Source organism: Echiichthys vipera, assembly GCF_963691815.1.
Source record: "Echiichthys vipera genome assembly, chromosome: 21".
In the NCBI taxonomy this organism is placed as follows: Eukaryota; Metazoa; Chordata; class Actinopteri; order Perciformes; family Trachinidae; genus Echiichthys; species Echiichthys vipera.
In genome coordinates this window covers 10,859,092-11,070,138 of record NC_139846.1, presented here as the reverse complement: position 1 = coordinate 11,070,138, position 211,047 = coordinate 10,859,092, and the positions used below count along the sequence as shown (strand labels likewise).

At 40.8% G+C, this 211,047-nt stretch overlaps 5 protein-coding genes across 7 annotated transcripts; 1 reads left to right on the top strand and 4 right to left on the bottom strand.

Moving 5' to 3' along the window:
• Positions 1–15,667: 15,667 nt before the first annotated feature.
• Positions 15,668–137,416, bottom strand: ptprn2 (protein tyrosine phosphatase receptor type N2). Its single transcript, XM_083935865.1, has 22 exons — positions 137,293–137,416; positions 122,712–122,762; positions 114,656–114,769; positions 106,531–106,766; positions 101,599–102,052; positions 101,131–101,421; positions 100,849–100,889; positions 99,870–100,288; positions 96,911–96,997; positions 89,887–89,966; positions 62,663–62,727; positions 40,188–40,403; positions 37,536–37,739; positions 32,598–32,745; positions 31,153–31,226; positions 27,578–27,655; positions 24,774–24,893; positions 23,866–24,032; positions 21,420–21,473; positions 20,315–20,379; positions 17,939–18,012; positions 15,668–15,897 (listed from the first exon to the last, which is right to left on the bottom strand). Exons 1-22 carry the CDS (start codon positions 137,375–137,377, stop codon positions 15,826–15,828), a joined length of 3,195 nt encoding a protein of 1,064 aa, XP_083791991.1. The 5' UTR covers positions 137,378–137,416; the 3' UTR covers positions 15,668–15,825.
• A 1,331-nt stretch (positions 137,417–138,747) lies between these two features.
• ncapg2 (non-SMC condensin II complex, subunit G2) lies at positions 138,748–150,545 on the bottom strand (the record flags this gene model as incomplete). Its single annotated transcript, XM_083936067.1, has 26 exons — positions 138,748–138,850; positions 138,957–139,047; positions 139,148–139,248; positions 139,451–139,554; positions 139,801–139,935; positions 140,197–140,402; positions 140,541–140,640; positions 141,777–141,929; positions 142,709–142,822; positions 142,978–143,151; positions 143,289–143,442; positions 143,537–143,607; positions 143,699–143,866; positions 144,257–144,354; positions 144,442–144,664; positions 145,793–145,945; positions 146,593–146,772; positions 147,001–147,126; positions 147,206–147,298; positions 147,402–147,558; positions 147,631–147,725; positions 148,429–148,563; positions 148,656–148,813; positions 148,917–149,031; positions 149,169–149,336; positions 150,468–150,545. 26 exons carry the CDS (start codon positions 150,543–150,545, stop codon positions 138,748–138,750), a joined length of 3,453 nt encoding a protein of 1,150 aa, XP_083792193.1.
• A 1,261-nt stretch (positions 150,546–151,806) lies between these two features.
• On the bottom strand, positions 151,807–186,535 carry esyt2b (extended synaptotagmin-like protein 2b). 3 transcript variants are annotated; one of them, XM_083935735.1, is made up of 23 exons: positions 185,907–186,535; positions 181,598–181,639; positions 180,891–181,025; positions 180,516–180,592; positions 177,668–177,740; positions 174,938–175,027; positions 171,546–171,601; positions 166,838–166,958; positions 165,909–166,085; positions 165,729–165,811; positions 164,975–165,023; positions 164,704–164,793; positions 164,508–164,603; positions 163,747–163,848; positions 160,923–160,997; positions 157,884–157,970; positions 157,604–157,753; positions 155,007–155,359; positions 154,667–154,765; positions 154,272–154,403; positions 153,086–153,191; positions 152,936–152,985; positions 151,807–152,816 (listed from the first exon to the last, which is right to left on the bottom strand). In XM_083935735.1, exons 1-23 carry the CDS (start codon positions 186,321–186,323, stop codon positions 152,747–152,749), a joined length of 2,730 nt encoding a protein of 909 aa, XP_083791861.1. In that variant the 5' UTR covers positions 186,324–186,535; the 3' UTR covers positions 151,807–152,746. The 3 variants fall into 3 exon arrangements, with proteins under 3 accessions (XP_083791861.1, XP_083791862.1, XP_083791863.1); XM_083935736.1 differs by lacking the exon at positions 163,747–163,848 and adding an exon at positions 163,051–163,113; XM_083935737.1 differs by lacking the exon at positions 163,747–163,848.
• Positions 186,536–187,812: 1,277 nt separating this feature from the next.
• dync2i1 (dynein 2 intermediate chain 1) lies at positions 187,813–197,873 on the top strand. Its single transcript, XM_083936551.1, has 23 exons — positions 187,813–187,906; positions 188,118–188,171; positions 188,262–188,877; positions 188,960–189,027; positions 189,153–189,380; positions 189,482–189,547; positions 189,937–189,987; positions 190,888–191,119; positions 191,306–191,408; positions 191,896–192,025; positions 192,123–192,234; positions 192,320–192,408; positions 192,517–192,646; positions 192,757–192,929; positions 193,241–193,403; positions 194,360–194,473; positions 194,594–194,655; positions 195,469–195,520; positions 195,636–195,696; positions 195,991–196,090; positions 196,214–196,345; positions 197,164–197,387; positions 197,482–197,873. The coding sequence occupies exons 1-23, from the start codon at positions 187,892–187,894 to the stop codon at positions 197,651–197,653; spliced, it is 3,147 nt and encodes a 1,048-aa protein (XP_083792677.1). The 5' UTR covers positions 187,813–187,891; the 3' UTR covers positions 197,654–197,873.
• Positions 197,874–205,802: 7,929 nt separating this feature from the next.
• On the bottom strand, positions 205,803–210,109 carry LOC310963260 (leucine-rich repeat-containing protein 14). The gene is made up of 3 exons (XM_083935983.1): positions 209,589–210,109; positions 208,134–208,985; positions 205,803–207,642 (listed from the first exon to the last, which is right to left on the bottom strand). The coding sequence occupies exons 1-3, from the start codon at positions 209,864–209,866 to the stop codon at positions 207,075–207,077; spliced, it is 1,698 nt and encodes a 565-aa protein (XP_083792109.1). The 5' UTR covers positions 209,867–210,109; the 3' UTR covers positions 205,803–207,074.
• Positions 210,110–211,047: the final 938 nt, after the last annotated feature.

Sequence of the window (211,047 nt, the reverse complement as noted above, 5' to 3'; positions counted from 1 at the left end):
ATCGACAGTTATTTAATTTCATCGTTTTTTTGTTTTCCTACTATGATTTACCAGTACTGACTGTATTCTCCATGAACTGCAGAATACTCTTGCTTGGTTTTTCCAAATTTACAATTGTAACTGTTAACAAGTTGTGGCATAAACTTCTATCAATATGTTCTGGTCTGACTACAATTGTGTACATGTTGTTTATGTTAAAATTCATACCAGATCTGCACCATAAAAAACCTCAACAAACGTATGGCAAAGACCATCATAAGAACTTTTACTGCACATTAATATCTGAATTGATTTCAACAATAACTGTATAATAGCCATGTAAACCCTGTAAAGATATTACAGTAAAATATTTAAATGTCTACAGAAGAAGAATAAAGAAGAATGAATTCAGGGCAAAATTTACATTCAAGTGTATCTATGTAAAAATATATACAGTAAATACAAAAAAATATGCAGTATGCCAGCTCCCTCAGTGCCAAGGCTGTTCCCCTATTCTCTGTAGCTCTGTCAGCCCATCACTGGACAAAGTCTTTTCATAATCCACACACTGGCTGGATGGACAGAAAACATTGTAATGGTGAGAAATGGATTATATTGTAGGCTATAGAGGAGAAGCTTAAATTTAGCTTATTACTCACATAGTGTGGGTGCACATGACATGGTGACTGTCATGCTGTTTTTAAACCTGAAACAGAAAAGATGAATTCCAATGTCTTATTAGTTAAATATTTGTAATGCCTTTTATTAACACTGCAGTTGAAATGACTATAGTCTACAAACCAAACAAGGTTAATTCTTAACACTGACTTAATGCTGAGCTGTACTTCAGACAGTATTCTGTGGCGTAAACTAGTTAAATTAGCTCATTTCCATTTAAACAGTTCAGTGCTGAACAGGACAAGGATCTGTCTCGGCAAATAGTGTCTCGTCATTTAAGACAATTTGGACTGAAAGCCCACTCTGCAGTGACCAAACCTCTCATCATTATAAAGAAAGGCTAGACTTGCCTTTGCTGGGGAGCATGTTGTGTGGACAGAGGAGAACCCCTTGTACAGAGACATGACAGGGTGAATGCAAATGTTTATGTGAACCTCCCTCAGCAACATGCAATACCTTCACTGCAAATGTCTCCCAATCAGCTGCAATTTCCATGCAAGACAATGCCTCCCGTCCCACTGCAAAATAGGTTAAGCAGTTCATTGAAGCTAAGACTTTTGAAACAATGAAATGGCCAGCCCACTGTCCAGATGTAAACCCCATAGAGAATCTCTGCGACAAAGTAATGTCTTGGAAACCCACTACAGTTACTGAACTGTTGAAGAGACTGAAGAAGAATGGACCAAGATCAAACCAGAGCAGTGTGAGAAACTAGTGATGTCCTGTGGGCGCAGATGTGCTGAAGTCATTCAAAGCAAGTGCCTCTACACTTCCTGTTGGTTTATTAATCCTATAGCCTTAAGAAAACATTGTTGGGTCTCAAAGGAGTGTTGACACTCAGGGTCCCACTGGAATTTGACTTCTTTGTGTTTGAGCGCATTTAGTGGTCTGTATGAGTAAAGTTTGGCAGAAGTCAGTGGTGCCAGCCGTACTCAATAGCCTCTGGACAGCTTTGAGGTTAGTCAGCACTGGGAAGTCCTTCACAGCTTTTATCTTCTGTAGATCCACTTGGATTCCAGCTGTAGAGATGTTTGGCAGAATTGGCTCTTCTTCATGTTGACAGTAAGGCTGGATTTTTTTTAACTTGTCCAAAAAAAGTAATTCCCATTGTGCATCACTTTGTAGCATTACTGTTCTCCTAGCTGTTGAAAGACATGACTTTCCCTGCTGCAGCCATTTGGGCTCCTTTAATCACCTTGTGTAAGAGCTCTACTTGACTTGACTGATCCTCTGGGGTTGATAGAGTTGTCCAGTACTGATTATTTCCAACATCCAACCAGACCCAAGACAACAGGGCAAGCCAAGCATTCTGATGACATGACCAAAACGGGTAAGTTTTCATTTTCTAGCTGCCAGCCTAACAAGATCATCCAGTGTGGTCACCCTGACAGACCAACTGTGGTCTCTTTGGTTTCAGCAGCAACCGTAAGCAAAGTCATATTTTCATTGTCACCATGAGTGGTGTGGTGGTTAGCACTGTCGCCTCACAGCAAGAGGGTTCCTAGTTCAAATCCTAGCCCTTCTGTGTGGAGTTTGCATGTTCTCCCTGTGGGTTTTCCCCGGGTTCTCCGGTTTCCTCCCCCAGTCCAAAGACATGTCTTTGTTAGGTTCATTGATGACTCTAAAATTGCCCATAGGTGTGAATGGTTGTCTGCCTCTGTTCGTCTCTATGTTCCCTGTGATAGACTGGTGTCCTGTCCAGGGTGTAGCCCGCCTCATGCCCGATGTCAGCTGGGATCAGCCCCAGCCCCCCGCGACCCCGACAGGGACAAGCGTTTAAAGATGAATGAATGAATGAACCATGAACCTGTGTCCTTACTCTTTCAGTGTAGTCCTCTGATAAGAAGGCTGACGGGAATTTACATTCAAATTATTTTCAGGTACGTGTTTCCAGCTATTCTCTAGCTGTTTCACAGAGCACATCCTGGAACGGCAAGAAGCTCCTCATCAGTGAGGGGATTTAAGACCAGATAGTCGTGACATTGTTCCAAGTACATTAGTGTTAAGGTAAAAGGTATTTTGCAGGTAAGTAGATATGTAAGTTAAGTAAAACCATATTCCTCCTTTGCAGATACAAGGATAACAGACAGGTAAACAAAATAGTAAATACACATAAGCTTAAAATAAAATAGAGTTTCTCATCTGCTGTTTAGGCTAATGTATGTAAGGCTAAGTATGTATTAAATGTACCAAGGGTAAGTATTGGCTAAATTAACTGCCACACATTCACAAGCCACGTGTGCAGTCTGCACTGTTTTTGGAGCAGTTATTTCTTCATGCAGCTGTGGGCTGACCTGAGCAGTAGGGCAGCAAGACTCTCTGTTAGAGAGTGTTCAACCTCTCCTCTCCAGTGCCTGAATAATCCTGTATGCCTTCCTGAATACCACCAGGGGAAGCCTGTTGTCCAGGCAGCTCCTGATCCTGGGAGAGCCATTTCCCGTGCATGAGATCTTCCAGTCCACCAGAGAGAGGAGACCGTTCTGGATCCATCAGGCTAGGTAAGATGTAAAATGATTTCTCGTCCAATGTGTGTATTTGTTTGTGTAGCCTTTTATTGCATTAGAAGATTGTCTCCAAAGTGCAGCCTGCAGGAGCATTTTGAGCTGCCGTGAACTTTTTTGAAAAGTCTGCTTTGAGCAGTCATGTGTGGACAGGAAAACCGATGTGAAAACCACAATTTCTTGCCGACATTGTTGTAAAGTAAGGTTTCATGTGATTGGAGGTATTTTGTACTACACTGGTGGTGTGGATGGGAATTTTTTTTTAACCCGGGTCAGGCAGACACAGGGACACAGGGAGAACATGCAAACTCCACACAGAAGGGCCCCAGCCGGGATTCGAACCAGTAACCCTCTTGCTGTGAGGCGACAGTGCTAACCACCCCAGCACCATGTAGCCCCAAAAACATTTTTTTTTTTAAAATAATAGCATGCTATTAAAAAGTGAACCAAAAAAAATCAAAACACAACCATCAGCCAGTCACAGTAAAAAGAAAATTGCTCATTATCTTAGTGTAGGTGGTTAGCATGCTAACATTTGCTAATTAGTCCTAAAGAAAAAAGTACAGTATAGTGGGAATCTCATTACTTTTACTAAATATCAGCCTAATGGACGAAAAAGTCTGACCAGAAAAATTCCAATCAGTCAATTCACTTAATACTCACCTTTGCTCTTTTTTTCCTTTCAGCTTTCAGTTTTTTTTGTTATGTTCCGTGTTTCTTCCCCAGCTTGTCTTGGATGTACCTATACCTTTTTGTTCCCCCAGGGGCTTTGTGATAGCATCTGTTTGGTGATATGCCATCTCTACTTCCTCCTCTTCTTCTTAAGCCCCACGTCTATCAGTTCTCGTGTGATGGATTTCCACAAACATTTCACTCAAGGCTATCACAACAGAAGTGTGGCAGCTTAAAATGAAACTCTACACCTGCAGGTATGAGAAAATACAGTCAAAATCTTACCTGAAATGCAGCTCACGTTGCTTTTTACTTTCATGCCAGCAAAGACAAGACGTCACTTTTGTGAAATATTGGATGTTATTTTGGAGGGAAATAATGTGGGATGCGTTTTACTGAAGACGATCCACAAATAAAACAACAGTCTGCTGATTGAGCCATACCTTCCGCCAAAAAGCATAGAATCAAACTGTGAGACAAAAATATAGAGGAAAGATCTATCCAGCTACTGGTACTTTAATGACAAAAATGCCCCTCTCCTGCTGTGTGCAATCAGCACACTTTTATGTGTAAAGATGAAGAGAAAACAAATCATTTTTAGATGCCTTTGAAAATAGCAGCACATTTACACAACATATTTGGAAAGTAGAAGTGTAAATCTAGTAAATACTAGAGTTTCTACTTTTACTAGAGTTGTGTACTTTGCAACACAACTAAGCTTAGTGATACAAGTTTTTATTAAACTACTTTCTATCAAAGAAATGGCCCCTCTGTCAAAATGACCATTTACATTGTATTTTGTTGATGGGAAATAAAAAAAACGAATCCGCGAAAGAAAAATCCCATTAAAGTCCAAAACCAAGAATTTAATAACAATGTGTTCTTCAGTCTCTCAGTCCCAAGCCCATTTGTTCGAAATGAAGACGTCCATCCATCTATCCATCTTCAACCACTTGTCCCTATCGGGCTCGTGGGGGGCTGGAGCTGATCCCAGCTGACATCGGGCGTAAGGCGGGGTACACCCTGGACAGGACGCCAGTCTATCACAGGGCACATAGAGACAACCATCCACACTCACATTCACACCTACGGGCAAGTTTAGAGTCATCAATGAACCTAACACGTGCATGTCTTTGGACTGTGGGAGGAAGAACCTGGAGAAAACCCACGCAAACACGGGGAGAACATGCAAACTCCAAACAGAAGGGCCCCATCCAGGATTCGAACCAGGAACCCTCTTGCTGTGAGGCGACAGTGCTAACCACCACATCACCGCACTGCCCTAAATGAAGAGGTATAAAAACAATTTACCTTTAGCTCAGTTTTTAGCAAACATTGTGTTGGGGACTAGTTTCAGCTGCAAATTAATACACATTTGCTTGTTTTGTGAGTATTTACAGTAGCAGGTCGATGAATGTGCGGTTGACTCCAAATCTACAGTGTAATTGTTCATCATAATGAATGAACATGTCACCCAATGTAACAGTGTGGCTCAGAGGTGCATTTTTACTAGTTTCTGGACACCATGGAGCTCTAAGGCACAGAGGAATAAGACATAACATGCTTTGGATACAAACACTTTGATGCTTCATTGGTTTTGGTCTTTTCATGGGATTTGTTGACAATAAGAACAACATAAAATATCACCAGCCATCTCATCATTTATACCTGCCTAGAACAAAAGTTGTATTTGATAACCCTTTCCACTCCTGAACAGGATGTCAAAACAATTGCTAGCATTAAAAAGAAGCTCTTTGTTGTCACATGCATAGTAAATTATTCATCTTTAAGGGTTATACTAATAGTCATTTATATTATCTGCGTCTCTGAAAATGTTCCCAAAAAACTGATGGTTGCAAAAGTTTATAAAATAAAGTGGTAATTTTGATTTTAGGGCAGATACTACTACATTTCTAGAGAAGAACAACAACTGTCCAGGTTTATAGAGTTATTGTTCAGTCCTCCATCTATAAGTCTGAGTAACTCTTTAGTCCTCCCCTCCAGGCGTATATACCGTATTGATGTTTTGAACACTTTGTGTGTAGTTTTCTTCATTTTCTGGTTGTGCAGAGAGATGGGAACCCTGCCTCTGTACACTGCACAGCAGAAAGAGCAAGATTGCTCTAAAGTGGGGAGAGAGACATCAGTGTGATGTATTATCACAATGAATATTATCAGACCACTTTGGACCAGCACAGAGCCGAGATCCCTTTGAAGTGAAGATCAGGCCTGTCTGACATCAGATGACGGTCAAAGGCGCGCTTTCAATAATGATGTATGATTACAGAGAAGCCGACGAAAAAACATCCAACACTTTTGGATCATTTACATGTGAGAGGAGTATATGCTGTAAATCAACACTATCATTATTATGCAGAATTAAGGCTGCAGAGTTAAATATGTTTACACTGAAGTGTATAAGTACAGAACGTTTTTCTTGAGGAAATTGAGAGAGAAATCTAGTTATACAATGTTATGAATGATTAAAAGGAAATAAAACTGCTTTTCCTTTAGAGATACAGTGACAGTTAAAACAATAATTTAATGAAGTTACAAATCAAATCCAATTTAAAGTAATGACATTAATAAATCTAATTACTTTCTCCTTATGATTGGAGTATATAACAAGCATAAACAGGCAGTGTAGAGTAATAATAATAAGTCAGTTCATGTCCATATTGCACATCATAGCCATGTGTGCATATATCTAAGGACAATATAAGAGGAACACCTTTTGATATAATGCAATTCAAACACCACCACACCACAAACAAAAGGCTCAGAAATGAACATGCTAACAACCAAAAACCTCTCAAGAATTTTAATAGCAGCAAATGTAATGTAAATGTAATGTAAATAGATCGTAACCTCATTCATCAATAAATTCATGAAAAAAATACACAGAATATTTAAATTAATCTTAAATGTACACACAGACACATACAGATGGAGCCCTAAACATCCCCCAGTCAGGCCAACAGCATGAGGAAAAGCATCATCACGCTTTCCGCGTCTCCTCCCATCTTCATTGGCTAAATTTTTATCAGGATTCAAAGTTTCTGATAGGCTGCCGCAGCGGAGAGAGTTGTTGCTGTTGCTAGGATCCTGTTGCTAGGACGGTTGCCATCTCAGAGGCTCAGCAGGAAACATGTAATGAATCATGGATGGTTGATTTTTCTCTAAGCACCCTAATCTGTGATGCAGATGAGCCCAAAGCTCACCTCCCCCATCTCCACCCTCCTCCTCCCAAACGCAACCCACCCCACCCCCCCCCATCTCTGGATGGGTTCATTAAAAAAAAAAAAAAATCAAGTTTGGATTTCGAGGGCTGGCATTTCAATTGGTCCTGACATTGCTTTTGAGAGGTGTGTGGAATACTGATATCAATTCTCATGCAAAAACAGGGAGGTCAAATGTCATTATCAGTTATTTGTTCAGGGACAGCCAGAGGGAGAGCCAGAGGGAGAGCCAGAGGGAGAGCGGAGACGACCCCTGCTGACCCCTGAGATTATTCTGAATGCTGTGACTTGTGAAATTCGGACTCTCACACCTCCTGAGAGGGGAGATTCTTGCAAACAGCTGATATTCAAACTACAATTCACAGAAAGACACTCTTAAGATAAATGTAATTGTAGTCAGAGAAGAAAAATGACGCTAATAGCTGTCTATGCAACTATATACAGCACAGAAAACTGTGATTTAATTTCCGCTACTCACAAAAGCATTTAACTGTGGAGACTTTTCACACAGCTGTTATTATGCTACACGCAACAACATGTTTTTCTTTTGAAACTCATGAAAAAGCCTCATTAGCATCCACAAAAGGTCATCCATCCTGGTGCAAATGTGTCGCCGTGACTTAACAATCGCTGTGGGCATTTTTAATATCATGCTATTATACTGTGCAGAGGGTATACAGGCCTGTGTTTAATGGAGAATACGGGGGAGAGCATTGCAACCCCCGACTGAACCATAGGGTGCATGACTTATTTATTCCTGTCCTGTTAAAAGAGTGCAGCTGTTTCATATAAAGTGGCAAACAGTTAAACTACTGATACGAAACACTTCTCGTATAGACACTGAACATTATCCACAGAGACACAAGACAGTGTAAAAAGTGGTAATTACAGACAACAGATGACAGACAATATGTGCCAGCTGCTTTAATGGTACACAGCAGAAATTCTGAGCGACTCTGCTGTATGTAAACATGTTGTGTTGTTCACCACTGTGGGTTTGCCTACTACTGCAACAATATTATTTGATGTAATTAGTTACATTTCAGGCTTACCGTCCACGCTCCTCATCCTGCATCCTACTTCTGTACGCTTAATATTTCACATTTATGTCAAACTGTTTGTCTGCTACATTTTTGTTTTTCTTTTTGGCAAAATGAATCCCAATAGTTTAGAGAGTATTGGGAGAGTATTATTAGTATTAGTAATAGTATTATAGAGTATTAGGGCTGGGCATGAGGGGAGAAAATCGAAGGAGGAAGATCTTTTTTTATATCAATTTTGCATTTCCTAAATAAAGTTGAAATGTGTCTGATTTTCACTTGATTCTCAATGGTTCAACTTTATTCGGGACAATTTTACTTTATTCAAGAAATGCAAAAACAAAAAAAGAGAAAGAGGAAGAAAAAGAAAATCCCACCTCATTTTGGCACTAATACGGAAAGTTCAACATTTCAACTGTATTCTCAAAATTCCCCAAAAAGTAACCTTACGCATGGTCCTATTGTCTTTCATACTACGGTTCTTTGTGGTCAAACAATAATTTAAAACTCCAAAAACATATCACACTCCTCTACATGTTCCATCCCTGGCCCTTTAATTAACCCCTTCCCTTAATGCAAAAGTGCATCCCTTGACAGTGCTGCTCTCCTTTTCCTACCCTTTGCCCATGTCTTTCCTCCCAGCACGTCACTAAACGTATCCTTTAGAATCTGGTTGTATACGTGATGCTAATACCTTCTGACACATTTGTTCACCGTCTCTTTATCATTAATAATTATGCAAAGGAGGTGCGTCCTCAGCCGAGCAAAAGAAAGCAATCTTAGTATGCAAATGGTTAAGGTCCCTGTGGAGTGTGGCGATTAGATGTGTGTTGATAAACTCACTTATGATGAGTGACAGTGAGCAGGATTGAAGTTGCGCTGGTCAGCAACCAGCGCAGACACTGATGAGAACACCGCCGCCAAATGCTAGGCTATCCCCAGATGCATGATGGGACAGGGATTAAACAGTGTAAAATGTCATTGTGGCTGCTGTGCGCCCATTAATAACCAGAGAGGAGGAAGCAAAGGGGGGTAATGAGAGGAGATTTGCTTCCTGATTGAAGGCTTTGCCATTTCTGCGCAGCCAGATGTTGGCACTGGTTGTGACTTGTCACCTTCAGCTGCTTACATCCCAAAACCTTTTAACAAACCTCATCACTGATCATGGATGGACAGTAAATCCCATTAAAGATCCAACACCCACTTTTACATCTGACCCTGCAGCTCTACACCTGGATTGGGTAGCAAAGCTACTCCTCTAAATTCATGTTTGGTCTTAGTTACACGCAAGGTTTTAGTAATGCTATCTAGTTTCAAACTAGTTCAACTTCAAAAATCTCTTAGTAAGTAAGAAAGAGTATTAATAATTCATTAGTTTCAACAATCAGACCTGGAATCTTGCTTCTCTTAAAATAGTCTCAGTGTAGTTTTAATATTTGTTTGATTCATTATGAAAAGCGAAACAAATTTTACTTTGATGCAAAATCTGAGGCTTGAAACATTGTTTGTAACCATACTTAAAACTTTTTGGTTGTTTGTTCAAAGATAAAAACAAAAACCCCACAAGCTTTATCCTAAAACTACACGCTGATGTGCTGTGTAGTGAAATCATGTCAGTTTTTTTTTAATCTTAGCTCTGCTTACTTACTGTGCTTACTTTTGACAACATGGTGGGAGTGTTACATTTTAAACAACAAATCATTGCACAAGTATGCATAACTTTTCAGGCAAGATCAATTTTCTCAGGATCAGCGATTTGACGAACAGCGCTAGAAGAAGAGAGACACTAGCTGGGAGTGCCAAGTTTAAAAGCTTGTTTGTTTCTTGAGAAGATCAAAGGTATCAAGGCCTTGGACAGACATGAGAGGCACAGCCTCTGCAATCTGCTCTCCATTCACTCCCAACAACACCAGCAAAGAAAAACAAGGCTTTTCTCTTTGGGAAATCCTGGAAAGCATCCCAGACAGTTTTCCAACAAGCAAACACTCTGGGATCTCCCAACCCTCTCCACAGGGAAAAGACATGTTTAACAGCATGTTGTTTGCTATCATTCAAAGGTTGAATGATCCACAGGTGTTTTTTTTCGAATGCACAAATCTTAAAACACTTCTCAGACTTGGCTCCAAAACCCGAACGTGACTTGAAAAATTGAGTAGATGTATTTTTTAATGTACTCAGCAATTATTTTTTAAGCATCCAAGTAGATCTGATTGAAGCTGTAGTCAAGTTCTCCCCCTCGTAATTCAACACGACGTGGTTTAATAAGAAAAATAAATTATTTTTGTTGACTTATCCACAATGTCTTAAGGGGATATATCCTCCCATGAGGCTATTAGAACACAAACTAATAACAACATTTCACTGCCAGTCCAAGCTTTTTCTGAAACCAACTGAAGTAAATCTAAAACCGTCTCCTTTTTAACAGAACCACTCCTTCATTGTAACCCGGATTCGTAGCACAGACATGCCATTATAAACATATCCACTGTGGATGTTCAGGCTGTCTTCGTTCTTTGTTTATTACATTAAATATAAGAATACAATCAATCAGCTGATGCGTTTATCCACAGCAACTCAAAAGAAGTGCATTTAGCCATAAAGATACCACCCAAAGTGCAAGAATGCGAGTATGTAAAAATGATCAAATAGGCAAAACGTCTTCAAGTGCTGCATTTAAGACCAAGGTGCAGTCTGAACAGGTGGTCAGGCGGACCAGCCAGGAGGAAGTTGCAGTACGGCAAATGAAAAGAGCCTGGAAACAAAACCTGCTGCGCCTTCTGGGTGTAGAACGGACGTATCCGCAAGAGAGCTTTAATCTATGTCGGGAGGTGTCCCAGAAGTACTGACCAAAACTACAATCTTTTTTTAGTCTCTACCAAGTCGTTTTGTTGCCTAAACTTAACCATCACGTCAACATTTCACAGCACATAATAGAATGTCAATCTTCTTAAGATATCAAAACAAATGCACATACGTTTTTGTAAGGTATCAAATGAACCCACTGATGAGAATCCGTTGAGATGTTTAGACGTGCTCTTTTCTTTTTTTCCACTATGTTCAGGCAGGTTTTCTGTTGTGTCACTACCAATTGTTGTTACTCTTGTAACTCTACTACTTGCGTAAAAATAAAAAATGAAGAGGCTTGCTGGAAAAAAAAGAAAAGGTTTTGGACAAACTTTTAAAACATTTTTGGCCACTTGGAGGCAGCAGAAAAAAAGTCTGTCGTGGCACTGCAAAAAGCAGAGTAAAACACCCAGTAATGTTAATAAGAAGGCACGTTTTGTTACTAGCTAGTCTAGCTTAGTAGGAAGTTTTTCTTTTGCCAGTATCGTTATATTTACTTACTACTCTTTCACCATGTAAGACGATGGAAAAAGCTTTTTGGGGCCAGAGGGCATCAACTGACGGACCCAAGTTGCATTTCCACCATTTGGCCACTATATCAAATTGGCTTCAAAGCCTTGCACACTTCCTGGGGGACCTATGTAATCCTAGTTTCATGTATTGGAGAACGGTCTGTCAGAGCTGTGTGGAGGTAATCCCGGCCCACCGTTTTTTTTACAGCTCCTTTAAGCATTTTCTGCCAGAAGAAAAGTGAAAAATACACGTGTGAAGCTGAATGTCCTGATGATGTTGTTTGTTCTTCCACTTGCAGAAAATGCTTAATTAAACTTAGTAAAACATTGTTTAAAGTTGGTCTGTTGGTCTCTGGTTTGTATTTTTATTTTCCTCCTGAAAACAAATATGTCTCATCTTCCGTATGTGAATGTATTTTCTTACCAAATCATCTGTTTTTAAATTAGCTGAGCTGCTTCTTGTGCTGTGTTACAAGCACCACGGGTTGGAAATCACTGTTCTAACGAAAATGTTATCTGCTGATTTCCTTTTACGACTGTGTGTATTACAAGTGTGTCAGATGGACTCAGAGCCAACAGTGATTACAATAAACAACAGAGAGATCATCAAAGAGTGGGCAGAGACTGTAAGACTCACTGAGGTGCACGGCTGAAAAGGCCCACTCGACGTTCTTGGCGGCGTGGAGGCCCTTCTGAGGGACCTGCACTGTGTGTGTGTTTTAATCTGCTTGTTTCAGGACTGAATGATTCATCGGCTTTGAGATGGCTTTACTTCAAAACTCTCTCTTATAAGATGTGTTTCCTCATTTCATGCCTGTGACTTTTCACTTTTGTGCATTTCCCTTGATTTTACAGCTTTTCTAGTTGGTGGTAGAGATTTAGAGTTTCCATGATGCCAGGCAGGTTTGTGAGTTTGTTCTGGTGGCATCAAGATTAAACAGGCATTTGCCTAAACTTTAGACATTTATATCTCTGGGATATGCCAGAACTCCTTAACTACAAGAGAGATATGCCGATTTCGATGGATCTCACTCCAAAGACTTATCCAAGCTTAAGCAGTAATTTAGAAATCGCTAAATTAAAAATCACTTTGAGTTAAACCAAGCATCCAAAGAAGCAATACACAGTTTCTAATTTTGTGACTTTTTCAGAACGCATTAATCCTCCCAAATGGGAGCTGACAGGATATCACATGGTATTGTAGCACACTGGATACCTCAGGAAGCAATTACCATGAATACATTTTCTAATAAACTTGTACCCATCAGATGATAAGCAATTAAACATGCGTAATTATGGTTTCCATACAGTAATTTCTAAGCTGATTAGGTTTGTGTGCTTTACAACCTGAATGGGAGAATATTAATAGGGCTTTGGTTTGGTGTTGCTGGTTAGTGGTGGCAGCTCATCAGTGGATCATATGCAAATGAGGCCTCAGAAAAAGCATGAAGCCTCATTCCCAGCTATTAGAACTGTCAGGGGAGGGAGGGACATGTCAGCGGGCAGCACACACACATGAATATGCATTCACACTTGGAGCACACACACATTGTTGAAAGGTAAATTATACATTCTCTATACATACTGCACTTGTGTTATCCTCAGAATTCTAACTGTGTCTAATTCATCCAGTTTTACAGTTTATATGATCTTCAGTTACAGATGCTCCATTAATTTCCAATATTTATCACTTTCTAATAAGAGACCCTATATAAACTGTTTATAAGTTGTGAGTTATGACTTTCTTAAGACTTATTAATCATTTAACAATGCTTTATAGAACCGTTTTAAACCATTGGTAAGAACAACATTTGGATTTCATCTGCCTTCATCTTTTGCTCTTTGGATCGTCATCATTTGAGAGATCATTTTAAACAATATTCATTAGTGACATATTAACGTGTATTATTTGATGGCTTATTAGAAAGTGAGACCCATGGTTCTTCTTTATTAATGACTGGAAGTACTAGTAATGTTTTGCAAGTTTGTGGTGCCAAAACATAAAAGTATCTTTTCACCATGCCGGTTTCTAACTGATCTATGAAGCATTAATGAATGATTTATTATCTATTAATATGAGTATTAGTTGGATTTAAAACCTTTCTGCAAAAACTATCTTATTAGGAAGTGGTACCTTTAATTTTCTTTAACCATTATTTTCTCTGACATGCATCATATTTTTAGGAATTTCCAAGTTATACCATAACTATCATGTATCTAAAAACGGATAACCCAACCTCTAAGATCATGTAATAGCAAACCCTGGAAAGCAGAATTATCCCCATGAATTAAAAATGTATTGATTAGACAACTGAGCAACTCCTTCTGATGAGGAAGGTCATGAGATGTGGGTGAAAGCCACCTATAGTGTTGTAAACACATTATTTTTAAGCATTTTAACATTTTACATAATCTGATGCTGACTGTCATAGTGTTATAAGCTATGATTTATTAATATATTAACTGGGAAAACCTGCTCCCTTTAGTCGTCACAAAACAACACAAAGTGATTAAAATAAACAAAAATTAGAAACTCTAATGACATATTTTAAGCTTGTAAATCCCGTGAGGTCACGGACTTCTTTTGAAAGGGAGATCTGGCCGAGACAAAACAAAATTAAAATAAGCAATCATTGCCTGACACCAATAAGTTACATCCTTCAGTAAATATTGATGAAATTGGACTTTTTGAGCCACTGAGCCTCCTCTCCTCTGTAATACTATGAGAGTGGCTGAAATACATGACTGATTTCATTTTAAATCCCAGCCACTTTCTCCTCTGACAGAGTTGGTGAACCAAACATTTCATCTGTACAAACCTGCGAGTCTCTCTCCCAGATACAAACCCTCAGGGAGCGTGATCCATCTTTTCTTTGTGACTTTACTAAGGCTACCATTCGATCAAATGCCATTCACTGTGACAGCAGAACTTCATCCTCCTGTGTGTGTGTGTGTGTGTGTGTGTGGGTGTGTGTGTGTGTGTGTGTGTGTGTGTGTGTATCAGAAATAACATTAAACACAGAGACAGCAATGCAGTGTAATCTGTTCTGATTTATTATGAACCTGAATGTTACTTTTTCACACAAAATATATAGTTCTCATTGAGGCTCTCAGTATACATTTGGGATAGCACTATATTCATTAAGTCATTCATTGTCTATACATGGAGGGGATAATCTGTCATGTTGCACAAAATATCACAATAAACCAGTGACGGAGGGACAAACAAGTTCAGCTTAAATATATCCTATTGTCACTATTGGTATAGGAACGATGTCAGTCGGTTTATTGGTATTACATTTAATATTAACAGAGATGTTCATGTGTAAAATGTAGGCAATGATTAATAAAAAAGACCTGATATGTCGAGAATATATCAAGAATCATGATCTGTGAGACTTTTTAAGAATCAGAGCAGATGGCTGGACAACACACACACACACACATACACACACACACACACACACACACACACACACACACACACACACACACACACACACACACACACACACACACACACACACACACATTTGAGTACATAGTGGGTTGATTTACGTAGATCACAGAGCAGCAGAAACATCTGAGGAGTTTATTTCCAAAACGCTATATGTATCCAATACATCAATTCATTTAAGGGATATATTCTGTACAATATAAGGATTTTTACAGGCATGAGGAATTTTATTTACTTTACATATTGTTATTCCAAAAGTACTATAGTTAAGAGCTGCAATGATTAGTCGATTAGTCTGCTTCAAGCTGTGAAAATGTACTCTTTCTTTGACTTCTCTTTATTTTTTTTATACAATTTGAACAATGAATAGAGAAATAATCTGCACTTTAATCAGTTAATAAAGTACTGGTTAGTTGCAGCCCTACAGTACTATAGTTGGTTTGACATATTCCGAAAGTCTTTCCATCACTATTTCCAATGGCAGACAGCTGATTTTGGAACAAAAATCTTCACTTGACATCACTTAAACAGCTCGTCAGTGGCACTAGAACGGTATGTTCAGGAACAACATCACAGTTATAGAGGACCGGGGTTCATATTGACAAAAAAAGTCTCACAGTAGGAGAGCTAAACTACGTTCCCTCATCAGATCAGATCAGGCCTGGAATCACTAAAACGACACAGATCCCGGATAAACAGCCGTACTCTTTTGCGAATATGGATCCAGGTGAGATATCTGGCACGACATTCATAAGTATACAGTATATATAGAGGTGAGGAGGAGGTAAAGACAGAGAGACAAACGGAGCGAGGAGAAGGAAGGGCAGAGAAAGATGTCAGTCTTGAGTGGGCAGAGGAAACCGGTGCTCAGCAAGCGAGAAGAAGGTGGGGGATGTGATGCCTTCACTGAGGAAGAGCTTTCAGGATGGCGTTCACCTCCTCTGCCACGGCTGTCAGCGCAAACTCAAACTGCTCCTGAGGAGGAGGAGGAGGAGGAGGAGGAGGGAAGGATGCAGGGAGAGAAGGAAGGGAAGACATGTTTAGTGTGCTCAGGAATGCCATTTTAGGATGATCGGCAACTGCTGCCTCCTCATCCGACTGTACCCTACATGTGTTTGGCCACAGAGGTGAAGGTGAACCACTCTCTGAGCTTTCAACTCAGAGTACTCGAGCATCGATCTAGCCAGGTGTGTCTTAAAATAAAGCTTTTGAATCAACTTGTCTCTCTGCTCTGCTCTCTCTCTCTCTTGTTTTTTGAATCCCACTCATAGTTTTCTCAGAGGAGCGCAAAAGGGGGCTGATTGATGTTTGCCCTGTGGACCTGGTGTTTTTATATTCGTCTCCTCTCCTCAGGCTGCAGGCCACAGGGTCCTCTCACAGAAAAGGTATGTAGGAGTTGGAGGGAGCAGTCTTTAGATGTGTCAACACATAGCCTAGTGTGGCCTGAGGATGGGCTAAATCAATACGGAGGAGTCACCGGTGGCCGTGCCTTTCGCTTTGCAGTGGAGATTATCTGGAGTGATTAGGTTTTCTATTTTTACGTGTCTTCTGATGCGGTGATAAGGCCAGTATGTAACTACACCCATCTACAGCTACACCACAGAGTTATATGTACACACGATCTAATCCCAAGTTGACTTTAAAGTTCTTTGCTTTTAAAAAAAAAAGAATACTTTTAAAAGCAGGTTTTGTGCTGTGTTGTGCACATTTACACCACTGGGGGGAGGTCAATCTCTGCTCAACAGATCAGAGATGGTGGGTTAGCAAAGACGAAAAATGGTCATGCTATGCTGTAATTACTGCACGTCGATGTATGCCAAAAGAAGCAACCAGAAAAAGAAGGGAAATAAATGTTCTCTTTCTGTTTTAGCGGGGTCTATCCAAAAATAAAGTGGCAACATCATGAAGGAGGTAAAAAAAGAAAAGAAAAAGATAATTGGTTGTCCAGTTCTTGAAAAGTAAATTGTGAACCTCATTACAATCTAATTTCTGTGTAGACCCAGCATTAAGCCACGAAGTGGAATCAACAATATTCCAATATAGACTCACTTAGAGTTGTCAGAAAAGAAAAAGAGAGAGTTCTTGAAAAGCTTTTCTGCGCTGAATACAGCAGGGCTGTAAAAGCAGCTTTAATGAACCATCTACACTGGAGTCTGTTAGCAGGCTGTCACCATAAATATGAGCACCAACTGCTGCATGAGGTTGCCTTTATTATTATTATCATTATTATTAGTATTACTTTTACTATTTCTTCCAATTACAAGAGAGAAACAAAAGAGACTTCCTACCTATTATGTGTATTAGTGAATGAGAGGAAATGCTTTGTACACACCCTAAACTATTTCTTAAAATATTGTGAGGGGGATGCCCCGCTGTGATATAAACTGTTTTCAGGAGCAGCATTTTATTAGATTAGACAGACGTATGAAATCTACAGTACTGGGCTGGTAAAACGTAAAAAAAAAAATGGAATGGCATTAAAACTAAACATAATATGATCAGTTACATGTTGGATATTTAATCATTGTCATGGAAAAAAAACAAACATTACTCTATTTTAGCTTCTCAAATATGAGGATTTACAGCTTTTCTCTGTTCGATATCTTCACCAATGGAATAACTTTTGGTCTTTGACTGTGGGTCAAATAAAGTAAGACATCACATTGGGCTCTGTGAAATGATGGTTTTTCACATTTTATATTATATTACATTTAATATTTGTTTAGAAATGAAGAGAAAATCTTAAACATGTTTGTAACAGAAGATCTCGGTCTCTGTGTCTTGTGATAAATGTGGAACAGTGAGTTATTAACTTCCAAGACAATGTTTTTCTAATCCTGCAGCAGTTATCAATTACCACATCATTTCCCCTGATCCTGTGCACATGAAGTAGACAATCATCTGTTTGAATGACTGCAGCCCCTCCTCCCTCCCTCTATCCCTCCATCCCTGCTCCCCTCTCCTCCTCCCCCCACGTCTCCCCCCCACCTCTCTAACTCAAAGGCGGGGACCTTACCTTTGTCTGGACCATGCCAGCTCTCTGGTCTCTCAAGTGCTCCAGGGTAGCGGCAATATCAATCTCTTTAGCACCTGCAACAGACCGAAAATTGGACTGAGTTCAAAGCAGAGTAATCCAGCTCACATCTGTCAATCTCTCTTTATACTGGGCCCCCTTTGGAACAGCACAGCGATTGAAAATTATTACATTCATCCCTCGAAAGACTTGGACCAGAGCCACAGACTGTTTCTCAATAAAATATGCAGGAGGATATTTTTGGGGTCTGGGAAATGTGCAATAATGATTTCAAAAAACGCTAAGCACCCGCTTCTCTGTGAGAATCTAGCTCAAAATTGTTTTAGATTATGTGCAGCTATAAAGTCTGCTAAGAGCTTTTTGAAACAACAATATTTCTGTATGTGTGTGTGTGTGTGTGTGTGATTGTATGTCTGAGAATCAACAAACCCTAATTAAAATGATTTATTGCCTTTGCAGCAGCCATACTGATGATTAACCTACTGTATGCAACAGTTGCTCGCCTTCAACAGTGATCAGCAGCTGTTGAGTTAAGTCTACGCTTGGCTTTGAAAGGGTGTATGTAATGTAAATCTAGAAATCTTATTCTACTTTTAGATTAATGGATTTCAATCAGCACGCCAGAGCTCATTTAAAAAAGAAAAAAACAACGACAGAGAAGGAGGGAGAAAACTGTAGAGAGCCTCTGAACTCTGGAGATGTTTTTGAAAGTGAGGCAGAGAAAGGAAGCAGAAGTGATAGAGGGAGAGTGAAAATGTACGTATGTGTGTGGGTGAGAGAGAGTAAAAAAGAGGGATTTAATGCAGCTGGACTTAGTACTCAAAGTACTCCAGTGCTCTGACAAGACTTTCATGTTTCAGAAGGGCTGGATTCCCAAGTTAAGCTGAAGAGGGGCTCCTCAACCGAAGAAAAAAAGCTTTGGAGAGCGAGATTATGTTCATTTTATACATTCGATTCTAGAGCAGGAAACAAAAGGTTAAAAAGAGCCTGGATAGCACCTTTCATCACCACGGACAACAGCACATTTGGAGCTGAACCTGATGGACTCCATCAGGCTGGGTCAGTCTTATTACTGTTTTACAGATAGTGAGGGGAAGGTCCACATCAGAGGCGGCCTTCCTCCTAACCTGCTCTGACGGACTGGGGTTGCAGGAGGAGGGCAGGGGGTGAGGGGAAAGGGCAGAGGTCAAAGGGCAGAGGGCAGGCTAAGCTTTGGAGGGCTTTAAGGGGATGTAAGGCAGCCTTTGGAAGAACCCAGCTCCTGTGCAACAATAGATGTCCATATTCAGGGGTTGGACTGGGGGGGAAAGGGGAGTAAACAGGGCCCTCATGTGAGGACGACCCACAAAGATACTGAATAGCCGTGGGTGCAGGGAGGGGCCCATAGAGCATGTCTATGTATAGGATCAGGGATTTTGTGCTACGCCCCTTTCCATATCCAAATGTGTCTGTATGTAAAACTTGGATATCTCAAAGAATATGAATAAAAAAATACCTGTTAACTATAAAAACTGAGCTTATTCCTGTTCAGCTATAGCTCCTGCTCTGTTGGAATAGAGGCTCAGCAAAAACAATGTACCATGTAAAAAATGTAGACGCAAATTACACCATAAAGACCCTTTTCAGGTAGCTTTTCTTGCACAGTTGTTTTATAGTCATTCAGACGTGTGGATAATGATTTTTGCAGTAGGCGGCCATGATGGAACTAGCTTCCTTCTTGTGATAAATTGCAGATGACCTTCCCTGAATGGGTTTTTTGATTATACAATGATAACACAGGGACAACTCAGTTTTCAACTCAAAATGGCAGGAAATGGAAAAAAGCACCTAGACGTCCAGATTTGAACATCCTGGAGACCCAGTTTAAATTTTTGTAAAATTGGAAAATCATACCTAGGCAGAGAGTGGGATACAACCTATACGTATTAATAATAATAATAATAATAACAATAATAATAAGTAGAAAATAAACCCATTATTCACATTTAATATTACATTTTGATTCAAACCAATGGAGCAAAGTCTGTTTTCCTCTTTATAAACATTTCATTTCCATGCATGCACTCAGCTAATTTATGTTTTAGTTGTGATGCAGGTCAATATGGCGTGAAGGTAGCTCATATAGATAATTACTAATGTGGGTAAAGGTTTCTTGTTCCTTTTCTCTTTGTTCCACTCTCTCCACTCCTTCCAGCTCCCTCAGTGCCTGCCTCTGTCTTCGCTGCCTCTCCAGTACTCAGAGAAGTCCCCCTCTAATGCATCCCCGAGACCCTCTGTGGAAAATGAGAGGCTTTGGCGTTGCCAGGGCAACACTTCAACACGAGCAGAAAGAGTGAAAGGGAAGCCATTGATCGTTACCTTTAGCCATCCTATTGAGGACCATGTCAATCAGAATGTAAGTCCCACTCCTGCCAGCTCCATCACTGCGGAGAGTCAGAGAGAGAGAGAGATATAGAGTTCAAGAGAGAGAGAGAGAGATGGAGATCATTAAGGTGGCAGAGTGAGGCTTTAATCTAAGTGTTTTTCTTATAAGGAAACAAATTGCTAATTTACATCTGCATCTGCTGAGAGACTGTGGAGTATATTTAAACACAAATGAGTCCACGCACACAGATACACACTGCTCCATCTGCTTAAAACCTGACATTACAGATCACATAGTATATTTAAATAACAAAAATCAATAATAATCTGTAATATTCTAATGAATAATACCTGAACTGATCTGAATATTTGACGTTCCAATAAATGTGATTATGTTAAACCTTTGCACACGAGTGCATGTGTGGTCTTGAGACTTGCGCGGCTATTGGGGAGAGAGGAGCGGTTTCTGAGGCACACTGGGGACAAAGGCTTTTAAATGAATGCACCTCAGGAGCAGAGGAGAGGTTGAGAGGCCAGGGGCGGTTCGAGAACAGCTTTTGGAGAGCCTTGCTTTTCCATTACTCCAGAGATAGTCTTATGAAAAGCCTCCCTTTGTGCCCGCCGGCCATTCAACGGCTCTGCATGTTAATTGCAAACAAGGCGTGCACATCTCTCTAATAAAGGCAAGGCCAATAAAACAGGAGAGCGGCCTGAGCACCACCGCTTCATTAATCCACTGCTAGACACTCAGTCCGTACAGCTCCCTCAGAGGGAGAGCAGGGCAGCTTCCCCCTACGCATGACTTAACAGGATGTGACTATTAAAAGTGGTTAGACAGATACCTGGTGTTTAATACAAACCAATCAAGGCCAGTTAACTAACTCAACCAAATGGGAAATTGAAGTGTTTTTGTGCCACAGCATTTCCAAAACAGCCAGTAGACTAAACAGCAGGTCCAGTGGACCCAGATAGAGTAAATGGACTGAGCAGTTTTAAAATAAACAGCCTCTTCCCTGCATCTCACAGGCCACGACAAACAATCGCTATCCCAATTCAGTGGGGTCAGACACTGTCACAAGGTTCAAACAGTTATACTTGCCTGCAGTGAACAATTATCGGGCAAGATCGACCCCGGTAGCACTTGTTAACCTTTCTGAAATAAAAAAAAGAGAAAATTGGATTGTTATTGTAAGCTTGAAGGTAAGTTGTCTTACATGCACAGGCTGTTTAATCATAGTCTGAAAAGAAGGTTGATTCTTTTTTACTGTATAATAACTGTGATTATTAAAGCATCTCGTGAGGGACTTTTACTCTTCTGAGGTCTGGATGAAATTAACGACAGCAATCAATCAAAAGAGCAAACAGAGTCCTGAGAGATGCACCCTCCTGTCAATCAATCACTTTAATTTGAGGATGGAGAAATAAATCAGTGTCGCACCAAGTAAATAAATTGAGCATCATTTGAAACGGCGTTATTATGACATGCAGGTGATGGATGCTGTGGTGTGATGTTGTGATTGCCGACCATCGACGCATTAACCCTGGCCAATTATGAATGTTATACACCACAGGCACGGTGAAGGCCAACAAGCCTTTTCACACCCAGCTGTTGCCATGGAAACTGACTACACTCGGAGCTTCGGAGTCTTCCCATTTCCCTTGTTTTTTCACCTTTCAGCGACAAAATGACAAACAAATGCCTGAATGTCATATCATATCTGCAGTTAATAATCCATGTGTTTTTTATGCTGCTTTTTAAAATCATTAATTCTTATTAGAAACATGAAAATAAAACCAAAATGTAACAAAAAGCACAAGCATGAAAATACTAGTATAATTTAATGTGTGCATTTGCAGTTACTACTTCTACTGTAGTACTTTTACTACTACTTATAGTTATAATGTGTTGTAGCACATGATTACATTGCTAAATATCCTAAAATATATTATATTTATAAAAATATGTTATATCAAATATTGTTAGTAATTACATATGTAATTACATATGTTTTACCTCTATTTTTGGATTATTTTCTCTGTTGTTTCAACCTTAGTTTTTCATGTTTTTTAAAGTTGTATTTGTGGAGTTTTCTATGTATTTGGACCTTAAACTGTGAACTGGCTCTCCCGTGCGTACTAGAGCCAGCATTTAAAAGCACAGGGTTGCTCTATTTGATGTCATTATAAGCTATGAGCTCAGCTGTGTTGTTTAAATACATGCAATGGACTTAGCTGAATGTTAAAATGTGATGAAACTGCTTATAGCTTAAATAATACATTGCTTATTTAGCAGGAGGATTATTTTCTTTTTAGTATCTTTTGTGTATTTTGCATTCATTGTTTGTCTGTACCTCAAAATATATTACATCAAATATTTATATTTTACATTTTAAGTATATATATATATTATAAACATCTGAACATTTCTTTAGTTAGAGAGCATACAGAGATGGTTGGAGTTCCCATGCAAGGCAGAGGAAGGAGCAGTGAGAGGAGGAGAGGGGAGAGTGAGAGAACGACAGTTTGTGCACAGGCCTGGCTGAGGAGATACAGTTTCCAATGATCACTTTTGTGACTATGCAACTGGGCTCATATTACTAGCTGCAACATCACAAAAATGACACTGGCAACCGCAAAAAATACCAAGTTGGCCGAAACCGTGAAAACCGTGAGTGTAACGTCCATCATGTGGATATGAGACCTCTGAATCACATAATCAGAGAGCTTAAGATTCCCAATAACCTACAACAGTATTAATGGAGTTACATCAAGGCAATCTGATGGTTAGGGAGACCTTAACAGTAAAAGAAATCTTATGTATGGAATCAAAACACAGCTAAAACATGTAAATAAATAAATAAATATAACTGACTGCTGGCTACACCCAGTTTAATTTGGTAAACAATAAACACAGACTGTCAGGAAAGGATGACATGACAGCACTCCACATTCTCATTTTTTTTTTGCTCTCATCTGCATTACAAACCAGAGGGACAGACCTCCATCCACAAATCAGATGCATTTTTCTCATTTGGAGGGCTTTTCCTATCCCTGTGGGTTCTCCCAGAGGAGCTATTGCTGCTCTTCTGCCAGAACACATTATATGGAGAACAGAGTGAGGTTATTCAGTCACTGGCTTCCCCCCTCTCCCGTGTTTTTAGTGAGACAGCTCTCATTTAATTGGGTGTTTGAATTAGGTGTTTTTTTTCTTTTCTTTTCTTTTCTTTTCTTCCCAAGCCAAGCCAGGCAGTGCGGGGCTGTTAATTTGCTGCATCACATGTGCTGGAGGGAAGTGAGGGAAATAGGCCCAGGATGAAAGGGATAGTAGAGAAACACAGTCCTTATTAGAACAACCATTCTCTAGGACACCAAACGGCAGAGGGGCAAAAGGGACATGGACCAGAAAGGCACTGACAGAATACAGAATATTAAGGGAAGATGATAAAGAACAAACTCAAGATAAAGGCCAGTTGTGAAGGTGCAAATCTGTCTGAAATCTGCTGAGCTCCAGCGTCTGAGGCCAACCAGCAGGATCTTCACTCTACCTGCGGAAGTCTAAAAGAGTCCTGGCCGAGTTGGGGATCCCGCGGTCCATCCAGGACAGGAAGTGGAACTGAGTGACGGTGCGTGTCTCGTTTGTCTGCAGGTTCTTCAAGTAGAAGCTCCGCACCAGGAAGTCCTCACACCAGATGTGCTCAGACACCAAGTTGACCTAGAAAAAAAGAATATGCAAAGGACGGCATTCAGTTAATTGCAGCGTCACACCTGCAATCGTATGTATTTTAGTTTCATACTGTTCATGGACACAAGTCTTTTTGTTCAGACAGAAACTGCGAGCAGGAAGGTGGACAATGTCTCTAATACAATTATAATTTACATGCAAGCTTTGTTAAAGGCAAATTCTTTGAGCTGTTAGTTCATTAGTTTGTCAAAATGGGTTTAAAATCGTACACAGTAATCTTTTCTTTTCTTTTCCTTTTTAGTTTTTAGGGGTACCTATTGTGTGGTATAAATGAGATGCCAAAGAATGTAAGAATAATTTCTTCATTACGAATGTCTTTATGCTACAGCATTAAACAAAGAACTGAGGCGATGTTGTTAGGAGTAATTTAAGAGATGAATTTACACTCAATGACCTCCGTAAAAATCGAATGCAACAGCTCATCCACAAATTACACCTTTTAAAAAGTAATAATGCTATTCTGTTTTCACTGATGCTGTCAGAGAGGTAATTATATGTTTATTATAATTCAGTGCAGTGCAAAACCACCACTGAATATGTTTTTATACCGTTCTGGGGTCGCCGTTCTATAAACTCCTCACCTGATTGGCCAGTTTAAACTGGGAGGGCGGGCTCTCATACTACGTTACTGTGACATCACTCATAGGTTTCTGAATTGAACTTTACAGCATCCAAGCTTTGTAACTTCTGCTTAATCTCGCCCTGACATACCTCGTAGATGTGGTAGACATCAGATCCTTCGTCAGGCCAGTAGGGATGACACTGCTTCAGTCCATTTTCAGAGAGCGGGGTCAACATGACGACGACGACGCAGCCACTCTCCCACACCATCTACACACCAGAAGAGGAAGACATCAGACATCTGTCAAACGCATCCACACACAAAAACCCTTTCTTCCCTTACTCATCTGTCTGTATATTGCACATTAGCATTACATAGAAGCCTTGTATTAGAGTGGAATTGATTTCTTAATCTGGGTCCAGGAAGTATGAATAAATGTCACCTCTCCACGTGTGCGTTAAATGATAAATACTGGGTCGAGCAGCGGGAAGGCGCTTCATGTGTCCCCCTCTCTCAGTCGCCTGAGTGAGATCACAACATCTACTGAGCTGCTGCTCCATTTCATCTTATCACAATCTAATGTGTCCTTGGGAAAAAATACAGGCCCACAGCAACCATTAGGAAAATGAGGAGGAAACGCAGCTTTTATGATTGCTATAAAAACACAATAGCCTTGACTATACACTAATCACAAGCTTCTGCGATCCAGCCCAGTGGAGACATTACATGCCAAAGTGTGCCAGGATGTAATGAGATTAGGCAAGGTGATAATATGGGGGAATATCCATTTAGTCTTGTAAGGTTTGGCAAATATTTGTAAGGATTGAGGAAAAGGAGTATTTTTCTATCTTCAGCTAGGAAAGTATTTGTTTTTTTTTATGTGCTAAACAGTTTCCGGGCTCCAAAAATATACATCTACTACACATCATCTGGAGAGAAGAAGGCAGAATGCAAATAAAAGTATGAACATAACCAAAGTCGCTTCGCTTGGAAATCTGATTGTCCTTGTCTCTTTTTTTGCATTGAATTCTTAGGTGAAATGAGCAGAAAAGCAAGGCCCAGCAGAGCTAAGGTAATAGGGAGGGAAGGAGGGGAGGAGGCTGGAGGAGTAAAGGATGAAGGGATGGAGGAATGAGGAGTGGAGGATTAGAGCAGAGCTGCCTTTCAGAGCGCTGCCTGAGGCTGGTGTGGATTAGATAGGACAGAGCAAAAAGATTTACCTCCTGCATGGTCCATTTGCATGAGAGTGCCAGTGTTTCCCTTGTTTGTTTACTTTTAATGGGGGGAAAGAGTATTTTTTCCCTCCTACCACAACCCAAGGTTTACCGTATTGAATAATAAATAGCTACTACTTATTCACATAAACATAACTGATGTTCATTGTGTCAATTTGTCTAATTTTCCATAATTTTCTGCTTAATTGGGAAAGATTTAGAGTTGAGTTCATGGCTAAATAGACCATTTCATTAGATAATGGATATGCATTTATTCACCTGGCACAGAAGAAAATTGGCAGACAAACAAACTGACTAAAAACGAACTAAAAGAGAATGAACTGTTTCATCTGAGGCACTTTCAAATGTACAAATTAAATACAGAAAACAGGGCACCTTTTATTCTTGTTAGAGCTGATGTGACCAATTAAGGTACACTTTTTAGATATTATGTCCTGAATCTCTGAAATTAACCAGGTTGTATGCAGGTTTGTTTTTTTGGGTTTAAGAAGCAATTTACAACAAAGATCACATTACTTTTGGTGTGCAGAACTAAACAAGACCAGATTAGAAAACGCCATTACCACGCTTCCCCGGTCACAAATGGGTGCCAGTGTCTGTCCAAACACAACATCAGCACTATCATAATGATTCAAAATGAGTATCAATGCAGTGCAATATGCAGAGTGCAGAGTGCAGGGCCAGCTGGTCTGACAGGATTTATGCTTCACACTTCTACATCCTAGTCACGGCTAGCAGAGATTCTTCACCATATGGAGGTGATGGGCCTACTAATTACTACAGTGCTGTCCTATTAACACATAAGAATGCCATTTGGCAACCATGCATCATTTAAGGCATACCTCCACACAAGACGACATGTTTTACAATAGCCTATATCCAGTGAATAATGGCAGGTTCGTCTGACATTTATGGACAAGGGAAGGAATGCAAATAGAACAGAGAAAATTGCAATTACAAGCAAACATCAGCATTATTGCAAATAATATTAGACTTGGTGGGGGGGTGTGTATAACTAGACTACTATTTACAACCGAAAAGCTGCATGTTTCTAGCACATATTCGGCTATTGACATTGTTGTATTGATAAATAGAATGCATAGAAGCACAAGTTTGTGTCTCTCAGGTATTACCAAAAGATTTGAGTGACAGAGCCAAGCATATCATTCCTAAAAATATACAATTATTCTTCGTCTTACCTCTATCTGATGGATGAGCATAGTCTGGGAACCAGATCATCAGTCAAACTCTAGTTTATAACTAGTCAAGAGCATCCATAAGACACTTGAACTTAGAATTCGTCACAAGTCACACCTCTAATGTTTTATGACTATTGGGCATGAAAAAGCATTACGTTTGTTTCTAAGTGTAGCAAAGAGGAATTATGACCCATGCTAATTCACTATAAATGTATTATAGATATGGTAGGTATGCTACTAAGTGTTTAGTAGAATTGGATGTTTAGCTAGGACTTGAATGTGCACGTGAATGAGAAGCACGAGAGGCACAAACTGCGGTTACATTATTTCATTGATCCCACCTTGAGAAATTCCACCACTGCTTAAACACCACATAAAAAGTAACCTAGACTCTCTTGGACCAAGCAGAAAACATCACAGTAATTGGTAAATCACTCAAGACCATCTTCAAAACCCTCATCTCTGTAGAAACGAAATGATAGAAGAATAAAAACCACAGTGAACGGAGATGAGTTTTACCTGCCAGAAGTCTGCCACGGTGGAAAGAAGTGGGCCCTGTGAGGCAATGTAAGTAGGGTTACGAGGGTCATGGTCCATCTGGGAGAGAGGAAAGCAGAGTGTGACACAGTGTTTGGATGGGGACTGGCAGATGAAAACATACAGTCTGGGTAAAAGACTTCCAACAAAGCCTCCATCTGGATGCAGGAAAAAGAGCAGAAAACATTTGCTTCTGCTGTCTTTCTTCTCTTTAATTCATTGATTCAGTCTCTCTGAACTTGTGATTCTTGTTACTTTTCCTCCTTCTGTCCTCGAGATCTGACTTTGCTTTAATGGCTCTGATTAGACTAAATAGGAATATAAAGAAAACTACACACAACTTTTAGCACACTGTGAACATCATACAGTCTGATGCTAGATACACTTTAAACACCCAAAGGACGGTTGTGTATATCTTGTTTTTGTGGAAAAATATTAAAGATCAATCATGTTTGCATGAAACGAGTGAAGACCGCTGTCTATCTAATCAAAGTTTCCAACACATCATTCATTATTCCGACATTCAGCCATGTGTTTACTTGAGCTTCAGTCATGTGTAGTCTACAGTGCCATCATACCAATGACCTCATGAAAATTGCTTTCAGATCTCGATTCCACTCATGCTTTTACGTGTTTCTTTATGAAACATTATATAGTAGTGGGACTTTAAAGCCTGCAGGCGGTTGATGTGAGGGAGTGTTCAGGTGGGACATAATGACGTGGGGGACTTGATTTGAGGGATGTGATTGAGACTTGATTGAGTATAGGTGTTGGCTGTGTCGCCCTCCCCCCCAAAAATCAATGATCACATTTATATTGAATGGAATTTTTATACACCCTCGAGTGTCAGATGCATCAGTGGAAAGATGTTGACATATTTTGCAGGAAACGAGTGGGTACATATTATGCATTGTTGATGTAATAGTTGGCATTATAATGATAGACGACACACCCAAACAGTGCTGCAGTCTTGTAAGTATAGGGATACATTGATATTGTTTTTGGAAAACCTACCACTAATATACTGTATGAGGGAAAATGCAGTAAGCAAGCCACTGGGCCGTACTTAATGGCTTTTTCTTGTTCCTTTAAAATGAAGAGCAACATGTCAAGGACACTGAACATAAGTTCAGAAGTTAAACAATTACTTTTTCATTTCATTTCTTTCATTTTTTTTTTCTTACTCATATGTCAAGCTCATAGAACTTGACACTCAAACTTAAAAAGAAAATAATTATAGAGCATTTCTTCATGGCTTTAATATTACCATAATGATTTTCCTCCCTCTTGTTTGATAACAACAGGATTAATTCTTAATGCTCTGAACGGCTGAACATTCAACTTTGGTCCAGAAATTTTAAATTAAAAAACAATTTCTTGTCGATTTGTGTCTTCATGTCTGTTTGCAATTTCTTTTCATTACGCTGGATTAAAAATGTCAAATTGTTTCCTCTTTTAAATCTACTTCCAAGCTGTCATTTAATTACAAGTCGGGCTCAGAGGAAACTGATTATTGTTTGTGTACTTAAATGTTTTTTTATTATTGTAATGGGCCACTGGGGTTGAATATCATCCTTAGTACTGTAATTTGTTTTATTTTGGAAATACTCCACTGATGCAGATTTCCCCCAGGTGCAGATTTGATCATATCTATGATTTTTCTTTATAATTTATGGACATATTATCTCAATCTGAATTAAGTGTCAGTGAGATGTTAAGCAGGATGTCAGTACTCATTGGGGGTTTCATAGTTGTGACTAAATGATCATTGAAGTGAAGCATGAGTGACTGAAAATGTTCCTTCAATACACCCACACAAGGCTGAAATGTGAAAATGTGACTGCCTTTCTAGTGAAGAAATGTCACAAAAGGACACATTAATGCAGGAAATGTTACGTTCATTACCCACTGTTCTACTTCAATTAGGTATAACCGTGATGTTCAATTTTCTCTTCATGCTTCCTGGTTGAAATTCTTGTCGTGGATTTGTGAAAAAAATCTCCCGTGCCGAAATGAAAGGGTGGTGCCGAATGCTGCCACTCCGTTTAGCCAATCTCAAGGACACAGACATGCTGTAGCTGTGTGTTGACATCCCTGCATGAATACTAAAGCGCAAACATGAAAGAGCAGTCCTGTGTTTCAGCTGTCCTCCCCTTGCCATTGTGGGAAGAAGATAGACTTCAACAAAAAGGCAAAGAAGTGCTCCTTGGTTTGAAGTAAAATAGCTTGTACTGAAATAGCTTGCACAAATATCTGTTTCCGGAGAAGCGTCTCAACTTTCAACACCTTGCTGCAGGGCCTTGATCCTGCGTTTATGTAAGATAGAGAGCTCTGCAAGCTAAAGCCCGCTCAGAGCTCATCATGGGAAGTTTGAAAACAAAAGCATGGAGAACAGGTGTCGAAATGGGCCAGACAAGGCAAAGACAACCAAGGCTTTGACCACATTTTGTGCCACCGCACATTCCTTCGAACCATTCCTCTTGCTAATGATGCCGTACATCTGGGAGCGCTTGCATCATTTGTGGTCAAGCATTAGCCATTATCCAGGCTTTTCTCTCTGTGTATGTCCCCTCTCTGCTTTGCAGGGAGCTTAGAAAGCTCCTTCCCTTTGCCTCTCCGACCCCTGATTCCCAGAAAGACGCGACAGATTATTTACTCGTAGGCCACTGCCCCTGAAGCTAATGAGGAGGAAGAGGCCGCGTTGACAGACATAATTATCACAGTTTTGCTGGGCTCAGCCAGGGGTCCCTTTTGTGGTGTAATTACTGTCCTTTCATCCACACACCACTGCATCTGCCATTACTTCACCCATCTTCGACATCCGTTTGTTTTCAGATGTTTCTTTTTTTTCTTCGTTTTTTCAACAGCACCAAAACAGTTATAGATAACTTTACTTTCCACCCTTTTTCTAATCCAACAATTTGACTTTTTTGCCAACTTCTCCCCCTGATTGATTCACTTTATTCTACTCTATAAGATGGCAAATGTTGCACTGTTTAAATAAGCTAAAAACCTTGATGTATATTAGAGAAAATGGAGGAATAAATGTTTGTTTCTGAAAAGTAATAGGTTTTTAGTGTAGCTGTGTGTGCCCCCCTCTTCTATCTCCCAAGAAATTTTGGCACTGTATTTGAATGCATAGTTTCCTGTTCCCTTTGATGGAACGGCCTCAGGGGAAATCAGGACTGGCAATGTTTTAGGGAATAAGAAACCTTAGCCCTCTCCAACATTGAGGTCTTTCTGGCTTTGTAAGAGGGATACATTTGCTTAGTCAAATATAATTCTTTATAGTGCTGATGAAAAAAAGGGTATCTCCAGAGAGTGGCCATTTTGAAAGAATTGAAAGTAGTAGTGTGATTCAACAAGACACACGGAATCCATTGAGACGCACAGCATGGAGAACAAAGTTTTTAAAAAAGATTAATGCATTTGGATCGATGACAAGTCCTTTGAAACTTCTTTAATCTCAAAGTAAAATCCAACCACAACAGGTGCTCCCTTCTGAGACAACACATATTATCCACGACGTACAGCTACAATGAATAAACAATACTCACTATTGGGCTGGCATTGATGTAATCTGAGTTGCTGTGGTTATTTTCTGCTTTCAGGGTGATCCGGGAGTGATCATCTGTAATGGACATGTATAATTCATAAACATACTTTTCACTGTTTCTCATCCCCAGACAATAATGACAGAATTTTGAGTAGTAACAGAAGAATATACGTAAAAAAGGCTATAGGGACTGCAATTTCACCAGACTTTCATCACACACACACACACACACACACACACACACACACACACACACACACACACACACACACACACACACACACTGCTCTGAAGCCCTGAATTGCTTCACCTTCAATAAGGAATGTTCCAAGTGAAATAACAATAAAATATCCTATTTTAAGAAGTCTGTAAGCTGTGAGCCTTAAAATCCTCTTTTTCTTAAACAAGTGAAACTGTTGATAAGACTCAGATAATCTGTTTCCAGTGAACTTACACCCACTCCAGTAGTCTTATTAAACACATCAGCTTCAAATTAAAGCCCCTGAAAACTTTGCCTCCAATCTTTTTCTTAAATTTGCGACTAAGTAAGGAGAAATCAAACTTTACACACATCTCCAGGTGTTATTTATGATAATAAATATGAGTTTAAGTCAACAATTCTTCCTAATCAGGACTCTGTGTGGTTCGGACAGATTTCACTGACAGTTACCAAGCAACCCACCAACTGTCATCAAATTATGATTGCCAAATCCTGATTGGTGGATGGAAGTATGTGACATCACTGTGTCATAGCTGAGGCACAGCAACCTCAAACCAGTGCTAGGTTTTAGAAAGTTGTATGTTCTTGTCATGGATGTATTCTAAGAACTGGCTACGGTGCCGCCACACAGCCATTTTTTACCCCAGCGTCCACTTGAGGTACTGCAACAAAAAAACAATAACCTGAAGCCTAGACCTACTGTAAAGGACCCACATCGCAAGCTAGCCTCAGAATAACAGTCACTTTAAATTCCGATACTAGAATTTCGGCTCCCATGCTGTGGATGTTTCAGTCTAAAACAGGTGTTATTATTTTTATTATTATTATTATTATTATTATTATTATCATCATTATTATTATTATCATTATTATTATTATTATTATCAAGGTATTATCAAGGTATTATAAATCCAATCTATAACCATATGTAATTATATAGCTAGCTTATAACAAATATCTCACAATAAAGACAGCAAAAATGTTTTTAAGAAACAAAACTAAGCCTCATTATTTGTTTGTCAGGATATTTGTACAGTGTAGTTTTGTACAGTCTTGTTTTCTCATATAGTTGTATGTAGTTCTTTAAAGCATCTGTTCACAAATATATTAGTTAATAGTTATAATATATATCCACAACAGTGATGGAGCTGATGGGATTATTCTCTTTGTTACAGCAAAAAACAAAACAAACAAAAAAAACTGAATGGACATCTGAATGGACTCACATACAACCACGGCATCTGAGCGGTTCTTCTTGGAGTGCTGCTCGCCCTGCCCCACGCCGCAGGCGCTGGGCTCTGCCTGGTAGGAGCACAGGGCCTCCCACTCACGCTCCAGACGGTTCTTGTTCTTTAAATGGTCCTCCATGTATGACTAGTGGAAAACAGACACAGCTTTAGCCACCATTTCAAAAAACCAAGCCAGAACCATGCAAAACACAACTGAATTTATCTCAAAATGTGGATTAATGAAATTGGGAGGGATATCATCTCCACCATAGCTGGCTTGAGACACCTTGTTGTTATGTTCTTCATTGAATTTTCCTCATCATGAGCTAACCAATAAATAAACTGGAGCGAAAACACTAAACCCTTGACAATAGCATCTCTCTGTTAAAGCTATGATCAGGGGTCATCAGGCATTATGGTCAGAAGCTGCTGTATAGCATGAGAACTGAGTGAGGAGAAGGCTGCTGAAGATCTAGGTGGAGGAGAAGGTGTGCTAATGTTTGTGTCTTTGTGCATGTGTGTTTGACTGAGAGAGGAAAAAACATGCACAATTAAGACTCCTGAAAGGTTTGTCTGCATTGGAAATACTTCAGGGGTGTTTCAATCACGTCCCTCACTGCTTGCACAGCCACTGATAAGATTGTCTGCATTTAAGCCGTCGCTTGGAGAAGACAAAATTGAATTCGTTAGAGAGACAAAGATGGAGAAAGAGAAGGGGGAGGGGAAGTGTGTGTGTGTGTGTGTGTGTGTGTGTGTGTGTGTGTGTGTGTGTGTGTGTGTGTGTGTGTGTGTGTGTGTGTGTGTGTGTGTGTGTTGTGTGTATGTGTGTGTTTGTGTGTATTTTCCCAAACCAGGGCAAGTCTTAGGGAGCTTAGAGGCTGTAGCTGGCAAGACAATCTTTTGTAGCGTTGCACCGTGTTTCGCTTCCTCTCCTGTATCATGGCTACCCTCCCAACGGGGTTAAATGGTTTAGTCCGCTATTGTGTGAGGCAGAAGATTACAGACTCATAAACTGATGTCAGGGATCAGCTGGCTAATACAATGAAAGTGATACCCAGATGCGCTGGGTTTTTATCCCATATTAAAGGCAGTATAGGTAGGCTGAGCAGAGATGAGACACTCCATTGTTACAACCAACGTATTCACTCTTGTCTGTCAAACGGGAATTCCAAGTCTTTCCCGAAAATATACAATTCCTACTTAGATGACAATCACAAATAAGCTTGTCCGACACATAATAGGCAATTACCCTCTGATGGCTGATGAATTCAGACATCTCCTGCATGCACGCAAAGGATATTAGGTGACTTATAAGAACATTACAAATCCTACAGACAATTGAAATCAAAGTGTATTGTTTGATGCAGTACTAAAGGTGCCACTCAGGGTCTAAAAGGCCACACTGAGAAGAGGAAGAAAGCAACTCTTGTGATTAATACAGCTGCATAATGAGACGCCACAACAGCACTATGTGTTCTATCTGAACTTATAAATGACATAAAGTGATATTTCTGAAATATTACTCGTGTTTATATTTGAACCATCCCTGTTTCAACTTTTAAAAACCCAATTTTATAGACAAAATCTAGTTGATGTAATTTCTAACACTTTTTGCATGTGTGTTGTTGTGCATCGCCTACACAAACACACAGCGCTGTCTTCCAGGGAAAATGACAGCATGCCATTATGGCCACTTGACAGAGCACCACGATGCTCTTGTCACCCTGTACAAGTACTCTCTGCTTGCCAGCCTGACAGCTTCCCACCTCCCCTACCAATATTACATCTCCATGTACTTGATAAATCCACTCTGAATTGCCTCCCATTCTATTCAAACGATGCCCTGAATCGATTGCATTCCAAATTCATATTTTCGCAGCTTAATGCAATGCAGCCAGCAGGCCCTTATCAAGCCCTCCCGCTCTTAGGGGGAGGCAGTGGACCATGGCGTATTCCAGAGACAGGGTAACGAAGGTTTAGTGAATGGGGGGATTATGTCTGCCAATCAGAGGGTTGGGATGGGAGGCCTGGGTGTCAGGGAAACAATGTCTAATCCTTCCTAAGCAGTCTCCTTCGGCAGCAGAGAGTGCTGGGTGAAATCAGGATGAAGGGACAACCAGGGGACCCAGACACAACAGGTAACACATTACTGTCAAGCTCCACTGTCAAATTAAAACGAACAATACTGGTAACAGTTTGTACAGGGAGCAGTGAGAGGTGAAAAAAGGTATTAATATGTATGTTTTTTGTTTAATAATAAATGACAAGAACATACTGTTTGTTTGCTTAAATGGAATCCCAAATTGTTCTTTGGCTCATAAATGTAAAATTGTGAGTAAAAGCCAGTCAGGGCAAAGCATAATGCACAGGTCTGTGGCTACTTTCCTTTGCCTGAATTTATTTTCCTTTCAAGCAAATAATTCATCATTTAAAATTAAAAACTGAACAATAGCTACTAAACATAATAAAAAAGTGCCTCAAGCGACATAATTATTGATTTCTTTTTTTTCTTCCTTTAGTAGAGAGGTGGTTTAGTCAGGGGACTGCTACAGCAACAGCAACTAAATAAACATTTTGACCCTGTTTCTGGACAGTAGGAGCACTGGATGAGGACTGAGTTGTTTCTTTGTTTAACATGCTTGGGAGGAAAAATAACTTAACTGACTGTAAAGTGCTGTCCATGGTGCTGAATGGACTGCAGCAATAAGCACAGACATACAGCCACCTAAGTAACTTGTGCTTCCATGTTACATCTGGTAATCATTTTTTGGGGGGGGGGGGTTAATCATTAAGAAGGTAACGTTTGCACGGTCGTAGCACGACACTGCAGCTGAAAATTCCCAAAGAGAGAAGATAGAAAATGTAAGATAGCAGAGGTGTGTCAAAGCCCTGGAAAAATTAATAATAGTGGATGACTCAGCACACAGGGGCATCCAATTTCACTTTTGAAGTTAGAAGTCATTATGCACAACTTTTTAAGTCTGGTGTGTGTGTGTGTGGGGGTGTGTGTGTGTGTGTGTGTAGTTCATAGTGGACGTATATGTTGTTGTGTGTGTGTGTGTGTGTGTGTGTGTGTGTGTGTGTGTGTGTGTCTGTGTGTGTGAGGTGCTTGGGTCTCAGAAAAAAAGGACCCCCTGCATATGTGCTTTGGAAAGCCGGGTATATTCATCATCATCCTTCTCCACACGGTGTGAGCTCCAAAGAGCGAGAGAAGGGAGATGAGAGGGGAGTAGAGCTGAGATGGGAAAATATAGGTCTGAGATCAGTGATAACAAGGCAATCTCACACATGGTTTCATGTGAGATGGCGGTGGAATTTTAAAGAAGAACCCTATAGGACATCTCCACGTCAATCATGACATGAAAGAGAAGTAAAGGTCCCTGAGTGTTTTACCTTTCAACATTGCAATGGCGGCGTTGAAGAAACTAGGGGCTAATGATAACAGCTCCTAGAAATGATTCACAGTGCCTCTTTTGTTATTGCAGGGCTAAATGCTTTTCTATTGTCAATGTTTTCAAAAGGGGCTTCACAAACAAGTCTTGACGAGTGCAACAAAACCCATCTATTACCACCAATACAAGGCATTACTCAGATTCACTCTCATTCATTATAGCCTCCCAATATAAAAGCTAGACATGCAGTGTGATGAATGCTCTCTCCATTAATGGAAACACTGCAAGGCATCTATCCATCTCTTTTATCAAGCTTGTCTTAAATGAATGAAGCGAAAGTTGTGCAAAATTAAAACAATCCATTGTGTGTTTGTGGAAGTGTTGGCAACCAAAGGCTTTTTCAAGAAAAAAAACAAAAACCTAGTTTCTAAACCATCCAAATGACAATCAGATGGATAATGATATTTCGGCTTTGTGCAGCTCTCATCACGAAAACAATGTCTGCCTTAGTTTGCTGCAGCAGTAAGAGAGACAGAGGGGCTAAAAGATGAAAATGACCAAGGGGAGAGACGCAGGATGGAATGATAAAGGGAGAAAATGACACAGTAAATGGAGGAAAAAGTTAGAGGAGGAATGATGAAGACAACAGAGCCGAGATAAAGCAAGAGGGGGAAAAACAGCAGGAAGAGTGATGGGGGAAAAAAACAAAGATAACAAGGTTCTGAAGGGAATGAGGTGAGAGAGGGATGAAAAAGAGACACATCCAAAGAGATAAACAGAGAGAAATCAAGCTGTTGGTTTTCAGCATGGGGCCTAGCATATTCATAGGCACAAGGAGTTTTAAAAGCAAACTCTATAACACATGCACACATGAAACATCTCAATAGCCTGTTCCTGTAGATCTGTGACGTAACCCCAAAGGACTTTACACATGAACTCAAGCACCCCTACATCAACACCTACCGTCATGATACAAATGTGCTAATTTAAATTTATTCTAAAACGGTTCATTGTATAAAACAGCTTATTGTTCAAATATTTTTTCACAATATTGAACGGTCAGTCTGTAGGTTGTACGCCACAGATGCTTCAATCATTTATCCATTACTTTTTCCTATTTTTAATGTATTTTGATTTAATTTAGCAAACTGTTTATCCACACTGCAACACCTGGTGTACAGATGTTACACCTGGCTGAATATGTTTAACCCTAACCCTGACCTGTGGCAAAGGCAGAAGTACCTCTTGGGGTGTATGTACCCCTGGTTGGAAATCACAGATTCACAAACCTGAACCTAATGCGTCCTTATGAGAAGTATCAGTTTCTCAAACTACATAAAATCCACTCTGGCAGGTTAAGCACAGTCAGTAAGACATAATATTGTGGTTGTGGTTTTTTAGATGTAACAATTTAATGCTGAGAGCCACAAAAAAAAACATCTCTGAGGGCTCGACAACAAACCGCACTTCAGCCAATTTCCATTTATCCCACCACATGAATCATCACTCACACTGTCTGTGGAGTCAAATCAAAGTTCCTTACCAGTATCATGTGACCGGTTGAGATGTCCATGTTGGATGGCACTGGCTCTTCACACCAGGAGGAGGTGCTGCTGCGTGTCGATGGGCTGGCTGCGGGGCCATCGCTGAACTGGGAAGAGACGCTGTTGAGCCGTGAGTGGCGCAGGGTCTCCGGACGCTCGACGCGCTCTGATGTTCGGATTGCCATACGTTGGCGGCACAGCTCCTGGGGATTACAGGGGATACTGGTGAAGCACTAATCATCAAAATGGCAGTTTTTTTCCGCCACCAGATTTAAGGTTTCATGTATTAATCTTCTTTTCAAGCACATAACAATAGTTTGATGTAGGTTATGTGCTTATCCTTGCTGTTAGGGGCTGAATTCTGTAAATGCACATTGTAAAATCCTGTATCTCGTCTGACATGATCTGTCCTCACTTGCCTGTAGATTAATGGCTTATCCTCGTGGATTACGGAGCTTATACTAATTATGTCAAAAATACATGATTCGTAAACTGTACACGTTTTACAGAATGAAACACACCTGGCCGCCATACAGTGACTGACTTCATTGTTCAAAAATGTTAAATGTGAGCTTATTAGGTACAATTCTGCACAATCATCCATATACTCCACAGCCAAGCCCTATAGAGCAAAAACCACTTTCTTTTAAAACGAATTTGGATTTTTCTTTTTCTTTTTTTTTTGCAAAGGTAGGAGAATCTATCCATCTGTCAAATGGGAGTTCCACTGTGAATGTTTATAAGCACAGAAACCAAAGCAGATGAAAATGCATTGGCACAATTGTAAAGTATAATTTTTTGTTTTGATTGATATCTCCGGGTTTCTGAGACTAGCTAAAAGGCCCACTGCTACAAAGATTACACTAACTCCCAATGACTCAGCTTTTCTCCCATAATGCTTCAGTGCAGACATAGGGCATCAGAAATTCAGACGAGGCATATCTCAAGTATTGAAAAAGAAAGAAAAAAAGCTCTACTGCCAGAATTCTGAACACACACACACACACACACACACACACACGCACACGCACACGCACACGCACACGCACACGCACACGCACACGCACACACACACACACACACACACACACACACACACACACACACACACACACACACACACACACACAATATACATTTATTTATGTGGAAATGAACAACCTGACACTCAAAAGAACAACAGTCACACACTAACTGATTCCCTCCATAAGGCGTGGTCACACTTTTAAAATTCATCTGTAAAGCCATCATGTTTGGTTTGGGGAGGCAAAGCTAGTCATCTCTGCAGAATGCATTTGCATACTCAATTAATTACAGCGGGGACAGGGCAGAGCAGAGAAAATGCCTTGTGAAAGCACATGCTATCTCATGATCTATCATAGTGATATTTCCCTCTGGAGCACAGGCCCCTCTAAGCCCTGGTCTTGGATCAGCTTTCCCGCCGTCAGACTTTAATGATTAGAGCCATGAAGCGGTGTCCCGGGCCTTGGCCTTGGGGCAATTTTCAGGTCCACCTCATAATTCATCCTACTTCCCAACATCTCTGCAAAGCGCTGGCTATACCAGAGCAGAGAAATCGTCCCAGGAGCAGGCAGAGAGATGCATTTAGCACCAGAGAGGACCAGAGGACAGACACATAGAGCCTTGAGAGGAGCACTGGTAGTGGGAATAACCCCCTCCCCCCATTCAGACTACTAATAAGGACGAAAACAGGCCAAGAGGAAACGTCTACAATATTGCCATCTAACAATATCTGACTTCCACAGCGTACAACTGTATCCGTCTTTGAGAACACACGCATGACAGAGCAATTATTCAATCCCTAAAGGTAAAGTGAGGAAGGACAGGTGCCATATAGAATCTACATTTTGCACATGAAGCAAATATTGATAATTAAAAACAAATAAAAAGAGACTTATAACCAAAAAAAAAAGGACAATTGGACTTTTAACATCTAAAAAAAAAAATGCATTCATATAATGATTCTCTGTGGCCATCGTTATAATAACACTGTCACACCTCTGGGTTTGGATAGATGGAGCAGCCCTGTGAAAACCTGATTAAATATTGAAAATGTTAAGGCGACATGCAGATAAATATGTCCTGAGTGCCACGCTGGGCACAGCTGAGCCCCAATGCTGAAAATCAATACAGCCTAGGCTGTCCATGGCCCTGGAGGAACAGAGGGAATAGGTCACAGTGGCGGCCTGTTCCTGTTTCCCTCTCTCTCTCATCCTCTCTCTCTCTCTCACACACATACACACATATGCGCACACACGCTTCTCAGACGAGTGAGCACTGAATAATTGGACAAAGCAAATATCTTTTGGCAGTAATAACTCAAAAAAACAAGAAAGAACATACGAGTAATGTAGATAAACATTAAAAGAGGATTTCTGATGTACAGTTATCGCACTGCACAATTAAAAAAATAAAAAATACATTTTAAAAAAAGGAAGATCATCACAACAACATCCAAAAATGGTGATAAAAACTGCTAGAAGAATATTTCAAACATGTTAACAAACACACTCTCACAAACCAATCAGTTTAGCTATTGTAGCCGAACAGTGTGTGTGTTCTTCCAATGGCAGAGCAGAGGATAAGTAGCTTGGCCCCTGATTGGCTCATAGCAAGGGGGCTGGTCTAACCTGATAGGTTGCGGTGGCATCGGTACTGGTGTCAGTCCCCAGGCTGGCCAGCTTTTCCTTCATGCGGAGGTGGGAGCGCTGGCGCACGCAGAAGAAGGTGGTGGACACTGCCAGCGCCACCAGGATGAAGAGCATGCAGAGGACGGAGAGCAGCAGGAACTGGCCCGACTCCACCCTGGTCTCCTTCACCACAGGAATCTGGGTCAGGCTGCCCCTCTGGAGGACACACACAATCAGAAAGAGAACACACTGTCAGGGCAGTAAAGGATGCCACTATGTCTTTTTTTTTCTGACAGATGAAGTCCTTTTTTAGATTTACAGCATCCGCCATATCAAGTCTGCAGTCAAGTCTTTTTCTCCCGTGAAAAAAAAATTTGGATTCAAGTGCTTTCCTTACTTACCTCCAGCTCCTCTCCCGCTCTTTCCTTCCACCCACCACCACTGTCTGACCGGCCCCGCTCATTAGCCAGCTCTAATACTGGCCTTATAATATGCATTCAGATTCAGTCATCCCCTATTACCAGCCCCTGTCCAGTGCTGTCCCCGCACTGTGCCCCACTATAGATATTTACAACCCCATTTAGTGCTGGCATGGGGTGGGCTGGCACTGTGCAGCTACAGGAGGTTGGGATACTAAAAGCTTGTGCTTAATTAGCTCCTCTGGTCCTGAGTTTTGGCAGGATTAGGCCCTGGCCCAAGCCGCAAAGCTAATGGCTACCAGGACCGGAGAGACACAAGCAGCCCAAAACTGGACCTTCATACATCCACCACCAGCTGAAGAGAAAAGCCTTTTCAAATATCCACACCCACACTGCATGTTAATTCAAACAGGGTGATATAGAGTTTGTCTCAGTATGGCAGACTTTAATGTGCTGTAATGTCATCTGATAGATTTTTATCAGCGCAGGTTAAAGAATTGCCCTACGTGTTGATAATTGGTCCACTCATGGCCATTTACTGTAATGGTAAATTCCCTGTGGGCCGAGCTGAATATTTTGAGAGCATAACAGCGATAATTAGGAGCATTAATTGTAAAGGATAATTAATGATACCTACAGTGTAGCTACTGTTACAGATTTTCTTTGCTGATTGCATAAAATTTAGACATAATGCTGAATTAGTTTTGCATTTAACTCTCAGCACATTTTGCCTCGCATAAATCATCCTCACTGTCCTCTGTGACTGAAACAAAAACCTTTCTGTAAAAGCCAGTCCTCCAAATGTTTTGATCCATTTTTATCAGCTACGTAGAAGCCAATAGCTATACATCTGCAAAAGGGCAATATCAATAACAGTGCACAAATACATCAGCAGGCTCCTAATTGTCTGCATGCAGTATTGAAAGATTGATGGGTGAAGTGAATCAAATCTACAACATGAAAAAAAAAATGGCAGAGCTCTGACATTTAGCCTAAGGGGTCTAATGGGCCCGGCTTAAGGATGACTACATCTTGTTACACCATTTTCAAAACAAGACACTTCACCTCACACCAGTAACAATATGGTTTGACCTTGTGGTTCGTAATTGCCAATGTTTTAGTGGTAGTAAAGATGCCAAGGTCTTTTCGATTACTGTGTTGGGCTCGACGACAGTTGCTGTTGATTGCAATCGCTGTGGTTCGAGCATGTAGTTTTAATCAAGCATTAAGAGGTTAGACAACAACTCAGAGGTTTGAAGAGGCTCATGTACGGGAGACAAGAGAGGTGGCCTCGATCCAATGACTCGTCCGTGTTGTTCAGTGATCAAATTAACATATAGGCAATTTTCCTTTGCTAGATTGCTTGTTGAGAATACAAACAGCCAGCATCTCCTCTCACATAATCACACAATAAGAGACTAAATATATAGCACATTAAACCCGTCGTTAGAACATATTTTGCACTGTAGACACAGCATGTCACATCAGTGTAGTGGTTCAAGACTGCTGCCTCTGAAACCAAAGTACCCCCTATAGACCTATTGGTTCAAACCTGCCAGACAAGTTCAAGCTATTCCCTTCAACTACATTTTTTCTTTATTCTGAAAAAAACAAACAAACCCAAACCAAAGAAAACACGCTTATTGAGTTTATCAAAGACGTGACCCTCTACGATCTGTGGCTACTCTCAGTATTCAGGTAGACACCTTGAAATGAATAAAAAAGCAGTTCCACTGTGGGAGTAAACAGGCTTGAAATGCACTGCAAGCACAAAAGAGTGTTTGAAGGCGGTAATCATGTTGGAAAGAAACCAGAGGAGATACAGAAAGAGGAGGAGGAAAAGGGAGGAGATGTGAGGCTAAGAATTACCTTCATGAGCTTTTGGAGTTATGTCCCCTTGCTTTTTTAAATTGTTTTGTTTTATTTGTAATTTTATTTGACTCTAATTTGAATTATATATTATTATTATAATTTGAAAGTGCAAACATATTTAGATCTGAATGTTCAAATTTTTTCAAAATATAAATTAAAGATTAGCTTCCATTTAAAAAAGGAATCAGATTTTTTTTCTAAGTAAAATTAACCCTTTAAACCTCAGTAAATACAATTGTATTAGATTTTTTTTAAATCACCGCAATTTGTGTAGGCTCTCAACTTGGTGAGGTTATTACTCCCTGACTCTAACAGACTTTCCTTTTCTGTTTCTCTCTTCTATTCACATTGCCCCAGTGCGGTGAATTAGCCAATCTGAGAGGAGACAAGGGGCAGATGGATTTCGGTGCTCTGGATTATTCAAATGAAAGAGGAAAGGTCAGGCAGAGAGGTGTAGTTGGGGCGGCTGGCTTTTCCATTCACTCACATCACAATACCTTTGAGAAGTACAAGAGGAAAATCTTCCCAAACACACAACTGTTTTTTTTGTTGTTGTTTTTTTAAGTTGCAGATAGAATTGAAGATTTAAGAGATTTGAAATTAGCTATATTCAGAGTAGCATATGCAATAAAATGTGACTGGTAGCCCTGAGATTAACAAAAGAACACACAAAACATTTTACAAGCGAGCTTTTTTTCATAGATCTAGGGAAACACTGGCAACACCGGGTGATTTAAAACCTTTAGAAATTTTGTTAAGCCTAGAGAAATAATTGGGTCTGTTTTCTGAGGAATTTGTAAACCTTTGAAAATAAAGTTTGATTTGAGTGATAAAAAAATGATCAGGAAAACTGATATTACCATAAAAACTGCAAGATAAAATTTGTTTTTCAATCAAGAATTTTAGAAATAAATCTAATAGAATAGAATAAAAAAGTACGATATAAATTAGATAAAGATTATTGCGTTTTTTTTTATTAAACACGATTAAAATATAATAATCTCTGCAAACTCAGAGCGGATTAACCATCTTCCAGGTCTCAGAGTTTGAGTTGGAGCTGCTGCCGGCCAGCACCAGGCAGGATGAACCTGCACACAAACTTTGTCCCCTGCAGCCAGATGTGCTCACAGCAAACCACCGGCCTCAAAGTCCAGGTCTACTAAAAACAAAAATGTTTCGATGAGTTTATGTTTAGATGAACTATATTCGCGTGCATATTTGTCCGATGTTCAGGGATATTTTATCCCATAAGCTTTTGGAGATGCGATCTCCAGCAGACTATTGCATCTGAGATGATGAAACCAAATGAAACCCTGAAAACAGAGCTCCAGAAATATTGTGCAACACACTAAAAATAAATTAAATTCATATCGGAAACCAGCTTTCAACCTGCTTTTACGACTGATGACACGTTTTCAAAGCCGGTCCTTTAAGGCGCCTTTTACGCATTTGACGCATTCATACTTGCACACTGAACACGACTACAAAAAGGAGAGAAAAAAACAAAAAACAGGAAAAGACACACGTTTCAAGCCAGGAGATAATTACCCAAATCCACGTCGCGGGGCAGAGCGCACATTTCGCCGCAAACGGAGGATGCTGTGTCCTGTATTCCAGAGAGCATGGTTAACCACTGACGCCCGCCGCAGCTCCCAGAAGCGTCTGTGCGTCCCGGCCGCCCACTCAGTCCGCTTCTCCAAAAGTTCCCCTGCGAGGGTCCCATGCGTCCCCCAGCGCCAACAAAAGACCGCGGCTTCAACACGAAGATGAACAAGAAAAAAGAAGGAGAGTCGGAGAGAATAAGAAAAGGGAGAAGAATGTGGGATATGCCCGCCTGATTTTCCGAGCCTCGGAAGAATGTGCAGAAGCCCCACGAGTGAGTCCTTTCAGCGCCTCTGTGCCAATGAAAAGAGATGGGGAGGTGGTGGGGTTGGGTTTTTTGCGATCATTTCGTTAAGGCTGAGCCCCTCCTTATATTCAGCAGCTCAGGAGTCCCCGTCCATTGCACATGTCATATCCACTGGTTGCTATAGCGATGCCTCCACATGTTGTCGACAGTGAATGTTCAAGGAGCGATGCCTGGCTAATAGGCTTGCGGGCCGAGGGGCGATATGAATGGACATAGGGCTAGACACTCATTTGTTGAGCTACTAGGGGTCTCTGTGTTTGGTGTGTGAATTGCTGTTTTCTCAGGCTCTCCTTTTCCTCTGCTCCCTCTCCCAGGGATTCAGTTATGTGAGCAGAATAAGGGAGATGGGGCAGTCTATTCTTCAAAGTAGGCTTTTGCATTCAAAGCTGAAGTGAGCACTATAACAAGAGGCTACCACACAGTACAGTAGTTGTAAACTATATGAATGCTGCATGGGACATTAGGTGCAGTCTGAAAAATGCTCTGCCTAAAGTAAATTGTATATAATTGGCTAAGTCTTTTCTCTGCTTCCCTTTAAGATCTGCCGGGATGAAGAAAAAGGGAGAGGAAAATTGCAAGTTTAACAAGTTTTAAAGATAAAACTCACCAAAAAAGCTATCCTAATTAGCAATCAGTCTGAAAAAAGAACCAATGGAGAGCAACAGCTGCACTTAGCAGGGAGAGAGAGAGAAAGGGGGATTATGGAGAGCACAGGGAGAGAAAAGGAGAAAGAAAAAGAAAAGGGGCGGTGAAGAGAGGAGAACGGGGGTCCTGTCAAATGCAGATGACGAGTCTTGGGGAGGGGGGCTGTGTGATGGGGGCTCTCCAGTTTATTTTTTCCATTCAGAGAGCACCCCCTCCTCTACTCCATTGTCCCTCTGTGTGACAGCTGGAGTTGGCAATGTGAAGGGGAGAACAAAAACAAGCTCGCTGTCCAGCCTGGGTCCGTGGCTGCAACGGACGCCACCCCACCTTCAAAAAGCAGAGCCAACCAGGCGGCCCGCAGGGACAAAATCTGAAGCAGAACACATTCAAACTGACTCAACATTTTTTTTATTTCTGCATCCCCAAACTCTTAAATAGACCATGTCAATGATAATGCTGCGAGCCTGAAATTCTCTGTAGATTTTGTTATTTTATGCTGTTTTTGTTCCTTTAAAAAAAGACTAAACTATTAAACTGTGTTCCTTCATCATCCGTCATGGAGTGACACGTTTCACGTCATGCTTTCTGCTTGCTTGCATCCTCATTTATCCGGCATTATTCAGAATCCACATTCAGATTTTCGCCTGCCAGAGGGCACAAAAATGGCGCGACCACACATTTATCTGAGAGGCAAATTTTTTATCTTGCAGCATTCAGTTTGAATACAAGAAAGAAACAGCTGCAGTGCTCGCTGTTGCATTTGCACTTGCTGAATGCAAGATGGCTGCAAGAGTAACGCATGGCGGGAGACTTTTATCATGACTGCCAGTGAGTGGTTTATTATGGGAAATAAATAAATAGTGGTCCCGGAAGTTAAACCCCAGAATATCAGTACCTACATTAAGTCAACCGTACGATCATATCTGTCCTGTTCTCTGGTGAAGTGGAAGAGAGCCCTGCTCACTCTCTTTTATATGAAATACCCTGGTCATCCACCTGTCAGTCCTATCTAAATCCACTCTCATCCAGACAAGGGTATTCCCCTGACACCGCAGGAGATGGAAAAAAGGACGAGAAAAGAAAATGTCTACCAAGACACCATCTTCACCTGATCTTTGAAGGAAAGCCTGACTTTGGCACCTGTTGTTTCTGTCACTTGAACTGCGCATGAATAGACACATTTTCACACATTTAAGCCACACTACTACACAATACACCGTACAATTTCACAACTTGTGTCACATCCTCCAGCGAGGCCAGTGCTAATGGTTATCACACCAGGGAGGTTTGACGTGCATCATTCAGTCTCACAAAAAACCTACAAGCAGTCAACTTCTGGAACATACTGAAGTCACTCTCATGGTCACTGGCCATATTTGTAGATGCTGTCACAGCTGTGTGTTCGTCCTGTAAGTACTTCCTCGGGGTAACACATGTTCGAACAGTCGGTGTGAGTCCCACCAGGCTTATCTGTCCTTCTCCAGTGTTTGCCTCCATGACACATTTCACATTTCTAATAAAAAAAAGATGGAAAAGCAGCGAGTGTGTTTGAACAATGGGAGAAAGAGGTATGCGGCACTTAACCATGTTGCTGAGAGAGGGGGGAGGAGGAGGAATGTTAAACAAATGTCATGATCAAGTGCACTACCTGAGATGGCAGAGCAGAGACCCCACTGATGCTCGTGCATGAGAGTTGAGAAAAAGGATAAAGAGCCAATAACCTGCCTAAATATTTGCGTGCACCTACAGCCGGCACAATTTCGAACATATTAACATGTTTGTTCCTCTTTTTGTGCAATCTGAATTTACATGCATAGGTTTTTCCTTTAAAATACACATCCAGAATGTACATACATACTGTATATCTATATACTGAGTGTGTAAACCTGCAAGGACACCTTCGCCTGGAAATAGAACTGTAATATATTTAAGCAAACAGAAGCACAGCAGCACACTGAGCTAGTGGACCACATACCAGTCACACTATAACAAAATCAGTGAGAGGCTAACTCCGTTTACATTGCTGCTGTACAAGAGAACAACAGCTCGTACGTGTACCTGCAGACTTAACTAACTCGTGATACTATTACACGAAAAATTGTTGGGATTTCTGCACGGCTCTTTGAAATGGGGTGCAATAAATTATTCATAATAATATCTGAGCAAGATTGTTGCTGCAGCTCCATTTGGGAAGGTGTTGGAGGATTAGCTTCAAACTGAAATGCAGAGAGAAATGTAGGCAAAACAAAACACATTTGAGTGTGCTGGGTTTTTTTTTATCAGATAGACCAGCTGTTATTGTTACTGCTGAATGATATGAGAAGATGTGTGTGAGAAAAGATTTAGCCTAATCTGTGTTTCAACTCTTTAGTTTATAAATGTTCAATTTCCATACTTCTCCAGCTTTAACATGTGCTATGAAATAAAGCTCTCATACAGGCATAACTTTGCTTTGAAAGTCTTTTTTGATTCAAAGTACAGTGATGTAATTTTTAGATGGCACATTGCAGTTTGATTTAGCCTGCCAGTCATAAAATAGCGCTTATACTGAAATAAAATAGAACAAGTGACACCATTCTCTCCCATTTAAACTTCCTTTTAAACATCGGTTAAGGTGCAGGAACTTAACAGTGAGGTAAATGTCTTAAAGTGCATAGTGCATAGTGTCTCGTTGAGTGTGTGTGTGTGTGTGTGTGTGTGTGTGTGTGTGTGTGTGTGTGTGTGTGTGTGTGTGTGTGTGTGTGAGAGAGAGAGAGAAAGAGAGACACCATGTTTCCTAATGGATGATGTTCAAAGACACAAAAAGGTCCCATTTCTGGGTTTTACTTAAAACATTTGAATTGCTGTGTCTCATGCTCATCACTTGCTCAGAGAGGAACCATTCAAAGCCTGTGTGTGTGTCAGCCATGTCATTCTGGTATTTTCCCCAGATGGGCTTGTTCAAATAGACCTCTTTCTTATGTGAATCCCAGCCCAGGCATTGCCCATGCCAAGTAGTTCAAAGCAGCAAACATCAAGGTAAATGCTATGCCTGTCATCTTGACTATATTTAAAGTAGAGGCAAACCCACACACATGCACAACAATGTGCACTTCAAAAAGACACTGTTATGGCGTCATAGCCTGGAGTAGAAAATCACACCATCTGTAAAATGATAGAAAATGTTCTTGTAATCTATGAGGACAACAACAAAGTGATACATATTTAGCTCTCATTTAAATTGCATTACATGTACTGTACACAGTGTACTGAAGATTACTGATGATTTATGATGTAGTACGTCAATCAAAGAACAGGCAGCATTGTATGGACTTATCTATATCTGATGGTCTTAAGAGGTCAGCCAACAACAAGAAGTTGCTCTTCCTACAACTGTTACATTTTTCGTTCCCAAACTGTTAATGTACTACTCAATCTTGTAGTAGTTTTTGAAACAATGGGTTCGTTAGTTTAGAAAGAGATAGACAGAAAGGGGAGCGTACCTATGATCCCCGGGTCCGTTGTTCCCCAGGTCACATACAAAGCAGGGAACATTTTCCCCGCTTTTCCCAAAAAAGGTCCAATGTTCCCCGCTCTGTTTGTTACCGGGGAACATCGGACCCTTATTTTGAAAAAATGCTCCCTGCTTGTCACAGAAAAGGTGCTATGTTCCCCTGTCTGTTATTTTTTCCACAATCAGTGCCGAATTACCTCGCAAATATGCCTATGTAGACCCTAACACTACCCCCTAACCCTGGCCCTAACTCTAACCGTAACACCTAACCATAACAAAATACTGAATTAAATCAGTAAAGGCAGAGGCTTATGTGACCGGGGAACATAGAGGGATGGCCCCGACCAAAGCAGCTTCTCATTTCTAGCCAGCGACCGTCAATTTAGTAGCTAAAATGACAACCGTTGCTAGCAGAATTTATCAGCTACAGCTAGCTAGCTGAAATGAGCCCCATTGCTTGCACAGCAGACACATTTTAAATGCACTTGATGGTTGCTTGTACATGATGTTGTGCTAAAATACAAATCCCAGGAAAAACGTTAGCATCCTCACTATTAGTTGACGATCCATGCAGAAGACATAACAAAACGTTTTAGTACGCTATAACAAACATGATGTGTTCAATTTTAACTTTAAAGACTAATCAATGTGTTGCTAGTGTACTGCAAGCATTATACTAGACTCTGCTAGCATGTGTTTTTTGGCCTACCGTAGCTAGAAAGCTGGTTAGCTGAACATGCTAACGATTTGGGCACACTCCTTACAACTTACAGTTTTACTCTTGCATTATATCTTGAAAAGACACCAGCCTGAAAACATTCTCCAAAGTCTTTAAATGCAGAGTATCGCTATGCCCCAATGTACACTGTTTTTAACATTTGGAGATATCCACTTGAACTGTCATTAACAGTTGTTTAGGAGATGGCGCACAAGAAAAGTGAGCAATCATTCAAATAAAACTTGTAATCAAAGGCCTTTTGAGGCCAATGACACACAGAAAATATCTCATACGAGTGGTTAGTTAAGATGAAGAATAGCTTTAGCTCTGTTCGTCCCTTTCAATACTGTTTTTAATTCCGGACAAGACCAAGCCGTCAACTATGTTTGTGAAAGTGAAGCTGATTTACTTTTTTTTCTTAATTTGTTTAAGGTGCAGCCTTAATTTCCAACTTGTTTTTAGCAGTAATGATTCTTTCTACCTGCAGCTGTATTGTCAAAAAGCAATATGTCTGACAAGGATAATGTTCATGTTTGCTAATGTGCCAGCCCAAATTAATTGAACTAAGTTAGGAAATGGTGTTCACACCTAAAAATGAAAGAAAAATCAACTCAGTATCAGTGAAGATGTTTGCACTGTGGTGTGAGACATAGATACTTACGTTCAGATTTGCATTTATCTATCACAAAGTCAAGAATTATTTTCAAGATGTAATTAGCTTTTGATGAGGGATATTACCATACACAAGGTGAAAAGTCATTAGACACCAAATAAAATGGTCAGGTCCAAAATGTGATCTGAGTTTGCTGAGACAACCCAATCATGACAGGTAATTGAAGGTAATACTTCATTCTATTGTGTGAAAAGATAAAAGAAGAACCACCACTAAAAATCTCATCCAACACGTCCACAGTCAAAAACAGGGAGAAAAACACCAAGGTTGTAATTGTTTTGTTTGAATAGAATCCACACTACTTTTAGACTATTATGTTCTTGGCTGGCTTTTTTATCTTGGGGAGAGATAAAACCGCAATTAATTTTGAAAGGGGGGAAAACAGTGAGACAATACATCAAGTCACACATGAGTGGTGGCAGGCCGGGATATGTGGGCTGCTGTGGAATAACAGAGGTAGTCAAAGGTAGCATTCATAATTGAAACCCCAGTCACAAGAGACTTAGTGGGCTGGGAGACTCTGATACTGAGACTGACAGTAAAGGGACAAAGAGAAGAGCGTAATGTGACTTCATGGGTTCAATAGGATGGGTCCTCTCCACACCTGGGTCCACAAAACATCTGAAAGCCTCTGAAACAGTATTTCTCTGTGGCTTCCACCAATAATCTCAGAAAAATGTGGAAGCTCAGCTGTTGGGGATTGAACTCAGGTCATGTTGGATGAGTGCTTTCTCCAGTGCACCCTCCAGGCAGCCGAATCAGTGTGCTTCCTTAACTGATTTTAGCAACTTGACTATGATCAGTTTGATAACCGCTTAACTCACGAGACTTGGAGTGTCTGGAAAAAAAACAACTGGAAAAGAAATTGTAATTTTATATCATGCAGTATGTCAATAGTGGAAAAGAGCTGGTTGCATCTTTTATTGATTTTTCCCCCTTCTCTTGTCTAGTTAGTTAATGTCTAAAACATGCTTCATGATGCTTTGGAAACCACGGTTGTTGATTTTATTGCATGTCATTCAGGTCACAAAAAAACAGAAAGTTATGTGCAGTTTGACGAGTCTGGGCCAAGTCAAAGCAGGACTGTAAGGAGCACCGCACAATAACCTAATTTAGTTGTTGCATTACAGGCACAAATTTGTATCTTTAATAGTCTGAAACTTCTTGGTACCCTTATACAGTACTAGATTAAAAGGTATGCATTTGTGGACAGGTGGTATATTTGTTAAAAAAAAAATAGTCCTCACACTCCAGATGGTTTTCCATTTATGTCTAAGGTCAGAAGTGTACTTTGAATTAATAAAATTTAACATGTTCTCAAGGGCCGCTGAACTGCTGTTGAAGATGGCGTCCTAAGCAAATGCCAGCACACCCATGGCCTGTTTGTTTAATGGTGCCCATGACAGACACAGGCGCCTGCAATCCACAGTGGGAGAAGACACAACCTAATCTACATAAATGGACGCAAGAAGCCTAAGGAACCTTGGTGAAAAAAACAAACCAATGTTCAGTTCAACGAGAGGGTGTTTATTTATGGCTGGCTATCCACATTTGGCAATCAACACTTTTTTATGGTCACATTTCCACTGTTTTGCCTGTATGAAAACACTCAATTCAATTTAGTCTTGAGTACAAAAACACCTTAATACAATTTGTATTTAAACTGCCCCCATGAGGATGCCTTAAAAGATATTACTAGATACTTTCTTCTTTGAGTTTAATGAAAACAATATACATTTCTGATCTCATTGGATTAACTTTATTGGATGGCCGACGCCACGTGCCTCCATCTGTACCAGGGTGTTGCTGGACTGCAGCATGTTGAGGCCGCCTGACTGAGCATACGGCCTGATGATCAGCTACAGCTTGTGTAAGTGAAGATATACATGTAGAACCACAGGAGGCAGCGCGTGATAGGCTAAGGGTCGTATCCCTGTAAATGCACACAGACACAACCTCATAAATTCTCATCAGCGTCTCCATTAAACATTTTCCCCTGTTATCACCATAACAACGCCGGCCCAGCGTACACCCGCAGGGAGAGGCGTTTGTGCTTGTGTAACCCTGGGGGTTACTTAGAGGGTAACTTGGCACAGACACCAACACCCCATACCTTGCCTCCAGACTCACTCGTACTTTAGGGACAAGGGGAGGGGGGAGTGGCAGGCGGCCAGGACGGCAAGATCTGTTTCATGGCGATCTCACTTGACAGGCACTGGCTGTGTCTGGACTGGAGGCAAGCGCTCTGATTTCTCTCTTTAATTACTGCAAATCTGAGGAGCCACAGCCCATGCTGATGAAGCCACACCGATCAGCTGGGGGAGAGTCAGGGGCCTGGCGCTGCAAAACAATCCTCTGCACGAATAGAGCTGACACTCTGACTGGCCAGCGCCGCAGCCTCCCTGTGTGTCTTACTGTCTGTCTGTCTCACAGCTCCAGCAGATTTATAAGAGTAGTCTGCTCCCGAGCCAAACCAAGCAGCGCTGCTTGACGAAAGAAACCTCTGTGAATCCCTAATGAGGCTGCTGCCACAGCTGTACTGTAGCACGGTATCAGCCGCCTGTTTGCCGCTCACATCTCCCATCACTTTACATCACGATCTCTGACAACAATACAAAGTGCGGCTGATCAGAAATTCTGAAGGCAGAATAATTATGATTTATGTCAAGATTTTGATGGCTCTGTAACATAATAATACATTGACGGCTCATTATTGTAAATGCATATAATCAATCTAAGCTATTTTCACCCACAAACATAATTACACCGTATGGCTTTTTTGTGAAGCTGTGTGGATGTCTTTTTCCCCTCCTTCTTCAAAGTGAATAATGTAATGAATGGTGACTGACGTGATTGCATGTGTTCATGGACCTGGATTGTCAAGATCCCTTTGCTGTTTCCAACAATAAAATGTAATTCCTTCTATTAGTTCTTGACAAAGCTGTAAAAGATGACACATTTTATGTGTTCTTTTTCCTCAAAATTATACAGATTAGCCCAGAGATAGGAGTCATTTATTCATGTTCTACAGTAGATACAATGTGCATAAATATATAAGTAAAAGTCACTACTCTTTGACATATTGTTGTTGTGTATATTTTTGAGCTGCAGACATGTATCTGTGCCCCTAGTTTGGTTTAATACTATTCAAACTTGATGTACATCTGTTTCTGAGAAGGTAATCCTATTTTTATACAGATATCCACCTGCATTCCGTCGGGTGTTAGCTGCATCTGTGCATTTGCCGCCGACACCGAACATGATGAGCATGTTTGTGAATGTCAATAGGCATGTTGGCAACCATGTACACATGGACATGACTGTGATGTGTAAAGCAAAAATCCCATCACAACAGGAAGCTTCTACAGTTCACAGCACACTATCAGATGGGTGATCTTTAGCTTTTTACCTCCACATGTACGCCAAGTTTGCAATGATCCATTTTGGAGATACATTGTTTTCACAGTAGTGAAATAATGATTAGGATTAAGTATATAATACATTAAGACGTACTTAAAATATTATACTTTTTTTTATTTTCTGAGTTGAAGCTGAGGACTATCATGAGAGGGGATGGAAAATGGAAACATTCACCCATTCACACAGACGGCAGTGGACATTTATCTAAACATTCACATGCGCAGCACAGGGAGCAATTCGGGGCTCAGTGTCATGCCCAAGGACACTTCGACATGTGGGGGTTTTGAACCATCGATCTCTCAAATGGAGGACGACCCATTCTACCTCTGCACCACAGCTATAATATTTGTCATTTAAATATTTACTGCCATGTCTAAATATTGCCAGGCCGTTACAGTAGAGTAGCCTATTTTTCAAGCAGTGAACATAACCAGCTGTAAAGCCACTTAGAAGCAGAGTGGTCTAGTTTCATTTCATGCTTTATCGCCACAAATGGAAGTTATTCATACACCCCCCCCAAGTCAAGGTCATCATATAAAAGACCATAACAGCTCATCAAGCAATTTAGTTGACCTTTCCATGCAGAAAGTAACTACCAGTTACAGCAAGATTCACAATTAAAGTCAATAAAAGATAATATGACAGCTTAGATTACATTAAATTTGCTGAGAGCAAAGTGATTTCAGTATTGTGCGCTTACTAAGCAATAATCCATCTGCTTCACACCAATCACAAACTTTAAAATGTGGTGTTTGCTAAAAAGACAGCTATGACTAATTGATACATCAATAGGAACTACAGTATATTCTTTAACGTGTCCTTTTTATGGAATATCTCACCAATGTGAATTGCCCTTCTGAATTGAATTGAGCAACAAAGATGTGAACTATTAAGTGCTTTGGATTGCTACATTACAACCTGTTCCATATCGCCCAACATAAGATTGTCATTTCTGGAAATACATTGTTGATTTCAGCAGCAAAACCTAACCAACACTTCTCTTAACTCAACTTAAAACCTCTTTCAAATACAAACCACACACATGCTGTACTCTATAACTGAATATACTCAAACAAATACTTCTGCCCTAATTTTGTTGTGATGTTGAAAAGATTACCATGGGCCACCGGTTAGCCTGCAGCAACTGCTTTGCCTGCTGCTGTCAATGCTATGGTGCCAGATGCGCTAGGGCAAGTAGCCGCATGATAAATGGCAGAAGGTGAGAGCTCTGTGCAGCCGGGACCGGGAGCACCCTGCCCCTGTATCCTACTGCCAGTCCCTTGGCATGCAGCTTGTCAGGCCAAATGGCAGCCACATCCCCTTCAACGCTGACATTTAAAACCTCTGCCATGCTATCCAGCTGTGGACACCGCAGGTCCCCCCTCCCCCCAGGCATCCAGCCCCTCAACCCCGCTGCTGCTGCCAGACACCAGTCGGCAAATTACCAGCCTGGTATTAAGTCTGGCATCGTTTACAATTAAAGTGCAGGATGGTGCCATACCTGTAGATCTAAGTTACCTTTGGCAGATTACTGGTATTTGTAAATTTCGTGCAAAGCAGGTGTATTGTAAAGCTTAGACACAAATTTTAAGTCAAAAGCTCTATGTAGTATTAAACATAAAGCTTGATACCGCACTATCAAGCTGGAGTGCGATCCAGTAGCAGTCTACTACTAGAATTTAACAGCAGCAGAGAAATCACAAGCTGCCCTTTACCGGGGAGAGTGGAGTTCAATGATCACCACATAGGGAATTTACTGAGGCAAAGATGGAGGGGAAGCAGCTGGGTGTCCAGTCAGTCTCTGAATGCAGTCGTGAGTGTCATTATTTCCTCTATAATAAAATATGCCAAGCAAGTCAACCTGCACCCACAAGGATGTCATTGGAGCTATTCGGTCTGCTTTGAGAGATGTGGAGGTATCCAAAGTAGAATTGTGATTAATTTGTGGTTCACGGCACCCCAAAACCTACAGTTTGGATGAGAGTAATCGAAATGGCAGAGCTAAATCGGTCATCTCCAAAAGCTATAGAGTACTCTGCCTCTGAAATCTCTGAACTTTAAAGAAAATCGCTGGTGTCACTGTCGCTCTTTAGCTAAGATAAATGTCATTATCATAGTAACGAAACCCGCAGGAAGTGCTTCGAAGCGCTCCACAGTGCCCTGTCAGCACCTTTCTGGAGGGAGAAAAATGCTATGTAGAAACGGGCCCTAAACCATCAACAGTAAACATCAGGTTTTGGTGTCAGCATGTCAGAGTCAAAGCTCAAGGTTCTCTCTCTCTCTCTCTCTCTCTCTCTCTCTCTCTCTCTCTCTCTCTCTCTCTCTCTCTCTCTCTCTCTCTCTCTCTCTCTCTCTCTCTCTCTCTCTCTCTCTCTCTCTCTCTCTCTCTCTCTCTCTCTCTCTCTCTCTCTCTCTCTCTCTCTCTCTCTCTCTCTCTCTCTCTCTCTCTCTCTCTCTCTCTCTCACCACCATTTCTACTGACATTTAATAAACATAGAGGCAGAAAACACTGTAAAACTCCTTCACCGACAGTAGCCCCAGCTGTCCAAATTGAGAACAGGATTTTGATTTTTGAGAACTCCAGCTGCAAAAACTCTCTCATCTCATGCTGCTATGCTTTTACTAAAAGTATTGCTATCCTGACCTACACCAACTACAGCTGTCTATTAGTCCTTAGTTTTGGTTAATGAACATTTTTCGTAAGCCACCTGCATCCACATCAAGGAGAGTTGCAGAAAAGGGTTAATCAATTAGCTTGCCACAATTTTTAACAATTAGTCATTCACTGGTCCCAGTTTCTAAAATGTGAGTATTTAATGCATTTTATTGTCATATATGATAGTAAACTGAATGTATTTTGGTTCTGGACTGTTGGTTGAATAAAACAATCATTTTGAATACTTCATTTTATACTTTCACTATTTTCTGACATTTAAAAGACAAAATCAATCAATGCCTGCCATCAGTAATTAAAATCTGTGTCAGTGGCAGCCCGACTCCATACAGAAAGAAGCTAAGCGTGGAGCCAAAGTTAATTTTTAGTAAGAACTGTTTTAAATGATAATGACAAACTCAGGAACTCACTGACAAGAAAAAGAAAGTTTGAAAGCAAAGATCACAGATTGATGATTTATAACAGCGTAACAGTTTTTATCCATGGATTTTGCTTTAATTTGATCTAAACCTCAATAACACCTCCAGTGCCATCATTGGCCTTGTTTTTTTTCCAAGAAGAGATGTGTGCACCAGAAAAAAACCTATATTATTTAGTTCCTTACAAGAGGTGGAGGAATTGCCCTTCAACAAGCTGAGTAAAAACACTACTGTCGACTATACACAGTAGCGGCACCTCTCTTTAACAAAGGCAGCAGAACATAAAAGAAGCAAAAGGTAGAAGAGTAAACACTTTACATTCTGACACTCATTAAAAAAAAAAAAAAGTTCACCCTTACCCTGGGGAAGTACACGTCATGATATATAGAGAGGCAAATACCAAACTGCATGGCATGGTATCAAAGGCATTTCTGCAGTCCAAAGGTCAGGTGATGGTAAAAGGTTGCTGAGAAACAGAGCTGCTGGACGGTCTTTCATCAGTAGGCAGCTGGAGTCTCCAAAGAGGCAGTGTTACTCAGGGCTGCAGGCACAGTGGGGCTGCTCCAATATGACATTTCACATCCAGATCTGCCACAGTAATGGCATTTTAGCCACTTTTAAAACACCAAGATTTGCCCTCCTGCCCTATTGAAATTTTTATGGGCGGCAGTTTTTTCATTGTTTGGGTTTATTACAGTGTCTGAAGGAGATTAGATAAGTTGTCAATGTGAAAAAGGAATTTGAGGGCCAGTGTGGAATTGATGGCTGATACAAATACACACATACAGTACACTTATACGCCTATATACAACTTAAGGATGGGTAGGAAATATACCTTGCAGTGCAACCAAGAAGCTCTCATTTCCTCTGCGGAGCCAAATCACACTAAAGTGAGAATAAGAGATCTCAAAAATTAACATAAAAATGTATTTTTCTCTTCTTGAAAAACCAGCATGGGGAAATATGTTTTGAAGTAAAGCATATACCCATGCCGTTACAAGATCAATTTGTACAACTCTTATCACACTTTTTATTTATTTCAGCCTGTGTATGGCTCTTCTCTCTGGTAAGAAATGGTCAGTGTGCTTTTCCTTTGAAGTCCCCTCTGAAATGATTTGTCCCATTCGCTCGGAGGAATTGCATTTGCTGATGGTTGCACATGGTTTTTGTTGTTAAGTGGTATATGCTACGATGTTCAGGGTTTGTTAGATTAAAGGAAAGCAAAATGCACTTATATTGCCTGAGAACCACAAGCATAACATTAAAAAAATGTGGAAATAAATATACATGTGAAAAATAAGTTATTGGATCTTATTGAGTGCATTAAGGTCGACTGTTTAAATGTAGTTTCTGTTGCTCAAGTTTCCATTGTACTGTTTTTTAACATAAAAATCAAACACGGTGATAACGTGAAGGGAAAATCAACTAAAGGTTAATTATTTAAAAAGTATATTTGTGAGAGAAGCACGAACAGACACCAAGATTTAAACAATGACAATCAAACATGCATATTAGTTCAGTATTAGTCTTTGTTTACTGTGCTAGCATGCTAGCATTTGATCAGTGGCACACATCACAGCTGAGATTTGGTCGTATAGAACTGACTTCTTGGTGCTTGGAGGAAAAGACAAAGTATCACCAAAGTTGCTGGGATACACTGTCTTGCCCCGACTCTGTGCCAAAAATTGTTCCAGTCCATCCTGTAAATGTTGAGACATTTCAATCTGGGCCAAAGCTGTTAACAGCCTGACGTTGCCATCCATAGAAACATGTCTTTAAGTCTGACGTAACACCCTTTTCAAAACACTATTTCCAGGTCCAAGCGCTCCGTTGAACAAAACAACCAACGGCCGAACCTGCAAACGTTTAACCATCACTTCTTTCGTCAGTGAGACACTTTTTGACCGATAGGAAAGCTGTAAAATGACAATTCTGTCGTTTCTCTTTTTTACTCAGATCTGTTCAAACAACGCGGAACGCAGCACTGCGGCATTGTAGAAATATGTGGCTTGGACCGGCTTGGATCCGGAAATAGTACTTTGAGAGGGTGTTACGACGCGGTTGAAGACTGGATAGCCTGGAAACCAGACAAATCTACCAAACTCATGTTTCATTTGTTCTGACAGATAGGTCCTGCCCCTCTCCCATTCAGACAGATTTCCAGCAGCTTGACATTTCCCCTATTTTGTTGCTGTGGCATGTTATACTGTAGGTCACATTTCTGAGAGTTCATTTTCAGTTCATTTAGGATATCCAAGGACCTACAACAAATCAGAGCCATGAATCGTGACCTACAACCAATCACAGCAACGATGATGTCAGGCTAATAAAAACTTACGTCAATATTCACATACAGTACATAACAGAAAGAAAGAAGCTATTAAAACCAATGGAAAGCCATGTCTCAATACAAACTCATGCAGATGGTTTATAGAAAAATAGCAGTTTATCAAAAGATGTAAACATTCTTACTGAAATCTAATTCACAGTTGCTACCTAATACACAAAACCTGATGCATTTTAGGAGGCCTGTCAGAACAAGTTCAAATACTGTAGATGTGCTCTTGCATTAATTGTAGAGCAGGATATTGGAAAGAAAGCCTTCAAATCCATTGTGAGGGGCCAGCATTACATGTGACCTTTCTGTGAGATGAGTTTTGCCTCTGTGCCTCTGCTTTTAGTCCTTTCATTAGAAATACAACGTGAGCTTTTGACCATCACAAGTTGATGGCATTCTCCAACAGTTCCTGTAGACTGACACATGGCAGGAATATTAAACTAATGTTTATTTCACCTGAAATCAAATGGAAAACCAGTGATTTCGACAGTCAGACACGTCATGAACATGCAAACTGAATGCAAAATGCACACTTAAGCCCCCTGAATTCCAGTTACAGTACGCATTTAAGACTGTAGCCACACAGACAATAATACTGTACTCTACATGCATACACACAAACAACACACACATGCACAGTGCAGAGACTCCCTGACTGCCATATATGATTTACATTTAGTGGTTGAATAATCAGTTGACATGAAGCTTAGGGAATTCTATGCTTAATGAGAGCCTCTTCACATAAGCGGTTTGCCGGAGTTATCTCGAACATGAGACCACTGTCAAAATGTCAATGAATCTCAATTTAGCTACCAACTCAATCACATAGGGAACATCTCGTACTGAACAGGCAGGTCGAATATGGAGATATTTGCATCCATGTCAAAAAGTATTTAGAAAATTGGCATGAATAAAATGGAAATCTGGGAATACGTTACTGTTTGTTCTGATGTGCAGTTTAACGTGTTTTACAGTTCATTAGACATTGTAAGCAATTTCTAATTAAGCAGGTACATTGGGGAATATTTTACTCCATTTACTTATTTTCTCAGCTTCTGTCTGAGTGGAGTTTTGCCGTCTCGGCTGTCAGAAGTGTTATATACTTTCTATGTTTTTAATATTTCATTTTTAATCCAGAGGAAAGTGTTTGCTCACTCGTATCAGTGTGAATCTTTATTAGTAGATCTTGACCAATATTAGCAGAGACATATTTAACCTCAGACAATATGTTTAGAGATTAAATATCTCCTCACACGCATTAAGTAAGATTTGAAGGTAATTAACTCTGTGTTTCTTTACACTAGAAGCTATTTCAAAGCTTTAGTTTATTTACATTTCTATCCTCACATACAGAATGAGGATTGTAGAATACTCCGGCTTTTTCTGACTAACCATAGCAATCGCTTGCAAAAACCATCTGACCGACATGCCACTCCCTTTCAAAAAGATATCTTTGCTTTGACTCCCTCTCCACGCTCCCCACTGGTACCAGCCATGCTGTGTCTATGGCTGGCAGCGAAGGCAACCCTCTTTGCCTAGTGTCTGGTTGCTGCCTCCAGCATTCCTGCACTGAAGAAGATAGGCGCCGGTGAACAAAGTTGAGGAAACAACATTTGGTATGATCCACCAGGTTTCGTTTCAATATTAAGAGCACTGAGTGTCTGACAATATCACAGATATATGTATTTATATGTTTGGTTTCAATGCAGTATGAATACAGACAGTGGAGCCAGTTGCTGCTGAAGCTGCAAAGAGGCCACATCAACCATGCGTTCCTTTCCACTTCACTTCTCCCAATCCCCCCACCGCAGTTTTTCACACATTTACAGGACACAAATTGCTGTGAGAAGACCTCCATTTGCCTTTCGGGTTTCCACAAGAGTGCAGCTCCCACTTGGGAAACAGCTGTTAATAAGAGCGATACACTGGAAAATACATTGCTTATGACCCACACATACACACATTAGTTAGTAAAAACAAAGCAGTCATTTTTCTTTTGTTTTTTTCTTCTTTAGGAAGCTGAATTCCCTGTGATCTATAATGGAGTAGATATTGCTCTGCCTATTGATTGATGTCTCCTTCCCCCCACTTTGACATTTGCTTATCCTCGTCCGCATCTACCACTATTGACGTCCGCTCTATCTGGACATCTTCCTAAGCTGTTTTGTCATTTGTCACCTCTTAAATAAAAATGGAGGAGGGGGGAGTTGACAGTGATAAGACTTAATGACACCAACCACATTGATGGTTTTATACAAGCTTGTGGAGAGAATACTGGCCATGGAAAGTGAAGTACTGATGCGTTGCTTTATCTCCAGGATTAACACCTCTCATGGATGGACTGAGCGTATTTCTATTTTTGCCATTAATAAGAGCCACTCTGCAACCTCTAGTCTGCATTCCCACATAACTGTGGTCAATTTACTGCAAATTTACTGAAAGCAGGCTTTTGGTTTAACACCTTTTAAACTAATGTATTTGAAGAGGCCACTCCACAGGCTCTCCTGTCAAAAGCTACTATTTTTCCCAACTTACCCTCAACTCTCCACTTCTTGGATACAAACTGGTGAGATCACACGCACATACACATTTGAGCTGTTGCTAATAAAACACCCTCTGAGTGCATTTTCAGAGTTTATACTTTGCCAACTCTTTATTTGTAGAACAGTAAATGCTGCACTTCCTTGACATGTATTTCTACAAACACAGTCTGGCGTAGATTTTCTCCCCATGAGGTGGAAGACAGATTCGTCCTTTTCTCCCTCCCTCTTTCCATCCATCCCTCCCTCACTCTGGCTCCTGCAGAGAGGCTATTATTGCAGCTAATTATCTACAAATAGGCCCAATATGACAAACACAGCTCCTGTACCAGTGCTGGCTAAGCGCAGGAATCAGTCTGAGTGGGAATAAAAGACTGAAAAGGAGGCGAGGAGAGGCAGACAAAGAACAGGACAACAGTCACAGTGAAGAAAAAAAAAAATGTGAATCAGAGATAATTGAGAATGTGATAAAGACACAATGTGGAATAAGATGAGAGAAAATGTGGTGCTAAAAAAGATATAAGTGGGAGGCAGATGGGCGAAGAAAGGCAGTGACACCAAAAGGGATACAGCATAGAGGGGACTAAAATGGGAAAATGATCTTGTCCATACAGCGTGTGACGGTTGTTGCCAATGGCAACTGTCCTGCAATGCACAGACCACATCCATTTAGCTCCCAGCATGCCTCATGATCAGGGCAGCTCAGGGGTCTAAGGCTGTCGGTCTCATTTCCATACAGAAACTCATTTACCAGACGAGCATGGAGAGCTATGACGCATCAATGGGTGCTTGATTAGATCCTTACCGCTGATACATATGAATATTTATCAGTGTTCAATGAATACACATTTACTCTCCTTTCATCTGGTTCATCCTGAGTGTCCTCCTGCTCTCTCCTCTTAATTCTCTCAAATGAATATGTCACAGGCGCATCAGTGCTCCTGACAAAGTGACAGCACTCAAGATAATCTGGTTATTGTTGCTCGGCTGTGATGATCAACACTTACTTTAAGTTTCACGAAATGTGTCAGGCTTTTGTCTTGTTGTGTTTTATTTGCCATGGTGACAACAGCTCTTAAGAGACCTAAAGAAAAGGAATATGGGGTTGACGGTAATCAAAGCAACACACTTAAAAAGGATGTGTGTTTGGAATCCATTGCTGCTGCAGATTAGTGTTTGGCTGCACAACTGAAGCTGCAGGTGAGATCCAGATGCCAAGACAAGTTGGAATCACAGAGTTATACCCGCCCCATGAGCCCAAACACAGAAGATGCACACAATCATAAGCAAATCCCGCTGTTATTTTTACACTCACAGAGTTGGAAAAACAGTTATTTTTACTGAGAATAACTTACATCACTAACTCCGGCCTCCACTATCTTCAGGCCTGTCTCCTTCTCCAGCTGCTGCTTCTGTTGGACTGCACAGGAGACAAAAGCAGAGGAGGCGTTGAGTATGAGCAGTGTGTGACAAAGTAGCAGATTTTTCAGTTCCTGAGGCAAAACAAGTGGTCAGTGAAACTGAGAATGATGCAATGGATGTAACAGCATTAGTCAGATGTCAAACTGGTCATAAAAAATGCCCCCCATCCCTTTACACACACACACACACACACACACACACACACACACACACACACACACACACACACACACACACACACACACACACACACACACACACACACACACACACACACACACACACACAGCACAAACATACGCACACACACACACACACACACACACACACACACACACACACACGCACACACACACGCACACACACACACACACACACACAATCTTCATCAAGAGGAGACATCACTCTTCTTGGTAAGACAGAAAGCAGTTCTCCAGCTGACAGGAGTCTGTGTGATATATTGTGTGGTTAGTATCGGGCTATTATAGGTGAGGGTCTACAGCCATGCTAGCGGCTCTGTGAGGCTGGACTTAGGCACAGTGGTGCGTTCAGCTTAATGCTAATTCAGTATGTCAACATACTATAAGGGATAGATAAATTACAGTATAAACAGGGTGTCCCAAAAAATGGATACACACTTTAGCAGCTGATAACTATATAACTAACTATATAACTTTATATACATATATATATATATATATATATATACATACATACATACGCTATGATACCTGCAACAGTCGCTGAATTGAGAGCAGCCGTTGAACGTGAATGCACGCAAATACCAAGCAAATTGTTTTGTGATGTGTGCGATTCCATTGCTTTGTGTTGTCAGCAGTATCTGGACCATATACATTAAGGATACTTTTTTCATACGAAAGCACCTAGGCCTTAAAATTCCACCCTGGGTACAGTCATCATTAATGGGGAATTAAGCTATAGAGACTAATGCAAACATGTTTATTTCTACTGTAAAGTTGGATTTTTAACATTGTGGTCTACCAGGATTGACTGGCTCAGAGAACGCATCAAGTTCCCCTTCGAGGAACTGCAATTCAGTCCCAAGGTTGAAGAAATAAGAAATACCCAACATAAGCTAGCGTTATCTTAATTTAGTATCACAACAGTCACTTAACTTTATGTTAGCTTTAAAGAAGGATAAGGACCTACCTCTTGTGATATATCAACTTCAACTCATTCGTAACAGTGAAATATTAAACAATATCCTCTCATCCATGAAATGTAATTCCATCTTTCTTAGTTTTGGTATTCCTTTAGTCAGAACATGTAAAAGCAGCGCAAGAGTCTTTACATACAGTCTATGGTCAGAGCGGGTCTGAACCGCAAAGCAATTGCGACTGAGAACCATCTTTCAATCCCAGATCAGCTGCACCTAGTATATACAGTATAGACATAAGGGCTTAACAGTATTTGGTTTGATTTATTATTGTTGTTGGATTTGACCTGCTGATATCACCACTGAAACACCAGACGTGTTGTACATGATCAGGCTGTATCACGCTTGAATTATATTCCCCGCAGTAACTCTGTTTACATCAACTTTGTGATATGAGCAATGGCCTGTTTTATAACTGCTTGTTTCATGAATGAATATCTGAATATATATATATATATATATAATATATATATATATATATATATATATATATATATATATATATATTACTCCATGCGGTCACTGTATGAACGTTCCTGCAGTCCCCACATTCCCGTAACAGCCTTGGCAACAATATATAGCTGAATTTTAGAGGAGCAGGGAGTCAGTTGCCCTGTAACAGACTGTGTATGCAGAAGCCTAAATGAAAAATTTGGCAGGTATGATGCATGCTAACATTTGATAATCAGCACTACATACAAAGTACAGCTAAGGCTGGTGGGAATGTCATTAGTTTTGCAGGTATTTGTTCTGGAAAAATTTAAATTGTGACTTGCTGATGGCGCTAGATGAAAAAGTTCAGGGATCAGCAAAGTTATTGCATTTCGTCCTGAGGGGAACGTGAATGTCTGGACCAAATTTTATAGCAATGCATTCAATAGTTACTGACTTCATCCACCAGAAACCATAAATGTCTGTACAAAACAATTAATTCAAGTTAAGACATTTTAGTCTGGACCGAAGTGGTGGACAGACATTTCCATCCATAGAGCCGTGATAAAAAATATAAAATCCAAACATTAGTTTACCAATAAAAATTGTCCATTCCCCTGACACCCCTGAGTTAGACCTGCTGGAGATTTCCAGAAAGGAGATGAAGTGCTTGTAGATTCACAGCACAAAATAACTTGAGCTCCTGCCTTTGTTCTTGCAGTAATTAATACACCACCCGAGTTTGATCTATTGATCTAATCAAGTATGGCACGCTATTTCCAAAGCTTTGTTCACGACAGATATTCTCATGCAAATCAAACCAAAGTGAGGCAATGTTAAATATCCATCCTTCAAGATCAGACATTTCACCGACTTTCCCCCCTCCTTTTTAAGACCCCTTCCTCACTTTGATGGAGACATTTATATTGAAAAACAAAATCAAAGGGGCCTTAATAGATTATGCCAAATTATAGAGTGCAATGAAAAAAAAATGGAGCATAATTTTAATTGAGTTTGTTAGCATGTGAATGTGATTGGTAATGGGCAGAAGGGAAAAAAGTGAGTTAAAGAGAGGAAGAGAAAGAGAGCAGGTCCTTTAAATCCCATTTCCCCAGATGAAGGCTATGCAAATGACCCTGAAGAGCCGAACCCCACCTCACACTCCAAATTCGGCAAGGGCCTGTTTAATTAGTATTTTAATCTATCCCAATGATTCCACTCAGTCCACAATGTATGCAGCATTCCATCTAATTAAGCACGCTACTTTTAGGATAACCATCCATCTCCCTCGCTCTTCCTCTCTCCCCTTTTCTCTTTCTGGTTATTAAGGATCCTGCAAACATTGATCATCCTATCATCTCATCAACATGGCAGCGAAGGGGACATCTCATATCATATGTGTCAGCCAGGGGTTTCTGAATGGCGGCTAAAAGGAGGATAAAGGAGGTGGCGAGAGCTGGAAAGGTCAAATATACATACAAGTCTAAATTAAAGTGCCACATAAAAGAAGTAGACAAAGGGGGAAAAAATAAAATCTTCTGCCCTTTCTGGGGGAGGAAAGTCTTCAACTGGCATGTCTCAACTCATTTAACATTTCATGCTGCCACCCCTGTATTTAGTCATAGACATATTGCTTCTCCATAGATAGCTACAGTACCTGCAAAGTCCTGGTGCTATTTAGGAGGGGGGTAATGAGTGTGGTAATTGGGCCCAGCTGGGTGAGGGCGTAGGTGGTGGGGGGAAGTGAAGCCGCTAAAAGGTCACACAACGTTTTGGTCCTAATGAGGACCCCTCTAGGGTCGCAACACATCATGATTCGAGCTACAAAAGATTAGCCTGGAATCAACACACATACACGTCACAGCGGCTGCAGACTGACAAGCTGACATTAACCGTCTTACGGTGAAACCAAAGAAGCCTGAAGGTCAGTATTTACTTGTGAATCAAAGCTGAGGACTCTCCAATCAACCTGAGGGAAAGGACTGTCCCACAACAGCCACTTTAAATGTAAATACAATGTACTTGCCGGGCTCATTAGCCAGTAACTGGATGGGTCTGGGCTGCAGTGAGAATCCAGCCAATGGATTGCTTGTTCTGTCACTGACTGTACAGATAACAGCCTACAGCATCTCTTTTTGGTCACCCCTTATATTAACCTCCCACTGGAGCTCGCTCTCTTTCTCTTTTTTCTCACAGACACTCACACAGATTTTGTAAGCTTCAAATTAGCCACCAAATACTCCTGACAGACTGTGGAAAAGAGATGTCAGGTCTCATTTCAGAGAGGCTCCTCCAGCCATTTTAATAGGCATTGTCTGAGTCTATCTAGTGCGATCTCTAATATTGAAATCTGATACCCGCTGCTCATTTAATCTTTTTGGTTTCCGAGTCATATTGAGCCATATCATCTGATGTTCAGCAGGCAACAAAAGCACAGTAAAGTCCAAAGGCTTTTCACGTACATATGAATGTGCTTCATTTATATGTGCTTCCAAGTGAAACTACATACACCTGCAACAGATTTATTAGAGAAACTAACTAGTGGCAGAGTCTGACTTACTCAACACTAACTCAACATTTCCTACTGCTGCTTCTTTGCACTAAACTAAGACTGGGTGGGGTTTTTTTCTGAAGTGGCGACAGGAAACACAATGTATTTGTCACAGACGTTAGCTTTGAGCGCGATCACTTATCAAAAATGCTTCTCCAAAACAAGACAACCATCATTTAATGCATGTTTTGGCGGCAGATCATTTTCAATCTTTGCAAGTGAGTAATGGAACAAAAAGGAGTAGCCAGAGTGAGCTGTTTGATCAAGAGTTCGCCTCCAACTTCAAACCAACTCTACTGTGTCCTGCTGTCGTGTGGAAAACTACTCTGCTGTTTTTAGCAGCATAAAATCAGCTGATGTCTTGTGACTTGAAATGACTCGAATGACTTAAGTTTGTTTGGCTGCACTAGAAACAAAAAGTACCTCTTATGTTTCTTAAATAGCTGCTCAAATTTTTTATTTTTTTTTACTTTACATATCTACTTGGTTGGTTATTGTGACCGTGTCTGACATGGGTTGTTGGGTGGGATATCGGGATCCATGTCAGGGTTTTTCTGTTCTTATGTGTCTTTTTTTCCCACCTTATTCTTGTGCATATTGGTTAAGCTGTCTGCATAAACCAATAAAGAAATTCTGGGGGGAAAAAAGTGGCTGCTTAAGGAGGGTTTGCACGACGTGGGTCTCCAAATCAACAAGGACTGACTTCTTAAGGGTTACAACTTTTAATTAGGTGTTTAGACAGAGACCCTTCACACAATGCTTCTATATATATATATAGTAATACTGTGCCTGCTGTCAAAGAACATTTTTTCATTTTAAAACAAAACACAATATTAAATATGAGAAGTGCACCGAGTGTCTCTGCTAAGGAACAGGAAGAACTGAAGAATACTTCAAAACTCATCAAGAACTTGTTGAAGAGCAAGGAAGAAGAGGGAAAGGCCATTTTAATCATCGATCTAAAGAATGATTCAAAACACCAAGGCCTTTACTTGACACGCACACTAATGAACAACAAAAACCCAAAAGCACATTTAAGCTTGATTTTTTGTGACCTTTGAATTGCTCTGTAGCATATGCGCTCAACACAAATTATCTTGTTGGCGAGATATAATTTGATTAAAATGTTGCTTTTCTCTGCCATATGCTGCAAACTGCAGCAATTGTGCACTTCTCATCATAGATTCTAATAGCAATTCAGAAATGATTATCATGAAGTCATCAGAGCTTAAAGTCATGAATATATATATTCGATTTTATGACATACGTTGTTATTGTTAGAGGCAATATAAATTCAGCATCGGGAGACAAATCACCAACTGTAGGCTGTAAGTATTTTGTATTTCAACACGGCACAGCAGCCAGCGCTCTCACATGATCGTAATGTTGCCTCTTTGGTTGAATGGGGGTATATAGTTGACAAAATGCATATTTCACCAACCTCTGATTGATCTGTTAATATTGAATAACATCCACATCCATTCCATCTATCCACCCCCTCCCTTTCCTGCTCCTCAGGTCGTCTATTCACCACTTCCATCTCTCCATCCGTCACTCCAACCAAACAAAATGAAAGTGTTTATTGCGGAGGAGGGCTGACGCTCACGCCTCTCCACAGCCGTTAGCCTTATCAGCAGGCAATCGCTCCGATATTAAAGCTGCCATTCCGCCCATCACTTTCCCCTTGCACATATGATGGCTGTCTCTACCTATCAGAGTGGCGAGAGGGGGAGGGGGGGAGAGAGGAAGAGGAAAAGAGAGGGAGATGCACCTGATCCCCTCCTGACAGATAAGATGCATGGTAACCCATTTTTCAGCCAAAATCCTAAACAAAAACAATAATATCCATTCATACTTTGGTGGATGAAGAACCACAGCGCTGACTTCCGAGTGGCAGCATATTCATTACACGTATGATATATAACATGTATGTGACCCCTTTACATCCGACTTGCTTATCAAAATGTTAATCCGTCCACGGATATTGTTTTTATAAGGCTTATTTGTTCAGCCTTTTTTCCCACTTCGAGTGCACAGAGAGGATATTCTACAGAAGACACAAACCCACTAATATAAAAGGACTTTCACATGAGCTCTGTTTTTTTTATTTATGGTAAGGATAAACAAACATCCTGTAAACAAATGAATATATACTACTATCTGAGCACACACACACACACACAGAGCAGCCCTCTCCTCTTGTGTTTTCTTGTTCATGTGTATAAATTGTTATTCTGCTCCTTGGCTTTTATAAATCAAGATACCCAATCAAAGGACCTGGACCTCTGAGAAAACCTGCAAATGAAACACAGGGATGAAGTGGAGCCGAGCTGGAGGAGAATAAAAGAGTGCCATGTTAAATACAAGGTGCATTAACATTCGATGCCTCCATCCCATGACATCATTATGTGCTAATATCTAATCAAGATACGATTAAACCATCAACATAATCGATCAAATCATACATGTCAGTGTTTACTCAATACGTATTCATTGGAAGAACATAAACCAAGTCAATGAAAGCAATTGGGCTTAATATCATTGGCTGATCATCTATAATTTCATTATTGTAATAATAAATAATAACAATATACATTTCTCTTTATAGACTGATAATTTATTGGTAACGATATAGATTGTGAATTCCTAATAATACTAAAAGAAAAGCCATCAAATAAGAGTAGCATATCTACACATTAAGAAGGTGGATTAAGTGAATTTTTGGTTTATTACTGACTTAAAAGATTAAATAAAATTCTGTTCATTCATTTCCTAGCGATCGTCTTATCATCTCAGCACTGATTAATATATCTTGCAACATCCCTATGGCTCTCATAATAATGATAATCTAATATAATTAGACATAATTCAATATAACAGTTCAACTTAATCCCTAAAAAGTAAATATGGAATTAAATTAAGCCAGATAATTTAACTGAATAGAAAACAAACCATCTTCTCTCTGTCAGTACACTCAACATGATGATAGCCATGACATCATTAGGCTCTAATGTCCAATCAGCAGCACCAATCAAAAACCACCATGTCTGTCACATGGTAGAGCCATGCTGTTAACAGCAGGGGGTCTTGGCTGGCTCACTGTTTATTCACTCTCATCGATCGTTTCCTGTGGATAAGCCAACAGTGCTCCCAAACAAACCAACTGCTGTTATTCAGCCTTAATCAACACACCACCAACCTTCGCTATCTAACAGAATACACTGAACTGTACTGAAGATCACAAAAGGAAAATGTTCTCTGTCCTCCGAGATGTGTCTGGGTGACACATTATGGACCATGTTAAAAGATAGCACAGTAGAGAAAGAGAATAGGAGATGAAGCCTGACTTCACCTTGTGTAATGGCTGTAGTTGTGCAATCAGCATGCACCTTGTGTCGGCTGCAGACCATGCCATGGCCTTTGGTGGTATCAAACACATTACAGGCCCCTTCTTCTTTCAAACAGAGCCTGCATGACACATTGATAATTGCATCCTCCCTTATTAGAGCCCCATTTAAAAGATGGCTAAATAATACGCCTGGATGAGTCTTCAACTCTACTGCACATGCGCGCACACACACACACACACACACACACACACACATACACGCACACACACACAAGCTCATGCAAACAGCCCCAAACACATAATATCTGTTTCTTTGCTGCCTGCTTGATTAATAGATTGTGGCTGCTCTGACACTCTGTGTAGCATAGGCATTTTGCCTTTGATAGAAGCTGACACCAATTCTTCACGGACTGCAGGAGCGGGGAACAAAAGCAGCACTGGCAAATGACTTGGATGGCAGACGACTCCAGATGTGGGAGAAACCCCATGGATGTCACTCCGTGTTCGCACCGGGACACGTTTACATCGTTTACGATCCCTTTTAGAGATGACAATCTGCAGATGTGTGACACATGCGACGTAAATCACATCTGATAATCACTCACAAAGAACAGATAGGTTTGAAGATTACAGTGATCGATGAGGTGGACAATGCACATATGAAACAATCATGGTCATCAGAAGTCCAGCATGCTGCTGGGTCTTTGGATGAACTTTTGCAACAGCACAAGTCGGCTGCTTTGCTGTCAATAAGACACTGCATAAGACAGATTTACTGCAGTCTGCAGGGAAACTTCAACAAGTCTTTCTGTATCCAGGGTCCTCTCCAGTATGCAGCACCAACTGAAATGTACTCCTTGTGAGACATTACATGATACTCTAGCTACATGAAAAACATTCTCTGCTCCCTTTCCTTGAGTAAAATTTAAAAAGGATTTAAGATTGATGCTCTCTAAAAAACTGCTTAAATTTCGTTCCCTGGATGTGTGTGTGTGATACAAGATGAAAACATCTGGAAGTCTGCCACCGTCTGAAGGGAGCCTACTGGGGAAATGTTTAGTGGAGGAAGGGATGGAGAAGCGGACACACAGAGCTGCACACACACACACTCACACACACTCTCTCACTGCTTCCCCACTGAGAGAACTCTGACAGAGGCAGCCCTACCTGTCACTGTGGCAGCAATTATCCTGCAGGCTCTCTCCACGGACCGTCTCCTGCAGGTCTCCACATTACTAACCACATCACTGAGCACACACATACTGAGTAGGGGAGGAGGGCACACTGCACACCCACAAGTACTGTACATATTGATAGACACACACACACACACACGCACACGCACACACACACACACACACACACACACACACACACACACACACACACACACACACACACACACACACACACACACACACACACACACACACACACACACACAAATATGGCTGTGTATGCGCGGTTTTGCTTTTCATCCACAACTCACTCACCACAAGCTAATGGCTCGAACATCGTAATGATGTGTTGGTGCAGACATCCTGCTCAAGCCAGGAGAAACACACATCATTACGTGGACGTGAGTGCTCATGCAAGCATGCACACATACCTCTTCTGTTAGATAAATTAAATATCATAAATGAGACAGCTAAGAAGTCCACAAATACACACACACTAGAAACCCTAAATAAATCAATAAGTGTGCTAAAGTTGTCATAAGGCATGGTTGCATAGCAGGCTGCATTAACATGAGGACAGGACATGAGCTCCAGTGATTCAAGAGAAAAAAACAGACATGCTCAGAAGGACAGGGTGTCCATTTTGGCTGCAGGTCTTCCTGAGGAAGGAATTGATCTGTTAAATGCTGGTTCACTGGAGCTAGGATCCACCAGGACCCGGTCTGAGTCTCGGGACAGGTTAATTGCACGGAGCTGTGAAGGGTGATTTCAGAGAAAGGCCCCAGAAAGAAAAAAAAAAAAGAACCCAATGTGACCTTATTACCGTAGATTTGTTCCGACTGTCATTAGGAATCACAAACACCATCACTCAAGTCAGGAATATGAGGCAGAGGATGAGAGACGGGGTGAAGTAAGCAGGGGGAGGCTGGGCTCTGACAGTAATCAAGTGGATTTGATCTGAAAACAGTATCTATCATCAAACAATCTATGGAATAGGATACATGTACATATGCTGCATACGTCTGGCCCAAGGACACAGAGTAGTGACCGAAGACAATTATCACCATGACACAAATTGTTCCCATGATGAATCATCCAAAAAATGATCTGCAGCTGTTAAACCAAAGCAAGAGACCAGGGGGTTGTTACAAAATGAAGATAATGTTACTGTAATGGGGAACAGACATTTATATCATAAAACCACCTAAAATTTCCAAACTCTGTCTGTCAATAAAGACCCAAATCAGATAAGTGTGACCAGCTGTAACATACTAATCCAAGAATACTTGTGTAGGCTGACGTGAGTCAGCTTTTATAATAAATAATATAAAATATAAAATATCAGTCCTTAAATTGTCGCAAAGATAATGTCCAGAAATAGCCACATATAAAAAAACGCTATGACTGACTTTATCTATGTATCAATAACACAACAGCAAAATATTTCAAAAACTAATTTCTTTGCTAGAATCATTCATCAAGCAATGATATTCTTTTGTTTGTGAGTAATTTCATGTATTTTTTAATGTATTTATTCCCCTTGAGAATGGTCTACAAGGGCGTCCTGGTGGTACAGTGATTAAAACGTGTACCATAGTCTATGATGTATCTGTACCGTGACGAAAGTAATAAAGGCAACATGCCAAATATATATATTTCATCAGGAATACTTTTAATATTATGTGGTCCAGTAGCTTACTGTTAATCAAACATCATCCTGTCTGTTGTCGTCATAAATTAGTGAAAAACCTACATTTACATACACAAGCAACGACTGTTGAAATTTGAAGTTAGGGCTACAACTATCAATCATTTTTTTTATTGTCAATTAATCTGTCACTTATACTCTCTGTGCATCAATTAATCACTTTGTCTGTGAAATGTCAGAAAATTATCATAAATTCAATCACAAACATCAAGGTGACGTCTTCAAATTGCTCGTTTTGTCCGACCATCAATCCAAAACCCAAAGCTGTTTACTTTACTGACACATAAGACACAGAACCTCACAACGGAGAAGAGGGGACCAGGGTGCACGCTGCATTTAACTTGAAAAATGACTTAAACAATTAATAGATATCGAAGGGTACCTAGCAGCAAATTAATGTTTCAGCAATTAATGCGCAAATGTTTCATCTCCATTTGAAATGACTGTTTGCCTAATTTTTCTCTTTTTATTTCCAGATAAAGGAATTGAATTAATGTGACAGCGTTAAAAGATGCCACCATTTTGTAACACAATCCAAAATGGATCCTGAAACAGACCCACAATGTTCTGAGTTTCCAACGTTGCTCCTGACAGTGTGAAGTCATCACCGGTATGAAAGAAATACACTTAGAAGATGCATTGATTACAAAGCTTCTGTTTTGTGCCTTTTCAAATAATTTCAACCTTTCAGTTCCAATTTACGCACTGCCTGAGAATCAAAATTACATTTACGAGCCTTTTTCTTCACTGAGGTATTCAAGATGCTTTCAACTCGAGGAGGTTAATGTCTAAGCGAACACATTTGCCGTCAGCGGGCTTTGAGTCAGTCCTTCCTACCACCTCTACAGTGCAGTGGACTGGACACCTTTACTCAGAGAGTGGAAACCTATCTGCCTTCCTCTCTCCGTCTCTGTGAAGAATCCTGGCTGCTCTTCAGACTGCAGTGTTAATCTCACTGTCTTGCCTTCCTGTGTACAGCTGGGGGTGGTGGGTGTAAAATGTAAGTGTAACACAACAGTCTAACGCGGGTGTCAAAATGACAAATATGACATTTCCCTTCTTAGATTTTATTAGTTCTGATATCATTTTGCATTCAGCCTTGCCTGATGTGTCACTGGGCGCTTTAAAATAAAACAACACTATTCTGCTCCAGGACAAAATGTGATCATCATTATTGTATGTCTAAAGCAGAGCAGCTGCGACTGCAAAGACGAAAAGCAAGACATGTATTCAGGATGGGCTGCTATTCAAAAAATCTAAATACACAGTTTGACTAGTGTGTTTGCTATTGTAGAGCCCCCCCACACTCTCAATCAATCATTTTAGTGCAGAGTTCCTCAAACAATTCCTTTTAAAAGTGAGGCAGCGATTCAGTCACAGCATGATGAATAAATCTATACACCATAGAAGCGCCGACGTACTGTCTTTTTTCCAGCATTCATTTCCTAAATAACTGCAGAATCTCTCTATATGTTCCAAGATTTGCCTGAGATTAAACTGAAGTAGTTAGAGAGGGGGGAAGACAAGACTGTATAAGCACACCTCCCTGTCTTTTTAAGGACACCTGTTGGGCTGCATGGCTCATCTCCTCCTCATTTAGCCTTCTGTCTGGGCTCCGTGGGGCTGATTACCAGGAAGAGCTGATTCCAGTTGCACTGCTTATCAGTCTAATTAGAGCCCCTGGCAGGTGACTTGAAGGAAGTTGTGTGTCTCACGGATGTTCAGGCACAGTGATTTGTACAGGCATGGAAGCTGCTACGTGTTACACAGAAGAAGACAAGCAGGGCTGCCGCGGTTAGTCGGCATAATTGATGATGTCATCGTCAATACCACTAATTTTTTTATTCTATTCATTATAACAAATGTTTTTCTTCAATATCACTGATTTGACACTGAATTGTTTTTGGCTCCAGTCATTGGTCGTTAAACTCCACTCAACGCTAAAATCTTAGAAAATGGCGGCTGCAGCAGAGTTGACTCGGCTCAGAGTATTATTGCCAACGGCTGCTGCAGTAAAATGTATTTTAGCCTCCTAAAAAAAGGCCTAAAATAAAGATCAATATCAGTATGAATGTATGCTACCTGTTTAAGTATACATGAAGGGAAAATAAACTGTTCTTTGCTCTCATCAATCCACCAGACTACATGAACAAAAACCTTTTTTTAGTAGTAGTACTAGTTTTTAATATGTAAGCCTTTGTTTACATTTTGTTTTGTGTTGAATTATACGATGATAGACAGTTTGACAAAAATAAAATTAAATCGTCAAAGGAAAATGTATCGTTTAGATTAGTCGACCAATGTGTCAAATAGCTAATAGATTAATTAATAGAAAAGGAGCCATTAGTGGCAGCCCTGAACACACCACAAACATGTGATGCTAAAACAAATAAACAAGATAACTGTGACATTATTGCTTGAGAATCGTGACTGTTCGTAAAGGTGCTTCTGTGCGGGGGAAGTATTTTCAGTGCCTTTCTAGGGTGCCTTGAGGATGAGTATTTTGCATCACAAGAAAACGTCAGGTGATGACAACAAGTCAAGAGAAAGAGGCGACATCTTGACTAACATCCTATGTTCAAAGTATCAACCGTCAAAAACAGGGAGAAAATTTGAGACAGGTTATGGTTCTGTGGAGAGCGCTTCAATAGGTAGAGCAGAGAAAATGGAGGATGAAATGTAAGCTCAGTTTATGACACGAAATAAAAAAAAACATCAGACAAAGAAAAGAAAAGAAAGAAAGGGCAAATAAAAGAGAGAGGCAGGGGCGGAAAGATATTGAGAAGAGTTGAGGACCAAAGGAAGAAACCACAGGAGGCGAACAAGTTTTCCAGGTAGTGTATCAGTCACCGGTAAAAGGTCACTAGTCTGCTGTTCGCACATCCAGGTGCTAATGTAACACCTCTCACACCTTCCTCGCTTCCCTGTGTCTGGCTGCCTGCAGGTTGGTGGGCAGAGAGACTGTTGTTTGTGCTAGAATAATATTCTGTAATCCCCCGTCTCAGATGTGGCCTTAACACAGGTAATTGGACTTGGAGTGTGAGGAAGCCTGTGGCTACCACACACACCAACTGCAGTCTGATTTGATAGAACAGAAATGTTCATATTCTCAAGAAAGCTAGCAGGCCACCGATGAAGTACAGCTGCTTTGTTTCATGCAGATTTTAAAACAATCTATCTGCATGTTGAAGTGGTGCACATGGAGCTGTAGTGAGAAAGATAATCGGTTTATAAGGAGTTTAGACAGTAGATTACTTTTGTCTTTTCCAAAACCAAAAAGCGATGGTATGGAAATGGTAAAAATATGTTCCGCCACTGTCTAAAGAATAAGAACATAAAACTGTGTCTTGTCCGTAAATTTGAAGGCGCAGGTTTCAAGGAGTAGCTAACGTTTACTTAACTAGCTAGCTACAGCTGACAAAATAGTTGACAAAATCAACGACAGCTGGCTAGAAATGAGAAGTCTGCTTTTGTCTGAAGGCAAGGGCCATCGTTTTTAAAATACCCCCGTTAGCCTACCATTGTAAACTGTATTATTGTGCAAGAACAAGCTTAACAGGCTTATCAACAGTACCTAAGCGGCGGTCTCTCTATTGGCAACAATCTAACAATATGATACGCATAATGATATACATACAAATATACATAAAATCGCGATACTCAAGTGTAACAATATTTTCTTACACCCCTACTAAGCGGGGAAGGGTTTAGCGAAAGGTCAAGCAAAATACATCTTTATACTTTATACAACATAATCCACAATATCTTTAGGACAGACATACTTTAATCCTTTCAGTAAAGACATAACTGCAGGTATTTAGCTATGCTCACTTTCTTTCTGGAAAAATGATCATATATATATTTATATATTTCTTTCCTTTGTGTCATCCCGAGTCAATCTGAGGTGGATATTGGAGTTAAATTGAAAGCCTTAAAGAGTGGTTTGAGATAGGAACGAGTTATCACCTCTACAGAAAGCCCTGGGAGACACAGCGCGCTTCTGTTGCAGTCCAGCCTGATGCATACGGGCCACTGACCCATGACAGTCAGCCCGTATCGATTTAAGAGGAGGCAGAGGACACGGAGAGAAAGAGAGAGATGGGAGAAAGGGAGGAGGGAAGAAATGAAAAACAGTGAGGAGGCCAGGGAGCAATATCCCTCTTAAAACTTATCCATAATTCATTGTCTTTTTCTGTCTTTCCTCCTTCTATACTTTCTTTCTCTTTCAGATGGGTGCACGGCAGGGGAATGTTCATTTTGTAAGGGGGATTAGCAGCAACCTATTTTGAAATGCATCCCTGTGGTACACACACTAAGACACACGAGTACAGAACGGACATAAGGGCACACACTATCGTACAGCCAGGACTGTATTGTGGGAAAGAAGAAAAACCAGAACCATTTGTATATTAGACATAATATAGGCGTGTTACTGTGAAAAGCGAATCATTGTGGACATTGTGCCCCTGAAAAAGAAGCAGTGGTGAGGAACAGTGGTTTTGAAAAGGTATCCTAACCATAAAAAATACTACATGTTGAATCCATTGAATGCTGTGAAGGTTGACATATAATTTGCCTCAAAATGTAAACACTGTATATATTACTTGCCCACCACCAAAAGCATTGAAGATGCTGCTAATGAGTTTTCTTTTCACTCCTCTCAGTTGTCAACTTCTCCTACTCATTTGTGCAATGGGAGGAACAGCATAAACAGTGAGACCATGGTTGTAAATCCTTTACGAGATCACATCGTGCATGTTAAACAAAAATATTTTTAATATATCATAGCCTACTCTGTATGAACTGCATCCATATTGGACCCTTAGGTGCAGGAACTACTGTGCAGTTTATGCACTGTTTTAGTTGGCGAACCAATACCTTACCCACAGTTTACATGTCATTACCAAGATCTTTCCCTAACCTTAACTATATTGTAGTTTCCATGCACAGGTATTATAGAAATGCTAGATTTTTTTAAACTTCTGCATTGCACATAAAAATAAGTTTTAATTATTGAACATTACTGTAAGTTTTGCAGCCCACCTGCACAAGAGTGTGGGGAATGCATTGCGACTATATGATCATCGTTGTAAACCCACCGATCTAAATATGTTGTGATTTTATAGCATACTGCTTATGAATAAATAAATAAATAATGCTCAACTCTAACAACAAGAATAGACAAAAATGGATTTTAATAGACAAACAAACAGCATCTCATAAAGGTATGGATAGCATTGAAATCTAGATCTCTCCAGGCCACAGCTGCGCATTATACTGTAGATGTCACTTTGCAATATAGATATCCACCTGCAGAGTTCAGTCACTCCCACAGCTTTGCAGTCTGTAGGGGGTTTGTGCGTTTTGTATGACACGATGCACAGAAGCTGCATGTAAATACAGCTGTGCCTTGGGCATATCTTGGCACTCCCGCTTCTCTTGCTTCTCGTGGTGTCCGAAAAAATCAGCTCATTAAAACCAACATCAAGAGAAAAAACACGACAGACCTGGACTTTATTTACACATTTTTTAGCCAGTTGTGGATAAATGTTTCTTTACATCCACACTGTTTTCATGTCTAAGGTGGTGTACCAACTCAAAGGCAACAACAAACACGTCCCTCTGACTGCACACAAACTGTAACATCTAAATCCACATGAAGACGGAGCCAGCGGTTCGTCGTGGCTGTGACTGGCCTTTATTATGCTGAACTGCAGCCACAATCTGCATTTCAGGTAAAAGAAAAAGGGGCAAAACGTGGTCCACAAGAACACAAACGGATATAGAGGGATGCACAATGAAGTGAAAATTGAACATCTGTCTTTTTTTTTCTTTCAAGCCGTGTGCCAAAGAAAGCTGGTGCTGCACCTGGACATGAATTATAGAGAGGCACTTGGATGAAGGGGATGGAAGAAAGAGACAAGAGGAAGAGAGGTGAATGGAAATGAAGGGACAGATTTAACGTCTCCCCCATCTGCAGACACTCACCAGGTGGTTCTATGTGATCAACGATCAATTCACTGCCAATAACTGCCAATAAGGAACAACACTGTGATATACTGTAGATTGATATATGCTTTATAAGAAGTCGTTTTCAATTATGCACAATAGCAAATAATAGTGGAATAATTGCATTTCTGTGTATTCTTGTTGCGAAATGGCCCTAAAAATCTACACTGTGTTTTCAGACAGCTGTAATCCTTTTGGAAAAAATATATAATTATTCTCAAAGAGGAACTACAAAAGCAAATAGTGCTTTGAAGATGGAAAGCCCGAAATGTCACCCACCTGCTTTGAAGCTCCCTGGCTCTCTTTGTTTCTCTACACTTGTAACTCACGAAACCACTGACAGAGCGCGCTGCATTCAGGGGGCCAATTTGGTGCGGATGTACCATTAAGAGTAAAAACACACACATATAAACAAACAGATGAGTTCAGACGGTGATATGCTGCAGAGACACACACCTGGACAGCCTACATCGTGCTGCAAATGTGGCCATCACGCTTTGTTTTGTACTAACCTTTAGTGGTTTCGAGCACTTTAAGTGTCATCCGGCGCCTCTTTGATACAAACAAGTCCATTAACAACCATCTTCGACAAAAGCATAATATATATCTCTTCAGTATATAACTTTAACATCATTAAAGAGTTTCTGCAACTGTAGATTAGCCACTCTTGATTGAGTTTTGAATGTTTTACAGCTTGTTCAGAGAAGACAGAGGTTGTAATATAGAACTGAAACAAAGAGGTGATTGCGTAATCAAATGAAATACAGAAAAATAATCCAAACTATCGTGAAAATGGATTAATCATTTGAGTCATTTTTGTCCCTCAGTCCAGATTCTGAGTTGTGATGATTTGCTTTTCTTTGTATCATTTGATAGTAAACTAAATATCTTGATATATTATTAACTAGGATATGATTCACTGAGAAAACAAAAGATTTGATACGATTTCAGGTGGAAAACAATGCTTCTGTCACAATGACTATAATACATCTCCAGAGTTGGGCTCCTTAGATGAATTTTCTCTTTCATTTCTGATCTTGTTAGCCTTTCTAAATGTGATGTATTGTGTCACATCCTGCTGCACTACAACAACCAGGGAAATGTTGTTGCATTTTGACAGAGATTAATTAAAGCACTACAAAACATAAAGCCACCATGTTTACAGTTCTTATGTAATTCATCGGCAGATGCTTTTGTCCAAAGCGACGTACAAATGAGCCTTTGAGAATAAGCGGCGCAACACTTTGTTCCATGTTCCACCTACTGAAGATATAAGTGCAACTAAGAAAGAATTGAGGGCTTGAATCCATTTTTATATGTTACACACAAAGGAAATTCTTGCCCTTACAAGTCATTTGGACTAATATTCAGTCCTAAAAACGTAATTATCTTAATTTAAATTTCTGCTAATGGGGTGAGACAATATCATCTGTTTAAGGAATGTGTTAAATCAAGCATCAAAATTATTGATAATAAAACAGAGATCTGAAATACTTTGTCATGTTTTATGTAACAGACTCTCACTTTTAGAAAGTATATTAAGTTAGAATGACTTAAATTCAGTATAATGTGCTCTGGGATGATGGCATCATTCCAGACAAAGAGGAATATAAAGCCTAAAACTAAACTTCTTTATAATTCAAAAGCCTTCACACATTCTCAGTTCAGTATAGGGAGAAATGTTTCAATGCTTTTCTCTTATGGAATTACGACTCGCACAGTAGCAGGAGATGGAGATGGAGATGGAGAGAGGCTCATTTACATAGCTGTTTGTATCTGCTGCCTCATAAAGTATTACCCTTCAAGTATACAAACCACTGTGCACACAACAAACATGATGCACAAATGCCTGCTGTTCTCGACATGAGGGCCATCAGCACATGGTCTCTTCACTGTGGGTACAGGCATGGAAGATGAAGTGATGGGGGGAACAGAGAGATGAGGGGTGGGGGTGTGGGGATGAAGCAAAAAGGGAAACAAGAGAGTACTGCTGGTGGCAGAAGCAAAGAAGAGGTTGGATTTTCTGCTCAGAAGAACTGCAGAAAGTATTCACTATCTCTGTTGTAGTGATAAAACCTCTCACAGAACACAAGACATCCCAAATGTGGCTACAGACACGGGGCTCTAGAAGGGTCTTTGATATTTGTGAGCAATATTGATGAAAAAGATAATAATTCTCTCATTTTACTTTAGCGCATTCTGTTTAGATGCAACGAGAAAACTCTGATGTGTGACGGTGCAGAGTCTCATTAGGGCTTTGTGGCAAAGTGTGCCGTTTTATCAGTTCATAAAACATGAAGCTAGTGAGCCATTGTGTTATTATGCTCACCACCACGTGTGAGGAAATGTGTTGTTGCCGACCGTCCTGTGAGTCTCAGCTGGAAATTAGATCATGGTAAAGTCCTAGATAAAAACTGCATCATCAACACTTTGTCTCGTATCCAAAGAAGATCAGTTCTAAAAATTTGGAGTGCCTGCAAACTGGAACTGTTTGTACCAAACAAATACACAAATATTCATTACTTTTTCATGTACACTCGGCATGACTGCAAAGCTTCACAGAAACTCCTGCGTCGTATATTATCTTCATCAAAACAAGAAACATCGAGACCAAATAAGCTCTGAGTATAGTATGGAACATCAGCATGTCTGTGAACAACTGTTGTTTACAAAGCTAGGTTCATGTTCGCCGTAGTGTCCCCAGCCAAAAATGTCGGCTTCATGTATTTTGCGTAAAGCACGAGAGAAGGACCAGACATATCTGCCAGGGCAAATAAAACAAGAGCTTGCATAATTGTCTCATTGCCAGGCTACAAGAACATGTCTTCAGCCTGGATTTAAAGACTTGATAGATTCCATCTGATTCATCTACGCGGCCACAAAGTGCATGACAGAAAAAAGCTCCATTTCACCATGTCACTATGGGGACAGAAAAATAGCCTTCTTCCAGCAACTGTGAGGTCTGTATAGGTGAAAATGGACTGATAATGTTGCAGAATTATGACGGTGGCATGTTAAAGACAGGTTAAAAATAAGACAAACTCAAAATCTGCTGTCAATCTTCCTTCAAGAACAAGAACAAACCCTTAGACATGCAAAGTGTTACTTGTAGTTTTAAACACAAGTATAAATATATTCATAACCTTCACAGAAAGTTGGATTTCTGTCAGAATACATTTTAGGCTTCAGACAGTGTGTTGATTCAATTTAAAAATGCTCAGTGTTGGCATATGAGAAAGTAGCTTAATACCACGACATCATGCTTTGACACACTTCACATTTAAAGATATCGCTGTGTTCTTTTCTTAATCCACGTCTTTCTCGTCTCAATGCCCCCCTCCCAATAAAAAACAATGCATATTCAATTTTCGTTTGAGAACCGAGGGTCTCTCCGGGTGTCTGAGAAAGGTTGCTCCGTTGTTCCAATTTGCGTTGCGTTTCACCCCCTACTCATTAATCTCCCTCCATTCGTTGATAGCTTCGTTTCGTCCACTAGAAATCGCTTTCAATTATTCATGCCTATTTTCAACAAATACCTTGGAGATGGAATTAGCAAACAAACAATGCCAGGCGACACTAATCCTTGTCTACAGCAAAGATCCTTTAATGCACTAGAGATCTGGCCGGCTGTTGACAGGCACCTGTTACTGTATTCGGCTGCTTCACAACAGCAATGTTGACACAGTTTATATGTTTACAGGAGCATTGCAGCCCTGACCCTACACTGAGGAGGTGCAGGGATAATACTGAAAGAAAGGAGAGGAAGAGCAAAAGGGCATGGAGAACGGGATATAGCACGACTGAAAGGGATACACAGGATAAAGGCGGATTGTAAGACACCACTCAATTCATCGGTTGGGACATTCTTGGCTCCGCAACACAATGGCAAACGTTTCCACATGACACCTTTTTCTGTGAGGCAAGCACAAAGACTCAGTAGCTGATGAAAGCTCACTCTGGGTCAGGGACAAGGATAAAAACTAGACTGATTTCCAGATGCCAGAATGCCCTATTAGAGCATATTTAATAGCTGTTTTTGACAATTTGAGATATTTCTCTTCCTGCAGGCACTAGAAGAGACGTGAAAACAACAAAAAGAAAAAATGAGTATGAAGCATTGTGACCTTGGATTTAAAAAGACATCTGATGCCCTGGTAAAGACGAGAAGTTTACCAACAAAACAAAACAGCAATGTTTTTCGGTTTACTGTGACTCATACAACTCTGGTTATCTAGCATCCTGCAGCAACACACACACACACACACACACACACACACACACACGTACGTGTGTACAGTAAATATATGTATATACAGTATATATATATATAAAAATATATTTATATAAGTGTGTGTGTGTGTGTGTGTGTATGTGTGTGCCCTTTAGCAAATAGGAAGATGATGCAAAAGAGCCTGGCAGGGTACTACTGAGACAGAAAAAAGATAGTGAGGCTGGTGGTTTAGACGACTGAGAGCCGGGCTTGTAGCTGGATGGCACACACATACTTTCTCACACTTTCTCACTCTCTCTCTCTCTCTCTCTCTTGCTCTCTCTCTCAAACACACACACACACACACACACACGCACACGCACACGCGCGCACACACACACACACACACACACACACACACACACACACACACACACACACACACACACACACACACACACACACACACACACACACACACACACACACACACACACACACACACACACACACACACACACACACACACACACACACACACACACACATATACATACACAGAGCCAGGGGCAATGGAGGAGAAGAGACTGAGGAAGACTTTGATCACCGAACTGAGCACATTCAAGCACTCAACCAGAGAGGGCAGTCAGCGATGAGGAGGAGAGAGGAGAGTGCCCAGGGAGGGAGGGGGGGAGAGGGAGAGGGAGAGGGGTTGTTTTCTGACCTCTACGCTCATTGATACAGATGTTAAGGCATGAACACACAGAAAATCAGGCATCCGACACAGACACCGCAGAGCTCTGTTGTGTTAAAAGAAGAAAAAAAACAGTTTTTCCAGACATGTTTCTTGATGGTGCAAACCGAAGCTGACAAAAGTAATTTCATTTTCAGCCATATGAACACTGTCTTGACATGCGCGTATTGAAAAAAATGTATTCCACACTTATTTCTTTAGCCTCCAGCCACTTGCCGAGTTCTGAATGGTAAATATTACAATATCAAGCAGAAACCAGACGCACACCTGTCTCACATAGGAATCCCTGCGGCTTATATTACCTTTACAAATAGTGTACGTTTGTCCGAAAAAACAGTACCATAGCACTACAGATCTGTCCTCCACGCATGGGATGCAGGTGGATAAACCATTGTGCTGTTTGCGAAGAGAGCAGGTAATTATCGTTGGCATTTTGACAAGTGTTTGCCAGAGTGAAGGTCAACTCTGTCTGCGTGGGAGATCTATGCTAATCTGCTCAGCTGGAAAAGACTACCACTCACTACTCAAATGGTAGCTTGCACCATTATGCAGCCACAGCTACCGTGTTTTCACTTTCAGTTGTTTGCAAGTGTGTGCGCGTGTGTGTGTGTGTGTGTGTGTGTGTGTGTGTGTGTGTGTGTGTGTGTGTGTGTGTGTGTGCCTGCAAGCAGATCAGAAAGAAAACTAGGCCTTCCCACAGAGAAGAGAAGAATCGACAGACAGAATCAGGCAGGCAGACAGAGACAAATGGAGTCAGATAGAAAAGAAACCCAGTTTATATTAAGGTTGTCTTTCTTATGTTTTTAGAACAAAAACATAAACAGTGTGTGAGCAGAGTACATTTCACATCTGCCCACAAAGTATAAAACTCTCTCCTATTAGTTTTAAGGATAACTTCTCATTAAAATGCGTTTTAATCTATTTGTTTTTATGCAAAGTTTTTCAATTTGTGCATAGAAAAGTGAGTGGACAACTGTTATATTGGCTCAGGTGGGAAAGTTGATGTAATGTAATGTGCCATAATGCACTGGAAACACACTTAGTGAATTAATCACAATGTACATGGAGACTTAAAAGTCCACTGAACTCTGTTAATTCAGTTCAAATTTGACTATGGTCCTTCCCCAAAAAATACACCAACCCAGGGAATTTTCTCACCAACACTTCTGCTGTGTCTTACGTGTGTGTGTGTGTGTGTGTGTGTGTGTGTGTGTGTATGTGTGTGTTTGCGTGTGTGTTTGCGTGTGTGTGTGTGTGTGAGTGTGTGTGTGTGTGTGTGTGTGTGTGACAGAAGCAGGGGCAGAAACATGGGGGCAGACATTGTCTATGTCCACGTCTCTACGTGTCTCCCTCGGGTGACAGCCGTGTGTCAGGGTCTCTGCTCTCTGCTCCAGATGGCCCAGCCAGTTGCTCCCAGGGTCCCCAGACTCCCAGCGCTCATTGACCAGGGCCGGGGTTCTCACGGCCTGGGGGCCTGCGGACTCATTGCTGTGGTCTGGCCTCTGGGGCCTTTGGGGCCTCAGAGGGGCTCCGGGGTCGCCCAGCCGTGACAGCCAAGACAATAGGAGTGTCCTCGCCCAGCTCCCACCCACCACCTACCAGCCTCTCTTAACACATAGATATATGCTCACTCATCATGGTGTTTGGCCTGGCCATTCTTGACCACAGTTGGGAGACAGTAGTAGAGTCACAAGGCATCAATTTAATAGCAAACACTCACAAAACCTGCTGACCAACTAAATACAAGCGGAATTATCACAAAAGGGGTAGAACACTGGAATATGATTGATCAAAACAAATCTATATTGTCAATTAAGAAAATAATGATAGGACATGATTATAGACACTTATTGAAGCACAAACACCCTTCCTACACATAAATAAACCTACTCGCTGAGAAGTGCCCAAACAAGCAATCAAATCCATCATCAGCTACAAAATGTTGCTTTACAGTGAGCAAAAGCCACTCTGGCAGAACCCAATCTTCCCCAACTGAAGGTGATTTACATGTTTAGAAACCACTCTAAGATTGAGAGACAGTAAGAAGGCAAAAAAAAAAAAAAAAAGTTGGGTTGTGAACAACACGTTTCTACATTGGTTTTAACAGCTTGGCTGCCACTTCATCAAATATTGAATAAATCATTTTCTTGGCACAGTATGAACACAGCTGCAAAAAAAAAAAAAAAAATCACACACACAAACATGCACACATCCGCACACGCGCACACAAACACGGACACACAGAATGCCTTGTAGTTTTGATAAAGCAGCAGCTTTCTCTTTTGTTTTGCAGCCGAGCAGGGATTAGGCAGTGCGGGTCTTTGTCCTGCGGTTTTCCAGTTGAGCAGAACACAAGAGCCTCTACCTCCACTAATACAGTCAGACCTCCCAGCAGGCCTTTCACCACACAGCCGCTAAGAACCTGCTGCCCAAAAGATGCTTTTCAATGAGTTATCAAATCTCCTCTATACTGTCCATGCCTTTCAACCGAGTCTCTTTGTCTTTTCTTTTCAATGGAGCATTGAACACATCAAATAGAATTGATGGGCAGATAGATGGACAGCAGAATGTAGCAGAGCCATATTAACCTCCTCCAGGCGCTGCAGAGTACAGTCATAGGTAGCACCAGTAAAGGTTTCACATATTGTGGCATTTGAATGTGCATGTACAGTATATGAACAAGTATATCATGTTAAAAATAACCACAGCCGTTTGCACCAAATGTGCAGGACAACTAATCAAAATTCATAGTTTGAGACATTCATGATGCATAAATTCACATTTGCTGCTTCAAGATTCGCAAATGCCAAGATTTTCTCTATCTTTTATATAATAAATAACAGTAAATATTGTTGGATTTTGGGCTGTCCAGGCAAATCATGAATCAAAAAGGTCCACGGCTAGAAAACAGCATCAATGGAGAAATGACTGCACACGTACACATTTCGATATACTTGGATCTCCGTCAGGGCAGAATAATTCTGGTCAGATAAAGCAATATATTTCACCTCCAGCTCTCAGAACTTTTGAAAGTCATTCACTATTTATTTTTATTTTTTTGACAGAGCAAACACGCACATCCTCGCCGATAGATAATAAGTCCCTCTGAAGATATCTCCCACCATTGCTATGCAGACGATGTTCAACTGTCCATCTCATTTAAGCTTCAAAATGTCATAAAACTGTTATAAAAAAATGAAAAAAATGCTTCAACTCTAGAAAAAGATCATTTTTCTACAGCTAAATGCTGACAAAACAGAAGTTCTTATTTGTTCTGAAGGTGATAGTTCACCCTCCTCTTCTCTTAAATCTTCTCTCCGTAATCTAGGTGTGTCTATGAGCCAGGCTTTGAGTCTCGACAGTCATGTCAATTGTTTGGTTTCTTCTGTTTCTACCAGCTGAGGAACATTGATAAACTCAAGTCTATTATGTCCCTAGCATATTTCATTTGATTTTATGTTTTCAGAGGATTTCTTTATGTCTGTATTTCGCATCTGCTGCACTTTCATTTGCTATTTCGTCTTTTATTGCGTATCTCTTGGTGACGTCTGCTCTTGAAAGGTGCTATAAAAATAAACTTACTTACTTAATGGTTCTTGATAAGCTATAAAGAATTTGCTGAATCTTCCACAGCTTTCTACACTTTTTGGGTTTTCTAGTTTCAAGACTGCTATAAGGCATGCTGTGCTGGCTCTTGGCAGCAGGTCGAGCCCAGAATACAGCAGGGGTTTTGATGAGTTCATTAAGAGGCCACGTCATTTATGCACAGTCACACATAAGGCAGTGGTCAGCCAGGATTACCCAGGTGGCCGCGGCATGTGGGTGTCAGTTTGATTTTCAGATTCCACTTAAACCTTGCTGTTGCACCACAACCTGGTAACCACTGTGAAATGCCACTGCCATATTGTATTGCATTCAATGTCATGCATGCAAATGTGGAGTTGAAGTATAGCTGGAAAATGATTTGAAACACCGAAAGGAGAGTTTCTGCATTCACTTCACATTGTTTTTAATACAGGGAGGAGACTGGGAAGTCCACTCCACTTCACACTGGTGTAAATAGAGGGGGGTAACAAGGTAGGAGGGGGGCGCAGGAGATAAAGCTTGAGCAGGATTTGATCTAAGGTCATTGGGGGCACACATGTAGCTCCAGAGACAGAGGATTTAACGGCTCTGCTATCTCAAAGTGCCATTTTTTACTTTTTAATACATTTCAGAGGTTTACCCAATGGTCAATCGGGATTGAACGGCGATGACGATGCACCTGAAGTAGTTTGATAAGCTTCTTCTGTCGCCTTTTTCACATCACTATTCAGGTGGGCTGTATTCATAATTCATCACCATGGGTCAGGCTGATGATCATGTTGACTTAACATTTGGTCTGACATTTCAGCCCTGCTCATGCCTGTCATTAGCTCTCGCAACACGCCACCTCATCAAAGTCAGTCACGCAAGGGAAGAGGTAAAAAAAAAGAAATAAAGAAAACGCATGGAAAAGAAAGAGAAAAAAGATGAATGTTACAATGATACAATATAATTATTACACCTCATACTGAAGAGGTAATTCTGCCGCAGCTGCAATATTTGCTCATGTGATCGTTTTGTTAAACAAACGTTGCAACAGTGGGATGACGGTGAGGGATAAATACTAAATACAGATATACACAGTAATCCAGCAAACACACACACACACACAGAAACTCACACCCGAAAACCACTGAACCAAAGCTCAACCCCCGGCCCAACCTTTCTTGCGGTAAATCTGTATCATCAGCCATCATCGAGCACACCCCTGATAGGAAACGAGCTGGTGCCAAAAAATGTCGCCGCGCAAAAAAACCGAGAGCAGCAACACATTTCAGCCAATAACAACACCACCGTGTTGATTCCAGTGGGGTGATATTGGATGATATTGACTGTTGGGAGTATTGCTGTGCGTCTCAAAGTCATTTCCGACCAAAGCAAGGACACTGACACACACACACACACACACACACACACACACACACACACACACACACACACACACACACACACACACACACACACACACACACACACACACACACACACACACACACACACACACACACACACACACACACACACACACACACACACACACACACACACACACACACACACACACACACACACACACACACACACTGGGCAGATCGGAGTGCAGACAATGAACAAGGGATTGGAAGTATACTGACAACCTGCCTTTCTGTGGGTTGACAGCTCTCCATCAGTCTACATCAAACAAGTGCATAAATGCAGCCACACACACACACACCCACACACGCACGCACACACGCACACACGCACGCACACACACACACACACACACACACAGGAATATACACTCTAACTGATTGGCTAGTGCAAACCTGTTTCAACCTGCCAGTCTGTTGGACATAATAGAAGACCAAATAAACTACCCTGTACACTGTATACGAGAGTGTGTGTGTGTGTGTGTGTGTGTGTGTGTGTGTGTGTGTGTGTGTGTGTGTGTGTGTGTGTGTGTAGACAGACTCATCATCTCAGTAATTGATGTTCATCTGTCATTGCACATTGTTGATACTCTTCTCTGGGACGGGAGTTTGTCTGAACAAGATGAACACCAGCCTATCTACTGTATCTGGAGAGACTAATCTGTGTTCTCATTTACTAAAGCGACACGGTGACAGAGTGGTCTGGCTAGTGAAAATGAGATGATTCACAATGAAGGTCGTCAACAGCAATCATTGTGTGATAATGAAAAAAAAGAAATCGACTGCTCTCACCTGCAACTTGAACCAGATCTGCGGTGGTCACGTTCTTGGGGTTGGAGCCAATTCTGAAAGTCAACGCTGGACCCAAGACACTGCAGAAAAACAGCAAAGAAAGAGCAAAATGAGCAGCTGTATGTAAGTATAGTTACATACAGAATAGTTTGACATTGCTTCCTGCTGAGAGTTAGATGAGGAGATTTAGACCACTCTCATATCTGTCCATTAAAGATGAAACTGGAGACTGTTAGATGGAGTTGGTTAGTTTATCCCAGCATACAGACTGGAAATAGCTCGCCTGGCTCTTCCTGGAGTCTTGACGTCACACTAACATTTACACAGGAGGTGTTTCAGATGTGTTTTCCAGTTGTCCATCTCATGAGCAACTGACCGAAAAGATACCTTCATATTGTCATCAATCCACACAGGCCCACATTTTTTTTACTCGTCATAGGAGAGTAAACAAAAACAACCCTTATTTTAATTGCTTCAAATCCATTTTCTCCAGTTTAGGACACTGTAAAATTTGTGTTGGGCTCTAAGTGCATCTAAAACATCTCAGTACTGTGCCTGAACACATCTTGAGCAGACATGGTTTAAGGTTTTAGACTTCAGGAAGTTTCTGCTTCAGGCCAAGAAATAGTCCCTTGCAAAACCCTCTGAGCAATATGTGGCTTTCATATGTTTTCGTGCAGATTAAATATGTTAATAAAGAGTTTTAGAAGTGCTGGTAGTTGGATTTTGTTACCTTTGGATAGAGCCAAGCTATCTGTTTCCACCTGTTTTCAGTCTTTAAGCTAAGCTAAGTGAACTGGCAAATAGTGGTAGTTTCAGATTCAGTGGACAGATAGAAAGTAACAATCTAATTTTCACAAACAACTGAAAAAAATGATTTCCCAAGATGTTGAAGTAGACAGAGGGATTACTTTGTTTAACTCTAAGTTCAATGCATCATTTGGCAGAGTGCATAAATAAAAGGTGTGAATAATGAGAAGCTGTAAAGTACCTGATGCCATATTTCTGAATGCTTATGAATTCTCCTTTTCTTTTCAGCTTGAATTTGACTAAAGACCAATGCACAGTCATCTTCTGAGCATCATGTTTTCTTTCCTGCCTGTACGCTCTGAACATGTACTCTCTCTGGTCAGGAGTCAGCTACAGATTTCTCTCCCTGGGGCAGAATAAATGTTTGAGGTCCCTGAGGTTGGCTATGAAATAAAATCTAACAACCCCACTAGACTCTGTAAGAGCTCCCTGCAGTGGTCGGGGAAAACTATGTGTTTCGTAGCAATGTGTACAGAAAACATCAATCTCATTTCTACTCAAATTATTCCACTGCAGTTGTAGTTCCCAAATAGGCCAGTCAGGGTAATTCTGAATGAGTGCAAAAGTGATTTTCTTTCGAGTTTATGTCCAAATTAAATCAGTGATGTTGGAGACACTGATGAACACATGGGGTGAGTGAGAAAATGATAAATGCTGGATTCAGATGCACCGCTCTCCAACGTTCCAGGAAAATCCTAACAGGCCGTTTAGTGAGAATTTTAAAATGCCAAAACTAAGTAATGAGATTGACGCTGTGAAAATCTGCATCGTATCAACTACCTCTTATTCTGTCCCAAATGTCTTATTCTTTTTAAAATAAGTGAGGTGGGTACATTTCAACCTGTCTCCAAGACAGATCAACTTGTTTGAACAATGTTGTAGAAGCAAATTTTACTTTTCTAGCAGCCTATTTCTTTAAAAAGAAATATATATATATGTATATATATATATATATATATATATATATATATATATATATATATATACTAAATACTAGAGACTTTGGGTCTCTATAACAGACACTTTAGCTCATAAAATGACATTTTTTGCAGTGCATGTCTCTTTTGAACGGTTAGTTGCATGTGGTAGCGCATTCACTGCAAAAAATACATCACAGCTAACTGGCTAGTTTAGTAAACAGTGCTGCTTGGTTTAAGATTTTAGACATGTTTTTCAGTCCAGGTGGCGTGTTTAACATGTGTAATCCATCACAGTAATTTTTGCATGGTAATACATGCAGATACTGTAGATGTGAAAGGACTTCACTGCAGAACCATGCAATTATAAATGAACAAAAATCCATTTAAGATGAGTTAAATAACTCTAGCAAGTGTCTGCTATAGTTTTTGATATATGGGGATGAATGGAAACCAAAGGCTTCGGTAAAACAAACAGAATAGAGAGCAAAATTAGACACAAGACTATAAAACTCGACAGCATGCATTCAAAGGTTTTAGGAAAAAAATAGATAGACATAAATTAACACATCCAGCAGATATGGAGCAACATTAGCATGCATTTGGAGTTGCGTTTCTGGCCACCTGGTAAATGTAAGTTGTAATGTAAGTCTGCTTTTGGAAAATCTTCAGGAAAATATCTGGCTATTTTAATGGATAGATGCTCCACTGTGTTCACCGGCTAGCCGCTAACTTTGTCTGTCTGTCATTTGGTGCTGAGCTCTTTCATATACATGCAGTCTGTTATTCATTATTAATATTAAAAACATATTTTTGCAGATTTAAGGAACTAAAACGATCAAAAATCCTGTAAAACAGTGGCTTCTGAGGTATTGTATGAGATGAATACATAAACTTATGCATGAATGAATAGTTAATAAGTGCTTATAGTTTTTTTATTAGATTTTTTGTTAGATATTAGATTTTTATAATAATTAGTGACTATAAACACACATGGCGTGTTGAGATGTTCGCTTGTGCCATTTTTCCATCATCTCTTAATCATTAAGCCATGGCTGTGCAACATCACGTCTTCACACTTAAGTCCTGGGAAGTGTACATACATTTTTAGTGTACTTCCACAGACTGTAGGACGGAGAGAGAGATTCATCAGACTGCCCGAGTGCTGTGACCCAGACCTACGCACCATCAGTCAGCCTGCTACAGAGGCAGCAACACCCACTCAGCCAGGGGCAATATGTGAGCCGATACAGCCAGACAGACAGTCCCAACCACGCACTGATGCATTCGTGAAAACATGATCACACATACACGGCCCTGATAAAAAGTCCTTCTCTAATACCTTCACCTGGGCTATGTTTGCTCTCGTAAATGTCAATATTTCCACAATCTTTCCCCTGCCTTCATTCTCCTTGACTGAAGGTAGACTGCCAGAGATCTCGATGCATCTCAAATTGAACTGACATGATTTATTTTTTTCTCCAAGCCACACAAACCCTATTTAAATATTCTAGGGGGATAAACAACGCCACAGTGGGTAGATGAAGTTAAGACAGATACGTTTTCTGGAGGACTTCACACTGTGTCCTGTTATCGGATGTGTAAGCTTGGACTTCATATTAGTTCTGCTGCTGGGAAGTGATGAGTGTGAATGTGCAGACTGGTTGGCGGGATATTGGCAGGAGGTGTGTGTATGTGTGTGTGTGTGTGTGTGTGTGTGTGTGTGTGTGTGTGTGTGCGTGTGCGTGCGTGTCTGCACAGACTGTGTGTGAGGATGGACTTGTGAGTGTGTATCCCACTCCCCCTAGTGTTTCTGATGAGTAAAACACTTACGTCATCTGAAAAAGGCACATATTATCCCCCAAACTGTCATCATCCAAAACTACAATTTCACATCTCTTTTGGAAAGAGAATATTCTGGGCTGATCACTGCAGCAGCAGCCTCAAAACGTAATTGTGTTTGAAAATCTCAACATCGAAAAACCCTCCGCCTCCTCTTCTCCTATTCTCTGTCGGGAAATTCTTCTCCGCCTGCCTGTTGTCATATTTGAGGATCTCTTCTCCAGTCTTCCTATCAGGGCTCATCAGAGCGAGCGAGGAAAGAGCGGCCCCCGAAGCAGAGCGGTGCGCTCTGACCCAGCTCTCATACTCGAGCCGACTCAAATTCAGACAGAGGCTTTCAAACACTCACCTGCCGTGGCCACACAGCAAGATGCACAATGGGCTTGCGTCACGTCCTTCGTCTTGGCTATTTCTGCATGAGTGCGCTTTCATTACTTTGTAAGAGCAGAGAGAATGGGGATAAACAAGCCCAACAAAGAGGACATTTTCTGTATTTGTCTTCCATATAGAATACTGTTATTAATACAAGGTGTAATACAGTGTGGGAGCTGCACTTAAGGCCCTCTCTGTAGCTTTCACACTGCCTCACCATCTTTAATGCTCTTTGATAATGGATGTATGCAGGTACATTTACGTGAGTACTGTATATGAGTATTCCCATTTTATGCTAATATATATTAAACATCGTTTAAGTCCACTACATTTATTTGACAGTATAGCTACTAGTTACTTTGAAGATTCATGTTTTACACATAAGACTGATCTTATCTAATGATTTGTTGGATGAGGCAGGAGAAAGCAGAGAAACAAAGAAAGCAAGGATGATGGAGGAAAACAAACAAATCAAAACAAAACCAAATAAATTAATAAATAGGTAAAAGAAACCGACCCATCCTGCCTGACCCGACACCCAACCAGAGATGCCCCACAAGAGCCTTTTGTTTTTTCCTTCTCTCTCTTTCTCCCCATTATTAATATTATTGTAAATGCCCCATTTTTATGTTCCTTTCTTGTCTTCTTCTCACACAACTCCCATATGTACACAGACACCTACTCGCATGCGTAGGAAATCTAAATGTATCTATTCAATTTTACTCCAGTTTTAATTACTGAAGCTTATCTGTATTTCTATCCTTTTTTTCGTAGTTGTTTTTCTCTTGCAATGCCATGCTCATATTTGTCTTTCTGTTAAACACTTTTCTTGTGCTGTTACTACTAATATACAAGAATATGAAACTACACAGTGATATATAAAGAATTAGCCTCACCACTAGCTACAAAATAAATGCAGGTTTTTTTTTTTTCAAAGTCTGACATTGACACACTGCTCTTACAAAATTGAGGCAACCGCAATTTTGGCAAATTGGCGTCATTAAAAGTCAATGGATGAACAGACAACTGTCACTGGATTATACTGACACTTAAAAACGTGATGATTCATGAGTTAGAACGAGCGTCTTTTTATGATTTTTAAGCAGATCTTTTCACAATGTGAATCTAAGATAATGACGTCCTCAGAAAGTTTAAGTCACATTGAATCTGAAAAGATGTGTATCACATCAGTATGTTCAGATTTTGACGCAAACTGCGCCTCACAGTTTGGAAACTGCGTTAAGCCAGTAAAGCTGGGTGATATGATTTGGCTCAGAATCACATAACGACATTCAATTCAGCGTTCCACAACGATAATGCTGCATTATCGCTGAGCCCTTTTCACTACAAAGAATAATACAGAATAATCATTTGATTTTAATATGCTATACAGTAAATACATACCACACCGAAACGTGTCATCATGCAAATTGAGTAATTTTACTTATTATATTATCACAGACATATCAGTATGTATCAGTATCAGCATATTTATTGTCCTGTAAGCGCAGATGAAAACTTTTTTACAGAACATATAATGTAGAAAACAATGTTTGGGGTCATATAGCTATTTTTTTAATTTAAAATTTCAGCAGTTGACTGATGCTGATTTTTAGCTATTTATTTCTCAGTGTTTTTATTTCTAAAATTGGTTGACATTGTATGTATAATGTATACATGATGTATAATAATGTTACATATTCTTTGATAAAGTTATTTATTCAGGAACGCAGCCAGTCATATCGTTGCACAATCCACTAGAAAAAAAAGTCTATTTCCATTCCAGCTCAAAAATCCACTGTATCTGCCATTACATAGGTCATCTGTGAATGTTCCCCCTCTAAAGTCAGTATTGCTCTCAAAAATCACTCAGGCTGTACTTTTACTTTTGATACTTATTGTTCCTGATTAAACTTCTATAACTTATGGAAAATAGTGATTGCATGACTTGTAATTGTACTTGTCATTAAGTATTACTATATAGTAGTGTTACTGCTTTTACTTGAGTACTCTAAATACTTTGTTACTCACTTGATAAAGGAATGATTGTACATTGCAAAAATATCACTGGCTATTCATCTGCATCCAAATGACAACATCAGTCATTATGTGCATCAGCAGTTGATTCAGAGTGATGTGAAATGACAGGTGTAATAACCTGAACGATCACATGTCCTGGTGCTCTTGCTCACTGAAACTAAATCCAAAAGCTTGAATTTAAAGATCAAAACATCTCCTCTGTGGCATTTATTTTGAGGTCAATGTGTTTTTTCAGTGTTGAACACTAGATACAGAGAGTACTGTCAGACAGCTCTCCCTCTCAGTAGCTATTATCCCAGCCAGAGTACTCTGCATCTACAGTTACAGTACAGCCACAGACTGCAGTGCTCCGGCTTTGGTGTTCATACTCTGCGGCTGACACCCAGACTTCACTTCTCCTGCAGGAGCGTCTTGAAAGGCTTGTCAGATCTCAGGCGAACACATCTCCTTAGCCTCCTACATGGTCTGACACCGAATGTACAGCAGAACCATGGTACAAGCACAGACCAGCCCCAGGTTCAAGGACAGTTCGCCTGCTCATTAATATATTAACCACGTCCTGCTGGACTAGTTTCTTTGTTTCCAGTTCTTGATGCAATGCTGCTTCCCTTTCTCTCTCTTCATCTGCTGCCTCTAACTGAGAGTCGTTTGATGGTTTGACTGCTCCCTTTTTGACAAGGCGTACAGTGACAATAGTGGCGAGGCAGTGTTTTGAATACAATGGAGACATCCGTGTGTGTCTGGAGGTAATTAGGCCTGATTTCTCTCCCAGCGAGAAGTCAAACACTCCAAAAGGTCAGAAAAACAACAACCGCCTACAGTCTCTGGCAGCGTGGCACAGTTTCTTTTTACACAAATGGTCCTGGCAGCTTCTGGACAACCTTCACTCTGTCTCCCTGAGCTGAGATCCACAAGACGAAACGGTTTCAAATGCTTTGCAGGTGGCCAATTATTCTCTATGCGTTATAGGGCTTGTAAACTGCAAGGTAAACGATTATTCGCGACAATGTGGGCATGTGCGGGTTGTTTGTGTTTGTACATACGAGAGCTGGGTGAGGTCTGCGGTGTGGAGGTGCACCCTCTGCGTCAGTCGCTCCATCAGGTCCGAGCCCTGGTCAGCGGTGAGGGAGCTGGGGGAGAAACACAGACAGTTGGGCGTCACGTATGGAGGTCCACACCCATTCAACACACATGCAGCTATCCAGCCGTTAAAATGCTATTTTTTTAGGAAGATACTGCCACAATTCATACCCACAAATGGGTCATTGCACACAAGAGAAGCCACGGTTGTCTGAATGGATATGCTGCACACATGTACACACTTGTACACAGACACACAGGCATGTGCAAACACAAACAAACCCACAAAGAGCTGTGCCCAGGGAAAAGGGATCAGCTGCCTCTTCAGGCTTGGTAAATCACCTGCTTTTTTTCAGCAATGAGACAAACAATAAGGTGCAAATGAAACCTGCATGAGGTGTAATGGCTATATCATATGGACGCGCCTTTCCTTCCCTTTCCCCCTCTCATCCTTCTTTTTCTTCGGCCACATTCACTTTTGTTCCCTTCTCGCGCACACATACGCTCAAAGTACAACACGATAACACAAAGTATACGGACACACAGGCACGCACGCGCCCTCACGGTGAGATGAGAATAATAAGGTGCAAATGGAATGGAGGTGAAGTGTAATGGTGGTCTGATAAAGCCATGCCTCATCTCAGCTCAGTCCGTGGGTGCTCTCTCACTCAGAGAGTAAATCGCCAAGGAAATAGACCAAACAAAGGCAATCTGCAGGCTAACTCTCTGGATGGAGGAAATGAGAAGGGCATACAGTACACACACAAACACAGAAAGCTACCTTATTGCTGACAGCTTAACCTGGAGTCACCGAGAGCGCCAAGTGAATGCAAGGTGACATGTACCAAAAAGTCATGGATCATAATGAGACAATGTTCGAATTGTGTTAGCAGAGAAATGTGAAATGAACTGGGAACCAATTCCATGCAGCACTGGGTACTGAGTGCATTATCAGCTATAGGTTTTCAGACACTCAGCACCCTCTCAAGTTAAAAAGGGTTTTACAATAATCTCACATATTCAAGGTTAAAATGATTCTGAGGTAATCTTTTGTTTAGCCCGCATTTGACACAACAATAGAGCAGATTTTTTTTCACCCAACAGAACTGTGTGCTGTGCAAGAGTGGCTGATTCACTCCACCTTTGTGAGAGTGGGTGGCTCTTTTTCTCTACTTGTTTGAGGGGTTTTGAAAGGTACAGATTCATCCAAGCAATTCCAGACACGTTTGCATCCTTCTGCGGTAATTCTAGCAACTGGAGAGCTCCAGGAGTGACTTGGTTGTTGATGCTAGCACTTTTCCCCTTGGGTTTCTCTGTCTCTTTCTTTTCTATCCATTCTTTCCACCTCCCTCCTCTACCTCCCACCAATTCCCCAAACCCCCCACTACCACCGCAACAATGTCAGGAGCTGTCAGATAAGCGGGTTTGCGTGGCCTTCTCTGCAGGTTGCGAAGGAGCTGGGGATAACAACCGTGCAATCATGAGGTCTGCAGCAAATGCAGACCGCTCTATAGGTCAACTATAGGTGTCCGCTCAGTGGGCTGAGGATAGAAGGGGAGGAGGAGATGAAGATATTTTATTCAGAAGGTGACCTGCTTCTTTCCCTTGGCATATACTAACCTGTGTTGTGTGTGTACGTCTTCATCTTTCTATATGTGTGGCAATATAAGGTGACAAAGATTGTGCCCATCGCACCTTCATGAGCCTAAGTGTGTTGAACAGGTGAAGGACAACGCACTGACACCGGACTTGATAACGCCATAAAGGGATTTGAGAGAGGGCCAGGGGCGAAGACAAAGTCGATAGGAACTTATCTTTGCTGAGCCTGAGCTGACTGAGAGGTGAGGGAGAAGGAGAGGAAGAGAACTTGGCTACCTTCCCTGACAAAGTATCATCATTAAAGCTGTAATACGGCACAGTATTACCCACACACTGAGGGATTTATCATCCCTTCTATTGTAATCAGGTGCAGCACACACTAAGGATTTCAAACTGCAGTATTCTTTGACGCGAATATGTGGGTGGCTTTAGACAGCAATCGTGTCTCTTAAAGGCAGTTTTAAGTAACTGAACAAAGCAGACTTACGCTCGGTATTAAGGTATGTAAAATGAGTCTACCTTGAAACAGGTCCAACAGTATGGCTGTCAACTGGTAAGCGGAGGAATAAAGTATGACACGAAGCTGTGAGCTAAAGCATCAAGTCGGTTGATAATAACCACTAAAGAATAAGAGAGTAGCTTTTACAAGGTTGCCCGTGATGCTTTTTTGCATGCAAGTTTTCGAGGACAACCGCTAAGGTAAAAAAGAATATTGACATAGAGTGTAGATCAATCTATTGACACAGTCTGCACTGCAACATCAAAGCTTCAGTTAATATAAGTCCACATCTACGATGTTAGGAAAAGCTGCCACAGCTTTACATCTGTTTTATACTCTGAAATTCAATGCAAAGCGGGTTTTAAGCCATTAATCAAGTTTATCTAACCATACCCTTTATAGTCTAACTAGTGCAGAGGGACCTTTAAACAAATATACAGAGTTCAACTGGAAAACAGACCAAACAACACAAACAGTAATAGAACACCTAAACATCCTCCTTAAAGCTCTGATTCCTTATTAAAAACATAGTTAATTCAAACTGCTACCCGACCCTTATCTAATACACAAGAATGATTATTATTTTAGGTAATAGTCATTATTTTAATGTATTAATATAAATGCATAAATATTGAGACACATACTATCTAATTGATCAGCTTCAAATCTTTTATTTTTTATAAACTAGAGTTGTTTTTGACAGAAGTGAAGCACCAGCTAAAGTTCCTCATACTATACGCATGAACTTTCTTCGCTAAAAAGATATAATATTGATTTAGAATAGTATGATTTAAAATGTATATTACAATCTGAATCATACTCACTCTGAGTTGGTGATAATGTAGCCAAAGTGTCTGTCCTTCCCTCTGCTTGAAAACTCCTTCACCCCAACGTGGACCAGCTGAGTTTTGATTTTCATGTCCTTCTTCTGCGGCTCCTCCAGCTGCTTTTTACCCGCTGCGGTCTGATGTCCCTGCATCCACCTCTGGATCTCAGAGTCCACCTGAGCCTCGGGCCCATCTGCACCACCGGTTAAACGCAGGGTGGAGCCTTCCTTCACAGGCATGGGCCTCTCCTCCCAGCGATGGAGCACGGGAGCTTGTCCCTGAGTTGTCAAGCTTTGGACATTCTCCGTCCCGACCATTTTCCGGAGGGGAGCTGGTGGCCCAATGTTGACCCCTGGAGCATCACCGAAGGGCTCCAGGTTGAGGTAGTCCAGCAGCTTGGAGAAGAAGGCCGCGTGCTGTGTTGTATCAAAGATTTCTCTTTAGAATAGTGAAGGCCTCTCCTAATTAATTTAACATTACTTTGAAGTTCCATTCAGAAGCAAGTTTTTTAAGTTCTGAGGGAAAAATTATAATTAATACCTCGAATAGAGACTTTATTCTCTTGTCTCTCGTATATGTCAATCATTCAAAATGGACGTTTTTTTTCTGTTGCATTCACTGACATTTCTATGTCTGAGTGCTGGGCCAAGGTCTAATGACATATTTTTTTCCGGTGGCTTCACTTGTTTATTAAAAGTTAAACAGAAGATTCATGGCATCACACAGAACTATTTTCATTCATATGATATCGCTTCTGTTCCTTGAAAATATTGAAGTTAGACAATAGTCAAGGAATATTTTAAGATCCTGCAGTTGCTTTCAAGTTCTAATAATTTCACAGTAAATGCTAGCCTGCACAACTTTCAAATCATCCCCATTCGAAGTAGCATTTAAAAGTGAATAAAGTGTAAGTTTGGACATGTCTCGCTCCCTGAGAAACCAATTTGTTGGTTGAGCAGAGTAATTTTAAATTTACCTTGTCAACAGGCTCTTTGTCTGCGCCATCTATTTGTTGGCCTGGAAACAAACACAAGTAATGCGAGCAGATTGTGTGAAAACTGAAGTTCTCTTTTGTATTTAGCAAAGACAAAACAGTTAGGACTCAAAAATACATTTGGCATATATATGCAGATTATACAAAGCATTATTAATGTATTTACCCACTTATCTTCTTATATCTATGGCAGAAAACAGGCGCATGAGCACTCGAAATGATGCCAGATGCTATTCTCTATTCGTCTATAGAAGAAACACTCACCTTGTTTCATTCTCAGTGTGTCTTCCTGGTTTAGACCCCCTATGTCAGATTTCAGGTCCTTCTCTTGATTCAGTTGCATGGCTGCCAGTGGCTCCCTGTTACCCTCCATGTCCCCCCTGGAGTCAGAGGCTCCTGGTCCTGGCTGGGCCCCAACGACAGGCCGCTCCTCATCCACCTCCTGCAGTGCTCCTGTGATGACCCCGGCCAGCTGGTCCATGTCTTTGCCCATTAAAGCCTCTACGCTGATGCTGTGCCTTCCCAGCTGGTTCACCATATTCTGGATAAATTGCTCTGGACAGGGAAGAGAGAAGAATGACAACTCACAATCATACAATCGGACATGTCAATATCACTGAGATGTAAAAAACAGAACAGAACAAAACAAAGCACAATTTTGCCCCCAGAAAAACAAACAAAAGAATATTGTATGTAACAAATTTATTAAAAAAAAAAAAAGGCTGATCTTACCATCCATGACACTAAGAGGCTCTTTGGCAGTCAGTCTGTTTGATCCAGCTTTGAGCAGAAGTCTGTCTAGATTAGGGATTTGGGTTCTGGAGCCAAAATCCACCTGAGACTGCGGCTCTGCATGGCCTCTCAGATCTGGCTGAATGTAGCTGAGGTAGTGGAGCTTTCCTTTGGGCCACACAGCCTTGCCACCCTGGGCGCCCTGCTGAGTGCTCGGTACCTCGGCAAGAAGCCGTTCCAGCTGGCTGGATAGCAGTTTGCTCCTTCCCGGGTCCCGGTTGGAGTAGGTTGTACTGAGCTTGGGGTGTCTGCCATCTCCGCTCTGGGTGAAAACTTTGGTAACTGGAGGTTGGCCAGCTCCTTTCTGATGGCTGTAGATAGTGGTCTCCTTCCAGCCCTGCTGGGGTTTTGACCGGCTGGGCTCCAAAGGACCTTCAGACTTGATGTCTTCATTCTGCAACACAAGATGCCGTTTAGCACATGTGGAGCAGTGTTAATATGTCGAACATCATTTAGTCATGCTAGCACCACGGCTCTGGGGACAGCTGATGGTGCGACAATTGGTCCACAGTTTCCCCTACTGCCCAATGTTTGCCTTCTTTATGTTGCTTCTCCATGAGTTATGTAAACAAACTATGAACGATAGTGCGCTGAAGGGACCTTGTGGTGCATTCAGGGGCACCCTTTGCCCTGCTTTAAGGGGATTCCAAAACAACAATAAACAGAAAGAGATAGATGAGAAAAGAGCCACCTGCCAGGTGACAGAGCTGCTTCTGTTTGAAAAGAAACATCAAACATCAAACAACAACAACAACAACAACAACAACAACAACAACAACAACAACCACCACAAAGGTGCCTTTGAGTCTTTCAGATTCTGCATTTACCTGTTGCACCTTTTTTGTAAAAGTTCTTTAGTAGAGTTCATTTTTTTTACATTTATATATATATATATATATATATATATATTAAGGTCCCATTACCTGCTGCATTTTTTTATTTGAGCTTATTTATTTTATTGTTTGAAAGGTGCCTTCAGTTCTGTGTTGTTAATCTGTTATTACTTTTGACTCTCCTGTTACATTTACAATATGTATACTATTTTGTTTTGTATATGTTATGTTTTATGATTTGGTTCAATAAAAGAAAGAAAGTTCAAAAAAAGATTCTGTATGCTGTGAATTATACATAAAAAGGAGGAAAAAAACAATTGGAATTGGCAAAAATCTGTATTGGCAGGTTAGACTCAGGATCAGCCAAGAAAAATACAATCGGCGCACCCCTATATTTATCTTATTTACACGACGGCCCGTCATTTCTGTCTCTACATGGTCGCACAGTTACACACATGTGTGCACAGCAGCGGACAGAGAGCGCACGTTGGAAAACACTGGTCCACCATTCTGGTCCAGACTGAATTATCTCCACAACTACTGGACGGATAGGCATTCAATTTGGTTCAGACATTTATGGCCCCCACAGGATTAATCCCAGTGACTTTAGTGATCTCATGACTTTTCCTGTGTAACTATGTCCATATACTTCCTCATGGCAAGTTTAATTTGTTGTTTTTCATAACAAATATATTTATGAGATCCTTTATTCTGTCAGCTATTGGCTTTTTACTTTTTTTTCTTCCACTGTTTCCTTTGTTTTTGTCAACAACGGCGAGCGACTATGCTTTGTTATCTATGAGTTTATGTATGTTTATGCTGTATTTAGTGTACTTAACATTCATTTGTATTGACTGCTGTTTGCAAGCCAAACTGCCCCTGTGGAACATTATTGCTTGCATTGTCATTGTGAACGTGTTTGCGTGCTTAAGTAAGCATTTGGTACAGCCTAACAAAGCTGCTGGCATTTTTATTGTTTATTGTTAAAAGAATCCTCATTAGATGTCACCAAAGTTGGACACCTAGTCTTCCTGGGGTCCACAACAACAACAAAAAAAATCACTTCACAAAGATAATCTAAAAGCAGTAAAACATTTTGGACATCATTTTTAAACATCATCAGAACATATTCAGAATAAGTTATTACAGCATTACATTCATTATTACAGTCATACAGAAAATACTGTATGTCCATTCCCAACATTTAAATAGTGCATTCTCAGACGGTACTTGAAAGACACTGTCTTATTCAGTTAATGTATACATTCAGTGTCCGAAGTGCATGTCCGAAGACTCTTACTCCTGTAACATTCATATGAATCTACAACCTAGTTTCTGCTCGTTTATGCCCATGAGACATTAGATGGGTTGCGCTGGGTCAGCATTGTTGTGACAGGCTTTAGTATAAAAAGAGAAGCGACCTGGGCTCGACTAGACAGGACAGGATATGAATAGGGATTCTAGATCAAAGACAACTGCCCTTGGAAATTGCATTATGGAAATCACAGATGAGATTGCGTCACTCAAAGAGTCATTTCATGCATTTCCACAACAAACTTTAGAAGCATATCAATTCTGTCAGAGAAGTAGCAGCAATCCCTTATCTAAAAAGAAGAAACTATGAGTCATCTGATTTCAGATTTAGCCATATGAGTTTATATTTGACACATGATGAATTATGTGTTTACATCTCAATGTACTGATAACCAGGCACCTCGAGGTCTTTTAACAATTTGGCATTATAGTTGGTATTAATACTGGCACCAAAGGTGTCATTTTGTTCTTTTCTCTCTGTGCTGAAGAGAAATCATAAGGACCCACGCTTCAATTCAGCATACAGTATATCCGATCCACTGAGCAGCATTATTATCCATGTCGCTGCAGCACTAATGCTAGCTATCTCCCTCTGTGCCATTTTCTGTCCTTCAAATGTATATAGAGAAAATGTCAGTCTTTCCTAACCTGGCATACTGAGAGCCCATAATGGCATTAGCACAGCGAGACGGGGGTGCTCTGCCATTCATGCTAACCATGTTTGCCTTTTTCCATCGCACAACACAACAAAGGGCCTCGTCTCATCAATAAGGAAGGTCCTGAACTCTTCAACTTTGCATTATAGCTGCACTGACACAGCAGCAGGAAGCGGCTCGGCTATGAAGGATGCAGGGCACATTTAGCACAAAGCCAGGGTTCCACCGTAAATATGAGGACTGAATAATGTAAAGAGGTGATGGAAGGTCTTTGTGTAAAAGGCTCCCTGCTCAGTGGGAGAGGAAGGAGAAGACAGAAAGCAAGAAACAAAAGCGCTGCGCGGACAAGAGGACGACCCCAGCTGAAGACATACTGACTCTTTTTCAAAAGAAATAGGAAGAGGCCCTTCCATAATGCAGCCAAGGAAAACATTTGTTTGTTTTGTTTACTTTGTGGACCGCTAACCCTGGACCTAAATGTTAGATTTATAGCAATAGTATGTTTCTTTAAGGGTTACTCCAGTAATTTAATGCCAGAGACAGGTTTGAAAAAACTCAAGCAGCAGAGAATGAGATAACTTTACTTTAAGTCTCTCTATTAGAGACTAAACTCCAAAAACACTGGATCCTACATTTTCCACAGTGGAGCTAGATGACATTTTTCATTATACTCTTCCTGCCTCCTAAATGTGCTCGTCTTTTCAAACCATGCACAACTAGCTTGTAAGAGGCTTTCTGTTAAAAAGCCCCAGCTGAGATAACCCTTGTGACATCAAGATCTTGTAAAGAGAAATTAATTATTTATTTAATAAGAGCCCAACAGTGTGCAGACCTCCTTTGTGACCTGCAGTTAAGTATTTATTATCTTGCACCTTAGTATTTTGCCTGGATGCACACTTGGTCCCTCATCAACAAAACTTAAGAAAACTCCATCCGTAAGACATTATACAGCTGTTTTCACAGTAGGACTCCTTGTGAATAGTAAACTAAACGTCATGTGTAGAATCTGTGGTGTTCCCCTTTAAGTCTTTAAGGTCCACAACTTGTACAGGTATCTGGAGCTGCGTTTCATTAGTTGTTCAACATGCCCTCCTTCACTTTCCCTCAGCCCTTGGCATTACGTAGAAGCATACGTCACACAGAGGCCACTTGGAGAGCTGAGGGGAATTGGGCGGGTGGAGGAGTGGGGGATGAAATGAACACACCTGCCCTCGTTCACTTCAACCCAAACTATCATGGATCCACCACCAGTTGGAGGTTTAGCGCTTGTTGCATCTTACAAATAATTACAAATACCTTTAGACTCATTTTAATGAAGGTGTTTTCTACGTATGATTGCAATATGACTGCACCGTTGGCACTTTGTAAACTGCTGCATCCATCTTTGATTTAGGAAACTTCTGTTTGTGATCTGTATCATGATTATCATCATTATTATTGCTATATGTTGCAAAATAACATTTATTCCATGCATTTACAAATACTTTTGAGCAGAAACCACACAAGTCAAGTATGGATGTATAAACTAAAATAAGTAGACTAAATATTTACTGCAGCTAGTCATTTTTCAGTAAAATATTAAGCTATCAATGATATTTTCTTCTGAAACTATCTGCTAAACAGGCGAACAGCCGACACATGTAAGAATACAGACTTATAATAAGATATTATTTATAGAAAACTGAAACTGAAAAGCATGTCAGATAGTGAAGTTTTTTAAAGATGATAAAAAAGTTGCTTTATTTATGCAGATTGTTCTTCTTTAAAGGTGAGCATTCACAGAGTTGTATGTCCATTGCTGCCACCTACCCACGGATGTATTCTCTTCCACCAAATGCATAACTGCAATGCATTGTGGGTGATATCCACCCCTGGAGTGACCATCGTTGTTCACTTGATCACTCAGCCCTCCGAGGGTCGATCTCACCAAGTTCCCTTTCATTTTTTCAGACTATTGGAACGACCCTTAAGATGGCAGCAGGGATTCCCCCGAGGGCAAGTGCTGAGGGGAAGTGAACGAGGGCGTGTTGAACCACTATTGGAACACAGCAAGCGTATTAGACGCTTACCTGATTGTTGGCTCCCTGTCGTTGGATTCCTGGTTGTCCTTCGACCACAGCCTGAGGCAGGAAGCCCCTGCCCGCCAGGTATTGCTGAAGGTTTCTGCTCAGTTTCCTGTCCCTGGAGCTGCTGTAGGCTGTCAGGGGGCTCGTAGCAGCGGCCTGATGGCGGAGAGGAATGGTCCTCAGTTTGGAGAGCTCTCTAGAGATGACCCGCTGGGTGATGTCGTCCTGCCATGTCAAACCTGGAAACAAAGTGATCATATTAAAATTCAAACGATCAAAATAAGTAGCAAATAAGGCAGAGTTTCTTTAAACACCTCATGACTCACCGTAACCTTGAAGCATTTAGATTTCTGCAGTCAAACGTGGAAAAGAAATTTAACAAAGCGCACAGTGAACCTAATTTGATCAGCATAATCATTGATGCATATAAGATTAAGCACAACAAAATCTAAAAATATTGAGATTATACAAACTTTTCATTACAAACAGAAGTGGGATATAGAATCAGGCCTGGAGATAACTAAGGATGACTGGAATAATATGAGAAAGTCAGGCTGGAACTACCATCTCCAGTTATTGGTTCTGTTATTAACATTTTGCGACTTTTAAGTTTGTTCTCAGGGACAAAATGAAAGTTAGAGACAAAATGGCTGACCATTTTTATATTTTCCGGGCTCCTTTATTACTTTTTCATACATAATTGCTTGACATTGCAAAAGAGATTAAATTAAAATATCTGGAATAGAGGTTGACTGCTCGTTGATTGCACGGATAAACTGGTATGCAATTGTTAATGCAATGAACTGAAAAATCAAGCATAATCCTAATACTACTAGGTAACCAATATTTAAAATACTTTAAAATATGTATATACTGTATATGTGCCTGGTATTCAATATTGTGTTGCAAAAAAAGAAATTCCAAACAATCACTCATCTATAAAACTGGAATCATTGTTAGAAATATTGTCTCTTTTTACAGTATTACTGTACATGGTGACTGTACAGCATATGTGCTCTCTCAATAGTTGAGACCTTGTTTAGCTTTACAGGGTTAACAAAACAAATCTGAATCTGAATGGTAGAGGGTGTCTAAAATGACGACACACTTAAAGGAAGTCGTGACTACGCATTCATACTCATATGTGCAGACACATGTACACACAGAGACACTGACACACAGACACCACAGCCAGTCAACAAGCCCAGGGAGAATGTCACACTGCGGCCTGACGCCTTGCCAACATCTCTGCTAATTGCCAACACATAGTTGGGATGCAGAACTCCTGGGCAGGGGCAAAGCGCATCGGTGCCAGGACCAGATGGAGCTACCCAAGCAAAAAAAGATACCCAAAACATGGCCCCATTCCCAATGAGCCAAAAGGCACAGCATTCCATCGGCAAAGAGCGTAGAAATACCACAGATTTTATACTTTTTTAAAGGAGCCAAGATGTTCACTGATGACACTTGATATCAGCGCAGAAGCATTTTTTAATGAGATGGAACTACTTAGGTTGTGATAAGGTTTGGATTCCTAGCTGCCACATATCTAACTTTTTTTACCAGACTCTATGGAAAGAAAATCTGTGCCATTTTGATTTCTAGCACTGAATATTTATGGAGTGAAATGATGTATGAGTTTTACTTTTTTATTTTTCAATGTCCAGAAATTTAAGATAAATAAAATATAACACTAAAAAATTCAACGTTAAAAATTTCAATATACCAAATTCAGATGCAAAATACAATGTATAAAATTCAGTGTTTGCATCCGGGGAACCAAGGAAGAGCAATCGATTCTAGAGACAAGATCAGGTGTATGTGGTCGATCAAGGAGAGATGTGGCTGCTAGTTGGCTAATTCAGAATCACATACTGTGGATAAAAGTATAAACGTAATGGTCTATGATCGACCATGCTTTCGTGCTACACCGGTTAGTTTCGGATTCAAAGTGAAGTTTAAAGTCAGAGTCAGTCAAACTATGCACTACATTACTGCCACCTTACAAAAATAAACTTCAGAAAATGTAATGTTTGTTAGATTGCGTCCAGCTGGATTCAAAACACATAAAGTTCACAGGCTGCTGCTCTACGCCGTGAGCCACATGTGCTCACACAGCGATCACTGCCAGTCACGTATTAATTAACGACGTCAGCATCCAGGTAACAGTTTCCCATAATCTACAGATATATTGACCACTGCATTGCAGTTCCCTAATGTGCAGAGTTGTACCCGCCACAGCAGATACAAGTTGCGTTTAAGATGTTTGTGAATCTGACGCGAGAGGCTGAGCACAGCTGCTGCTGTTAGAAAAACACATCAGATCATTGTCACAGCTCTACTTGCTCGACCACATACACCTGATCTAGTATCTAGAATCGATTGCTCTTCCTTGGTTCCCTGGATGTGAACCCTGAATTTTTATCCATCAAATTTTTCAGCTAAATTTGGCCTGTTGAATTTTTTAATAGATTTTTTTAACTTTCAATGTTTAATATCGAATTAAATGCATTGTATTTTGCATCTGAATTTGGTATATTGAATTTTTTAACCCTGAATTCTTTAACCTTGAATTTATAAGCATTTAAAACAAAGAGTTAACTTCAGAGTCGAAACATTCAGATACATAATTGATGACTGATGATGCAGATTTACTTCCATAAGACTTATCTAAAGAGAACAATGATGCTCTTATTGATGTGGACGTGTTTAATAGCAATAAATAAACAACCTTGTTTTTTTATAAATGCAAAAAATAAAAGTATTAGCACTGCAGAATGTCTTCATTAGCCTGGTTTCTCATCCATAGACTCTGGGTATTCTCATAGATATTCATAAGCGCCAGATGAGGATTGGAGAAATTCAGAGCAGCTACAGATGCCTCCAGTTTTTCTTGGCAGCGCTGAATGGAGCACAAAGAAGCGTATGTTGTCACTGTTCTGGAACGCAACTAAGCCATCCATCCGTGCAACATTGACAGTTAACTACCCATGGCTTAACTGATGGGTGTATACTTGTTATATATTAGCGTGGAGATGATCATTTATGCTATCATCAGTGGTGATGGGGAAATCAGGTCTGGCTTCAGCCCTAAAGGATCCATATGGCACCTGCAGGTTAACTGCAGCCAGTTAAACGGGTTCATGGTAGGTGTGTGATGGCACCACAGGATGAAGCTGGCTTCATTGACTGTGACACCTCTATCCCCACTGTCTCCTGGGGGATGCACTCATTTCCATACATACCATGTTGTTGCGTCTGTGATGGGTACACTTGAGGAGGAAAAGGAATGCCGGTGCAAATTACAGAATCAGAATGAGTCTTTTTCTAAAAAGAAAAAGTCAGGAAGAAAAGTGGCCAGGCCTTCACGGTTGGATTCCTCTCAATCAACCTCTCAGCTGATTATCCTTGCACTGAGGGTGCCAAATGTCATGCAAATTCATCTGCAAGTCCAGAGAAAGAGTAGGTTCCATCACTGAGAGCTGCCGGGGTTTTTTGCCTGTTAAGGATAGCATGCCGTCTCAGGCAAATGCCTCAGTTAATTAACGCCTTGCCATTAGCGCAACAGCTTTCAAACAAGCAAGATATTTCTGTTGGCCTCCTGTCTTGTTTTCGGAGGGAGAAGGGTCCTCGTTAATATTCAAACCCTATTAGATGGGATCCTGTCTACATGTCTTGTAGTTTCATCTGCTGTTTTTGAAATGCAGATTTTCCCCTTTTCCTTTGCTTCTGTCCACCAACTGATTTTAAAGGCATTAATGGAAGAGAGCGTGAATAATTTAGCAGCAAAGGTTTTGCCTAATTCAAAGTCAAAATGAAATGTGTGTGGCAGAAAATGTTTTGTGTACAGTGTGTCATTTAATTTGACTTTAATTTGTCATCACACCTTAAGATGCTTTATGGTCTTATTTCACCAGGCTATATAAATTTGTTCCATCTCTTCACTGATGCTATATGGCGTTTACACTGACTGATATGACTCCATGTTTTTACAGTTGTACAATTTCTTAAAATGCAAATATAGCTGGATATATTTGTTACCTTTGCAGGCTTTATAAAATAGCATTTCAAATCTGTGGCTTTGAATGTAGCGTGCCCTGCCTGACCACCTCTACTGAAGTCATTTCATATTGCCATTACTTCGGTGAACATCTACAAGGACACAAACGATCATTTGCCTGTAGAGGAAATCATTTTGATTCGAGTAAAAATCTGCAGCAGCTTTTTCTTCAAAATGACTCTGCCCCCATCGCCGGACTCACATTGAACGGTTCAATAAAGGCACTCTTGTTTTCCCCATAACAACTCAAGCTCCACATGCCATGTTGGTGTGTTAAGTGCATCTGACTTTTTTTCTCTTCAGTGCCATCTAGCAAGGGTGTCAAGGAACAGACAGAGCAGAATATGAGAAGGAACAACAATAGTATTTTTGCTGATTGTCTGTCAAAGAAAACATGTTTGTGCAGGAAGCAAAGTAAGGCAGTGAGTAACGTGGTTTCAGTGGCAATCGAGTGACATAATGTCAGTTTATGGTCACCGATTCTCTCTGACTGATGCCTCCTGGCAATGGAGCTAATGCAAACGTCACAATGCATCATCTTATTTCACTCGTCAGCATGGGAGTATATCCACCGCTCTGCACAGGGTCAGGAGGTCAATTGACTGCAGGTAAGTGTAGTTTAATGTGGTATATCAAGAACTCAGGTGTTACATTTGATATGATTCTTAGTGATGTTAAATGTACGGAAATGGAGAGTAAAAATACTGACCAGGAATTGAAATATGTGGTATATACTAGATTAAAAAACATCCGGCTTCACCAGCAGTCCAACTGACCGCTTGCTAATCCCTGACTAATGCTGTCGCTAAAACTCCGTCAGTTGGTTTATTTTTAAAACGAAAGCTCTTAAATTTACACACGATGGCGACATACATAATATTGTGCTAAAACACTAGAGGTAAAGCTACTTGTCCCAGATAAGCAGTCAGCATTCTCACTAACTTATAAAGAGCAGCAACGCTTGTGTATTTTAGGGTAGTGCCCTTCTAGTTGTTCTTGTTTTCAAACCTTTTTACAAGAGAAAAGGATTTAAAGGTACTGTATTGGATATTCAGAACATTAATATAGCAGCAAACATATATTTGCATTGTAAAGATATAGTGGAGTAATGTTGACTTGAGCATAGAATGAAGTCACTCACTCTGTGTGTTGTAATACGTTTATTGTGATGGATGGTCCAGCAGCGTGAGCATGTCGCAATTCCGCGTATTGGGGTGAGAGCCGTGTGGAGGCAATCCCAGTCTACTTTTTTCAGTATTTCAACTAGAGCACCTTTAAAGACGAGGAATAACTGTTAAATTTGTCAAAGTAAACACTAGTTAAGTTTGGGTTTTGTGGTTGGAGTGTAAACATCCCTGAAATCAAATAAAGAGCAGGATAGAACCACTCCGTATTTTAAAGTCTGATATAGTTGCATTGTGGATGTTGTAGTCATAAGCAGGTAACATAACCCCCAATACTCTAATTAGCTAATACCAAGCCCCTTGCCTTTGTAAATAACACTCGTTTCTATCGTGTGTGGGATGTGGGATGTGAGACCTGCCCTGCCTCGTCACGGGTGCTAATCTGGGACCGGACATTTTGTGTGAACATTCAAATAAATGCTCCATCATTTTAATATGTAGCACATCAAATTAATACACTGTAGTTACCGAGTTAGCTCCTGTGTGTATCTTTACACAATCCCAGTCTGAACACACATTTACTGTCGCAGAGCCATAATGACTCCGCAGCAATATGACAGCAGCCTGGCTATGAAATGTGTAGACACACTGTGGCTGCACACCGTTGATACTAAAGCTAAAGTTGCTTGGCTTTAGGTGCTGTGTAATATAAAAGTCATTTGCGGTTGGATGACAGGGCCTTGCTTTCACAAGGTATTGTGATGAAAATGTAATACCTGACATTGTGTTCTGCCAATGGGGACAGATCCAGACAACCCAAGCCCTTTTGTACAAGGGTCAATTTCTATTGATCTGACTGTCATTGGTGTTGTGCAGTGAGCAGAGATTGTGCGATTTCTACCTGCATCTCTGATGCAAGATAAAGAGGATTGTGAATCAATTCCATTGATGTTCCCTCCTAATTTTTTCCCCCTTCATCTCTTCAATTTAGGTTACAGTACAATGGTCTTATAACCCTGTCTACGCTTAAAAAAAAAAAAAGTGTCCCCCCACGTCTCAAAGATGACACTTCAATAGCTTTTGAGCTGATAAGAATAAGGTGCCACCGAGCATTAACAGTGCATTGTGGACTCGTCCAAAGATAATGCTCTGTGTCTGTGGATGTGATTCTACACGACAGAAAAAGGGGGAAAATGATTCAAAGTGATGATGTCATGTCTGCTGCGTCTGTAAACGGGTGTCTACAAACACAAGGTCAGAGTCTCGTGATGAAAAGCATCTAAAAGGATTAAATACTTCTTAAAAATGGAGAAGGGAAAAGAAATTACACACCAAATCTCTTCTCATCCTCCTCACTCTCATTTTGTTTATTTCTCAGCAGAAATCAGAATAGACGTGCAGTCTCGCCTTGCTTAATGTTCATCACTGTATTATTTGACCCTCTTTTTTTGATCTCCTCTGGCCGACCGCTTACTCTTAATGATTTTCAGCAATGGTTCACGCCTGTTAAAAGATATTAAGCTCAGAGTGGTCTGCAAAGCCAATTATATTTGGAGGGCTGATGTTTATGGTCACAGTCTGTGTTAAAGGTGTCTACTGCCCTCCGGTGGGTTAGAACTGCAGTTACAGACTGCAGAATGAGTCGAGAAAACATACAACAAAAAGGACAATTTTTTAATCATTTGCTAGAAAACAAATCTGTCATTTCCCACAAATGTATTAATAATTTCATGAGACGTTTCCTGGAAATAATTATGTAATTAGCACTTATCATAAGAGACTGGTCTGAAACTGTTCCTTTAGTTAGTTGAGTTTATGAGCATGAGTTGACTGAGATGAATTTCTTCCACATTTATTCCTAACTAAATGTTAATCCATAATATAGTACTTAACTCTCCATATATATTTAATTGTAGACACAAACGGAACACTGTATCTGTATTGTTTTTCATATAATTAGTAAATTACTTAGTTCTTTATTATATATTCATGCTATTTCCAGGAAACATCCTAGAAAATTATCCTGAAATTATGGGCCCATGCAACAATGTGGGCCATATATTTCAACATACATCACGTTCAAGCTATTTTTAGGCATTTTATGGACCGTAAATACTTTTCCAAGAGTGCCTAAGTTGTCTGTTAAGGGAACAAGACAACAGTTGAATAACTTAGAAGATGTGACTTTTACATTCTCAGCATGGCTCCAGGTTACATAGTTATGAATACATATTTGTAACCTGTTAGAAACCGTCTTGAGATGGGATCACACCAACCATGACTCCAAATCAGGCCAGGGTCAGAAAGTGGTGAAGTAAAGGCCCCTTCCCTACTTCCGCCCTCCTTAACTGGATCATACCCATTTTCAAACTCGGCCTTCATTTTGATCTGAACTACACACCTGTAACACTTCATCTTTCACGGTTGCGACAAAATATAGCTGCATACAGACATATAAACACCTGGCAAAACACTCAGAACCGCCTCTGTGGTAGGTACAGGAACATATTTTGCCATGATGACACACACACACACACACAGACTCACAAAACAATACCAGCGTGGCTGTAGCGGCTGGTAACATACACATTAGCTGCTGCCATTGATTGAGTAGGAGAGAATACCTAATGTGATTACCCTGCACACCTCACAGTTACTCATCCACAAAATTAGCCCTAAATGTCCCACCAGCATATAAGCCAATTAGATTGGCTGCTGGAGTTAGGCAATGATGGCAAAACAATGGTCCGACATGAGTCAAATGACCTGTTCTAGCTCAATAGCGTTGCTATGCTAGCAAAAGAGGCAGTTAGGCTTATTTGGCTTGGCACAAAATGGCAGTTGACGAGCATTTGCTGTAAGCCCTGTGTATAACTGATAAAGATGCTAAACAGGGGGGAAATAGACACTCGGACAAATACAGAGAGCCAAATAGGCAGTATACCTCTGTGAGCCAGTTTCTGTAGGAGGATCCTGAGGCGTTGCAGAGCAGAGGAAGAAATATCGTATGTGTACAGGTCTGCAGCAGCCAACTCCTGGCACCTTCCAAACACTCCATCTGCAGAAAAAGAAAAGAGGCTCATGGGAGATATGTTTTGATAGCTGAACGTTAGAAGTACACATGAGAAAGATGTAAGAGGGATGATGTAAGTGTGTGGCACCTGCATTGTCTCCATACCTCTAACTTCCTGTTTTGGGAGGGTAATAGCTGACATTTTTCCCCTGACAGCACCACGATAAGCAACCGTTCCATGGCAGGAAGGACTTTATCAGGAACCCTGGTAATCTCACTATCAGCAGGCCTCACGCCTCACTCAATACTGGTTGCTAGGCAACCCACGCCACAGAGTCCCTATCGGCCCTATAATTCAATGGCTGGTCTAGACCTCAGAAGGATGCTGGGGCTCAGGGGGTCAGAAAGCAGTGTGCAGACATAGCGCCTGGAATATAAATGACCCGTGTTGTCACCTTCTCTCTGCTGGAGAGATCAATCCATGCATTGGGCTGGCTAAATTCACTAAATGAAAGTCCACCTCTCAGATGATCTCTGGAGATGAGTTCTGCAGATTTGATTTGAGCCATCTCGTCTGTGCCTGTGTGTGTGTTTGTGTGTGTGTGTGTGTGGGCAGTCATGCATACTACCAACCGTGTGCGAGTATGTGTGAGGATGTCACTGTGATTAGATGGGATCTAATGATGTGAATCAACACTTGTCATGCACCACAGCATCCCATTAATTAGGCCCAAGATGTCGGACAATGACAGCAGACATCAGCAGTACGACTGATGCTCGGTGACACGTCGGGGATCGAAAAAACACAAACACTGATGTCCATTACATGTCTCCTCCTCTGAGGCCATTTACATGTATGATCAATATCTCTTACTCATCTATGTGATTTAACATGTTGACGCACAGAGGGGGGCGTGGAGCTTTACCTTTGCAACAAGAATAAAAAAGAAAAATACTCACTTTTTTTTACTGAATCTATTTGAACCACCAAACACAATGTTTCACCTTCGACTAAAAGAGATTTAATTACAGTGCCGGGATCGCTGTAAAATCCATGGATTTCAAAGGTAGTAACGTGATGTCAGGCTCTAAATTGAATTCTTATTCTAAACGAGAAGCGGGTGTTTTCCTGACTTCCCCCTGCTTCCCCTGTGACCCATTCAATGACAGCTCTGTACAGGAAGAACCCGTGGGAGGTGTTGAATTAGCATAGTCAACACAGTGCAACGCTTTAACGTTATTTTGGGAGCGCAGAAGAAAACCTCCCACCTGCAGATGCACAGATCATCAGAGCCGTCTGAATCACCAGGCGTCAACTGTCTCGTTACTCTTCGCCAACATCCCCCTCTTTTTTTAATGATATTATCACGGGTGACATGGTGAATACAGTAGTGACAACATGCGGTTTTCTCAAGAACTTCTGGTATGATTTGTTTTTCCTAGTCAGACACATATTATGTAAGAAATGAGGGGAAGATGTTGCTGACATAACAAGTGACGGGAAACTGTTAAATGTTTGATGCTCTGCATCCCTAATTGGTTTCCATGGCAATGGTTACGGCTAAACATGTTACTTCCTTCTCCGTTGTCAGGGACATTCCCGATAGCAACCAGTCACACAAATACACAGGGATTTAGTGCATTAAAAATAGAAGTTAGGGGTATTTTACAACAGAGAAATCTTTGTTTAGCAAACATTAGTTAACTGAATCATCAAAGTAATTTTTCTGACAGCTAAACATTTTATTATCAGGTTTGGAGGAATGTGTGCATGTGTCTGCATGATGGGTTCTTCAAATCTGATAATAACATAGAAATACAGGATAAGTGAATATAAGAGTTTTTCCTAAAATGTCAGCAGATAACGGACATCATGACAGCATGAGTGCTAGAGATCTTTGTAGGTCCGAAAACAATCAAGGAATGAATGCAACATCTATCAAGCAGAGCAGAACACAGTGATCTTCTAATGATCTTCTGTCAGGTTTGAGGGAAATATTAAGCTGACCATAGATCGATTTGTGCCTCATGTCACTGTGATGAACAAAAGTCACTGTGATGCAAACGAACCTTGATCAGTCTAATCTATAATGCATTAAACAGGCTGCAGAATCAATTGTCACATGAACAATCCTACACACAAGTGACATTCTCACTAAAGTGAAGTGCCATGTTGACGGGAATGAAGACGAAGACTTTCAGCTAAAAAAGAAAAGGTAAAGAGCTGTAAAGACACCGTCTCTCCTCCTGCTGTGACAGTGTGACGACCGGCTGCAGCTAAAGGTGTTTACACTGTGAAGGCTAATGCTTTATAACAACAGGAGCAAACACTAAAGCTGAGGGTCAGCAAAGCATTTTTGAAAAGACTGTATGTCGGAAGGAGGGGAAGACAGACCCTGGCGGCAAATTAAGACGTATTGGAACCGGTTTACTAGTTGTTCAACTCATGTCATGAAAATGAATAGGCCTGAATCAATGCACCGAGACCGGCCAGATGTAGTCTGCTAATAAAGAAGAACAGGAACAAAAGCGATTAGGACATGATTAGTGAAGTGTTGACAGATTATGCAGGTCTTTTTATGTGAAAATTGTGGCTTTGAAATGATAATTACATTTATGCTACACTGCAATCTACATATAAATACAAAAATGAATAGAGATAAACCAGACGCTTATTCAATTCGGCTGTGGATTATAAATTAGCTCTTTTATTAGATTTTATTTTTATCTTTAACTTTACTTCCTCCCATTATATCTCCAAATAATTGCCACCAAAGAGCTTGTGTATTTTGTTAAAATCTTTTGTATAGACTCATGTCTTTAATAATTTACTGTTTCTTCACTCCGCACTTCTTGATTATTCTTAGATTTGCACCTAATGTGCTGGCGCTCTTTCTCCACCCATGCAGATTGCTATATATTTTGTAGCTGTTACTTAAAGTGTTTATGCTGCAGCTGAACTCGTTGCAAGCTTCGATCGATAGAAGCATCACCTAAATCGTTTAAATCTAAAATACAGAGCTGACGTTTCAGACAATATTGGCCCAAGTGGAAGCGAGATAACCACCAATCGATAGATTGCTGTTGGTTAAGTGGTTAATAGGAGGCAACCGGTGCCCTCAGGGAAACTTGTAGCACTTATACACTGTACTTTAGCTTAGCTTATCACACCAGTAAGCCACAGACTCTGGAGCGTTCCATCAAATTAAAATGCATTTCCAATCCCAGGGTAATCACATATCCTTTTAGAGAAACCCCTGAGAAAGTATTGCCCTGAAGATGGAAATAAAGATTTGAAGGGGTTGGATCCAAAATGAGACCTGACAGCAGAAGATCGAATGATATATGGAGGATGGAAATTGACCCACTTAATCAATGACACAACAACATTGACAGTAGAAGAACATACTGAAGGAACAAGTTGGACCCTATAAAAAGCATTCATGATTAATCAAAACAGATTTAACGTGGCAAACTGATCTAAATCAATTACCCCAAAAAAAAAGAAAGTACTTGTTTAAACCCTCAAAGTGAGTAGTAAGTAGGACCTTGAGAAGCAATTACAGCCTTCAGTCTCTATGAGCCCCTTTGAGCTTATGATATCTGGACACTGACATTTCCCCCCATTTTTATAGCTTTAACTTCCGTCTTAACATTACTCTTTACATTTACATGGTAGTTATTTTAAAACAAAACACATTAAGAGGCATTAAGAGGTCATTTAGAGATAGAGGTTTCAACCAACTCACTGTGTTTGAGCATTAGCATTAGCTTACACTAACTACTCCATGGTCATCAGCTTGAAATTTTTTTTTCTGCGTGAAATTGAAGACACACGACAGAGGAAATGCAGGATTGGACCCAAACACAGACAAAGCAGGCAAGCCTGCAGGCATCTGGTGGGTGGATGGATGGAAAATGGCAATGAAGGGGGCCTGGAGAATAGGGGATGTGGCTGAAGACGAGCAACAGAGAGACAGACAGAAGAATTCTGGATGGTAAATCTGCCAACACTATCTTTGCATGACTTCATATGTGTCGGGCAAAAGCAGAAATCTTAACAGGCGAACAGTAGCTAAAAGGTTAAGCAAACGGTCAATTGGCTGCACCCAAGTGTCAATCTCCCAGGCAGAAAAATGAAGCCAACGCAGAAGTGCCAAAAACTTGCAGTTCCTCGAGGCTGGCTCCAGAAGCAAGTCAATCCTCATTGACTTTACTGCAGAAATAAAAACGTTAACATCCTGGTACCAAAAATTGTTTCGATTTCTGTAGCTAATTTCCCCGTTCATGACAACTGTACAGGGGATGAATCTTTATATACACCCCCCTGTTTAAATCATACTAAAGCTTAATGCTTTGCATAATTAAAGGCTGGCTGCTTTGAGTGATAGATGGGTGCCAATCACTGGGCACTATAGCTCAACAACCAGGCTTGATTCAGCCTGTCTCACCTCTTTGCCCATTTTTGGATTAGCTAGGCGCCGTCAGGAACTGCCAAGATGGAGACGACAGGAGCTGCCCACAATCATTTGGGCTCTTCAGAAACCTTTGGGTGACGTCATGGAGACTGATTTTATGCAGTCCTGTTACCGGGGAGGAATACTTGCTGAAAGCAAACAGGTTTTGTATGCTATATTTGTTATTACTTTAGATCACTTTCAAGGTATCTTTTTTTTTTATCTTTTCAGTGTTTCAGTGTTAAAAAAGCCACATTAAATCTACTCTGATTCAAAGTTGAAAACGCACTGTAAGTGGAAATGACAGACAATTATGTATTAAATGCTGTTGATTGACACCACAGAGAGCAGCTCTTTCCCGCAATCCTTCCCTCCCCTCAGTCACTTTGCATGGCAACAGCACGGGTAAGGGAGAGCACGGTTGGCCCAGCCCAGAATAAACCAGGTTACTCCTTCAGGGACCTGGGGAAGAGTTAAAGTGGCAGACCTAGTTACTCCCACTCATCCTCTGTCTGCGTGGTGGCTACTGCTCATCAGGAGCCCGATGGAAAGTGACAGAGCGTAGATTGAATATACGTAGAACGTTATGAAGCAATCGAATATTGTCTTATTACTTGCAAATTAGGTACAACATTAATCCAATATTAGTCTCTCTTGCCTGTATACATGTGCCTTTATCGAGCATAGTGCCGAATCCTATTTCGGTGTGAGAGGGATAATGTGAGTGCTGCTCCTTGGGCTACAGCATGGTTAAAAAATAAAACCAGACAATGAGAAGATGAAAAGAATTGACCGTTCACGTCATAGCTTTGCGTGTTAGTTTAATGTAATATGAATCTTCCACACCGATCACGACTCTCCTCTGTGCCTCTGGGTTTTTTTTTCTGTCGAGGTGTCAGCAATTTCCCTCTATTAGGCTGCACACCGCTCCCCTCTGTACCAACGGCAGTGTAATTAAAGTCAGTTTTTTATATTTATCTTTTGAGCTGCCTCTTCCTTCCCTGCTTCATAATAAACTGGGTAAATATGGAAATCAAGGTAGAGATCTCCAAATCTGCTCTTTTTTCAAACGTGCTGCAAATCCTACAGACTGCAGACTACCCTTCACTATTAGATCGTACCCAAGCCGACACATATCTGCCAACCCATCTAAAAACATGGAGTGATGAGAAGATTGAAACTGCTCTCGTGTCTGTACGCTAAATGTAGCTACAGCCAGCAGCTGGTTAGTTTATCTGAAAATAAAGGCTGACCAAAGGGTGAATCAGCCTGGCTCTGTGAGAAAACCCTACAAAACCCCACCTGTAAAGCTCAATAATTAACAAACGACTCTTGTTAGTTTGATTGTTTGAAAACTAATTTAGGTTGAGCCCAGGCTAGCTGTTTCCCCGTTTCCAGCTTAGCTTAGCATAGCTGCTAAGACGCTAGACGTGGCTTCATATTAAGTGTAGCTCAGTCCATAGGTGACTTGGCTGGGAACCGGAGGGTCGCCATTTCGAGTCCCTGTGTGGACCATGAATGGACTGGTGGCTGGAGAGGTGCCAGTTCATCTCCTGGGCACTGCCGAAGCGCTGTTGAGCAAGGCACCGAACCCCCAACTGCTCTGGGCGCTGGTCACTGGCAGCCCCCTCGCTCTAACATCTCTCCATTAATTGCATGTATATAGGTCCTGTTTGTGCATGTGTGTGTATTTCGGGCCTGTGTGTGTGTGAAAAATATGAATTTCCCCGTTGCGGGACTAATAAAGAAATTCTTCTTCTTCTTCTTCTTAAACACAAGAGTGGTGTCAATGCTCCATCCATTTCCTGACACTATTTCTTTAAGACCCATTTCTTTTCTTCATAAAGTCTCTGCCTCTGTTATACATAATTTCTCAGTGCAATATGCAAATTGTGTTTTTTAGTATTATTATTGTCATGCTTCATTTATGCATTTTTTTAAATTGATTTTCAATATTTTTGTGTTTTTATCTGACTGTTGTAGTCGTCTCTCCGCAAAGCCCTTTGGTGAACATCCAACAACAACAATCAATTAATTATAACTGATTGACAGAAACATTTTTCTTACCATTCTTGGTGTACTGCAATGTATGATTAAGTATGGTCTTATAATGATGATATGCCTTATATATGGTGCTGCAACAGTCTTACAATTAAGCTGCAGAAGTGAGTGATTGTTGATGCATTATTGTATGCTAATCAAGCTTGGTTGTTGTTTTTGCAGGTTGGACGGGGCAGAGTCGTGAGGGTGCTTTCAGAAGTGGGGGAGGACCGTAGCCCCGGGGCCCCCGGGTACTTTAATGTGGCCTTGGCTCTGGGAAATTACAACTAGCATTTTTCACAATTTGACATCTATTTGACATCTTATTATTTTATTAAAACATTATTGACTGATTACTAAAGAAAAAGATCAATAATGTAAACATTTGTCAGCTGCAGCCCTTGACTTTTGATTGATATCTTCATTGTAAATTCACAAGAGGTTAGTAACAAACAAAGCAGCACAAAAAAAAAATAGGTACCATTAAATAGAAAACCACCCACATCACTAGGGAGAAGCAGACAAAGACAAAAGCATAATTATCTCAGGTCATTCTCATCCTCCTCTCCTTATTAATATTCCCACTGGTGCTTGTCCTGTTCTTCAGTGCTTGTCCTGTGTGTTACTCCAGGCCGTCTCCGATAGGTCACATCATGTTTAGCATGTAATTCTGTTGTCTGCCAACGAGCAAGTGTTCCCTTTGCTGGCTTTGTGTTGTTTGTGAAATTGATTGTATGATGAATCTGCAGAAAGTAAATGAAGAGAGCAAACCAAACAAACACACCTCAAAACGTAAGCATTCAATCATTACGCTGGTGAGGCCGAAAGCAAACACGTACTGGGAGGGACGCAGCTTTCCAGTGTGCGTTTATAGGAACAATAAGGCGTTGAAACCTTCCACTGTGGGAGAATACGTTAACCTTTCACAACAGCTCTCACATGAAGATGATCCTCGATATCGACATGCTATCAATCCCCTTTTAAAATTGCTGCCGTGTGTGATTCGGCTGAAATGCCCTGACATTTCCCAATCCATTCATCAGGTGACGCGTTGTCATGGCAACCACTGAGACAGACACCTCCATCTCACATGACAAGATGGTTTTATAGATGAGGTTGTGAGTATTTGCGGTGTGGGTAAACTGTGACACATAAAAGGAAAAACATCCTATCTTTAATAATCTCAAGCCTTGTAGTTTAGTTAGACGACTTTTGTTTAATAGTCATATTGTGTGCTGCTTCTTACTGCTGCAGCCTGGCTCCCAGATGTTTCAATGCTTTTCTTGACTACATGACTCACATGACTACAGCGAGCTGAAACAAAATGCTGTGAGCAAGCTCTCCAATGACCATCTATCTCTCTATAACTCCCTGAATGATGTTAAAATAGAGCTGTGTTACATGAGTCGATGATGGTTAATACCACAGGGATGATACACAATCAAATGAGGTGTGGTGGGTGAACATGACTTTCTCTGAGTTCGACGTACCATTGACGCAGAACTCGTACGGAGAACACAGCTCGTCTTCAAACAGGCAACCTGCAGGTGAGAGAAGGTGCAACATAAGACTTAGTCACAGAGCAAAAATACAGTTGCTCTACAACAGGCATTTTTTACCATTTGTGGACACTTTATGGTCTAAAGAAATACATCAAAACTATGCGACAGAAATAATCTGGCATTTTGGAAAGTATGTTTATTTGCTTTCTTAGCAAGACCTAGATGAGAAGATGCCACTTTCATTATCTTTTTGTAAAACATGAAGCAAAAGCAAAAGAATGGGAAAAAACATCTAGCCCGGCTCTGTCCAAAAGTAGCTAAAATCTACTTTCTAGCACCTCTAAAGCCCACTATTTACCTAATACCTTGTTTGTTTTATCAGTGGCCACCATCATTTGTGATAGTTACCCTTAGAAAGAGAGACGATAGCTGTTTCCAGTCTTTATGCTAATCTAAACTAACGTGCTGCTGGCTGTAGCTTCACTTGTACCACACAGGTGTGAGAGTGGTATTCATTTTTTTCATATAACTCTCAGCAAGAACTCAAATAAGTGTATTTCCCAAAATGTCCAACTAAACCTTAGCTGCAGCCTACTTTGATCATATCAATCTCTGTCGACTTAAGAGACAGTGAGGAAAACAAATGTCTTTACATTGGATATAAATGGCGGCCATAAGCATAAATATTATACACATCTATGTATTGATGACTGAATGCACAGAAAATTTACTGTAATGCAATTCAGCCAAATATCACAATTCTAAAGATGTCACGCTCTATAATAAAAGTGCAGCTTAGTACTGCATTAACTCTGGCTGTGGGCCTCACTGCTAATGGCAAAGCCATCAATCATCAATTAGTGTGACTTCTCCTATCCTGTCTTTGACACTAATACCCCAGAGTTTCCATATATGAATGTTGCATGAATTTTAATGAACTTTCACGGTTGGACCACGGTTGGGTGTTCCAGACTAATAAATGAGCAGATGGTAGGAGCATTATGGGTAGCTATTCCCTGTGTTCATATTTCACACGTGGGAGTAGCTGCGAGCAGAGGACTGATTGTTCTCCTCGCCAATCTGCACAGGTGATCCTCCACATTTACACAGAGTTGAAATTAAAAAGAATAGTCTGTGGGGTAAAAACGCCACTTGAAGTGTTATTTTTTGTCACATTCAGGGTCAAAACTAGCGCGGACACTCATCAGAACTTCAGCCAAGAAATGAGCCACTAAGAACCACTTGAGGTTGTTCAATAAGCTCTCGACAGGAATATATTACGAGTTTATGGCGTTTGCAGTGTTTGAAATACAGAAACGATCTGTAAAAACAACTAGGTCAAGCCTCAGCCCTCTTTTGTCGAGTCTTTTATCTTTGTTATTTCTCTGCTTCAGCTCATCAGTAGGAGTGACGTCATTTGATGCACCCTCTTGATCCGTTGGCCTCGATGGAAAGCAATGAGCTGTTCGTGACCATGAATAAAGGACAGGCTGAGTAGGAGGAGAGGCTTCTGTCAGACCTCTTTAATAATGAGAAGAGATAAGTGCGAGAAGTCCGTTAATCAATGCACACAGGAAGGAAAAGATAATCAGGACAGGTGTGGATGAGACAGGAACTTTTCAGCCATCACAAGTTTCTTTAAGTTTCGTATTTGCAGATCCATGATTAAGATCGTTATTCTGTTGCAATTAATAAAGTGTAGTCTGCGTGATTACTTGATTATACAGACACAATATGCAGCCATTTTGTTCGGGAGTCGAGGGCACATTTCATGATATTACATCTTTTGGAGGTAATGGCTTCGATATGTCAGCAAAATGGCTATTTAATGATGTAGGATGAGGCATCATAACAGAGCTGTAAGGTCGCTCAGCTCTCCGCTAAAAGACAGAATGTCCTGACCTGAAGAGAAACAACTTACTGCTCGAACATCAAGACCGCAAATGGCTTCTCTGACAACTTGTACTTTACTGTTATTGTATACTTCATACATCTATCACCTCTATGGGCAGATTAAGCTACATTTTGCAGGTTAACCAAGACTTAAATGCTGCTGTTGGTTGAAAACTGCACATTGTATCTTAAGGGCTTAAGTATTTTGTTCCAAAGCTTATCGCTGCAGACCCATAATGACATTCCTTTCCATGGATATCACACATAATACTATAGGGCACAATATAATAGGAAACCATAAAAGAAACTCAGCACACATTTTAACAGCTTTAAAAACAAAAATAGCATAGCAACACAAAGAATTATTTCTCTGCAGAGCATTTTAGCGTCTTTCAGCTCATTTGTTTTTGTCTGCTCGGAAGAAAACCCACCCAACAACATAGTGGAGCATTTAGCAGCTAAAGAGATGGATCATGAGTTAGTGAAGACCAAAACAGAGCTTTAATGGAGTGAATATTGGACTTACATTCACTATAGACAGAAAATCACAACATTAAATGTATTTTTTTTTTTCTGAAATTTTACAGACAACGTGATCAATGTTTTACCAGTAATTTACATTTAGCTTGAAGCTGACTACAAACATACATAGGACCAAACTTATACGGAGCACTTAGAAAGAGCCACACAATCCCTCTTGACCATGCATCTGCAATTAGTGTCAGTCCATTCAACTTTACCTCCCCATCACTTCCCTGCCTAATTCATTTTGTTCTCCGGGAGGCCTTGTCAGCTCTCAATATTAATTACGAGCGTCCATTTAATGAAGCATCCAGCCATGCATATCTAGTCAGACATAGTGTGTGTGTGTGTGTGTGTGTGTGTGTGTGTGTGTGTGTGTGTGTGTGTGTGTGTGTGTGTGTGTGTGTGTGTGTGTGTGTGTGTGTGTGTGTGCATGCGTGTGCATACTTGCGTGCGTGCGTGCGTGCGTGCGTGCGTGTGTGCGTGTGTCAAAGGCAGGGACATAGGATTGATAATGACACATCCCCTTTCTTCAGCACCATGCCGGAGATGATTAAAATGGTGCCTTTTAATTAAAATGCAATCACAGTGGATGCTGCTGATTACCCCGGGCGAAAAAAAACAAAAGAATGCTCAACTCGACTCGCTGTAGTAGAAAAAGAAAGTCGTGGAAAAAATGTCCAGGTTATATCTTAATGAAGTCTTGGCATACGCGATTGTTTCACAAAGAAAATTACCTTTTCCAAAAAGTGCATCACTTGCTGTTGAGTGTTGATGCTCTGTTGCCATGTCAACCTCATCTCAGTAGCTCATCAATAGGAAACTTGACAAGAAGGTACAGCCTCAGAGGGATTTGGTGCATGAACGTTATTGATTGGAGTGTGCTTTTTGTGTTAAAATCACATAAATGTGTAATTGTGATGACGTCATCAGGCGAGAATCCTACAAAAATCAGTAATATCCACATTTGAGAAGCTGAAACTAGTAAAGTGTTTATACTTTATGTAAAAAAACAACATAGTATTTACATAACTAATTAGTTGTTTGTATATAGTAAAATGCAAATGAGGTTTCAGGCTCTCATATGTGAGGATTTACTGCTTTGTTTGTTTTATATTGTTGTAAAGTGAACATGTGGACAACAATACATTTTCGGGCATCACCTTGAAATTTTCAACAGTCTCATTGACTTAACAATCAATTAATCATCAAATTAACTGCCACATTCATGGAGAATAGAAATAAGGATTAGTGGCAGCGCTAGATGTGAGCTAACTACAGGTGCTGTACATGTGCAGAAGACACCCTCCCAAAATAGGCACTGAGTGACCTAATTTGCAGCTGCAGTATGCAGGGAGAAAACAGGAGGTCAATGGACGCAGATCGCAGTTTTTTTTAACATGGTAGTTAGTGGAGATAAGAGAAAGAACTGCAACCCTAAAGATCTTGTAGTGTTTTGTCTCAGTCTGTCTTTTGAATGAAATTCAATTCAATTTTATTTACAGTGCCAAATCATAACAGAAGTTATCTCAGGACACTTTACAGAGTAGGTAAAGACCACACTCTATGACTTATTTATGATTTACATAGACCCAACAATTCCCCCATAGAGTACGGTGGCAATGAAAACCTTCCCTATAACAGACAGGAACAAGGGACAGACCCAGCTCTGAGGAGGACGGACATCTGTCTGCACCGGTTGGGGAGGAAGAAAAGAAGAGAGAAAGAGAGAAAAGACAGATGGACAGAGACAAAGACAGACACAAAGACAGACAGACAGACACACTGCCAGAGATGCAAGCTACCACAAAAGTAACAGCGACTATAGTGATAGCTACCGTAATGTGAATATGACTTACATGTTATGGCAGTAGCGTGTTACGCATTATGTGCTATGCAGTTTCTTTGCATTAAAAAAACACTTCCATAAATGCATGCAGAAGTTGGATCAATCACCTCTGGTCTAAACCTCTCAAGAGCCACCATCCACAACTGTGGAGCAGAACAGAGAGACCATTTCCTGTCATGCCCCCTGCCTGCCTTATTACCACTAACTGCTGTTAAGGGCAGAAAGTGCATCTTCTCTAAAAGTAAGCAAGGATCAGCACATACACACACACACACACACACACACACACACACACACACACACATAATTCACCTTCAGCTAAAATCTTAGCTACACGGCGTGTCAGGGACATAACAACATGGGAGTCTATACCCTTGGGGCGTGAAATCAGAGAGGAGTGTGTTTAAAGGGAGGCGCTCATTTAAGGAAAAGCAATTACATTAGAATGACTGAGAGTTTCTCATTAGAAACTAATGTAACCACATTAATATCTCAGATAATATCCACCTACACATTATCAAGCCATCCATTACACAGCTCAGAGCAGGTTTCGGTCTGAGGGAGCTGCTTTAGACAAATGTCCCAAACATTTGGCCGTGATTGGCCGACCTTGCCAGGAACATTAAATATGTCCCTATGAGGCTAAACCCAAGGCTGAACAAGAAGTCAGAGATGTTATCGTTCACTTTCCCCTCACAGGTGGTTGGCCAGTGCCGGGATACCATCTGTGATGTCTGAGGGGCCAAGGAGGATGCTGGGAGTCTGGCAGCGAGGACAGCCACTCCCAGAGTTTAGGGCATATTTCATTCACTCTCTGTGGCGACCAACATATCTCTTATTATAATTATAAACTGCGACCAAGGACACCTGACTAATTTACACACAAATGCACGCACGCATGCACGCACCGCACACACACACACACACACACACACACACACACACACACACACACACACACACACACATACTGTCAGCCAAAAAAGCCATTTTAGAACAGTGCAGCAGGTGACAACGGCAATAAAAGTACAAGTGAATTGAAAAGGGAATGCGGCTGGAGCAGGGACAGCAGAGAGGAACATCACCTGCAAGCAAATTACCATCAGCTTGACACCCTGTCCTCAGATTTAAACAGCTTGTGTCATTAAGGCACTCTCCTGCTAAAATTAAAGATGGCTCCAAGCTTTTCTATGCTCCAGAAGGTCCGTGCTTGTCAAGAGCTGCATGTCACATGTCAGCAGGGAAGCCATGGCAGCTCAACATTTCCATATATTCCTGGTGCACTTTTCATATTAACATGACAAGACTTTATTTCATCTGTTTACATAATGATATGACATTCTGTGCACTGACATTTCGCAAGGAAAAGGGGTGTTAACAATTCATCTTCACACCATAGAATAACCATGAGCTACACTGCTGTGAGGCTGTTTATTTCATATTGTTTTGTACATAAAGGCAAAAGTCGCCATTATGCTAAATCGAAAGCACTCTCATCTCTGTATGCTTAACATGAAGCCACAGCCAGCAGCCAGTTAGCTTAGCTTAGCACAATTACTGGAAGGAGCAGGAAGCAGTTAGCCTGGTTCTCCTCGAAGGCAAATGTTATTTGGAAAAACTTGAATAATTAGTAGGAGGAGTCTTTGAGGTCACTTTGATTGAAGAGGGAAGCTGATACGAAACCACCTGACATCCAGAGTGTAACCAAACCCATTCCTCACCGATTTTCTGGAGAATTTGTCTCAAAATTCCCAAGCAGGCAGGCAGGTCACTCTCAGTCACTCAGCTGCCAGCTCCAGGCGACAGCCCAGACAGCAGCCATGAATTAAAGATGGCAGCGTCACTGCGGCAACGGAGGACCCAGAAATAGGCCGATGTGACCTTTTTCTCTGACCCGCGTTGAATGATTCAGACATTCGATTGTCTCACCTCTTCTGAGGTGTAATTGGGCGTTGAAGTGAAGAACTAGAGCAAGTCAAACAGCCAACCACCAGCTTGAAGTGAACCAACACAACCGGGCCCCGAGGGAAATCTCCAGTCCTCCAGATGAAGTAAAAGACTGAACACTTATGAGTGCCAGGTGAACTTCATATAAAGTGCCAGTCATCTCAGTACTACAGTGTTTGGGTACTACTTTCCCTACTGATGACAAAGTAAGACATTCAAGTGCAGGTGTTCACGTCATTCTTGTGCCTGCTTGGTAATTTTATAGCTCCCAATGAAACTGCTCAGCTGCATCGCCTGTGGAGATAAGTACCTTTGGTTTTGTTAATACATATCAAGGGCCATTTGGGTACGCACTACAGTATGAAACTGTATCCACACTACACGCTCAGACAACTTCTCTCATCACTAAGAGATTTTTGTGGCTTGAGGAGAATCCACAGATTTTTCCAAAATCAAACAAACCTGTCAGTTTTTGTCTCTTTCACTGTTTTCATTACATACAGCTCGTTCTGGCTAAGATTTATAGATGATTCTTAACAACAATGTCATCGAAAATTGTATTTATGAAGAAATCCCTTCAGCTGAAATCTGCGTGGAACCATTTTAAATAATGAACCCACTCCTGATTCACCTGGGAATTGTTCTTCTTACATATCATAATCACCCAGAGTTAATTATCTGCATCAGAATAAAGTGAAACCTTTAATATATTCAGGCAAACTGAAAAGTAGTTGCAGTATCTAATGTTTATTAAACAGAATTAAATGAAAATGTCTAGTTTTGGGATGGATTGGTAGATGGAGATATTATTTAAACACAATATCAACATTTATAAAGTTGTAACGTCGTATCCTTTTGTTATATCCTATCTGAGAGAGTTACGACTGAGCCAAAACAGTAATGCTGCAGGCTGTAAAATCATGCAATGAGCTGAGAGACGCTATAAAGCTGAGGGGTACTGCAGAGTCAGGTGATAATCCTCACTACGAGGCCACCCCTTTCACATCCATTGTTTATATACAAAATATTGATAAGTGCAGCTTTAAGGCGGGTATTCCTTGGTAAGTTTTGATGTAATTTAATTGTGCCATTTGCACAAGCCATCCTGAGCTGCCCCCTAATGTAATGCTACAGGAGGGGAATAATGTGAGAGTCAAATCACACTGGCTGTTTTGGAATAATGACACAAACAGCCTGTTTCATTAGAGCTGGGTGTGGAGTGCTTTTGGTGGATTTGAGCCAAATTTGCCAGGAAAATATCACTAATGTACTTCGTAGATTACAACAGTCATCTCAATTAGTCACAAAAAATATATATATATATATCCCCTCCAGTAGATCTCAGCATCTCCCGCTCACCATGCTTCATCCCAACAGTCGTTTTGTTTCCCTGCTGCACTGAGAAATGGTCTGGAGTATTAATCAGCATCACCTTAAGATGAAGCAGACACATTGCTGCTTAAATCAGAGCTGAGATAGAAGAGATTAATCCTTGTGCTCAACTCGCAGCCCTTCGGAATCTTCATTACGGTGTTATTGTCGTCATTATAAATCTTGGCTCTTGCAAAACAGAGGTGACCTTCACACTGAGCCCTTTAACCCCTAACACCGCTTCATTTGAACCGGACGAAACGGTTGTAAAACAGGAATAGCACAGCTTCAGAATCTTCCTTTTAATGCCTGAGGATGTTTTCACAATTTCTCTGTCACGGAGCAGTGAAGCTAAGGTACATGGTGAGGTGAGAAAGTACAATGCAAGCCCGGACACTCGCAAACCAGCAGCGTTAACGCATCATATTCTTACACTTGACATATCTTCAAGGAGTAAAAACTAAAATGTAATTTAATTTAGATTAGAGTGTAAAAGAAGAGCAGCCCTCGCCTGTCTGGCGGCTCTCTTCCTCCTTGACCCAGAATATCTTCTAGGTTCTCCTTGAACCAAGAATAGCGAGATGGATTGCCTCGACACGTCTACGTGACACATTTCTGACTTCCTTCCTCTCAAGAGCCGCTGACATTTGTTCTGAAAGACACAGAAGCACAGCCAGCCGCTTTGCTCCCACTCCCTCATCTCAATAACCACTCAAAGCCAACACACTCCTCCGAGCATCTGTTGAGTCACAAAGAAACATCGCACTTCGTCTGTTATCACACCAGCCCTGGCAGCGACCCAAGCCGGGAATATACAGCCTGCTTCGTGTCAGAAATTCAGTGCATACACTTTAAAAAGCTGCAACTTTTGAAATTTTCTAAACAATCTTATCCTCCCAATGCATTTTGAAATACAGAAACACTTCAGGAATTAGCTTATCAGTCGACAACTCTAAAAACAAGGCTGGAGCAGCTGTGTGTCGGATCAGTGCAGCTGAGAAGAGCTCGTTTATAACACTGTGTGCTGTTTATTAGTTAGAATCAATAGGCATAAATTACATTCAACAACAGATGATAGCAGAAAATCTTGATGCTAGAACCAAACACACTCACATTGAGGGCTGCAGCTGTTGAGATTATTCGTTTAGAAAAACATGCTTTGCAAACAACACGCCAAAATGTTAAGTTAACCAGCCTGTGCGGCCATGTGCACAAAGAAGGGCTGCATCGCACAATGAAATCTCAACCAATAAACAGTCTGCCATTTAATGGATGAGTCCAAGCCTTCAGTGAATTCTAGAAAATAGCTCCTCATCCAAGTGTGAATAAAGTCTGAACTGAAGGCCGACACTAGCTGACCCTTTACCAGTTCAGTCAAGATGACTCAGACATCCTAAGAGATGAGGAGAATGCCCCGTGACCTTTACTGAGACGATGAGAGGCAGGGCGACAGGGTTTTATTTGGTTTGGCAGTCCTATTATTTTTTATCCTTGCATCACTTTTTACTTCATCAATCACAATTTGGTTTCAGAAGGCATTCAAGCTTCAAGTGTTAAAAATGAGGGTGATCATAATTCAGAAATGTATCTGCTTTTTAACACAGTATGAGTCATTGAGAAGACTCTTTTGCTTGTGTTGAAAGGTATTGAATGGACATATTTCATGTTCAGAGAGTTGATTGTGTCAATGGATGGCAATGTTGGTCTGTTTCAATATATGGAAACAATCATTGGATAGAAGTCTTGTACAGACATTTACATTCATGTCCACCTCAGAAATAATTGTAATAACTTTGACATTTTCGCTAGTGCGATCAAGTCAAAATGTGAACGAATTAAAACTCTTGTTTATGACCAAATACCAGCGGTGGGAGTAAGTAACACATTTGAATTCACAAGCAAATCTGCAGTCTCAACCTTCAAGTCCCGAGTTACTTTGGCAAGAATCAAGCAAGTCAAGTCCCTGCTTTAGTCTGATGATCCACTCCAGTTTCCAGACAGTGGTGTTGAAAAGATGAGTTCTATTTTCAACATGCTTGCACCTCCGGCCTCTGCCGCTCTGCTACATTCTAGTAGATTGCCCGGTTTGAGAGCATTGCACAAAATCACCCCATCATGTTTTTTTAAAAATAAAAAGGGAATTCAAATATTTAATTTTACAAAAAGTCCTTTCAAGCCATGTGTCATCTCATGAAAACCAAGTCGAAGTTGAGTCTCTCATCACTGTTAGTAAAACAAGTCTCAAGCTCTAAAATCCCCCTCCACTGTCAAATATTCACAAAACTGTAATGCCATCGTCATCAACCTCAGCTGTGATTTGTGTTTAGTGCCGTGTGTGGCCTGGTAAACACTAAATATGAGCATTTTAACACTGTCACTGTGAGCGTGCTAAGCTTAGCATTTAGCTGAGAGCACTACTGTGATGGTTATAGACTCATTGTTTCCGCTCCTATTCTGGCACGGATCAAAAGACTTATTGTGATGATTTGTCTTCATATACCATACATGAATAAGATTTGAAGTACAGTTATAGTTCCCTCTTATAATTCCCTCCTTTTGCATAAATTCATTCACTTTTAGATTGCAAACACTGTTTCAAATCACTGTAACTTTGTGTTATGTGAGCCATAGTGAGCTCGCTCCCAGGATGAACCATGTGACGTCAAAATAACTGGTCTCCTGGGACAGACAGGGAATGTCCTAGCAACTCAGGAAATAATAAGACGACACAAACCACACAACATATAGGATGAAAACAAAGCACTTCCAGTGAAACAAGATGTCTAACCTCACTTGGATATACACCGTGTTCATAATCCACGATGCTGTCAAATGTCTCTCCTTGTGTCAGGGCCCATTTCAATCCTCTCGGATGATTTATAACCACTGCAAAGATGTTTGATATCACCACTCAGTCCTGATATCTAGGGGATGACAGAGTCCTGTGGCAAAATAGATAGAGCTCAGCAGCCTATGAATCTAATCTAACTTGTCTGGGTTTATTAGGCGATGGCTGCTGATAGCCAGCCGTAATGAAAAGACCCAGCAGCACAGCCTTAAAGGACAATGTCTCCATGTACATACTGGAGATAAGCGAGTCTGTCGCATATCTCTATCCATCATTACATACTGTAGCACTCTTTAATTTGAGTCATTTCTGAAAGCAGGATTCAGTGAGGCGAGACACAATCATTAAATCCTGCTGCAAATGCTGCTACACAAGGCTTTAGTAATCAACACAATCAATATGATGCGGTTAAGGACTCATGTTTTTTTCATATTCATGCACACTGACTTTAGAGAAATGTTCATGAATGCATTATTAGAATAGGGGCAGGAACCCTGGTGGGAGTTGAATTGATATTCATTTTTTTTTAAATCCCAAAAGCTATTCATAAGTTGTGGTTTGTTAGACTGACATTTCTCTCTTTTAGCGGATTCTGTGTCCGTTCAACAAACTCGCTGCAAGTATTTATCTTGCTAACAAAACATGACCTTGCAGCTGGAGAACGGCCGCCTGTCTACTACAGACTACAGGATTTTTTTTTCAGTGGCTGTTATTGGGATTCAGGACACTGGCAAACCTTAAGCAGAAAAGAGACGAACAGAATTTTAACAACAGGCCTCAAGGCAACACTGATCGCAAGGTGCTGGAGTGTTAGTGCGCGACAGAATCAATTTGTGCATATTTTCCGTTGGCAAAGTGCTCTTCTGTAATCAATGAATTCATTATTTAAATGATATTCCTCCTAACTAAGTGTAAACATGGCATTAACCTCCTTTGCACTCTTAATATAAAGCTCAGTGGAAAAGATGCCAATCCTCAATTTAATTCCACCCTTTGTTCCCATCTTTCATAGGCTGACACAGCCTTCCAGGGTGTATTTTATAACAGAATTAAAAAATAACAGTGTTGTTAAGTTTATCAAACACCTCCCACTGACCACCATTTGGCTGATTCTTAAGCATGCTTTTGAATTAGGCAATGGACAAGAGGCTGGTTGTTGAGTCACCCCAGCAGTAAAGCACAGTCGTACAACATGTTAACCCATCCATGATCTCTACGGTTCACTGGAAGACCTGAGCGACTTCCAGGAAGAGACATTATGATCGGACCAAGGTGACCAACCAGCATACGTCTTAGCATTTTACTGCCGTTTATGTCATCTTGGGTGAGGGTTGGGGAGGATCTAAACCATGAGGCACATGTGACCTATAGTACTAAACTGATAAAACAGAGAACAACAGAAGCCATGAAATTGATGAGGTCGTGAGGCCTTTATTTTATGCCTGTTTAGGCGGATTCAAGTGCCATATACCCTGCATAAGATAGTGTGCCTTTGGATAATCTTCAGGGAACACAGTATCTACAAACAAAATGAGGTCATAGTTAGTATTAAATGTCTTTGTGTTGCTAGTGTCAGTCTGCTATCAATATAGTATACTGAAATACCTTTAGGTATCTCAGGTATATCTTTAAGTATCTCAATTCTGTTTTGCTAAGTGTGACTGTCCATATTATTTTTTTACTATATATAAAAATATATATATATATATATATATATATATATATATACATATACATGGCTATCTTACCTGCTACTTACTGCTACTGCTTACACTTTGATTGTGACAATTTTAGACAGTTTGGACAAAAACGTTTATATTAATATGGCATCATTTTTATAACATGGTAAAACTGAGACCAAAAAGTCCAATTCAAGTCTTACTGTAACTCATTTTGACCAAATGCACGGTTTGGATTTTGTCTCTGTAGGGCAGAACTGCTTTGATATTCATACCTCAAGTATTTAAAGTTATACTTTGTTATACGCCTGCAGTTCACACAAGGCACCTCCGATGCATCCTCGATAAAATGGGCGCAGCAAGTCACATCCGGCATTTGGACCGTACTTGGCGAGATGCGGACTATTGAATTGGAACAGTACTTGGGCTGCGACTGATGACTTTTCACAAGTCAGCGAAATCACAAGTACTAGAAAAGAACGCAGATGACCGTGAACGTTACAAGATGGAGGCTCTGAAAGAACAGGCTCGCCTGCAGTTACATCGTACGCCCACAGAGGCCGCTAGAAACAAGGTATCTCAAATCTTATGGACTAAAACAAACGTTTGTCTCTCTGTGATGAATTTAGAGTTTTGACAAAAAAAATATACATCTCTATGGCATCATTTTTAATAACATGATATAACTGATACCAAAGAATCTGATTCAAGTCTTACTCTAACTCAATTTGATCAAATGTGTGGTTACTGTTTGGATTTTAGCTGCTTCTGATATCTTTACCTCAAGTATTTAAATATTATCTTTATTTGTGTTGTCCGTATGTATATCACAATCGATTTACTTGCTTTGGTGCATTACATACTTCAGAAATGCTAAAAAAAGATGTCACTACTTCTCCGGCTCTATGAATTTGAGAAGTTCAGACGTTTTGTATTCTTATGCACAGCAGGGCCAAATTCACACCACTAATTACATTTTACAGCACTTAATTTCATAATCAGAGCGTGCACAGCTGCAGATTTATTTTTCTATCAGACAGGCAGGACATAAACACCCACACGCAGCACGCTCTCACTGTCTCTCTGCCACACAAACACACCCATGCATGCACCGATTTCTAATCATATGTAGATATGCCACACATAAAATCAGCACACCTTGATGCTTTCCAATGACACAGCGTAACCCACCGTGGGACTCATTAAAAACAATAACCTCCGCTAACTCCCAGCCACACTCTTGACAGTGGAAACCTCTTCCACACACAGAAAAACATGCTGAGAATTCAATGAGAGAAATGCACTCAGGGAATAAACACTGACTCATTCACAAGTAATGTAACCAGCAATTAGCCAATTTGCATGGAGGAAAAACCCCATGTGTCCTTTCAATATTATGTTTGCAAACCTAATAGCAAGTATAATAATACATTTTAAAAACTGGACCATGGTTGCATGGATATTACAGAGAAAGGATAGACACCTTCCGGTTCTAAATTTAAAGACTACGATGCAGCTCGGTTGCCTGCATGAATCACCACAGAGCAGGAGTGCCAATCTGAGACCTGTGTTTGCCTCTTGCTCATTATAAAGTTTATACTGTGAGGAGTTCGGACTGCTGTTCCCAGTCCACAAAGTGTGACACTGACACACACACACGTACACTGAGATCCTCTAATCTATTTCTGTGTCAACCGAAAGACACAATTATCACAATTGCTTCTTCTTATACTTTGGATATGTGCTGCAGTTTATTTTTTAATGACGGTGCAGTGTCTGAGGCAAGAATAAATCAAGGGTAATGAAAATATGAACCGGGCCAAGTCTGAAAATGAAACAGGGCTGTATGAAAGATGCCCTTTTCCTGAGGAGGAGGCATTGGATATTATTACATATTTAACTGGATTTAAAATTGCATGCTCCTTAAGGGTAGCCTACGTTGAGTAATTGTATGGGCACAGAGGCCATTGAATCCATGAAATTGAGTGCACCATTGTTTGTCAGTCTGGCTGTAAAACTCATTATTGGGAGCTAAAGTTTTTTTTGTTTTTTTTTGCTACAAAGCGTGAAGTATAGCTGTGTGTTTTTAATGAACCTCACAGTTAAGATGAGTACTTACACCGCTCATCATACAAATAATAGTCTAGTTCTCAGAACTGACCATTTATCCACTGGGCCTGATAGATTATGTAACTTTTCCACTCTGATCTCCAGATCTCATGAACACAGCTAAGCACAGACACAAGTTTGGGAAATTGCCAGAAAAACGCAATGTACACTTGCAAATATGCGTCCGTAAAAATAATCTATAATATGAAATAACTTTTGCAGTGTTTATTCTAAACGACCCAGACAAAACCCAGCGGTGGATTCAGCACCATGGCCCATCTTTAACATGATACAAACACAATCCAACAAGAGGGTGTTTTGGAAAAGCACAGATCAAACATAACTGCTTACCAAATTTCCTGTCAGCAAAGGCAGGTGAGGAGAAGAGGCTGACAGCCAACGCAGCGGCGAGGATGGGACACCACCGTGGATCCATACCGCTCCTGCCTATTACAGCGCCACTAATCCATCGCACACCTCCGCTAAAACTGCATGATTAACGCCGACTCAGGTGTGAGCTGCTCGGACTAAAGAGGCATGGTCGAGAAGAAAGCACGGGCGAAAACGCAGAGGCGGAAAACAACAAACAGAAATCGCTAAATGGCAACAATACAGGCGTTGTTTCAGCACCACAAACAGCAACCAGCTTCACGGAGGAGCCCCTCCTAAGTTTCTGACGTCAAACACACATGGTGAGGAGGGCTGGTGCGTGCAGCATGCAACTGCGCCCTGGGTGGATGAAGGGTGGATGGACGGCGTTGGGAACAGGAGATCTGATTGAGTGATTACTGCCCGGAAGCCATGAAGGCACCACATGGATATGGCAGGCCGACTGTGCCGAGAACGAAAGAGAGGAAGTTCACAGAGATTAATAAACCGTATTAGCTGCACTGAAATACATAAATAAATCACGTGCCCTTTGGATTTTGTTTTTAGCACAGAACATATCACAGCAAAAATGCCATCATAGGAAAACATGAAATGTCACTAAAAATCTATATAAAACTACAGGTTTTTATGTAGTCTTTCGTCCACAGGCGCAGGCAAATCAATGTTGACATCATAAAGATACCAAACACATTCATATATGCACATATTTCACAATAAAAGTCTGATTGATGGACACATTATTAGCTGGACCAAATTGAGAACACACACACACGTGATACTATTATGGATTGCAAAAATACATAATTTAAGAAGTACAATCACACAAGTCTCAATATAACTATTAATAGTAAGCATTTCAAATTTCCCTCCTAGTGGTTTTATGGTACAAGGGCATCCAAGGCAACATCAAGATACTAAAATAAAAAAATATTACCAATGAAGGAGAACTATTCTAATCATTTATTATATAAAGCAGCAACACTAAGGTGTAAAAATATATTTTATTGCAAGTAGAAATTCAGCATTCAAAATATTAGCTGAGTAAAAGTACAGGATTAGATACATGTAATTATAAGGTAGCACAGTATTAAATAGAGAAGAACCTGTTGAGCAGTTGTTTACTTGATATAATACATTAAAAACATACATGGATACATTCCTGAAGCGAGAAGTGTTGTGTCCCTGGAGTGCACAACCACAAATATTGACTAAAGCAGAACAGTGTGTGGATTAAAGTGGGTGACAGTTCCCTTTTAAGAATACAGACAGGAAGATGTATTGCTTGTTTGTACAGAGTTGGCAAACTGCAGCACAGTCTGAAGAATAAATAAACATCGAGTTTCGGTTGATTGTTCGTTTTATTCATACAGCTGACACACAAACAGAGATAAAACCTCTGCAACAGCAAAGCAGTAATTATTCTGTTGTCCTTGTGTCAAAGAGCTTCAGCACATCAAGTTGGTCCATTTCTAAATCCAGAATTGCAATCAAGGTCTTCAAAGAAGAGTCATAAATAAACCTGTAGCAGGGAGGGATAAAAAGGTTAAATTACAGCTCATATGAAAAAACAAAAATGTATTAGTCCACAGATCATCTAAAGAAATATCTTATTTATTTGGACTTACTTCTGGATGTCTCCAGATGTGACTGCATGTTTGTGAAGCTGCTGCTGGACACATGTGGCTGCGATCTTCAGATGTGCTTTACACTGCTCTGCTAAAAGTGTCATACAAAAAAACGATGTATCCTTACGAGAAAAAAGAAACATGCCATTATGTTGACTGGGAAATCAAACATTCTGATCATATAGACTCACTCTGTTTGATGACTGCCAGGACGTGCAGGACGGCAGCCAGTTCATTCAGACTGTTAATGGTCTCAGAGTCTACAGATGAGCTGACTTCTGTCAAAAATGCCCTAAAAAGGAAACATTCAACAACAACTCAGCTCAGGCTATTGAACTGTATATTTCTTACATTTAGCTCAAGTAAATGTATTAAACTAAACAGAAGTAAAAAGGTTAACCGCTCTTAAAGGAGAACAGAAATTATCTACGCAAAGGACCTGTTGGGTTCAGCCCTGGTGGTTTTTTAAGTCCAAGTGGACAGAGAATATTTACCTGGTAAGAGAGGGTGATTTGAGGATGACAGTCAGTAGCATGCTGGACAGAGGAGGCATGTCCTCCACTGACTCTGGGGTGATCATCTCCTCAGGATGGGTAATCTTTAAAAATAAGAGCAAAGCAGCATTCCTTTTTAACTGAAGTGTGTGTCTAAGTGTCTAATCCCGCCCGGGACGTGTGGGATATTGGTAAAAGACAACTGAAAAAGTGATTTGTTAAAGAAAGCAGCCTTCTGAGTACTTTTGTAGAATCATATCGATCCAAAATCCACATAGAAAAGGTTTCGTTCTAGCTGAAAAAGAACTTTATCGCCTGCCATATCAGTAATTGCCACAGGTAGTTCGTACCTTCTGAAGCAGATGTGTCTTTTCCACAATGATGATAGCAAAAAGGGTAGAGAAGACCCCGCTGAGAGGTGCTTTGTCCCACATTTGCGCCACCTGGAGGAAGTTTGTCAGGCCAGGAATGGCTGACTGACACAGCTAAGTCAGGGAACACAAAGATGGAAATATTATTATAAATAAGTGTTGCTGATAGAGCAAGATGTACAGTGCTGGGATATTGAGAACACACACACACTCAAAAAGCCTGTAACAAAAGGGTTGTTACAGATGCAATTACGAGAATAAACCAGAGCCCCTGTTGTGTTGACAACTAGTGAGAAAACAGACGGCGTGGGGACCCGTACACCAAATAAATACAAAAAACACATCAACACACTGGGGCTTATAATGTCTACATACCTGTTTTCCCTCCTCTGGTTCCTTCCTCAGACGGACAGCCAAGAGCTCTATAATCTTCTGGAAGATGTTGGCCACCACTCCCAGAAGGACAGTGGTTGCATCTTCTTCGTTTTCTTGAGCCTGGTTGCTGTCGTCCTCAGGTACGTAGCTGTCTGCCACCTCCTTCAAAATCAGCAGCACCGGGGAAATACACAGGTAGCCTGCCTCTGGAAACAAGGAAAACACTGTCAATTCAGGAAAAGAAAAATGATGGAAAAGGATTCTTTTAAGTGAAATAAATGCTAGATTTTGTTACATTCAGTTATAAATGCAGTGTACCGATATTAGACATTTGAAACACTCACCTGATAAAAGAGTGAGCGAGCACAATTGGAGGATGTGATTCTTGAACGCCTCGTCGCCCAAACCCACAAGTAAAACATCTCTGCACACTGTCAGGAAACTCTGGTGAAATGCATAATTGACAATGAAGAAAAATGTTTTACATTCCAAAAAGAACAGTTATTAAAATCAACAACAAATAGAGATGACGGAGTCTTACGGGAGCTACATTTCAGTATAATGTTCATTTTCACTGCTAGCCTCTAGAAGCTGCCAGGGCATTAATAAGGGCGCTGATAGAGGTTTATTTTCAATATCTGATTGCAGCAATCATCAAGATAGGCTGGGGACGAGTGGCACAAATGAAGAAAACAAGCCCATTTCAGTGTGGCAGCCTAAACAGAAGGAGGCACATACATCAGTATGTGTCGACTGGAGCAGAACAATCCATGAGGAGTCTAAATTTACCGAGCTGAACTGAAAGTCCTGGAAGCAGGAGGCAAAGACGCGCCATAAAACTTAATGTTCTGGATAACAACATAACTGTTCTCATCTTCTGCCTTGGTACAGCCTTTGTATAATACTTCTATATTACTATCATAATCTCACTAATAAGTGTTGAGTGAAAATGATTGAGACAAAAATCTGAACTGGCAATTTCTAAGGAGATGTGATTTAATTTGCAAGTCTGCATTTTCCAGCAGAGAAATGATCTTGCATGGACTGACTTTACATAAATGATCTCACTGCAGTCATCCATATTATTCAGACCAAGACCTCACAGATCTCACCTCAAAGTGGCTGGTATGCATCAAGGAAACATAACGTTCTATGCTGTGAACACTTGGGTATTTGTCTAAGGAGAACAGCTGACAGTGTTGGTCCAACAGTGTGGTGAAAGATATTTGAAATAATTTACTTCATCACAAAAATAAAGCATTTTCAGGAGCAGCTGTAATCCTCTTATGAAAATGTACCAACCCATTTGTGTTACACTGGAAAAGTCTCACACACAACACACAGACACATTTTTCCATATTTGCCCAAATTAAATGCTGGTGCTAACTGCAGCCCTGCATATTCAGTAAGTCATTTTAGTTTCACTAATTATAGCAGGGTGAGGCTCAATTAGAATATGACCAACAAATTAGGGCTCAATTCATTCTTAATGGACGCTTTCCGGTCTAAAGTTCTCTGCTGAAAACGTGTGCGTTGGCTTGCTGTTGCTACATGTTTACATTAGTAATGGTATAGCTCACCTCAGTGATCTGTGCAGCAAGACGTTGAGCCTTCTCAGATTCTTCGTCGTCATCGTCGGTAGGTTTAGGTTTAGTCATGAAGGGCAACACCCTCTCAGCTACCCACATTGCCACATGCTCCAGAGAGAGCAGGTAGTCTCGACCCTCTGAGGACTAGAAGAGAAGCGAGAGGGGGGGGGGGTGTCATTTTCTTTACTTGAGCTTGTACTTGTAGTTTACCAAAAAAAGCTAATTATATATATATATATATATATATATATATATATATATATATAAACTACACAACATGTATAATGTCTGACTAATCATGTCAGCAACTGCATTAAACATCCTGTAACTATCAATGTATAACAAAGTGTCGTTGGAGCAAGAAACGGGATAAATAAAATTGAAATATGAGGTGAGGAGCAATGCAGGGTTTCTGCAACTTGTAAACCTAGAGATATATCTCTGAATCTTATAAAGCCATCAAATTAATGGCAAATACAATGAACTGTGTTACAATGTTACGCTAAAACCGTTATAATAATAATAATTTTCGTTTCACTTTGCTTGAACTTGTAAATTTTAACCACATTGTGTAAAACAATAAGGCTCTTCTGGTCATCCTCCCACTCACAGAGAAGGCTGTAGATCATTTTCAACATTAAGACTCATACACGTTACAGTATATCTACCTTTCATGCACTAACAGTCCATTAAATCTTAATCTATAAACTAAAAAGTCTGCTACTCTCCATGTCGAGTATTAGCCATTGAGGGGAGATATTTCTCATGCAACTAAGCATCACCTTAAAATTCAAGAATTACCATAATTTAAGGATTTTAAGACATTTTATGACATTACATTCTGAAAATCTAATTTAACCCTTTTAAAAGACGTTTTAAGGATCTGCAAGAACCCTGTAATGTGTGCAAAATGAGAAACTCACATTTTGCATATGTGCACAGAGACGGCCGTGGTACATGAAGACGTTAAGTGCAGTCTCTACGGTGGGACTTTTAGGATCTTCTGCGGTGGAGCTGAGATGAGCGTACAGCACTGGCTAATAAGACAAATATCACATGCCAGAGGAAAACTGCTTATCAAAGAGGAAAGAGATATTAAATACATGTTTCTACTCTTTGGATGAATGCTAAAGACAAATGCATTTGAATTGTGAAACAGAAATTAAATACTCATGAATGGTATCCAACATACCCTCCAGTTTCCTAGAACTGTATGAAGCTGCTGCAGCAGTTTCTGATCAAGAGCCAGGACTTTTTCCCGTGTTGAAGTGTGGCTGAACAGGTACTCCAGGTAAGCCAGTGCCAGGTCTGGTTTGGCCTCCGTCGTCTCCTGGATACGCACCTTCCGACTGGTTTTTACCTCGTCCTGAAGTTGAAAGAAAGATGACTTGAAGAGCAACAAGGGAAGTACTGTATATTAGGATTAAACCTCTCACTTTTAATACAAATCTGAGAAAGCCGACAATACAATATTTTCAGTCCTTTGGTGTTGTATTGACTGACCCCTTGCTTGGGCAGACCCTCAGTGAGCCAGTCAGTGACCAGTTCGAGTATGTCAGCAGCCTGGCCCCAGCTGCACATGCAGTCCAACAGCTGGTTGTACTGTGCTGGCACTGCTCCTGAGTCCAACCTCCTCAGCCTGGACATGACGCCACAGCTGAGAAAGAGAGCGGGATGAGAGACAGGTTGCAGGAGTGTAAAAAGATGAATGAGATGGAGACAGAGAGATGAGGAGATGCATTATTGCCTACCTGAATGTTGGAACTGCCACTGCGGGCATAAATGAGGCCAGCTGTATGAGAGCAACAGTACAGCGCTCATCCTGGGAGAACAAATCACGAAAGTTTCACAGTAATACTTGTTCATGGAAGAAAAAAAACCACAAACAACACGACACGTGGAGGGTGAAGTACCTCAAAGGCCTGGAAATACTTGGCCATGACATTTCCAAACTTGGCAAAAGTGTACTTCTGGGCCTCTTCATTTTGCTTCAGGGCATTCTCGACACTTTTCCACAGGATGACCACAATCTCCAGCAGACCAGATACGACGGTCATGTCTTTCCCAGACAGAGGTTCCGCCTGCGAAAATCAAACTCTAATTTAAATCTCACAGTATAAACAATATGAACTCATGAATCACACTTTTCCATCATATCTGATTAAGGTTTAGACTAAATTACCATCTACCTCCTCCAAAATTCATAGACATTATCTTTTTTTATCCGTCTTATTAAAACACATGAAATTAGAGATGAAACAATAAGTTGATACTGAAGCTTTTATAATCAATTCCCAATGAAGGGATTCATTGTTTCCTTTTTTTATGATCAAAAATCCAACAATCTGCAGCTCCCAGCTTCTCAAATGTGAGAATCTGTTTGGTGGACTTCATAGTTTGTGGAGATAAAGTATAATTACTTTTCAAAACAAAAAAAAAAATCTGTGAACTTGTGTGTATGTCTGTCTTACTGCGCTGTTCTCCTTGTTGCTGTCGTTAAGGTCGGCCTGTTCAGGGTCAGTCTGGATATAGCAGTTCAGAACACGACGAATGGCCAACATCCGCTTTACTGCAAGAGAAGACAAAACAATGGATGTGCTACAAAGGCCACATGTAACAGGTTCCAATAATTTTACCATGTCCACACAGCACTTACCTATGTTGGTGGAGGATGTGTGTTTGTGTGCATGCTGGTAGAACTTCCTGGCAGCCATGGGATTCATCTCGATGAGGGTGATGCACCGACGGCACCACTCTTTTTCCGTCTCGTTGACGGGGAAGAAGGACTTGAAGAGCAGATCGGCGATGCGCTTCGAAACGGGATGGGAATCGATAGCCAAGCGGGCCAGCAGGTGGTCTATGTTGCACACATCCCAAAACTGCAGAGTGGTACATAAGAAACCTCTTTTTCAACACTTGGCATTAACTTGCACCTGGTAAGTGGATTGTGTCTCAGTGCAATTTGGCTGAACAGCTGCATCTGTACCAATCGTTTAAATATGTCTTTAGTGACAGAAGTTTACGACTGAAGCTGCTTCCCAACTTTCTGATTGGTGTGTACTTTCCATGTTGGATTTGCACTTGGAAGTTCTTTTACATCCGTGTAGCTCAGGGGTGTCAAACTCATTCTGGTACATGGGCCGCATAATAACCGATCAATAGCAACCACAATAGCATGTGTCCATTTATTTTAGTTTAAAGAAGTACACGAGCATTCTGAAAGTGTCCACAATGCACAATCTATTTACAAATCAGATGATAATTTCTAAAATCATTTTTGAGCAACAGAAGAGGACGGGTTTACTACATATATTCTTCCACACTCCTTTTTGAAAATGTAAGCACTCAATATACAGGTATTTCTATTGTTATTTTGTTTTGTGTTTCTGTTTTTTTTAAACCTCTTTGTTTGAACAAAGAAAAAAGCAACAAAGAAGGAAAGAAAGAAAAGTCTGAGCTCTCTTAAGAAAAACAAGTGAAATTTTAAGAGAAAAGGATAAGAGTGATAGTGGCGCTGAATATTATATTCCTATAGCACTGAAATATTGGAATACAGAGAACCTGCATCATTGTTCCAATAAAATGTCTTCAACTCAAATAATAGGTTTCTCTTCATTGTTTATGTGAATCTATCCTTTTAAATGGCTTGACTAATGTCATTAATGAGTAAATATTCTGACCTTTTTAAGATTTTAGGCTTAATTTTTCCATGTATTAAAATATTTTTGAATGGGCTTCCTTTTCTCTCAACATCTGCAATTGTCTAACTGAATCGTATTTCTCTTTTCTTTGTTGTTGCCGTTTGTACAAATGGATAAACGGTCAAAGAAGTGCCAAGCGAGATCAATGTATATGGCTCTATAATTTAAATAAGGCAAGAGACACATGTTTTAAAAGCTGTGATAAGCACACAAGACATAAAAAAACCCCAAAAAACAGCCCTATTAAGAGCCTGTTGGTTTTTTTCCCCAGTGTATGAGCAAAAAGAAACACTACACATACAGTACCTTGGCAGCACGCACTGCCTTGACCTTGATAAGCATTTCAAGGAAAGCTGCGCGGACCTTCTCGGAGTTGTCATGAAGGCTGTTTTTGAGAAGAGGCAGGAGTTTTTCCAAAATCGGATGGCTGAGAGGGTTTTCCAACACAATAGGCAGACACTGGGGAAAACACGACACAAACCAAATGTCATTAAATGTTAATAAAATCAATGGACAAGAATTTCGAACATAACACTTGTTAAAAAATACTGTCAGGTTACATCCTGGGTAATATTTCATAATAGGAATCTAACTCTGATGAGGAAAATATTAGAGATGCACCGGTCCGATACCCAGATCGGATATCCGCTCCGATATTGACTAATTAGCATTCTGATCCAGTCATTTCTTTTTTATTAATATCATACACAGCAAGTTAATTAAGCCATTGTTTGTTGGGTTTCAGGTAGCTGCTGTATTTTATATTGCATTTTAAAATATCTGTTTGCAGTGCACTTTACATGGAAGTGGTGTTTATTCCTTTTTTTTAATGCTAATGTACACTTTGTTATTTGTTAATAAATATATTAAGTACATTATATCTGTGTTAATTTGTTACCTTTTTTAACAAGGCTAAATGTTTATGTCAAGCCTGATGCCTTCACTCACATGGCAAGGTACCAGTTCATTTATTCAACAGTAGTATCAGATCGGTATCGGGTATTGGCCGATACGCTCAGCCCAGGTTTCGGTATTGGATTGGAAAAAACTGGATCAGTGCATCTCTAGAAAACATACATTCAGGACAGAGAAACGGCATTTCCCACCTTGAAAACGGAGCACCGGACATCAGGGGAGCTGATGTCAGCCGCAAGCTCCATCACCAGCTTCTTCAGGAAGTCTGTGATGATTGTAGGAGGGAGGAGCTCCCAGCACCTGGCCAGGATCTTACACACTCCCAGGATAGCATTGGAGCGCACAGTGGGATGACGGTCATAAAGGAGGCCCTGAGGATGAGAGAAAGGATGTTCTCATTGTGGCACAGAGGTTCATGTTCAGATTATCAAAAGGTCTGACAAGTAATGATTAGGTTCTGCTCCTTTTTTAAGCACAGTATCTGTGTGTGGTGGTTTTCCAACACCAGAAAGAAAACAATGGGGGGGGGGAGGGGGGGGGGGGGACTAAATTAACTGCCCTTACAGAAACAGTAGTTGAATGGTTTGAAAGGTTCTCACCATTGCTGTGTCCAGCTGCTTTTGAATGGCCTCATCTATATTCTTGTTTCTCTGCTCTGGGTCATGGACCGGGAAGGCATCGGTGAAAAGCAAAGTGGAATTTGCACGCACCTCAAAGTTTGGGGCCTGAAGAAATCAAATAGGAACACATTAGAGCAGAAAACACAAAACTAGTATGAATGCAATCCAAAATCTGTATCCGTACACTTAAAGCTTTCCAGAGAATGGGCTTGTAGAGATTGTAGAGCATCTTTTCCACTTTCTCAGAGACCTTCCTTTTGTGGAAATAGGTCACGATCTGCATGAGAGCAAGGAGATCAGAGATTAAAAACAAACACACACACACACACACACACAGAATAATGTGCACATCCTGACTTTAAAGCTGCTAAAATGTCTACCTGTCGAACTTTGGTGTGGACAGGAGACGCTCTTTGGAGTAAGATTGCATTCTGCATAAAATCTTGAATGCATGTGCTCTCAATCGTCTCCAGGAAGTCCCCGCTAGCCTTATTCCACGCTCTGAAGTAGATCTCCGTAATATGAGTGGTCATGACCCTGCACAGAAAAATTTAGTAGTAAATAAGATCAAATTGACTACTTTCAAACAGAATAAAGTAAGCATCTTACTTGTCATAAAACTCCAGCTGGTTTTTGATGGTGCCGTGAATAACCAAGATGAAGTTGATGTTCCAGCTGAAAAGAAACACCAGGAATCGCTTTCCCTGTAACAGTACACACATCGTCAGGCTGAAATCTCAAAGACTAAAACACAACAATGAGAAACGAAATTGACAGTGACTCAAACGCAGAAGTTAAGACTACATCCACACTTTTACATATTAGTTTAAAAACGCATATTTTTGCTGCATTTACGCCCCACGTCCAAACTACTTTAGCATTTATGAGCCCCTAAAACGGAGACGTTTTTAAACGCCCGTTTTAGTTTGAAAACTCTGGGATCCCTTCTAGTCTGAATGGGTGTAAACAGGACTGACTAACGCGTCGTGCCATTGTTCCAAAGGTCTCTATCAGTTAGGTAGGCTGACATACCTTTTGTGATTTCATCCTTCTTCTATACTGTTGGTAGCCCTTTCCCCAGCAAAATGGATACTTCTACGGTACATATGTCTATTGTGTTGTCTAATGTCTCTAATATGTTGCCGTATTAGCCTGCAATGACTCCCAATCAATGTTTTCTGCCGCAATTAACAGATTTATACTCCTGTATTACTTTCAGTAACAGTTCCACCTCATCGTAAGGTCCAAGCAAATAAATCTTTGTTCTCACTTTTCACAGTTGCGGTTCTTCCTCTGTAGTTTCTGTATTTTCTGTGCATGCCCAGTGTACGCAAATGGCCATGTGATATGCTGTTTCAGAATGAAAACATGGCAGCATGGATGTAGCCTAAATATTATGTTACTCACGTCATCATTTTTAATAAAAATAGGACGGTGTAAGCACTGAAGCAACAGGTCGACAATCTGCTTGTTGTCTTCTGATGTGTAGTCCAGAGTCAAAAGTACATCATGGAGACTCCAGATTCTTTGAATCTCAGCACCCTGACAACACAGAGAAAGTATGAAAGTTATTCAAAGTAATCCAACAGAACCACTAAAATTGAAAATAACCTTGGAACCACAGCAATACTGACTGGTTTCTTCAAAATGAAGCTCTTCTGCAGAGAGATGAGGAAAGCAGTACGACCAAACTGTTCTTTCTCCTTCAGCCCCTTCCTCCACCAGGCCTCGCACAGTGTGTGGATATGGCGCTTCAGGGGTGCCTCTGAGACAGGCAGCGACACCAGAACACCTGAGGGAACGAAAAAAAAAAAAAAAACATCATGAAGTAGCAGTAACTATCTAGCTGAACACATGTCAGTTAAGCAGAAATGAACATTAGCAAGGACACCGACCATGAAGTATGTGGGCAATTTTCAGCAGGGCACTGTAGGTGTCACCGTCTTGTAGGACCTTTAAGGACACAGCAGCCACTATTGTCACGCCGTCCACAATAGCCATGACATGTTTCTGAAGGAACAGTAAATAAAAGGAGATGTTAACAAAATGTGTTTTAATAATACACAGATAAAAACAACTCTAAACAGCAATAGAATATCATATTGTAATTCCATCAAAGTTTATGGCACAACAGAAAATAAACTCACAGGGTCTGCAGCAGACTCCACTTCCATGCCCTCCTCCCAGCGCTCCGGAGGCAGCTCCTGCAGGACATCCTGAAGGAGTGAAGCTAGTTTTCCCCACAGAGTCTGTCTCTGGTCTCTGGGCATCTCCTGCACCACTTCCTCCACATCGAAAGGCTCCGTTTTGTTCTTCTGCTCAGTGACAGCAGTGGGAAGGAAACGACTTGAGACATACACGATACACACAGACAGCTACAAAAACACCTTCAATTTGAATCAATAATAGGACTTTTCATTCACAGTAGTAGACAACTTCACACAGATTTGTTCCCTGTTTGATAACCAGTTATTGAGTAAAATACCAAACTTTTGCTTGCAAATTTAAATAGTTGCTAGCTTAACTGTGTGTTATTGAACTGTGTGTTTATTTTGGGTGTTGTCAGAGTCAGCGAATCACATTAAACTTAACGCTGGGCTCTTGAATCCCATTTTGACATTTAATCAAAATTAAGCAATTAATGAAACAACGTACAAAGAAATGATATAATTTGCAGAAACTGTCAGATAGGATATCCACAAATTACATAGACTTCAAACTCCCAAATTGTACATGTAGCACAGTACTGTTCACAACTGGTATTTTTTCACAATATGAAGACCGGCATTTAGTTTGCCGGTTATAAGGTTTATAATGTTTTTCCACAAGGTGTTCTTGAATCATATAATAATAAAAATAATAAAATTAAAGAAAACTCTTATTATAATAACAAAGCAAAAATGATTGTACCATTGCAGGCAGACTATGAAACAAAAATTTGGAACACTTTCAAAAATAATTTAAGCACAACATCATTTAATTCACATATTTAAAAAGTAGTGGGAAGAAGTACAACTTATTTACCACCCCTTCTCAATAATTAGTAGCATTTAATTATTTATAGTGTATATATAATAATTATAAAGTATCAAGTCACCACTTATCTTTACTTTATAACACGATATAAATGAATTTCAGCATATTTATCCTGCATCTTATCCTTTTCTCCTATCACTACAAGTCAATATTATTATTATATTCAACCTATTATAATATATGATCCTTTCGATTTTACACTAAGAAAATGAACAATTAAATAAACGGTAAATAAACAGGTGATGACATTACCTATAACATGATACTTAAAAAGTAAATGTGTGTATAATATTGAGTATACGTTTTAACATAAGAGCTCTTACTACACAAGTACCACATCAGCCAGAGACACGTCCAGGACACTTTTGGCTCTTCCTGGTTTCGTGTTAACGTGACAAGAAGTTACTCACATGAAGCTGGATGAAGTTAAGGAAGTCCTCCACAAGTTCCTTGCAGGCGGCGTCTAAAAACGCCTCTCTCTTGGACATGTTTTCGGTGTTTCAGAGGTTTTAAAGCGACGTGAAGATTGACAGTAAACCTGCAAAGAAAAGCACAATACTACATATACAATAATACACGTTCTTTCAGCTAAGGGACTGGCGCAGGCAGCACCATCCCTGCGCCAACACACTGGTCCAATGCTCGGCTCGTTATCAATATGTCACAGGTTTGATAATCATTAGACTCAGGTGACCAACCTAAAGGATGCAGCGCAGCGTCCCGCCTGGACTAACGTTACTAAAGTGAAGCACACCAAAACAAACATGGCAGCCCGTTTGTCGTTAGCGTTAAAAGTGATATTTGTGAGTGTTAACGGTGTTCTGTCAACCCGTACTTACACTTTTATGACTTATAAGCATTGAAGTATAAAAACATGAACCAATAGCTTCGTTATTACCTTTTTATTCGTAGTTTCGTGAGCCAACAGCCGCTGGGTGACAGCCTCCCATAACAACAGCAAACCCGCGCAAATTTCGATTATTGTGCGTCATGACGTTGACGTGCGTCCGCTTTGACAGTGACGTATTGTTGTAGTTCGCTTGTTCTGCCGCGTGATGGCGACAAAGCACCGCACATGTTTCACAGCTTGTGGCGTCTCCACCGTCTCTACAGCAGGTCTTTTCTATGGCGTTATACCGTTAGATGCACAAGTCAATTTATGCCTATTCTATAGGAACTCTTATTTATCGATCGACACCACAATCCTCAGGGGAAATTATGTTGGGAGGGTGAATTTGATGTTTTGCTCGATGGGACTTCAGCACCAACCCCCTTTAAGTAATTTACTAAAGTGCAATTTGGAATTACTTGAGTAACTTCATAGTATATTACTCTATACTTCTAATGAACTACATTTCAGAAGAGAAAAAGTACTTTTTACTCCACTACATCATTTATTGGATGCATTTAGTGATGAATCAATCAATTTATGTCACTTAGCCTAAAATCATATAGCCTAGTAGAAATAAAAGATCAAGATTATTCATACAAAACAAATCAAATATGAAAGTAATAGAAATTTGCGCCACATTTACTAGCTGCAACATACATACATAGATACATACATACATACATACTCCAATAATGTAATATAGGCATATACATGATTTATTTTTGGTACTTTAAGTATATTTTGATGCTGATATTTTTGTTCTCTTTTACTTACATATTTAATTTGGAAATAAATATTTTTTTCCCCCCCGGACATAATGATCAATTCATAAAAACAAGAAAAAAAAACAACCAAGATCATTTTCACAAGAGAAACCATTTATTCCTCAAAAACCATGAGGCATCTTATCATTCAAAATAATAACATTAAGAAGGCAAAAATTACATAGCAGTTTTTTTAAGGCACAGGATAGATAACAAGAAAATATTTAAACCTCCAATGACTGCATGGCAAAACATACATGCCTCATAACATAGCTGTGTCATCTTAACAACAACGTCTGGCAGCCCCGCTCATAAAATGTAATAATAAGGTCATATATTATTCAGTTTGTTTGACTCACGTTTGGTTTGAACTTCAATCAAACCCTTATTCAAGTATCCTTCATATTATACAGCACTTGTTCATAGCCCTAAAATGCCCCCACGACTTCAGTAACATCCAATATTGCACAAAGTCCTCTTGAAATATACAGAGCAATCATTTTATTCTTTGCATATGTGCATTCCATGTTTGTAATCAAGCATAAAGAACAATAAGAGGTAAACAATCAAATAACACTGCATGACAAAAGATATCAAAGTCGAGATATTACTGCTTAAGCCTACTTTTGTGATTGTATCTGCTCCTTTGGTAAGAGTTTTCTCAGATGACAAAACAGAATTTGTCACGTTTGAACAAATGGGACAGACGGCAATAACAATTTTGACAGATTTCAATATAATTTCCCTTAAGGAAACATAATGCCATGAAAACCCCTGCAAATACTTATAATAGCAACTTGATATTTACATAAAACACTGAAAACAGAGACAAGGCAGTTTGTTTCTTTTCATTGCATTACAATATGTGACAATATCTTCCATTATTGAAATAATAGGTGTAGGAAATGTTTGAAAAACGTCTTGCATGCTGAAATAAGTCCTGTAAACTATATGAAAAATGTACATGAATACAACAACATGATGTGCCCGTATGTTGACAAGATCACTATATTACAGCAGAAAGGTGGTCTCACTATGTGAGGAGGGAGTCGTGAATGTTTCTTACGCCTTGAGACCACACACCGTCTTCACTCAGATCATACCTGCAAGACAAAACAAAAATAAATCTAATAAATAATCTATTAAAGCACCAAAATAGTCTGCTTATTACCCAAAGGGATCACTCAATGCTGCACAGGGCAAAGATAAAATACAAGTTTACCATTGCGTCCATCCTTTTGATATATCCTCCCCACTTAAATCTACCAGCACCTGTGATTTTGAACAAAAGCAAAAAAGGACAAACATTTTTAGAACATATACTTGGGAGTGTCTCTGTTGCTGGAGAAAACACATGACAGACGGACGTTACCTTTCCCAAAAACCCTTTGTGTTTGGACAGTATGCTCCCTCCGTTCTTCACTGCTACATCCAGAGTTCTCCTGTGGAGCTCCACCATCGATACACTGAACTCAAACCTGCAAACACAAATACACACATTTTATACCGCTAACCCATTCCTCAAATTAAATGTACTTCATTTGTTTAAAACATTTGACATTAATGAAATATTATTTAGGCATGAAAGTGAAATATCCCACAGTTGATTCCTGTGTTCATCTGGAAAGAGCCCTTAATGTTTGAATTGATGTAAAATCTATGACCCTCTAAGACGCAGATTTCCACATATCTTTTGATTATAAAGCAGATCAAGGTATATATAAATACTAGGGAAAGATCAAATTCAGAAAACTGTTCATTTAACGAGCCGTCAGGACTTCTGTATGCTCGTGATTTCACAGCTATACTGTACATTTAGGTAGAAAGTGCCACTACGGTGCCACTGCAATGCAGAGAGGCTAACAAAACAGATGTGGACGACCCGCAAACACTGACCAATCACAGCAGACTGGGCTTTTTCCTGAAGGGGCTTAAAGAGCAGTGATGTACCCTTCGCAAACTTAACGGGTATTTTGAACGGCTCTTTGGTACGAACGAAGGGAACCGAGTCTTACTTGGGAGCCGTTCTTTGCATTGTTGCGCCCAAATTGCAGTGCCTGCCCTAGAGTCACATCGCCGGGTTCATGCTTGCACGAGCCCTTGTGGCACATCTGCCTCCTCCTGTGGCCGTGACAGTGACATGCAGTGACGAAGAGTGAATTTTGACACTTTTATCCAACAGTCAGCATTCACAATGCCTGACAGATTTTCCCAGATAGATAGTAACCCTCCCCTCTCAAAAAAAGCATTTAAAAAAGAACGATGAGCCGCTCTTTTGATCGGCTCTCAGGAAGGAACCGAGCTGTGAGATCCGGCTCCCATCAAAACAGAGCGTTTGAGACAGAGGGTGAATACAGGCACAATCAGACTGACAGGATTAGTAAAATGTTTTGAATATTAAAGCATGTAAACATGTAAGCATATCATTAAAACTATAAACCTTCAAGAAACAGGGCACATGTTCAAAGGCCCGACAGCTGCAGCAAACATCTGATATTCATAAATACTTTTTTAGACTACAAACATGCCACTGGGATAGTAATAATATCTAAACCCACGTTTGATCATAAACAGGGTTAAGGGTCCTCTTCATTGTGCTGGTCTTCCTCCTCCCCGTCCGGCTCTTGTCAGGCAGCAAATAGAGGCGGATGAAGGGATCTGAGCCGTCTTTGGTGAAGGCTATCAAGTTACTGAGGACACACAGGACAAAATTGTTTCACTCACATGTCTCCTGTCACATGTTGTTTAGGTCACTGGTGCTGTTTATTCTTAAATGTTAGTTGTAGCTCCCCAGGAAGAAAAAGGACCTGAATACAGAAGAATCCTTAATTACAATAAACTAATGAGTTAGGAAAAAAGTCCTTGAAAATGAGACCACCTTCAAACAAGTCCGCAATTTATCTTTCAGAAAGCAAATTTAAATGCAGGGTATGATGTCATTTGTGAACCTCACCGGCAGGCGTGCACCACCACAATGAGTTTGTTCCTCTGGGAGCTGTGTCTGACAGTCAGCTGGACCTCACCCAGGGGGTACTGGCTGGGGGCCGAGCCACTATAAACACACAAGAGGAAGTCAGTGTCACTTCCAGAGACTGCAGTTAAATTATACAGCAGCGAGAGATGGATAGCGACAGGTAGTCAGATAAAGTATTCCCATATTCCAAAAATGACAAAATGTCATTCTACCAGAGGCAACTAGAGAATTTAAATCACATAAATGTATTGAAAACCAATAAGATCCCTGAAATTCATAAATGGGGAGTCAAAACAACGTATAATATCGTGTTTTTTACTTCTGCAGCTGACGAAGCCTTTGCTGAAGCTCCAAGGTGGCGAAGGGTAGGGAGATGTCAGAGGCAAGGCTGGGGGTGGACTCTTTATGAGGCAGGTGTTTCTGGGAGCTGGACATGCAGGTGCTCAGGTTGGACATGCTGCGGAGAGGGCTGGCTGAGTACGGCTCGCCGTCCCTGTGTTGGAGGGTGAGGGTGGAGGCGTCTATAGGTGGTGGAGGCGTGGGCAGACGCAGCAGGGAATCTGAGGCCGATCGTCTCTGGGAGGGTGCTGCGGTCGGCTGCGGCACACTGGACTTCCTCACCCGGACGGAGGAGGGCTGGTCTGAGGGCACCTGCTTCTCCAGGGACAGGATCTACAGAAAGACAGGAGGACATTACTGGGAATAATGAATAACAACTACAGCGAAGCACTGGAAGAATATTATGTGTCAGATTTAGAATTTTACTCGTGTTGTGTCCTGTCAACGCATTGCAACTCGAGTAAAATAAGGAGCCTTGGGGACCAAAGCAATGCTCTGCCTTGTTAACTAAGCTAACTAATACGTTCTGGTAAGGAGTTCTTAAAACTGGTGATACCGCTGAAAAGTTCCAGGTACTTTTGAAGGTGTTTGTACAGCCAAATCTGTCTCTATGGAGATTTCTGTCTTTCTGTCTTCTGGTTTCAAAACGCTCTATAAGCCCGTGAAACAATTCCCCCTCTTTGGGTTTGGGATATCCGTTATGAATCTTGATATGTTGGGTTGTGATCCAATACACGAAAGCTATTTCAGTGCATGTCAATATTTTGATTCGGCTGCAGTCATTTTCTGATTAGATCGGTTGTGATGATTCAATACAAGATAATGCATTTTGTTCCAGTCATGAAGGTTAATGCAATTTACTTGCTTGAGTCTCAAATGTTTGAACTGAAATTAGTCTGAAACAGAAAGTCGATATTAGCGTAATAGCTTCATTAGCGGCATGTAATGGAAGGGGACCTTTTTATGAAATGAGTGAGCGTTTGAGTTCAGGGGTTAAATTGGTATCCGTGAGGAGATGGAGCCCTTGTCCAATGGCGTTGGGGGTTAGGTGTAAGTGGGGTGGTTTCCACAGACTACATGTTGACAGTTTTCATAGCAAAGATTTCTTCATTAGAGTTTAATTTCAATGTAGAAAGTGGCAGAACGGCCACTAGCCTGTAAAACCCAACCCATCCTCTTTACTCTAAATTCCTCCGCAGCAAAGACCTGACCCGGAGTTACTGCAACAAAATAAAATCTAAACACGCAGATGAAAGAACTCTGTTATCCCCCAAGCCATCAGCTCAGGCTTCTCAGCTGGACATTTGCACTTTCACTCAATTCAAATTTTACTGTTTTAGTCGACTGTTTACTTAATTGCTTTTTCTGTCTTACTGTTTTATGGACTTTACTGCTTTATCTGAGATCAGATGAGTTTTATTATGATTATGTTTTTGTCTTTTGTGTTTGTTGTTTACTGTGGATTGGTGTCTGGAGCACTGGACTAAATGAATTTCCCCATATGGGATAATAAAGTTGATCTCAAGTCTGAAGTCACTATGTTCAGTACAGTCAGTGGACTGTGAGCTGTCCAGGGTAACAATGAAACATTTTTCTAAATGTAGTTTTTTAAAAGCTTTACCACAAACTGAATTATACTCCCCTTCATTGTCATGGTGACCTATCGGTGACACATATCTCGAATTGAATCCATCTAATTGGCCAGATAGAGCCGGGGAGAAACTGATGTTCATTTTTTATTTCATTTGAAGGTCCCATATTGTAGATGTCTTCTTTTATTACAGAGAAGGTAATATATAAAAACTGTGAAAGTATCAGAGAAATGCATACAGCCCATATTCAGAAACTGTGTCTTTAAATGAGCCGTCAGGACTTGTGTACAGCTGTGATGTCATAACTTATAATATTGGAACTCTAATTTATTTATTCATTTATTCGTCACATGAGTGAAGCGACCTTTCCCTTTATGAAGCACCCCGAATATATAGTCCTTTACCCAATACACTGCCAAGGGTGAGGATGCTGACTTTCTGCCTGGGGTGTGTAGTTTAGCCTCAGTGTGTTGGCATTATAATATATACGTAGCCATCATGTGCATATTTAAGATCTCCTTTGAAAGTTTCTCATTTAATTAAAAAACTAAAAAGTCAGCTGGTGACCAAGTACAACAGATTAAATCTTGCCAGTGTCAACACTCACTGTTGAAAATATTATTTTGAGTGGTAAATCTGCAACTGTTTTACATGAGCCTTGTGAAGAAACCTTGACAGCTAGGCCTAGCAACAGTTACCAAGGTGGGCGGGCCAAAGGTCACAATTAGAATTGAGCTGAGATCAAAAGCTGTTAAAGCGTCTCAATAAATAATTTTCACTTTATTGTTGACACTGCAACACTGTGCTTTGTGTGCGCACTGTGCAACGACATTCAAAATGCAGTGCCAGTGAATAAGCAGCCTTCTCACAACCCGTTCGGCCTGAATCAGCAGATCTTGAACATCTGTTCTGGTTCCCTCAGCCTGATCCCGCTCGGATCACAGACACACACGGGACAGTGACAAGTGATGGTGTTCGTGCTTACCCTCAAGGCCATCTTCAGTTTGATGACGGAGCTGGGCCCCGAGTTCTTGAGGGGGAAGCACTGAGTCAGCGTCATGTCCTCCTCAGCCAAAAGGCCGCCTAGAGGCACCGTCAAATTACCCAGGGTGCATTTGTGTTTGTCATCTTTTACCTGTGCATTGAGAAAGATCTGCTTTAACAAAAAGACAGCTACTTGATTCATGATAAATCTGAAATATCTTGAATCTATTATACATGTAATTATTGGTGATAATTCAAAGTGAGTGGTCGCGCAGCTTTACCTCCAGCTCGAGCTCCTGCCTCCGGGGATTGTGAACAAAGAATGAGAAACAGTCTTCCCAGAGAGGCTCCTTGGTCTTGTATCGGATCTTTACGGGCAGACAGGTAGTCGTTTGTTAGTTGTTAATTAAAAGACTCTTGAGAGCAGCTAAATAAGAACACGTCTCTTAATGCAGTAGAAAGTGTTGTATCTTGAACATGAATGTAGAATCATAATATCATTAATAACATACTAATACCGTCAGCATGATACTAACTGAAGAGCATATATTCTTGCAGGTTTTTTTTTTTTTGCATATTTTCAATTCATGCTTATTTTCACTGAACTGTTTGGATCTGTTATTTTTGCACACCTTAAATATAGTATATGATTTTACAACATTTTCTATTAAACATTACTGTATAATGACAGTAATAAGCTGTGCTGATTTTCACAATCTACTATCAATTAACCAGTTCCCCTACATGATTTGTTTCCATGAATAAAGACTGACAGGACAGTAAAAGCCTTTTCATAGTTTTGTTCTGTACTTAAGCAGATTGGATTATAAAAACTATGAGGTTAAAGTGATTTTTCAGCTTCAGGGTGATTGATGATGTCCAAATCCATATTGAGTGAACAGTGTTAGACTCGTACTGTAGCCCCTTTCTTACATACAGTCAATACAATACAGCAGGACAACGATCCTGAACACAGTATTCTGAGGGGAGGAGGAGAGTAAGGGGATTTTATAGCCGTCAGTCAAATGATTGTGACCACGTCAGTCGCCCTGATAAGACCTCTTCTGAGGACAGTGTGGGCGTGTACAGAGCGCGTTCGATTGACATCACTCACTCTCACGTATACAGTTGCAAAGTGAGAGGAGCTATTTTGGGTGCCCCTCGTCTGGAAGTGGAAATAAAATGTCATGTGACAGTCGGAGCACCACTTAAAAAGATTAACAAGTGCATTATAAAATATCTGGGTTCTTTAATAAAAGGGCGACAAGCTCACTGTGACTCCCAAGGTGCATCTCAGCAAGAAACATCTAATCACAGAGCTTTTATGTTAGCAGCGAATGGCAGTTGGAGGCTACAGATCATGATGAGAAAACTAATGATACAATCTGCAGCCCTTTGGGTTTGAAGGAGAGGACACGATTTCCCAGAAACAAAGATTGAAATAATTCAAACTCACGGCCACAACAAGACTTTAACATTTAACATGTTTTTTTTGTGTTCAGGATCATAAAAAAAAAGTTTATTTATTGAAGTTTATGTTAACATTCCAGATTAAAAAAAGAAGAAAACAAATATTTCTACATGGTTAATTTAATGAGGATATAAACATTGAAATTAATGGGAGTTATGTCCCCTGTGGTCTTTCTCTATACTTTATTTGTCTTGTGGGTTGCTCTCATGCTGAGAGATAGTGGAGCTGTGCGTAAGCTGCCTAATAAAAAATGTCACTGCCGGCGCGCTGGTGGGCAGTTAAAAGGAGGAACTTTGGTTAATGAGGTAGGCATACGCATCACAAAGAAAACACAGACGCCTGGTTCGAATTACACCACACTGCAGCTTCACACCGTTTCAACCCATAGACACCTGCACGGCCTGATCGGAGAGAGACGCAAACTCTCTTTGGTGTTTGAAAGCAGCACCTTATGTGTGCTTCTCTTGTTTTCATGCTCTTCAGTTCACATGTTTGCAGTAAAGTCTTCAGCGTCAACAAGAACCTGGTCTCTTTAAAGGGATAGTTCTGACACGGAGGCAAAGCGATGCACTGCGGTCGACGGGGGCAGCAGCATAAATGTATATTAGTATATTATAAAAAACTCCTAATGTACACTATATTTAGAATATTCTCACACCGCCAACAGACACAACCTCCCTTTCTCTACACATTCCTAGGCATGTGTTCGGCTGCAGATCAGCTGTTTGGGTCAGACTTTCAGCAGTGTGTGGAAGAGACAACACATATTAGGAAATAGAAAATGAGTGGACATGAGGATATCTTCATGGGCCAAAGAACACAGGTGAAGATAATTGTTTTTTGGACTGAAAAGGGAAGAAAAAGAGTGAGAAAGAGAGGGAACTTCGGTGGAAAGGAAAGGACTGCCTGAGGTACATTTCAACTGATATTGATATGTTTGATTTTTTTTTAGGTGTGCCTTTTTTATGTGGCTAAAATACTGCTGCTGCCCCCCCCCCCCTTTTTTTTATTTTCCTTTTCTTTTTCTTCAATTCCTTTATTTATTTTCGCTATAAGCTATAGTTTTTACTCTATTTGGTTTCCTTGTGTTATCCTTATCTACTTATGTTATTTATTATTCAGTTGGTTACTGTGACCACGTCTGACATGGGTTGTTGGGAGGGATAGTGGGATTTATGTTAAGTTTTCTAGTTTCTAGTTTCTCTTTTTTCCACTTTTAAGCAAACGCTTTGACACATTGTACAACTGCTTTACTTTTTAATGTTTACTTGCCTGCAAAACTCAATAAAAAATTTTTGGGAAAAAAGCTGCTGCCCCCGCACACAGCGCTACTTGTGTCTGCTTCTCCAAACTGGGCACAAGTCAATCTGTAGGCATCTTCTGTAGGAAATACTCTGGTTGGATCAACACCTCATACAGCCCCACTTTAAACTATCCGAACTATCCCTTTAAGTTGTGTTTCCTCCTGAATAACTGAAGAATTCTATAATTTCCCACGAGAAATAGCTGGCAAACACACTAAATGTCAGCGAAGAAGCTCAACACTTAATGGCATGTTAGAGGTTGCCTTGTTTTATTTTCTTGTACAACAGTTCATCTCACTTTTAATTCCACAGTCTGGGAAAAACATTTTGGAGACAGTTAAAGAATGTGTTGGCGGTTCGACTTCAATAGGTCTTTGTGTATGAATGTGAGAAATGTTCTGATAAATATATAAATATTACTACTGTATTCAATCTTTGTTTGCCCATATGCTGTTGGCACTTTAATATTGGAGGACTGTGAACAAAAAACACTTCCACAGGTTAAGTTTTTCTTCTCATAATGAAAGGAAACTTGTCTGACTCACCTTGCTCTCAAGTGATTTGTGTCCAACAGTCAATTGGACATAGGGACTGGGTTCACTGCTATTCTTCTTTGCAGACTATTAAAGAATAAGAAAGAGGCGTGTTAGCTTACACACAATGCATAAACGTCAGTAACGGACAACATAATTGCACCCAAACTCAAACATTAGTTTCTTGAGTCTATATGTCAGGCACACAATGGTGCAAGTGCCTGTAGTTCAAAAGGGGAGGAACATTACCATACTTTTTGACAAGCAGGGCTGCAGGCAGAGAGGATATGTACCAAGGAGACTGCCAAGCTTTGTCTCCTTTGCGTTCTAATTTTAGCATGCTGGGTCTTGACAGCGAAGTATTATCTAGTCCTCCTTACAGAAGAAAAACCAGCCAGGGGGGGAAGTCTTAACTTACTCGTTAACTCGTCCTGTCCTCTTGAAGACGGTGCTTAAATTTGACATGTATTTCTCACCAGCATTAGAATTAGGCTCTGCATTGTAAATTCAGGCTGATTAACACAATCCCACGCTTTGATAAGCTTCAACTTGAGCTGAGAAGGCACTGCTTAAATATGAGAGGAATCCCTGCTTTGCTTGAGGCTTTTCCCTCTTTATTTTACCCTGTTAAAGTTTTCCTTTTTTCAGATGGAGGGTCTGAGAATAGATAGAGTTGTATGTTGTTGATACCGTAAAGCCCTCTGAGACATATCAGTGAACTCACATTTTTATTTTGATTGACTTATTTAGGGCTGCGTATCATTAAAAAATGAAGATGCCAGTACCCTTAAAGTGATACTGAGTGCTTCATTTAATATGACGATTTTTACATGAATACACTTTGAAAGTACAGCCTGTAATGGATTGTAGCTGCTGCAGCAGTGGGACAATAACACGTAGCATTAAATCGCTGAACGCTTGCGGTGATTGGATGCGAGCGAAACCTTTCATGTAGTCGTTTTTTTTCAGGGTACAAAAAGGGTGACATCAAAATAGCTTCCCAGTGGACGAAAGAAAGCTTTTACTATAACTTTATAAAAAAAAATCGTCTGCAGGTTTATATCAACTGATGCAACAAAGAGGTGCAGAGGTTCAGTCTGTCACCGCACCAACAGCCAGCCAGGTAGCAGCAGCACTGCAGAAGGTCTGGGCGATAAGATGATAAACATCATCGGAGATGTCTTTCACACATATTTTTCTATATTGTTTCTATTGCAATGTCAAAAAATAGCAGTTTTTGCATTGAGGCGATATTAAAGTCATCCTTGAACATTTTGCTCATTCTGCAATAAAGTTATTTATATAAATGAGAAAAAACTCATTTACAAAAAAAGGATGAGGTTATTTCATAAAGACTATATCTTGACATATATCACTAGCCAGATATGAAATGACCTATATCGTAAAGATGATTTTGGCCATATTGCCCAGCCGTACACTGCAGTAAGAAAAACAAAGAGTGAAGCAAACTGAAGCATTTGTACTCCAGGTGCCCTATAAGGCCAAATAAAAGTCAAGCACAATGCCTCAGCGAGTCTGACCATGGACTGATGCTGCACAGAGGGAATGCCACTGCGTGTGACATGCAGAAACTTACTTTTTAGAAAATGCAGAAACGCTGGCCTGACAAGCATAAGTTCCTGCTCCGCACCATAAGCTGACACAGCTGACACAGGCTGGGTTGCTCTGCGGTTTTGCTAGTAAAAAGACTAAATTCACTTCCAGGACAAATGAGCACATTGGACAGACAATTTCTCGTTTAACATGAGTGCTGCAAAAGTGGCCACACTTCCAATCAACCATAAAAACTGAACTGACATATGGAGAATAGAATTCAAATATCTGAGTGCAAAATTAGACCTTTGCATGCAAGATCACTTGAGTGAAGAAAGTTGGAAAACCGTCGATCAATCATTACAAAAAAAGAGAAAAAAAGAGTGTACAGCACAACAAAGGCACAAAGCAGGCAATGCAATCATCCATCTTCATGCGCATTTAAAATCAAAGGGTGATTCATTCTGCTTGTTTGATAATCATCACAATGACATGACGCTGGGTGGTGCATTTGTGGACATAGATGGTGCACACAGATGAGGCACAGGGTATGATCTTTACAGGCAATCCATTTTTCCCACGTTACCTTCAGGGCCTTAAAGACTGAGACTTGCTTCAACCCGTCATAGGTGAAATCCGACAGGTTGCTCTTTAAGCAAGAAGGAGATTTTTGGGGAGGAAGAAAATCACACCCACAGTTAGTAGAACAGGTTGGATATGGCTTAGAGACACGAGGAAAAACCTGGAGAAACATGTTTAAGTATGTGCCGAAAAACACGATTGACATGGGGGATATATAAATAAGCAGCATGAGGGCTGATTTTGTTGATACTGCAGGGAGCTGACAATGAAAACGCCGATCAGAATAATGAGGGTGTTTCCTCAGGCAAGATGTGGAGGAGCTCCTTTGAGACATTATTTTTAACAAGCTATAGACTTTCTGTATCTGTGTAGCTACATATTAATTGGCTCACAAACGCAGAGAGAGCTCTGGCAACCAGCTCTTTGTACTGCAGACGTTTTATATGTAAGCCTTGAACTGAGCACTTGATTTAGCGGAATGTGCATCGGACTAACAAGCAGGCATAGCCGAGTCCTCTGCTGGCTTTGTGTTAATGGTTATTGGGCACTCGAGGTAATTTTCATCAAGCATTACAATGAAACCGTGCAGCTAACACATGCTTTAAGATGCAGGTTTTTAAAGACTCCTGTTACTGTTCAACCCACGTCATCGCACACCACTAATGCTGACACTATCAGGATGCAAAAGTGGGGGACTCACAAATATCGTTCTATACTCTGAGGTATTGCTCTCACAAAAGACTAGACCGGACGCTCTTCTCTCACTTAAGTTTCCACAGCCTAAGCTGCCTGTGAAGACGCTCTTGGGTGAAGAGGAAAGAAAAAGGGGAAAAGGGTGGCGTTATGAGGACTGAGATGGTTAAAAAGTGAAATTTTGTAACTGATTGATACAATGGAAGCATAAAAATAGTATTACATAAACTTGATAAATGTACAAGGGCCCTGAAAAGTAGAGGTCTTGGATCTTTAATGTTCTCATCTGAAACCAGCTAGAAACCTTTTGACATAAGACAGAATCCCTGTGGTGTATTGACATGATCATAAAACATGTTTAAAACATATTGACCTATTTGGGGCTGGAGGCTACATCCATAATAACCAGTCGTTGCTTTTATCCTGGGGTTTAGTAGGTAAGATAATGAGGAACTAGTAAAGTTCAACTGGAGGTCAGAGTAAAAACCAAATTCCAAAGAACAAGGAAAGCCTTCACAAAGCATTTAACAGTAAGGTAACAAGGAATGTAGAGCAATCCTACACATTGACCAATAATCCTTACTTAAACAAGTGTGCAACACTGATATTTTCTTACTAAACTGGTTCAGTGTGTTGCTATATATGGTGTGTGTGCATGTGTGTGTGTGTTTTGGACGGAGAACAAGAAGCCTGCATAAGCCGAATGCTATGTTTTCCACAGAACAGCAGTGACAGCATCAAAATAAAGTGAGCACTGCAGACTCTTACAGGCAGGTTTTTGGCCGAGTCCAGATAGACCACGAGCAGCGCTGAAGAAAGTCCATCATTGGCCAGGCTCCTGTCTGCACGGACACTTCGCAGCACCTGATTGGACAGGAGCGACAGAAAAGGCAGTCACCACAGAGGAAAATGACAATAATTACTCTGTGAAAGCAAGAGAGTTTGCTTTTGCTCAGCCTTGTACCTGGTCCAGCTTCTCAGGAGTGGAGAGCAGTGACAGCCACTCCAGTTTTAGGTGGAGTTTTCCTGTCGGGGCTTCTTCCAATTCAAACCACTGCAACAGTGTTACAAAACGTCAACGTTAAGGGACCAAGTTCATATTCATTATTGTAACAATTGGCTAAAGAAATTATATTAAGAACCTTAAATGTCTATTCCTCTGAGAAATATAATGTCTAAACTCAAATTCTAATGAAAGAGTGGAGGTATAATTTTGGCACATGAAATGGTTTTACCTCATCAACTTTCTGCTCTTTGTGCAGCTCAGTCATATCGATCATCAGGCTGTGGATAACGACACATAATTACTCAAATTGCGGTGGCAAACAGTAAGCAGAGAAATCACGCCACTTAATCTCAACAGAAGGGGGTCCAGTTATTGTTTGGCTGCTTTGTGTTACAGCCTGGGAGTAAAATCAATTGACTTTGCCCTCGGGCATGGTACTTTTGGATCACACCTCTTCTTTACCTTAACTGATGTTCACGAGCATGGATAATTCACACCTTCCCCTCGGGTTTCAACTTTGTGTTTCAGACACAATATGTAATGCCTTACTTTTATATAGAGCTGGCCACAGATGGTCCTTACATATCAGTCACGCTGCTGAGCTGCAAAGAGACCTTGCCCATTTCACACAGCCTGTTCAAGGCAGGTTACCCCACCATTCTGTATAAAAGGTGCAAATGAATCTTGCAGTGGAGGTAGTAACAGAGACGTCTGTGTGAAAGGGACAGCCAAACGCACAGACAAAGACACTAGACTCCTACACTGTTATGTTACACGTGCCATCTCTTTTGGATGATTTCTAACATCACACAGTGGGGCAGCGTTATGCCGTTGTTGTTTGTTTCACTGTAAAGAAGCAAAGCTGGCTTAATGGCGATCTTCTTTACACCAGTATTTTGGAATCCCTGTTTAAAGGAGGCTCTTGTTTCTTGTGTAGCATATGTGATAAGATCCGAGCAGGGAAGAAAATGAGAGAAGCTCACCTCCCCAGGAAATCATCTTTGTCAGGATCCTCATCAAAGAGCTCAATCTCAAGGTGCTGACCTGAGTGCTCGTACACCAACGCCTGGTGAAGAAAAGAACATGTCGATGTTCATGCAGTTATGTCCAGTCAATAGACGGTAAACCTTCGTTACTGCAGTTTGGGAGAACACACTCGTCACCTCGTAAACTTCGTTCCATTTGGGATGGAGGCTCTCCTTCACCGCTTTGCTCTGGAACAGCTGGTTGCCGATCTGCAGTATGCCGTATGGGTCAGACTTGCCTTTGATCAGCCCTCCCAGAAATGTATCCTTCCCCTCCAGATCTTGAGCCTCCAAGAAGTGAATCCTCAGGACTCCCTGTGGAGACATGCAGAGCACAGCATTGAGGGTAGAAAATCCTCTGACATCTTCAAGGCACAATAGTGTATGAGTTGGTAAGAAGTGATATTACCTGCAGCCTACTTCCGGCCGCCTTGCTCGGACACACTTGTTTTCTTAACCTTTCTTTTGATCTCATCTAAACACCTATAACGTTTTGTGACTGTATCATGCAGTAGGAAGCTATCACAGTGGAAAAATCTGTCCACGGACAAACAGGCATATAAACACCTGGCAAAATCCTCAAAACCGCCTCTGGGGTGACAGTAGGGTTCATTCCAATGATCAACTGATCAGCTGATGTGGTTCCACATTAAAGTCAGATTGGGACAATAACTCGAATCACTTGAAAAAAGTGCAATGGCATGAAATCATTATAGCCTAAAATATCTTAAACATCACAAAATGATATCTCCTCTACAAGGATGCTGTCTGTTGCAGCGTGTTTACCTCGTTGCCACGGATACAGCAGGTACTAGCAACATAGCCTTGATAATCTATTTTGTAGCTTTGGCTCTTCATTCTATTTTAATGATGTGTTACTGACAAAACCCTGATAACTCATTTATTTTATTGCAAAACTATTCATAAAACACACATCACAAAGTCCCCATGAAATCGGACTATTAAGAACTTTCAGCAATTAACCATGAATTCCCTCATGAACCAGCCCAAGAGAGAAGAGGCATATTGAACCACCTGTTTAATAGCATTTTAAACTTCATCATTACCTTTGGCATGGGGAAGCGTAGCCTTGCCAACTCCACATCTCCAACCAGTGGAATGGTGACACGATTGGGTAAAACCAGATAGCTGTAGATAATGTCTTGAATCAGATTGTCAGAGAAGCCGCTGTAAGGGCAGGAGGGAGGGGGAAGGAAGATAAATAGAATGAAGCAATGAATTATTAAATAGACAGTAAGGGTGCCCTTGGGTTAAAAGTATTCTCCTTTATTCTGAGCTTAGTACAGGGCATCTCTGATTTACATGAGGGGATAGGAAAATTGGAGTCAGTTCAAGCATGTTGGTGTTGTTAGCCAACAACCCTCTGAATGCCTCTCTGATCCACTAATGGTTCAACACTCTGTGACAACAACAATGACAGTGGGGGCAAAGATGGTGTGACCGCCAGGCTTCTCTTCATTCATTTAGCTGCCGTGGCACAGCTGGAAAATTGCAAACACAGATTGATATTTCAGATTGAAAATTCATCATCCGGTTTTATTGCTCAGCGTGTCCCTCGAAGAAAAACTGTTGTGATTAAAGCGCATCTGTCCATATATCATGATGTGCATATTCTAATCAAAGGCGTCTGTAAACTGGAAGTGATCCTCAGATTGTCTCTGGAGAGATTCCAGGACTCTGAAAACACAACGGCTCAATCTATCAAATGAGCGGCGGGAAAAACGTAAGTGCTGCCATGATAGATACAACACCATGGTGAGTTGACAAGCCACCTAATATATAGGACATTTACTCGTACACATGGCCTGATGTACCTATCCCATGAGCTTCCTAGTTCTCCACCGGTGTAGCAGCTTACAGTAGCTAGGGGACAGCCTGTAGGTAATTGGTGTTATAAATTTAAAGAACTGTTTCTGTGTCTTGTTGAATTAGACCCACAGTGCTTAGTATATAAGGGGCTCAGTAAAAAGTCGTCATATTCCAAACCGAGAACATAAGACTTCCAGCACCTCCTTAGAAAGTCCAACTGTAGTAACTACCTATACAAGTTGTGCCCTTTTTTCAGGCGTTAACGTTATAGTTCAACTCTTGGAACGCATCAGTGCCTCACGTTTCCAAGCCTGTAAAAGACACAGCACGTGTACGGCCCCTTATACTGCACAATTTAGGTAGCTAGCAGCTCAGGTCAACGATGACCTGGACGAATGAGAACATTCACAGGCCTAATGTTAACGTAGTATAACAACTGACAAAGGTTGCGTAGGAAGGAGGTCTGGGTGGATGGACGGGTCCAGAAAACTGCTGTTCGCTTCTCATGCGAAAATACAAGTGAGAGTTGACTTATTTTAACTTTAATACATGAATTAACATGGAAGTTAAATCACGTACTGTATCCCCCATGTTACTTTTTCCGGAAAAGAAGAAACTATTTGGCAGGGATTGAACCCATGATTCAAACATTGTCATTTGACTGATGGTCCATCCTTTCAACCACATGAGCTATTATTGAAGTAGTGACTAAAGAAAGGTGCACTATTATCATTTATAGCATAAAAGGGAAACATTTTGGAGCAGCTTGGTATTACAGTCTGACAGAATAGGATAGAACAGGGTTGAAGAAACTACTCAGAAGAACTCTTTTATTCCCACTGCAATATACGCTTTAAACAAGGCCAAATATACACAACTTTTTAATGCAATTTTGCTCTACACGTGGTTTTGTCGTTTCATTGAAATGTTTGTGATTTTATGAGTCTTAGGTTCTTTTTATGTTGTTTGAGCAAATAACTGAAGGCAATTTTCTTTCACTATGTGATAGACAACGATGATTTTTAAATGAAATTGAAGCATTAATAATAAGCCTATAAAATCTGTTTCACAGTTGGCCAAGAGCCTTCACTCTATAAAACCCTTTTCTCTTAACTAGTCTCAAAGCATCAACCCACCCAGATGTCATCAGTTTCCAATTTGCCAGCAGCTATTTGACATTTTAGAGCAAAGCGTAGTTTAGTTTAGAGTTTTCTTGAGTTTAATGTAGGCGCTGTTCAAGCTTTACAATTAAAGTTTTATAAATGCCTGCAGTTAATTACAACCTTGCAAATGTATTCCTGTCGTAACCTAATTGTAACGGGTAAGTCATCACCGTAGACAGGTGAGTCATTTCCATGGACACGTGACAATTTCTGAGACTCCTTCGGCAACTTCCTTTGCTGCATCGAAACAGCACTGAAGCAGCACAGACACCATCTGCTCGGACAAAAACTCAAATGAAACAAACTCAATTTAGCCGGCTGTTTTTGTGTCTGGAGTCAGGAGAAACATTCATTTGATCATTCCTCGGCTTATCTTCCAATGAAACGGCAGGCTACAGCTCTTCTCTGTGAACGGATTAGACACATAATGATTCTCCGGGGGGGGGGGGGGGGGGGGGGGGGGGGGCTGATCAGAGACGGAGCTTTTCTCCAGCTGAGGACTGAGGGTGTAAAAGGATTCCTGCTGCATCAGCGCTTATTGCTACATTTCAGTTGCTCCCCTGGCATAAACGCTGGTACACCCAACACACCTGCTTTTGTGTGTGTGTGTGTGTGTGTGTGTGTGTGTGTGTGTGTGTGTGTGTGTGTGTGTGCTTGCATGCGTGCATGTGTGCAAAGAAACAAAAGAGGAACCGTTTATTATTCATTTTAAGTGTGCTGACTGCACACTCACACTTTATATTATTCAGTTTTGTAAAGTATGGTACTATGTTTTACTCTCTTGTGAGCCACGTCAAACTCAAATTTATGTCATCCTTTGACAGGCAGTAATGCTTTTAGCCTTGCCACCGGTATGGTTCTAGAGAGGGCGATGTAGGTGTGTTAGTCCACCACTTTTGTTCAGACTGAAATATGTCAACGTTTGCATGGATTGGCACAAACATTTATACAGATGTTTATGGCTCCTACAGGATGGATTTTGACATTGTTTGTGATCAAACTGACATTTTTTCTGGATTCCTGTGGGATTCCCGTGGGTTGGGAGTCATTTTCAATATTCATCCTGTCACTGGGACGGGAAGCATAACAATAGGTCCATTTTTATACATAAATATGGAGTTTTAATATGAATAAAAGCTTTTGTTTTTATTTTGAACACAATGCTAGTGATTCTGTTGTATTTTTAAACTCTTTTCTATGTGAGAGTGATAAGACAGGAGTGAACATCTTCTCCCATATCAGCCCCTACTTTGTGATCCCCTGACTTTTCATCAGGCATCACCATGAGTTGACATTTGTGGTTTTAAGAAATATATACAAACAATATTGAAGATGAGCCCTTGAGGTTTGGAGATCCTCTGATTTTTCATCTAGCACCATCATCAGTACAAACTGTCCAATACTTTGGTTTATGACCAAATAACGGCAAAACTAATGCCATTCCCATCAGCCTCGGCTGTACTTTAATGATAATTATAAAATGTTAGCATCTTATCACACTAACCTAAGATGCTGAACATGCTAAACATTATACCTGCAGAACGTCAGCATATTAGCAATGTCATTGTGATCATGTTGCCATGTTAGCATTAGCCATTTCAGTGCCTGCATTCAGCCTAACAGAGCCAGTGGCATGGCTGTAAACTTTTAGACTTGTTTTGATTCTAAAACCAACCCAACAGCGATGACACATCACAACATGTAAACAAGTAAGACATGTAGGCAGCTGATGCTGTCTGCCCGCTGCATTCAAGGAACTCGGTCGCGGCAGCTACAATTTCACCATCTGGGCCTCTCCTATAGCAGCTAACCCCTCTTTTCCTGCACGTGCCCCCCTTCCTCTACAACCAACACACACACACACACACACACACACACACACACACACACACATCATCGCACAAGCTGCACGGATTCATTTCACCCCCACGGAGGACTCAACAACAGAAGAGACTGAGCTCTGCCTGTGCCAACATGTCTGTCCACATCAGCAGGGTATATCACAAGCCACTGTAATCCAAGAAAATCACATGCAGCATCCATACATGTGTCACTTTATTTGGGGTGTAAACAATGTATGAACCACTCGTGACAGCAGTGAGTAATTGTGCTGTTGTCTTCATCAGCTCTCTCTTACTCTCTGCTCAGCCCACACAACTACCCAAGGGGAAAAAAACACTTAGTATAAGCAAGATAAACTAAGCAAAATGAGGAAACAAGCAGAACATTTCCTAATCTGAGCTGTTTTAGATGAAGTAGTTAGATCATTAGACTATAATCTTCCTTTGGTAATTCACAGTAATGTGTAAATGTGAATGAACTGCGTGTCACATAAAAATGCTTGCAAGCTCTGGTCAAGCTCTTAATCCCAACAGTGACAAGGACAAGGACACCCTTGGCATCCAGAAAGCACTCAAAGCTAAAATATTTAGCAGGAAATTCTTTCAGTATATTTGGTGGATTAATCTTTGAAGAAAACTGGACAGCATTCAGCGAAAGTACCCCCTTCATTTTCAGATTAAGTATCAGTTGCATAATTAATGATTGCTCTTTAAAACTTAATCTAAATCCATCCTAACCTAAATCCCCAGACAAAGCCTGACATTTTTGTAAAAATTATTTTAAAAAAAGGGTTCAAATAAAAACCTATTCAAAACTATACTATGAAAGAAATGTAGGCATCGAGGTCCCTGAAACCAAACACTTTAAACCTCCTACTTTTTCTTGAACTAAACAAAGACATGTCTTGATAAGCAAGAAGAGCAAGTTTGAGCTCACTTACTTGAGCCCAGGAATGTCAAGTATATTGGTGAGACCAGTCCAGTTTATGTCCAGAAGCTAAAAGAAGAAGAAAAAGTAAAGGAGAAATGAGTTGGGCAGAAAGTGTGAATGACTTGAAATTGATCTAAGCACTTCATTTTATTGTTTCCTGCCCTCTGAGCCACATTTACCGCTTGGTAATCGTATTTCCTGGCCAATAAACACTAGCTGCTGATAAATAACAGTGAAGACATAGGGTCGTACACAAGTTGCAGCAAAATAGTATAAATCAATAGTTCTCTGGATGAGTTTCTATTGTTTGAAAACAAGGCCCTACTTAATTTAAAATGTGTGACTTATCTCAGGGCACACCACTTTTGCAAAGGAATGGAAATTTAAAAAATACACCCCGACCTTCTCTGGCCTTATATATTCGAGCTTATTGTTTTTCAGTGTTTCCATCTAAGTTCACTTCACCATTTAAGTCTATACTGTAAATAGCTACAGTTACAACAACCTCCCATGGATACGAACACAAAAACACCAGCTTAATAAAATATTTATGAAACTAGCAGCAAGCCTCTGGGTTCTCATTAATTTTCAGGGTATATAATGAGATTAATGAGGGGCATGTACTCTCACGTGGTTGAAAGTACGTGTAGAGTCCAAACTGATGCAAAACCAATGTCCGTTCACTTTCTGAGCTAAACCAGCAGCAGGTATGTCAAATGGGACATGAAAAGAGACTGTAAATCAAAGAGAGTGAGAATGACACCAGCTGAGGCCTGAAATGCAGACAGATCCTGCCTCTCAGTGAGCTTTGATCTGTTCAAGCTCAAGCAGCTTTCTTAATGAGGCTTTCCCACACCACTTTTCAGCCCAAGCTGCTTACACTGCAGCAGATACACTGTGATGCACAGGGGAGAAGGGATCACTGCAGGGCTTTGAGGGATGTGCTGGAGTTGTCTGGGACCCAATCCCAATGTCTACACTCAAGGACTCACGGATGTCCGCGCTAAGTCCAGGAGGCCCAGCCACTTAGGCCTGATGTGGCATTGAGGCTGGAAGATGGTCTCTAGTTTTGATGTAGCGATCTATTTTATTGACTAAGGGCGCACTCACACTGTCCATTAGTACCATGCCCAAGCACGTTTCACGGCTAAAGTCTAGTTTATTCGCCTGAAGCGGTACGCTTGCCGGCCATGGCCCTTTTGGGAGAGATGGGCTTTTGTAAAGCATGTTTGCACATGTACGAGCACAAGCACGAGGCCTACGGCGGTTCTGACGTCATTTTTTGTGCGCCTGTGCAGACATAGGGACCATGTCTGCACAGGCATGGTCCCAGAGGGACCATGCGCGGACATTTAAAACAATGGCGGCGAAAAGGTTCACGTTGGTGTGATGCGGAGGTGGAGTGTTTACTGCAGATTTGGTTGGATGAAAATATTCAAAAACAGTCGGACAAGATGCACAAAAACTTCGAGGTGATGACATCAATCAATGCGTGTGACGTGTTACGGCGTGATGACGTATAGGCAGCAAGAAGCATTCGCCGAGGCCCAGGTAGTGTGAGTACAAACGGGCCTGGGCCGCGGAAGGAGAGGGAGGGAGGGACAAGTACCCTAAAGCACGGGGAATGGTACGGATGGACAGTGTGAGTGCGCCCTAAATGGTATTTGTATATATATTTTTTTTATTCATTTCAAGCATGTTAAATTCAACGACAAAACAAATGTCAATAAAAAAATTAAAAATAATAAAATAATAACATAATAAAATAAAATAAAAGGGAAAAAACATAATTCATTTCATTTGCTATTTTCCTTTGTTTACATGCGTGAAAAGGAGTAGGAAGAAGTATAACCATATTTAATCCTACCCCTAACTAATTAAATCATTATTTACAATTATTGAGCTTGACATACTTGTCATTTATCACACCCAAAGTTACATATTTACAGTTAAATACAGTACATAATTTACACAGCTGTGTAACTGGGGTTTAGTGACAGTGAAGGTTATTTGTATTTATTTTTTCCAAAATCTCAAACTATTTCTTTAAGACATCAATTTTGCCATTTTTATACCGTAAAATGTATTGAATAATCCAAAGCGTAGTCGAGAAGCATTTGTTTACATGATAACCAGTGGTTTGGAGGAGATATCCTCCTCTGCTTCACAAGTCCTTACTCAAAGTGTAAGACTGTTCAACGGAGCCCTCTTTAGATCTCACAGCAGAATGTGTTACAGCTTTTAATTTACAGTGCACTGAGTCGCGTTAGTGCGATTGAACAGCCCCACTGTGGCCAAGACCTCTTATGGTCTGGAAAGGTTTCTATTTGATTTGGCACTCAAGATCAGGCCTCGTATGGCGGACTGAGAGTACGAGAGTAAGTTATTCAGATTCCAGGGACAGAGAGTCTTTTCCCGGCAGGAAATTTCTTTTGCAATTTATTTTCTCTCTCCTGCAGTATATGTTCTAGAAGCAGAAAGATTGAGAAGCATATGTGTTTGTGTATAGACGTGTGGGGCTGCACAATGAGCTGACTAGAGCTGCTGACTTCTCCCTTCAGCCACCTCCAGTTATATTTTCACCTTGAGCTTTAGCTGAGTGCCTGGGGTGGAGAAATCTGCCAAAGTAGGGCTGGCTTGATCTGCTGCTATTTAAAGCTCTGCTATAGTTCCACTGGGTCTTCTCATTTGGTATAAATCGGCCGAACATTTTTCAGCTGTGTGCAGCAGGCGTTGGGGAGGGAGATTGATGGAATGTGCACTGGAAAATATTAGATATGCAAACAACTCGCAACATGAAATGCAAATCATGAGAAGTGATGTAGAGTGTTTAGGTTGACACAACAATGTTGCAAGCAATGCCAGAGAAGGAAAACAAACAGGGAGTCAGGGCTGAAAACAAAAGAAACACAGTGTACTGTGACTCAGCCGTGATGTGACTCAAATCATGAACATTTGAAGTCAAATTTACATGACACATTCATGCCTGAAAGAGGCACACAAATAAAACAGCAGGAATTAGGGATTGATTTGTTTTATGAGGTTTAATGATATGACAATTTGTGAGAATATAAATTACAGCAAGAGCCAAAATGGGGTCTAAACTACAATAATGACATTTTGTGATATTCGCAGGAATGGGGCCAACCTTGTCACAAATATAGAACAAAGACAACAGAAAGAAAGTGCATTTAAAATGAACGTATAACTGAATATGTTGCACTGCAGCATCGTGTCAGATGCTGGAAAACATTACACAGATCCCAAATCCCAGTTTAATAGCCTCGACTCTAATCATATTGCATTTATCCAGACTGCAGTGTCATTGAGACTTCCTCTGCTGCTCCGTTTAACACATTTAATTGAATCAACTAGTGTCGTATTATCAGCGTCTGGACTTACCGGCTTCTTGAGAAAGAAAACAGATAGAGCACCAACAAGAGGCATATCACTCAGCAACGGCTCCATCACCACTCTTAACACGCCATGGATCTATGGAAACACAAGTGGAACATATTGGCACGCACACATATACACAAAGGGAGAGCTAAAGGGAGCTGGCCCTTGACATTCCTCAGCGGTGGAGCCCTTAGCTGTAGCACATGACAGGTTGGAAACTCGATCACGTCCTGACTTCCCACCTGCCCTGTGTCATCTTCCACCCTCGCCATAACATATTATGACAATTACAAGGATTATGGTATTGGGAGTGCTTTACATGTGTCATGTGGACAGAGCATAGCAGCTCTAATCCACAATGGGAGAACAAAGGGTGTTTAAATTCTAGCACTGATATATATGTTTTGAGGCTATATTTGTATTTTCAGGAAGGATAGCAATAAAACTAACCCAATCCTAATAAAGCGCTAGTGAACCCAATACCAATAACGCTCCTGAAACCAATACTCATTTGAGTTTGCAGCCTTGAAATGCCATCCCGTTCATCATCCCGTCATCTTTTCTGTGAGCAAGGAAAGTTCAATTTGATATGTTTCCTGAAACTAAAGACCTGAAGAAAAAAAAACTGAATCTAAAAACAGGGAAACAGACACTTTGTCTTCTGTGACATTGCAGCAGCTGCTTAGAAAACCACAAAGAGAGTCGACTGGCAAACCAAAAGAAGGTTTATACACTTGAAGTGGAATGATGAGAACTCAAACCTAATTTTAAATGCAAGAATTCGTACAAAAGTCTTTAAAAGAAATTGGTTCGCCCTTTACCTCTAAATGTTATTACACAGTCGTGCATAATGTCTGTCTTTTCTATTGACCATTGATATATTTGAAATCAAAGTTTCTTATGTACAGTAGCTGTGGTAAGGATCGAAGTCCATCATAGTAGTGGGACCACGTTACCAGTGCAGGAAAGAAAAGGAAAAAATGCTGTTAATATTTGACTTTGTGCATTAAGTTGCTGTTTTTTATGTGAAATAAGCCTAGATTAAAACGCATACAGTAATCATCACCTTGTACCAACATGAGTAAATAAATAGAATACTTTTGCTGTTATAAGTGCATGTAATGTATATGTAACAGCGCTATTTCTGTGTGTGTGTGTGTGTGTGTGTATGTGTGTGTGTGTGTGTGTGTGTGTGTGTGTGTGCGTGTGTGTGTGTGTGTGTGTGTGTGTCAGAGACGGAAAATGGAAATTAAATGAATTCAGAGAAAATGACATCATTGCTTAATTTCTTTAACAAAATCTTTGGTGCAATTTTTGCCCCACAATCTCATTTTTTAGGGCATTTTTGCCCTTTGTCCCCTTTCATTTCTGACACGACAGGTATTAAATAAATAATAAAAGGCCAATATCCACCAGTGTTTAACCCCTCTCCTCACAAGACCATCAGTAATCTTAGCGGAATCACGGAGTCAGACACACCTGCTCTGTGTAATGAAACCAGCTCAAGGAGTGATGGGGACTGATGTATTAGTGGCTGATAATGAGCTGCTGGAGATATGTAGGTCTCCCTGAGTTATATAATGGGGGCAGAAAGTAACAAATGTCCCAGAGGCATGGACCTAACAGCACTTGGTCTCCAGGGAGGCACACTGATTGTTTTCCCTGCCTGCCACATTATCTTCCAGTGCAGCAACACAAAAAGGGTCAAGGACGTACGAGAACACAAAAACACACAAACACACTTCTGTAGTCCGGCAACAGAGAGCAGGGGAGTCTTGAGGAAGATGCAAACGAAGAGGTACATATGTTCTGTCAATGTATCATGGTTACTTTTAAAATGATGTTCATTTTTTTTAGAGTATCTCAAAGTTAACTTCTACAGTTAAACTTTTGTTGTACTTAATTATCTTTATAGTTCTGCAGAAGGAGTCCCAAACCTCTGAACCACCCAAGCAGCCGTCTTATATAAATCTACAGGGTTATAAATTAATAAATAGGACAGACCAAGAAGGAAAACTCCTCTTGAGGTTTCTCAACAATCGCAGAGGACTCCTCCGTCCAACTGTTCACAACATTTAGACATTTGATGCATCCGCGGTTCACAACGTGTACACTTTTGTTGTATAGGAAAGTATTTTTTCAGGAGACAGGGTCGCGGTCATGTGCCTGTGACACAGGGTTGCAAGAGGGCAGTGATCTATTTTAAAGGGGTCTCGAGTAAAGAATAATGTTGGAACCAATACTGTAAAACATTTCATAATGGTTGTTTACAAGTGCTTCTATTGTAGTATAAAGTGTGTAAACTTTTGCACATTGCTTGCACAGTTTTGCTCATTAACTGCACCTCTTTCATTTTTGTTCAGATATAAATGAATATTGGTTTATGTTCTTTACCAAAACACCAAAGCAAATTCCTTGTACGTGAAAACCTCCGAGGTAATAAACAGGATTCTGATTAGCATGTATTTTATAGTGCATAAAATAAGAAGAAATAATGTCCGAATACATTCAGCATCCTTTTTCTATGTGCTGTAAAAAAATGTCATCCACTACTAACAAAGCCTCGCAAACTAGATCGGACAGGACAGACCTTTATGTCACTGTGAACTTTATATCTAACTCTTCAAGTTCATTTTTCATTTCCTTTTCCACTACTGAGGCCAAGACTCATGCCAGAGTAAAGTACCTCTGTGAGGATGTGTAACAAACTAGAACAAAAAGAAATGTCCTTACCTGGATGCTCTTTATGCCAGCTTTGCAGTAGTAGCGTTTGATGTCTACGTCAATTTCAGTGTTGCCAACAAAGCTGAGTGACAAAAACACAAAATATGTATGATTAAAAGAACTCTTGTGTCGGATAAGAAATGACTGATTACATTTAGACATCATGGTGAGCCCATGTTATATTCATTATCTCTCATAAACACAGACATGCATCAGGGTTTCCTTCTGATGTGATATGATCGTAGCTCATTGATTCATATTAAGCATTTTAAATCCTGATGTTTTCCAGACCTTTAAAGGCTTTTATGAAATCAAACCCTGCTTTTGATACTATTTATGGTCGGCGTCTTTCCAGCACAAGCCGGTCAATGTACTTACATTCAGTAACTAGAAAAGTAGAAAAGTGCAGTCAGTAGAGTGCAGATCTCTGCCAGGAGTGTCGGGGGGCATGTGGGTGGGGAACTGGGAGTGCAGTGTCTTTAAGATGCATAGAATAGTGTAACAGAGTGTCTTGGATTCACCGAACTGCATAAACTTAAAAAGGAAACAATAATCTGGAAGATAAGTCCGAACTTCTCTCCCTACCTCCCTCTCTCCTCCCAAACAGTTGTCCCTCCCAGCTCCTTTACAGTCAAGATAGCAGCGAAGATAACAAAACGTGGCTTTATCCATGTCATATCGTGACTTACTTTATTGGATCATACTGTAACATGCTGGGTATGGAATCTGCAGATGGTCCAGTTCAAAAGAAGACTAAACTTTTCTATGAATGTCAGTTTTTGAGTCATGACAAACCTTTTTTTTTTTTTTGTTTTTAACCAAGTCAATTGGCGGAAATGATTTTTTGCCACTGAATTAGTTGTTGACCACTTCAAAATCTCAAATTAGGGAGTAAAGAACGACGCAAGCAACGAAAATGACAGCTAGCACTAGTCACTAGCAAGCAGCTAAATGTTGTATGCAGTAGACTGTGGGCCAATAAAGCAGTAATTTCTACTGCCAGAAATCACAAATGACACTTTGTAGCAGGCGTGTTCTCTCAAATTAGGGAGTAATTATCAACACAAGCAAACTTAAATTATTACAGCTTTCTCTGCCGCAAGCACGTAGTTACATGTAGTAAAGAGCAGCACGTTCTACCGGAGCTTGCGTAGCTGTACTTCGTGGACGTGCCCGGCGTGGCATGCCCGGAACAGATGACCTTATTTGACAATCCGAGACAGCTTGATGTCATACAGTGGAGAGGGTAGAAAAAACTGTCTGAAGGATGGCGTTGACAGCAGTCTGTACCCTGAGCAGATCTGCTCCTGGGGGATTAGACTGGACACCCATCAACACTTTTACCTCCTAATTTGAAGCTTTGGTCATGTTTAGCATGAACATCGGACGTTATGACAGAAACTAAGGAAAAGCATAATAGGTCACCTTTAAATTGTGAATCATGGCAACCAGGATAGGTCTTTGAGGAAACAGTCTTCAATGTGCACAAAGAATATTACACGCGACAAAATGAACGATCCCCCCACACTTACGCCTGGCAGAGATATATACCTCTCTATATTAATTTTTATTTTTAGTGTGTTCCACGCTGGGTTTAAATTGGATTCATTAATGTAATGCAGCATTACTGTATCAAATTTCATCTAATTGATATTAGCTTCACTGTTTAGTGTTCGTGCTCCCAACACCATATCGGAGCTAAAGTTTGTGCTGCTCGCCGTGATTTCCTACTGCTGCTGTGTCTCATTAAAACGAGTCTTGACAGCGGAGCAGTTGTAAATATTGCAGGGAGTAATGGAGCAGCCATACTGAGCTGTTAGATAAAGAGCTGCCGGCGACAGGCTGCATATCTCCAACTTCTCAGCAAGGTAACCAACTTTACTGCGCTCTGCTGTTGTGTGGAAAAGTACTTGTGCTATGTGCAGCATGAAGTCAGATTCCATTTGCAGTAATATGAGTTTATTTGGCAGCGCAGCAAACAGACACCCCAGTTGGTCTCCTGTTGTATTTCTGACATTTTAATTTCTGTCAGGGGGGAGGGGAGGTGCTCCACTGACTTAACACATCAAAATCTGTCGGACCTCTCTGATCATATGCTGCATTCCATTAACCTCGGAAGTCGGAGGTCTGAATTTGGGAATGACGTCACACTTGAAATGACCTTGATCCAGTTACAAAAGTCTTTAATGGGACAGGGGTTAATCACTGCTGGCAATACCAGTTGATATCGCATTATGTGGTGTTCCGCGCCTACAAAAACCATAGTAACATGTCCACAGATAGATGGACGGCACTGTGTGTACGACTGATTTAACGACACACAAATGAGATGGAAGTGAGAATAAACAGTATATTCATACAGCTTCAACTACTGTTGATGCTGGGCCCTGCCGTGCTCGCAAATCCTGGAAATTATAACTATAAGTTCAACTGGAACGCACATCAGACCGAACTGTCAGCGATCAAGTTGCATTGTGGGTAATGTAGCCATCAGGTATTTGACATGAAGGAAGAAAATATACAGCAGAATAAAAAGAAGATATCTCTGGTTTTGCTGCATCGATTTTGATCTTGCCCATCGTGAGTCTGCCAATGTTATATAAATGCAAAGCTACTAAGTAGAACTTTTTCAAGGTCTGTGGAAACTTTAAACCACAATAATAAAAAAGCTGAAGACCTCTTCAATGGAATCCCATTGCTAGGCAACAGCCTGGGTCCTTGTTAACTCATTCACATACACTTCAACAGGAAATAAACTGGGACACATTTGGAATATTTAAGTTTACAACTGTGAAACGGTTTATAACACTCACTTACTCACACAATAATGATTTAAACAGGGATCTGGAAGGCTCACCTGATCTGTAGGTCCATGATGATCTGTCGCTTATCCACATTTTCTGTATAAACCTTGACCCCGTTGACCCTCAGGGGCTAAACCGCAAGAGAGGGAACCATTATGGCTGCTGTACCACTCCAGTCCATCAACACTACACCAAAAACTCCACCCCTCCCAAAGCCCTCATGTGGTGAGCACAAGGTCGACCCCTCTCCTGACCTCCACATGGAAACTATTTATAAAACAAGCGCATGTGTCAGTGACGTGCACGTATGTTCACGTTTAGGCTCCAACACAACCGCCAGCTGTCCCAACGGCACCTGCTGCCAGTAGTCTGTGTTGTCACTGCTGAAGCAACGCGTGAGCACAGAAACACTGTTAAGAGGTGCTCACTTTGTCTCCCATGTCGATCTTGCTGAAGCAGAAGGTGCTGAGGTGGGCGTTGGACTCCTTCACCGCCGGCTCGATCGTCTCGTGGAACAGTTTCTCCACAAACTGGCAGATGTACGGCCACATCTGTTTCACCGTCTGAGGGGATAAAGAAAGAGAAGACTGGACTTTAAAAACAAATCATTGTAATCTTGTTGGGACAAACTACACAATGTTGCCCTTTTCCATGCTATAATTATTCTAAAGGGCATGCACTGTAAGACTTTGTCAATGTCATTACACGAATGCCCCTCTCCTAAAGCTACGTCATGCATGTACATCTCCGTCACTGTGAATTATATAGTTTCTTTAAAATATTCAAAATGTAGCTCTATTTAGGTAGAACCTTGTCAGACTCAAACACATCAACCAGGGACATCAGCAAGTACAATTTTGATGTGTACACATGAGTGCTTTACAATTTACATCCAGGTCGTTGCCATGGTGATTCACAAGGGTTAATGCCTCTCCCAGTGCTGCGGGAACAGGGCTGCATGTTAAGTCAAATGTGCTGCAGTGTACAGTGTGTGGCAACATCCAAAGCCCCAGTGGGAGGAGGAGAGAGCAGAAAAAGCGACAGACATCCCATTTACTCCAGTGTACAAGAGGGCAATAAAAGGAGGGCTTCATTCAAGCAAACAAATTCAAGCGACAGCCGCTCAATTCCTTACCTTGTTCAGCCACTCCACTCGCTCTATATCTGGGAAGTGGACCTACAAAGGAGAAAAGAGAGCGGATCATCTCTAGTGTATGTCAGTTTCAGTAAGGCCAATAATGATATACTCAAATGCTGAACAAGAAAGTGCGCTGGCATTGCCTCCATACGGCTCTAACAGACCGTTCCTGATCAGCTATCAAAACAAAGAACAGAGAGACTCAAATAACAACACACTCTCTGCTCAGGACGCCATTACTCCACTGTATCACTACATAGAAAATATGCGTCTGCTGCTATTTTAATGTTCTGATATGGAGTACAGCTACTTTAAAGGCAAGTTCCACTACAATCTATCCGGAAATATTTGTTCCATCTGACTTTAAATTATGTTTGAAGATTCTGAGTGATTTTAAAGAGCTTAAAAGTTTAAAAAGCTACACCTTTAGAGGAAAGGCCTGCAGTCCAAACTACTTTTTTCCTTCACATTGTGAATGTGAGCAAAGAGCATTCATGCCATAGTTTTCAAATACCACTGAATTTGCAGGATGACCTGAATACTGTTCTTTTGTGATGCCTCACATTTCCAGACCTGCACAGATCTCCTCACTATAATAGTGCTGAGAGGCCGAGCTGCAGTTTGACTAATCCTCTCTAAACAGGGCATTGATTTAACACGAGGTAAAGGAAACCCCTGTAATGAAGTCAATACCATGCACAAAGGTGTGCAGCAATGCACAAACCAACCTAATAAATAACAGATAACCATCTCTCTCTCTCTCTCTCTCTCTCTCGCGTGCGCTCTCTCTCTCATGAAGGCATACAGTATATTCCCTAATCTCAACAGTCAGATGAAGTGGTGCTTCTGGCTGGAGTGCTAGAGAGATATGACATGCAGTGCGACAGCTACAAGAGACAGCACTATTCCTCATGGAAGTAGCAAAGTGCTTATCCAGCATTTTTGTCAGAGTATAAAAAAAGCAGTGACAAGAGCAGTAAGATGTGGAACAGAAAGTTTAAGTTAATATGACGGATGCAGGCCTATAGTTTTGTTAAGAGGAGAAGATGATGATATAATCCTCTACAAGGCTTCATTAATGCACCTGACACAGTGACCTTATTCAGAAAATGTAGGTGAGGTAATGGATGATGCACTCATGAGAAATGTTTAAATGTTGGCCGATGAAACTGAGCAGTGCAGCAGAAAAAGGAAGTAAAGCACCTTAATTATTCAGCGCAATGCTGTGTTTGTGTAAAACTAAAAGGTTATTGGTGTTTATGTCTTAAAAGTGTAAATAACAGTGTGATAAAACTAAGACAGTTATTGAGTTCAGACCTTATATGAGCATACTGAGTCTGAAAAGTAATCAGTACCTGGATACAAACAAAGTACAAACTTGTTGTTAATTAGGTATTATGTACTTAATGAAGCATCGTGTCTACATCTCTTGAAAAAATAGAAATTTACCACATTCAGAGATAAAGTAGAAAAACTATTTGACTTTGAACCTTTAATCACATCCCATTAGTCACACTGACAGAAGTGCATCTACGTGTGTTATCTGCTATAGTAGAAAGTCTGACTCTACAACAACACACCAACAGTATGCTGAGTTTGTAAAGCAGCATATTGGTCTCCTCTATCTTTTCTATTCAGTGTGTGCAGCAAATTGGAAAAATGACAGCACAGATAAACTGTGACAGATGCATCAGAGCAAAGCACAGCTTGAATGCAATGACTCTGTATTTACTGCTGGAAACATCCTATGTATAATAAGTGATTGTATTGAAATGACGATGTAATACAGCATTACATGTATGATGAAATTGTAGGGTCGATGATGAACAGCTGCACTTGTGTTTGCTCAAGTTGTTTCATTTACTGATTGAACAAATGTCTGCTGTCCTCTGACTGGATAATTCAGCATCTATATATGGAACTGTTGTGATGCTCGTCCATACGCCTGACAAAGCAGATCAAAACATCATACATTAATAAATACGCCAGCAGTTAGCGAGACTGTGCGCAAAATTTATTCTCCTGTGATATCAAACTAAAATCGTTCCATCCCTTTTAGTGTAAGTAGCTGCAACACCAGCCAGCCAATGAGTCACCCCGGACAAAGACAGCTGGAATGAATGGAATAAGGAGTTCTCTTTAGCAGTAGAAGTTTGGCAACGGTGCACTCCCCTAAAAAGCCTTTGTGAAAGCACTGCCATGTCTATTAAGACTCACTTCCGCCCAGTGGGGAGAAACTTGCACTAGGGAAAGATTTAGGAGCTGTAACTGGTGACAGTCCCCACCCCTGATGACAGCGCAGTACAGATGCAGTGATATGTGCTCAGCGTGTCAGTCTGGGGCATGCTAATCAATTGATCTAAAACCCCGGAAGGTGTAATATGATTCCCCGTGATGCACCACCTCACCAGATATGATCAGAGTTTCATGTAGTGCTTGACTTGCAGTTTCCCTTATAAACCACAGACTTAAGGCAGAGAGTGCTGAGGCCTTTCATTAATGCCTTTTTCCAGTGGGATGCTTTTGCTTTACCCCATCGAGCGCCTCCACCCCCAGTTAATAGCACTGATGCCTCCTCAGGCGTGTGTCAGCAGATTTAGCAAACCATCCAGCTGAGGTGACTCTGGGATGAGTCTCATATGGAAAGTGTTGGATTCATATAGTTTGATAAGTTAAAAGGGAACAATGGTCTTTTTTGAAAATTCATACATGTTTTTCCTACAGTCCAATAATCTAGTAAACATCAACAATCCTCCTGCAAATAAACCGTGGAGCTGCTCCAGAGGAGGATATTGTAAATGACAGAAAGCACCCAGGGGAATATTCTGGCTATATGGGTACACTGCAATAGAATAAAGCAGCAGAATAAATTTGGGAATAAAAAAGAAAACAAACAAAATCAACCCCCCATTCACTGTCTATGGAGCGGCTCCAGATGTACTACTTCTCTGGTTTGGGGCTTTGCGCGAGAATAGCTAATGTAACTTTCTAAGGCCATAGAATTACATATTTGAATCTTTAATGTAGGCGGTGTTCCCCCTTAATTTGCATTTTATTTGTGCTCTTTTTTTGTGCTCGGATAGTAGTTAATTAAATACAATGTAGACTGTCCCCTTAGTGATCTCCAAAACTGGACCACTGAGACCATCTGGGGTCCTAAAACAGGTTTAAGTGAATAAGCAGTTACTCCAGTTTCCGCTACAGGAGATATACAGCACAGCACCTGAATAGATATGAAGGGGCTTCTACAACCACTTCATATTCGTCCACTGGACTATGTGGAGACGTTTGCAGGAGTCAGAAGTTAGTCTGACACTGAATCAGTGAATATGGAATTTAAAGAACTGATGATAAACAATGTATATCCTTCATTAAGGTGCATTACGTTATTATAACACCCCCCAAAAAGGCCAAACCATTTACTTTGAGATGTTTCCCCCAGACAGCAATTAATATCATGGGTTACACTGTGTCTACCAGGGCTGCACGATAAGTTTTTGAATGTGGTTATAACAATATGACTTGTGATCAATAAAATGGATATTAAAGTGTATGCAGTTTTGCCTTCTTGCTGATTTCAATATACAGCTAAAATACAAGAAAGTGTCGGTTGAATTTCAAAAAAACTAAAAGGAATTATTTCCAACGTTACATTTTGCAGTTAAGTTTTCTTCTGTGTCTTTCGTGTGAGTGTTTCGAGTGCTCAGGAAAAGTCACAGAACATCTGGCTATGTTAGACAAATAACTTTGATCTGCTGCAATTCAAATGCCTGCAGTTAATCCTCAAACATATAGCATCTGATTTGTGTTTGGGTACCACTTGATTAAATTCAACCTGGTGTCTCATCGATTAAGCTATAAGCTCTTTCGAGGAGGTTTCCGATGGTTTCCAACACCGTAAAACACTAAACTGTTAACCCTGACAAGGGAAAAGACCCCCACAGTGGTATCTAACAATTTCGGCCAAGATAAAATGTTGCCGTAATAGAGTGCAAAAGAGATAGCAGTGTGCATCCCAAAATAACAGGGACCCTGTGAGCATGTTTCCCCTACAGCGTGGTGTCTGGTTTACCATTGTACCCTGCTGTATTTAGACTGGGACTCCGGTCTAATGTCACTGCTGGGGGGGACAGCTGCTTCATCACAGCTTTGCAGCTCAACTCTGCTCCTCCTGCTCTTGTCAGCTGATCATTTCTTCCTGGAAACTCAAAAATATTGCTCACAAAAATACCACACGCTCTTCAGAGAAAACAGCTCAAGCGGGATAAACGACTGTGGGCATTTATTTCATCACATTGTGCCTTACCCATGGTGGTAGATCAGAGGTGGTAAGGCTCTGCTTGATACTTCTCTCCTCTTGCTCAAAGAAAGCAAGTGCTCGGCTCAGTCGGCTGTGCTTCCCCCCAGTGTTTCTCCTCCACCAGAAAAAGATAACAAGTCCAATCAGCAGCCAGCTGAAACTGAACTCAAAATAGCCCAGTGCGTAAATGGGGAAAATGAGAACAAACGTCTTTGCGACGTGAGCCCATGTTTGGGTGAGCTCGCTGGTCGAGGACACCGGGATATCCTCGGGTATGTTCCCCACCGAGGGATGGGGAAAGTTGGCGTTGTCGCCGGGCTGAGCGGGGGTCGGCGCGACGTGTCCGTTCTCCTTAGGTGAAGCGGGGCTCGCGTGGTGCGCATTGGCCCCTCCACGTATATCTGGCATGCTGTCTTTAGACATGTCTCTGCGCTCCGGAGTACGTCTTTAAACTGTTCAAATGCGGAAACGAATGAAGGGTTTGGCAACACGGTGCCCCATGTGCGCAGCGGTTCCTTTCCTGTTCTCACGTTGGCTCACCTGCGCACCAGCCCATCGCCTTCAGAGGAATCGTTGGCATTGGCCGCCTTCAGTTTTCACACAACGGCTAGAGGCTTGGGGATGAATCCGGCATGGTTGACATGGGCCACTGAGCCAGTCCAGTCCAGTCCACAGCTCCTGTCGCTCTGCCACCAGACAGGTTCACTGCTCAGGGATCATCGGGCACCGTGCGCCGCCAGTGGTGCCCGTTGCCTAGCTACAGTGTAAAGAAAAAGCCTGCCATCTGGTGCCCAGTAGCGGTCAACGCAGTTTGGCATTATCATGACGAGCACAGAGAAATGGATCAACAGGGACAGGCACACGTAACAGTACCCAGGAGGTTGTTTTAAAAAAGGTCAAATAAGGTGTGAGATGTGTCTGAAATGGTTGCACAGATGTTATCCTGTTAATTCTGTTATTGTAAGATATGTGTTAAATGTCGATCCTGATGAAAGAAGACAACATCTCTCTTGTGCATGCTCTTTTAGTATAACACTGTGACATGAACTTACCCTCTTTTTAAACAGAAGGTTAGGTATACAACTTAAACTCAAAAACATTTTTTTCTTGATATTTTTTGAAAATATATTTCTGTCAAAAGTTGTATGTTATTAATCTTTTCTTATTATAAGCTAGATTCTATATACACACCACCATATTTTCAAACCAGAAACCTAATTTTTATTGTTTTCATAACTTACTTTAACTCCTACCTGTACACGCTAAAGTATTGCACCAACTGCAATGCTGTTAAAACCAAAGCCACTTGTAATGAATTTGATCTGTAATGATTTATGTACTATCAATTAAGTATTTATATACCGCGAGCAATATTATTATTGTTATTGTTACATTGTTTGAAGATTTAACAGTAATCACTGTTTTAAGTAACAAACCCAAACACAGCTAGGAACACCAGAGCATTAGCATCAATAATTATACTTTTTATCAGTGGCTTATTTTAAATCACTTCTGAAAACACACTTTTGTCGACATGCTGCCGATGTGATGTGATGGTGATGATGTCGTCTTTTTATTTATTTTATCAGTCTGATAATTACATTTTTTATTATTCACTTATCGTTTATCTCGCCTTGTCGATTTGTATATGTGGATTTTTTTTAAAGGTACTATATAAATAAAGTTATTATTATGTTTAGTATAATTGTAACTACACGTGTTTCAACAACAACATTTAATACGGCTTGTTAAAAAAGAACGTTTAGAAATAATAATTGCCCGTTGCCATAGCAACTGCTGTTGATTCCAGCGACCGCTCTGCAGTTGATTATTCAGTCTGTTGTCAAGCTGAAGTGACGCGGCCTCCCTGGTTTCGGCCAACTGCGCTTGCGCAGAGGATATTTTGCCATCATGGCGGCGTCGTTACAAAAATATGAGTTGTTTTTCGGCGTTTGAAATGCTTCAAAATTTAAAATAACACCGATGAAAACATGCATAGTGACAAGGTAAGTGTTTATACTTGACCTTAGGGTATGTTGTCTAAAACTGGCATATGCGTTATTAGTACAATGTTAGTTAAAAGTTAGTTGTCTTAGGAAATGAACATTGTGTTGCTGATTGGCATTAATGTGGCTTGATATCATGAAATATGTTCATGTTTTCTTTAAATGAACGTTGGTATGACCGTTTAGTGAACATCCAAATGTACTTATTCAGAAAATATCCAAGGAAGACACATGGAGACCAGCTGACCTGAGAAGACACATCAGGGTAAGCAATTGACAGTTTAGGAAAGCATTGCAGAAGGAGGTGACAAATGACACCCATATAATGTAAATGGCTGTATTTCCCTTTTTTAAGGAGGAAGGCCATGGTGATGACTACGTCAGGAGGAGAGATAACAGTGAAACGAAACACCGTGTTGGGGAATCCATGGAGAGACGCCACAGGGACCCAGAGAAGGAGTCCAGACGAGAGAGAGACAAGCCCAGGGAGAGAAGAGATGACGACGAAAAGGAAAGACATGCAGAACGACGGAAAGAGGGCTCACGGGATAGGAGAGCCGACAAGGAAAGGGATAGAAGAGATGACAGGGAGAAGAGAAGGGAAAGAGACAAGTTGGTAGATGGAAAGAGATACGATGATGATAACAAGAACCGAGACAGGGAGAGAGACAAGGAAAGACACAGAGATAAGGAGAAAGAGAGGGATAGAGAGAGAGGCAATGTGGAGGACAGGGACAAAAGGAGAGAAGAAAGAGACAAGGAAAGACGGAGAGAAGAACGGGACAGAGAGCACAGGTCTGAGAGGGAGAGACGGAAGCACGAGGAAAGTGGAGAAGGGGAGAGATATCGGATGGAAAAGCATGAAAGAGAGAAGAGAGATCGGCATCGAGAGAGAGAAGACAAGAGGAATGACAAAGAAAGCCGAGAGAGACACGGAGACAGAAAGCATTGGGAAGTGAAGGAAGAAGGAGGTAAGGCCGCAGAAGTGTGAACACCGAGCTCTATTATTATTTTTTCCATACGGGGTCAGCATTCATATCTTTCTGATTTCAGATCACAAAGAACAACAGAGAAGACATAAAGACGAGAGAGAAAGGAGACACAAAGAGAGAGGATATCATGTAAGCATATGTAAATAAATGAAGGGCCCACGACTCTAAAGCATTTCACGTCAGAGTTTAGACTGGGTTAACGCAGCTCCTCTGGTCACATTGTTTCACTCTCGTGGGTTTTCGCTGTTCTCCAGGATGAAAAGCGAAAGCATGACAGTGAACCCAGAGAGCGCCGAGACTCGAAGGGGTCAGGAGAAGAGGTCAGGCGTCATCGTGGTGAGAGAGAGCGAGCAGAACGGGACAAAAACAAAGAGAGAAGGCACAGAGAGGACGAGGATACGGAAAGAAATCATCACGGAGACAAGAGCAGTTCCAAGACAGCTGCGTCTGACAAAAGACGCAAGCATGAGACCAAAACTGAGGTTCGTGTGCCTGTGAATTGCCTGTATAATGTAACAATTTTCTGTTTATGGTTGTCTAACGAACGGCTCTTTTTGCCCCAATGTGTCATTTTGTGATCCAGGATGTAGCAATGATACCTGAGCACCAGACAGCTGGTGTGAACGATGTAGGAGACACAGAGAGGCCTGTAAGATGCCTGGTTATTACTGTGTATTTTTGGGGACTTTTGTTTTTAGTTTGGTGCTGTGTTCTTCTTATTCCCATTGATAACTGGCTCAGCATAAACAATATAATATGCCAGTTACAATAGTGTTTGATCTGACAGCTCCATTTCCGTTGCTTGCATGGAACCATATTTCAGCTCATGTTGCAGCTAGTATGAAGTTATGAGCTGAAACTGACAAACTGGTTGCAGGTGAATTTGTGTTTAAGTTTGGCTTGTGAGCTACTGTCTGTACTGCACACTATGCACTCTTTTTCTTTCACTGTAGTGCTGCATCATCCCAAATCATTTCTGTATGCTGATTTAAGTATTTGATGTATGTTCTACTTCATGCGTTTATGTAACGTCTGCAGGTGGCCAATGATGAAGATTTGGCTGGCCAGGAATATGAAGATGACTTTGAGGTAATAACACAGTCCTCTGATTATGAAAGAGGCGACATACCATTGAAACAAAATCTTCTTTTTAAGTTTTTCTCATCACTGAATTTTTGTTTTCTTTAACATCCATTTACTTACGTTTGTGTTACTTTTGCATGCTGTGCGGGTTTACATTCCAAGAAATTGGTGAGTATTCAGAGCCTTAATGAGTGCATCCAGTTTCATATTTCACGGCTCCCACAGGTCCTTGATATCTTTGGAGATTTGGGAATTTAATGGGGAAAACCAAGGCCTTGAAAAGTTTTGAAAACAGACATAAATGGACATGGATCACTGAAAATGCTTGAATTTTATCATTTTGTGTTCTTTTGACATCTACTGTTAGTAAATAGGCTATGTTTTCCTGTCTTCATGTGTGTCTCCCTCCATCATTGTTTCACAAGTCAGCCCGCTAGTTCTCGTTATAAATAAGTATTAGTAAATTCAATTAAATTCAATTCAATTTTATTTATAGTGCCAAATCATAACAGAAGTTATCTCAGGACACTTTACAGACTAGGTAAAGACCACACTCTATGATTTACATAGACCCAACAATTCCCCCGTAGAGAACGGTGGCAACGAAAACCTTCCCTATAACAGACAGGAACGTCAGACAGACCCAGCTCTGTGGAGGACGGACATCTGTCTAAAGTAAAGTAAATAACAGTAATTAACCTTGACCCATGTCTCAGACTGTTCTGTTTTTGAATTTGAGGTAATTGGGCCGTCACATACCTCTAAAAGACCTTAAATCTGAAGTTTAGGAAGGCGAGGCAACCCTTAGTCTTATAAGATGGGAACTTTGTGTGCACAGCATCTTGGAACTTTTTTGTGATAAACATATCGTTTGTTTAATGAGTGATGTAAATTCCCTGTTGAAAGGATTATGAGGAGGATTTTGAGGACATGGATGAGAGTGCAGACGAGGGTGAGGAAGAGAAGGGGCCGCAGCATCCGCAGGTGGGCGAAGAGAGGGAGGAAGTCACAGCACAAAGGAGAAAGGAAATAGAAGCAATTCAGAGGGCCATGGATGAAGAGAACGAGAGAGTGGGAACAGCACAGTCCAGAGAAATTACAAATAGAGAGGAGGAAGAAAGACCTAAATGGTCCAGAGGTAAAGTTCTTTCTTCTGTCCTATCTACCCAAAACACATTTCAGCTAAAGCACTTGGTGTTTTGCAGATGTCAAAGTGTACCCATATGTGTTTCTTCATGTCTGATCTGAACACAGTCAGTCAGTGTCTGCATATTTTGTGAAGAATCATAGGGGATAGAATGCGTCTTTGCTGCTCTGTCAACAGGATCAGAAAAGGGCCAGAGTAGAGCCTCCCAACGAGGGAAGTTTATCGACTTTGTGGCCGCGAAGCAGCGTGAAGTCAGCAAGAAAGTTGCCACCAAACAGAAGTAAGTTCATTTCATTTATTCATTCATCTTCAACCGCTTGTCCCTGTCGAGGTCGCGGGAGGCTGGAGCCGATCCCAGCTGACATCGGGCGTGAGGCGGGGTACACCCTGGACAGGACGCCAGTTTATCACAGGGCACATAGAGACGAGCAGAGACAGACAACTATCCACACCTGCTGGCAATTTTTAGATTCATCTATTAACCGAGCACAAGCACGTCTTTGGACTGTGGGAGGAAACCGCAGACACGGGAAGAACATGCAAACTCCACACAGAAGGGCCTCAGCCGGGATTCGAACCAGGAACCCTCTCCCTGTGAGGCGACAGTGCTAACCACCAAACCACTGTTCAAAAAACATAAGTCTGTAATAAGACTGGATTCTCATGGTGAATCCCTTTTTACCATTCATTTGTCTTGGATCCTGAGCATTAATCATGTAAAGAGTGTATGTGTAATTGTACCTTAAATGTGTATTTTCTGACCACAGGAAACGCAGTACAGAGCTTCTTCGCTTAATTGATCTGGACTTCTCAATGACAGTGTCGCTGTTGGATCTGCCACCTGTGAATGAATATGACATGTATATTAGAAAGTTTGGAGCTGCAAACACAAAGCAGGTCAGTATTTGTTCTCTTTTACGATACACAGAAACCTGTAACCAAATAAAAGAGAAAACAGGTATAGTCTATGTCTAAACACAGTCTTCCTTGTCAGGCTTACGTTCAGTGTAATGAGGATAATGCAGACAGAGACGTCCAGACGGAGGAGATAGAGGTGTGTGAGAAGTGGACGCAGCATCCTCCAGAGCACAACGGAGCCTGCGGGGGTGAGGAGGAAACGATTTTTCGAAAAGATTTTACTCTGATGAACTCAAATGCAGAGTTAAATAACGGTGTTTTTTATTTTGTCAGATCCAAACCTCTCCCAAGAAGCACGAAACAAACGTGAAATGATCTTTGATTCGCAGCGCCTGACAGCGTTCCTGCGCTCAGCCTCGCAGGTTCTCTTTGTACTCAGACACGGTTTTAAAAAAAAATGAAACACTTCGTTGACATGAAGGTTTTTTTGGCCAAAACTAACTACCATTGTCTTCCCTGACTGAATCAAGGTCATGGTTGTCCTGTTGGAAGAGGACCGAGCTGAGAGAAAATCCCTGAGGGAGCTGAGCTCTCAAAATGACACGCTGTCTTTCAGCGATGGAAGTTTACAACTCAACACTAATTTGTCCTTTCTTTATGGTACGCGCCACAACCAGACATTAATTTTGTTCATACACTAATTGTACTACCAAACCACCGCTGATAACGCTCTGCCCATGGATTGCACCGTTTGTAATTGTCAATTGCAGGTCGCCGCGTCAGCCTTGTACACTTCTCTCAGGTCCAGAGGTACACCATGATGTCAGTCCACAGCCCTACAACCAAGCCCAGTGCTGTGCGCCTCGACAGCTGCACCATCATCTGTATTTGGAACATTTGGGAGCCGTCCAGACCTCAAAAAGTCCTTGTTTACGAATCTGAGGTGACATTTTCAAGTAAAATCACCAATGTGACATGAGCAGGGTTATTGTTTATTAGTTCAACAACTAAACATTAATCATCAAGCCTTATTGCACCGTTTGCCTTCCAAAAATAACAATGAATTACAATTGCCGTGTAATTCTCCATATTTCATTTTATAAATATTCAGAAAAGGTCAGAAATATGCACCAAATCCAATTTTTTTTCTGGCCTGAAATCAAATCTGCTAATAAGTGGCAGAGGAACCAAAGTCCTCTCACCTCTAACGTTCACAAAGACACTGACAGTAACCCCCTGTTAATGCTGCTGCAGGTGCAGTGCTGTTGCTTCAGCCCTGGGAAGGCCGTATTGGTGTTTGCAGGCACAACAGTTGGCTCTGTGGTGCTGTGGGACCTGAGGGAGCACGCCGGCGACCACTACCGCTTGAAGATAGGGGAGGATGAGTGGACTTTCCGACATCCTACCTTCTCCACCGGTATGTTACAGATGAGAATTCAATTTATTTTTCTATAAATGTAATATCATCCCTGTTACTGCCGCAGAGTTTGATTCCCCAAAGATAATTTCCTCATGTGCAACTGTAGCAGGTCACTGAACATTTCTACTGGTCACTTAAACACGTGTCTGCCACTTCTGAAAGCTTCACTCAGTCAGTGAACCAGACAAAAGGAATATAGAATATATTCAGGCTGTCCTCATGCATTGTTGTAAACTTAATCCCTGACTGTTTTTAATTTAGGAATTGCTTTTTACAAATACAATTTCTCAATACAATCTGCCATGGGGGCAGGTGACCTGTACCTTTTACCTGCCACAGCCAACATTTTGGCAGATAGCAGGTACTAATTTCCTTCCCTGATCAAACTAATCTCATATTCCCTCTACTTTCTTCTCTCTACCTTAGATTTTGTTATTGCCAGCAGTGTATAACAATAATTCCTGTATAAAAACAGCAGAAAATGGATGGATAACTTAATTCATTCAGAGGTCTGGAACAATAGCACCATTTTTACCTAAACTGCATACAAACACAAGTAAAGTTACTGGTCATGGCAGGCTAGAAAACATTTAAGTGCTTTGTGAATTCAGTTAAACCAATGCCTTTTAAGCATAAATATACCATGACATTGTTCATGCAGATTTCCTCAACCTTCTGGAACGATGTGTTTACCGAGCTTTTTTTGTCTGCCTTTATTTTGAGAATATAAAGCCCTTCGATCTTCCACTCAGATATCTTTGTTGTTGTGTATTTTAGGTAAGGTAATGAATGTGAACAGGCGCTAAGTGGCAAAACCTCCTTATTTACTGTTTATGGTGATTCAGCCTCTGCACTCGTCTCTCACGTAACGTTCAGCGGTTGTTTTCTTACATAACAGTGGCGTTGATTCATCGTGTGCTGATATCCACTCTGCTGTCACCTTGTCAACACAGATGCAGTGATGGCCGGCTCAGGTCATTTCTCCTCTGTGACGTCTGTAGAAGTCGTCCCGTCCGCTGCAGCAGGGGCGCTGAGGCCAGAGGTCCCCCTTTTGGCATCTGGGGAAGGTATGGAATGATATAGGAATGGTTAACACACTGATTGATTATCTTATGTATCATTTTATAAATAGACCATGTGTTTCTGTCATGCATATTTCATTGCTTCATAATTGTTTGACAATTTAGAATCGTCAGGACTGTCGTTCCAGCTGGCTTCTCTGGATGAAGTCGGGGTTTTAAATTTCTGGGTAAGTTGCAAAAGGGAGTAGAGAGGGAGAGACTAGAGAAGTTACTGGCGAGGTGAAAGGGACAGGTGTAAAAACAACAGGAAGTTAGTTATTATACTGTAGTTTGGCCTCTTGATTTGGCCCAATCACCAACGTGTGGCTGTGACACGCAGCTCAGGGAGGCAATTAAGCTACTTTAAAACCTGATTGTCTTGTCAGAAAGGACGCTACTTCTCGGATCCATAACTCTGTCAAATTTAAACACACAGACATGATGCACATATTTTAGATTCAGCGTGCCTCACACTTTCCAAGGCAACCATAAAAGATCCCTAATTCCAGAAATAGCCTGTGAATGATCCCATTTTTAAGTTTTCTTCAGCATCAAAGACATCCAGTGATGGTTCTGTACATGCACGAGTATGTTGCAAACAGAGATCACTAATAGACAATTTGTCATACTGTTAATGATGCCAGTTTGTCAAAATGTAAACAAAAAAAGGCTTGAAAAGATGGTAGCCCACAGCCAGCTCATTGACTTCATGGCAACATTATCCTTTCCGTTTACATTTGCCAAAATTATGGGAACTGTAGTTTCAGAACCTTCAGCGTGATTACAGCCTGAATAAAAGTAAGACCAAGAACAATAGTAGGAGTGACAAAATCCATTCAGTTCTGTAGCAGCCTCAGATTGGCACTCTCCTCTATCCATTCATATACAGATATTTGCCCTGTGTTGAAAATGTGTGTGCACAGGGTGGTTTTGAAAACTATACACAAACAGCAACGTTATGCCACGATGGACTTTCATGACTTCTGCTCTTTGTCCTTTAGGTGGTAGTAGAACTCCCAAAAGCCAACGAGGCCGGCTCGCCTACAGATCTCGGTAAGGCAGTCACGTTTTAGAGCACTCCCTCTTTTTCCACAGACATACTCACCTTTCTCGCACATGTAGTACCAGCTTGAGTCTCTCTCTCTCTCTCTCTCTCTGTCTCACGCAGGGCTCAGGCCTGGTGGCAAAGTAAAGTTACTTCACAGCTCCCACCTCCTCACCGCTGAGAGGTGAGATTGATAGCTTGTGATGATCATCCATCACTGCCAACCACTGGGCTCAAAATACCCCACAATGTCTTTGCCCAGCAGGAACACAGCTGCTCCGCCGTGGTCATACGATCTTGTTTGTTACGTACTTTGGGCTGTTGTTTTTGTCTCCTCAACATTTGATGGAAACATATCAGCGGTCGCGTATGTGCAGTGTGAATGTGATAAAGTGTCGTGTTGCACGGTTGCACGGCTTGTTTTTGGCTGGGAATGTTGTAACCTTTGACCTCCGGGTTGGCATTTTTCCCCCCTCAGGGTATCACCACGAGACGCAGCGAAAACAGGGCCATTACAGACGCTTCATTTCAAATTCCATCCAACTGACTCCAATCAATTCTTTATCGGCACCAATATGGTGAGCATTAGGATGTCCTTTCAAATAAACCCTCTCAAGAGATTCGGAAAACATTTCCACCCAAGTGCCCTACAGCTGTTCTTTGTCATTTTGTGGCGGTGAATTAATATAATTTCTGTCTAGGGTCTGGTCAATCATGAAACCAGTCACGGTTTAAAGGCTCCACCAAAGTGTTACAGGTGTCAGGAGGCTGGCTCCCGACCTGTCGATGTCACCTCCATCCACTTTTCTCCCTTCAGGCAACATTTGTTCTTGGTGAGAGTGCTTTAAAACATTAAAAGGGCTTTAATTGTTTTGTTTTGTTTCACCATATTAGAAAATCCTACTTCCGTCAGTGTCGTAATCAGTGGCCTGCAAGGAATTAACAATGTGCACAAAACCATCTCATTTTTCAGAGTGCTTTGGTTAAGATCGATTCCACAGATTGTAATAACCTCAGAGTGATCATTGGTGGTGTCATTGACTCACCCACGTATGACCTTGAATTCTTGAAAGAACAAAGAATAGAGGAAACAGAGAAAATGCTTCATTCTTGTCATCATTTTGAGGGTGAAGTATTCCTTGAACAGGGTGTTATTATCAATTACATAATCAATTAAGCTACAATTAAGGCCCTTAAAAAAGTATTAGAAAGTCTTATATCTAATTTTTTGTAAGGTTTTAAATATGTACATGTGTCCAAAGAGGTTGTACACTAAAGTTTGCATGAATTTAATCATAGTGCGGGTGTGCAGTGGGATCCTGTGTAGTTCATTTATAGATTTGTGCTGGATTGGACATCTGAGGACAACCATTAGTGCACTCACTCACTGACACACCGACTGACTGGCTGCTTGATTAAGTTACACGAAGGTCCCTTTACTAAGTTAAAACGTGTCGCTGACGTAACTGGTTAGAACTTGAAGATGTGGTCTTAAAATGTCTGGACAGGGTCTTAAAAATGGTCTTAAAAAAGGTCTTAAAAAAGGTATTAAATATAACCCTTATGATTTCTGTTTAAAGCAAGTATACTAATAAGACCATCATATTATGTCAAATTAACTAAAACTTATTTTTTCTTGACCTTATTCCAGGTGGGTTGTGGGGACGGCAGCATCAGGCTGCACGCGGTCAGCCATGAGCGGCCTGTGGCAGAGTGGAGGAGTGGTACAGCTGGTGAAGTGGTGCTCTCACTGCAGTGGACCCACACCAGACCAACAGTCTTCTGTGCGCTCGATGCAGCCTCAAACATCCACATATGGGACCTGCTGAAAAATGACACTGAGCCTGTGGTTACAGAAAGGATGGGCTCTGACAGGTAACATCAGAAACAGACATGAGGGATGATCCTTCTGAGTGATAGTAGATTTGTTATGTTGATGCGCGGTGTTCATTTTCTGCCCTCTCCTCAGGGTGACGGCCATGGCTGTGTTCGGAGACTCAGGACAACAAAACACATATTCAGGAATAGCACTGGCACACGAGTCAGGGAAGATAGAAATGCAGTATTTCAAAAGGAATTTTACTGTGCCCATTACTGCAGAAGAAGAGAAGCTGGAGAGTATGATGACTGACGCCTTCTGAAACACGACCTATTGCATTTGGACTTTTGTGTTCACTCAAAAAACTGTTGTGCGAAAAAATCTGGACGAGCATAAAGATCAATTTGAAAATCTGTTACAGTCACTTTGTATCCGTCATTTTTAAATGTTATGTGTGTAATTGTTTTCCTACTAGATCCTTTACATGAGCTATTAGAAGGACGTGGCTAAATACCAAAGATCCTCTGCAGGGGCCACAACATCCTGCATTATAAGAGAAGGGATGGAAATGTTTGTTGATGTAAATATTTCTACAGTTTGATTAATGGAAAATATTTGTATTAAGTTTAATTTCATACAATAAACTGACTATATCTGTAGTGGTGTTATTCCTTCCCAGGGGAATTTTTATTTTTGTGTAGATCAGTTTTGTGAAACTCCCTGCTTATGTTTAACTAGGGCCACATTTTAGAAACCACAAAAAAGTCTTATTTTTTTAACATTTAACATTTGATTTATTCAGTTGCCAGTTCAGTTATATAGTCTCTACATTTTATTTCCCAGTCATGAGTGGGAAATAAAATTTAGAGACTATAAAGGCCTTTGTTCTGTGAAAACTTTATTTTCAAAAAGGCGAAAACATTTGATGAGCTAAAAAAAAGTATTGGCCCAAAACACAAGTATAAAATGTAATGTCATTAACAACAGGGGCACTATTAATCTATTGATTTTATTTTTAATGGGGATAAACCACCATTTTCTCACCATCTCGCTGTTTAGAGTTGTGCGACCTGCTGCCATGGGCGTTGCCGAGCGACCCGTCGCCTGGCAACGAAGACCTAGCCCTCCGACACTGCAGGACATGAGAGAACTTTTAGCACATCTATGCTAACGTTAGCTTTGTTCATTTGTGTTTAGCTCAATTCATTTAACATTGTGTAGAGTACAAACACACCAATGTATCCGGGCGACATAGCAACTAGTGGGTGGAAGGTAAACACACAGTTTAACTTAGTTTACTCACCTTTTAGGCGGATGAATACAACTTAGTAGAACACCTTAAAACTAACTTTTTAAGCTAACAGGTGAGTTGTTTTTGTTCGTTGTTTGGCTGTCTTGTGATAAAGACTTGTATTTTTTCACTTTTTAATAAGTTGACTTAATAGTTTAGCCTGTATTAATTTTCTGATGTAACATTTCTTTGAATTTCCAAACCGATAATTTAGAAATGTGACATGTCTGGGTATTAAGTAATACAAACAAAACGGAACAGAAAAGAGGGAAAAGTCGGTCCCCATGTTTTTTATTTTATTTATTATTTATGTTATTTATTTATCTGTTATTTTATTTATAATAATGATAATAATACGTTTTATTGTATAACTAAAAGACGCAAAGACACTTTACATAAAATGTAAAGTGAAATAAAATGTCATAAAATGTCTAGAAACAATAACGATTAATTAAAAAAACTGTTCCAAATTCAATTCAATTCAATTCAATTCAATTTTATTTATAGTGCCAAATCATAACCAAAGTTATCTCAGGACACTTTACAGAGTAGGTAAAGACCACACTCTATGACTTATTTATGATTTACATAGACCCAACAATTCCCCAGTAGAGTACGGTGGCAACGAAATGCTATCACTTCTTAGGAGGGCTCCATATAATGCAGTACTGCAGATCATTTGTGTACTTGTATCATATAACATTTTGTTAGTTTGCTGTTTTTAAAGCAGAAGAAAATACTACTCAAAGAGCACTGGGCATTCATGTAAAACTTGGTTTTGTCTGTGTTTCTCTAAAATGCCCTGCACAGGTAAATGTCACATAGCCACCAGCAAAAAAAGAAAATTTTGTTGCAAAAGTGCAAAAGGTCAGTGGATGCAGCAGTGTAGTGTAGAAAGTGATGGAGATGGTTGCCCCAGGAGACGAGACGGGGGCAACAACAGTACTCTTCCCCAGTCCCACCCTGAGGCTGTTGTCTCAAGAGGAAGAGGCATCAAATGGGAGGATGCTTGGAGAGCAGAATTTGTTCAGGCAGGATGCCAAGCAAGCTATGGGCAAGGTATGCAATGTCAACATGATGCATACTGCCTTTGTGAATTTTCAGACATCTTACACACCTTATACGGTATTATTTGCCTTTTCTGATTCTCTAGGTAAAACACTCTAAAAGCAAGCAGCATGTGTTCACTCATGGTCTCCATCGCCAACAGCATTTCTCCTGTGACAGCCCTGTGCGTTTCATGCTGTATTCTGAAGCGTCTGCAGCATTTATTAGCCTCCATTCAGACAACACAGTTTGCTTTTACAAATCTGATGGCCACAGGCAGACTTCCTTGGCACACCTCTCTTTCATGGGCCTGACCGCCACAAAGATCCCCGGCTGTCTGGTGGGTTGGGGCCCAGGGCCAGTCTTCACACTTCTGGACGGGGAGTTACGCTCCCTGGATGCTGCTCACGATGCCCTGGATATACGTGTGTGTCAGCCTGCAGAGCACTCCACAGAGCTCGTGACTGCAGGTGTGGGGAATGTGTGTGTGTGGTCGGTGATACTCGTGAGGTGTAAGGTGAAGGTACAGGAGGGGCTGCAGCACAGCACTTTCACTCAGATGGCATTGGCTCCCCCGCGATCTGACAGGCCTCACAGAGCCTTTGTTGTGAGCGGGCAGGTCGTGACGGTGGTCGACCTCGATGCCGGAAAGGTTTTGGAGCAAAAGAAGGATCTCTGCTCAGGGTGTGTATGGGTGAATGTGATGTGAATTATACTGCGAGTGGTGAAATTTTATTTTTTCAGTATAAAGATGAAGAAGTTATGTTTTACAGAGATGTCACTGCGATGGTATACTGCTCTCAACTGGACTGTTTGGTCATTGCATCTCAAGAGCTCTCCATCAGAATATGGGGTCCAGATTGGGAACTTCGTATGGCTTTTGTAGGACATGATGGTAAAGTCATTACCTCCATATTCTTTTTGTGCCTCTGATATGACATTATGTTGAACGTTTCTGTTTTATTTATGTCTAGGTGTGGTGAAGTCTCTGTTCTACTGCTCTGCATTGAGCATGCTGTTCTCTGCCTCTGTGGATTGTACGATCCGTTGCTGGAATGTGGAAGAGGGTGATGTGGTCGAGTGTGTCCACACAGAGCAGAAAAACCCTCCGTTGTGCATAGGAGCTACTAAAAAGGGAGATGCTTTCTTCTCCTTCTCTCACCGGGGAGTTGACATCTGGACCATCAGAAGCTTGTACACCCTCCACTGTAAATTCACAGGGGATGAGGGTGCCCCACTGAGACAAATCCTAGCGTCCCCCTTTCCTGCTCCTTACCCTACACGAGTCCTCTGTGTGAGCGGGGACAGCCATATCACGCTTGTGGCTGCAGAAACAGGAGCAGTGTTGACTTCTTTTAAGGCCGAGCAGAGGATCTTGTGTGCCGACTACTGCCTGCAAAAAGAGATTCTGTTAGCTTTGACTGACACAGGTACTGTGCTCCAAGCCAACACACTCACTAATCCAATCACTTTGATGCAAGAGTGGAAGGGGAGAGGGCAGGGAGCCTGGCAGCGCAGGGACCATGTGACTGAGAATGACGCCCAGAATCTGCCGATCCCTGGCCCGGCTTGCTGCCTGATACTCTTCAGTTACGTGGCTGAAACACAGAGAGCTTTAGAGGAGTGGAGGAGTTTGCAGGAGAGAAGAGGATACAGTCACAGGAATAAGGCAGCTCTTGATGATGACAAGAATAAGTGAGCATTCTGTCTGTTGATAGATATTATTTCTGTTAATTTACTATGGGGCAAAAGTATCTTTATTTCAGCAAATTTGATTGTACTTGACAGGTTTTTGGTCATTCTCGGACAAAGTAGAGGCTGTGTGAGTGTTCTGAAAATTGATGATGGGAAGGTCTTGCACAGGACACCGGCACACAATGGCCAGAGAATCACTGCGATGCAAGCGTATCCTGACAACGGTTACCTCCTCACCACAGGTATTTCCCAATGTTACTTCATGCCTTCAATGTAACTTGACTTTATATGCTTGTCAGTGATGATGTGAGGACTCTAATCCAATCCCTAAGGTGAGGACATGACAGTGGTGGTGTGGAGAGTAAACCCTTATGTCCAGGAGTGTCTCAGCCAACAGCTGAGCCTGCACTGGGGCCAGCCTCAAGTCTACCTGGCAGCACTGGGTCCCCAGTTGGCCCTGACTTTTCAAGAGCCTGATGGTGGCACCTACAACCTGATACATTTTAACCTGATCAACCAGAGCCAGACTGATTACCCATCCAATGAAGGACATTCAGAAAACTTCACAGGTCTACATATATTTATTTTTCTGTCTCTGGTTGAATTGATTTTCTGTTGCAGATGGGGTTGGTGTTGATATTGTTTGTAAGTGTGTGAGTGACTAGGTGTGTGCTTTTGCAGGACTGTGTGTGTGTCCTGATGTGGAGGTGTTTGTCTCCAGCAGTCAAGATGGGACAGTGTGTATTTGGAATGAGAAGAATCACCTCATCAGGTTGGAGCTCATTACCTACCACTAATCTGTTGCATTACAGATGTGAAAAGCCTACAATAATTCAGTAATATTTGTCTGATTATGTATCTGTGACCCCTCCAGGACGCTTCAGCTGAATGCAGTGCCTGAGTGTCTGGCTTACAGTGGGTTTGGAGGGGAAGTGTTTCTTGGCATCAGAGGGGATCTGTACAGAATGAATTGCGCAAAATTTCTGCCACACTACTATCAACAAATGGTAACTAGGCAGTTAACAGTGTGGCTGGAAGATGTATGTGTGAGCAGTAATTTAGAAATGTATAACAAAACTGCAAATTATGAATCATGTAATCCAATTTTATTTCAACAGCTCCTTTACACTTACTGTGCTGAGCCCCTTCCCGACATGCCTATCATGGAGAATAAACAAAGGTTCAGCAAAAGAAAGTAAGAGTTATTCATACTAAATACTGAAAAATAATGCAGAACAATGCTCCGATAAGATATGAATGAAACTGGTGCAAACAGGAACGCAAGCGCAGACAAAGATGATGAAGAGGAATTTCCAACAATCGGCAAAAATTTATTGTCGACTGAAGACGTGTGGAGACAGAAGGTGTGTGTGAATAGGTGGCTATGCCAATGGCACACTGAAATGTGTTTTTCCAATTCCTAGAATATCTTTTCCATGTGTCTTGTTCCAGGAGCATGTGAGCTCAGTGACCTTGAACATGGACCTAGCTGCACTCCTGGAAGGCTCCGTAAAATGCCACAAAGGGAAGCCACCCAGTACAAAGGAAACCAAGAAAGAGGCTTTTGGTCGCTATATGAACATCATATATGGGTTGCCCCCTAATATTAAGGTTTTTTCTTCTTCCTCCCCCCCTCCCCCCACTCATTTTACCTGCTTCTTTCCAATACTTTCAAGAATGCAGAGACTATAATGAAATAAGATTCATAATCAGCTCCCCTTTCACATTTCCTTATTTATTGTCCGAATGATTTGCACATTTTCATTATGCAGAGACAAATGTGCCTGTGTTTTCAGGTTGATTTGGAGGACACCTTTGACCCAGTTAAACTTGAGACGATCTCATTTGATCCTGAACCATATCACGACCAGCACCGTAACCTCCCTACAATAAAGAAGAAGATCCGCCCTGAACCGAAATTAAGGGATCCTGTGAACGTGGAGGAAAAAAAAGTTAAAACTGTAAGCACAATAAACGAAACCATATTCTCAGTCATTCTGGACTTTTATGTGGAATTTTACAGCAGACGTTTTATCAGAGTTTCTGAATGCTAGCTTACAATAATTGACGGAAACATTTAGAGATAGTAAGCAGAACAGAAGTTACATTTTGATTTGTTTCTGCAGGAGAAAAAGGCTCCTGTAGTAATCGCCACACCAAAGACCCAGATGAAGGCCAAGCCACGGCCTGTTGACAAAATCATACCCAAGAAACCTGTCATAGCGGAGAAGAATGAAGAGGTAAGAGCACGTATTGTCTTTATTTCACAGACAACAGAATGCACAAAACAGCAGCTTTATGTATATTTGCACTTGTCCCTCTAGCCACCGCAGATGATTTGTCCAATAGAGCAACCCAAACCACCACCTCCTCAACTGAAAACCCCAACCTCAACGCCAACCCCAACCCCAACCCCAACCCCAAGACCACCCCCACCGCGGGAACCCACCCCTGAGGTGCCGATGTTCCTCAAACAGTTTGCCGATGCAGGCTGGTTTCAAGACCTGTATCCTGATAAAAAGGTAACATATGCCAAGCATCTTCATCTGACATTAGCCATGTAATTACACCACGCTCATTGACAAATGTTGAGATCTTGACGGGTATATGTTTGTGTGCAGTGTATCCCAAGCACCCTGTCTCCAGAGGACTTCTCCTTGCAGCTGCTGGGCCTTCTAAACACCAGTGCTCCGTCTAAGATAAAGATCCTCGCTGCTATGCAGGCGCTACACAGCCAGGGACTCTTAGTGAATACAAACACGTTTTACCAAAGCCTCATTGACCTGGTGCCCACATTTGTGAAATCACACATGGTACAGTATAGGTGCAGGATCAAATTGCCATAATGCATTCTAAGAAGTACATTTGTTTAATTGTTTTTGTTGTGTGTTTTTCAGTCACCTGTGGAACGGGTCACTCTTGTTGAAACGTTGAATCTACTGGTGCGTCTTAGGTCTGCCAGCTATGAGCTTGTGAAAAAGCTTCTCACCATTCTGGCTTTTAAAAAACTGGGTCTCCGGTGAGTCCATCAGTGTAAGAATAATCTGTCATCTTAACTAATCTTGAATTGTATCAAGATTCATCTTGTTGTCCTGTCAATAGAGAAATAGTGCTGCGGATGCTGACTGCATTTGCTGTAACTGAGGCTGAACAGTGGTTGTGGCCGGAGCTGGAGAGCTGGGACTCGAAGCTGCTGGACAAGTCTGACATCTGGAAGAGCCTCCATGACAGAGCAGACTCTTGGCTGGAGTTATGGATTTCCAAATACAAAGTAATGTTTCGTTAAAATCTTAATCTTTCTATCATCTTCAATTCTTGTTTTAAAAAAGAAACGTCTTTCACATCTATCAGAGTATTTTTGATCGTGACAAAAGGACAGAGCAGGTGTTTGAAAACTGAGAGGCTCACCCTCCTGCTTCTGATGTCCTTTACTGTGACCTTAACTCCTCTAAATAAGGAATGCGTGACAGCTAGCCGGTGGTGACGTGACTGGTTTTGGCTTGCTACTGTGGTGATTAACTACTTTCCCCTTTCTCCTTCCATGACACCAGGAACATAACTGTCGTGACCTCAGAAGTACAGCAAAGTGGAAGTCATCAAATTTCAGCATGGTGGATGTGCTGAATTATTTCTGTTCTGTCAAAAAGGAAGAGTTCAGAAAGGCTCAACGCGTTGTACCTGCTGGTCGCAAAAACACTGTTATTTTGCCCCTGTATGACTGGTATGTAAAAGTTATACAGTACATATTGTAGTTTCCACTGCAAAAGGTAGTCTAATACCATTTTTCACCTATTTTGTGTAGTAGTTCTCAACCAATCCATCGTCTAGGAGAGACTTACAGCATGGCCAGGATATGGAAGCCACCAGGTAAGATTTCACTGTACTGTAGCAAAGACTTTTGATGATAGAAATGGACTGGTTTATAACATTTAACGCATCATTTCATCAGGTTTGATTCTGCCTCCCTTGAGAAACCGTCCCTTCCTCATGCACTTTCCAAACGCCATCTCTTTGCCGTTATCTCGGGTCACTCTTTACCCCTTTCACATCTGCTCAGACGAGGACTGGGTGAAGGCTTCACCTCGCCGCTACTTCATTCAACAGCAGTCATACATCGACTACTACAGGTGATGCCTCTCCATCTGCAACACTCCCACTGACACCGGTTGAGCCTTATGACAAACATTACTTTGAAATATGTTAAGAATTTATACACAATGAAATGACTCTCAGAACTGTGCTGTATGACTGATTTATTCTGGGACTGACAGTTTGTAAATGCATTTATGTGGTTAGAAGGGTGATTTGTAGAGCTGCCCCCCCATCAGTCTTTTTGGTCTCACTCGACCAAGATTTCTTTCGTTGATTAGACATTTTAAACGCTTTTTTCATGCTGATTGATTTGTTTCCAAGAACCTTATGAGCATATACCTGCTAAACTTAAGATTTAAAGTGGTGCTTTTTCATGATTGTTTGTAGAGAAACTCAGTTTTACAAAACAAATCGTATGAGCGTTAGTCGACGGATTTCTTAAGTCGAGGGCAATCTGCGTGGTATGGTATACCCATTTCCAGAAAATTATGTAAATAGATTTTTTTAGTTTTGACTCGATATATAACCTGAATGAATACAAAAAAAGCATAACCCTGCATATTTTTAAAAGTGATATTCAAGAAATACAGTTTGACATATATGTAAATTAAAATATCACAAAGAGACAGTACATTACTCAAATAAGTATTAGCATGTATTTAAAATAAGCCTAATTGTTTTGCAGTAACACTCCTCTCCTATTTAAGGAAACACATGCCGATATAAACGCACATTCTAAAAGGAAAACACTGTCTAACCTGTAGTTTTGGTTGTTGATGCATTTTATGCATACCGTATAATAGCTGAGACTGTATATGAATGAGTGTCTTGTATAAAAAAAAAAGGCAGAAATTTCGATCCCAACTATCTTGTTTATGTGATTATAAAGTGAAGTCACTTTTGGTACAAAATCAGCAACAGCTCAATTTATATAGTCAACAAGTGGACTTTAGAGTAGCCTCGGTTCCCACAGGTCCTGGAAAACCTGGAAATTCAGAGACTAGTTTTCCAGTCTTGGTCGAATCAGGTTTACAACACACAAAATACACTTTTGTTTCAACATCAATCAATCTGCTGAGTGGAACAGACTTGCAGCATTCTTTTTCAGAGCCTCAAGAGGGTTAAATGTGTCAAAACTAGGCCTACTGGTAAATGATATGACCTTTTGTGAGCAAGTTCTGCTCTTTTTAATGCAAAAGTCTGGAAAAATAATTTCTTAAAAAGAGTGGAAACCCTGGCAGCGTAGCACCATTTTATTGAAGCATGGCTTATTACTGTCTCCCTGACGGAGTAGTGGTTATACAAGCACTGCCATGTGTCTTTTAGTCCGGCAAACAAATATAGAAAACTGCAGAGGTTGAAGAAACCTTGCCCTCTTTGAACACTAACAAACCTGTTACTTTGGTAACACATCGACTTGCCTTGGTAACCCCACCATTACCTTTAACTCTGGCTACCCTCATGAGAAAGATAGTATTAAAGAAAAGATAAAAAACAGATAATTGAATACTAGACCATTATTGGGGTGACAATTTGATTGTCAGGTGTGTGTACATTGCTCTGGTGTGTGTTGGTAAGAAAACTAAAAAGCACCTGTGTCCTTCCCTTTATTTCTGCTCTAGTCCACCAAGTCTTTATCATAATTGAGCAGGTCGCATGTCAGAAAGAGGTCAGAGCGCCCACTCTCTATCAGCACCCTTTTGAGCTGGCTGCTGGTAATGTTGATGTCAGTGTTTTCATCCAGCGGCCAGTCTAAGAGCTGAGCACTTGAGGGCTGGTCAGGAAGGCCGGGCTGGTAGTCTTCCAGGGGGTTGGGGTACAGTAACTGACGAAGAGAGGGCATTCTTACCGCCATCCTCACCAGGTCCATGAGGCCAGCAATGGAAAGAGGGTTAAGGGCCAAAGCCAAGCTCTTGAGGGCCCTGCAGCCTCCCAGTGAGGGCAGCAAGAGTCCCAGCAGGCCATCAGTAAGGCCACAGCCGCTTAAAGAGAGGTGCTGCAGGCTAGTAGAAGCCTGAGAGAGGAGGCGGCGAATAGAGGTCAGGGTGTTTTCATCCAGACGGTTCTCACTTAGATCCAGCTGCTGCAGCGTGGAAGCATGATGGCTGCAGGACAGATAGGCGAGGTCAGACGGGCTCAGGCTCAAATATGGCAGCTCCAGTATCTCTAAAGGCTGAGGTAGTGAGCTGGAACAAAGATATTCAGATAATTATTATAGAGGTCTAGTTGTTTGTTTTCTGTTTTTATTCTGAATCACATCATTCTAAATATGATTTTAATTTGGGCAGATTTGCTTTAAATTAAAGATTAAAATAGGGCTCCAATTTTTTATAAGTGCAATTTAGATTTGAGTATTTATGGATTAGGGCTTTGAATAATAATTTTCATTGTGGAATAATCTACAGGATTATTTTCTCACTTAAATGATAAATGATTTAATGAATATTGTCTATAAAATGTCATGAAATGGTGAAAAATGCCCATCACAGTTCTTTAAAGCCCACTGTGGATTCTTCAAATTTCGTGTTCTATCACACACCACTATTGCATTTCCATTTCCTAAATCTAAGGTTGGACAAATCAAATCTAAAATAAATGTGACAGTGTTATTTACTAGGCTCAGGATGGACTACAGTATTAAGTTACAGCATGCACGTAAGGGGAGGTCAGGCCATACCTAAGCAGCACACGAAGTTGTCCAGGCAGGCGCAGTGCAGTGAGGCTGAGGCGGCGCAGTTCTTGCAGCTGTGTCAGACCCTGAGATAAGTCTCTCAGAGCTTCTTCCTGGCCAGGGTGGTCACTCCGAAAATCCAGGTTACAGTAGTGCAGGCGAAGAGAGTTGAGTGCAGGGAAGGAGGAGAGCAGAGGCAGCAGCTCAGCCAAGCCAGCCACCCCGAGGCTGCTGTAGCGGACATCAATCCCCAGAAGACCCTGGTGAGGCAGGAGGCCAAGCAGGGTCCTGATACTAGACACTGAAATCTCCTCCACACGTAAGTATCTGCACTGAAGCTTGAGTGGTCCCACTGTGCTCAGAGCCCCGCGCACACGCTCCCAAGAGCGAGCATTTACAAAAAGATCCCCTCTCACGTGCACCATCACACCACTGTTAACGTCTTTTTCTTCAGTCTCCATTCTACTGCTTCCTAAACCTGTCACGACAGCAGTCTCTCTTTTCCTCTCTACCTCCATCCTCCTCCTGACGCCTACAATCAGCTCACCTTCGCCCACAATCCCACACGATTCCGTGCTCTCTCTGTCATTTCCCTCTGGCTCCTTATTATCTGAGCTTGCCTCAACATCACTGTTCGTTTCCTTTCCCCTCTTCCACTGTCCCCTCTCTCTTTTCACATCCTCTTCTCTCTCCAGAGCTGAGAACCTTTTCCTCTCACGCTGTGCCCTCTGCGCTCCAACTCTGGCCTGAACAACCATGGTGCAGAGAGCTACAGTCAGAGACCAGCCTCCCATGGGGTCTCCCATCCCTCCCTCATCTCCTTGCAGTCCACAGAGGTCCAGGATTTGCAGGGCACACCTAGAAAAGAGGAATGGCTCATAAATCTGTATTTGATTTCCTGTTTAATGTTGTAACCTTCATTGTATCAGCATGGATAAACAGTACTTTGACTGGGTTAAGATCAAATAGGTGACTTTTTTTTAGATTTTTGATTAATATCGCTGATTACTTGATTCTTGTCATTTTATTTTACAGTCTAATCTATACAAATGCAACAAAACATATTTCACACGATGATCATATATTCTATTTTTATGTAACATTATACACTGTTGCTCATAAAGTTGAAATAAATCATTGTTTACCTCTTCTAATTGTGAAAATGTGATTTATTTTTTAAATTATTCCAACTTTACAATCAACTGTGTATAAGAAATACATTTTGATAAAAATAACAATGAAAACTATGTACAGAAAATCAGTAGTCTATATGCAAAACATAAATAAGCTTGTGTTTTGAAGAATACAGAAATGAATGAACAAATAAACGTGAAAATGAACGGAAATGCTTATTGTTATTCTCTTATACTATGTTATGTGTCCTTATATTTCCACGTGCATTGTTTTTTTAATTTCTCTTTGTATTTCCAACTGTAGTTAGAATAAGAAACAACTTCTTACCTCTGGTCCGAAAGTCCTCTGACAACTGCAAGTAACAGAGCTTGGATGCAGAGTCGGTTTGGCCGAGTTTGCCCTGGTTTCCTGCGTCTGCCGACGCGCAGGGTGCGTTCAGGCCACCTCTGCACCAGTTCACCCACAGCCAGCGGTCTGCAGCTGGTGAAGGAGGCCTCCAGCAGCGGTGAGTACAGCTCCCTGGGCACCCACCTCAGCCAGCAGGGTGACGAGCTGTGGTCACTCACCACCTCCCTGGCGCAAAGGCTGACCAAGGAAAGCACCATTTCAGCGCAGAGAAGGAGCTTTTAGCATGCAAACTCTAGCAGCAGAAATGATGTAGCGTGTGCAAAAGAGGCAGACTTTAAATGTCTGAGAGAGAGCTAGCTGAAACTAGCCACGGTTAACTTTACGACAGGAATTTGATGCGGTCTTGTAAAGCTCCAAAAAAAGATTTTATAACTTCATCTGATACATGTACTCGTGTTATACACAGTAATAAACGGAGCTGGAAACATTTCGCTAATGAAATATTAAACGCAGGAACATCACGTTAGCTAACTCGACAAACTCTCACTGAGGAAGCTGCTGCTGGAGCGGGAGGAGTATTTACATTCTGACGCTTGTCAGTGACGCAAGCACGTAAAGGCGAGACGTCATCACTGCGAGAAAAAAAAAGATTGGATCTTAAGTACTTATATTTGACATTTTATTCTTGATTTGGTACAGTTATATCCTATAAAAGCCTTATTTAGTAGTTTTATCATCACCTAGTGCTGCTGCATTTATTTATTGAATAATAATACTGATACTAATAATAATAATACACTTTTTATATAGCATCTTTCAAAACACAGTTGCAAAGCGCAGAGGGAAATGAACTACTAGCAGAAATAAGCCAAATAATAAAAACCAGCTTAAGTGTCGTAAAAAATCCATAAAATTACTGAAAGGCGATTTTTAAAAAGTGAGTTTTTAAAAGAGATTTAAAAGACGAGACCGAGTTTGCAACCCTGGTCTTCTCAGGCAGGTCATACCAAAGTCTAGTAATATTAAACCGCAGATAGACTGAATCCCCCCCAAACAAGACATCTATGTAAGGACATGATACTAGGAAATGCTTATGGCTGATGTAAACAGTTCAACTTTGCTATCAGACATGTTGACGAAGCACTGCCACCTCTGCCAGGTTTAGCCCTCGACCCTTAACCTTCAATACATGTCAGCATGGATACACTTTGACTGAAAAACAATAGGTCTCTGCAGGGATTTCTGTAATAGCTTTTGGATTTTCTTTGATTAATATGACTGATTATTTGATTTCATGTTTAATGCTGTAGCTGGTCATTATAATTTACAGTCTAATCTATAAAAAAAAAATAAAACAACATCTGTTTTATTCGATTATCATATATTCTGAGTTAAATATTTTTACAGTAACATAAAAAATAAAATGTAATTAAAATAG

Coding starts and splice junctions, on each gene's coding strand:
- esyt2b (XM_083935735.1), bottom strand. CDS start 186,323: ATGTCTAAAGACAGCATGCCAGATATACGTGGAGGGGCCAATGCGCAC. Junction 164,794..164,974: donor AAGAGCAGAAAGTTGATGAG/GTAAAACCATTT, acceptor ACACTGTTGCAG/TGGTTTGAATTGGAAGAAGC. Junction 154,766..155,006: donor AGGCTTCGTCAGCTGCAGAA/GTAAAAAACACG, acceptor GTGTGTTTATAG/TGGCTCGGCCCCCAGCCAGT.
- LOC310963260 (XM_083935983.1), bottom strand. CDS start 209,866: ATGGTGCTTTCCTTGGTCAGCCTTTGCGCCAGGGAGGTGGTGAGTGAC. Junction 208,986..209,588: donor AGAGGACTTTCGGACCAGAG/GTAAGAAGTTGT, acceptor CCTCTTTTCTAG/GTGTGCCCTGCAAATCCTGG. Junction 207,643..208,133: donor CAACTTCGTGTGCTGCTTAG/GTATGGCCTGAC, acceptor TCTTTGTTCCAG/CTCACTACCTCAGCCTTTAG.
- ptprn2 (XM_083935865.1), bottom strand. CDS start 137,377: ATGGATCCACGGTGGTGTCCCATCCTCGCCGCTGCGTTGGCTGTCAGC. Junction 100,289..100,848: donor ACAAAGAGCCTGTTGACAAG/GTAAATTTAAAA, acceptor GATACAACACAG/CACGCGGCCTTCTTCTCCAA. Junction 40,404..62,662: donor TGGAGGCCGGAGTTAGTGAT/GTAAGTTATTCT, acceptor TGTGTCCTCCAG/AGGGGCAGCCTGACCCAGAT.
- dync2i1 (XM_083936551.1), top strand. Junction 188,878..188,959: donor GGAAGTGAAGGAAGAAGGAG/GTAAGGCCGCAG, acceptor TTCTGATTTCAG/ATCACAAAGAACAACAGAGA. Junction 197,388..197,481: donor GAAAGGATGGGCTCTGACAG/GTAACATCAGAA, acceptor CCCTCTCCTCAG/GGTGACGGCCATGGCTGTGT.